The 237326-nt window shown below is 41.9% G+C and overlaps 7 protein-coding genes across 12 annotated transcripts in view; all 7 read left to right on the plus strand.

Annotated features, from left to right (window-relative positions):
• The window catches only part of chchd1 (coiled-coil-helix-coiled-coil-helix domain containing 1), a 6006-nt gene extending 276 nt beyond the window's left edge, over positions 1–5730 (plus strand). Inside the window, exons 1-3 of the mRNA XM_039784669.1 lie at positions 1–72; positions 2307–2425; positions 5051–5730. The exon at positions 1–72 is cut by the window's left edge and continues 276 nt beyond it. Of these exons, the coding sequence (XP_039640603.1) occupies positions 1–72; positions 2307–2425; positions 5051–5161 (302 nt within the window). The 3' untranslated portion in view covers positions 5162–5730. The remainder of the gene's footprint in view (positions 73–2306; positions 2426–5050) is intronic.
• Positions 5731–10697: 4967 nt separating this feature from the next.
• Positions 10698–36548, plus strand: si:ch211-51a6.2 (neurotrypsin). Of its 3 annotated transcripts, none has more exons than XM_039784489.1 (14): positions 10698–10980; positions 17995–18034; positions 20991–21233; positions 21691–21829; positions 22624–22799; positions 24453–24600; positions 27135–27313; positions 29035–29179; positions 30879–31093; positions 32310–32451; positions 32666–32944; positions 33495–33617; positions 34066–34346; positions 35787–36548. In XM_039784489.1, exons 1-14 carry the CDS (start codon positions 10909–10911, stop codon positions 36104–36106), a joined length of 2502 nt encoding a protein of 833 aa, XP_039640423.1. In that variant the 5' UTR covers positions 10698–10908; the 3' UTR covers positions 36107–36548. The 3 variants fall into 3 exon arrangements, with proteins under 3 accessions (XP_039640423.1, XP_039640422.1, XP_039640424.1); XM_039784488.1 differs by having other exon boundaries at positions 29038–29179; positions 34066–34400; XM_039784490.1 differs by having other exon boundaries at positions 29038–29179.
• Positions 36549–47563: 11015 nt separating this feature from the next.
• Positions 47564–111810, plus strand: zswim8 (zinc finger, SWIM-type containing 8). The gene is given in 27 exon segments (XM_039783495.1): positions 47564–49334; positions 66274–66427; positions 70989–71083; positions 71657–71829; positions 73929–74036; positions 74543–74624; positions 75060–75067; positions 75070–75182; positions 79809–80010; positions 81007–81182; positions 82069–83398; positions 83995–84126; positions 85126–85305; positions 87205–87388; positions 88270–88368; positions 88550–88674; positions 91523–91844; positions 96473–96628; positions 97410–97632; positions 103712–104001; positions 104121–104344; positions 106163–106660; positions 107233–107410; positions 108106–108279; positions 108388–108507; positions 109927–110105; positions 110365–111810. Coding segments are annotated over 27 exon segments (5907 nt in total). The 5' UTR covers positions 47564–49156; the 3' UTR covers positions 110569–111810.
• A 9513-nt stretch (positions 111811–121323) lies between these two features.
• ndst2a (N-deacetylase/N-sulfotransferase (heparan glucosaminyl) 2a) lies at positions 121324–154060 on the plus strand. Of its 3 annotated transcripts, none has more exons than XM_039783649.1 (16): positions 121324–121535; positions 133854–133902; positions 134280–134515; positions 134630–135945; positions 139235–139322; positions 140218–140372; positions 141250–141435; positions 142212–142340; positions 144572–144754; positions 145034–145130; positions 145325–145448; positions 147223–147397; positions 147689–147859; positions 149293–149402; positions 149831–149933; positions 151767–154060. In XM_039783649.1, exons 4-16 carry the CDS (start codon positions 134872–134874, stop codon positions 151890–151892), a joined length of 2721 nt encoding a protein of 906 aa, XP_039639583.1. In that variant the 5' UTR covers positions 121324–121535; positions 133854–133902; positions 134280–134515; positions 134630–134871; the 3' UTR covers positions 151893–154060. The 3 variants fall into 3 exon arrangements, with proteins under 3 accessions (XP_039639583.1, XP_039639582.1, XP_039639580.1); XM_039783648.1 differs by having other exon boundaries at positions 134280–134509; XM_039783646.1 differs by having other exon boundaries at positions 134280–135945.
• A 5129-nt stretch (positions 154061–159189) lies between these two features.
• On the plus strand, positions 159190–167446 carry si:dkey-191g9.7. Of its 2 annotated transcripts, none has more exons than XM_039783650.1 (4): positions 159190–159249; positions 159337–159442; positions 160770–161235; positions 165261–167446. In XM_039783650.1, exon 4 carries the CDS (start codon positions 165268–165270, stop codon positions 166852–166854), a length of 1587 nt encoding a protein of 528 aa, XP_039639584.1. In that variant the 5' UTR covers positions 159190–159249; positions 159337–159442; positions 160770–161235; positions 165261–165267; the 3' UTR covers positions 166855–167446. The 2 variants fall into 2 exon arrangements, with proteins under 2 accessions (XP_039639584.1, XP_039639585.1); XM_039783651.1 differs by having other exon boundaries at positions 160855–161235.
• A 4276-nt stretch (positions 167447–171722) lies between these two features.
• On the plus strand, positions 171723–187961 carry polr1c (RNA polymerase I and III subunit C). The gene is made up of 9 exons (XM_039783841.1): positions 171723–171845; positions 175011–175082; positions 176344–176451; positions 177698–177830; positions 179144–179275; positions 179807–179959; positions 183488–183637; positions 184598–184714; positions 187451–187961. The coding sequence occupies exons 1-9, from the start codon at positions 171774–171776 to the stop codon at positions 187567–187569; spliced, it is 1056 nt and encodes a 351-aa protein (XP_039639775.1). The 5' UTR covers positions 171723–171773; the 3' UTR covers positions 187570–187961.
• A 6160-nt stretch (positions 187962–194121) lies between these two features.
• fbxo28 (F-box protein 28) lies at positions 194122–208453 on the plus strand. Its single transcript, XM_039783842.1, has 5 exons — positions 194122–194338; positions 198755–198864; positions 199221–199359; positions 202141–202336; positions 207154–208453. Exons 1-5 carry the CDS (start codon positions 194150–194152, stop codon positions 207669–207671), a joined length of 1152 nt encoding a protein of 383 aa, XP_039639776.1. The 5' UTR covers positions 194122–194149; the 3' UTR covers positions 207672–208453.
• The last annotated feature ends 28873 nt before the right edge of the window (positions 208454–237326 follow it).

Consider the following 237326-nt stretch of genomic DNA (forward strand, 5'->3'; position numbering starts at 1 on the left):
AACCGGCGCTGAAACCCAACCGGCCTCTGGTCCTCAGAGACGCTGTGGCTAACCGCAAACTCAAGAAAGGAGGTATGAAGACCACGGCCCCCCCCCCCAGTGTACCAAACCTGGTGGTCCACCGGGCCTACGTTCCCCCTTAGTCTCAATCTATTTTTTAAGACGTGTTTTTAACTCCAGTTACAGTGCGGCGGCTCCGTTGGAAACTTAGCTAGACGTTGTCATATTTTCAAATGTCCAGTAAGCTTTTAGCATTGACCTTACGCAAATATGGCCCGTATGGAATCTGTCTTTGAAGTTTTTCAAAGGTGCCCACTGCCACACGTATTTCATGACTTTGTGGTAATGTCTGAAGTTCTACCATGGATCCTGTAAAAAATTTTGAGGAAAAAAATGCCTTGGTTACCTTGTTTCAAGCCATTCTAGTTTGGTGTAGAAAGCCTGCAGGAAGACTCAGCTGATTTGTGCCAGTTCTCATTACTATTCAACAAGCTAAGCTGTTTGACTCTGATTGGCTAACAGCTAGCCAATTAGAGCCTGGCTGTCAGCATCCTTTACCCAGCCCAACTGGGCGAGCTAATGAATAGTGAGCTCAGGCAATATGATGTCAGACTGACCAGCTTTTGTAATTGGTCTGATTTCTCCACTTATTTCTGTTCAGTGACTAGAGCTGACAGAGGAGCTAGCAGTTCATGTTCACATTCACCACATAACACACACACATATGGACCTAACATATAAAAAAAAAAATGCAAGTAAAACGGTTTTGTGTGGCAGGGCACCTTTTTAAATTCTCAATTTCGCTACTAAGTATTGGGGTCTACGTTAATGTTGCCATCAGTCTGTGACTGGTCCGAGCCTGGCCCGACGGCCAATCGAGAGCCTGTATGAGCTGGCCAGTTCTAAACAGGATCTGCCTATGTTCTGCTTCCAGCTGCCCTGCTGTACAACAACAGCTTTCCATTTCCTCTTGAGTGGAGCTGTGTTGACCCAGTAGCAAGCTGACAGGAAGGGGACGGTTGTGACAGGGGTTTTATTTGGGATTTCTTATTAATGGTGATGTCTCGCCCATACCTCCCTCTGAAGCTGAGCTGGGATTCCATATCCCGTCGACGGATTACAAGTAGGGCTGCACCATTTAAAAAAAGTCAAATTGCCATTAACAATACTGTGATTGCGATGTAATGGTACCATGAGTCTACTTGCTTGATTATCATGAAAATGCACAAAATACAAACATTTTGAAATGTTTATTTCTCAACTTGAACATACAAAGTGCAACGCAAAATGTGCAATTTTTAAATAACTTTATATTTTACAAAATAAAATAACAAAAAAACTATCTTTAAAAAATAGACATATTTGCTTTGCTCAACAGTTCAAATTAAATAAATGGAAGAATAAATGAGAATAAGTGCACATGCACATAGAGGTTTATGCCTCAACGCAGTGGTACAGGGTCCAACCTGTGACGATTTCCTGCATGTCTTCTCCCCCTCCCTTTCTCACCTAGCTGCCCTGTCAAATTAAAGGCGGAAAAGCCCCAAAAATGAGATTCATTCTTCTTATAAATTTTAGATCTGTAAGATCTGTAAATCTGAGTTTCTCCACAAAGAGTCATGCAAAAGCACCACTTTAATTCTTGTGTTTACCAGAGATGAGCTCGTACGTTTCTTGGAAATAAGTCATTCAGCATGAAAACCGCATCAGACATGACTAATGGACTAAAGAGATCTAAGTTGACTAAGACCAAAACAACCGATTAGTCCACTAATCGACTAAGAGGGAACAGCCCTAGTTCTAACCTCCGGTGGATTTGTGAGGACTATGGTTAACTGCTCCTCAGATCTCTGCAGGGTAAATCCAGACAGCTAGCTAGACTATCTGTCCAATCTGAGTTTTCTGTTGCACGACTAAAACTACTTTTGAATGCACACATGTTCCACCAAAACAAGTTCCTTCCTGAGGCGCTTAGCGCCGCCCACAACGATTTGTCATTGGTTTAAAGAAATGCCAATAAACCAGAACAGGTTTTTCTCCCATCCAAGAATGCTGTGTGGACTAGCCAGACCCTCCTCCGCAGCGCTGTGGAGGAAGGTCTGGCAATGCGAGACAAACCAGACAACAACTTAACATAAACGAACTGCAGCTGAATAAAAGCGACCGTTGTCATTCTATACGTTGAAATCAACAGCCGCCACCACTTCCAATCTTTCGAGTCCTTCACATTGTTAAGACTCTGTTGATTATGCAAGACATGAATCCAATAGTTCTGAAAGGGTAACCATGAAGCTTGTTCTCCACAGAGGCCACCTGTATCACAGAGATGTCCGTCATGATGGCCTGTTGGAAGCAGAACAACTTTGTGGACGGTCTGTGCTCTAGTGAGATGAACGCCTTCTACACTTGTGTTAACAAGGCTCAGGTATGTGTACATACAGAGCAACACAACTGACAAAAACCATGATTTGTACGGTCAGGTGACACGCGTGTTCCATTGTGTATATAGTATAGGAATGCACCATTCTATAGAGGGAAATGACACATTTACTGTAGAGCTGGGCGATATGGAGAAAATCAAATATCCCGATTTGTTTTTTGTTTTTTTTGGATCAAATACCTCGATATTGATATTGTGGCGATATTGTAGGGTTGACAATTGGTGCTTTCCCAAAATATTTACACAATGAGATTTTTGATAAATAATCATCAGTTATGTTGATATAATAACTATGTGGGTAAAGGCAAATAATAGAACAGCTAGAACAGTCTGGTGTGTTCAGAAAAGTACATCACTCTACTGTAATGCAGCCTTTAAAACACGGAAAAGGCAACACTTATGTCATGATAGGATATCCAAAATCTAAGACGATATCTAGTCTCCTATATCGATATCGATACAATATCGATATATCGCCCAGCCCTAATTCACTGGAAGTATTATTTTATGAAGCACACAAATAGTTGTTGTACACACTAGGGCTTTACAATATGGATTAAATAATGTCACAATATTTGTTAGGGGTGGGGCGGGGGGAATCAATTCTTAGATGCATCGCACTTCTCTCTAAAGGTTATGGCTCAATGCAGAAAAGTCAATCAGAAATGTAATCAGTCCGTTGTGTCTGCCTTATATAAACAAGCTGCAGATCAGAAATGATCAACAGGTCCGAGTCTTATGACGGCGCATTACTGATGATTTATTTCTTTGTATTGACATTATGCCCGTTTTTGAGTACCTTAATTCTTACTGTAAGAATTATGGCCAGTGAGCCACCATTGAATGTTGAAATGTTTTTGTAAATGTGAGTAGACGGAAATGTAAATTAAGAAATATATATTTTGCATTTACATCCCTAATGCAATTTGTGTCTAACTAAACAGAAAGAAAATGTAAGTCAATGAATCTGTTTACTTTTATTATGGTTTATTACACATATACTATGTTGTAAGCGTAGCAAGTATTCGCACAATAAGAAAAAAATAAACCGTGTAGAAAAAAAAAATACAGTGATGCATCGATAATGGTTTTGTCGTTGAATCGTAGCCCTCGGTTGATTGGCGAGTCAAATGTTTAGCTATTCCTCTGCCTCCTTTTAGAGATAATTTAACATGTAATAAATGTAGTCTTTTCATTCCTGTTAGCCCCCAGTATTCAGTGCTGACCTAATGTACAGTGCTCAGCATAAGTGAATACACCCATGCTAAAGTTGACTAAAAAGAGGAATAAAAAAAGTCATCTTTTGGAAATTGATCTTAATGCCTTAATTAAAACAAATGAGGAAAAATCCAACCTTTAAGGACACCAATTTTCTTTGTGAATAAATAATGTATCATAAATAAATGTTCTTCCTTAAAATACAGGGGGCATACAACCAGTACAACAAGTCCACCCCTATGTTAAATTCCCATAGAGGCAGGCAGATTTTTATTTTTGAAAGGCCAGTTATAGTAGTGCATAGGATGCATAGTATCCAGGATACTATGCATCCTGATAAAGTTCCCTTGGCCTTTGGAATTAAAATAGCCCACCCCCCCACATCATCACATACCCTTCACCATACCTAGATATTGGCATGGGGTACTTTCCATAAAATCATCTCTCACTGCAAATCAAACCAGCTATTAGTCTAACTGAAATAAAACCATGCCTGGGTAGTGCAAATCTCTTTTTAAAAAAAAATGAGTCGTGAAAAAAAAAAAAATAAAAGTAAAGCCCAACTTTTTTTTTTGAAATCAAACAAATAGAAATGTTCTTTTTTTTAAAATAGTCAAAAATTTATACTAGAGTAACCTACTTCCTTGTCCAGCTGCTGCAATAACAATGCGGAGGAGAAATCACTCTGCACAAAATCATCTGCGAAGTGTTTGATGGTTATTTATTCGTGCTTTAGAACATAATCACTGCCAAACAATCATGAAGTAAGCTTTATTGATCTCTCTGTACAATGAAAGATTCAAGTAGCGACAAAAAATGAGTTCTGCTGGCGTACAGCTGGACGGGTGTGTGTGACGTTAGCTGTTCACTGAATATGACGTAAAGCCCCGCCCATTTCTAGCACTTAAAGTAATTGTTAAGCATTGCTCCCGGGTTGACCCAGGTGATCTCTGAATTGTCATGACCAGGAATGTACCCATGTAGACTGGCTTGGTTTGAATTTCCAAAAGGAGGGTTGAACCCTGATCAGACAACCCCAACCCTGGTAGGTGGTGTGAAAGAGGTATACTGTAACTTGCATTAAACTGATCTAGGAGCAAAACGCAGACTGGCCTAACACTACAGAGCAGTCTAAAATCTCTTTGTGGAAATGGCCCCAGACCTTGGGAAGTCTCTCCACAGAGGAAATGTTACGTTTGTGCTCAGTACAGAGACCTCCCCACATCATCATTCACATGAGCCATTTCGATATCAACATTTTCTGACCTCATCTTGCAGAGTGGTGAAGCTTCCCATTCTGGGCTGCCAATGTGCAAAAGTGTCCTAGTTGTACTTATTAAACACATTTCTCATTAAAAAGCACTGGTAACAAATCACCCTTCTCTTTCTCAGGCCGCTATGAAGAATAAATCTGAACAGAGCAGCCTCCAGGGAGGACGTCTGCACCCAAAACAAGCCACAGCCCTGCTCAGGAGATATCCCAACCTGCGCACTGAGATCTAGGAAACAAACTTTTTAATGCATAACTTGTACAGACTTGAAATGTGCAGGTTAAATCTTGGAGTCTTGGAACTGGATTTCATCATGTTAAGGAGTTGTAAGCTACTGTATGATTTAACAAGAGAATATCATATACATGTGTTGAATTAAAAAAAGGAATGAGTAGAACACAGAAAATGGGGATTTCAGCACAAACCCACTGCACCACTCCTTTTAATATGTAAGATTTGTCAATCATTTCACATCGCTGACTAATACTCTGTAATGGGACAGCCTTTGTATTCACAACACACTGCCTTTTATGGTCTGAAATTTAATGTGACTTTCCCCTTGTGTCCTCAATTGGCTCTGATGAACGTGATGGCATTTATTCCTAATCCAATTTAGCAGAGTGGTCTCCTTCAGTGCAGAGATGTTATTAGTGGATGTGATTCTTCTTCTTGGGTTTCATGGCTCCTGGCTCGCAGCTTACTGTTATCACTGAACTTTGTAAATGCCTCGTCATTCCTGCGGAAGCAGAGATTGGTGGTTAAGAGTTGTTGAAATAAAATCAGCCTAAAGATTACCAGTAAGCAAAGCTCAGTGTGGTTGATATGGATATTCCTAAATGGATTTAAAAAATGGATTTTTTTTTTTATCTGTTAAACATGTACATGTTTTTTTCTCGGACTGTGCCCCATTTATTTCCATACTACACACTAATTCAAAGCAGGTTTTGAGTCTGTAGTGTGTTCACAGTATTAAGTGACAGTATGATTACTAAAAAACGGCATTTTGTTGAATGTGCACTGCTTTTCATGTACACGCTTCTCCCACAATGTGATCTACAAAGGGAATGGAGGAGGCCAAATTAATGTTTTCCCCATAGACTGTATATAATAGTGGATGTAGCATCCGTGACGTCACTTATTGGTATGTGGATTGCCGTTTCAAACATTGACCGTACATAAACTGGACCACCAGATCCCGTGTCTCTGGACGGAGACCAGTGAAGGATATTAGAAGTCTCTTTTATAAGTTGTAAGTCTTCTGGTAGCTGTGCCAAGAGAAATCTCAATCATTCCCAATCTTACAGAGACGGAGAGTGTAGGTATATGTAAGGAGATAACATAGGCACAGGATAATTATTGCTAACTAAAATGCTAGTTAACATTAGTAATTAAACCTAAACAGCTAATGTAAGTCGAAACTGCCTGCGAGCTTCTCCTGTACTATACGGTAATTCCTCTACTGTGTGACAGTAAGTCGCGTGGTTATGACCCAATCGTTAGCCTATTGTTATAAAAGCGTCTGCTACGGAGCCATAACGTGAGCTACAAGGTAATGGAGCCTTTTATACATTGTCGTGTTTCTTTAGAAAAAAACAACGGACAAATAGAGTCTTTAAACTCTTCAGATGTAAAGTTATTCGCTGTCAAAGGGACGTCAAAATGAATGGGATGCTAACGGCGGGTGATCGTGTGGTAGCATCAAAATGGCGCCGTAGGAGGTTCGAGTTGTGAAGCGAAGCTTACCCCCTTGGTTTCAAAGCCTTCTGATTGGGGGTAGGGGTGTCGCCATCTTGGTTTTTGCAACAAAGCGCGAAGATTTGTTCCAATCAGGAATAAAACACAGACGACACCCTACAACAAAAAGTTCAGGGCTGTTTTAATGTACACAGTGCCATGGTTAGCATTGCTAAGGCTGCGTTCCATTTACCTCGGAAATCCGAAGTGAGAGCAGGGCATGATGTCGCACCTCCACAGCGCTGCGGAGGAAGGTCTGGCTAGTCCACACAGCATTCAGAGATGGGAGAAAAATGTGCTCTGGTTTATTTTTATTTTATTTTTTATAATTACAAGCTCAGCGCCGCCACAATGACGGTGCGGCTGCTAAATAGCCTCGGGAAGGAACTTGTTTTGGTGGAATGTGTACGTTCAAAGGTAGTTTTAGTTGTGCAACAGAAAACTCAGATTGGACAGATAGTCTAGCTAGCTGTCTGTCAGCTGAATAGAGTTGGTCTGTGCCCATATATTTCTTTTGAATTAAATTGTTAATTAAATATTCACATAAATGATCAGTGGCTGATATGAGATTTTTGGACCAGCAGCAATGAACACATACATTTCAATTCATGTTCAAATGCGTCCTCATATGACAAAACAGGACATCCAACTGGATGTAAATGTAAATCACACAACTTTATTTATTAAATTTTTTTGTGCTAGGCTAGCATTTCCTCCTGCTTCCTGTCTTTGCACTAGACTAAACTATATTTGCTGGATGCTAATAGCATACATGAAATTCATATCACTCCTCTCATCTGACTTGATAAGCAGTCACATTTGCAGTTGGACTCTTCTTTTGATGCTTTATGCCTTTTTAATGACTCACCTATATTTTTCTGCAATTAGTTTATTTCTGGCAGACACTGACGTTTTGCTAATGACGTTTCATGTTTTGTCTAAGGGACAGGAAAGAGTTTGTGCTATACTTGCACCCAGCATTGTGAGAATGTGGTATGTTTGCTGTTTCCTCATTTATCTGCCCGTCATTATATAGAACCATTTCCCCACCCTGCTTATCACTTCCTCCCAAACATCAAGGCGGCAGAGGAAACTCCTCCACAGCCACTCACGGTTACATACACTTCTCCTCTCGTCAAATTGAATATGTTTTGATTTCTCATTATTATCTGAAGTGTATGAGCGGTGAACTGATGTTCAGAGGAAATGTTACTCTCGGTGACATCCATCTCCTGAGTCTGGAAGCATCTGAGGCCTCTGCCTCGAGAGGCACGCTGAAGAGATTTTATGATAAAATCAAGGTCACGCTTTATAATCATCTGTGTTTGTGAGAGGTCGCCAGGAAAAACAATCAGTGGCGATCAAAGTCGCCCATTGAAATCCAGCCTACCAGGCGTTTTTATTTGTAGAAAGATCGCGGCCTCGCCCTGCTTATCTCAGTCTGGTCGTCTGAGTGCTTCGGTCAGTGTTTCAGTGACAGGGTGTTGACTTCCACTGCTGTTGTTTTCAGAGCCTCCATTGTTCCCCAGGTGTCAGATTGTCACTATCAGTAACTGTAACCTGTCCAGACCAAATATTAGTTTATCACATTAGGACCACACCCTACTTGATAAGATACCTATCGGTGTTTTTAAAGATTATTTTTTGGGGCTTTTTCCCTTTATTAGATATTGACACTGGATAGACAGGAAAGTGGGGGGAGAGAGAGAGAGAGAGGGGATGACGCGCAGCAAAGGGTCGCAGGTCGGATTCGAACCCGGGCCGCCGCACGACTTAAAACTAGTCGACCATACGCTGAATATGAAAATGTTTACTGAGGTATAAAAGTGAGAATTAGGCTCATTTTCTCACAGACTTCTATAGAAACAGACTTCTTGTTGGAGCCAGTGGAGTCCCCCCCCTTATGGAAATTATCTAGAATGCAGGTTTAAGGCACTTCCACATTGACTTCCCTTTTCAGTCCTGGAAGCTTTGTCCATTATTTTTACATCCTATGTGTCCAACAGTCAAATGTCTCCTAATTATCACACAAAATTTATGAAACAAAAAAACACTAAGTGTGGTTAGGTGTCACCATATCTGTATCTCCCGCCCCCTGGATGTCACCTGCACAGCCCTGCGTGGAATGAAATGCTGTGGATGACAGCCCACAGCTGGGTCTGTTTGTCTCTGGTCAGAGGCTTTGTCTCTGTGGCTGGGACTAACCACGGGACAGGGGACTGCTGGGCAGCTGCCCTGGAGGTCCCTCCGTCTGCAGCTGCTACTGGATCAGCAAGCTCTGGGACGGTTTGCAGATGTCTCCTGTTGCGTTGCATCAATGGTCCATTGTCCATCTTTACCAGCTAAGATCGTGGCTCTCTACACCTGCCAACGACTTTAGCAGGTTTTCCAGCCTTTATCGCCATCCAGTTTCACCCTGACGAGGAGTGGAGGGTGGGGGTGTGGCCTTGACCCACTTGTCTCTCTTCCAGATCGGCCCATCTGAGCTTTCATTTTCTCAAAGGCAGAGCAGATACCCAGGGCTTGGTTTACACCTATCACCATTTCTAGCCACTGGGGGGCCATAGGCAGGCTGGGGGAACTCATATTAATGTTAAATAACCTCATAAAGGGAAATTTTCATGCTATGGGACCTTTGATGACTTGACGGCTAGTTATGCTGTCATACGTTTAGTCTGCCGGGGGACTTCCTATGACACCGAGCTCCTCTCTTCTCATCTCTCTCTCCATCTTTTTCTTGTCATACTTTATTAATCCTGCAAGGGGAAATTACATTTTTACACTCTGTTGGTGTTACACATTACACACAGGCCCAAAATACACACTTGCACAAACAGGACCTTTTACATGCACTAATGGACAGATGTCAGAGTGAGGGCTGCCCATTAAAGGCGCCCCGAGCAGTTGGGGGTTTGGTGCTTTGCTCAAGAGCACCACAGCAGTGCCAAGCAGGTGAACTGGCACCTCTCCAGCTACCAGTCCACACTTAGTCCGTATGGGGACTTGAACCAGCAACTCTCCGTTGGAGTTTTTAGAATGCAAGGCACCTGTTTTAACAGCCAGTATAGTTTATAGTTTTATATCTATGAATTGCAAACTGTCAACTGGTTGAAATGGCAGGTTTGGACAGTTTTTTTTTTAGGTTGGGTAGACCTAAACCCGTGGGCAACCCGGCCCGGCTGTCAAACTGGGCAGTTGATACCAACACACAGGCCAAAACACAACCAGACATTACGCCACAGAACGGAAATTTCCAAAGGAGAAAATCCTGGCATTAGCATTGTTGTCAGAAAAGATAGTAGTATTGTCAATTGCCAAATAAATACTCAAATTGCATGACAACATTTTTTTAATTGAATATGCAATTGTACATGGTCATTTGAATAAAGAGACCAAAAAGCTTCCACAGGTGTGGGCTAAGCCCCGGATGTTTACAACCTTCTGGCTCCGCCCTTACTCAACAGGTTTCAGTCTCATTGGTTTTCTCAGTCATAATAATTTGATTCCTTTTCCTCTTGCTGTTGACAGCTCTGCTGCTCCTCATGTGGTCTTCAAGGACCTCAGGGCTTTCCTGTACTCCGGCGCGCCGGCTGCTCATATATCTGGCACCTTAAACCACATTATTACACACTCACTGTCATAAGACTTGTAACACGCAAAGATAAATTATTTACAGAGGCTCTAATGTCAGTCCTTGGTATAAAGGCTAAGTCTGAGGGCTCCACACCAATGATTAATAACAAAAAAAGGGAAACCGCTTTAGGGGGAGAGAGAGAGAGAGAGAGAGAGAGAGAGAGAGAGAGAGAGAGAGAGAGAGAGAGAGAGAGAGAGGAGAGAGAGAGGGAGAGAGAGAGAGAGAGAGAGAGGAGAGAGAGAGAGAGAGAGAGAGGAGAGAGAGAGAGAGAGAGAGGAGAGAGAGAGAGAGAGAGAGGAGAGAGAGAGAGAGAGAGAGGAGAGAGAGAGAGAGAGAGAGAGAGAGGGAGAGAGAGAGAGAGAGAGAGAGAGAGAGAGAGAGAGAGAGAGAGAGAGGGAGAGTCTCGTTTCCTCGCCAACAGCGCGTCATTTTTAGCTCCAGAGCGTGTTGAATGTCTGGAGCTGAGTTAAGAGCGGACCACAGCTGGGGTCTCTGAATGTGTTTACCCGTCAATTTCTCATCTAATACCGGGCCGGAGAGGACAGATTAGCAGGCATCAGAAGGCGGGGTGAGCCGGTGAAGGTGTGGGAGGAGATGGTTCCTTCTGCAGGATGGACCGGAAGAAAGCCGTGCCCGGGTTCGTCCCCTGCTGTCTCTTGCTGGCCCTGTGTGTGTCTGCAGAGGTAAGCGGGCTGCTTACCGCCGCCGCTGCCAAATATAAAGATGATGTTTACGGTGTGTCATGTAGCCTGGACCGGCCTTTGTCACGGAGGACTGTTTTAGCTTCATATAGGCTCTAGTGAACTGGACTGACTGACTGACTTTATTCTAGGGCTCCGTCAATTCCTAGTCATTGTATAGAAAGTTTCCTGAAAAGAATTTCTAATTTAGAGCTGCAAAGATGAGTTTATTAGTTGTCATATATTAAATGAATCGCCATTTTGATAATCGATCAATTGGAGTCAGCTTGTTAAATGTGAATATTGTTCTAGTTTCTTCTCTCCTCTGGGACAGGAAACTGAATATCTTTAAGATGTGGACAAAACGAGACATTTGAGGACGTCATCTTCATCCACATTTTTCACCGTTTTCTGACATTGCATAGAGCAAATAACTAATCCATTATTCGAGAAAATAATCAACCGATTAATCGGTGACCTGCAACCCTATTCTAATTAGGGAAAATAGAGACAATAATCCGAGGCACCCTGGACTGGGTCTGTCTGTTGAAATAACATCAACAAGCCAACAGTCCGCCCGAGTTCTTGACAGTTATTGAACATTGCATAAAACAAATAAAAAGGATCAATACGACGTGTATTTTCAATAGTCTGTGCATGTATACTAATGTTGTACCTATACCTGCCAGGGACTACGGGTGGGAAATAACAATTGTGCTACAACCTAGTGCAGTGCATCTGTCCTTGTTCTTACACAAGCTTTATGTTTAATTGTACATTGTCCCTGTTTTAAATCAAATCACATTACAGTTTGACTCACTGTGCAGCATACGTGAGGGCATCCAATTTCCTTTCCAGGAACCTTTAGAATAATTTACAGTGACATTCAGTATGAGTTATTTCCTGGGACTGGAAACTATAAGACCTGTCAGATAATACAGAAAACATCTTACACACAGTGTCCCTAACTTAAAACAAGTTAAACTGATAGAGCCACGTCAGATCCTCACTCTCACTCAGCATCAGATGAACAGATGGAATATACTGTAAGTCGAACATAAGTAAGTAAGTGTAAAGTTGATAAATCCCTTGTGGAAACCAGAGGTGGGTGCTAATAATAATGATATGCACTCCTGCACTTTTTTCTGCTGCTAAATTCTATATATTCTACCTCCACCTCACGGTGAACCTAACAATTATTATTATAACAATGAGTGCTCTGTTACAAGTCTACTTATGTCCTGTCTTTTGTTGTCTGTTGTCTGTCCTGTCCCTTCTCTGTCTTAAATGCTGTACTTTAAGTATAATTTTATAAGTTTATGTATAATCTATAATGTCTACATGTAGCCTGTCTCATATGTCATTTCTATATATTTAAAATGTAACAGCGTGCTCAGCGTGTAACACCACTGGATCCGTGCTGAAACGTTTCGTCTCACTATATACACTGTATATGGTTGAAATGACAATAAAACTCACTTGACTTGAATACAACCAAAAGCAGCAACTTCAGAAGGGAAAAAGAAAGCCATGCGCTGGGGAGGGCACAGTGGGAACCCTTGTAACACTTTTACCACCTAACCCTTACCCTTCTCTCCATATCTTTATAGTCTAAGCCAGGCTCAGATAACAACACATTGAAGAGTATTTACTTGGTGATGTGATCTGTTTCACTTTACAGCTTCTATTGACTATGTCATACAGACTGGACTGCCAATCGTGTGTAAATGAAAGCATTTCAGAATCAGATATTTGACTGGGTTGTCATTGTTGCAGATGACCTGACTTCTAGCTTTTTCCTAATTTAAGTTTCGAAACGAGTCTGTGCTACACACACCTCCCCGCCTTAAGAACAGTAGACTATAGACATGCACATGCAACAAGTGCAGTAAGGCAAGGCAGCTTTATTTGTAGAGCACATTTCAGCAACAGGGCAATTCAAAGTGCTTTACATAAAACATTAAAGAGCAGTTAAAAATGAATAGAAAATTAAAAACAGATAAAATACGAGAAAGAAGTTACAGTGCAGTATAAGAAATTAAACATTAAATAGCAGTTAAAAACAATTAAAAATATAAAAGCAGATAAAATAAGAGATTTTAGGCTGCTAGTATGGGACAATGTATAAGTCGTTGCTCTATACACGTAATCCACCCGCAATCCTTGCCGTTCCCACCGGTCTTATATATATATATATATATATATATATATATATATATATATATATATATATATATATATATAGATTGTCATTCAGTTTCAACAATGCAACTTCAGTATAAGAAATTAATTATTTAAAGAAAGACAACATGAAAAATTAAGGTCTTCAGCCTTGATTTAAAAGAACTGAGAGTTGCGGCCGACCTGCAGTTTTCTGGGAGTTTGTTCCAGATATGTGGAGCATAAAAACTGAACGCTGCTTCCCCCTGTTTAGTTCTGACTCTGGGGACAGCAAGCAGACCTGTCCCAGACCACCTGAGAGGTCTGGGGGGGTCATAGTGTACCAGCAGATCACAAATGTATTATAAACCATTTAGTGATTTATAAACCAGCAAAAGTATTTTGAAATCAATTCTTTGAGGCACTGGAAGCCTAAGCCTAAAGACTTCAGTACTGGAGTGATGTTATCCACTTTGTTGGTCTTAATGAGGACTGGAGCAGCAGCGTTCTGAATCAGCTGCAGCTGTCTGATTGATTTTTTAGGGAGACCTGTAAAGACACCGTTACAGTAGTCAAGTCTACTGAAGATAAAAGCATGGACATGTTTTTCCAAATCCTGCTGAGACATAAGTCCTTTAACCCTTGATATATTTTTAAGGTGATAATAGGCTGATTTTTTAATTGTTTTAATGTGGCTGTTGAAATTCAGGTCTGAGTCCATGACTACACCAAGATTTCTGGCTTTGTCTGTTGTTTTTAACATTGTCGTTTGAAGCTGAGCGCTGACTTTTAATCGTTCCTGTTTAGCTCCAAAAACAACCACCTCAGTTTTTTTCTTCATTTAATTTAAGAAAGTTCTGGCACATCCAGTCGTTAATTTGTTCAATGCACTTAGCCAGTTTTTGTATTGGACTATAGTCCCCTGGCGATAAGGTTATGTAAATTTGTGTGTCGTCCGCATAACTATGATAATTTATTTTGTTGTTTTCCATAGTCTGAGCCAGTGGAAGCATGTAGATGTTAAACAGAAGAAGAGTAGTAATAAGTAAGTAGATGATTTATAGCTTTGGTATGTTATGTGTGAAAAGAAGGTTGCAAATCACGATTATTTTCATTGTCGATTAATCTTTTAATTATTTTCTTGATAGGGGATTAGTTGTTTGTTCTGTAAAATGACAGAAAAAATGGTGCAAAATGTCAATCAGTGTTTCCCAAAAAGCCTGAGATGATGACCTCAAATGTCTTGTTTTGTCTACAACTGAAAGATATTCAGTTTCCTGTCACAGAGGAGAGAAGACACCAGACAATATTCACATTTAAGAAGCTGGAATCAAATAAGTAAGGCTTATTTCCTTTAAAAATTACTCAAACTGACTAACCGATCATCAAAATAGTTGGCGAATAATTTAATAGTTGACAACAAATCATGGTGACAGGGCTGTAATTCCTGCATTTTTCACCCAGTATACATCAAACAGCTTCAAATTGAACCAATTCAAGCTGAGAGTCAGCACTTTAGGTCATGGTTTCAGTTCAGATTCAACGTGCTGGAGTATTACAAAACATAACAAAACTCCAACAGTCTGTCTGGTCCTGATTTCATTGGTGGCTGGTCTGTTTGCTTCATATTATCAGCAGGTCAAAGTGTACACTAATTTTTATTCATAACACATCATTGCAGATAAGTGTTAAAGTGAACCACAGTTTGAGAAATGTTTTGTGTCCCCTGTGAATGTGAAACTTAAGTTAGGTAACAAACATACTTATTTTACCTCAAACAACATTCTTTTCTTTAAAGGAACACGCCGACTTATTGGGACTTTGTCTTATTCCCCGTATCCCCCAGAGTTAGATAAGTCCATACATACCCTTCTCATCTCCGTGAGTGTCGTAACTCTGTCTGACGCACCCACCGCTAGCCTAGCTTAGCACAGATCCTGGAGGTAACCGGCTCCATCTAGCCTAGCTTAGCACAAATCCTAGAGGTAACCGGCTCCATCTAGCCTAGCTTAGCACAAATCCTAGAGGTAACCGGCTCCATCTAGCCTAGCTTAGCACAGATCCTGGAGGTAACCGGCTCCATCTAGCCTAGCTTAGCACAAATCCTAGAGGTAACCAGCTCCATCTAGCCTAGCTTAGCACAAATCCTAGAGGTAACCGGCTCCATCTAGCCTAGCTTAGCCCAGATCCTGGAGGTAACCGGCTCCATCTAGCCTAGCTTAGCACAGATCCTGGAGGTAACCGGCTCCATCTAGCCTAGCTTAGCACAAATCCTAGAGGTAACCGGCTCCATCTAGCCTAGCTTAGCACTGCTACTGCTGCTACTTGATATTACTCCAACTCTGAGCGAACTCCAGGCGAACTCTCTGCTCCTCACCACGGGGCTTCTCAGGTGCTGCGAGCAAATTACTCCCACCGACCACAAGGGCTGAAACTAGTGCTGTCAGTTAAACGTGTTAACGGCGTTAACGCAAACCCATTTTAACGGCGTCAATTTTTTTATCGCGAGATTAATGTTCTTTTTGGCCTAGCAAACTTTGTAGTTTTTTTCACATGCTGTTGCAACAACTAGTAACGTTAGAAAAACTACAACACCACACCGGCTCTAGCTAGACCGGAAACAATAAAACAGGCACGCCGCACACACTTGTTTGGGCTCACGAGCCGGCCAAAGAGTAGCAGGCTAACGTTAGGTTTTGAGTGGATGGCGAGCGTGAGACACCGAAATGGACGCCAATAAGATTCTGAATGGAAAGTTTCTTTTAAAAAGTTGCCAAATGGTTCCATTGACAAGACCAAAGTGATGTGTGTGTTTGGTGGTTGTGAACTGAGCTATCATCGCAGCTCGTCCAGTCTGAAATACCACCTGATGGCCGAGCACACACCTGATGCCAATTCTCCCTCCCCTCAAAGCCAGGCGACAAAAGCACAAAGCAAGCCAATCCACTTTTCCATGTTGATAAGAGCATTAAAATGAGAAAAAATAATGGGACAAAAAGAAATCAAGGGACATTTAGAATAGATAAAAATGTGCGATTAATTGCAAGTTAATTATGACATTAATACGATTAAATATTTTAATCGTTTGACAGCACTAGCTGAAACGCTAACAAAATACCCGAAAGCTACCTAAAAGTACTTGATTTAACCAAGTCAAAGGATTATTTTTGCAACCTATGTCTACCAGAGAGCTAGTTAGCTGTTAGTAAGCTAATGTTAGCTATGTGTTAGCCAGCCAAGGCACTTGCAAACATAATCCTGCATAACGTTATAATTTTTCCACATTCCACTATTGCATACTGTCAAAATGTTTTAGCTTACTTAGACTTAGTAATAAATATACAGCCTAAAACTGATATATGTGAAGACAGATGTCAGTGCACACGTAACGTTAGGCGTACTGAGTTTCAGGATCCCACAGTTTTCCCATTCTTCCTGTCACTCACTGCCTGTATCTACTTTTGTCTTCCTAAAAGCTCAGTTTTTCAGTTCGGCAGCTTATAAAAACTTTGTTATGGGCTCTTACTGTAAGCCTGTTGGAAGCGCATCCCACCACACGGCAGCTTTTAGGCATTTTTCTGGTGTTTGCTAGTAGAGGGAATTGACAAGGAGGCACCTTTAGGCAATAATAAAGTCAATGGAGAGCAATTAATTTTTTTCCCCTCTGGTGTGGATGGAACCTAAATGCACACTGTCTCTATGGACTGTTCCTGTTGTAATGTACAGGTGTTTTAATGGTTTTAAAGGGTGTGTATTTATTTTATGTGGGTTTTAGTGTCCGTGTGGTAGGGTTAGTGTGCATTAGTGTTGTTAATTTACAATGTGGTTACCATGACCAAGACCTGTGTGTGTGTGTGTGTGTGTGTGTGTGTGTGTGTGTGTGTGTGTGTGTGTGTGTGTGTGTGTGTGTGTATGTATGTGTGTGTGTGTGTGTTGGGTGAGTGAATCCTTCTACGCAGCTCGCCACAATATTACAACAAAATGAGAGCAGCAACCAAAAATAAAAAAAGAATATGGAGCAGTAACACCAATGAGCCTCGGCTAAAATCTTACACTACAGCAACTAACATTAAAGGAATACTCCTCCAAAAACATAAAACACTCAACACCTGCAGGCTTCAACGGCGGCTCTGAAAAGTTTGCAGCTCGCTCGCACGTATTGAAAATGTCAGCTGGAGTCAGATTGTTATGAACACAGTTATAATGGATTACAATGGAGATGCAGTTTCTCAGCAAGACGTGTCAAAGCATATTACTACATGTACAGATACATCTTAAACGACTCACACAGCACAATATAGCACCTTATGCGCTGACCATCTGTATGCTTAGGTATTTTTGGCCGAAATATAGATAAATATAAACTCCAACTCCATATGTTCTTTGTCTTTATAACAAAATCTTGTGAAGAAGCTGAAATAAGGATAGGTTTTTATTTTTAAAATAAGGCTTGTTTTAACATGTTAGACGGGGAAACAAACTACCTTTTTAAGTGTCTTGGGTAATGTTGTTGTACATGCCTCTTGTACACTCCACTTGTTAGATTCAGTGCACCACATTGCTGTACAATTTATAACTCTGGTTTCCGTAGTCATTACTGTACGCTTTATGATTTGGTAGACTGGCCGTCTCTAAGTCTATGTAGACAACTTCATGTGTATATGTTTGTGTACAACAGGTGGCCTCCTTATCAGGTTTGAATGGTTTGCACTGAGCTGAGGGGAAAAAACCCTTCTCCCTCTTTGCTCCATATTTGAATAATCTAATGTAAAAATGCTTGATAACTCCTCTGCATTCTGCTTGTGAATCATGATTTCAAACTCTTATTTCTTCCATGATGTGCTATTTCTTCCATAGGTCACTGAGGTTGGGCACTTGAATATTGTGCAGAGTGCAGGTAAGGGTCATGTTTAAGTCTTGATTAATGTGTGGTCTCAATATAATAATATAATAATACATTTTATTTGTATAGCACCTTAATCTTTACCTTCGCAGACAGTCTAATCTAGCTTGCAGCCGACATTATACTGTAGCCTTCATGCTCCTTCTGTCCGTTGTTCTTTCCAGCCCTCCCTGTCCCATCAGCCATCATGTCCTCCAGTCACAGCATGTCTGTATACAATAAACCAGTATGGTTTAGCGTTTTACCGCCACCACCGGCAGCAGCAGCCTGTGTATCCATCCTGTGCCTAGAGCTCACAGTCACAGTTAAAGCAGTAAAGTCCCTGTAGATTACCTGATTTTCATGCTTCATGATTTATGGCAATGAGGCTCCACCACTAATGGAAACAAAAGCTCATTGACTTCATGCCCGTCAGATGCTCCCATTGAAATATGGATGAGTTGACTGTTTAGTATTTTATGCTTGGCAGCTGTGTTGGTATCTGCAAGAATCTACATGTGCAAATGTTGAGTGATTGACTGTAGGAGACTGTTTTGAGTAAGTCGGGGTTGTTCTTGCTCTTGTCTGTGTGTGAACTAGTCTCATAATGTCTGCACAGGAAGCAGCTTTATAGATCAGTTTTACAGTTGGCAGTGCTTCTGGTTGCCATTAGGTCTCTCCACCTGCATTTCAGCATTGTCTTGTTAAACCACCATCTGCCCACCAGATGCATGTGTCATGTTGAACATGTACTCCAGCATCATAGAACTTGTTTTTAAAAATCACTCCAGGTTCCCATAACCCGAGGAGGAGTTCTAAAGCGGCTTCTCATCCCACTCATGAAATGTGAAAACTCAGGATCCTAATGTAGAAAAAAATAAAGAACCTAATGGAGAAATGCTCCGTGTTAAAAAGCAGTGATCATTTGAGCAGCTGAGCATTTAGTTTATCCACATTCATTAGAGTGGATAGAACATTTAAAAAGCTAAAATAGAATAAGACAGGTATAAAATACAGGAATAAAAGTTACAGTGAAGTGTACGAAAAGTATGTCAAATAAACACTGTCTAAAGTCTGTTGTAATTTCTCTCCAATTTCGGATCACATATTCCTGCAGGAACATGTCCGGCTGTGTAGTTTTTGTTGGCAATTTTTCACAATAGAATGTGCTCGCTACTCCATTACAGTCAGTCTGTTCAAATCATGTTGAAGTCAAAGTGTTGACGCCGGTGTTGACGTCCACACGTCCAGCAAGGCTCATATGGAACATCTACCGCTAGTTAGTGCAGTTGGACACACAGACAGATACACACACACACACACACATCAGAAATTGCATTATTTGGTTAAGGATTAAAAATTCACTTGTCATCGTGCTGATCAGCCGGTCTCAGAGATTATAGTGATTTTTTTTTAATAACATTTTAGTTTAGTTTAACATTGGCGTGAGAGAAAAAACAATTGCCAATCATTCCTTAGTCGTCAATATACTTTACGATCTGATCGCCAATTGGCCCAGGCCTACACTGCAGTTTCAGAGTCTTTTTATACTGGCATACGTGTAAGTAAGTGTATGTACAACCAGTGTTGGGAAGGATACTTTCAAAACGTATACAGAATACAGAATACATGCTCACAAATGTAATTTGTAACGTATTCCGTTACGTTACTCAATCTGAGTAACGTATTCTGAATACTTGGATTACTTCCGCATTAAATTGCATTTTATAAGTGTAGGAATGCGGCCATCACATACAGCTTACTAAACAGGCCTAATCTGGTGTGTTCTTCTATTCCAACTAGCTGAATGTGTACCTGAACAAGCAGATAGATTGTTGTATTTGTAGTCCCGAACTGCATACTACAAAAATATAACCGCACTCGTAGCTACCACGAGCTAATTTTAACTAACGTTAGCTAGCATGTCAAACGGGGCTAGTCAGTCTTTCAACAGCTCTGGAGCTAGTAAATCAGCACATAGGAGAATGTAAAGTCGCACGTCAACTATAAAATAGCAAGGTGAACAGTAAAACTACAGCAGACGACTACCCTTGGCTAATTAAAAAAATAATTTACTTTAAGATGCTTCTTCAGGTTGGAGGTGGAGTAATTTGGACGCTGAAAGGAGGTTGGTTGCTGGTTAGCAGAGGTTGCACTGCACAGTTATATTTCATTCTCCCTGTTCGTTCTTTAATGTGAAATGCTGTTTGAATTTCCAAGATAGAAACGCATTCCTGCCCTGGTTTTGTCGTGCCGGTTCCGACTCCATTGTGACTGATCACACAAATATAGCTAATGTTTTTGTTTTCATATCGGGGCTTCTGGGAAATACATGGAGTTGCCTTAATTTAGTCAGAGTGAATAAACTTGTAGTATCGTCATGTAATCCATTGATTTCAACAATGTAACTGTATTCTAAATACCAACTATTTAAATTGTAACTGTAATGGAATACAGTTACTCATAATTTGTATTCTGAATACGTAACGCCGGTACATGTATTCCGTTACTCCCCAACACTGTGTACAACATTTACTGTAGTGAGTTCTTGTGATAGGCCAACTTAAACACTAGAAGGGGCAAAGGACCCACCATTGGTGCCAAATCAAAAAACTCAACTAACTATGCACAGCAGAAATCTACAATGAGAAAAGAAACATGTCAGGAAAAGGAGAACCCAACTACTCCGACTAAACCCCAAATAAAACACATTGAAACACATGACACATTGCCTCTACAAATCCAAATCTTGCTCTGAACCAAGATGTTCGACAAAACGAAAAAATCACCAACGTTGGGTCCCACTGTTTGTGTGGTAAAATTCTTCAATGAGAGAAAATGTGTTTGTAAAGAGTTACTTACGCATCCTACTAGATTTGATCTCGCTTGTGTTTTTAATAATTCTATCTTCTCTAAGCTCATTGTTTTGTTGCTCTTCATGTAATGTGCATGACCTGGTCTGTGTCTGCAGCTCCACTCTCCTGTTCAGAAGGCTTTACAGATCTGGGCTACTATAATGGCTCAGTTTCCCACACGGACTCAGGCTCCCCCTGCCTGAAGTGGACAGACTTCCCAGATTACATGCAGCAGTACCCAGGCCGAGGTCTGGGGGACCACAGCTTCTGCCGAAACCCAGACCGAGAGGCCAACCCCTGGTGCTTTTTCAGGCAGAACTCAGGTGCCATCGGCTGGGCCTACTGCGACTGCCATCAGGGTGAGCTGAAGGGGGGAACCTAGGTGATGGATGGATGGATGGATGGATGGATGGATGGATTGATTGATTGATTTGTGGCTGGATGGATGGATGGATTTGTGGATGGACTTGTGTATTTGTGGATGGATGGATGGATGGATGGATGGATGGATGGATGGATGGATGGATGGATGGATGATGGATTTGTGGATGGATAGATTATTGGATCTGTAAATGGATGGATGGATGGATGGATGGATTTGTGAATGGATGGATGGATGGATGGATAGATGGATGGATGAATGGATTTGTGGATTTGTGGATTTGTGGATTAGTGGATTTTTGGATGGCTGGATGGATGGATGGATGGATGGATGGAATTTCAGACGGCCAGTTGACAGAACAATGGCCAATGCACTCATTAAGGGTACCAAACTAATAACGTATTGTAACAGGTTTACTTGTGTGTCATTTGCAGGTGCAGCCAGATTGGTGGGGGGGTCATCCAGCAATAGCGGGCGCCTGGAGGTGTATCTGAATGGCCAGTGGGGGGCAGTATGTGATACACACTGGACCAACCGTGATGCCAGCGTCATATGCAGACAGCTCGGACTGGGGTGAGGGCAGTCTCACAGAGCCAAACATGTTTCTTATGACAATACACACATGGAGACGACTAGTCAAAACCAATGAAGTCGCTGCTGACAAAGCTACAACCAATCAGACTTTTTTCAATTTAGTTGCAAATTTAATTTGAATCACTGCCTACAAACTTGGTTTGCAGTTTAGTTTAAAATACTACTATAAATGACCTGTACATGTTTGTTTTTTTGCTTCACTACATTTCAAAGGGCAATCTTGTACCTTTTACACAGAACTGTCCCATATTTGCCTGTTTTGATATCTAAAATCCTTGTTATGACTGCTCAGTGACATTAGTGAGAGGTCATGGCATTGCTAAGAAACCAACACATTTAGCAATTCTAGCTATGCTGTAGATTAGGGTAGATTAAAACTACATTTCGGAGCTAAGAGCTACGGAGATACCACTTCAAGGTACAGGGATTTGTCAGCTTGGGCTGCTTGGGTTTTCTGCTACAGGCCTCTACTCACAATGAAGAGTGAAAACAACATGAGGCATGTTGAAGAAGAGCTCGGTTATGTTCTGCTTTTCATTAACATGTTTTTTTCCTGCTTTTTTGGGAAAATCAAATCACGTCAACATGTTTGCATTGTGCTGCAATTGCATTGGGCTTAGTATGAGTAGACACAGTAGCTGCCATTCTTTTAAATACTTAAAAGTCTTTTTAACCTGACTTTTCCATTGCCCTGTAGGGTGTTTTCTGTGAGGGTAGGAGCATTCATGTGTGTTTAAAAGAAGAGTCTCTCTGTGTATCTGCTGTCCATGCAGTGAGATCGGTACAGCCCTGCGGCAATCCTACTTTGGCCCAGGTTCCGTCTTCCACTATGAGCGTCTGGGTTGCCGTGGTAATGAGAATTCCCTGCTGGAGTGCCGGAGCAGGAAGTTTGTCACCAGCGACTGTAACCATGGCAACGAAGCAGGGGTGGTTTGTGCTGAGCCTGAAGGTGAGAACTATGTGTCACCTCAGATTATATAAAGCAATACATCACTGATAAATATTAACAAATGTATTGTGCGGGGGCGGGCAGTGCGTGGGATTTCCCTCTTTCTGGTCTACATATCCCTGCCTCTGCTGAATTATTTTGACAAAATGTTAATATAACCCTCATGAATGAAATCAAAATAATTTTGAGCCAGAAAAAACCTTTCAGTCAATAAGTAGGCCTAAAGGCTGCAATCACTTTTTGGCAAGTAAAAAGTTCATTCTATATCGACTATATTACTACTATACTATATATATATATATATATATATATATATATATATATATTACTTTAGGCTAAAGCTGCCTACACATGATAGGCAGTAAAACCGCTCTGCGCGGGCCATTCCATTGATTTCCTATGGAGAGAGGTGCTACAGAACTAGGCGCTGCGCGACCCCTGGCATCGTTCACCGCTCAGAATTGCTGCTTTGCGCTTTAACTTGAAATTATTTAAACTTTGACCTAGTTGTCGCTAACCTTTCAAGGCGCAACCATGGGCGCAACCAATTCCAGAAGGTTCCTGCGCTGCGCTTTGCCTCTTTGCTCTGCGCCCTACCTCGTGGTTTTGCTGTGGATCATGTGTAGGCGGTTTAATACATATTTCAACTGGTAAAAATGACTGGACTTGGCACAGGGCAAGTAAAATAATGTAGTCATAAGCATAACGGCAAGAAGGATAGGCTACTTTATTTGATATAACCCACCAGTACACCGTGTTAATTATAGGCTAGGCTAGTATACAGTATATTTTCCAAATATAAACAAGGATATTAGACATAGGCCTACCAAACACAAATTCCAGTGGAAAAATAGGCTTTTATTATTGCCTAATCACGTTATTGTCGTCCCTGGTTACACTGTAAACAGCAAACACTTATTTGGTCGTAATAGTGTAGTAAGTAAGAAGTAATTATTCTGTCACACGAAAGGTTAAAGTTTCACAAACCCATATCTTTGCTATTACCACGGACAGAAAGTGTAGTTGCATGTTATGGTTGTTTGATCCAGAGAAATGCAGCTGTAGACATATAGAAACTGGGCAATACAGCCTGAACATGCTGCACACACTCCCGTGGACAGCAGTCGGTCAATGGCAGTCGATCACTTTTTGGCACAACACCTGTTGCACTACACCCCTGCTCCTGCGTCCCGTGCATGCAATTTAACCATGCTTAGCAAACTGGGAAGCGGAACAACTGGATATAACTTACTCTCATCTCCTTCATCTAAAACGCATGTTTGATGCTTTCCTGTCAACAGCTTGGAGAGCTAATTTACCTGTTGGGCCAAAGACTCAAGAAAATGACACCACCCAAACTAGCAGTCAGTCCGACCGGCGGAGAGATATTGCTCTTCCTAACGCTAGATTTGGTTTATCAAAGATGCTAGCAAACAACACAGGACAGAAAATAAGCACAGGAGAGATGTCAGATAGGTCGGCCCTCCACTCCTGTTCAACTATATATCTTCAAACGTAGTTACGGCTGAACAGGACAACAGAAATAAACAAGTTTGCTGATTTCACATTTGTCCCAATTCAAATAACCTTTTTTAGGAAAATCCAAAAACAGTATGTGTATTATTGGTTTAAGTTTTACCTTTTGTTTCTCAGGCACTGGCATCCCTTTGAGGCTGGTGGGAGGCCTGGAGGACTTTGAGGGGCGCGTCGAGTTGTACCGTGATGGCAAATGGGGAACAATTTGCAATGACCGGTGGGATGACACTGATGCTGAGGTGGTGTGCCGACAGTTGGGCCTGGGGTAAGACACAACTGCTGTGCTACTACTACACCAATAATGTCAGGAGCAAACTATTGGCATGTCTTCTGAGTGAAATTCCTTCAGTTAAAAGCTTTAGTGCGTAACTTTTTTATAATAATGAATGTCCGTTACATTCAAGCCATTGCCAAATGAGTTGCTACAAATTAATTAATCTAATTAAGACTATCAGCTCCACACAACACTCTCTGGATTTCTCAGTAGGACTTTGTTCAGAAGATTGTGGCGTCCGGTGACTTTCTCGCGCAGAAACTCGAGGGAAGATAATGACCTCTTCTGAAGAGTCCGTCGTGTTCTTTTAATCCTCCGTGTCCTCCTTGGCTACTAGCAACTTGTATGATGTGGACGCACCGACAGTTTTGTTGTCATTACTTAGAATTCCTCATGGGGGCGACAGAAAGTACGTTTCCCTTTATTCTTTAAAAGTGTAGACAGTCTACCTGTCTACCATCACAAGTGCCAATCATTAACTTCATGTATCAATATCAATATATTGTGGCAAAACTACTCTGAGAGAAGTGTACAAAAGATGAATAGAATAAATGGTAACACTTTACAACAAGCGGTACACAAAAATGTCAGTTGTTACTAAGGAACGAGTGAGGAATGAATTTAGGAATATCCTATTCTAGGGCTGGGCAATATATCAATATTATATTGATATCGTGATATGAGACTAGATATCGTCTTAGATTTTGGATATCGTAATATCGTGATATGACATAAGTGTTGTCTTTTATTGGTTTTAAAGGCAGCATTACAGTAAAGTGATGTACTTTTTTGAATTTACCAGACTGTTCTAGCTCTTCTATTATTTGCCTTTTCCCTATTTTTTTTTTTTTTATTTTTTTTTTTTTTTCCCCCCCCTTTTTTATCTACGATGTTTCCACTTCCGGGATTGTTCCGTTGCCGCCAAAATTTTAGCCAGATTTCACTCTTTTTGGCCGGACTATGGTTAACTGCTCCTCAGATCTCTGCAGGATAAATCCAGACAGCTAGCTAGACTATCTGTCCAATCTGTTCCTTCCTGAGAATATTTTGCGGAGACACTGGGGCTCTGCCCTGCGCTTAGCAGGAAAAAACAGAGATAGGACGTACAGGATGACCTAAATTGAGGACAACTACGCTCGTTATTGTAAGTGCAATGATAAGTTAAAGTCCAATAAGTACTTTATCAAACCGCCGACTGCAGAGATCTCTCTTAATACTAGACCAGTGTCAAAGATTGTTGTTCCCATCAGTCACTTAGACACAAAAACATAGGAACATAGGGTCCACGTTGATAAAAACGGTGGCTACCCTTTAATATGGTGTTTAGAGAAACACAACATCATATTGGTCCGTGTATTTTTCTGTTTTCCATCAGTAGTTAAAATTGTTTAAAAAAGCCTCATTTTCATTTTTTCATTAAGCTGTTCTGCTAGGCGCCAAATATTTAAATGACATGATGCTGACATCATTTTTGACACTAAATGTTTATGACATTGATTTGCATAGATATTGTTGCAAAAATGCTCCCCTGATGTCCCCTGACTCCTAGAAAAAAAGTGTTCTTCTTATACTGTATTCTGTTTCTAAAATATTTTAGCTTCTATAACATCCATTGGCCTTTGTCCGTGCCCTGATTAATTCTCCAGTTTCTTATGCACCAGCACACACAATAACGCAACTCAGGAAGTATTCTCCTGCTGTCTTTAAATTGTTCATTACTTTATTCTAACAACTATATTTGGCATCCTAACATTACTGTAAATTTGCATTAAGACACACTTGGATGTGTTTTGTGTTGCACAATTGCATGCTGGGTACTTTTCCCACTGGGTGTTTGATGGTGGTTTTGTGATATACCCACAATGCTGACTGAGTCGAAACACCAAGTGCAACAACATACAGTGTTAAATATAGTATTGTAGACTGCATATGAAGTGCGCATAGCCCCTCATGATAGCATTCATCCTCATTGTATTAATATATGACATCATTTATGTTGTAATTGACTATATGCTACAGCAGTGGTTCTCAAATTTCTTGAAGAAAATTTCTGGGGATCGCCAGATAGTTGGGGAGAATTTTTTTTTATAACATATTCTAGACTGGGGAATAATGTTTTTGCATTACTTTGTGAGTTTGGTATATTTCATGTGGTATATTCAGTGCTTCCTTTGTAAATCAGGAGGTCCTGGAACACAGAAAGGGGTCTGAAGGTGGGTCGGGGGAGACAACAGAAATCCACAGAGCCTGGAGCACATTGGACAAGGCTAGGTGCTAGCAGCTAAAACTAAAACTAAACTGTCATTAAAGCAAAGCATTTTTTGTATGTATTAATCAGAGCATTCACAAAAATCAGTTGAAATCCGCAGGGGGAGGTGTGTAGAAACAGCTGTTTACAGCGGTTTGCAGCTCTCTCTCGTTGTTGAGGGGGGTGGGGGTTCTCGAACACCAATTATTCTGGGAGTTGTGAACCACTGTGCTACAGTAAACGTAAAGGTTGTGTTTTTTTTTGTCCTGACTACCAGGGGCGTGGCCAAGGCGTGGACATGGGCCCACTCTGGCCAGAATGCGGGTCCCATCTTCCTGGTTGGGGTTGAGTGTTCAGGCAATGAACTATCCCTGGAGGAGTGTCCTCATGACATCTGGGACCAACACAACTGTGACCAAATGAAAGATGCAGGGGTGTCCTGCAACCCATACACAGGTCAGAGCCAAGGAAGGAAACACACTAACTCACATATTCATATTACACAACACTGTAATCAGTCCTGTGGGAAGTCAAAGCCATTTGGACTGCCCGGTGGAAAATGGCTGTGAGAGTCATCACAGCCATCACCTGTCATCACCTTTCGTTAGGTGACATGGCTGTCAGGTCAGAGTCACATTATTAAAGGTGTGAAAGGGAGTTAAAACCGTCTGGGAGGAGATGTCACGACTCTCAAGCACGTTTTACATACTCAGCTGCGAATGTTTTTTCTCCCTTTGCCACTATATGGGAGCATATGAAAGTAGTTAATTAGTTTATTTTATGTTTCTTTTCACAATTTTCTCATTTAAGTCCCGGTAGTTTGTTAAAGTTTTAGTGTAGAGAATCGGTGCAACGTAGGAAAGCTTTTTGCACACCTCTTTTGTCAGGCAGGTGCGTATGTGACCAAAGGTAGTGTAGAGAATCGGAAAAGTGATGATCAGGTTTTCCTCCAATCTGTTTCAAGTTCTTTAACAAAAAATAACAAAAGAAACCAAAACAAGCATGATTTACGGCAGGTTTAAGGCACTTTTGCGTTCACTTTTCATACCCGAAAGCTTCTTCCATTATCTTTACAGTCAATGGTTGAACCTTTCTCAATTTCTCCAGGTTGTACTGCTGATTGACTTTTGAGTCTTGATTTCTGAGCGTCCCCAGGACGTTATTTAGAGGTTCCATTCAAATGTCTGTCAGTCGGTCACTTGTTTGGTTGGTCTACCACTTTGAAATATCTGAGACAGAAATATCTCAACAACTATTAGATTGCCATGACTTTTTGGACAGACATTTATGGACCCCAGTGAATGTATCCTGCAGACTTGGGACATCATTTGACTTTCCTCTAGCACAACCACAAGGTTTACATTTTTGATTTTGAGTGACAATTCTTGAAGGATGAATGAAATTTGCTATAGACTTTTACGTTCCCCGCAGAATGAATTTTGTAATAACTTTGGTGAACCCTTATTATTTCCTCAAATTTTGTCCAATACTAGAACCAAATATTTGAAAAACTAATTGCATTGCAATCAGCCTCAGCTGTAATGTACCGTAATGTGTTTATTGCTACAAATGTGAGCATACTAACATGTTAAACTAAGTTGAACAGGGTAAATACTATACCTGCCATACATCCCCTTGTTAGAATTTTGTTGCCATTAGCATTTAGCCCAGGAACTGCGTAAGTGCCTAAGTACAGCCTCACAGAGCCACTAGCATGGCTGTAAAGCCTAAGTCTTGTTGGGCTTGTTGTTGTTGTTGTCTTCTCTGTCCAAAATTTGTACGTTGTTGTAATCAAAGATGTCCTTTACATGTAGGTAGACTGCTGCGTCTTGACCCAAGGAGTTGGACCTCCCATGTTGGCCCATGTTCAGTGGGTGTTTTGTGGCTCTAGTGTAAGGGCCTGTGCATTCCTTGCTGTATGTTAACAACCCTACAGTGGTTAATTGCCTGGGAGTGGTGGCGAAACATTTTTAAGAATCTACAGCAAGTTCATTTGCATTTGACTGACGACTTCTAGATATCCAATGACTTTAAAGACTGAGAATTCTCCCAGACATGTTGTGATCTTAACCGAGCTAAAAGAGACCACTAACACCAACACTAAAACAGATGAGATTTGCAATGCACTGCCCTGAGTATGTGATCTAATTAAGCATTAGTGTTTTCCTGTGTGGCAGCAGACGGTGCAGTTCGTCTGGTGGCTGCAGACAGTCACTGGGAGGGACGCGTGGAGATTTACCACCAGGGAGAATGGGGCACTGTGTGTGATGACAACTGGACTGAGCTCAACGCCCAGGTAGTGTGTAGGCAGCTGGGCTTCAGGTCAGTGCATCACTACATCTGTGTCACTACGAAACACCTCTCCGCCTTAGGAGATTGTGTACTTCCCTATGTTTTTAAATCAATCTAAAGTAGGGATGAACAACCATGTCTGCAGGTGACCATTCTTACCAAGAACTAATGGTTTCTTTTACCTGATAAAGCAAAATGAAAGTCTTTTTTTTTAACCCTACAAACATTGAACAACATATTTGTACTAAGCCTTATCAATCTATCCATCTATTTTTCTGCCTCATATCTGGGTTCCGGAGGTGGTAGCAGAAGGCTTAAACGCTTTAGCACTGAGGGATCAACCAGGGTTGAACCAGGGTGCAATATTATTTTTCCCCACTATGGCCACGCCAAGACCTGCCCTTCAATAGCTACTATACCTGATTTGTAAAGGTCCTATCCCCTGACCAATCGGCTATCCTAACTTTAACCACTCAAGGTCAATGCCTAACCCCAACCAATCGAGCAGCTATTGAAGGGCGGTTCTTGGTGTGGCCATAGTGGGAAAAAATGTTTTGCAACCAGGGTTGATTTTGGGCTTAAAAGGGTCAACCCGCATTGACCGACTCGGCTTGGCGACCCAGGTCGAGAGGTGGGTCGATTTCAATTGGAATTGCAAACCACCAGCGTCACTCAACAGCCGGGGCGGGGAAAATCATGCCATTGGTTGGAAATGGGAGCACACAGTCATGACACAAAACTGCTGTGAAACAATCGGAAAATAATGTTAAATTCTCTGTCACAGCACGCTCTCTCGCTCGCACAACACACAGGTCTACAGCCGGTAGTTTAGTGTGTCCACTGGCTCCCTCAAATCTCTCTTTCTGGCGAGAAGCCGACAGGAAAGCCTAACATTAATTTTAATGTTATCGAACAAAGAGAAATGTTCTCCTCTCGTCCTAAAATAGTAATAAATTGATAATAGTCTACTTCCTTGTTTACTGCTGCAGCTGCAATGAATAAAATGCATAGGAGGAGAATTAAACTTGCTGTGTCTCCACAAAGTCATCTGTTGAGTGTTTGATGGTTATTTATTGGTGCATTAGAACTTAACCGCTGTAAAACAATCAGACAGTGACGTTAGCTGTTCACTGAATATGACGTGTAAACTGCCTCGCCCGTTTCCAGCAACGTGGGTTAATTAAAATGCATCGCTCCCGGTTGTGATCCAGGTCGTATATATGAATTGTCATCAACCCGTGTTGACTGGGGTTGGTTTGAATTGACAAAAGAAGAGTCTGATAACTCCAGGCTGACCCTGGTCATTGGTGTGAAAGAGGTCAATAAGGTAGTCCAGGTGCCCCCCTCCTACTTATTCTGTGAGATCTCAAGGCATTCCTTGGGATACCGTTTAAACCCTCAAGCAAGCACAAGGGGTTACAGAATGAAAATGAACAAAACTAACTTATTAGATCAGTTCAACTAAAACACAAATCACCAGTATGCCCAAGGCCTTCAAATCCTTCAAATTCTGGAGAAAATCAGTACTAATTGAATCAAACTTAATCTGTAATCAATAGGAAATTATATTATTTCTGTCATTTCTGCAACCTAAATAAAGATTTGGCATACATAGTTATTTGCATAGAAGTGTTTCTCACATTAATCAAAGTTTTGATGATGTTGCTCTTCACACCATTACAATGAGTGTCCATAGACAGATAGATGTTCTATTGTGCCTTGTCTGCAGAGGCCGAGCGACGGTGGCTCCTGACGGGGTCTATGAAGAAGGTCGTGGGCTGATCCTGCTGGACGAGGTGCAGTGTCGGGGAACAGAGGCCAGCTTACTGGCCTGCACCCACTCTGAGTGGGGCCAACATGACTGCTCCCACAGTGAGGATGTAGGTGTCCGCTGTGAGAGGGGAGGTGATACCAATGAGATACTCAGCCTTTTGCCTTCTATTGGTAAGTACACACATTGGTGTGACAACATTAGGGTTGTCCTTCGAGAACCGATTCCTACTTGGAATCGTTTCAAAAATTATGATTCCAGTGGAATCGTTTCTTTATTGGAATCGTTTGGAATCGTTTGGAGGATTTGGTTTCCAATCTGATCATGGGTTCCAAATTTAACATGCGCGTTTTGGTTTCCGTAGCAGCCAGGCACTTGTTGTGTTGCAGCCACGGAGCACAGTAAGCAGCGCTCCAGTGTGGCTTTATTTTACGTTGAAAAGCCCGGTAAAACTGCAACCTACATTTGAATCAAAATAAAACTTTCCTCTTATTTGTGAAATAAGCATGTGACCCGTTTCAACTCCACCTCCTCAAAGAATCGGAATCGAAAATCGATAAGAACTGGAATCGAAAGGAAGAATCGCAATTGGAATCAGAATCATTAAAATCCAAATGATGCCCAACCCTAGTGGCTATTGAGTAGGGTTGGGTACAGAGACCCGGTGCTAATACGGCACCGGTGTTGGTATCTACCGGACCGAATAGCAACGCAGATTTTGGCGCCTCATGTTGGTGCCACTTCAATGTCTGCGCTGCTCTCTGATGCTCCGAAATGCACGTTAGAGGCAACAGAAACATCGCTGCACGTGACGTTAGTTAACACTACACTAGATGTCACACAGGTAACGTTAGCCTACCGTTAGCTAGCAGCTGGATTAAACACGGTTTAAATGCTGACAGCTAAACGGTGTAAAGTGGGACTGTATTTCACTGGAGAGGACTCCCAACACCGGGACGTACAACAGTCTGCAGCAACCGTTGTCGGAAAAACATCACAGACAAGTTCACTTGAAACTCGCCTCGCCAGTCTCGTGGTGCATTCAAGTTATTGTAAAATACCCTTTTCCCATCTAGTGGTTGTTTTTGTTGTTTACCAGCAATTTACTAGTAAAATAAGTTATTATTAAATTTTTAATAAATCATTTAATTTTGACCGTATGGCCTTAGCAAGGAATGAATAAGCTGTTCTTCAGTGTCGCCGACAGTTGTCGGTATCGGAAAGAATCCAAACAATACCCAACCCTACTATTAAGGGAATGCAGTTGCCTTTTCTGCTTATGAGATTTGTTTGTATTACCCTTGTAAAGGTGTAAAGGGTAAATCTGAAAACCTCAGGGCATGAATAACTTTAATCAAGGCACGTTTTCCCTGTAATGTCTCTTTGCAGGCCCTCTGGTGCGTTTGGTTGCTGGAGAGAGCAGGAAGGAGGGTAGAGTGGAGGTCTTCATTAACGGCCAGTGGGGAAGCGTGTGTGATGATGGCTGGAATGATGTCAATGCGGCTGTAGTTTGCAGACAGCTGGGATTCACGTTAGTATGATTACACCTCTGATGCACTTGGCTAAGGAAGCTAGACAAAAGCTCATGCAGTGTCTAAAATGGAACGGGTTCATCATCTTGGGAGCATTAACTTGCTTAGAAAGTTTCATGGAAATCTGTCGTGTGATTTGGATATTTTTAGGCATGCTAGCAGCATACAGCAATTAATAATGATGCTGTGTGTCTTTGTGTGTTGACCGCCCAGCGGTGTGGCTAAAGCTCGGTCCATGGCGTACTTTGGTGAGGGGCAAGGTCCCATCCATCTGGACAACGTTCGATGCTCGGGCACTGAGATGTCCTTAGGCCAGTGTCCAGCTGTGGGTCAGGATAGCCATGACTGTCGCCACAGTGAGGATGCAGGCGTCATCTGTGACTACACCCTGGATCCTTTGGGGGATGCTGCCGTGGCAATGCAGACCTGTGGCCAACGACTCAATAACCAGCGTCGTCGACGCAGGATTATAGGAGGGGATAAGTCACTGAGGTTAGTATACGCACGCAACACTCTCCACTGGAAGGTATTTAGATGTATACACACTTACAAATGTACAAATTCAATGTCTCTTTAAGCTTGTACATCAATGGAACACCAACACAGGTGTAATTAGTTTAGTTTATTCACACATTATTAAAAAATAAACAACAATAAGGCTTGATACAAGGTAAAAGATTGTGCAGGGGAGGTGAAAAAGCTTTAAAGATAGGGCGCCTGGGTAGTTCACCTAGTAGAGCGTGTGCCCCATGTACAGAGGCTCAGTCCTTGTCGCAGCGGCTGCAGGTTCAATTCCGACCTGCGGCCCTTTTCTGCATGTCATTCCCCCTCTCTCGCCCCTTTCATGTCTTAGCTGCTCTATCAAAAAAGGATCTAAGTAACCCTAGTTACACTAAGCAGCAGTGACGTTGTAGTAGCTATATTTTGTGTGTGTGTGTGTGTGTGTGTGTGTGTGTGTGTGTGTGTGTGTGTGTGTGTGTGTGTGTGTGTGTGTGTGTGTGTGTGTGTGTGTGTGTGTGTGTGTGTGTGTGTGTGATTTCAGAGGCGAGTGGCCCTGGCAGGTGTCTCTGTGGCTCAGGTCTCAGTCTAAAGGAAACCATCCTCTGTGTGGAGCATCACTCATCAGCCCCTGCTGGGTTGTGACGGCCGCCCACTGCTTCAAGAGGTAGGAGACAGCTCCCTCTAACGGCCACCAGTTATCATGTGTCCCTCTCGTTGATAGGCTCACGTAGTCCTGTCCAGCTATGCATTAATGAAATCTGTAAATGTTTACATTTTGTATCCAACATTTATGTTTTTGATTGCTTGTCAAGGTAATAATGTCACCCAAATGGACACACATTTTGGCAGGATTTGTGAATCTGGTCACTCTGTAAACTGTAAAACTTATTTAGTTGCATTGCTTACCCTGTACATGTTATGTTTAACCAAAAATGAAAAGTAATTTGAGTCACTTACATTTAAAAGTAATTAGGAATCCAATCAACTCACTTCAGTGTTTAGATTTTTTTGTTTTTTGTAGGTTATGCTATGCCATCTAATGTAATGGGTTACATACTAAATAATGGGCATTTATCAAAACTATCATTTCCAAATTTGCTTTGCGCCTCCAGATTTGGCAGAGACCCGACCCGCTACGTTTTGCGCCTGGGCGACTACCATACTGAGGAGCAGGATGACTTTGAACGCACCTTGTCACCGGAACGCATCGTTATCCACAGGAAGTACCGCAGCCAGGGCTGGGAGTACGACATCGCCCTGCTGCGGCTCAAAGGCACAGAGGGCAACTGTGTGGCATTCAACCCTCACACTGGTGCCGTGTGTCTGCCAGAGCCAGGCAGCAAGTGGGAGAAGAGGCCTGCTGCCTGCGTGATCACCGGCTGGGGCATCACAGGTAACGTCACTGCCTGGACCATCGCATGGCCTCTACGGAATCACATTGTACAACGTAATTCTCCATCGGTGTGTGTGTGTGTGTATATTCTGATGGTTGTACTTGACTTGCATTGAATATTGATTGTTTTACCTACTTAATCGTGCATCGTCCCTGTTTAAATGAAATCACATTACATTAGGATTTAATCTTAACGTGTAAGAAATATTTTACCATTAGTATCTAAATCACACATGATGGCTCGTTGACATCAACCAGGCAACGACTTAAAGGAGCATTACATCATTGTGGTATATATGCCAGTTTGTTGAGTCAGATGAAGAGATAACAGCTTCATTTCTGTATGTCCTGCACAGAGATACAGCAGGTCTTTGCAACCCTTTCACCTAGACATTTTATTTATATATTAATAACTACTACGGGTGCCTGGGTAGCTCACCTAGTAGAGCGTGCGCCCCATGTACAGAGGCTCAGTCCTCGCCGCAGAGGCCACAGGTTTGGTTCCGACCTGCAGCCCTTTGCTGCATGCCATTCCCCCTCTCTCTCCCCTTTCATGTCTAAGCTGTCCTATCGAATAAATAAAGGTTGGGTGTAGTATATTAAAATGCAATTAGGTCGAGCTCGCCTATCAATACTGACTCAAGTGACTCAAGTGACTCGCACCACCCTCTAATTAGCTTATAACGCTAGTCGTCGGGGGAAGGAAGAAGTAAAAAGAAATCTCTTATTTCTACACCACTAACAAGGCTCAAAATAGCACCACACTTCCACGGTAGCATAATGAGGGTCCCTACATGTAAACCCAAGCATTGAGAACAGACAGTTTATTAAAAGATAGTTTAGAAAGACAGTGCTGTTCATTAAACTATCTTTTTAATAAACTGTCTGTACACTTACAAGTTCTCAATGCTTGGGTTTACATGTAGGGACCCTCAGTATGCTACTGTGGAAGTGTGGTGCTATTTTGTTGTAGTTAGTGGTGTAGAAATAGCGATTTTGTGCCCCTATGTCTATCTATATAAGCTAATTAGCGGTTTGCACTAAAACTGGTCACATTCAATTAAGGTACCTGTGTTATTAACCCCTAGGTTCATTTTGCGCCGGATTTGTCCTTTAATGAATGATTAGTTAAGGTTTGACTACCATTTGTGAAGCATTGGCATAGCATACAGTAACTAATCATTAGGGCTGAATCACAGTTAATCAGTAACTACTACTAACCATTCATTCCTCGTTCATTAATACAGTAACTACCAGCCTGTTTACCAGTAACTTATCATTAACTAACCAATCGCTCATCATTCGTTCCTCATTCGTTACTACATTTTTGTGTACCTTATTGTAAAGCCATTATTTGTATTTCTGTTAGCTATCTTCTACTCAGTAATTTCACATTACTATACTCTTGTATAAATGAGACTTGTTGTTTTTTTCTGTCAGACTCGGAGTACTCCCGGACTCTGCTCCAGGCCTGGGTCCCCCTGCTTCCAGCCTGGAAGTGTAAGAAGCGATACAGTGATCGCTTCACCAGCCGCATGCTGTGTGCCGGGAGCCTGTCGGAGCACCACCGTGTGGACAGTTGCCAGGGTGACAGTGGGGGTCCACTGGTTTGCCAGGGGGAGGGGGGCCGTTGGGTGCTGACGGGAGTCATCTCCTGGGGTCATGGCTGCGGTAACCCCTCATTCCCCGGGGTGTACACGCGTGTTAGCAGGTTCCTGCGATGGATTGACAAGGTCATCAACAAACCCTACAAGACCTAATAACGGAGAACACTCAGAGTTCTTTACCATTGGCAACACACATTTCTCTTTACTGACATTCAGCTCAGCACAACCCTTTCACCTCACATCCAAAATGCACCGATGCAACCAAAACACTTACTACACATCTCCGAATCCACTCTTTTGTCATTTGTCTCCCAACAGAAACACTAGTCCCTTTTTGACCGGAGGGATTTTTGCAGTTCCTAGAACAAAACGTTCCTAGAACCCTTTTTTGGGGATTATTAAGTTCCTCTGACCGCAGTTCCTGTAACTCTTTCAGCTCCTACTTCAGGGCAGGGTCTTTTTCCTTTTCCCTTTTCCGCATAGGAACCCTTATGGTCATGACACACCGACCAGACGGCCGACCGTCGGCAGAAAAGGCAGTGTGACTGATCAGTCTCCCCGAGTTGGTCAAAAAAGTGCCTCGGAACACACCAAAGCGACGAGACGTAATATGTTTCCATAACAGCAGGTGGCGCTAATCTGTATTGTCGCCCAAAAATGAAAACCGGCAGCTGATTGGACGAACGCGTCACCTGGGTCTGGTCTGTTGGAAACAACAAAGGTCAGTTTAAAAGATTTTCGTCCGATGTTGAGAGACTCTAGTCACGCTCATCCCGTCAGTCAGCTCCTCGTTTCCGGGTTAGCACTCTACCAATCAGATGGGTCATTTGAGTCCGACTGTGTGTGTGCCCGCCTTCTGATTCAACAAGTCAAATCGGCCAAAATGAACGCCGACGACACATCGAACAGACTCGAGTCACCAACCTCCCCAGACTGTCCAACGGTCGATTATTGGGTTGGTGTGTCTTGGGCTTTAGTAACCTAGCAACGTCTGAAACACAAACAGTACATATTCTCCACTATATGTTGCAATGCGCCTATGTATGCTAACTCATAAGACAAATTGTTGTGTTGTATGTGGCGCTAAAGTCAAGTGACGACGCTATAAAGACCGTTGCCATGCTTGCGTCACTCCCCTAACCCTCCTACCAGTCCCTATGGCCACTTGGCCACTGTGAATGCAAATGGAAAAACTGGTTTTGGGGGAGAGTAGTTAGTAGAACTGTTTAGAAGTGGACTGTTCCTAGAACTACGTTCCTGTGACTACTTGGTTGGAAAGAGGCTAATGTCACTTATTACTACACGATGACCTACAGGAACACTAACAACAGTCAGTATTACACTATACAATAACTATTGTCTTTTATTTATTTAATTAGCATAAACCAAGATTCCACTACAACAAAAAGGACTCTTCTTTATCGCGTGGCTGAGTGTTAGCTCAGTATAACTCACAACAATGAATCAGAAATGCTCCAATATGCTTCCAAAGGCTATATCTTTTGCCATTTTTTTAGCCATTACTATAACAATTTGTTCAATACTTTTAACAGCTTTCCTAAACTCAGTTAGCACAACATCCGTCTGTGTAGGCTATACAATTAACACATTTCTTGTTGCTTTGACACAAAATGCAACACAAATTTAAAATGTTTGAACTTCTGTTACACACAACCTCAACTGAGACCACAACAATGGATCTTTACTACCAAATGTACAAACGCTTTCACACTGTATGTCAGAACAGATAACATCATGTCCTAAACCTATATGCTTAAGTCATAAGTATTGTATCATTTAATTCCATGTGCACAGAATGAAACCAAAGTAATTCCAGTAATACACTCCAAAATTATACTCTACAGATATAGCAACAACAGTGCTAGTTGAGTTCTCACCCACCACACCTGCATGCCTGATCCATCTCTGGCGATCTTCTGCAAATGTGTCCAGACATCCAGAAAGGGACAAATGATTATGTGGACGGGGCTCCTAAATTTTGACCACCACGAGGAAAATAGTTCCACTGTGGAGTTAAGTACTGGTTAGAAAGATGGAAGAAAAAGTGTCACCATCCTTGGATGGGCAGTAAACCTGTCTGTGACTGGGAGAGATGGTGAAACGCCACATCGTTCCATACAATTACAGAATGCCCCCTTTCCTCACCTTTCACAAGTCTGTCATAGAACTCATCAAATATGTGTTGTACAGTATGCCCCAATTAGGAGTTAATACATTTTAATTAATTTATTTATTTATTTGTAGATATAGATGTGTCTGAGCAAGCTTTAAAGGTAGGGTTTGAACGTACATTTAACAGTTTTTACAATAGTATGGAGTATAAATACACAGAGGTTTGGTGGTTAAGTTTGAGTGAGAAAACAGTTCATGAGTTTTGAAAAGGTGTGGTCATTGAATGCATTTTGTGTCAAAGGATGAAAAGTGATCCATAGTTCAGATAGATAGATAGATACTTTATTCATCCTGAGGGAAATTTTAGGCATCCAGTAGCTTAGACAACCATAACACAACAAACACACTGAAATTGAAAAAGTTAACAATTTGTGAAGTGATTAGAAAAGTAGTGGTATGGACTGACCATGTGATGCAATGACCACGATAAGGTGCTATGGTAGAGTGTGTGCAATGGCGGTAGTGCAGAAGTGGCAGTGCACACTGACTTCTGTTGTGCTGAATGTTGAAAGAGTTCAGAAAAAGGCACACATGTGAAACCTCAGGCATATTGAGAAATGCGTGTTACCAGGTGTAAAGACTAAAACAAAGTAATAACACTGAATAACCAGAGTTATTTAGTTAATTCAGGGCTTGTGGCAGGAAGTGTGTATCGCCCATTATTTCTGTTGTGCCTCCTGGACTCCTACACTGATCCATATATGCCGTTGTATTATATTCTTGCAGTGTGAACTAATGTCCACTTTTCATGACACCTGTGTTGTGTCATACTTTGAGGAGAGCCAGTGATGAGCGTACAGGAAAGTGGTAAAAGGTTGCTTAGTTTAATGATATGTTGTCGATTTGAAATTTTCCCAAACTGCAATATGGCTGGACAATACAGATCTTTATGGGTCCAGAATTCTGGACCTGATTTAAAGTGGACCAGTGGAAAACCTGCCTGAACCCAACATGCATGAATACATTTTTGGTTTATCTATGGGTACCATTCCGGATAGAGAATAGTACCCATCCAAACAGGGGGAAAAAAGGGAGTAGAGAAAGACATATTGACACACAGGCCCGAGAGCTGTGGCAATCCAATTTAGATCCGGCTACTAGTAACCAAGTTAACCCATGTAGACATCTACTGAGTACATATGACACAGTTAGATAGTGCTATACTAAGCCACTCAGGTGAAAAGGTGAATGACATTGCACTAAAATTGCATGCCTTACAATCACATGGTCGTCTGTTAATGAGAAGGCCGGAGCCAGTGAAAGAATGACAGTAATGGGAAAAAAACTAAAACCTTTAAGAATGATACATATATGATACTGAATGTGTACATGCTGACATTTTATTTCTTTTGTTAACATTCCAAGTGTGCATCTCTGAACCAAAACCACTGGTCAAACCATACCTTATTATTATGCTAACCATTAACAACATCAAAATGTATTGCTAAAATGTAACTAATTACAGGTCCTTATGATAACATTTACTGCCTACGACCCTTCAGTACAAAGTGTAAAAAGTGCAAGACTATTGATAGGCTGTCTACGTTCACATGGCTTAGAGAAGCTTATAACCAAGGCTGACCATTAGCAAACAGCAAAACAGGCAACTGCCGTGGAGCCTGTAAAAGCCTCAGCTTCACTGTTTGGCAAGTGGTTTTTGGGTGATTTGATTTACTGTGTTTGGGAATATGTATATTATTAAAGGGTATCTACCGTTTTTTTCAACCTGGACCCTATTTTCCTATGTTTTTATGTCTAAGTGACTAATGGGAACAACAATCTTTGATACTGGTCCAGTATTAAGCGAGACTGGTGCTGTCTGCAGCGGCGAAACAAGCTACAATGTAAGTTAATAGGACAATTGTCCAGCTTGTATTTACCTTCACAAAAGTGCTCATTTTGCTTCTGACAGGCTCAGATTAATATTATCAGTGTCTGACAACATTATGGAAAGGATCCCTACAGAGATAGACCTTTAAAACATCTTAAAGACCTTTCTGTTTAACCAGAACCAGCTCTGAAGTCGCTAGCACTAAACCCACCAGACTCCATTTAAAAAAACAATACTTTTAGCGTATATAGATCCAAAATATTAAATGTAAATCGGTAAACTATGTGTTTATTTCAACCAAAACTAGAGTTGTGATGGTTGGCAAAGTGGAAAGACGACTCAAAACAGCTTTTTATAGCTTTATTTTGTTTCTGTCGACTTTAAATGAAATATATTTTATGATGCTAAAATTACTGTTTATTTACATTGAGTCAGGTGGGTTTAGTGAACGCAATTTCACAGATGTTTTTATGTTTAAAAAAAGGATCTTACTCTTTAACAGAAAGGTCGACCTCCTTAGAAATCCTTTCCATAATGTTGTCAGACACTTAGAATATTAATCTGAGCCTGTCGGAGGCAAAACGAGCACTATTGTGAAGGTAAATATAAGCTGGACAATTGTCCTATTAACTTACATTGTAGCTTGTTTCTCCGCTGCCGACTGCAGAGATCTCTCTTAATAGGGACCAATGTCAAAGATTGTTGTTCCCATAAGTCACTTAGACGCAAAGACAGGAAAATAGGGTCCAGGTTGAAAAAAAAAACAAGTTACCCTTTAACCCTCTGAGGTCTAAGTGTATTTTCACATATCATCATAAAGGTACTGTACCTTATTAAGGTATTTGCATATAACTAATCCACGTGTTGCATATCAAAATGTTCAGAACAAACTCAGCTTTCTGTATAGTGACACTCACATTTTTTCTAGAGCAATGTGTAAAGAGATAATTTAACTTATGATGTGTTGAATTGTTTCGGTGCTTGAAAAGGAGTTTACAAAAGTCTTAGGTTATATATGATTAAAATAGTAAATAAATGTCTGAAATGAAATTTTGTAATATCACTTTTTGAGTAGGAGTTTTGTCAAACATTGTTTGGACGCGTCCGGTGTGTCTTTCGTCCTCAGAGGGTTAACCGATATGAAAAGAGCCTCCATCATTTCAGCTGATATTGTGCTTAGATAGTGGATAATCTGAAATTCATTTGTATTTATTTCTGAAATACTGTACACAATACATGTTTACAACTGTAGTGTATAAGGTATACTTTTTTGTGTTCTGTTCTGCATTGGCCAATGCAATTTTTCATTTTAATTTATTTGGAAAAAAAGATCTATGTTGACTTTGTTAAGCTGTATTTATTAGTGTCCATTTTAACATGGTTACATTCCACTATAAATCTAGAAAAAAAATCATCGAAATGGTAAGAAACCGTGCTGCTGGGGCATTTAACAGAATGTATCTCAGACACAGGACACCTGACAGAGACTAGCTGGCTAGTCTATTCTAAATCAAAGCTTTTGTTCATTTTGTAGATACCATTTAAAACATGTCTCAAAACAAATTATTACATTTTCAACAATCTCTCACACATTCCCCTTATACTGTATGATTCATGCTCTATACAATTGTAAAATTCTCAAATAATGACCTCTTCTGAAGATTCCATCATGTTTTTTTAACCCTCCGTGTCCTCCTTGGCTACTAGCAACTGGGTGGAGGAGGGGTGGGGGTGATGCACGATCACGGAAGGCTTGTATCATGTGGATGCAACAGTGTTGTTGTCATTACTTAGAATTCCTCATGGGGACGACAGAAACTACGCACTACAGCTTTAATTTAAATGTTCTCCCACGTTCTCCAACATAAAGTTGCTCTTAAAGGAACACGCCGACTTATTGGGACTTTGTCTTATTCCCCGTATCCCCCAGAGTTAGATAAGTCCATAGATACCCTTCTCATCTCTGTGCGTGTCATAACTCTGTCTGGCGCCCCCACCGTTAGCCTAGCTTAGCACAGATCCTGGAGGTAACCGGCTCCATCTAGCCTAGCTTAGCACAGATCCTGGAGGTAACTGGCTTCTGCTACTTGGGCGGAGTGATTTGCTCGCAGCACCTGAGAAGCCTCGTGGTGAGGAGCAGAGAGTAACAACGGGGCTTCTCAGGTGCTGCAAGCAAATCACTCCGCCCAAGTAGCAGCAGTAGCAGTGCTTCGCCTTCTGAGAATATAGTTCCCCGTATGTATACGGTTAGAAGATGGCTGTGTGTCATGTGACCTTGTTATTTTTACACACTGTGACTATACAAATCACAACATGTAAATAGGAAAATGTTGGCGTTATTTTGTCACTTATTGGGAGCGGTAGGCTAGATGGAGCCGGTTACCTCCAGGATCTGTGCTAAGCTAGGCTAGATGGAGCTGGTTACCTCCAGGATCTGTGCTAAGCTAGGCTAGATGGAGCTGGTTACCTCTAGGATCTGTGCTAAGCTAGGCTAGATGGAGCCGGTTACCTCCAGGATCTGTGCTAAGCTAGGCTAGATGGAGCCGGTTACCTCTAGGATCTGTGCTAAGCTAGGCTAGCTGTGGGTGCGTCAGACAGAGTTACGACACACAAGAAGATGAGAAGGGTATGTATGGACTTATCTAACTCTGGGGGATACGGGGAATAAGACAAAGTCCCAATAAGTCGGCGTGTTCCTTTAATGACAAACAAGCCTTACAGGAAAGGGATTACTGCCTTAAATGCTGGAAGGCTTTTAATGTGAAGCATTACGTTTGCAATAACAGTAGACAGCACATTAAAACAACAATTTGTTATGTTAACAATATATTTAGTATTATTTGCCTTCTTGTGCACACACAATACAGAAACAAAGCAAAGCTCTGGCATCAATAACACACATTAAGGCACCGAGAAAAGAATCAATTTAAACAGCGAACTAGTTGCTGCTCAGACACAAAACAATCTTTTTACACATGTACATGTAAATTGAAAATGAACGATGAACTTCACATAGTTACGGTACTGTCTGGAAAGCGCATATCAAACATTTTGCTAGGTTTTAAATCCAGGAGAATTCCTTCCTCTTTATTATCTATCAAATCACCTCACAGAACCAGTAAATGTCCCCAAACTTTTTAAACATTTCCTGTTTCTGACAGAAAACATAGCAGCATCTGCCTAAATCATTGTTCAACACTTGGCCAGTTAGTCTTTTTCCAAAAGAGTGCAATTAGTCATTTAGCATGCAGAAAACTAACTAACTAAAATGGTGTTCCTCTTGATACGACCCTGAAATACAACATTTAGGATCCATGTTGTTTTTAAAAACCATCTTTATTGTATTTTTTCTGCATTGCCAAACACAGAACAACAATGTCCTCTTCACTTCTGAGCATTTAGTGCATAAATCTGGAATGTTTCAAGGGTAATTTATTGATTTCTTTTTATCGGAGTAACATATTAATCTGAGTCGAGTACTTACTGACTGAGCATGAGCATCCGTGCAGTCTGATTTTCTCCATTGTTATATCTGGAACTGTTGTTGGATGTTGAGCACGTGTGAAAAAAAAAACTAAAACTACCGTAGCTGGAGTTTTTATTTGAACCAGTGCATGATCTGCTAATCTGCTAAATGGTGTTGAACCTATGACATGTACTTCAGACCTGGACCTACAACAGCTTGTTGTATTTTGAATAGTCACTGGACAGTAAAAGTGTGAGAAAATGCTCATGACTCCTTATTTTGCACCTATATGCTCCCCAGCTGGAGCTTATACACTGACAACACTTCCAGCTGATAGCACTCACTTTCTGGCATGTATATTTGCCTTTCTGAATGTAGTCAAAACTATTTGATTTATATAGCCATATATCCCAGATAACACATTTGCCCCTAAGGGCAGTGGTGGAATGTAACTACAAGTTACTACATTTACTCCAGTACTGTACTTCAGTCCAAATGTTCAGGTACTTGTACTTTACTTGAGTCTTTTCTTTTCATGCCACTTTCTACTTCTACTCTGCTACATTTCAGAGAGAAATATTGTACTTTTTACTCCACTACATTCATCTGAAAGGTTAAGTTACTTTAATTACTATTTTGGCGCACAAACACATGTAGTTTATAAAATACTAAGTTATATTATAGATTTAACTACCCAACAATATAGCGGCCTACAAGTGTAGCTGGAATGATAAGCCGGTTAAACACAGTTGATTGACAGAATTGTCTTCATCGTTTCTAGTTTCTAAAATATGGAGGATTTTTCTGCATTGAGTACTTTTACTTTTATTACTTCAAGTACATTTTCCTGATGATAGTTACATACTTTTACTCAAGTAACATTTTCAAAGCAGGACTTTTACTTGTAACAGAGTATTTTTACAGTGTGGTATGCCTATTAGTACTTTTACTTTTACTTTTTGCAAATCTCACTACAGGCTGTAGGTTGTGCCAGAGGAGCCAGATTTCTTTTTTTAAATGACCTGCTTCATGTAGTTCTACTGGAACATAGGGTCAGTTACAGCAAATATGACAGAAAGTTGGTTTTATATGTCTTACCTACTGCACCTTTAAAGGAACACGCCGACTTATTGGGAATTTAGCTTATTCACCGTAACCCCCAGAGTAAGATAAGTCGATACATACCCTTCTCATCTCCGTGCGTGCTGTAAAGCTGTCTGACGCACCGCAGTGCTGTTCCAGTGGGTCAGACAGTTGCTATGTACAGCAGACCGGCGTTGACAATAGTGCTCCCACTGCCTAGCTAATTGCTGCAGCTCTGCACTGCGCACTACCTGGGTCCGTGAAAGATCAGTGCTCATACGGAGCTCATACTGCTAACCAGTGGATCACAAAGCCCGCAGAATCCCAGCCCGTGCAGCGCGTGCAGTGCAGCGTGCAGCGTGCAGTGCAGCGTGCAGTGCAGCGTGCAGTGCAGCGTGCAGTGTAGAGCGGCGCTGAGTTGTAACTCATAAACTTTGCTTCACTTCCTGTGGAGTCAATGAGCGGAAATACAGACAGCGCCACTCTGCCATTTGCAACCCATTTGTTCCTCCATGGTCAGAGGGTGTATTATTCTCAAATCTTAAAGTCCTCATATTATGCTTTTTGGCTTTTTCCCTTTCCTTTACTGTGTTATATATCTTTTGGTGGTAAGTCCAAAGGGACTTACCATCTCCAACAGAAACCACTGTTCACTAACTGCTCCAAACAGCTCTATTGTAGTCCAGCCTTTACTTCAGAGACAAACGTGGGTCACTTTGTAACACACGTTCTAATGCTCTACTAGCTGCTAGCATGGCACGCCCTCATACTCTGCTTCTGACTGGCTAGTAGTCCTTACCTAGGTACTCTCAGGGCACGCCCTCATACTCTGCTTCTGACTGGCTAGTAGTCCTTACCTAGGTACTCTCAGGGCACGCCCTCATACTCTGCTTCTGACTGGCTAGTAGTCCTTACCTAGCTACTGTGCATGTGCGACTCCCAACAAAGATGAACAGAAGTGAGATGTCTCACTCTGTAGCTAAAACAGAGAGCTCAACACACAGGGTGAAAAGAGGAGCTGCAGCAATGTGCAGTACAACAAATATATGGTGTTTTTTGAAAATTACACCATGTAAACCTATCCTGATACAACCTCTAAATACAACTATGAACCTGAAAGTGAGCATAATATGAGCACTTTAAAATCCTGTCAACCATGCTGTCAACAGCATTCAAGCATTTCGCTGCCACCTACCGTCTAAAGTTATCAAGTGCAGGCTACACTTAATCCCTCACCATACTGTCACAGCAGTAACACAACAGTAATGCATTTAATTGGCAGCAAGCGTGTTAAATGGAACCCGTAACTATGCAGAGCCGTTTAGGCCATATATCAAGAATGCATGCACATACTCCACTTTTACCTCGCACACACACGTAAAAAGCATGCACATACAACACTTTATCTCACGAAGACATATACACATACACACCAATTTCACCACACACACACACACACACACACACACACACACACACACACACACACACACACACACACACACACACATAAAAAGCATACACATACAACATATACATAGCTTAACAACATAACATCTGTATTGCTTTTTATTTTACCAAGCAAATTGTAAAATGTATAATATGTTAATATTCATTTAGCAAAATTGTGTTTCTAGTATTTGTGTATGTATATGGTCTTATGGAACCCATGTATTACAATATGAACATCAACATAAACTTAAGGCACCGAAACACACTTCTTTATTTACACCAGTCTACTCACATGTTTCTGAACACACACGTGCATGGATACTAAACTATATGACGATATAAACGATATGTCTCAGCCACTTTCTTCGCTAACTAAAAACGAAACATAGCGGCTGGTATAGGCTTACTGGTGTTTTCTCTCTACCCAAACAAGGGCGCTGATTGGCTGACATCGCCACCTGGACTATAATGCTATGTTCAGACTGCAGGCAAAAGTGGCCCAAATCTGATTTTTTGGGGGTCAAGTGACCAAGTCAGACTTCAGAAGTAAAGTTTTCAAATCAGATTTAGACCACTTCCATATGTGGTCCTGAATCAGATCCAGGTCTGATTTTTTTCAACGTCAATCTACATCGACATTTGTCACAATTATGCTCCGGTGGGAATTAGCCCTAGACACAGACAGTAACATTAAAAACTTGACTAGGCCTACAAAATGGAGAACAGTGATGGAGCAAGTCAATGGAGAGAGAAGGAGGTGTTAGACCTAATTAGTGTATGCTTATTAATGTTACAGCTGCCATCACACAAACATTTTGAAATAAAAGTGAAAATGCTTACTTCCTCCATAACCTCCCTAACTTTAGTGCAACAGCGTGATGTCATTGTTATTGTTCTTTTGATCATGCGGGTCAGTTCGAAACCGCAAACAGTTCACACTGTTATCTGATATAAGCCACATTTTAAAAGGTCATGTGAACAGCCAAACAAAAAAAACGGATCTGAGCAAATAAATCTGAATTAAGCATTAAGACTTGCGTTTTGAACGTAGCAAAAATGACCAAGTCCTTCATCACATCCAGAATATGAATCGACTAATGTAATATACTTCTATATAGTCATACAAATTATGAAAGGTTCTATTTCATAATTAGCCTAACACATTTTCATTTGATTTGTATACATTTTCCTCATAATATTTCTGTAATTTGAATTTGTGGTATTGTTACTTTCACTTAAGCAAAGGATCTGACAAGTTCTTCCACCACTGCTCAGATAACTATGGCCCATACCTACTCACTTTGACTATACCAACAGGGTACATTCATGCAGGGTTCCTCAAGTAATGTGGCCAGAAGCTTTTAGGTCAGGGCTTATTTATGGAGTAAGGTCATTTAAATAAATCAAAAATCAAGAATCTAAATGTCCAGAGTCTGGTTTGAACTGTCGCTCTACATGACGGTATGATTGAGTGTAACCTATTCGGTTTGTTGACACCTCGCACGATTGCACTCTTTTCCATCCGAGCTGTTCACCATCTGAACGACTGCCTGTGTACCGTGTAGAGCTGGCAGACGGAAGCTATGATCAGCTGATGGAGGAGGAGCCGCAAGAGAGGTGAGCCATCTTCCCCCGGCAGAGTGATAGAGCCTGGACGTGAGGGATACGGGAAATCATCTGGGGATCCCGGTGTCAAAGACGATTATGAGAGGCCACTGACAACCAGTGTCAGTCGGGAAGGAGGATATCCGAAGGACTCATCAGAATTTCTGCACCAGAGCGGACTGAGGAATATACCAGATTTTAACGTCAAAGAGGAGGCTCGTTATACTAATACAAAGAAAGGAAAACATTGAGCTAGGAGCGGGGATTAATATCGAAATATGAACCGTATGTGACCTAAGAAAACGCAGAAGTCCAGAAGATTTGCGATATAAATAAGCATGTAGACATGTAGTCGTCTTACAGTACGAAAGGTGTGTAGCATCACCAGTAAATGTAAACAAACAGCTATTCAAGCTAGCTGAAGTTAGCCGATTGGATGGTAGCTTTCTAGTGCTAGCTAATACATATAGCTTAGCTAATATAAGGTAGTTGTATCGAAGCAGAGCGAAGGTAAACCGACCTGAAGAAACCTGTCGTCGGTTTAAAACTAAATCTAACCTCAATATAGTCGTCCGCAGCGGATGACAGTCGTTTGTGGTATCACAGTATGCAGTTATTAGCATAATTAGCCGTTCAGCTAACGTCGGCTAAATGATTTGCATTAGCAGCCCAGCATAAGAACATTAAACTAGCACACTAAATGTAGAACAAAGAAGACATTTGGCAATACTAAAGCGACATGTGTTTTTGACACTGACTCGTTTAAAATATTTTGCTGTGAAAGAGATTAAACACTTCAAGGATTGGTGTAATTTAGCTGTAAATGCTACATTAGATAATCTAGCTAGCTAGATACCCAGTGTTGATTGGCTGAAAAGAGTAAGACGCCGGGATGAAGGAAAACAACGGACTTCTTGAAGATATAATCATATCCCTAGGCAGCGTTGTTGCAACTCTATGTGCATAACGTTAGTGGGTGGACATTTTCATTTTTTCACTCCATACTCTTCGGTCTGTTTGACAGTAACTTTAACAACACTTAGCTGAGTGGGGTGAGGGTGAGTTTTGCTCGTTTGTCCTCTCAGCGGCAGCAGTCGTTAATAGTACGTTACAGCCAAATAGACGACAGGGCCTGCTATTCAAAGTAATGGGCTGTAAAGGGAGCCACAACTCAGCCAGGCAGCATGAAGGGAATTGTTAAATCCATCTAAATGACTAGTAGTTTGATTTGAATATATAAGTACCCACCTCCTAAACATAGGAAAAGTTACGTTAAGTTACTTTTTAATTGTAGTTTTGTTGTGTATATACTCCTACGGAGTATTTAAAGTAGACCCCCCGCATTGTCACTTTGTATTATGTAGCTGTGTTTGAGGGCCCAGCGGTAAGCCTCTCAGCTGTGTTTTGGTTGCTAGTGGCCTCCCCTCCCCCAGTCTTGAGACTCTTGAATCTCCCCGAGTGTTGGACACTGTCCGCCGGGATTCCCCTTGCTTTTTTTGGGGGGGATTGAAGAAAGGCCGTGGCCTCAAGTCGCAGTCCTCTGGACTCCGAAGCAGTTTAAAAAGTGGATGTAATGGAACTGATGTTCGCCGAGTGGGAGGATGGGGAGAGGTTCTCCTTCGAAGACTCGGACCGGTTCGAGGAAGACTCTCTGTGCTCCTTCATCTCAGAGGCCGAGAGCCTCTGTCAGAACTGGAGAGGATGGAGGAAGCAGTCCGCTGGACCCAACTCCCCTACTGTCAAGATTAAAGGTTGGACAAGGATTTATTTGTACACACACACACACACACACACACACACACACACACACACACACACACACACACACACGTCCATTAATTTTAAATACCTTGAAATATTCCGTGTGAAAGGCTTTACTGAGTTTAATTACAACAGGGTTAAGGTCATGGTAAGTATTACCTGTTGCTGGCAAACCTTTATATTATATCTTATTATTCTAACATACAGATCAGTTGGAGTAATACAGTGGAGAAACATATTGGTTAGGGTTGTACTATTCCAAACACTTGGCTGTTGCTGATGTCTATGTTTCAAAGCAGGACTGAGAGATTAGTCACTGACCTTTTTTGGACTTAAGCGAAAGCATATTGGCAGTTTTTCACAAATTAAGCCACAAACTAGTACTCCAGTCACAATCTCATTTGTCATTTGGAAGAGCACTTGTGCTGTGTGTGTATTTGAGTGATTATATGGTTTGTAGTGTTATGGAAGTATCCTGGGAATGTGGAACCCACTGTAGATGCGTTTCCTCAGCATACTGTGTGTGTGTGTGTGTGTGTGTGTGTGTGTGTGTGTGTGTGTGTGTGTGTGTGTGTGTGTGTGTGTGTGTCTCTCTGAGGGGATTGTCCAGAAACTCCTCCATGTTCTTGTTTACTTAACCCATCAACAGGCAGAAAGCCATGTGCTACGGGAACAGCAACCGGTGCAAGTGAATGACAATAACTGCTTTTACATTCAACTACATTTTATTTATAGCGTCAAATCACAACAGAAGTTACCTCTAAATTAGTGTCGTATTGCCAGACCTTCCTCCACAGCGCTGGGGAGGAAGGTCTGGCTAGTCCACAGATGTTTCCCGAATCGACAGGGGTTTAGAATGCCAACACAAAGAAAGTGGAAGGTGAGGGACATCCAGAACTATCCCGTAAATGAGACGTCTCCGATATAGACCATCTTTAAATTAATAAAAAAAAAGGGTATACACACAACTAGAGATGGTCCGATACCATTTTTGCTTCTCGATCCCGACTTGTGTATCGGACGATACGAGTACTGATCCGATACCAGTGTGTCATATATTTTATTATTTTTAACCACTGTATACTACTATCCCTGTATGGATGTGATATTATTTCTATCTTTGTTGGTCTGGCTCAGGTTAAAGTCTTTGTGAAACATGAACAAATACAAACAATGAATGCCACAGAACTTTCTTTTATTATCCAGTTTGACAGTCACTTATAACGGAAAAAGAAATAAACTACTTTAACGTATATACGTATATTAACCGATACCAGCATTTTAGGCGGTATCGGAGCCGATACTGATTTGCTATGATAGCCACAACAAACAGCGTTTGCTCTAGCCAGGAAGACAGCGGTACTGGTACAGGCTGTCATCCGTTCTTTCGGCAAAGAAGTCTCCCTACAGTGGGCGCAAACCGGAAGGACCAAACGGCCCGCCACTGGCTCGTTAGCTAACGTTAGCTTGCTTATTTCTTCCACCCAACATGCCTTTATCATACACTGGTTACCTTAAAATTAGACAAACAAACATGTCACTCATCTGGCGATAGCAATGTGCGTGTGAATTAAACATTAAGTTCTTACATTTTACTAATTTAGAGGCTGGCCCGGCTGGCTGGTAAGCTAGCTAGCTTGCTATGGGGCTAATTGTTTAGCTGTGCAGAGGGCACAGAGAGAGGTCTATTACTGTCTTTATATTAAATATCACAGTGTAGGATATTAGTTTATTAACGTTAGTTTATTTTGTAATGTGTAGGTATGTAGGGATCTTTTAAAAGACATGTTATGTTGGAATAAATATGCCTAAACAAGTAGTTATGTATATCTCGTTTGCCATCTTATGGACATAATGTGCATATATAGTTATTCCAATAGTTTGTACCTGTGTGTTTTTAGAAGGAACATTCAAACGTTTGACAGCTCTGTGTATTGGATGGATCAGATTGTTGAACGCCGTGCCTGTGTTTGCATCTCTCCTCTCTCACTCTCCGGGCAACCCCACCCCCACTTGCTCCCACGTGAACTCAGATTGCCAGACCTATCTCCGCAGCACTGTGAAGACACAGTAATGTGAGCCATTTAAATTAGCTGGATACTGTGGTTGTTAAACATCATTTGCTCGCCGTGTGTACTTTGTCCACAGCAATCCTACCAGTCGGTCCCAAAACGTCCCAGTCGGAGAGTAAATGCTGTAAACGTATTCTTTGTCTTTGTCTTTCATTAAAGCAGGTCTATCTTATTGCATGTTCCCAATTTTTTTTAAAACTTGCAATTTTCAGCATGTGGCTAGGTAGCCAGAAGTTTGTTGCTGTTTCCCGTAGCAAAGGGTTTTTGAGAACGACAACACAAAGAGAGCGGAAGGTGAGGCTTTATACTTCTATTATCCAGACTAGCTCTCATATACAATGGAGGGAGCCACAGCACCACGTTTGGCTACAGTTTTAGTTGTTTATTTGCACAGCTGTATATTTTGTTAAGCAAGAGAGGAAAACCTGCATTTGTACCAGTGTTTTCGTTGGTAAAGTTCCGTTGTGGCGGCTGCCACGGCGAAAAACGCTGAAGGTCAGTAGTTAGTGGATGTAACTTTAACTTCAGTTCTAGGAGTAGGATTAAGTGAGACGGCGCCTGGACGCGGGTGAGAGATGTAACCCATGACTATCAGTTTATGAAGATGACGACAACACGAATTTCATACACAAGGCCTATAACGGCGATGGCCTGTGCATTCAACCCGTGCTGGACTCGTTCGTATGAGTCAGCCGTCACTCAGAGAATCCAGTCTGCAGTGGAGTTCAGACACTAAACTGATAAACTAGAGAAGTGTACAGTAACAGTCGGCTTCATGATCAAAGAAAGTTTTTGTATCATTCACACTTTAGTCCATTTCTCTCTCTCTCTCTCTCTCTCTCTCTCTCTCTCTCTTCTTCAGTCTGTTTTTGTTAAACAGCTGAAGGAGCATTCTCAGAGAAAGGCCTGTTTTTATTCATTATAGTCATTGTAATTATGTAATCATTTACATGTGTTGCAGCTGTATATTTTCAAACAGGGAAGAAAACCCTGTCTTTGCATTTTATTTTGATGTGCTTGTGACATCTCACATGTTGCTTTGACTTACAACTGAACATGTATCCCTCTTTGGAGAAAATATCGAGATATATATTGTTCGCTATTCAGCCTAAAACATATCAATTAGTGCTGTCAGTTAACGCTGTGTGAGATGAAATGGACGCCAATAAGATTCTGAACGGAAAGTTTCTTTTAAAAAGTTGCCAAATGGTTCCATTGACAAGACCAAAGTGATGTGTGTTTTGTGGTTGTGAAATGAGCTATCATCGCAGCTCGTCCAGTCTGAAATACCACCTGATGGCCGAGCACACACCTGATGGCCGAGCACACACCTGATGGCCGAGCACACAGAGCACACACCTGATGGCCGAGCACACAGAGCACACACCTGATGGCCGAGCACACAGAGCACACACCTGATGGCCGAGCACACAGAGCACACACCTGATGGCCGAGCACACACCTGATGGCCGAGCACAGAGCACACACCTGATGGCCGAGCACACACCTGATGGCCGAGCACACACCGAGCACACACCTGATGGCCGAGCACACACCTGATGCCAATTCTTACCCCCCCCCCCCCAGGCGACGAAGCCAGGCGACAAAAGCACAAAGCAAGCCGATCCACTTTTCCATGTTGATAAGAGCATTAAAATGAGAAAAAATAATGGGAATAACCCACCATTTTTAATGGTGCTGGGCAGGTAGTGGACAGTGGCTTTATCAGAGTGAAAGCTGCCTGGGGCTGTGACGGTATAGTTTTTTTCTTTTTTCTTTCTATGGCGGTTAACCGCGACCCCCTTACGAGAGTAGCGTAAGTTAGAGTGGGAATGACAGGGCGCCTTAAGTGAGTGATGTCAGTGCCCGTGTGGCTGCGCAAGGAGAGCCAGCAGTAACGGACAGTAGTGTATGAGTGCCGGTGTGAGGAAAATAGAGAAGAAAAACAGATGGCAAAGATGATGTAAAGTGAGTTAAAAGTGAACAATAAAACAACAATCCTATACAGTATAATGGACTGTCCATCCTCTTGTGCAAAGCTATAGTGACGAGTAACTTAAGTTTTTTCATACATAATCTCTTGAATATAGGATAGAAGACAGTCGATGAGGATACCTACACAACGATTATTGCTCTCATTATTATATATTGTATCACACGACATCTGTTCTCCCCTTGGAATGCGCTGATGGCGGTGATGAGGTCATCTCCGCGGTATTGCGGTGATGCGGTTATCGTCACAGCCCTAAAGCTGCCTACTGCTGGGGTTGAAGGTTTTTCGCCATCGATAGTTTGTATAGGCCAACTGACGAATCTGTCAAGTCCATTTTAGTTATCTAGCCCAATATCACAAATCCCCAATTTGCCTCAGGGGGCTCTACAATCTGTTCACCTTCTCAACAGTAGAGAAGACAAAAAAGAGGAGAGAACAGTCCTACCAAATGCAATGTTTTTAATCCTTATAAAGGAAAGGGAGCACAACAAAAGAACAGGGACAGGTGTGTTCAGAGCCTGTTGGCCATCTGCTGAGCAGCTGCTGAAATAACGTGGGGGAGGGGAATGGTAACAAGTATGGTATGGGCAGGTATATGCTGTGGGGGTTTCATCAGGTGAAATGCACGGCATAGTAATGATTGACTAAGAACTTCCACGACTGAAACTAAAGCTGTGTACAACTGCACGCAAGCACCACTTAAAGGAAGAGGCCGACTTAGTGGGAATGTTGACTTGTCATAGTAGGAAAAGCACAGCTGAAATTGATAACCTTAACAATGGCTCAGTTCCATCAAGTGTCCCAGTTAGATATTTCAGTGAGTCAGCATGACCAATACCAGGGTCTCCCCTAAGTGGAATGCAGCCATCAGTAATGGTTTAATACCAGGGTCTCTCCTAAGTGGAATGCAGCCATCAGTAATGGTTTAATACCAGGACCTCTCCTAAGTAGAATGCAGCCATCATTAATGGTTTAATACCAGGACCTCTCCTAAGTGGAATGCAGCCATCAGTAATGGTTTAATACCAGGACCTCTCCTAAGTGGAATGCAGCCATCCGTAATGGTTTAATACCAGGGCCTCTCCTAAGTGGAATGCAGCCATCCGTAATGGTTTAATACCAGGACCTCTCCTAAGTGGAATGCAGCCATCATTAATGGTTTAATACCAGGGCCTCTCCTAAGTGGAATGCAGCCATCATTAATGGTTTAATACCAGGACCTCTCCTAAGTGGAATGCAGCCATCATTAATGGTTTAATACCAGGACCTCTCCTAAGTGGAATGCAGCCATCACTAATGGTTTTGAATACACCTGTGCTTTTCCTACTATGACATGTCAACATGTCTGCCGTGAAAAAGCTCTATTCCCCGTATCCCCCAGAGTTAGATAAGTCCATACATACCCTTCTCATCTCCGTGCGTGTCGTAACTCTGTCTGACGCACCCACCGTTAGCCTAGCTTAGCACAGATCCTGGAGGTGACCGGCTCCATCTAGCCTACTGCTCCCAATAAGTGACAAAATAACACCAACATTTTCCTATTTACATGTTGTGATTTGTATAGTTACAGGGTGTACAAATAACAAGGTCACATGAGACACAGCCGTCTTCTATCTGGGGGGGATACGGTGAATAAGCTAAAGTCCCAATAAGTCGGCGTGTTCCTTTAACAAAGTACGTAGGGTCATATTTTATTCACACCTGCAACTCGCTTTCCTGCAACATTCACCATGTTTTGTGTCGAAGGCTAGGCGGTATAGCCAAAAAATTTAATCTCACATTTTTTCATACCACACTAACCTAAACGTCTTATAAAAATATACTAAAAAGACACAGGAATTATTTAAATACGTTTTATTTTTATTTCTACAATATAAATGATTTAAAAAAAAAAAGCAAACAAATAAATCTCTAATCAGACTGCCCACAGTGTTAAGCCCAGTTCAGACCAAAGATTCGCAACGTGACGAAACCGTTTTAGAACGTCGCAGGGAAAAGTTTCAGCGGTCTGACCCGGCTCGTCTCAGCTCGACTCAAACCAGCCGATGGTTTCTCTGTGGTCAAGTCACAGAGGCTGGTTTTAGAACGTAAGAGACGTCGCCTGTTTCAACAGCCGATAGAGAAGTCAGCTGGTAAAGTCGGCTGCAAACGATAGAAATAAAATGATCCATAATCCATTTTATTTTGTGTTACAAACAGCTGGTCAAAAGTTGTAGACGGAGCCTCAACGACCTCCCGAAACGCGGTAACGTTATATGGTAGAGAGAGGAGAGGGAGAGGGAGAGAGCCCAGCTGCGCTAGAAAAAGGCAGTGAAGCAGAGAAATAAAACGTGTTTTTGCCGTTTCATCACTAGAAATGCAACTGTAGCAAGCATCTCACTAGGGCTGCTCGATTATGGAAAAAAATATAATCACGATTATTTCAGTCAATATTGAAATCGCGATAATTTAACATGATTACTCGTTGACTTCTGGAAAGATGTTGCATTTATTTATAACACAAAAAAAACACATACGACTGTGAACTTTCCCTTAATACTTTTCCTATTTAAATTTCATTTTTTCATTCAGAACACAAGAGAAAATAAGAGTTTACTTGCAAAACGGAATGAACTAAATAATTGTTTTTCTCAATTATTCTGTTTTTGTGATTATTGGAGCCGAAATCATAATCACAATTCAACTTCAATTAATTGCACAGCCCTACATCTCACTATCACTAACGTTATCCACATTCATATTTAGACTAGAGATGCACCGATTACAACTTTCTAGGCCGATTCCGATTTTCTTTGAGTTAGGCCAGCCGATTCCGATTTTAATTTTTTCTAACCACTTCACAGCACACACAAATATTTATTTTCTATCTTTTCTATAATAGAACATTTTACATTTTGCACAGAACATAGAACATTTATGGAACAGGTAATGGATCACTATAAAATAGAACTATATAAATTACTCCTGGTGTGGGAAATTCACACACATCTAAAGTGCAATGTTAGAACCATTTCCTTCTTTTCACATCCAATATCACACTAAAGAAATGTGATTTTGGTTTTTGGTGTCGTCCCTCCATGCCCTAATTTTTCCTTGCAGCTGTTGCATATTGCAAACTTGTTATCTTCTGCACACACGCTGAAGAATGTCCAAACAGCTGACATGTTGCAGGTTAATTCACGAGGTTCCTACATGTGGGAGAATGGCGCCGACACGCGCTTCACACCGCGAGCGGGTACGCGCCACACACGGCGGAGAGAAAGGAAAAAGAGAGCGTGCTGTCGCGTCCGTGTGCGCGCGCGTGCGTCCTTGAGAACTGTAACTCTATAACTTATGTTGTCTGTTAATTGTAGCGTTGACCGGCATGAAATCGCCATATGTCAGACTGATCTGCCAGACGCCGGTCATGGCCGAGCACGTGAAGCACGGCCAATTCCGGTCACCGGCTGCTCTATCGGTGCATCTCTAATTTAGACGAAACAAATTTAGCTGCAAAAAGCCTGGAAAGTCTGAAGTTAGAACGGAAGTACAAAGATTGGTTGTTATGGAGATGATACACCGTCTCGTCTCATTGGTGTAAACTGGCAGCTTTCAGAACGCTGCAGACAAGTTTCAACTCATTTCAACTTTGAATCTTTGGTCTGAACTGGGCTTTGTTTGCAAGTGATCAGGTTGGGTTTGTGTGGTAAGGGACCAAAATTTGGCACCAATTGAATTATGACTCGGTCCTCTGTTGGTACCAACATTATTGGATAAACCAGGTTTTCGGTTATTCCTCTCTTGCTGATTGAAACAGCATGGCTAATCCACTCGTTATTTCAGCTCAAAAGTCCACTTGGTGTCATGGTGACGGATGAAAAATGAGGCTCGTTTAGAATTAGCTTTGCAGTTTTGTTGCAGCCAGCGTAATAAAGATAACTTGCTCCTCTATCATGAGCAGCCTGTCTAATCTCCACTCGGGTATTACACATCATGTTAAACACACCCATGGCCCGTGTCTTCTTTCTGCCTACTCGACTTTGCAGCTTTGTTATCACCTGATTGCCTTTGATGTCACAAAACTGGAAATGAAAAATGGACTTGCAGCACACAACAAAAAGGAGTGATCGGTAACCCATCAAATAAACATAGATTTGGACAGGTGCTATGAAGAGCAGACTGAGTGCCTTTATCGGTGAGAGAAGGGAAACAAAGAAAGCAGGGTACAGTCAGTAGAACTGGGGAGCAGGGAGGGAACGAGGAAGGCAGCGAGACAACTAGTGACCCAGTGAAAAGAGTGAATGAGTCCTCAGCTACGGGAACAGCTGTCGTAGCGGCTTCCCTCTGTGCTTGCAGCTGATTGGTGGACAGCTTGCTGTCATTAAGCTGCAACAGCCAATCATAGGCTAGCAACATGGATTCTGTTACTACCCAGCCAACCCTCTCTCTTCAGGGTTTAGCTCTTTACTGTTCGACAGTCAGACTGTCCCAGTTGCTCCTACTGTAATGTACAAAAAACGTTCAAATGTAGACCACACACTCGGTCTCCCCTGCAGGAATTCTATTAAGATGATGGAGATCAGTCAGGCTGCAGTTTTACAATACTACCCCCAAATTCAAAAGACCACAAATAATGACATAAATGTAATCTTTTCACATTTAGTAGTTTACTTTTCATCCTTGACTTGTTGCGCAAAAGGAAAGCATTGAATGTGTGAAAAAGAGTAGTTAATAGAAAAATAAGTAGTACAAACTGTTAATTGACATTATTAGTGACAGCAGAAGTTGTAATAGTGAGTGGTGAATTGTTGGCTTGGAAATCAGTTGCTTAGTATAATATAAAATATCTATTTTACATGAAGGTTAATATGGTACTTGACATTTATTTCATGAATTAGTTACATTGTAATTGCCTCAGCAATACAGGGCTGCAGCACTGGATCTGTTGAGGCCGAAACCTTATTAGCACAAGCAAAAATACTGTAGCTCTAAGATAAAAGCACCAAAAACACGACTGTCTAAAACAACAACTGACACATGTATATAGTTTTTATTTGTATGAATTATGTAATTTAACAACACAAGACAACAAACCGATAAGTTCATAGTATCAGCAGAAAGTCAAAGATAAAAACAAGAAAATGCACATTCACACACAAATGTAGTTTAGTAGTGTGTTGAGTGATACATGTCATGGTGAAAGACAAGCCAGTTGTTGAGCTTACAGCTCTGGAAGGTTTGTCCTCCTCAGACTCTCGGTGAAGTCAGTGCAACAGTAGCTCCACACTGTAAACCCAACTGCTCAAATTCATTTCATTGGAGCAAGTACTGTTAACTTAAAGGACAAATCCAGCGCAAAATTAACCTATTTATCTAATTAGCTGATAGCGCTAGTCGTCGGGGAACTGGTAAAGTAAAAAGAAATCTCTATTTCTATACCACTAACAAGGCTCAAAATAGCACCACACTTCCACGGTAGCATAATGAGGGTCCCTACATGTAAACCCAAGCATTGAGAACTTTGTAAGTGTACAGACAATTTATTAAAAAGATAGTTTATAAAGACAGTACCGTTCACGTATACAGGCGGGCACCATCTTGGGAAAAGAGTCACGACCAGTCGAACGGCGAACGCTGTGCTTGAGCTATGTTACTGGTTACTGGTTGCACGGCGTTCGTCGTTCGTATCTGTCCCTCCTTCTCTCCTGGAAGGCATTCATGTTGAAAATGTCTTTTATTAGGAGTAACCCCTTGAGATGCAGCATCTTGTTTTCGAGGGGGTCCTTAACAATAAATAAATAAACCGTACAATCATATGTAGACACAACAAAACGAAAACTGACACAAAAACAGACCAAAAAAACCCAATCATAATCAGTCAGTCATAATCAAGTTTGAGGCAGAGTAAGAATGAAACTGGATATTGATAATCTTAGAAGAGGTGTTATCATGGTATCGTAGAGGATTATGGACCGGTACAGTTGGTACTGTAATGGGGAAACAGGGCATTTTTAAAGGAGTGGAGAGATAGAATGGATCGAATGTTTACAGGTATTCATAGTGACATAATGGGTCCTATTTTAATGATCTAAGCGCACGGCGTGGAGCGCAGGTTCATTTAGGGCATGTACGAATCCACTTTTGCTAATTTTAACACCGGGCGCCTGGTCCTAAAGGGTTGTACTTAGTGTCTTCATTAATCAGAGGTGTGTTTTGGGCGTAACATGTAATCAACCAATCAGAGATCATCTCCCATTCCCTTTAAAAGCCAGGCGCGTTTGGACCTTGGAGCATTGCTGTTATGATGGAGGATTTGCACCGTAATATTTTTATTTTTAATCTTTTGCATGTTTGTGTGTGTGTAACAAGCATAGTGTGCGCGCTGTGCACGAGCCTTTTAATTTGCTGTTAAAATAATAATGAAATGCTGCGTTATTGACTTTAGACCAGGTTTTTGTTGGTCAATGGCGCGATCACTTCCCACTGCCTCAAGATAGCAATACGCCCAGAATGCACCTGAACACACCTCCCTGTAAGCGTAAACTCGTTTCCGGTCAAATGGCCTTTTGAATGGGAGTGCTAGGGGCACTACTATGATCTCATCAAAGTCACTATTTTTAAAACCCGAAGAAGGCTCTACACATGAACTCAGCATTGAGAACATTGTTTGTGTTCACAGAGTTTACTAAAAATAAGGTTTTAATAACTCACTGTAGCTGTTGGTTTTTCCGCTCTCCCCCATCTTGCCAGTCAAAAAGAGTCGATCCCCGAATGTGAATGAAAGGACTCCATAGGAAGAAATGTCATTCTTATATGAGGCTCCTTTTTCAACTACCAGGTCAATATTGTTTTTCACTAACGACAAAACAACAAATTATCCGTGCATTCTATGGAACTAAGCTTTAGGAGCTTCCCATCTTTTCTCTCCTCCCTCGACTATTTTTGACTGGCGAGATGGACGGCGACCGGAAAAACCAACTGCTACAGTGAGTTGTTCAAAACCTTTCTTTTTAGTAAACTCTGTGTACACAAACAATGTTCTCAATGCTGAGTTCATGTGTAGAGCCCCTGGTGATACTTGGAGCAAAGTCTCATGTTGTGTCAGCCTGAATTAGTTTCTAGATAAATTCAGAACTTGAGAGCAGTCCCAGTACTGTAATGAAAGGAAGGAAGACAAGATTGGCTTGGATACGCTCACACGTCGACTGAGTGAGTTTTGAGTTTACACAGGATGGATTATTTTGCAGCAAATGCTTCAATATTGTTACAATGTGGGCGCCCGGATAGCTGAGTTGGTAGAGCGGGCGCCCCTATATACGGTTTACTCCTTGACGCAGCGGGCCCGGGTTTGACTCCGACCTGCGGCCCTTTGCTGCATGTCATTCCCACTCTCTCTCCCCTTTCAAGTCTTCAGCTGTCCTGTCAAAATAAAGGCCGAAAATGCCCCAAAAAATAATGTTACAATGCAAATTACTGCTTTACATTTATATTCTGTAACAAATCAATTTGCTAAGTTTATAACATTGAAGGCATCATTTAAGATAGGGGGTGGGGGGGAAAAATCTTATGTATCGTGATTTTTTTTTTTTTTTTTTTTTTTTGTGTGGGGCGATTTTTAAAAACGATTTCTTTTCTCCAGAATCAATATTTTTTATTTTATTTATTTTTTACCAATGATTCACCTAAATATTTTTTGTTTATACGGTACATTGTATCAGTTTCCAGCAAAAAAGAGTAAAAAGAAAACGCAGAATATGTAGTGTTCTGTACTTCTTTACAAATTAAATAAATCTCATGATATATTGTCTCTAGAAGTGTATTATTCAAGTTTTCTTGATACTATCCAATGGCAAGTACTTCTAGAATCGCAATAAATGAAATTCGCGATACAAATCGTATCGCCGCCCATGTATCGTGAAAGAATCGAATCGGGACAAAACCATGTGGTCCCAGCCCTGATTTAAGCTAGCCATTTCAGTCATAAAGTAACCGTTCTTTTTTTCTTCACCTAATGCACTTGAAGCAAGCACCTGATTTTGAACTTATGTGGGAAGAAAAGCCTTTACACCAAGAATGGCATTATATGAACGGTGTTTAATTTTTTTTATTTACCTCCATATTAGGTCAACGGCAGCACAAGAAGCTCTGTAATCTGAGACCCATTACTTCTCTCAGTGGCAGACCACTGTGCTCTCAATAAGACTCCTGTCATTGTGGTTATGCTTCACATTCTTCACACACATACACACACACACACACACACATATATATATATGGAGGTAACATAAAAAATGAAACTGCCTACGTAGCTTTTCTGACTATAAAAACCTAAACAACGCTGTGTGTACATCAGGGCAATGTTTATTTCAGAATGTGCACTGCATCGGTGTGAAATAAAAATATATATATATATATATATATATATATATATTGGCAGAAATGGTTTTTGCTTGTTTTGGATCCGACTGGCAAGCATATTTGAACAAGTTAAGCAAACTTTGTTGTCTTTTTGACATTTTTCCCCTGAGTGAAATTATGGTATAACAGCAATCACAACCAGCACAAGAGCTTGTGTCACTAGAAGTGCAGCGCCGCGCTGTTGAAGTGCCTCCCCCCCCGTCCCTCTCCCCCCTCCGTCTTACCCTGAAAATTCACCTCAAAACGCATCGGAAATGCAAACACAAGATTTTTGTGGAACTTCAACGGGGAATAAAGACTAACAAGACAGATAACGACATTGAACACTACACAAACAATTTTCATTGTGCTTCTGTTGTTCCTGATCGTTTACATGCTTAGCTAAATAAACGATGGATGTATTCAGACAACCAAGGAGATGTAATCATTATGTCGTGCTACTAGCTAGCTACTAGCTAGTGCTAGCTACTAAGGTTAGCCTGCAGTTTGGTGAACATAGCTTCTCTTAATAACATCCATGGCTTCATCTCTCATCCACATTACAGGCTTTACAGCATACATACCATGGACGTATTAATAGAAGACATGGTAAATTACAACCATAAGCATTCTCCATTATTACAGCTACAGGACCTCGGGAGAACAGTCATATGAGCATCCGCAGTGCAGTCTGCTCGCGTCCATTATGCACGTTCATAATGCCTAGTTTAATAATTCTGGATTCGGCTACTAGTGAATGTTAAAAATGTTAAAAACGTGACGTTTTAAACAAGGACCCTTTCAGTGTGCAATTAATTAATAATCTACTCGCATAAATACCTGGACACTTTAACTGCTCTTAACTGCTAATTTATGCTAAATGTCATTTATTCACTGTATAATAACACAATGCCATACACAGTCCTATATATTTATCTTTATTTATCTGTAGTTTATTGTTTTTTACTGTTTATTTACTTTTTGTTTACTTCCTATATTTAGCTAAAAGTTTGTTATTCTTAAACTGTATTTTCTATACTGTATTTTTTTATACCTCTTTATTTTCTATACAAGTGTTTTGTAAGCTGCTGAAATCTGCTGCTGGAAATCTAATTTCATTTCACGAGTCATCTCAAAAGGATCAATAAAGAAAAGTCTAAGTCTTAAGTGTTGGGGTTGGTAAGTTGGTGTACCCCCCAAAAAATGATCCGCTGAAATATAGAAGTTTCTTTCGCCATGCAAAGTCTATGTGAAAAGTCTTTCTGGGCCATGGTGTGCAGTTCAACCCTTATCCTCTAAGCCCATGTTGGCTTTTACACAAGACTCTCTTCCTGGGGGCTTGGTTCGCACAAAAAAAAGAATGACCAGGGGTCTCATTTATAAACGTGGCGTACGCACAGAACGGGGCTGTAAATGTGCGTACGCCAACTCCCACGCAAAGGTTGTGATTTATAAAAAACTAACTTGACGGGAGAATGTGCGGTCTTCCATGCAAACTCTGACCCATGCGTACGCACATTTTGGAGACAAAATAGGAATTGGCGACGCAGATGGTGAGGTGGTGAACTGAAGTCAGACTGCAGAGAGTAGATGGGAATAAGATTACTCGTAATATTTTCTAGTATTGATGCCCCATGCACATTCTTTCACTCCATATCATCCACGTTACCATGAAGATGAAATCCAGCAGTGTTATTTGCGCTTCTACTGAGTGATAACTGTTCCATAAAACACCTCCAACTCAAATCTTAAATAAAAATGTGTTCTTAATGTTTAATCGGCGCTGTCTTGCCGTCACATTGTCCGCTACAGAGTGCAGGAGGAGGAGTTGGCCCGACTGCATGGAATACAGGATAGCATCAAATATTCTACCATTAGATAGCTGCAGAACACTGTGTAAATAACTAAATATCTGTCTTTAAAACTGTGCATATATCATCAAATGTGAAAGTCTGAAAATACAGCTGTTAAGCTCTCGCGCAATTGTTACCCTTAATGTCCTCGTTATCAGTCCGAACTTTAATACTTTTGTGACAAAACCTTCATGAAGAAAAGTGTGTTTACTTTATTTCGTCTTCAAATTGTATCTCGGGGTGGGGGGTACCACTAGTTGATGCTGTGATTTTGGCAAGGTGTTAACAATCACAAATTCTTGTAAACATATAGATACTGCGGTGAACCCGTGCGTAATGCTGCATGATGGCACTGCTGGCCCTGCAGGAGGACTACGCTGGAAGAATCAGGAAGAATCAGGAGAGAAAGAGACTTCAGGGACCATGACAATAATGCCTGCTGTTTTGGACGTATTATTAATACATGTAGTCTATAGATCAGGGTTCCATACACTGTGCAGCAATTCCTGAACGTCTGAGAAGTTTTTTGTTTTTTCTCCGCCAGTCATCATGATTCGGTGTAACAACTGCCAGGGTCATTCATATACTGATCAGCATTCACGAGGTGCTTTGCATTGACTATTTATGGTTAAAGATGGGCATGTACAGGGCGGGATAAGAGGCTGATCCACGTATGCACACTTGTAGGTAATCTGATTTATAAAGGGAACATAGCTTACAGGTGTGCCGATTTGTAAAAACTACTTGAATTAAAGCTGCGAGCAGCGATGGACGGGCCCTCGCGCCTCTGCACGCGTCGGGGTTACCGGCGGACGCCGATCCTTGCGACCGTACATTCGCTCGGCACTCAGACGCTGCAAATCGTCACCAATGAAAAGGGAACTCCCTGCCGAGTTCAACGATACCTCACACAAGACTCTACGTCATACGGTTCATCAGCTGTGAAAGGGGGCTTGGCTAAAGCATAGGGGGCGGGCCAAACCATTACCAATGAATAAGGACGTCTCTGCTGAGTTCAATGATATCTCACACAAGGGTCTACATCAAACGGATCATTAGTTATAAAAGGGGGCATGGCTAAAGCATAGGGGGCGGGCCAAACCAACACCAATTAAAAAGGAACTCTGCTGAGTTCATTGATACCTCACACAAAGGTCAACCTTAAATGGTTCAAATGTTATGAAAGGGGGTGTGGCTTATGCTTAGGGGGCGGGTCAAACCATGACCAAATAAAAACGAAGTCTCTGCTGAGTTCAATGACACCTCACACGAGACTCTACCTTAAACGGTTCAAATGTTATGAAAGGGGGCGTGGCCTGAGTAAGTGGGCGTGGTCATATTATAGGGGGCGGCTCAGTATCACATGTAGACCACACATTCTAAGTTTCCAATTTCCAAAAGTCAATTTTGGCCTGTATGTGTCCTCAGGCCTGGACCCTTGACAATGGTGAGAAATTTCGGGCAGATACGACAAAGTACACTCAAGTTACAACAACTTCTTTGTTCATCGCTAAACACTCAAAATGGCCGCCACACCACGCCCACACCGTCTGACGAAAAGTTTTTCTTTTAATAACTTTTCATCGTTAAGGTGTTGGGATGGTACAGACCAAGTTTGAAGTCCATCGGATGAAATCTCTAGGAGGAGTTCGTTAAAGTATAGCACCTTGACTTTTAGGCCTACTTCCTGTTGCCACTAGGGGGCGCTATGACTTTAAGTAAATATCGGCCTTTATTTGTCCTCAGGGTTGGACTCTTATGAATCCTGAAAAGTTTCGAGCCAGTTGGACAACGTACACTCGAGTTACACCCACTTCCTGTTTCGGTGGCGAAATGCACAAAATGGCCGCCACGCCCTATGACGAAAAGTTTTTCTTTTAACAACTTTTCATCTTTAACATCTTAAGATGGTACAGACCGAGTTTGAAGTTGATCGGATGAAATCTCTAGGAGGAGTTCGTTAAAGTACGACATGTGGAAATGGCCAAAATCGCACTAATTTCGAACTTTGAAATCAAAATGGCGGACTTCCTGTTGGGTTTAGGGTATGGCTCTAATGAAGTTTTTTGTACATCTTGACATGTTACATATGTGTACCAAGTTTTGTGAGTCTACGTTAAACGCACAGCAGGGGCTCAATTTTTCTAACTTTCTAGGGGGCGCTAGCGAGCCATTTTTGTGCGCCTAATCGCGAAACCCTTAAAATACAAAATTTTTCACCAGACTTGATGCGACCGCCAAATTTGGTGAGTTTTTGAATATGTTAAGCCCCTCAAAAAGGCAATTACTTTGCAGAAAATAATAATTCCTTCAGTTTCAATAGGGCCTTCGCCGCTGTCGGCGCTCGGGCCCTAAAAATACACAACAAAACTACTCAATACAGTAACGTGAGTATATGTATTTCGTTACGTTCCACCCCTGTACATTACTGATAGTTCATGAGGTACTACATGAATGAATTCATGCATGAATGAATTCATGCATGAATTCATGATTATTCATGTACCCTTCAACTCACAACTTTCAAACTGGGATTCTAGAGTGAAGGAACGTACATGCGAACACTTCTTGAATTCTTTTTGTCTCCCACTGGGCTGACCGAGCTGATCTTCCTCTTTTCTGTGGTCTTCCTCAGATGGTCAGGTGATTCCACTGGTGGAGTTGTCAGCGAAGCAGGTAGCGTTCCACATCCCGTTTGAGGTGGTGGAAAAGGTCTACCCCCCTGTCCCAGAGCAGCTCCAGCTCCGCATCGCCTACTGGAGCTTCCCCGAGAACGAGGAGGACATCAGGTGAGAACGCTGATAACCGGCATTTCTTTTCACTCCTATTAGGGATGTGCCTATTGAATCCGTGTATCATTCGTTAATTAGTTTTTCAAAAGGAAACCAAAACCAGAATGGATGATGACTACCTTTTCCAATTTCTGATTTTGTGCTGAAATGAATACATGGATGTATTAAGAGAACTGGTAGCATCCTAGTAGAGATCACTTCCGTGTCACGCAATTTGTTAGTTGAAAACATCAAAATTGGAATTTTTTTCTCTCCATTTTTCATTTGAGCACAAAATCTGAAATTGGAAAAACAAGTCGTTATCCGTATTTTGAGAAAAGTCATTCTTTGCTTTTTTGGTTTTATTTTGAAAAACGAATGATACACGGATTGTATTGACATTCCTGCCAACTATTCACAGTTGAAGAGCCAAGTACAATTTTTTTTTATGCCATGCCAGCTTTACAGTGTTAACCCCAAATTTACAAAGAGAAGACACCTCTTTTTTTGTCTGTTTTTTATTTTAGCACAGCAGTGAAGATTACAAGACTTACATCAGAACAATATCTGTTTGATTTTCTCTGTTGTCCCTTTTTCTATTTCAGTCATAAAGATAACAGGAACTTAGTACGGTTAAGGAGATGTAGGGTGTACAGTGCAGAGTGTTTACATAAAACAAAGTTTGGTAAGACCAGGGAGGACTTCAAAGAAACTTCTAAATAGAAAATATTATAAAAAAATCATATTATTGACAGAAAAAAAAACAACGGTCATTTTTTTCAGGGTCCTTTTTAAAAATGAAAACCTTACTAATTTATTCGATATCTTAACGAATTCTGGCCGTAAGGGCTTTACATATAAAGTAGAATAAGTTAATGAAACCATTTATCTGAAGACAAAGAGAGAAGGTTATTCTCTCCATTAGGCCTGCACGATTCGGGGAAAAATATGAATCACAATTTATTTATTTTTTAAGCTTAGAATTGATATAACAATTCTCTGCCACGATTTTTTTCTCACAAAGTGTAATGTTTATTGCACACATGAACCATGACAAAACAACAAATTGACAGCACCAAACAGATTTTTTTGGCACCTAGAGCACATTGCACATCACCACAAGCCTGTAAACATAGAGGCTTCAATGAATAAAGAAAATAAAGTACATACTGGCCATTTAAGTACAGTAGGCTACCAAAAATAGGGACATATAACACATAGAACTAAATATGGCCCTGATACAGGCTCTATCTGAACTCCTTGAACATGTCAATGTCAAATGCTTCGAAGTCATTTAAAAATTAAATCGAACAGGGGTGAATCAAGATTGCGATTTTATAACTATTTTTCATGCAGGCCTACTCTCCATATCATAGATGTTATTTTCTATTTATATCCACTCCTGTATAGTGGGGGCTTCAGGAAGCATCCAATGCTTTGGGAGTGCTTTTTTTACCAGCGGATGTCAAAATACCAAACAAATACTCATCTGACCGTCTCGCATGGAAATCAGCATTTCCTAAAAAATAACGTGGAGAACCGCAGGGGTAAATCAATGTTGAGTATGCTTTTCAACGTTTTGTGAAGCTCGGTCCAGTACGGCCGTATGACTGGGCGCTCCCAAAATGGAGTATATGCCAGGAAGAGAGCTGTTTTTAATAAATTGTTTAAAACCCAGTTAGTCTCCTGTGATAAGAGATGAAAAGCAACATCCACACACTGACATCATTTGGTCTGGAGTCAGTATGCATGTGTTCCTCTTTTCAGCAATGGAGTTTTCCAATAGCCTTGCACCTACGTGGTGTGTGTTTAATACTCTGCCAAGTAGCTCTGTATTTTCATTTTGCCAGCCAGTCCATTCATACATCTGACAGGGTTTTCACAAGTGCTGAAAGCCACAGTCTGTCTGGGTAATTGGGCAACTAGGATATTGACTGAATATCATGATAATGGTGATGTTAATCAGCCCAAGCTATTCTGCACCTAATCAGTATTTGGTGCCATGCACTCTGCAAGAAACATGTCTTTACTCCCTCTGTTGACAATGCTCTGTGCGCCATGAGAGAAGTTTATGTTAATGGTCCTAGAAAAGTCTAGATAAATGAATGACTGTATTGTCAGCCCAAGGCCATAAATGTTACATGTCCTGTTTATCGTAATACATATCAGCTGTCAGATTGTGAAAAATACAAATTATTAAGTTTGGTCTCAATTCAGCAGCAGGCAAACTGCGCTCTAGTCGCTCTGCTTTCATTTTACTGGGTTTTTAATTAAGGGTTTGAAAAAGAGAAAAGTTTTTCTTGTTACACTTGCAGTTGACTGATGTACGGTAATTGTTGAGGCTAACGCCAGCAACCCCCTTAAGCATTCTGTTGAAGCACCTGATCAGAAAATGACTTGTGGCAAAGAACAATCCTGTGAAAGATAATTGTGAGAATGTAAGATACATGTATAAGAGGGTGTCGAGAAAGTGAAATGTGTGTGGGACTTGTGTCAGGCTAGGAGGTGGATGAAATGTTGCTTTCAATGTCTGTTCTTTAGATAAACCTTTATATACTCCTTCATATTTTACACAGTGATGACTAGGATAGTTTATGTGCTGAAATGAAATGCAGGCCACTGTGGTAAACTGTATCAAGTTGTTTTAATGTGAAATGAGCAGCGTGAGAGTACAGATGATCTCCATCATCACAGACATGATGGCCCAACACACAGTGGTTTGCCTGACCTCAGGACAGAAACATGCTTTATTCTGTAAGAAACACTTTTCTATCTATAGATTCTATGCCAGAATGCCTGTTCATTTAAAGACACAATGAAACCGTTGTACCCTACTGTTATTCTTTGTGAGCTATTTACTCTAAATACTGGAGATCCTGATTCAATACTAAGTTGATGAGCTTTAGTTATTGTAATGTTATGGGTGAAAGTACTACAGTTTTTATATAGGAACAACAATCTTTGAAATTGGTCCAGTATTAAGCGTGAACGCTGTAACCGGCAGCCATAGACAGGGCTGCAATGTAACCCTATGGGGCAAATGTTCATCGTCAATTTGGTCCACTAAAATGGCTGTATTTTGCCACTGAAAGATTATTATTATCAGTGTCTGACAACATTATGGAAAGGATCCCTACAGAGATAGGCTTTTTAAAAACCTATTTAACACTTTTCTTCTTAACCAGAAACAGCTCTGAGATCGCTAGCACTAAACCCACCAGACTCCATTTAAAAAAACTATACTTTTAGCGTGTATAGAGCCAACATATTTTCACATGTAAATCGGTAAACTATGTGTTTATTTCAACCAAAAGTTGTGATGGTTGGAAAAGTGGAAAGATGACCAAAACGGCTTTTCATAGTTTTATTTTGTTTCTGTCGACTTTAAATGAAGTGTATTTTACGATGCTTAAATTTCTGGGTTTAGCAAACGCAATTTCGCGAATGTTTTTGTGTTAAAAAAAAAATCTTACTCTTTAACAGAAAGGTCGACCTCATTAGAAATCCTTTCCATAATGTTGTCAGACACTTAGAATATTAATCTGAGCCTGTCGGAGGCAAAACTAACACTTTTGTGAAGGTAAATACAAGCTGGACAATTGGCCTATTAACTTACATTGTAGCTTGTTTCTCCGCTGACGACTGCAGCGATCTCGCTTAATACTGGACCAATGTCAAAGATTGTTGTTCCCATCAGTCACTTAGACACAAAAACATAGGAACATAGGGTCCAGGTTGATAAAAACTGTAGTTAACATTTAAACTAAGGAATTCTGACACGATGCGATGAGCTAGATTGTTACAGTCAAGAGAGCACATACTGTAACCTGACAACAGCCAAACTGGTGACAACTGATATAACCACCACCAGATAAACATGAGGAGCATGCTACCATTATCTAAAAAGTTTTTGGTACGTTCTTTTTGTGTCTTTACTTATCAAATCCAAGTCTTTCGCCATACAGGAACCAAAATATAAATTTGAACCGGCTCTCAGAATCCAACCCTAATTTAGCATTTTGTGTTCATCACACGCATTCGGACAAACCTAGACAGACTGACTCAGTTATAGACTTCCCCACACAAGGTGGGGACAACTTTGACATTTTTAGATAGTACGACTGTCCAGAAGGACACTTGGCAAGCTTCCTGCATTTTGAGTGATTTCGTAGACAGAACAGGACCCCACACACCACCTTACAGCCTCAACTAACAAGGAAGAAGAACAAAGCTACCCAACATCTCTGTTAACATTTTGGCATCATTTTATGTCTTTTCGAGAAACTGTTATCCAGATATTCTTTCTGACTTTGACAAATAAACACAGATAAGACTCCTGACCTATCCTGGTTGTACACCTACCTCTCACCCAACGTAAGCTGGGATAGGCTCCAACACCCTACCAACCCTGAACAGGAGGACAGGCTTAGAACATAGTTAGATGGACAAACAGGACTCACCAGGGTAGATATACTTAGTTTTGTGATTCACTCACTAATTTGGTTCTCTTTTATCTTCCATTCCCATCTTTCTTCTGCCTTTTTTTTCTTCCTGTCTCTCTGTCCTCCTCCTGCTGCAGGTTATATTCCTGCCTGGCTAATGGGAGTCCAGATGAATTCCAACGTGGAGAACAGCTCTACAGGATCAGAGCTGTCAAAGACCCCCTGCAGATCGGTGGGTAGAGGTGTCACCCTCACCCAGTAGTCGCAATTTCAAAACTGTCTTCTTACAGCACAGTTATGCCGAACTCGCACCAAACGATTTTTCAAGCGATTATACTGTCGCAAACAAAAAAGACGTTATCAGGTATAAATTTGGTTTCCACTGTGAGAAAATGGACGTCTGGCGTGGGACGTCGGCCAATGCGCGAGAGTTGGCAGCCCAGCATACGATATTTTCTTGACCAAGTTACGTGCACCAGTGCATGTTGAGCTGAGAATTACGTGTTGAGCTCAAATTTCACATGCCCTAATGTGCACATATGCATGTGGTATTTTAAACCAGGTTTCACTCCTATGTGTTTACAGTATAGGTTGCTCAGTATGACATACCAATCAACTAGACTTACACTTATACTGATGACATGTACATGACATGTAATTTCTTTAATAGTAGCACCTTTCAGTAATAAAATACTTAGAAAATACATTAAATTAAGTGAGTTAAATAAAGTACAAAGTCTAACCCATCCCTGTTGTCTTCTATAAATCTGTGTTTGTCTTTCTGTGACCATCTCTCTTTTATCAGGCTTCCATCTCAGTGCGACAGTGGTGTCCAGTCAGTCCGGTCAGTCTAAAGGGGCCTACAACGTGGCGGTCATGTTTGATCGCTGCCGCATCACTTCCTGCAGCTGCACCTGCGGCGCTGGGGCCAAATGGTGTGCTCATGTGGTAGCACTCTGCCTCTTCAGGATCCACAATGTGAGTTGTGTGTCCACACAAACAAATTCTACTAAACTGTAATACATTGTGGCCGGGTTAGCTCAGCTGGTAGAGCAGGTGCACATATATAGTAGGGGTGGGGAAAAAAATCGATACAGCATAGTATCGTGATATTTTTCATGGCAATACTGTATCGATACACAGACGCCAAGTATCGATCTTTTATGATATTATGTCTTGGTCAGTTTGTCTGCTCGACAATCCCATTTTGCACCAATACAATTGAAGTGAGATGAACAAACAAAGAAATTTATCTTTTTAGATAAAACAGATGTTGACAAAATTGTCCTTTCGGGACATCATTTGAAATTGGGAAAAATCTGAAGTTGGGGAAAAAAGGTAATACATTGCAATATATCGCAGAAAATTGCAATATGTTTAAAATCGCAATAATATCGTATCGTGACATAAGTATCGGGATGATATCGTATCGTGAGGTCTCTGGTGATTCCCACCCCTAATATATAGAGATGTACTCCTCAACGCAGCGGCCGCGGGTTTGACTCCGACCTGCGGCCCTCTGCTGCATGTCATTCCCCCCTCTCTCTCTCCCCTTTCATGTCTTCATCTGTCAAGTGAAAAAAGTGGCCAAAAAAAATAAAACAAACTGGATCACATTTTCATCAAATGATATCATTTTATCAACCGAAAACCATACCAAAGTATAAATAGACCACAGGATGTATTTGTATAAGGCACAGCATCATCATCAGATGAGAAGAAAGCAGAGATGCTAATTTAGAGTAGGGATGTACCGAATCCAGATTTTTGGGGTTCAGCTGAATACTGAATCCACTGGTTAAGATTCTGCCGAATCTGAAACCGAATACCGAATCCTCCTCCCATCCTCAGTCCATTAACACAGTAAACACATTAATGAAGTAAGCAACGTCCACAGCAGTGTATTTTTCATTTTATTTTATTTTAACTTGTTAACACAAGTTTTAAGCAGTGACTGTCCTTCCTTTGCCGTTCCTGAAGTTGCTGCGTTTTGGCTGCTGTCTGTAGATTCCTTCATACACAACTTGTATTCTTTTGGATGTTTCGTACCAAATGTTGTAACAGCGGCCATGTTGTGTATTGTTTAGGGTCCTCGCCACCACCAGACAAATCAGCATTGAACAAATTGAACATGTAGCTGGACTTGAATGGCCTTCTTTTGACTGAAAGTACTGCCAAACAACAAGTTCCATTTCCACTTCCTCACAGCCTACTGCATTGAACGCTCCACCTACGTAAACACCTTCCCGTAATTAACGGCGGCGTCATTACGTTGAGCAGCATAGCGTGCGTAGTGCAAGCGTAGGGTTCGGTTCGGTGGAAAAACCCCCATCAGAAAGCCCAATATTCATCCGAAGCCGGATCCTGGATTCAGTGCATCCCTAATTTCATTTAAAATGAAATTGAATATGCTCGATCAACTTCGAGTCAACTATTGCAGGGCGGTAGCGGAGTTGCCTCTGTTAAAAAGCTGCCTGTGAAAACCCAGCGTTAGAATGTATGAAAATAAGTTTGATTTAATTCTCATCTACAGCACGATACGATTTTTAAAATCTATTATTTTACCCAGAATCTATATTTTATCGTTATCTATTTATTTCTTATTCACCTAAATAGTTACTAGCGACTACATCATTTACCTTACCCATTTACATCACCATTTCCAGCGAAACGGAACGAAAGCAGAAAATGCTTTAAATTCTTTACAGATGAAATAAATGTCAGACTTTCTGACTGACATGTGATGTGCATTCTTCTTAGAAAACAAATAGTTTTTAGAAATGTCTCATGATATTTTGTCTCTAGAAGTGGATTATTCAACTTTCGTTTTTAGTTAAAGGAGGAAAAGAAAATCCCAATACTGTCGAATCGCAATACTGCTAGCATCGCCATGAATGAAAATCGCAAAACAAATCGAATCGGCGGCCAAGTATCGTGAAAGAATGGAATCGGGAAAATGAAATAGTAGTTGGCACTCAGTGTGTGTGTGTGTGTGTGTGTGGTGTGTGTCTGTGTGTGTGTGTGTGTGTGTGTGTGTGTCTGTGTGTGTGTGTGTGTGTGTGTCTCTGTGTGTGAAGGCATCAGCAGTGTGTCTAAGGGCTCCAGTCTCTGAGTCGTTGTCCAGGCTGCAGAGGGACCAGCTCCAAAAGTTCGCCCAGTACCTCATCAGTGAGCTGCCTCAGCAGGTAACAACCATGTTCTAATCCAGTTGTTAACTTTTATAAATGCAAGTGTCCTATCTCTATGATGTACTGTATATGTCACAGTGTTCCCACTCCCCCATGAAATGGAACTGACACTTTGCTGCAACACAAACTAATATATTTATTCACCTCTATTCACACACACAATGAGGCATATTTTCAGTTATGATTGAACTGTATTTTTTTAGTTACTATATAGGCCAACTTTGATCTTGACATATAGGCTAAGCATTCTGTAGCAAATACCAATAAACCCACTATTAATTACATTATCTTAATGCAGTGTCACTACTTCAGCATGAAAATAATGCACCTAAAATACAAACATTCTCCGATGTGCACTCTAACAATGCAGCCCTATTTCTGATACCATGGGGTGCAGAAATGTTTCCGTGGGGGGCCGCCACGGTCAAATCAACATAGAGGAAGCACTGTGTCATATATCTGGAAAAAAAAGGTGTGGTATTCATTGAGTTTTGTGTCTCCAGATCCTACCGACAGCTCAGCGGCTGCTGGATGAGCTGCTGTCCTCTCAGTCTACTGCCATCAACACTGTGTGTGGAGCTCCAGGTACAACAGCAGCTCAGACGCCAGTTTGGTCCTAACCTACAGCAAGAGAGCAAGCTTGAGTTGTCCTGACATGCACTACCTGATATTATTACCAGAGGAGAACGTTTGATCATTTCATTCAGCCTTTTCTCTGAAAATAAGAATTTGACAGTTTGAGCCTAGAGCTGAGTAGCTACAAAGCAGTTAAGTTAGAGGGCGGGGGGGGGAGGGGGACGAGTGTCTGTTGTGTATGGTATCCATGGAAAGAGGTGTGTTGTCAGGAAGGTTTGGACAGAGCAATTGTTCATCTACAGTCGCTGTAATTTGATGAAATAATTTTTCTATATCGTTGTTTGTGGTGTGTTTGTGTGTGTGTGTGTGTGTGTGTGTGTGTGTGTGTGTGTGTGTGTGTGTGTGTGTGTGTGTGTGTGTGTGTGTGTGTGTGTGTGTGTGTAGACCCGACAGCGCAGGCCCTTCAGCGTCTGACCAGAGCACCTGGTATTTGGATGAGTCGACCCTCAGCGACAACATCAAAAAGACTCTGCACAAGTTCTGTGGGCCCTCGCCTGTCGTCTTCAGGTACACACTACTTGTCTCACACAAAGGTCCCTTAAAGTCCAGTTTCCAGGTGGAAACCAACAACACAAGACGCACTACATTTTTTTTCTAAAAGTGCACAACGGAGACAGTATTAACATATTTTCTGTCTGTTGATTTATATAAACATGTAGTAGTCTTTCCAGTCTGTCAAGCTGACTGGAAAGTTCCTTATTCATATATCATTAGCAGCATGGTTACCACTAGCAGCCTGTCCACTGTCCACAGCAAGAAACAACTGTAAGAATTTAAACCAGAAACCCAAATCAGTGCTCTGATAAATAAAGGCTGAGTAAAACACTGGCTAGTACAGTGCGGCAAAAAAGTATTTAGTCAGCCACCAATTGTGCAAGTTCTCCCACTTAAAAAGATGAGAGAGGCCTGTAATTTTCATCATAGGTACACTTCAACTATGAGAGACAAATTGAGAAAAGAAATCCAGAAAATCACATTGTAGGATTTTTTATGAATTAATTGGTAAATTCCTCGGTAAAATAAGTATTTGGTCACCTACAAACAAGCAAGAGTTCTGGCTCTCAGAGACCTGTAACTTCTTCTTTAAGAGGCTCCTCTGTCCTCCACTCGTTACCTGTATTAATGGCACCTGTTTTAACTTGTTATCAGTATAAAAGACACCTGTCCACAACCTCAAACAGTCACACTCCAAACTCTATGGCCAAGACCAAAGAGCTGTCAAAGGACACCAGAAACAAAATTGTAGACCTGCACCAAGCTGGGAAGACTGAATCTGCAATAGGTAAGCAGCTTGGTGTGAAGAAATCAACTGTGGGAGCAATTATTAGAAAATGGAAGACATACAAGACCACTGATAATCTCTCTCAATCTGGGGCTCCACGCAAGATCTCACCCCATGGGGTCAAAATGATCACAAGAACGGTGAGCAAAAATCCCAGAACCACATGGGGGGACCTAGTGAATGACCTGCAGAGAGCTGGGACCAAAGTAACAAAGGCTATCATCAGTAACACACTACGCTGCCAGGGACTCAAATCCTGCAGTGCCAGACGTGTCCCCCTGCTTAAGCCAGTACATGTCCAGGCCCGTCTGAAGTTTGCTAGAGAGCATTTGGATGATCCAGAAGAGGATTGGGATAATGTCATATAGTCAGATGAAACCAAAATAGAACTTTTTGGTAAAAACTCAACTCGCCGTGTTTGGAGGAGAAAGAATGCTGAGTTGCATCCAAAGAACACCATACCTACTGTGAAGCATGGGGGTGGAAACATCATGCTTTGGGGCTGTTTTTCTGCAAAGGGACCAGGACGACTGATCCGTGTAAAGGAAAGAATGAACGGGGCCATGTATCGTGAGATTTTGAGTGAAAACCTCCTTCCATCAGCAAGGGCATTGAAGATGAAATGTGGCTGGGTCTTTCAGCATGACAATGATCCCAAACACACCGCCCGGGCAACGAAGGAGTGGCTTCGTAAGAAGCATTTCAAGGTCCTGGAGTGGCCTAGCCAGTCTCCAGATCTCAACCCCATAGAAAGTCTTTGGAGGGATCACATCACTGCTCTAGAGGAGATCTGCATGGAGGAATGGGCCAAAATACCAGCAACAGTGTGTGAAAACCTTGTGAAGACTTACAGAAAACGTTTGATATCTGTCATTGCCACCAAAGGGTATATAACAAAGTATTGAGATGAACTTTTGTTATTGACCAAATACTTATTTTCCACCATAATTTGCAAATAAATTAATAAAAAATCCTACAATGTGATTTTCTGGATTTATTTTTTTTCCTCATTTTGTCCCTCATAGTTGAAGTGTACCTATGATGATTACATCAGTACATAAAATTACAGGCCTCTCATCTTTTTAAGTGGGAGAACTTGCACAATGGGTGGCTGACTAAATACTTTTTTGCCCCACTGTATGAATAAGTAGGCAGGTTTTGGTACTTACGGTACTGATCCAGCTTAGTAGAATGTTTTTTATCGCTCTCCCTTTTCGCCTTGTTGCTGAAATGGGCTGTATAAAGGGGTGTCACAATTTCAATTTTAAATCAAAAATTGATCGATATAAGCTTTCAAAAATCAATAGCAGGATCACTGATCCGGTACCGATACCGGTAGCGTGCAGCAGCACTTTTCCAGACATCATGGCCACTGCCGGAGTCGGAGATGACAGAGAAACAACACCACTGGAAAATCTTGTGGCTCTTACGGTGGCATTGTTGTTCCTGTTGGAAAAGAAACGAAGATTGAATTGAATCGTGACCATCAAATCGTGATACCCCCACGCGTAGTTTCCACAGTTACTCCGGTTGTTCCACCATCTGCCATTTATGCTAACTCAGGATAGCTGCTGGAAGCTATTGTGTTGAGTTGCCCCTTAGAGAAATGCTCTCTGGTAAGCAGTGGATATGTCTAGAGCTTTTATTGTGAAAGGTAAGAATGGTAGTAGATGCTGTAATGCGCTGCTTTTGACAACGTGGGAGGCAATAAAGAGTCTGCTGTCTAGACTACGGAGCCTCTGTGTTCTTATTTCATAACCTTCATAAGTATAGGCACTAGCACTATCCTCTTTTCTTTTTTTCTTCGTAAAGTGAGCCATCATTTTCTCGGGATATCGTACCCGGTGGAAAACAGAATTGCATAGTGAAATCAAGGCTTATAGGGAACCAATCTGGGTCAGTGGTGGCTTTAAGGTTAGAGAAGAGAGCTTGTGACCGGGAGGTCACTGGTTCAATCCTCAGACCGACGGGATAAAATCTGGGTGGGGAAAGTGAAAGAGCAGCGCTTGTCTCTCCCTCATTAGCACCACTGAGGTGCCCTTGAGCAAGGCCCTTAATCCCAACAGCTCCAGTGGAGCTGCTCAGTGGCCAGCAGATCAGGCTGTGGTTGTACTGGGCAGCTTCCAGGTATGAACGTGGAACTGTGAGAATGTGATCAGGGGTTTCCTCTCAGTGAATCTCCCCTGAATTAATAAATAAAGATTAAAATAAATCTAAACGCTGAATCAACATTTATTTCATAATGATATGTTGAAGCAAAAATCGTGTCTATTGCCATTTTAAAGCATTTCTTAAAGGTCTTATGACATGCTGCTTTTTGGATGCTTTTATAAAGGCTTTAGTGGTCCCCTAATACTGTATCTGAAGTCTCTTTTGTATAGACCTTAGTGGTCCCCTAATACTGTATCTGAAGTCTCTTTTATATAAACCTTAGTGGTCCCCTAATACTGTATCTGAAGTCTCTTTTATATAGACCTTAGTGGTCCCCTAATACTGTATCTGAAGTCTCTTTTATATAGACCTTAGTGGTCCCCTAATACTGTATCTGAAGTCTCTTTTATATAGACCTTAGTGGTCCCCTAATACTGTATCTGAAGTCTCTTTTATATAGGCCTTAGTGGTCCCCTAATACTGTATCTGAAGTCTCTTTTATATAGGCCTTAGTGGTCCCCTAATACTGTATCTGAAGTCTCTTTTATATAGACCTTAGTGGTCCCCTAATACTGTATCTGAAGTCTCTTTTATATAGACCTTAGTGGTCCCCTAATACTGTATCTGAAGTCTCTTTTATATAGACCTTAGTGGTCCCCTAATACTGTATCTGAAGTCTCTTTTATATAGACCTTAGTGGTCCCCTAATACTGTATCTGAAGTCTCTTTTATATAGACCTTAGTGGTCCCCTAATACTGTATCTGAAGTCTCTTTTTTATAGACCTTAGTGGTCCCCTAATACTGTATCTGAAGTCTTCTTTTATATAGACCTTAGTGGTCCCCTTATACTGTATCTGAAGTCTCTTTTATATAGACCTTAGTGGTCCCCTAATACTGTATCTGAAGTCTCTTTTATATAGGCCTTAGTGGTCCCCTAATACTGTATCTGAAGTCTCTTTTATATAGACCTTAGTGGTCCCCTAATACTGTATCTGAAGTCTCTTTCCCGAAATCCAGCCTTGGTGTAGAATTCCAGCCACTAGAGCCAGTCCCACAATGAGCTTTCCTTAGGATGTGCCATTTCTGGGTCTGTAGCTATGATGAGGAGAGGGGGGGGGGCGGGCAAGGTGAAGGGTGGGGGTTTGGCTGTCACTTTGCTCGTTTGAAAGCCATGATGTCTCTCTCTCATGGGTGAGCCAAATTCTCTGGGCGGGCAAAGCAGAGAAAGGGGAGGTAACCTTGCTCCTTATGACCTCATAAGGAGAAGATTCCTGATTGGTCCATCTGAGCTTTCATTTTCTCAAAGGCAGAGCAGGATACCCAGGGCTCGGTTTACACCTATCACCATTTCTAGCCACTGGGGGACCATAGGCAGACTGGGGGAACTCATATTAATGTTAAATAACCTCATAAAGTGACATTTTCATGCCATCATTTTTCATGGTTTTTAAAGGCTTCAGCAGGAATATTTTATACTTTACTCAAACACTTCACTAAAACCTATCACACATCTGCTGTCAATAGAAAATAGCTATACTTAAACTGGCTGACCTATTTTGATTTTGATCAGCACAGTGAGTGGTGTTAATTCTTACATTATTTCTGCTGTATTTTACTTTCCCCTCCCTCTTTCTTCTTAATTGTAAGTGTTACTTGACTAAATCGTGTGTGTGTGTGTGTGTGTGTGTGTGTACCACAGTGATGTAAACTCCATGTACCTGTCATCCACGGAGCCGCCGGCTGCTGCTGAATGGGCGTGTCTGCTGCGACCCCTGCGGGGCCGAGAGCCAGAAGGCATCTGGAACCTTCTGTCCATCGTCCGGGAGATGTTTAAGAGGCGGGACAGCAACGCTGCCCCGCTGCTTGAGATTCTTACTGAGCAGTGCCTCACCTATGAACAGGTACATCCTTAACATGACCACAGCTCCAGCTGCTGAAAGTAAACCACTGCAAAGATTAAACACTACACCCATGAGCATGTTGGTGTTCCTAAGGAGTTGACAATGGGAGAGGATTTACCCACCTATTTGAACAATTCTCAAATTTAGATTTTTCATACATGTTGAATTGTTTAAATTGAGGTAATGCTTAAAAATCTCAAGGCTGTGGGGAAATGTTGCTTTTTGCCCTTTTTGAAAATAGTTACAAGAACTTCGATTAAAAACCCAGTAGAAAGAAGGCGACACTAGGGCGACAAAAGTGGCAAAAAATTTAAATAAGTGACAAACTTTGAAAAAAGTGACAAAAGCATTGAAAAAAAACAGAAAAAAATACTTTGAAAAAAGAGACAAAACCTTTGAAGAAAAAAAGACCGTAGAAAAAGTAAGGAAGATAGGCAAGAGGTCAAAACCAACGACAAAACCTTCAAAAAAAGGTGACAAACTTCAAAAACAGTGACAAAAACTTTTAAAAAAGCGACAAACTTGGATAAAAAAAGACAGTAGAAGTAACTTCAACCGTGTAACTGAAAAACATTTTGCAACAAAGGTCACGTACCCCCTGCAGTCCTCCAGAGTACGATATGACTTATGTTGTCTTTTCCTGGTTTTAAAGGTTGCATTACAGTAAAGTGATGTCATTGTCTGAACAGCTAGTTTCTAGTTCAGAAACTAGCTGTTCTATTATTTGCCTTTACCCACTTAGTCACTGTATCCACATTATTGATTGAGTGATTATTTATCAAACTCAAAATCTATCAAAACTCTCATTGTGTAAATATTTTGTGAAAGCACCAACAGTCAACCCTACAATATCGCCGCAATATCGCCATCGATGTATTTGGTCAAAAATATCAGGATATTTAGTTTTCTCCACATGGCCCCACACAGCCCTAACCTGTGATATGATGTACATTGTTTGACCCGCACCTCACGAGTTGTCTGACCGTGTGCGTTCAGATCATCAGCTGGTGGTACAGTGTTCGGACCTCGGCGTCCCACAGCAGCGCCAGTGGCCACACCGGGCGCAGCAACGGCCAGACGGAGGTGGCGGCTCACGCCTGTGCCAGCATGTGTGATGAGATGGTGGTGCTGTGGAGGTTGGCAGTTCTCGACCCCACGATGAGCCCTTCCAGGTCAGACTGTTGACACCAGGCTACACACTGCTTAGAGACTTCTATAATTTTGTCACAAATGAGAAAGTTATGTAATATCAGCGCATTTATCTCTTAATGATTGCATTACGCAATATATTTAAGATGGGAGTAAATATTAAAGGGTAACTTCAGTTTTTTTCTTTTTTTACCCTGGACCCTATTTTTTCCATGTTTTTTGTGTCTAAGTGACTGATGGGGACAACCATCTTTGACATTGGTCCAGTGTTCAGCAAGACCGCTGCAGTCGGCAGCAGCGAAACAAGCTACAATGTAATGTTTTAATGGGCAATTTCACACCAATTTTTGTCCATTGACATGCTTAGATTATTAGTCTGACAACATATGGAAAGGATCCATACAGTGGTCAATCTTTTTGTTTAAGAGAATGGTCCTTTTGGTTTAACATGAAACTAATAAAACAAAAATCCCTATCGTCTAAGCCACCAGACTCCATTACATATGAAAATATGCTGGCTATATACACGCTAAAATTATTGATTATTTAAATGGAGTCTGGTGAGTTTGTCGATGGCGATTTCAGAGCTGTTTTTGGTTAAACAAAAAAAACAAAAAAGATTTTACTCTTTGACAAAAAGGTCTATCTCTGTAGGGATCCTTTCTATAACAGTGTCACGTTGAATAATAATATGAGCCTGTCAGCGGTAAAATCAGCACTTTTAGTGGATGTTAATTGACAGTACACATTTGCTGCCGGTTACAGTGTTCTCGCTCAACACTGGAACAATTTCAAAGATTTTTCTTCACATTAGTCACTTAGACACCAATGCATGGGGAAATAGGGTCCATGTTCAAAAGAAAAGAAAAGCAGGGAGTAATAATAATGATCGTGTATGCTCTTTTCCAGGCGTTTGGAACTGGCAGGCCAGCTAAAGCAGTGGCACCTGAAAGTTATAGAGATAGTGAAGCGGGGACAACATCGCAAGTCGCTGGATAAACTGTTCCAGGGCTTCAAGCCCGCTGTGGAGTCCTGCTATTTCAACTGGGAGGTGGCCTACCCACTAGAAGGCATCACCTACTGCAGTGCTGATAAGAAGAGTGCCACATTCTGCTGGTCCAGGGCAGTGCAGCACCAGAGAGGAGTCAAAGCTGCTGCAGGAGCAGGCGGGGACGCTGCGGAACCCGGGGGAGGGGGGAGGGCTGACGGCGGGGCTGGGGGAGATTATAAAGGAAGAGGTCACTCGTCCCAACAGGAGGTGGCAGTGCGACCCAAGGAGACCATACTGACCAAGAGGAAGGGTCTGTCAGTGAGCGGAGGGGGAGGAATGCTGGTCCGTCTAGGAGGGGGTGTCTCTCTGTCCCTGGAAGACGGAGGAGGGAAGTGCATGTACAAAGGGCCGGGCTCCTCCTCCGGAGGGAAGCTGAAACTGACACAGGGAGGTGGGAAAGGGGCATCTGTAGGTGGTCCTGGGGGAGGTGGAGGGATAGGAGGGGGTAAGCACGCCAGTGCCAAGCGGCGAACCAGCAGCGAGGACAGCTCCCTGGAGCCGGATATGGCTGAGCTCAGCCTGGACGACGGTTGCAGTCTGGCTCTGGGGGCTGAGGCCAGCAACACGTTTGAGTTCCTCCCCCCGCCGCCGGAGATGCTGCCCTCGCCGAGCCCGTTGCTCCGAGACTCGCGCAAGTACGGCAACGGCAGCACAGGGAGCAAGATGTTTGAAACGAAGCGGGTCGGCCATGGCTCGGCCGCACTTCCCGCTGCAGACACCGGTCCACCGTGCTTCCCGTCCAAAGAGACAGTGCTGGTTGTTATGGACATGTCCAGCGCTGCCGAGAAGGACGCAGAGCTGGAGGCGGAGCCGGTCCAGAACAAAGACGAAGATGTAGACTCAGCTGGCAGTACCCAGCCTTCCACCTCAACCACTACGGCCAAATCAGGCGCCACTCAAACGTCCGCCAAGCCACCGCGGGGCCGCAGAGAGGCGGCGTCTGCTGCTGCCACCGCAGCAGCAGCAGGGGGCGGGGCAGCATCTGCAGGTGGACTAGCTAACCATGGGGCAGAGGCAGCAGCGGGAGCCGCAGGTGGAGAAGCTGTGGGTGAGGACGACTATCAGGCGTACTACCTGAGCGCCGCCTCAGAGGAGGGAGCAGACAGACAGCAGGCTGACAACCACCAAGAGGAGGAGCCGGACATCTTCGCCGGGATGAAACCGCTGGAGCAGGAGGGGCGCATGGAGGTAAGGAAGGAAGACCAAGTGTTTATGTATTCTCAACATACGTCTGTATGATTGGTGTCTTTTCCTGTTGCACGGCAAGTGGCTGGTGGAGAACCGTCTTTTCATTTTCTTTATGTATGTAAGTACACAAGGAACTCTAACAATAAATGAATCTTGAATCTTGTTGTACTGATTGCATTAATAGCAGTCAGGGCTTTACAGGAATGGATGTCAAGATTCAAATACATTGGGACCTCATCGATAAACTGTGCACTTGATTTTTATTCATGCTGTTAAACATAAAATTATTTTTACCATCATTTTAATTGGTGCTTTTCTGTATTTACTGTCATATTTATAATGTTACAATTTTGGATGTTCATGTTAAATGTGACCAAAGCTTCAAATAATGAGGTAGACATATTTATAAGAAATCCCTGTGAACCTAATACCTCAGATTTCCCACTGTTCTGAACGCTCCGGTTTCAGCAGTTTTTTCTTCTCTTGGCTCCATATGATGTCATACAGAGTCGGTTTTCCATATGTGGTCATCTGCTTCAGGCAGACATGCCACTGCATTTTTTACCTTACGTGTGTGTGCGTGTGTGCGTGTGCAGGTGCTGTTTGCATGTGCCGAGGCCCTCCATGCTCACGGCTACAGTAATGAGGCGTGCCGCCTGGCCGTGGAGCTGGCCAGAGACCTGTTAGCCAACCCTCCAGACCTGAAAGTGGAGCAGCCACAGACTAAGGTAAATGCAGTCCCAAGTCCCAGCGCCCTGCCACCCGTTCTCCTATGTCCTTTGACCTCTTTTCTCTCCTCCTGTTGTACATTCTCAATCTTCCAAACTCATTAGTCAGCATCTTGAACTGTATAGTGGGATATTGAGCCTTTCTTCATGAAGGAAAGCCACCAGATTCTTCTAATATCTGCTTTATATTGGCATTGTTACTGTGCCAGTCTGTAAACGAGCAACAAATATTAATTATTCACAAAAAATATTGGGTAACACTTTACTTGAAGGTATCGACATAATCATAACATGACACTGTCATAACTATGACATGACACTGTTATAAACGTTATAAACAAGTCATAAACGTTTATGACTTCTGTCATTAAGTGTCATTCGGTTTTTGTCATGACAAGTTGACATTGTCTTGATTATGACAACTTGACATTAATCAAAGTGACATTACCAGAAGTTGTCTTGGTCATGCCAAGTTGACATTAAATTAGTTTGGGATGTCTTTGTAATGACAATTTTAACCAGGATGACATTACTAGAGGATGTATTTGTCTTGACAACTTGACATAATGTCATCCTGTTTAATGTCAAGTTGTCATGACAAATACATCTTCTGGTAATGTCATCCTGGTTAATGTGAAGTTGTCATTACAAAGACATCCCAAACAAATTTTATGTCAACTTATCATGACCAAAACAACTTCTGGTAATGTCACTTTGATTAATGTCAAGTTGTCATAATCAAGAAAACCCAAACAATGTCAACTTGTCATGACAGAAACCAAATGACCGTTAATGACAGAAGTCCTAACGTTTATGACACGTTCATGACACTGTCATGTCATAGTTATGACAGTGTCATGTCACGATTATGTCGATACCTTCAAGTAAAGTGTTAACCAATATTCGAAAAGAAATTCAAAGTGTGAATGTACTTGTCAGATGTAAAATGTTGTCACATGTCCTGACCTCATTATTAATTTCCCCGGTTGTTGGATTTAGGGTAAGAAGAGCAAGGTGTCGACCAGCCGCCAGACGCAGGTCGCCACTAACACGCTGTCGAAAGCCGCCTTCCTCCTCACTGTTCTCAGTGAACGACAGGAGCTCCACAACCTGGCCTTCTGCACCGGCATGTTCTCCCTGGAACTCCAGAGACCACCGGCGTCTACCAAAGCTCTGGAGGTCTCTCACTCTTAAATAAACACACTTCACACACACATATTCTGTCTGCACAGCTACCTCTAAAACATCCTAAAAGTGAATTGCATTGAATGGTTGTAGAGTAGCATTTATTGTTATTTGTATCTGTCATTGATTCATTACGCTCTTAAAACAAAGTGTTTTTATTGAATGCATTTCTTATTATCTAATTATATCCTGTTTATGCAGAGCTGTAATTGAAGAAAATGCAGTCATTGTCAAGCATTGTGTCAAGGCTTTACCGTCCATTAGCATTATTAGCATTTGAAGGCAGGATCTGCTGGCTGCTGTCTGGTCATTTGTCGGGAGGGTTTTTCCCACAATACAACTATATGGCCTCAAAAGCCTTTGATGATGCCTAATGACCGCTGTTAACATATCTATTGCCATTTCATGTCAGGCTGTAACTACAAATTACATTTTAATCTGCCAATGATTGAATGTTTTTTCACTGTTTGCTTGAAAAAGCATAGATTATAGCACTGATTATCTTTTTTGATGAAACGTTTCGGCTCTAATTTAATGCCATTTTCTAAACCGAAGGTGAACAATTCTAGGCCCTTAGTATTGTTTTGGACTGATGCACAGTATGTGTTCTGACTTGCTGTTCATGTAGTCGTGCACACTTAGATTTAAAAAGAGGTGTGGTCCAGGTCTAGACAATCTCCTGAACTCCAAACTGAATGTCAGAATGGGAACAAAAGGTGATCTAAGCAACTTAGAGCGTAGCATGGTTGTTGGTGCCAGACAGCCTGGTTTGAGTATTTCACAATCTGCTCAGTTACTGGGATTCTCACGCACAACCATTTCTAGGGTTTACAAAGAATGGTCTGAAAAAGGAAAAACATCCAGTTTGCTGCAGTCCTGGGGGGCCATAATTGCCTTGTTGATGCTAGAGGTCAGAGGATGAATGAATGATGAATCTCGATTTCTGTTGAGACATTCAGATGGTAGAGTCAGAATTTGGCGTAAACAGAATGAGAACATGGATCCATCATGCCTTGTTACCACTGGGCAGGCTGCTGGTGGTGGTGGTGGGGGTGTAATGGTGGGGGGGGTCCCTTTTGCCTTCAGAACTGCCTTAATTCTTCGTGGCATTGATTCAACCAAGGGATAGGGTCAAACACAGTATTAGTATGGTGTTCCTAATAATCCTTTAGGTGTGTGTGTGTGTGTGTGTGTGTGTGTGTGTGTGTGTGTGTATATATATATATATATATATATATATATATATATATATATATATATATATATATATATATATATATATATATATATATATATATACATATACATATACATACCACCTCATGTTTCATGTTCTAAGAAGCCAATTCTCCACCTTAAACCTGACTGAGCCTCTGACATGGAAGATCACTGGGAGAGAAGGGGACTTTCACAAGCAGGTTTAAGGCTTAAGCATGGAATGACTACAAAACAAAAACCTCAGTGGACAAAACATTTTATTAAAACTTGTGTGTGACAAATATATGTCAAAATATAAGCTTTGTCTAGCTGCCTTGTCTAGGAAGTGATTAGCAAACTCTGAGTAGCAAACTCAGATTTATATGTATATTTTTTTAAATCCCGCATGGAAAATTACATTAAAAAAATTGTTGCATCGATAATCGGTTTAGAATCGAATCAATGGCCTCTGAATAATCTGCAGAAAAAGAAATCCAGATACATAAGTAAATCAATTTTTTTCCCCACCCCTATTGTATATGGTATATCCAAACTAGGAGTAGACCTGCTATAGAATGAGGAGACATGAACGTGTACCAAACGGTGTGTGTGTGTGTGTGTGTGTGTGTGTGTGTGTGTGTGTGTGTGTGTGTGTGTGTGTGTGTGTGTGTGTGTGTGTGTGTGTGTGTTGACCAGGTGAAGCTGGCCTACCAGGAGTCGGAGGTGGTGTCTCTGCTGAAGAAGATTCCTCTGGGCCTGGTGGAGATGTCGGCCATCCGAGAGAGAGCTGAGCAGCTCCGAGATGGAAACTTTTGCGACTACAGACCTGTGCTGCCTCTCATGTTGGCCAGCTTCATCTTTGATGTTCTGTGTACCCCAGGTAAGCACCAATTACTGTCTGATCATTGGAGTTAAGATATCCAAAACATTAAACTCTACCTACTTGGGTAAGTAGTTTTCAGTGAAGTCAGTGAAGACACAAAAAAGGGTACTTTCAGTGTCGTTTTTGTCTTGTATAGTTTTTTAAGATTGGTCTAATATTTCAAATAAGCAAAGCCATCTAGTTTTCTCTTCATAGATATTTGGGATATAAGTCACAGCCTTGCCATTTGTTTTACAGTTGTTTCTCGTCAGCTCCAAGCTGAAAAATAGATCCAATATCCTACAAAGACAGAAAAGACGTTACGTGTGTGTGTGTGTGTGTGTGTGTGTGTGTGTGTGTGTGTGTGTGTGTGTGTGTGTGTGTGTGTGTGTGTGTGTGTGTGTGTGTGTGTGTGTGTGTGTGTGTGTGTGTGTGTGTGTGTGTGTGTGTGTGTGTGTGTGCGCGGTATATATGGGATGCACAATAAACCTTTTTTTCTAATATCAACTGGCGCAATATACACATCGCGAATACACACAAGTATTGTTTTTGTGTTAGTTGAAAGAAAATATCGGTAGAAAACTGCCCTTTAAAATGTAACTGTCTTTTTTTCTTTCTTTTTTTTAGTCCTGCCTTTTTAAATTCAATACAGTGTTCATTTTGTCCATAACAGGATGTTGGAAATTATTTCCTTTTTAGTTGTTTTAAATTCAACAAGCAATTTGTTGTACTGTAGAAGAATACTGAACGCAGCAGAAATGCAGAACTTGAGTACATTTTAATATCTGTTTATGTATCGCGAGTAATATCGTTATCGTGAATATCGTTATCGTGATTCTTATTGAGAACTTCAAGAATTAACATTCCCTTTTTACTTTATTTCCATATTGTTTGTGCAGTTGTGTCCCCAACGGGTTCCCGTCCACCAAGCCGCAACCGTAACAACGAGATGCCCGGTGATGAGGAGCTGGGCTTCGAGGCTGCTGTCGCTGCACTTGGTACATTAATTCTGTCTGGGTTCCATTCTGTCACTCTTTTGCTCCTCAATATCTCTTTTATTTTTTTTTATTTTTATTTGTTTTTCCCTCCTCACCACTTTTCTCACATCCCCATATGTCTCCCACACGCTTCCCTGCTGTAATCTTTCCTCTGGTCTCCGCCCTCTGTGCGTCTCTGCAGGTATGAAGACCACCGTGAGCGAGGCGGAGCATCCTCTGCTGTGTGAAGGAACGAGGCGGGTGAAAGGTGACCTGGCTCTGGCTCTCATGATCACCTATAAGGATGACCAGAGCAAGCTCAAGAAGGTAGCCACTACATCACTACAGTGATCATTCTAACATTTGATAAGAAAATGGCACTTTCTTCATGTGGGACTGATAACCGTGAGATGTGTTCTTCTAGTAAGCCAGGCAGAGCAAAAATAGAACTAGGAGGAGAGCTTCGGGCCGTGCTTGGAGAACCGTGCGTTATTTCCTGTTTTTAGTATTTTGGTCATCATTTTTGGGTCACAAAAGTGGTTCTCTTTTGACACGTGGGCAAATACTTACAAAAAAACATAACATGTTATAGATATGTATACAGGGGACAGAATGTATGTAGGAGTCAAACTGTGAGTTCCTGTGCAGGCCTACACACACAGAAACCACCAGGAACAATGGAAAACGCCATATCGAGAGCCTTTTACACAATATTGAATTGTTTCTGCTGGGGAAATCCAGAATGAGAACACCTTAAAGCCTCGTTATCCTTATACTAGGCATTGACCCATACTGTTTTTTCAAGGCAGATACTAATTATTAGTAGTTAATGAAACCGATAACTGATATTTGGAACCGATAGGCTTCGGTGTATCACTACTTTATACAAACGATGGATCTATTATTTTGATTATGGAAAGAGTTAGTAGTGTTTTGAGTGAAAAAGCACTACCTGGCCAGCACCAAACAGCAGACACTGTTAGAGATTCGCTGTGACTAGTGGACCATTTAGCAGCTAAAGACACAGGAGCCAAACCAGAGCTAAATGTATGTTAATGTGGCTCTCTGTCCACTGCTATTATATAAGAGATGTTGCGATACCATTTCTCAGTAGACAAAACATTTCATTAAATTCATTCCCGATACCGATTCCAATACCTGAACTTGCGTATTGGCCGATTCGGAGTACCGATTTGATACCAGCATGTTAAAAAACACATATATATTATTATTATTATGTTTTAACAGTTACTACTATCCCTGTATTAATGTGATATGATTTCTACCATTGTTGTATGGCCTGGCTCAGTTTTAACTGTTGAACCCCAGACACAATAAACACTGTAGAACTTGCAGTCCTAACGGAAAAAGAACCTAAATGAACTACTTGAAAGTAGAATTTCTTCAGGGCTAAATTACGCGTTATCGGAGCATAAACTCCAGTACTTACTGATACCAGCGTTTTAGGCGGTATCGGAGGCTTTTCCAATACTGGTATCGGAACATCTTTAGTAAGCATGCAACTGTTGGCTAACAAGCTCATCATATCAACTTTGTAATTAGGGACCCAAGCAGCGCAGCTCGCTGTTGGAACCCTATTGATTTTGTTTTCTTTCTTTGTTCCTTTCTTTCTTTCTCTCTTTCTTTCTTTCCTTCTTTCTTATTTTTCTCCGCTAAAAGTGTTCGTGCAGCAAAAACCGTAAGACTAAAAGTCACCGAAATTGGCAGGTGGGTTGCAAATTCCTCCCACTACTCAGGCACAAACAAAATACACTCATTGTCCTCAAGGTAGGGCTGTAAACGATCAAATTTATGTTTTTTTTTTTTACAATTATCTCAATCGGCTTGGCTTTTAGAGTCATCATTTTTCCATCGTTTTTAATCTCTCAATTCATCTGCATCTTTGCTCTGAATGCCTTCTGCTCTAAAAATGTCAAACATTTTAGGACTTTTTCTCAGTTCTCTCAAAAATTCTATTTTCACAAACCTATCGAGAAACTTTATATAGAGTAGTTTGTAACCGTACAGAGGTCCTGACTGCTTGTTTAAAGACACAGTTTCTGAAACGTGGCTGTGTGCATTTCTCTGTGGATTGAGCGTTTGGACACTTTCACAGTATTTCTATAGCAGCTCAACCTTTGTAATCAAGAAAGATATGGAAATCTCACTTTAGATTAGATTCAACTTTATTGTCTTTGTGCAGAGTACAAGTACAAAGAGAGCGAAATGCAGTTTGCGTCCAACCAGAAGTGCAAAAAAAAGCTAAAAAGTACAATGCGATATTCAAGTATAGACAGGTGGTGCATAGACAGGACAAGAAATATATTGCAGTGTTATAAGAGCAGAATAAATATGGCTATGTAATATGAGCAATGTATGAACAACATGTACAGATATGTGCAATGTAGTAGCAGTGACATTATACTAGTAGTAAGAATAATATAGATATAGATATATGCAGTGTATTAACAGAATATATAATGAGAAAAACAGAATAAATATGGAAATACTGAGTGAACCATATAGACAGATATGTACAGTATGTACAGCTATGTGCAGGGTGGTGACATTGTAAGAGTAGTAAGAATAAGTATGTGCAGGATGAATGGTATGAAGAGCAGTAGAATATGGCTATGTATAGGTGTAATTACAGTATGTACATCTGTAAATAAATAAATAGAACAGTAGGTTGGGGTAGGGTAGTGCAAATTGCTTAGTGGGTTAATTATCACCGGGATGCAGAGTTAGAGTTCAGTACTTCTTACAATATGGGACATTTAATGATCAACACTTCACTTCAGTTGTTCAGGATTGGAGACCTACTTTTCGAGGTTAACCGGGGTGGTGGGGGAGGGAGGGTAGTGGTGGGACATGGTGTTTGCTTACCTAAACAGACCCAGTTGTTCAACCTTCCAGTTGTTAAATCCAGATGTTCCAAAATCAGATAATCTCACTTTACACATCTGTTTCAACAGATCACCAAGAATCAAAGCCAGCTAGGAGCTAGCTGGGAGTTTAGGAAGTGACGTTTCTCCTCCGGTTTCTTTAATTAACACGTCCCCCTCCCTCTCCCCCCTCTCTCACTCCCTGTGTTCCTGGGTTCCTGTGTGTGTGTCTCTCTCTCTCTCTCTCTCTCTCTCTCTCTCTCTCTCTCTCTCTCTCCTCCCATCCTCAGATTCTGGATAAATTGTTGGACAGGGAGAGTCAGACCCACAAGCCCCAGACGTTAAGCTCCTTCTACTCCTCCAAGCCAGCAGCCGGCAGCCAGCGCAGCCCGTCCAAACACACTGCGGCCAGCCACAGTGGGGCGAGCGCGGCCACCGGAGGGGTCTCCAAACACGCGCCCTCGTCTTCGCCTGTCACCGCCGTGGCCGCCTCTTCATCCAGCTCTTCCTCTGCTGTGGCGGTGGCTGGTGAAGAGGTGGCTCATCAGGCTGATCTGAACTCAGTGCAGAACAGTACAGCAGGAGAGAGAAGCACGCAGACCAGGGAGCATGGTGAGAACCTCTCTGGGTGCGTCGTGTTGTTATACTGTAGAGCAGAGGTCTTCAACGGGGTGGCTGCAGGGGGGCCTCCAAATTATTGTTCGATGGTTTGAAACGAATATGTCTGAAAGTATACATTAATATGAATCCAACATATTACTATTAAAGATATTGGGCCCTATCTTGCACCCGGCGCAGCGCAAAGCCCGACGCAAGTGTCTTTGCTAGTTTCAGACCGACGCAGTTGTAAATGCCCGTCCAGCGCCCACGGTGTTTAAACAGCAAATGCACCTGCGCCCATGGGCGTGCTGCTCTTACAGGGAGGTGTGTTCAGGTGCATTCTGGGCTTGCTGCTCTTACAGGGAGGTGTGTTCAGGTGCATTCTGGGCGTATTGCTATCTTGAGGCAGCAGGAAGTGATCGTGCCATTGACCAACAAAAACCTGGTCTAAAGTCAATAACGCAGCATTTCATTGTTATTTTAACAGCAAATTAGTAAAATGCTCCTAGGCTCGTGCACAGCGTGCGCACACTATGCTTGTTACACACACAGGGACGCACAGCATCACACACACATGCAGAAGATTACAGATAAAAATCATAATCCTAATCCTCCATCATAACAGCAATGTTCCAAGGTCCAAACGCGCCTGGCTTTTAAAGGGAATGGGAGATGATCTCTGATTGGTTGATTACATGTTACGCCCAAAACACACCTCTGATTAATGAAGACACTAAGTACAACCCTTTAGAACCAGGCGCCCGGCGCACGGACCCTTTTTTCCGCCATCAAACTAGCAAAAGTGGATTTGGACACGCCCTAAACACACCTGCGCCAGGCGCTTCATGCCGTGCGCTCAGATCGTTAAAATAGGGCCCATGGTTTTTAATGTAGGCTACACAACATTGATGCTGGCCCCTTGCAGATTTTGATCCGGCCCTCCTATTAATTTGGGTTTACAATAAAGTTTGGCCCGTCTAGTTGTGCGCCAAACCAAAAAGACGGGGAACTGTTTTCAAACTCCAATTACGCGTCTCTCAAAAGAGGAATTGGGCAGATTTACCAACTTTGAGACTCAAAAATTCCCCCAGAAGCAGATAGTTGTCATGTTTAGGCCGGTTACACACTGCCTGCGTGGCGTGAGCGTGGCGTTTCTGTTGCATGGCGGCTGCACGGTCTTTACACACCAGAAACGTGTCTGACGCGTGTAGACAGAACGTGCAATAGGGAGCCTTTGGAGACATATCTCTTCTGAGGAGTCCAGTACTTCCTATGACATATGTTGAAATAGATCTGCTGGTGATTTGGGTTCTTGGAACAGTGGGAAATGTTGTCCCAAACTGTCTCCCAATTAATTACATTCCCCTCCGGGCTCAGCTCTCGCTCCCATTTCTTTACTATTGGGAGTTCTCCTACGGATACTTGTATCAGTTTAGCATAAATCCTGGACACTAAACCTCTCGCAGGAAAATCAACAAGCCATTTAATGATTGGGTGGGTTTCAAGACTGTTCCCCCATGGTACTCCATAACATTTTAGGGCTGACCTTAAGCAAAGATAAAGGAAGAAGAATGTCCTAGGGATCTCAAAACTAGTTCTCAGGTCCTCAAAGCTCAACATACCTTCCCCATTGAATAACTGGTCTAGAGTATAAATACCTCTGTCACTCCACTGGTTACAAACAAAAGGTTTGTTACCAGACATTAAATGCATGTAGTGAAGTTGCTCCTCGACCTGTTTAAAGTTGGTCAATGTGTTCGTGATAATAGGGCCATAGGCCAGCATACACTTATTTGGACACACACCTGCAAAGGCGAGGTCTTGCAGTCTTAGACTTCCAGTGAGGTTTTGCTCTATTTCTCTCCGTGGGACTGTAGATGAGTGGTCCATCCACACTCTGAGAGCCCGTAGCTGAAAGGCTCTGTGGTACACTTTAAGGTTGGGGAGGGCCAGAAATGTATTGGTGGGGGTAAGTGGATCATTGTACTTGGATTTAATCTGGACATTACATATTTTATTTTGCCTAATGGCCTGGGCTAACTGTTCAAGAGAGATCGCAAATAGCATGGGAGATAGTGGGCATCCCTGTCTCGAGCCCTGCGCGATGGGGAATGGCTGTGAATGCAGGCCATTGGTTGAGACTATGGCTGTGGGATTCGCATATAAAGTACATACCATGTCAATGAATTTGGCTCCCAAACCAAGCCACAGGTAGTTCCATTCTAGGCGGTCAAAAGCCTTTTCTGCGTCCAGTGATAAAACTGCTGCCGTTGTTGGGAGGTTTTTGGCTTCTTCTATTACATGGAGTAAACGGCGTATATTGTCTGCAGCTTGACGCTTTGGTATAAACCCTGATTAGTCGGGGTGGACTAGCTTCTCAATGAAGCGTTCTAGGCGTAGTGCCAAGACTTTGGAGTAAAGCTTAATATCAGTCCCAATGAGGCTGATGGGCCTGTAGTCTGAGCACTCCGTAGGATCTTTGCCCTTTTTGTGTATGAACGAAATTAGTGCAGTGTTGGTTTGTTGATGAAAGGTGCCCTTCTCTATGGCCGAGGTTAAAGTTTGTAAAATGATAGGTCCTAGTGTGTCAAAGAACTGTAGAAAGCGTTACGATGGAATTCCATCCAACCCCGGTGTTTTCCCTTTCTTAGCGGTTTTTAGCACTGATTTGAGTTCCTCTAACGTAATAGGTTGACCCAGTTCTTCTGCCTCCTCTGGGTCAAGGAGAGGCAGGTTTAGCTCTTTTAGGAACTTTTGGCACTGTGTCGGATCTGGATTGCAGGAGGATTCATACAGCTTTGAATAAAAGGATTGGAAAGTGGCAATGATCTCCTTAGGCTTTGTTCAGATACCTCGGTCCGTGCGGATGCCGTAGCTCTGGACTCGCTTTGTTTTAATTTCAGAGCTAGCAATTTGCTTGGTTTACAGCCGTTGAAATAGTAATTTTGCCTCACTCTGTGCATTATTTATTCAGCTCTCCTTTTTAGCAAATCATTTAGCTCTGCTTGTGACTAAAAGAGTATGTGTAGATTTAGAAAAACAAGTCTTAAAAGATTGCTCTAACGATTTACAACATTCTTCCAACTCTGCATCCTTGCCTCACTCTTTTTCTTCAAATTTGCTGCAAAGGAAGATGTGAAATCTCTAATAAATCCTTTAGTGGCTTGCCAGATGTACGCTGGGCCGAAACTGAGCCAGTATTGATTGATATATTCTGTATTAAAAGCTGTGTTTTGGAGAAGGGAATTATTGAATTGCCACCTTCTAGATTTTTCTCCTAACATATCACAACGGAATGTGGTTATCAGCACATTGTTGTCAGACAGGATTGCTGGTTCCATTGCTATTGTGTGGAACATCGCCTTAAGTACACTAGAGCACAAAAAATAATCAATACGGGAGTGGGTGTGGTGACGTGTGGAAAAGAAGGTGTATTTTTGCTGACTTTTTAAGGGCTTTATGTCGACCGAAGTTCGACATAAAGCCCTTTTAAACGAGTGACAAAGAAAGCAACAAAACGGTGCAAAAAGTGACAAATGTTTTAAAAAAAAAAGTGACAAACACGTCTGAGAAAGCCACAAAAAGTCATTTCAACACAAATGACCGCAAAAAGCGACACGCAATAATACAGTCGAAGATACTGTACAGTATGTATTTAAAAGCATGTCGATAAACTGTACATGTCTGGACCTTGATGTAATTCTCTTTTCCAGTGTGACCCTTGAGTGAAAATCAGTTTGACACTCCTGCTGTAGAGCATCCACAGCAGCCTCATATTTTAGAAATGGTTACTAGACACTCTGGCTCATTAGGGAGCAGCGGTTCAGCACTATAATTAGGATCTGTGTTTGAAAAAAATTCTTTAATTCAGGTAATCACACTATGGTAACGCAGTATTATTTGATAGCGATAGGGCTGGGCGACATGGATCAAATCAATATCACAGTATTTTTGACCAAATATCTCGATATTGTAGTGTTGACTATTGGCACTTTCACAAAATATTTCCACAATGAGATTTTTGATAAATAATCATCAGTAATGTGGACGTAATGACTTACCGTGCACAAACTCCCCGGCAGTTGAGTGCTTGTGTTTCGTTTTTTACCCTTGTAATGTTTTAAAACTTTGTTGCGGCAGTGCTAGAGGCAGTGATGTTTCCCGTACGGGACTCTCACACCGCCTCAAACCAGAGCTCAAAACACGCCGACAAGTCTGATCGCCACCGCAGAGTGACGTGGCGTTGCGTTTCTCCAAAAGTTTAGACCGACTCAACTTTTCGCCGCAGGCCCACTGCGTTTTTTTTAGTTTCCCATCTGCGTCATCCCCCGCCGCAGCCTAAACACACTACCCCCACTCAAAATAAATGGAAAGACCTGCGTTTTTGTCGGACAGCCTATGCAGGCAGTCTGAGTCCATCTAAGTGGGTAAAATAATAGAACAGCTAGAACAGTCTGGTAAGTTCCCAATATTACATCACTTGACTGTAACACAGCCGGTAAAACCAGGAAATGTCTTGCCATATTACGATATCCCAGTCTAAGAGGATATCTGGTCTCATATCACGATAACGTTATAATATTAATAAATTGCCCAGCCCTAGATAGTAAAAGAGCTCTGTACATGTTCTTTCCTTGCAGTGTCAGATGGGCCTCCTACATCCAGTGACCAGCAGAATGAAACGGCTCCATTTAAGCCGGAGGCCACCGTGCCCAGTCGGCTGGCGCTGGGGGCGCGCTGTGGGTACAGCCAGCGCTGCTGGGGCTCACCTGTGCGGCAGAAGAAGAAACACACCGGTAAACTCAATCATCTCTATATTCTTTACACAGAGCACAAACTTCACACTGGCACTACCTCCACTTTTTTCAGAGAATCAATGTAACTTAGTCCTACTTTTGGGACTTTGAAGAATTCGCCAGTCAATCCACAGATACAATCCGCCAAGATGCCAATAGGCTGCAGACTAATAGAATTATGAACTGATTTGTCCCTGCTGCCATTGGCCCTTTTACATAACTCAATGTGATCTTTATATAGTATTTATTTCTTATTGTTTGCCTGGTGGTTACTGCTGGCTGTGCAAGAAATTGCCCCTTGGGGATACCAAAGATATCCTTGATCCTTGCTGTACATCCACATGATGTTTTAGCCTGGGTCATATTTCTGAAACCGTTCCATCCACAGAATGAACCTGCACACACACTAGTGATCAGGGATGGATCCAATCGGAGCCAATATGGGCATTTTTTAACCGATCAGGGATCGGCATTCACTCCGATCATTTAGTCACCTGATTGCTGAATTATCAGCTCAGCACAATTTGCGGCAGAACGTAAGTTGATTTTATATGCGAGTTTTACAAAAATGCTAGCTGCACAAAGTTAAATGTATTTGGTTAAAGACCTATCTTAGTTACGTTGTTAACATAGTTATTTTTTTAAAAGTGGAGTGCAGCTCAAAAAACCAAGGCAAACACAAGTATCGGATCGGGACTCAGTATCGGCAGATATTCAATATTTTATGAAATCGGATCGGGATCGAGGGCCAAAAATGTGATGTGCATGTTGTTTCGGACAGGCATGGCGAGTATTGACAGCAGCGCTCCGGAGACGACCTCCGACAGTTCCCCCACCCTCAGCCGGCGGCCGCTCCGGGGCGGCTGGGCAGCAACATCATGGGGGCGGGGCCAGGACAGTGACAGCATCAGCAGTTCATCGTCTGATTCGCTGGGCTCCTCCTCCTCCAGCGGCTCTCGCAGGGCAGGGGGCGGGGCCAGGGCCAAGAGCACCGACACCAGCAGGTAAGCACAGACTTCCTCCTCATCAGGTCACTAAAGCCCTATTCGCACGGGATTAGTATCATCTCGGGACCTCGTGGGATTTAGGCGCGTCTGCACGGGATAAGCGAAGCCTGGGATTTAACTCTGATTTACTGACTTATTTGTACACCGAGAGTTGTGTACCCAGAGGCACACGGAGGACGGCCACGTCGAGTCCACCGCACCGCACTTTGGGTCGAGGTTCTGTTTCTTTTTTGGCCAGGCCCGGTAGAGGTTACCAGGCATGCATCCCCTATCCCTGCCGCGGCGGCACCCACACAGCATCACTGTCAGCCCTCAGGCGAAGCCGCGGGGAGCACGTCGACTCTGGGACGGAGGTCTCCGGTCGGGCAGTGGTCCAGACTAGATTGGCCATGAACGGTGGCATCCGCAGCCCCCCGCTATCCCATATCTGTGTAGTAGGCCTGCACGATTCGGGGAAAAATATGAATCACGATTTTCTCACGAAGTGTAATGTTTATTGCACACATGAACCATGACAAAACAAAACAAATTGGCAGTACAAAACATAGACCCCTGTAGCACATTGCACATCACCACAAGCCTGTAAACATAGAGGCTTCAATGAATAAAGAAAATAAAGTACATACTGGCCATTTAAGTACAGTAGGCTACCAAAAATAGGGACATATAACACATTGAACTAAATATGGCCCTGATACAGGCTCTATCTGAACTCCTTGAACATGTCTCTACATAATTTAAAACATGTCAATCAACATGCTGCAGCTACAGTTTCAGTCTCTAGAGAAATGGAGTTTGTCAATTGCCAATTTAAGTACAGTATCAAAAACAGAATGATTTCTTAGCACCCTCTTTAACTGCTTGCCTTTTATAGAATTAACATTAAACTGGCCATTCAAGTAGGTTACCAAAAATAGAAGTTTAACGCCCTGCGCCTAATATGGCCCTGAGCATGGCTCTAAGTAGGCTAATTGAAACGTCTTTCGGACCTCTTGCCTTGTACGGCTTCATCGTGTTGCACTTTGTGGTGACGTTTGAGGTGCTGGTAAAGATTGGTGGTGTTACTTTGCGGTGCTGCAACAAGGGCAAAGCATGCCTCGCAAATCACATCGGACTGACCCTCGTCGTCTTGCTTGAATCCAAAATCCTTCCACACCAGCGAATGTGAGCCTTTTTTCAGAACGAGTTGAGTTTGAGACTAAGTGGTTGGCTGATTCTCGTCACTAGTACCTGGGTTTTCATCGATATCCATTTGGTTTATTTCTAAACTACCGCGCTCGCTCCACGAGTGAAACCCCTGACTAAAAGGCGCTTTGTCATTGGCTGAGGGGGAAGCCCTGAACTTTGTGAGCGCTGTCCTACCAAAATAAAGGCCGAAGTCATTTAAAAATTAAATCGTGAACAGGGTGAATCGAGATCGCGATTTTATAAGGATATATCATGCAGGCCTACCGTGTATGGTGGATAAAAAGGCGCACAGGAAACAACAACCTTGAAAAACTGATATAGGACCCCGCCAAATCACGGACACGTTGACTCGCACGGGACTAATGTTATCACAGGACCTCGGTGTTCGGTGAACTATGGTAGGTCATTTGCGCGGGAATTTACTTTACAAATTGCAGACATGGCCAATTTTTCTCGCAGGATAGAGGTCACCAGGTAATACTAATCCCATGCGATTAGGGCTTATGACATATGAAGTAAAAGATTGAATTAAAGGTCCCATGGCATGAAAATTTCACTTTGAGGTTTTTTAACATTAATATGAGTTCCCCCAGCCTGCCTATGGTCCCCCAGTGGCTAGAAATGGTGATAGGTGTAAACTGAGCCCTGGGTAAAGGTACTTTATTGTCACATTAATTCTCTGCATTTAACCCATCCCTCAAGGGAACAGTGGGCAGCCATTTACAGCCAGTGCCTTGATCAAGGGCACTGACTGGAGAACCTAGTACATGTTTTTGATGGTGGGGGAAACCGGAGCACCCTGAGGAAACCCACGGAGAATATACAAACCCCACACAGAAAGGCCCGTAACGACCTGGATTCGAACCCAGAACCTTCTTGCTGTGAGCCCACAGTGCTAACCATTGGGCCACCATCCTGCTTTGCCTTTGAGAAAATGAAAGCTCAGATTGGCCGATCTGGAATCTTCTCCTTATGAGGTCATAAGGAGCAAGGTTACCTCCCCTTTCTCTGCTTTGCCCGCCCAGAGAATTTGGCCCACCCATGAGAGAGAGAGAGAGAGAGAGAGACATCATGGCTTTCAAACCAGCAAAGTGGCTTAAGGTCAAGGACACACCCCCACCCTCCACCTTGCCCCCCCCCCTCTCTCCTCCTCATAGCTACAGACACAGAAATGGCACATCCTAAGGAAAGCTCATTGTGGGACTGGCTCTAGTGGCTGGAATTCTACACCAAGGCTGGATTTCGGGAAATAGACTTCAGATACAGTATTTGGGGACCACTAAGGTTTATATAAAAGAGACTTCAGATACAGTATTTGGGGACCACTAAGGTCTATATAAAAGAGACTTCAGATACAGTATTTGGGGACCACTAAGGCCTATATAAAAGAGACTTCAGATACAGTATTAGGGGACCACTAAGGTCTATATAAAAGAGACTTCAGATACAGTATTTGGGGACCACTAAGGTTTATATAAAAGAGACTTCAGATACAGTATTAGGGGACCACTAAGGTCTATATAAAAGAGACTTCAGATACAGTATTTGGGGACCACTAAGGTCTATATAAAAGAGACTTCAGATACAGTATTAGGGGACCACTAAGGTCTATATAAAAGAGACTTCAGATACAGTATTTGGGGACCACTAAGGTCTATATAAAAGAGACTTCAGATACAGTATTTGGGGACCACTAAGGTCTATATAAAAGAGACTTCAGATACAGTATTAGGGGACCACTAAGGCCTATATAAAAGAGACTTCAGATACAGTATTAGGGGACCACTAAGGTCTATATAAAAGAGACTTCAGATTCAGTATTAGGGGACCACTAAGGTCTATATAAAAGAGACTTCAGATACAGTATTAGGGGACCACTAAGGCCTATATAAAAGAGACTTCAGATACAGTATTAGGGGACCACTAAGGTCTATATAAAAGAGACTTCAGATACAGTATTAGGGGACCACTAAGGCCTATATAAAAGAGACTTCAGATACAGTATTAGGGGACCACTAAGGTTTATATAAAAGAGACTTCAGATTCAGTATTAGGGGACCACTAAGGTCTATATAAAAGAGACTTCAGATACAGTATTGGGGACCATTAATGTTTATATAAAAGAGACTTCAGATACAGTATTAGGGGACCACTAAGGCCTATATAAAAGAGACTTCAGATTCAGTATTAGGGGACCACTAAGGTCTATATAAAAGAGACTTCAGATACAGTATTAGGGGACCATTAATGTTTATATAAAAGAGACTTCAGATACAGTATTAGGGGACCACTAAGGCCTATATAAAAGCATCCAAAGAGCACCATGTCATGGGATCTTTAAAAACAAAGGCCGTCTGTGAACAGAAGTCTACTTGTGACTGATTTCTCATCAGTTGGCATCTGCTGACTTGCAGACAGTCAACTCTCTGTCAACCTGTGGCCCCCAGCAGGGTGTTTTATAAAGGAGGCTAAAGCTGGTTTTATACTGTGACCCAAGGGGTTAACACGAGTCCCGCTGTAGATGCATATGGCATAGTTATTATTATTTTTTTTTTATTATTTCCAGTTCAGCATCTTATTTGACCTGTTGATGTCAACACTACAACAATAGACAGATGTATCGTACATGATCTGGCCATATCCTGTATAAAATCCTATTCCCCACTGTAACTGTGTTTACATTCTTTCATTGACTTTGTGATACAGAGCGATGGTGGGCTATGAACCTACTTATAGAACTGGAGTCACATCCAGGTAACTTCAATTTCTCCTTGTCTCATTACTTCTTTCATTCACTGTGATAGAGAGCCGGGTTCGCACTGAGAAGAAGGCTTGCGATGGAAATGTATTTGCTAGATGTGTTGTTAGTGAAAAAGAAAATAGGGTAACTACTGTTATTTTCAAAATGGACCCTATTCTCCTATGTTTTTGTGTCTAAGTTGCTGATAGGAACAACTATCTTTGAAATTGGTCCAGTACTTAGCATGAAGGCTGTAACCAGCAGCCACAGACCACAGCCATGTAACCCAAATGTTCAGCATCAATGTATATATTAATATTTTGCCACTGAAAGGCTCAGATTATTATTCTAAGTATCTGACAACATTATGGAAAGGATCCTTACAGAGATAAACCTCTTTAAGAGCTTTCTGTTTAACCAGAACCAGCTCTGAGATTGCTAGCGCTAAACCCCCCAGACTCCATTTAAAAAAACAATACTTTTAGCGTGTATAGAGCCAACATATTTTCACATGTAATCTGTAAACTATGTGTTCATTTCAACCAAAACTAGAGTTGTGATTGTTGTTAAAGTGGAAATACGACCCAAAACTGCTTTTCATAGTTTTATTTTGTTTTTGTTGACTTTGAATGAAGTGTATTTTACAATGCTAAAATTACTGTTTATTTACATGGAGTCTGGTGGATTTAGCGAATGCAATTTCACAGCTGTTTTTATGTTTTTACTCTTTAACATAAAGGTCAACCTCCTTAGAAATCCTTTCCATAATGTTGTCAGACACTTAGAATATTAATCTGAGCCTGTCAGTGGCAAAACAAGCACTTTTGTGAAGGTAAATACAAGTTGGACAATTGCCCTATTAACTTACATTGTAGCTTGTTTCGCCGCTGCCGACTGCAGAGATCTCTCTTAATACTGGACCAATGTCAAAGATTGTTGTTCCCATCGGTCACTTAGACACAAAAACATAGGAAAATAGGGTCCAGGTTGAAAAAAACGGTAGATACCCTTCAACTTCCTTAATGATTTCTTAACTCTGAACAATGTCCTCCAGCATCAGAAACTTGTATGAGAAAACGCAAGCAGCCCAAGCTGACCAGTCCCAGCTCTTGTTGTGTCCAGGTGGTATATCTGTAGCTGCTGTAGCTCCCGTGTGTTTTATTTCACAAGTAGGTGCATGTGAGCCACGGCATAGCTGCGCGGCTACAACATAACCCCTTAATGTACAACTCTAAATCCACCTTAATGAAAGTGATGTTTTGACTTGAGCCAAACACAGACCTCAGATGTAAAGCACAGATCACATCAGTTCACAGTGACATTAAAGAGAAAGTGACAGTATAGAGATGTTCAGCCATGTGCTGAGATACGAGCAGGGGCAAAACATTGAACTCTTTGATTACCTTAGTTGGCAATCTTGTCATCTGACAAGTGATATGATGGTTGCCATATGATGGAACTAGTCTTATATACCCTTCAGATTGGCTGTCTGCTGCTCCCATGCTTCCAGTAAATTGTTGAATTTGATGTTGAGTAGGGCTGGGCAATATATCGATATTATATTGATATTGTGATATGAGACTAGATACCTTACCGGAATGTTCTAGTTGTTCTATTATTTGTCTTTACCCTTAGTCATTTAAGCCACATTAGAGATGATTATTTATCAAAAATCTCGTTGTGTATATATTTTGTGAAAGCACCAAATGTCAACCCTACAATATCACCGCAATTTTTTATCGTCCATGGCCCTAATGATATTTATTATATATTTAAATTTAGGGATTTAAATTTAAAAAGGATTTAAAATAAGTGAGGGCAAATTATGAAAATACTACTTTATTACCAAACAGAGGAGATGGACAGAGTAACAAATAAGAGGGCGACAGAAAATCCAAACAGGCCTACAATAAGCATGAGGCCTCTCGGCGCGATATGGTCAAACAGTAGCAATGCAGATCAGAGATGAGCTAAAGCTCAGTTGGAGTAGGACCAGTTCTGCCTGGAAGGATCAGTCTGCTTTGTTGAGCAGGTTTTTCCTAAAAATAAATAAATCCAAATCTCATTTACAGTAGATCTATTTGTGTCAGTATTCTAAACCACTTAGATTCATTCTAATTCACATGTCTCATATTTCCCTGTGTTCAGGTACAAAGGGCGACGTCCAGAGTGCCATGCCCCCCACGTGCCCAACCAGCCATCAGAGGCAGCAGCCCATTTTTACTTTGAGCTGGCCAAAACGGTGCTGATCAAAGCTGGAGGAAACTCCTCCACCTCCATTTTCACCCAGCCGTCAGCCAGCGGGGGCCACCAGGGGCCCCACAGAAACCTGCACCTGTGTGCCTTTGAGATTGGCCTGTATGCTCTTGGCCTTCACAACTTTGTCTCACCAAACTGGCTGTCCAGGACCTACTCCTCCCACGTGTCCTGGATCACTGGTGAGCAGGAGTGTGTTGGGAGAAAGAAGAAAGAGTTAGATAGAACTACAAAGACCAAAGGTTTTTCTTAATATCTTTCCTTCCTGCCCACATGATGTATTCTCCCCTCCTTCTCTCAGGCCAAGCCATGGAGATTGGAAGCGCTGCCCTCAACATTTTGGTGGAGTGTTGGGACGGTCACCTCACCCCTCCAGAGGTGGCGTCCCTTGCTGACCGAGCATCGCGGGCCAGGGACCCCAACATGGTTCGGGCGGCAGCCGAGCTGGCCCTGAGCTGCCTGCCTCACGCTCACGCCCTCAATCCTAATGAAATCCAGAGAGCCCTGGTGCAGTGCAAAGAGCAGGTACTGTGGGAGGGGGCTTACCGTTGAGAATAGTCTGGCATTGCCAGCTCTATCTCCACAGCGCTGCGGAGGAAGGTCTGGCTAGTCCACACAGCATTCCGGGATGGGAGAAATTCATGCTTGGCATTTCTTTAAAACCTCTTTGGCGGCGCTAACCGCCAGACGAAGGTACTGCCCCTCTGCAAAATAGCCTAGGCCTCCCAAACAAGTTCCTTCCCGGGGATATTTTGCAGAGGCACGGTACCCGCGTCTGGCAGTTAGCGCCCACAACGATTGTGATTGGTTAGAAGAAATGCCATTAACTCAGAGCACGTTTTTCTCCCATCCAAGAATGCTGTGCGTGACTAACCGGGGCGGCTGTGGCTAAGTGGTAGAGAGGTCGCCTGCCAATCGGAAGGTTGGTGGTTCGATCCCTGGCCCTGCAGTTCCATGCCGAAGTGTCCTTGGGCAAGACACTGAACCCCGAGTTGCCCCCGATGCTGAGCCATCGGAGTGTAAATGTGTGTGAATGTTTATCTGATGAGCAGGTGGCACCTTGTACGGCAGCCTTGGCCGCAGTGTATGAATGTGTGTGAATGGTGAATGGTTCCTGTACTATGTTAAAGCGCTTTGAGTAGTCGTTAAGACTAGCAAAGTGCTTTATAAAAACAGTCCATTTACTAACAGCAAGTTAACTAGCAGTTAGGAAATAGATTGTATAGCCTACTTTTCTTGCACAATCTTTGCAAAGCCTGCATGTAGCATGATTCCTATCAAGTTCCGTCTTCCCCTTCCCCTTCCTCTAAAAGCCTAAATGTGCCCAAACTCTCGCCTTCAATGAGGACGGAGCAGGTTGTATAATTCTTTCTGTGAGGTTTGCCATTGTTTGCGCCGACTAAACTGCTTCTGCTGCACTCGTTCTTCTTTTGATTATAACAAGTGCCTAGGTACCCAAGTACCCAAGTATACACGCTGACCTCCCTGTTGCACTAAGGCGAGCTCTGGCGTTTACGTCTCTGCTAGCCCGGAGACTGATCTTGCTCAACTAAAGGCTCTCCCGCCCCCCTACACACGACCGTAGGATTAAAGAGGTGTTCGACAGTTTGAAGCTTGAGAAGCTCAGATCTTCTCTGAAAGGCTCTATCTGGACATTCCTAGAGACGTGGAACCCTTTCCTAGAATGAGTTGACTCCCTCAGCTTATCTCCTGACTTGGAGGATTGAGCTCCTTCTGGACTGCTCCACTCGACGCCAGCTGCTCTCCTCCCCACCCCCCTCCTTTTTCTTTTCTCTTTGTTTCACCTCCTCTCTTCATGTATCTCTTTTAATTTGTCCAACTTTTTCACTTTTATCTTTTGATGTTGCGTGCCCTTATTGGTGTGTGTTGGTCAGTGTGCATGGGTCTGTGTTGTGTGTGTGTGTGTGTGTCCCCGTTTGTTTTGGACCAGAACTGGGTTGGTTTGTGGGTGGGGAGTGGACTTGAAGGGAAGTGACACACTGTTTTCACTATGCTTTGTTCACCATGGACTGCTGTATGTCACGTGTTATGAAAATTTAAATTAAAAAAAGTTGGAAAAAAATTAATTTATTGTAGTAAGTAGGGTTGCAAATGGGTGGAAATTTTCCAGTAAATTTCCGGAAACAGAATTAAAACAAGCAATATTAAAAATATCCAGATTATTCCCATTAATTCCCATGGAAACTTTGAAAATTCCGGGAATTTTCCAACCCTAGCAGTAAGTAAAGTAAATGCATAACCCACCGTGATCTCCTCTTCTTCACTCGGCTCTGTCCCTGTCTGTCCCTGTCTGTCCCTGTCTGTCCCTGTCTGTCCCTCCAGGACAATGCGATGCTGGAGAAGGCCTGCATGGCGGTGGAGGAAGCAGCCAAGGGTGGAGGTGTGTACCCGGAGGTTCTGTTCGAGGTGGCTCACCAGTGGTACTGGCTGTATGAGCAGTCAGTGGGCGGGGGCTCGGCCCAGCAGCGGGAGACCTCCGGGCGCTGCGGGGCCAACGGGGGCTCGGGCAGGAGGCCCCCGGAGGCCACCTGTGTTGTCCTGGACACCGGCGCCAACATGGAGTCGGCGGGAGTGACTACAGTCACAGCCTCGGTCACCGCAGCAGCCGTCGTCCCCGTCATCTCTGTGGGCTCCACCATCTATCAGTCCCACGCCATGCCCGGCCAGGCCATGGCTCACCCCCACAGCCAGGGCCTCCACCCCTACACCACCATTCAGGCCCATCTCCCCACCGTCTGCACCCCCCAGTACCTGGGACACCCTCTGCAGCACGTCCCCCGACCCACCGTCTTCCCTGTAGCTGGAGCTGCATATCCACAGGTCAGGACTCTTCACACAACCATTGGGGTATTTGTGGAATTGTCTTTTTTTATTATAATAATAATAATAATAATAATAATAATATTATTAATAATAATATTTTTAAAAAGTTAAGAATGTGTCCACTCCTGTAATGTGAAAGTACAGTTTGGTTCTTCAAAACTACATAAATGCAGTGTACATAACCTGACATGTTTGACAGACAGCTGTGCGCCTGTTAAAAGAATCAATTATAAAGTCCAACATTTGGGGGAAGCATTAGGTACATTTAGAGCTGCTACTAATGATGATTTTCGTTCATCTGCTGATTATTTTTTTCTTGATTATGATTGATTGATTGTTTAGTCTATAAAATGCTCAAAGACTTAAATAATTGATTCATTTTTTTGTCAAATCTGTTGCTGTTGTCAAATAAACATTGTTTGTGCCACACAGACTACTATTTCATGGAAGTGGTATGTTCACTCAAGCTAACAGTTTGTGTGTGTGTGTGTGTGTGTGTGTGTGTGTGTGTGTGTGTGTGTGTGTGTGTGTGTGTGTGTGTGTGTGTGTGTGTGTGTGTGCCTCCCCAGGGAATGCACCCAGCCTTCATCGGAGCCCAGTACCCGTTCTCAGTGGCCACTGGCCCCCAGCCGCCTATGGCAGCCACGGCTGTGACCTTCCCTGGTGTCCCCGTACCGTCCATGACTCAGATCGCCGTCCATCCCTACCACGCTGAGACCGGCCTGCCCCTGAGCACTACTGTAGCAGGTCAGGACTACACGCTGTGTGTGTGTTTCATCTGTGTTTAACTCCAGCAATTATTATTGTATTTTATTATTGTAATTATTATCTTATTGTATTGTTTACATTGCTACGTTTTGGTTTTTAAGCGCACTTTGGAGCCAAAAGCGATCTCTGTGCACACACAAGTGTTTTTAGCTGCACATAATCTCGCATTGCCAGACCTTCCTCCACATTGCTGCAGAGGAGGGTCTGGCTAGTCCACACAGAATTCCAGGATGGGAGAAAAATGTGCTCTGGTTTATTGACATTTCTGTAAAAAACGATCACAATCGTCGTGGGCGGGGCTAAGCTCCGGACGGAGCCACGGTGCCTCTGCTAAATAGTCTCAGGAAGGAACTGGTTTTGGTGGAACATGTGGACGTTCAAAAGTAGTGCAACAGAAAACTCAGATTGGACAGATAGTCTAGCTAGCTGTCTGGATTCCAAACCAAAACTGGTCAAAAGTGTTTCCTAATGTCTCCAGTTTAGGATCTCGGAAACGCCGGAGCAAGGGGAATGAGAGGGGGAAACTCCAGAGAAGGGGGAATGAGAGGAGGAAACGTTTAAACCAAAACGTAGCAATGTAAATGTAGCCTAAGTTGGTAAACCTTATAGTACATGGGATGGGTTTGTGTGTTGGTCTATGCTAAACAGTAGGATGTGCCTGTCCTGTTTTACAGTGGGCAGCGTCCACTCGGGCCCCACCATCCAGGCCATACAGGCAACATCTCTGCCCTCGCTCTCCTCCCAGCCCGGCTCATTAGTCAGCACTCCTTTCCCAGTAGAGGACGAGCAGCACAGCCAGCCAATCAGCCAACAGGGCCTGCACTACCTGCATTCTGCCTACAGAGTTGGTGAGGAGTTTGTGTCCTATGATTCTATTTTACTTTAACTAACCAATGTGCATGTGGTACAATGGGTTAACTGAACAAATGGGATATCTACTGTGCTCTTGTGTGAAGGCATGCTGGCATTGGAGATGCTGGGCAGGAGGGCTCACAATGACCACCCCAACAACTTCTCCAGGAGCCCACCGTACACTGAGGACGTCAAATGGCTGCTGGGACTGGCTGCCAGGCTAGGTGAGTCTGCACATACTTGAAGGGACAGCATTAAGAGGGAGGTTATTGGTTAGTTAACTGGTGTAAGATTGGTAAGGCATCCGGTATATAGCTGAGCATGGCTGGAAGCACACACACCAGTAACCCAGCTAGAAAGTCTGTGCCAGAATTCCTAAAATAATTATACATATATATATTATTTATACATAAAATGAAAGAAAGTAACATTTTAGCATTGGAGACCAAAAGAGACAGCAGGGTTTCTTGCAGCTACTCTCTGTCGAATGAATGAACACTCAGCCGAGCCTCCCTGCACTCAGAAAGAGTTCCATCAGGTTGTCCTTTTACTCCATCACGTTGGATTAGAAAAGGAAACCATGACGATGAGGTATTTTATACAAACCAATACCAATTTAAAGACAGTGGTCTTAAACATAGAGACGAGGCGACCGGGAGTCCTTCCATGGCCACGGTGAAGGTTCTTGATTGGCCGAGCCAGTGAGTCCAGCTGAACATGTGTAAATAAGCTATATTAGATTAGCTAGCTAAATGTATGTCTGTGAGCATATTTTCTGTACTGTGTTGTAGGGATGTCAAAAATTGATCGAAATAAGCTTTTGATTTCGAAATCGGAAGCAATATCGGAGATTTTCCCCAGCTGAAGACTAGGCTATTGTGGCATTATTGAATAATAATAAAAAATTAAAGTTTAAATTGAATCGAAACGTGACCTTAAAATCGAATTGTGGATCTTGAGAATTGTGGACCCCCCCTGCTGTGTTGTTTGCTAGCAGCTTTGATAAACCAAATCTAGCGTTAGGAAGAGCAACATCTCCCATTGTAGCTTTCAGTCGACAAAATAACAGTCAGCCTCGACTTTCATTAAAAGTCCTTGCAGTGACTGTATAGACCAACGTTGGAGCTGAACAGAAATTGAACAGACAGAAAAACAATATAGGAATTAGCTTGATGGCATCGGAAAGTCCACGAAAATAAACTCAAATTTACTAAAACACAAACAAGTGCACTAAACACACCTTGTAGCCACTCTCGGCTGCAGTGAAACTCCTTTTATCTTGTTTACATTTGTGTCAATTTCCAACTTTACGATGATTAAGGAAGAAAAACTTAAACCTTATTCGGTAACACTTTACATGAAGGTATCTACATAAGAGTGACATGACACTGTCATGAACACATGACAGTGTCATGTGACATGAACCCTAACCATAACCATAACTTGTGATGACAAAAACAGAATAACACTTAATGACAGAAGCGCGATGTCATAAACGTTTATGACGTGTTTATGACACAGTCATGACCATGTCATGTCACTCTTATGTAGGTACCTTCAAGTGAATTCTTTGTCTTTTACACTCATCTACAAATCCAATCTGCTTCTTTCTCTTCCGTCTCTCTGCCCATCCGTCCTGTCAGGAGTCAACTATGTGTACCAGTTCTGTGTCGGAGCGGCGAAAGGTGTCCTCAGTCCGTTCGTCCTGCAGGAGATCATCATGGAGGCTCTGCAGAGGCTGAACCCCGCCCACATCCACGCCCACCTCCGGACCCCTGCTTTCCACCAGCTCGTCCAGCGCTGCCAACAGGCCTACCTGCAGGTACTCTGCAGCCTACTGGTTTATGCCACAGCTAGTCCACATCCACTACGTTCCTTTTCCAGGATCGTTACTACCGGGATTGTTCAGATGCCGCCGGAAATTCCGCCAGCACCTGAACGATCCCGGTAGTGGAACGTCCTCGATATAGACTAAAATAATGGCAATAAGTTATTTTCTTCATATGGTGCAGCCCTATTATGAATTGTCCACCCAGGCTGCCTGTAGAGTCACACCTCCCTGTCTTTCTCTCTCTCCGCAGTACATCCACCACCGGCTCATCCACCTGACGCCTGCCGACTACGATGACTTTGTGAACATCATCCGCAGCGCCCGGGGGGCCTTCTGCCTGACGCCCGTGGGGATGATGCAGTTCAACGACGTGCTGCAGAACCTGAAGAGAGGCAAGCAGACCAAGGAGCTGTGGCAGCGCATCTCCCTGGAGATGGCCACCTTCTCCCCCTGAGCAGGATGCTGACGGGGTAGAGCGTGCTGGGCCTGGGGTCCCGAGGAGTCCCATCCAGCTCCCCACGCCCCCCCTCCCCCTCCCCCCCTTCCACCCCCAACCCAGCCTCCAGCGTTGCTACTGCCACTGCACTGAGCGGGCTACATTGACGCTGTCTGGTTCTGTCAGGAATCCCTGCTCTCTGCTACGTGGAACTCACACAAACACAGCACACAGGCAGTACAATCAGCCCCCCCCGTTCCCCTTAACCCACAGAGACTTCCTTTTTTATGTGTGTTCGTCCCCCCCCCCCGAGCTCTGAGGAGGAGCCAGGTCCCCGTCCTGCCCTCCTCTGTCCTCCACTGACTCCTCACTCCTGTTTTATCATGGTTCATGTTTGTGTAACTGTGGAATTAAAGTGTACTCCTTCCTTTCTTCATCTTACTCGTCTCTTGCATTCCCCATCCCCCCCCGAAACAGAAGACATTGACGGGGATCTCTCACCCTCCATCCTCCAGTATTTTCTAGTTTAGTTTTTGTTTTGAATGAAGCCACCGCGTGTGGCTCCTTTTCATGCTGCAACATTCCTGTCCAGAGTGGTGGGGGCTGTGAGGCCTCGTTCACCGAAAGCGTGTCGCTATGGATCTGAATCTTTGCAGTGTGGGAGAAAAAAGGAAAATTTGCAAGAAAAAAAAAAAAAATAAGGTTTAATATGAGAAAAATTATATTGTGAGTACAGGTGAGGATTTTTTCAGTATTTTGTTTAATCTTTTTTGATACTTTGTATAGAATATGACGTGAGCAGAGAGGAACGGGAAGAGAATGAGAGAATGTTGAAGTTGCTGTCTTTGTTGTTGGGGGGGGGCCTGCCTGAGGAGTGACATGAGAACAGCTCTCGACCAAAACCAGAGGCCGCCTGACCACTGCCGGGCCGAGCCGGGCCAGCGAGGGCTCACTCGGTGTCCAGCAGTCCAACATCTGGATCAGTCTTTAGTTTGGATGTGTCAGCAGGACTGGGTACCATTTTAAATGCATTGTTCTTCTTTGTTAGTTTTTTCGGCGCTCCTTAAGGCCATGTGACTAATGTTTTTTTGTTTGTTTTTTCCACAATACCTTTTTTTGTGCTTAAATGTACATCTGTTTTTCTCCAAAATATTTCTTGACATTTAACAAAATAAGCCACATTTGTCACATTCAGTCTGTAAACTGTCTCAACACAACTGTGAACATTTCAGCTAAAATAAAATACATTATGAAAAGTGATGTTCATATGACAAGAAGCCAAGCATTCGGTGACACTAGGGTGGGGCATCGTTTGGATTTTAATCATTCTGATTCCAATTCTGATTCTTCCTTTTTATTCCGGTTCTTATCTATTCAGATTTTTTTTTTTTTGAGGGGTGGAGTTGAAACGGGTCACATGCCTATTTTCACAAATAAGAGGAACGTTGTCTAAAGGTGAAAATGATCCATTAGACTCACAGCTCACACCATTGGAACACCGGTTTTTTGATTGTGATTCAACGGTGGGTTGCAGTTTCACCGAGCTTTTTCAGCGTAAAATAAAGCCACACTGGAGCGCTGCTTACTGTGCTCCGTGGCTGCAACACAACAAGGGCCTGGTTGCTACGGAAACCAAAACTCGCGCATGTAAAATTGGGAAGCGATGATTGGATTTGAAACCAAATCCTCCAAACGATTCCAGTAAAGAAACAATTCCACTGGAATTGCAATTTTTGAAACGATTCCAAGTAGGAATCGGTTCTCGATGCCCAACCCTATGTGACGCCAGTTATTACTACACCAATCAGTGTGTACTCAAAGTATTCCATACCCAGCCCCAACCCATTTCAGCATCCTCATCACTGACTGGTCTAAATGTGTGGACAGTCCAAGATGAATCCCATTGAGCAGTTTGGGGAAGCAGCTGTGCGCTGCGTGGTGGAGTTGCCCCCACGCTTCTCCGTCTTCTCCTCGCGAGAACTAAAAACCAACGCTGATAGAACACACTGTAAATCATATCTTTGTTTAGCTTTTCCAAGTACATGTTAGTATTATTTGCTTCTTTGCCTCATTCAGGTGCACCAAACATGAATGCGTTTAGCAAAGTCCCCCCCCCCACTACAACTCTGATTGGTTGTTTTGTCCCCATCAGTCACAAGGGGCAGTAATGAAACCAACCAAGTGTTGAGATCTAAGTAGTTTGTTTGTAAGTCTTCAATGGGAAGCATCTGGGACTGTCTCTCACAGTGGATGAGACACCTTTTTTTTTTTGGGCCGTCTTCTTCAAATTCACACTTCAAAACTGAATATATGCTAGTCGGTGTATTCAGTGCAGCTAAGAATGGCATCTGCTTGAATTTGGAGGATTCCTTGAGGTCTTTATTAAACCCCAAAATGCATTTTTTTGGGCCGGTCACTTGTCTCTGTGAGGCTACAGCTGTGATTGTGCGATGCCACCACAATAACTCCTCTCCAGACTGTCTTCAGAGACCGGGACTTTAACGCAGCGGTCCCTGAAATGAGACCCAGCTGAGGTTTGGCTCTGGGAAGCTGTGTGATGCACGTGAGTCCAAACACTCGGCCAGACCTGTGTCTGAGTGGCCCCCTTGTATTCATTGTGGTTAGCTCGTGGACATGGTGCTGTTCCTTTAAGACATGTTGAAGTTCCATCTCTGTCCAGGCAGCTGCTGTGGTTCTGAACCCACCTCTCTGATCGGCTCTTGACCTCACAGGTGAAGGTGACTTAGTAGAAAATGTACTGTGATATTTTTGTATTCCTCAAGAAGTGTAGCTTGATTGAAAAGTTCTATATGTGCTGATTGCAAAAGGTTCTAATTTAGAGTGAAAAGAATAATAAAAAAAAAAGAAGAAGATAAAAGCAATACGAAAAAGTGTAGAGTTTACTTAATAAAGATAATTCAAAACACTAACTTGCTGTGACTGATTTATGGGATTCTGTGGGAGGTTGGTCTTGCATTGCCGGACCTTCCTCCACAGCACTGCGGAGGAAGGTCTGGCTAGTCCACACAGCATTCTGGGATGGGAGAAACACATGCTCTGGTTTATTGGTATTTCTTCAAACCAATCACAATCGTCTTGGACGGGGCCACGATGCCTCTGCTAAATAGTCTCAGGAAGGAACTTGTTTTGGTGGAAGGTGTACATTGAAAAGTAGTTTTAGTCGTGCGAGAGAAAACTCAGATTGGACAGAGAGTCTAGCTAGCTGTCTGGATTTACCCTGCAGAGATCTGAGGAGCAGTTAACCATAGTCCTCACAAATCCACCGGAGGTTAGAACGCCAACACAGAGACAGAGGAAGGGGACGGACATCGGCGAAAAGACGTGCATCCGGCAGAATTTTCTGCGGCACCGGGGCAATCCTGGAAGTGGAACGTGGAGGATGTAGACTAGTGGGAGGTCAACGGGTCCTGAGGCTGCCTGCGTGCTCTCAGCAGCAGCCACAAGAGGGAGCGATGGGATCATTTATCACATCATCATTCAGTCAGGACCAAAATGTCCCTTCTTTCCCAGCACTATACAACACATATGTCTGATACAGGTGCAGAGCTGGGGGACTTCTGGGGCCTAAATGTTTTCTCAAAAGCCCCGAATCTTTTAGGTTTTAAAATACCTTCAACTGTTCTATGCTGCTACTATAACCACTACCAGGGTGAGATTTGTTGGGGGTAGGGGGGGTGTGTAGGATTTTCCTCTTTCTGGTCTATATATCCCTGCCTCTACTGAATTATTTTTATCCCCGGTGAGAACAAAATGTACCCCTCTCAAAGTGATCACTCACTCTGACATCTCTCCATGCGTGCATGTATAGCACCTGAGCATGTGTGTGTATTTCAGGCCTGTGTGTAGTGTGTTCTAACAAACAGTGTAAAATTGTAATTTCCCCATCAGGGATCATTAAAGAGTAGAAATTATTTTTTATATAATAAATTATAAAATATAAAAATAGAAGTATGTTAAACTAAGTAAAGTGCTATAACATACAGTAATTCATAATGACCAAAATGGATTTGTGAAGAACAGGCAGGCCTTTCACCATATACGCCGAGCTTTGAATATCATCCACGAAAAGACTGCACACTATCTCTGGATGCCAAAAAGGCATTTGACAGAGTTGAATGGCCTTATTTATTTGTTATGCTCTGCCGATATGGCTGTGGACCTAAATTTGTCAATGGATAAAATTATTGTATTGTGAACCATTAGCTCAAATTGTTACAAACAACTTAATTTCAGAACCCTTTAATCTATTGTGTGGTACGCGGCAGGGCTGTCCACTGTCCCCCCTACTATTCGTGATGTCTATTGAACCCCTGGCAATAGCCATACTTAATCATCCAGGGATAAAGGGAGTTGATATTTCAGGTCAAGAGCATCATATTTCATTATTTGCAGATGATATATTATTATACCTGGCAGATCTAAAAAATACAATGCCTACTCTGATCAATATGATTAATCATTTTGAAACATTCTCAGGATTTAAGGTCAACCAATCCAAATCTTCAATACTCTTCCTTAATGAAAAAGAAAGAAATAATCCAGTAATCCAAGACCCTTTCACAGTATCTAAAACTGGGTTTAAATATTTGGGGATTATTCTCACTCCTCAAATAAAAAACATAGTCCCACATAACTATGACCCCGTTGTTTCACATGTGAACGATACTTTGAATAGATGGATGTCCCTCCCTCTCACATTAATAGGCAGAATCAATGTCGTTAAGATGACCATTCCCCGCCAGCCTTTTTCTCTACCGTGAGGAAAACATTCACAAATTTCATCTGGAATAAAAGACGACCAAGACTCCGCTTAACCTTATTATATCTACCTTATGATAGGGGAGGTTTGCAGTTACCCAACCTACTATTGTACTTCAGAGCAGCCCAAGTTAGATCCATACTTTTTTGGTTCTCTAATCCATTAACTCTGCCATGGGTCCAGATAGAGGAACAAAAGCTATCTTTGGACAGATACCTATACTCTAACACTCTTAAAATGCTTAAGCAGAATACAATCAATCCATTTGTTAAAACCACAATTACAGCATGGTATGAGTCACAAGAGATGGTTGGAGAGCCAAGGGATAGATCACATTTTCTCCTGTCTGGGGTAATGCAAGATTTACACCAGGTGCTTCAGACCCAGGTTTTAAAATTTGGGCACAGCTTGGTTTACAGATGATTTCAGATCTGTTTAAAGACAACACCCTCATGCCTTTTGAATATCTGAAAGGTCATTTTGGGATTCCCAGGAATCATTTGTTTAAATATTTTCAAATACGGAGTTTTGTTCATTCTAAGAACCAATCATACCAACCCCCTGCTTTAAATGGTATTGAAGAAGTGGTAACACCCAATACCCAAGCTAAAGGGACAATCTCAAAAGCATACAGTAAATTGCTTAAGTCATCAAGAGAGTCCTCAGACTACAAGAGAATGGCCTGGATGGAAGATTTTCAGACAGTCATTACCGAGCTAGAATGGGAAAAGGCATGTTGTCAAGCACAAACTATGACTATTAATAGTAGATTGAGGTTAATTCAATATAACTGGCTCACGAGAACATATATAACTCCGGAAAAACTCAATAAGTTTAACCCTAACATTCTGGACACTTTTATAAAACGTATAACAGAGAAAGGAACTTTGTTTCATTGTAGCTGGACTTGTACACATATTCAAAAATTTTGGAATGGCATAATGGAGATCATTTCCCGCATCATTCAGAAAGAAATTCGCCCAGAAATCTGTATCCTTGGCCTTATCGCGGAGGCATTATCCCTTAGTACATTAGAAAAAAAACTGGTCAACCTCTGCTTACTAGACGCAAAACATCTTATTATTTATATCTATCCTCATGTATAGCGAATACATATGCCATTAAACACAAAAGCCATATTTTCCATAAAATATGGGATTCATTCATTACATTTTTGGAATTGAGACCTAATAACCTATGTCCTTGAAGAACACAATAACAAATGAGACTATACCCTCATGTATACGTTTTTGTTGTTTGTGTTTTCGATTTGTTTGTTTTAGTGTTATTTTGTTACTTTTATTGTAAACCAGTATTATTATAACTATTACTATTATTGTTTTTTTTTTCTATTAACAGATGGCTCACGTTTGTGGGTGGGTTGTTGAATACATACAGTATGTTGAAAGACAGTTGGTTGTTTAAAATCAATAAAAAAATAAGGATACAAAAAAGAAAGTGCTGTAACATGAACACTAAGGGCCCTATTTTAACGGTCTGAGGTCACGGCATGAAGCTCACCGCGCAGGTGTGTTTAGGGCGTGTCCAAATCCACTTTTGCTAGTTTGATGGCGGAAAAAAGGGTCTGTGCACCGGGCGCCTGGTCCTAAAGGGTTGTCCTTAGTGTCTTCATTAATCAGAGGTGTGTTTTGGGCGTAACATGCAATCAACCAATCAGAGATCATCTCCCATTCCCTTTAAAAGCCAGGCGGGTTTGGACCTTGGAGCATTGCTGTTATGATGGAGGATTTGCACAGTAATATTTTTATTTGTAATCTTCTGCATGTGTGTGTGCTGCTGTGCGTCCCTGTGTGTGTAACAAGCATAGTGTGCACGCACTGTGCACGAGCCTAGGAGCATTGTACTAATGCTCTGTTAAAATAACAATGTAATGCTGCGTTATTGACTTTAGACCAGGTTTTTGTTGGTCAATGGCACGATCACTTCCTGCTGCCTCAAGATAGCAATACACCCAGAATGCACCTGAACACACCTCCCTGTAAGACCAGCACGCCCAGAATGCACCTGAACACACCTCCCTGTAAGACCAGCACGCCCAGAATGCACCTGAACACACCTCCCTGTAAGACCAGCACGCCCATGGGCGCACAGATGGGTGCAGGTACATTTGCTATTTAAACGACGCGGGTGCTGGGCGGTCTAAAAATAGCAGGAAGTGAACTCCGCTCCCCGGCTTGAGAGCTCTGTGTTTTATGTTGACACCATGTTGTGCTATTTCATTCTGAGATTATTTTCCATTGGAAATCAAAATGCATATTTACAAAGTAAGTGTTTGGCAAGCCTGACACTATATCCATGGTATTGAAAGGGGGATTTCATTTTCTTGCATGCTTTGTTTTTATGTGCATGATCAAACCCCCCACCCCCTCCCCCCCTGCTTTTTTTCACAAATCGCACCCTGACCACTGACCATGCTATTCTGAAAGAATATAATATAATTGAGTAAATGTTCTTTTGGGGATCCTTAATTTACAATTAGAGCAGCCCAGATTATTATGGGATGGATTGAAATGTAGCAGATTTGCCAGCTAAACACTGTGACCTCTACTCCAGCATAGTGTAACAGAAATAGGTTTCAGCTTTGGTAATGCTGTTTACACCAAATCCCTAGCCTAACTTCAACTTTTTTTTTAAATTCCTCAACATTTGTTCTGGTTTCAGAATGATGAAGACTATGGGAGATCAATTAAATACAAAATAGGATAGTAATAATAATAATAATAATAATAATATTAATAATAATAATAATAATAATAATAATACATTTTATTTATATAGCGCTTTACATGGTACTCAAAGACACTTTACAGTAAAACCACCACAAATAGTACATTAAAAACAGATAAAGCAATAACAGTACAGTTCCAGATGTGTATGGGTAGGGAGTTCCATAGGGAGGGGGCTGCGATGGTGAAAGCTCTGACACCCCAGGTACAGGATGTAGGCTCCACAGCAGGGTACGGGAGATAGACATAATAAACAGAATTCCTAAAATAATTACACACTATAATTATAAATGAATTTAGTGAGTGAATTGTGAGTATGGTTGCCAATTTAGTGAGTATACATTTTAAATGCAGCATTTAAGTGTATAGATTTCAGTTTCTTAAGAGCCTCTTTTTTAAAGCAAGGAATTTATTCTTACTAAAATGTTTTGTGCTGTTTAGGGGCTACTTAGATGAAAAACATATTTCAAAGGGGGTACATTATTGAAAACAGTTTGAGAACCACTACTCTACAGGATGTTTTTTTACTTTGGCAACTCATTATATTATCTCAAAAAATAGTACATATATGTACATCCAAATACATTTTACAAATCAAATAACCGGTGTACAGATGTATTGACCAGATTGGACAGATAGTCTAGCTAGCTGTCTGGATTTACCCTGCAGAGATCTGAGGAGCAGTTAACCATAGTCCTCACAAATCCACCGGAGGTTAGAACGCCAACACAGAGACAGAGGAAGGGGACGGACATCCGGCCTAAATGAGTGAAATCCGGCAGAATTTCCATCAGCGACGGGGCAATCCCGGTAGTGGAACATCGTGGATATAGACTAGTGAAGAAGCAAATCCACTGCAACTGCATCCCATGACAGCTGTAATCCATGTGTTATTATTCAGGACATTCCACAGACCAACAGGACTCTCTACAGGTCAACTGTAACCTTTGGTATTGGAATGCACGGCACAACACGTAGACGTTCACTCACTACCTTTTGATTTCAAATCATCAAGTCTCCTCCTGTGTCAGCTCGAGACCATTAGAACCAAGAAGAAATCAGCACCCCAATACATTTTCAGAGCTTTGAGCGTGACCAGTTGATCACTGACCATTTGGCTTCTAATTTACTTAAAGGGGCACTCCATTCATTTAATACTGCAATTCCATAAAATCATGTGAAATACCCTAATTCCTAGCAGCATTGCCAGGTAAACACCTGTGTCTTTCAAACTCCACTCATGTATTCACACTGACTGATATTTTCATTTGAACTATTAGCACCATTTACAACATATAAAGGCTCAGAGGTGAAGACCATTTTGCACAAAGCACCGAAGAAGAACCACCAATAACTCAACAGGGACCACCAGAAGCATCCCAGTAAACTCCCTGCCGTACGCACATATATTTGTATATTATACATTATTATATGCTGTATATATCTATTATAGAGATGACATATACTGTATAGGGCTGGGCACCGAGTTTAATACTTTTTAGACACCGACTGAATTGCCTCAATAGTATCGAGTATCGAAAAATGCCTCGTCATTCAATACCAAATTTCAATACCTAAGCAGGGGCGGGGCTAGAAGGGGGGCACAGGGTGGCATGGGGCCACCCCCTGAAATATGATTGCCCCTCACCCCCCCAACCATTGGGCTAGAGTGCTGTCAATCTGACAATTGTGATTCCCATTGGATCAGAGTACTGTCACTTGGCTCCCTGTTCTGCCAATCTTCCCAGCCCTTGTCACATGACCAATTAATGTTTCCATGATGACTATCCAAAATTCTGATACCATGGATCCAGCACTGGAATAGTTTTTGCAAACAAGGGAAACTAATAATGAATGTGATGTTTTATTTAGCAGAATGGCATTATGTTGTTCTATCCTATCAAATAGTTCCTATATTTTCTAAACAGATTTTCTATGCTGTATTCTGATGAAATGCTGATTATTATACATAACACACGTAGCATATACAGTAGACACAGGTAAAAGTGCATAGACACACATTAAAACACATCAACAACACATAAACACACACACAGAGAGATTACGATAACGAGAAAGACAAGCAATTGATTTTTGTTTTATAAAACTGGTATCGTTAAGGAACCGGTATGAAAGTCACGGTATTGGTATCCAACATTTTTGAATGATACACAGGCCTTCATATATAGAAATGAACTTTGTGAATCATGTGCATGTTGTAATATTGGCATAGAAACCGTTCAATATAAAAGAATTGGATAGATAGTGGGGACAAAGGACAGAAGACACAGAAGTTTACATATTTTGCATATACATATTATAACACGTGAGCCAATTTGATTTGCTAATGAAGACAGTGAAGTTAGTTAGTTGTAGTTTTTTAACATATTTTATAACATTGGAACCCTTTTCATAAACAGATCATGTTTACATTTTACATGTTAATAAATTCTCTTTTATTTATTGGTTTAATGTTTAATTAATTGTTTTTTTTTGTTTGTTTTTTGTTTGTTTTTTCGCACTATAATCATCTCAACAGACAATTCATTTTCTCTTTTTTATTGCACTATTTGCACATTATCGCTGTACATTTCATATTTTATATATTATTACTGTATATTTGTTTTTATTATATATGTTTAAAGTATTGATAATATATGTTGTTTTTATTTGTTGTTTGTATATCTGGAGTGGTAACGAAAATAATTTCCCCCTGTGATTATTAAAGTATTTCTGATTCTGATTCTGATTAATTGAAGTTGATTGTAGTTCTGTTCTCCCTTATTTCACAATGTAAAGTTGTTTTGGCGATGACATAACAGAAGTTATCCAGATGACAGTAATATTGCATAATGGGAATATAATTAACAATTTCTAGACTTGGCCACTGCACAGCAGAACAGGTTTAACACGGGTTAAAAATGTGTTTTGGCAAACAACTCATCATATGCATGGCTGACATCCCTCCCACATCCAAAACATACCACAGTGTGATATATCCTGATGTTACTTAAATCTAACTGGGTGACAATGAAAAAGTAAATTTCTTATATTATTATTGTCAGTTTTCCACTCACAAATCGTTCAAGTTGTTTGCACTGCCCATCTGTAAACCCCTTCACTGTGGCCACTGAGGCTTCAGGGGTGATCCATCAGTCATGTGATAAGAGAAGACGTGTGTCATCATTACCGCAGACATTCCTGAAATCCTTCCCGGGTAACAGAAAATCCTTCCTTTGGGTTTTGGTCTGTGTCAAACAAACGTAAGATAAATCATTTTGGGGGTTAAAGTTTCAGCCCTCCCCCCGGTATGCCAGATTTGGTTGAGTCCAGGGTCGGCAGATCCAAGATGGCTGACTGAGCAGCGATGTGCTAAAGTTCACTTTTAACTCTAAACGCTGAAGCTAGTTATCCTTCATTTCTCTTGTCGGATTGGTGTTTGCTGAGAACGGATACTGGTGAGTCTGAAATCACTGAAAGATTTAGATTTTGTGACACTATCTCAAAGTTGAAGCCCGTTTGCTCTGCGGAGTCCAGTGAGTAACGTTAGTTAGCTGTCGTAGCCGCAGCAGTTAGCTGTAACGTTATTCCCAGTTCTCCCAGTGGTTAGGGGGACTGGGGGTTTGTACTGGGAATGTTATCAGACGGGCAACATATGGGACTGCCAGCAGCACAGAAGGAATAGAACATGAAGGAGGTCCAGGTCACAGGTTGGTTGATATGTGCAGGTTAGAGTATCACCCTGAGACACAGAAAGCTGGCGTTAGCTATGCTAACGTTAGCGACAGTCTGGTGACACTGTTGCGTTACAAAGCTAGCTAGCTGTTAGCATACTAGCTGGAATCTCCGACAAGCTGCTGGCTGTAGAAATAAAGTTTTCCCCTGTCTTCTTTTTGTTGTTGTTGCTACTTTCAGATAATCTTATTCTTCGTGTAATTGCACCTTGGTGTGATGAACCAGAGATGTGACCTATATGATTTAATTATTAATAACCGTGTTTCATTTGTTGTGGAGCACCATATTTACATTTCCCATTGCAGCAGTGTAACGGTAAATCTAAGGTAACGATCATGTTTTGGTATCTGACGTTACTCAGATTGGCTACAGTTAGCACTACTGGTAGTAGCACTCACTGCCTATGGTTCGGGATTAGAACAGAAGGTTAGCTCCCATCTCATCCAGCTTGATTGGCTGGCTGGCTGGCTGGCTGGCTGGCTGCAGTTTACAATTCCGTGTTGTTGTTTATCGTGAGTGGCGATAGGGCTTCTGGGCTTTATCCTTGCCCTATTGGACTTATTTGCACTACCACCATGACACCCCCTCTCATAGAGCACCTTACCTGCCCTGTCACTGCAAGCGTCTCATGCTTATACATCCCTTGGTACATTCATGTGGATTTTTTTATTTAGTATCTTTTCTTTTATGGTCCATGTTATTCATTTGGATTTGTTTATTGTATTATTTGTTATGTTATCATCCTGTTTATGATATATGTGTATGTTGTGTGTGTGTGGTTGAATTTCCCCTTGGGGATCAATAAAGTATCTATCTATAGATAATAGAAAAATCGATCGATCTATTGATGTTGTGCGTGTGCATGGATTATAGTGAATTATTTTGAAATAACTGAAAAGTGACGTATGGAGAAAAGCCTAGAAATCTAGACAACTGTAATTTGCAGCCAGGGGGTCTAGCAACTCTCCGTTGGCTTGCGAGCTGGAAAAACCAAACTCTGGCCGGGCCAATCACATCGTGTATAGAGTCGGTGGGCGGGCTTATGGCTGCTGCTGCTGGGAACAGCGGTCTTTTGAATCGGCTTTGGCCGTGACTCTGCAAGACTTGGAGTTCAGCTTTTCTTTGAGAAAAGAACAAAGAACAGCACTGAAGTCATTCTTAAAAAAGGAAGATGTGTTCGGAGTTTTGCCGACCGGATACGGCAAAAGTTTAATCTATCAACTAGCTCCGCTACCTCTTCGTTGCTCTGCCTGGTTGTAGCACTATCCTATTGGGTGCAGAGGGAATTTGAAAGACAACCGTTTATCCCGCCCCTTGGATTGAGCCCTGCCAATGGTGAGTTCCCAGACCCAACATCTGGATGTGGGTCTGGCTTGTCAGGCTAGAGAAAATATGTTATTATTATAAATTACCGTCAAAATTTAGATCCTGCACGAGAAATACATTAAGGTCAAATTCTAAAAGTTGGCACTATGCTTGGCCAGATTCTGTTGTTTACCAAACCTTTGATCAAGTATTACATAATTTTAATGATCATTTTTGTACATTTTTGCCCTGTATTCTGGTAAACCTATCTTAATTTTAGGATTAGTAATGATATCTTTTATCTTTTGCAGCCAGGGTTAAATTCAGATGTGAAGCTCTCGGCTTTTGGTGAGCTGGCATCTCTATCAGAGATGGAAACTTTAATTTAGTTTATATTGGTGAGGCTTGAAAGTCATTTAACAGAGAAAGAGGAAGAGAAACGGATGTGTGGGGGTGAGAGAGAGAGAGAGAGAGAGAGAGAGAGAGAGAGAGAGAGAGAGAGAGAGAGAGAGAGAGAGAGAGAGAGAGAGAGAGAGAGAGAGAGAGAGAGAGAGAGAGAAGGCGTTTTTGTATTTATGGACCGAATGAAAGAAGTGAAACAGAGGTAACTATTTGGTCCTAATGTGATATTATTCAGTGTTGTTCTGTGGCAGTGTATGGACCTACATGGCACAGACAGTGACCGTGAAAGCAGTCTGATGAAAGGCTTTATTGTGGGTTGAACCCAAATTTAGTAAACCATGTCACATGCACCTTTTCTGTATAGAAGGGATAGAACTAATACACTTGGGGAGCAGTGTACAGAATGCTGACTCTGTTTCTACCCACATGTTTTAGTTTTCCCCTTTAACCCTCTGACTTGGCAAACGCCAGTATGACCAAAAGCTTTTGAATGTTGTAACACAGTTTCTTATGACCTTTTGTTATAGTCCCTTAGTCATAGACATATTTCTGGACCTAAAAAAAAGCATCCGACACAGTAGATCAAAAGTAATTTCTTGTTTACAGACTGCTTGTTTTTTTTTTGCTTTATCTGGCCAGATCATTTTGTTCTTGTTTTTGTCTAAAGGACACTGATGGATGCAAATTGAATTTCTATTATTAATAATGAAAATTAAGATGGGGTAGGACTAGAAAAGCTCTCTACTTCTCCTGCCCCTTTTGAACACCAACAATATTATTTGAGTTTATTTGTTGCTTAAAGTAAATTGTAGAATTATGCCGTTCAAGTTAGTGTGTATGTATGTGTTTGTGTGTGTGTGTGTTATATATATATATATATATATATATATATATATATATATATATATATATATATATATATATATACATACATACATACATACATATACATACATACATACATACATACATACATACATACATACACACACACACACACACACACACACACACACACACACACACACACATACACATACACATACACACACACACATTTATTTTTTTCTTTGAGAGCGTATTACTGATGTCTGAGATAACACTTGATAATTAAGAGGAAGGCCCTGGGGAGGTTTTCAGAGCGAGATAGTTTTGGGCGAGGCTAATAAAACCCTGCCCGGTGATAAGCGACTTGATTTACATACGTTTCATGGATTTTAGATCGCCTTGTTTACACAGCATTGCACGCTTTGTAAAAGCTGAGTTATTTGACTTGAAAAAAATCCTAACACTTTTCACTTTTCTGTCTTGTTCCTGACTCATGGAAAAGATGAAGAGATAAGGTTTGTAACAGGAGAACGGGAATGGAGAGATATTTCCTTCTTGATAGAGCTGTGTAGATTGAATTATTACTTTATGTTATCACTATTATTATTACTTCAACTTCTTTTTATTTCTGGCTTGGGCTCTGATGCTTATATAGTGAAGACCGGCAAATGTTGTCTTATTAAATTTTTTTTTTTTTGTAATTTTCCATGTTAAGCCAAAAACATTTCTAATTTGTAATTTTTAACTCCCGATAATAATTACTCTCCCAGTTCGTTGTCTGAAAGTAATAAAGAAAATGAACGGAAGTTATGATATATAATATTACATTTGTGTTACTTTTAGTGTGGTGGTTGATGTAAGTTTTTCATTTTATGAAGCGTTTGTATAGCCTATCTTTTGCAAATATTTAAAAAATGTTTTAACTGCATTTAATTATGTCTCAATGTCTATCAAGTGAAATCTGATAAACAACTAGCCTAGTATTTGGCACACTACATAAAAGAAGAAGAAAAAACATTGACGGGAGCTGGCACTAGTCCTTGCGCTGCTATAAAAACTAAGCCCTTTGTGTCGTAGGTCGCTGTCTGCTGTATATTTGCTGGCTGTATGCCTGCAGTATACTCGCTGTTGAGTTGGGAACAAAGTGTGACAGGGACAGGGAACACATGAGCATGAGCAAACACAAGCACCTGGACATTATCATGTAGCCAAACACAACAGGCCTGCAGCTGATCTACCTACCTGTAACGCTTATAATGCTCAGTTATTGTTGAGACAATTCTGGTCAGTTTGGATGCCAAATTTGTTGCCAGTGTAACTTCTAGAAAATGATTGAAATTGAAATCACAATTGCATAATTGTTAAAGGTCCCAGACTGATCTCACAAAGTGGCGTATGTATGACACGCCAATTCGTATGCCATTTTGGCGTGTGATCAAGACGCATAATTGCTTTTTAGCGTGTTTATCAACGCCGTTCGGCCACCATTGACCTACATTTGAATTTTCGCCGTAGCGAGTAGTATGAAAGGACGTAAGTCAGCGGAGCAAGGTTGCTTGGGGTGGTGGACAGGTCAAACACAGGACTTTCACAGTGTTTCCTCTAGAATTCTTTTCAGCGGTGGCGGGGTGGGGGGGTCGTCTGCCGACCGTTACCTTGAAACCATCCAGCAAATAGACGGTACCGTAGGGTGATTTAACGTCACTGCGGCGTCATTTTACACACAGTTTAACAACAAAACTAAATGCTTAGTGGTCATTACTAGCTACGTTTTTCATGTTGGTTTTGAGCGGTATGCACCCCCACTAACCTGGGAAACGGTTTTAAAACCGTAACGTTACTACAGCGTGTCGGAGGAATACAGCGTCTCCTGCAACCGGAGTCAGAGGGACAGTCACCGCAGCGTTAGCTAACATTAGCTTCTTGTCTCACCTGGGGTCTGATAAACGGTAAATTCATCAAAGCCAGCGTGCCCAACACTATTTTCCAATAAACTGTAGCTGTCAAATTTCACGGGACCCGCGTGAGTGAGGATTTCATGTCGCGGCTTTCGTCGCTGTTTATCACTTACTGAGCGAAGTAGTACTCGCCCTATTGTTTATTTGGTTGCCATGACTTCACGAGTGATGACGTCCTGTCACTGTTCCAGTTGCTCTACTCACCCTAGGGGGAGAGAGAGCGAATGACAGTTCGCTTGAGTTCAGTTGAGCAGACGGCTCTACGACTTTATTACTTTTCATGGTGGTGCGTGGTGTAACATAGCGGAAACCCTGTTGTGCGTCTGCCCTATTTCTGATACCGTGTGTTTACGCAAAGTCATGATGTCATGTTGAAGGTCCAGTGTGTAACGTGTTTAGTTGTTCATTATCAAAATCTGTGTTGCCCGTTCACAAACTTGTCCTTTTTCATGAATATTTACCTCCACCATCAATTCCAAGTATTCCTATTGGCTTGAAATTTTACATTTGCATTCTCATGAACTGGGGTAGATGCTCCATATTCATGCTCCATCTTGAAATACGTTAGCCTGTAAGGGACATACAGGACATACTGCTCCCCCTTTCACGTTTTCTCTGTCACATGATAAACTCACAGGTGCTGCTAACGCTGCTAATGGGTATCGTAGCTTCCCGGCCCCCTGGCAAGTTTGAAGAAGGAAACATGGAGGACCGCACGTATTCAAAATCTAAATTTCAGGAACAGGAGTCTTCTTCTTCTTCACCCAAAAAAAAAGGATATTAAAAGAGCAAGAGACCGGCTTTTAGAAGCGTGAAGGCTACCGTAGCTGTAATACCTACTTTGAACTGAGTGACGCGAGAGAGTTGATTGCGATATATGATCTCAACGCTAGATGGGAGAAATTCCCACACACTGGACCGTTTTTAGGAGGGGAAAAAACTCATTTCCCCCAAATGGTTCAGATGTCATAAATTTCCAAAGCATGTCTGTATGACACAGACACAACACAGCCAGCTGGTCGCGACTTAACTGGGCTACAATCCCTCTCAAGCTTTTGATGTTAGAATTTGATGAACTCATGATCATAATTTAACTCGGTGGCTTTATACATTCTAGCCTTGATTTCTTTTGCAAAGACCTGACCCGATTTTGTGTTGGCAGTATGTTTATCAACCTTTTGAATTTTCTACTTACATTTTAAGTGGGATATGTCCCTCTGCAGGGGCTCTACGCAGAGCTTTCCCCATAGCCTACGCAAGTGGACTGAAGTTTATACTTTTGTGATGGTGTCTGCAAACATAGCAGGGCCGGCCGGCGTGTGTGTGCGTGGGGAGTGTGTAGAGCGAGTGAGAGAGTGGTGGTGATTATCTTCAGAGAGAGTAGTGACTCTAGAGTCATAGCGAGAGAACCAAAGTGTCTCCCCTGTTCTTTCTGACCATGGTGGGAGATATGGAGCAGGAGAAGTTAACCCTCTCCTTGAGTTCATGTTTATGGAGAAGGAGAACCAGGAAATGAGTCGGGTGGGGGGGGGATGCAATGCTACCAAGCTTCGGACGAGCGGACCAATCGCAGTTGATGCTGCAATGTGTAGTTGCATTTTGTCCTCCTCTCCTGCTTCATTGCCTAACCAATCTATCTCTTTCTCTCCCTGACCCTGTCTTTCATTGGTTGAAGCCTGAAAATGTAAACAAATTAATAACAGAACTAGTTCCACTGGTGGGACTGTTGAGCTCTGTTTCAGACTGATACCTCCGGTTCAGGCTGGTCCTCATCCTCAACACGGGCCTTTTTCAGTTGCGGAAAATACTTTTCAATACCCATCTGGATTGAAGCAGCAAACATTCAGTGTCAGAGTAAAAAATGACATTACATTATTTATAATATGTTTATTTGATTCACAGCTGCTACATAGTGTTTTGACCTCGACAACCCAACTGCATTTTACCGCAAACTTTTTAGTGTGTGATCGTGTAAAGGTGTTGACGAGATAGATACCAACTGTTCTGTGAACTTGTGAATTTCTCTCCTTGATGGAGACAGACGCTGAGTGTACAGTGGGCTCGAAGGTGTTTTAAGCCTCCAACGTTGCCTTACAGGCAGCTAACCCTAAACATAACCACTGCTGCGTTGGTACACAAAACCCTCTTCTCAAACAAACCTTCCTTTAAACAAGTTTTAACACTGTCCTTTAGCTTCTTATCCACAACGTCAACCCCATAGTGCTCTGCAATCTTCAACAACTGATCTTTTGTGCATTGCTCCAAAAGAGACTCTGAAGGATTTTGAACAAAATTATCTATGAGAAAAGTCATTCTCACCAGCTACACCAACCTTGATTGGGACAATAAAGGAAGAAAAAAAAACTACTCAAGAGTAACACTAAAACAGGAGCCTCACCCCTACCTAACTAACCACAACCATTTAAGCTAGCTAACTAACTCACCCCTAGTCTTTGTGCAGTTAATGGTGGGGGGTACTTATGCACTCTAAACCAGTGGTGTGAAAAACTGGCGACCCTCTCACAGCCACGGAGATGCTCCCGAGCTAATAGCTCTACCCACCTTCACCGCCACCTAAAGCAACACCACGAGTACCATAGGAGTACTCGCTGCCAAGCCTAACAGGGGAAGAGGTACTCCTGCACAAAACACCAAACACTGCTGATTAAGCCCACCTTGAAGCCCCAATCAAATATACAACTCCAAGATATCCATACACAGCTCCTACAAACTTCCACTAAACAAAGCTAACTGGCACTAAAAACCTGGATTTCCCCTCAAAACAACTGACAAAGGTACTCAAGGCCAACTTACAATTTCGGCTAAATTAGAGACAAACTAATTCACTCCTAACACTTTAAGACGAGCCCCCACTTGTCACAAACTGATTCAATGCGTGTGACAAAAGAGGGGAGACCAAACAGGTTAAAATGCCAATAAAATGTTTATTGCAACATAAAGAAACTACTATTAACAAAAGAATCAAAACCGATGTGTTATCAGTAGTGTAAGCGGTGTATGTGTGAGTGAAAGATATGTAAGCAAATGACAACTGCAACAAAAGAAACAAACCAAACCCAAACCAAGAGATGTGGAACCTAGGAGCAGGAGAATGAAGAGACAGAACAATCAACCATGACTTGTATAAATAGTCTTGGTTGAGGCCTACCCAGGTGTCTACCAATCAAGTAACGAGCCCTCCCAAACTGCCAGCTCAGCCAATCAAGCCAAAGAAGCCAACCGCAGGCAGAAAACATTGGTAGCTCAGTATAACTGTTAGCGTCCGACAATGCTGCAACATCATAGAAATATTGGGATAAGTTTAGGTGTTTCAAATCAGCTGCGGGAATCTGAACATTGTGCAGGTTGTCAGCATGTAGGCTATTAGAGTGTGTTTCTACAGAAACTGTTGTCTGAGGGCATTATTGGGGCTTTCTGTGATAAGTGTGCCAGGAGGGTGTGTTTGAACAGGTTAAGACACGACAGGTAGGCTGTAATGAATAGTTTGTTCAGGAAGCATTGCTCGGCCCTGCTCCCCCGCCCTCTGCTGCCCCAGTAAGAGGGAGTTCTGCTCACAGGGACTGGCTTTAGGAAGCTGTAAATACCTCATTTCAGAGGGATTCTTTTTTTTTTTGTTTGGAAGAAGAATGTTTTCTTTAAAGCTATAGTGCACTACTATTTTATATTAATGAACATGTGTTCCATTCAAGCCATTGCCAAATGAGTTGCTACAAAGCTAATGAAGACTATCAGCTCCACACAACTCTCTCTGGATTTCTCAGTATGGCTAGATCTAGAAAATGGTGTCGCCCGGCGACATTTGTGCGCTACAGATGGAGTGATGCGTTTTGCGTCGCCGCTCAGAAAGTACAACAGCACAGTTTTTTTTTTTTCCTGGCTCAGAATGGGCCTGTGGGGCAACAAAGTTTGAGAGTCAAAGACTTAATTTCCTTCGTTCTGATTCATTTTTAGGCACACATTTATGGTGAAAATGTATTTATTTATGTAAAAAAAAAAAAAGATTCTGTAACCTTTTCCCAAGGAGCACATTTTGCTCCTAAGTTGAAAAATGTAGGAGTGACTTACACAAGGTAACTGCTATTACTGTTGTAACTGTTGTACACTAATAGTGTTATGAATGCAAAAAGTTTTGAAGTGTAATTGTTTTGATCAATTAATTGTGGTACAGTAGTTACAGTAGTGTAACGGACCGCATCAGGTGGCATGATATATCGACTTAATATCGTTATCGCAATATCACGTTGCGCAATATTATATCGAAAGGGGTTGCAATATTTAGTTTATTTTGTGGAGCGCTGCGTCCCGTCCATTGGCTGTGTGGCTTAGTTATTTGATTTAGAGCCCTCTTGAAACGCTGTAATGGTCATGTTTCATTGGCTAGTTACCGTGCCACTTGCACATGTTAGTGCACGTCAGGGCACGGGTCCACTACATGACAAACCCTTTGGAGCATACCATGTGTGTGCGTATTTCGAGAGAGACAATTGAATTGGTCCAATTCCAAAGTGAGCCCTGAGGACTAAGGACTAAGGACTCACAGACTTAATTGATCTCAGGTACTAAGTGAGTGAGTGTGTGAGGCCACATGGGCTCAGATAGGTAGAAATGGGATTGGGACAGCACTTCACGAGATCACATGTTACCTTGGCGATGTTTAATAACAAAGATGTTGCTGACACTTGCTGGTTTGAGAATTTTCATTTTAAGTTTGTTGCTTTCCACACAGCCAAGGCCCAGGAGACGGCTACCTGATTCCAAACTCTTGTTTTACCAGCTGGACAACAGGTTGGTCCGTTCCGTGGTCGTGTGTCGTGCTGTTGTTTACCTTCGTAATTTCCGGATTTCCCTATCGTCTCCGCGGTAAACGGCACAAGGCTTTGAACTGTGGGTAATTCCCTTTGGTGAAGTCTGCATCAATGCAGACTCACGGAAAGGGCTCGGTAAGTGTGTACTCAAACCCTCACGCCCTTTGAAATTCCACATTGGGACAACCCTAAGCCCTTAAAAATTTTGCGAGAACGCGCACCAAAGTCTGTGAGTCCGGACTTTGGGATTGGGCCACTGTGAGTGAAGAAATGGATAGAGACAACAAAACGGAACGAATCAGAAGCGAAAGAAAAGTTGAATCCTGTTTTGTGGACGGACAGACAGACAGACAGACAGACAGACAGACAGACAGACAGACAGACAGACAGACAGACAGACAGACAGACAGACAGACAGACAGACAGACAGACAGACAGACAGACAGACAGACAGACAGACTCACTCACTCACTCACTCACTACTGGTCAAGAAGTAGACACTTTGTTCTAAAAGAAGTTTTAGAAAGTTTTATTGAAATTCATGCAGTTGAATGTCTTATTGTACTCTGAAATGAAAGAATAGAAAAATGAACAATTTAAGTTTAAAAACAAAAACAAAAAAGAAATCATGGAATCAATTTATAAACCAAAATGTATTCTAAATTTGTGACTCATCAAAGTAGCCCCCTTTGGCAGATATAGCAGCTGAACACACTCGTGGCATTCTTTCTACAATGGAAATCAAATATTCTTCAGAAAGTTCTTCCCAACTCTGTTGCAGAAGTTCCCATAAATGTATGGCACTTGTAGGTTGCTTTGCTTTCACTTTTCTGTCCAGTTCATCCCAAACCAGCTCAGTGGGGTTTAAGTCTAGTGACTGTGCTGGCCACTCCATGTTTTTAAGCTTACCATCTTGTTCTTTTTTTCCTAAGGTAGTTCTGGCATAGCTTGGACTTATGTTTTATCTTGCTGTAGGATGAACCCCTGACCAACTAGGCGCATACCAGAGGGTACTGCATGGCACTGCAAAATGCTGTGGTAACCGTTTTGGTTCAGGGTACCTTTCACTCTGTACAAATCACCGACCCTGGATCCAGCAAAACAGCCCCAGACCGTCATGCTTCCTCCTCCATGTTTGACAGTTGATGTCACACACTGAGGAACCATCCTTTCGCCTACTCGACGGCGTACAAAAATCCTGCATGATGAACCGAAGATTTCAAATTTTGATTCATCAGTCCATAACACCTTCTTCCAGTCTTCAGTAGTCCATTGACGATGTTTCTTGGCCCAGGCAAGCCTCTTTTTCTTGTTCTGACGTCTTAGCAATGTCTTTCTTGCTGCAACTCGACCTATCAAACCTGCAGCTCCAAGTCTTCTCTTTCCAGTTGAAACTGAGACTTGCTTATTACGACCACTATTAAGCTGTGCTTGAAGCTGTTGTCCTGTGAGACGCCTATCACGCAAGCTGTTGAGTCTCAGAAACTTGTCTTCTGATTCTGTTGTGGCTTTGGGTCTGCCAGACCTCTTCCTGTCAGAGTTTCCCCCAGTTTCTAAATGCCTTTTGATGGTGAAGAATACTGTACTCACTGACACCTTGACTTTCTTTGCAATTTCTCTGTAGGAAAGACCAACATTCTTAAGTGTTATGATGGTCTGTCTCTCTTCCATTGTTAATTGCCTTTTTCCCGCCATTTTTATAGCAACACACTACTTTCTGCAGTACAATACTGTTAATATAATGCTCACGAGGGTACGGTACCACAGTGTGTTCCAACAATACTTTTATACCAACAGAGGGGGTTGTAAGTAATCCAGACAAGTTGGAACACCTGTGGGAATTGGTAGCACCAAATTTCAAAGCTTGATCAACCTCATTGCTGCAGAACAGCTTTACATTGTTTTATATATATATATATATATATATATATATATATATATATATATATATATTTTTTTGTTCTCAACTGTGCTAATGGGGCATATGTCTTTGGCTAAAACGTATGCAACGGCATCGGTTATATTTTGTGCTTCTTCTAACTCGACGGGTAACTTGTCGTTTCTGTTTGTTTGTTACCAAGTGGTTCTAACAGTACCGTGTAGCAAATCCTGCAGATGATGTGTTTCTGTTCCACATTGGATTCCTTTAATCCAAACTTTTACCAGACAACAGAGTTTGATCTTTCCGTTTTGCTCACCAAACACGGCTTCTCTCCCTCCGCCATCTTTACTCGCACACTAGGGTCTATGCTTGTGCACCAGGTACCACAAACAGGAGGGCGGGGGCAAAAGTCGATTTTTTGTTTTTGTGATCATTAAGAGCTGAAATCCAAATCGTAATTAAAAATGTGATTAATTGCACAGCCCTACTATGTAGACTACTTTCACAGAAGCACAAACCTCCAGGAAAAATGACCAAACGATGTAATCTGCGAATCAGGCAGGCATAACGCTCTGCTTCTGAGATGCTCCCGATGTGGTATGACGCATGGTGAATCTTTGGGGTCGTAGGAATCAAAAGAAGGATGGGGAATACTGTTTTAACAAGAATTTCTAATTGACATCCACTGAGTCAAAATTCTTATGTTCTTATTAGTTAGCTTGTTCTTGTTTCCTAACTGCGTCGCTAGTTATAGTTACAGAATACAGTTTTACTAATATTTTTCTTTTCTCTCTTTCTCCTCCCCCTTTGCCTTCTAATCTCTCTATCTCTCTCTGGCAGGGGACTTCCACATTGGGATTACAAGGTTTTCAGATCTGCAGAATTCCAGGTGAGGTTTACAATCATTTCTCATTCTACAACAGATGTATTTCAATCATTTGGATTCATAACAATAATAATAATAATACATCGGATTTATACAGTGCTTAAAGATGCTTTACATACATTCATGAATACGTTCTTTCTCCAGAGGGAGAAGCCTTTTCTCTTTTATTTTTGGTGAAGTATTCCTTTCACTGATTACGTTCTCAAAATTCAAACATTACCTCTTAATGCAGACATGTCAGAATTGCTACAAGACAGCTATAATAACTTAATATTGATTCAAAAACATACTTCTTCCCTCTTGTCCTTCCGTACCCCCTTTACCTTGCCCTGCTCCCCTCTCATTTCTTCCTCTCATTCTACTCTGTCCTCTTCATCTAGGTGTCTTGTTCTGGGATGTCCAGGCTAGGTGGCCTCAGGGGGCTCAGCCCCGAAACACAGACCGCCGGCGGAGACACTTCCACTGCTGAGGGACTACACGAGCCTCTACAGATGGATACATCCATGTGTAGAGATACCTGCACAGTTGCTTGAAAGAGAGAACTGACCAGGCGGCACCTTTTGAACCGGATATTCGGGACCCAACTGGTCCTCGGACAGGGATCACATCTGTGCGGGTGTTAGCTTTTATTCAGCCAACTTCCATTTTTCCCTTTTAAGTCCCCTAATATTTCACATTTCATCCATCAAGTAATCCTCTATTCCTTCCCTCTCTCCCTCTCTTCATTCAGTCATCTTGAGAGTGCTGAGATTTTGCGCTGCAGAGCTAGAAGTGGTGAGCAGGTAATGGATGATGCTCGCCATGGTGACCTAGTGTAAATGGCTATTCCTTCGCACAGCTCAGTGCCTGTATCTACTGCTCAACCTTCCTCCTCCACTCCCCCTTCCTCTCACCCCTACTCAACCTCTCTGCTCTCCTTCCCTGTTCACCGCTGCTGCTTGCTGCCCAGTCCTGCCTCCCCCCTCCAACACCATGGTAGGTGCAGGCTTGGGTGCGTGGAAGCTAATGCGAGGTGTCCGCCAGCTGGAGCTTCACCGCCTCATCCTGGCACTTATCATCTTCTGCTTACTGTCTATGGCCTTCCTAGCTTACTACGTGTCCAACAGCCCCAAAATCAAGGAGGCCCCCCCTTTACCCTTCAGTGACTGTGGCGGAGGGGGTGGGATGTCACCGGGAGCGAGCACTGGGGCCGCTGGAGGAGGGCCAGGTGTCCAGAGGGCACCGCTTTTCCTTCCCCAGCGTGAGGGCCGACTACGACAGGTAAAGGCGGTGGACAATTCCAGGACAGAGCCCGTGGTTCTAGTGTTTGTGGAGAGCATCTACTCCCAGCTGGGCCAGGAGATTGTAGCCATATTAGAGTCTAGCCGCTTCCACTACCGGACAGAGATTGCTCCTGGTAAAGGAGACATGCCCACATTGACGGAGCATAACCGTGGTCGCTACACACTCATCATTTATGAAAATGTGTTGAAATATGTCAATCTGGATGCGTGGAACCGTGACTTGCTGGACAAGTACTGTGCGGAGTATGGAGTGGGTGTCATTGGCTTTTTCAAAGCTAATGAAAACTCTCTTCTCAGTGCACAGCTCAAAGGTTTCCCTCTCTTTCTACACTCACACCTGGGACTCAGGGACTATCGCATCAACCCCAATGCTCCGCTACTCTACATCACCAAGCCCAACCAGGTGGAGCAGGGCTCTTTACCAGGGGATGACTGGACCATTTTCCAGTCCAACCACTCTACCTATGAACCAGTGCTTCTGGCCAGCACCAAGTCCTCTGAGGCACTGGCACATTTTGGACCCAGCCCCTTGCGGGCTCTCCACGCCACAGTGGTCCAGGACTTGGGGCTCCACGATGGCATTCAAAGAGTTCTCTTTGGAAACAATCTCAACTATTGGCTTCACAAGCTGGTGTTTGTAGACTCCATTGCCTACCTGACAGGGAAGAGACTGTGCTTGTCTTTGGACCGCCACATCCTGGTGGACGTGGATGATATATTCGTTGGCAAGGAGGGAACCCGGATGAAAGTGTCAGACGTGGAGGTGGGTGAGCCATAATCACACAAGAGACCACAAATTATCAGAAATTAACTCAAGTTGCTTCTCACTGTGTGTAATGGTTGATTCATGTTAATAGAGTTGGGTCGATTTCCATTTCCAGTTGGGTCGATTTCCAGTGTCACCGGTCCGGTGTACGAGGTTAAACCGGTTTGAATTTTATCGCAGTTTTCTATATCAAATAGCTTTTAAGTAGCTTAGCTTTTTATTTATTTATTTATTTAGTTAGTAGTGTGGTAGCTCCATACAAAAATAGAACTGCTGAGGATTAGTGACCACCGTCTCACACTTCCATGTACGTCGTGTACGTGGATGTAGAAAGAACTTAGCTCCGATAAGGAGAAGATTCCAGATCGGCCCATCTGAGCTTTCATTTTCTCAAAGGCAGAGCAGGATACTCAGGGCTCGGTTTACACCTATCACCATTTCTAGCCACTGGGGGACCATAGGCAGGCTGGGGGAACGCATATTAATGTTAAAAAACCTCCATAAAGTGAAATTTTCATGCCATGGGACATTTTAAGTAAGTAAGTCAAATATATTTATATCTCGCTTTTCACTGATAAAAAAAATTGCTTAACATAAAACAGATGCATATTAAAACGGAGTACAATTAAAACCACAAGGTAATACAAATAAAGTGTGGAGAGGTCATCCAAAGACCTGAAGTAGGTCTTCAACTGATGTTAGAGTCTACAGAGACAGCAGACCGTATTGGACGAGGCAGAACGTTCCAGAGCCTTGGCGCTATGGACTCGAAAGAACGGTCCCCACGGGTCCTGAGTCGGTTGCGAGGAATGGTCAGGAGATTGGACATATTGGACCTTAGGGGGCGTGCTGATAAATACGGTTGCAGTTGGTCAGCCATATATGCAGGTGACTGGTGGGCAAGGAACTGAATCCTATATTTAACGGGTGTGAGACCATCTAGATGACCTTGTAAGCAGTGTTGGGCAAATTACTCAGGAAGTGTAATATGTTACACTTTACTAATTACTCTTTAAAAAAGTAATATTACTTATTACTTTGTATCAAAAGTAATTAGTTATGTTACTTTTTAAATTACTGTATTACTTTTGCGCCCCACAAAAAAACATTACAGGAACGGAGTAAAGAATCAGCCAATAACTGTAAACTGCATTCAGGCTATTACTGTATGTTACAAAGACTAAAATCACCAAATGTCAATCTTGGTTTATATTCTTATACTGGAAATGCACAGTAAGTATTTCATGTTGGGAATTTGATAGTTTGGCAGCCCCACCGGCAACTGCTGTCTTGTTGGTTCAGAGACTAGTGTTCTGATTAATCTGATGACGTAGCAGCTGTATGTGGCTCAAACTAATTATGAGAGCGCCTCATCGTGATATTCACCATCAGACATTTTCTTGTGAAAGCTTTGCCGAGTTACTTCTTCACCATCTACTGTTGGTTTACCAAGGAGTATGCAGGCTTTCAGCCCTGATCATCCAATGAGAGCGCACATCTGATATCAAAGTAGGGGAATGGTAGGTTTTGGCTGTCGTGTTGCTAAAATTATCTTTCACTCTGAAGTTAGCAAAATAATACACCATTCAATATAACTTTAACTTTATTTGTATTCCCTGTTGAGTTGCAGTTTATGAGTGCAATGCTGTGTGGCAACTAAATGGTGAAGCTCTGGTGTCAGACCTTCACTTCAGCATGTGAATGTACCACCAGGAAGGATTCACAGATCCCTCTGCGCTTATAACACTAATGAAAATCACTGCTAATGAAAACCAACGCCTGTGTGTGTGTTTAGTGTTATGCATTAGCTACTGTATGTTGAGTAAGCTTCGAGTTGATTTGATATTGCACTAAAAGGAAGTGAAACTAATAGGCCCCTGGTTGTAAGAAAACACATTTAAAAATATCAGTGCCACTTGCATGACTTGGGAATGGGTTGTCAGTATGTCAGTTGTAAGAACATAAGGTTTTACTGGGCTTATTGTGCAAAATGGGTATGGTGTAAATAGATTTGGAATGAATGAGTCATGCTTTAAAGTTGTGAAATATTTTGTCAGCTGTCTGTACAAGTAAAAAGATAGATGTATACTAAGGACACTCTTGTCTATTATATTGTTAACTGCTGCACTTAGAAAAGATCTGACAAATTGTCACCACACGGGGAATGACGCCTACATTAGAAGACTTCACCAACATGGAGAAGAGGAAAAACAAAGTGTAACAAGTCTAAACCAGCAGCCAGATATGTGAGAATGGTGCTAATGGTGAGGTAGAATTTATGGTTATTATATGTTGGCTTTGACAACTGTTTAGCCAGTATTTGGCTTGGTTGTACATGCACGTGCCAATGTAAATCTGAACTCATGTTAAATGTTATTTCCAACACTGAGGTCTTGTCTACTAAAGGAGAACCCCCTAAAATGGGACACAGCTATTGTGTATCCATCAGAAATAACAATTAACAAATTGTGAAATTAACAATTCATGGTTTGGGGGTGTTATGCCTCCACCAGGCTTGCGCTGGGCAATATGGAGAAAAATCAATATCACAAGATTCTTGACCAAATACCTCAATATCGATATTGCGATGATACTGTTGGGTTGACAATTGGTGCTTTCACAAAATATTTTCACAAAGAGATTTTTGATAAATCATGTGGATTTAATTACGAAGTGGATAAAAGCATACAATAGAACAGCTATAACAGTCTGGTAAGTTCAGAAAATAACAATCTACTGTAATGCAGCCTTTAAATCCAGGAAAAAAACACTTTTTATATTCTGATATCCAAAATCTAAGATGAGATCTAGTCTCTTACCACGATATCGAAGCTTCAGCTAAATGACATGTAATATTGCCCAGCCCTTCTTCGGATACTGAATCGGTGACACTTATCCTAAACAGTGGTGATAAATCTGCTGTGCTGCCGGGTTAAAGATGTGTGTAAAGTATACAGTAACATACATGTTTTTTTTTGGTTTTGTTTTTTATTTCCCCTTCAGAATATTAACACTTACTGTAAAGTTTGGGTTTTGTCAGGGAGGCTCCATACTGATCTGTAAAATAGCATATTGCAGAAATCGGCATAAAAACCTCTATCAACAGTAATGTATTAGTTTATTTCTCATTCAGCACCATAAAATGTCAGTTGTTACTACATGTGACTTTGGGCTCATCGGATCATTGTGGTTAAGCAACAATGGTTAATCACTGTGATAACTATGAATTGAAACTATAAAATAATGTCACTGAGTAAGTGTGAGGTGTTTTTTCATTCTTTCACAGGCATTGCTCAACACTCAAAACAAGCTGAGAGCACTGGTCCCTGATTTCACCTTCAATTTGGGATTTTCAGGAAAGTTCTATCACACAGGTATGAACATCTGCCATTATTATATCAACAAAGATTTCTGTTTTAAAATGTTCTCATGTTATAGTACAGCTTTGGATCTGTGTATCTGTAAAGAGGAATGTTTAAATCACATCTGCCTTTAACACAACAGCCTTTCATTGGAATTTGCAATGTTGATATTGTAAGAATTTTACCTTTTTATTTATCCAGGACAATTTGTACTGGAAGAAGCATGCTTCTCTAACCTTTAGGCCACCACTGCCCCAAAGCAAATTGTAAACTTGGGAGATTTTACTTAAAACTAATATAAACCAAACTAAATGATAAAATTCAAAATAACTATGCCAAACCAACATTCTAAGTATAAAAATGTAATAGTTGATATGTAAATACGGTAATGGCTAAAGGACTCTCTTTCCAAGAAATTCCTTACTGTCTGACAGGTTTCCCTCAGGACCTAAAGGTCCCTAAAGAGACTCATGGCTACTGTAGAAATATCACCACTGCCTCACATTTACTTTCCCAATCAACCTTTTCTCTAATGAATCTATTTAACAAAGTTGAATGATGATGATTCAACAGTTTGTTCTCTGAGCGGAACTAATAACAAATCGAGGTCATCATGTAATCGTGACCAATACAGATTTTCATCCGTCATCTCAGGGTATCATTACCAGTACCAATCTGACAGCATTGCTATCTTTTTCACAAATTTAAATCTTTACCCCTTACTGGAGCTCACTGGAATAATTGTATGTAAAGTAACATGAGGCAGGAGATTGCTGTGGCACTCAAAACTGAGTGAAGCACTCCATGTGATACTGACACCGGCATAGAAAGGAGGTTTATTGCGGATCAGGCCACATTCATTATGCTGAAAGTGTATGTGTGCACATGCTTGTATGTGTGTTTTTAGGCACTGATGAAGAGGATCGGGGAGATGACATGCTACTGCAACATAGGATGGACTTCTGGTGGTTTCCTCACATGTGGAGCCACATGCAGCCTCACCTCTTTCACAATGTCAGCGTCTTGGCTGAGCAGATGAGGCTCAACAAGATTTTTGCTCAGGTAAGCAGCCCTAATACGCTGCAGACATGGCCCCCGTCACAGTGTGTGGCTACATGACTTGCTTACGGCTACATGGAGAGTAAAAGGAGTATGTAGCCGTGAGGTTCCAAAATATTCATGGGTACAGGAGTAGTGTCTGCTTTAAGGAGTCTTTAGATCTAATAGACCTGTTGTAGACATTTGTAGAGACTACACTGACAGAAATGTTTGTTGGGTATGTATTAGGGGTATTGCGATTTGGGTTTTAAAATAGAAAATCTAATAAGCTTTCGATTTCGACTTTCAAAAGCAGCATCGGCGATTCCCCCTGTATTTTTCTCTATTCACCCACGCCTCCTTGCACATGTCGGAATAAAGTATAAAAAAGCATGCAGCTAAAGACACAGGGTTAACATTAGCACCACAGCCAGAGTTGGAGATGACTGCGAAATGGCAGAAAATCCCCCTGCTTCCCTGAAGTCTTGCCTTCCCTGTGATTGAGTAATGAAAACAAATGACAAAGGGGCTCCAACGGGACTTCATGTTGCGTTCATGTGCACCTTGTTAAACTAATGGTGCATTTAGTTGTACTTTTTTTTTTAGAAACTCAAACGGTTGTTGTAAAGTACCCTTCTACCATCTAGTGGCTCTTATTGCAGTAATCGAAAATTTGATTGAAAAATCTAAAAGTCAAATCGTGGATTTGGAGAATCGTGAGACCCCTGTTATTTATACCATCAGTACACAGCTGTTTGTGTGTGTGTGTGTGTGTGTGTGTGTGTGTGTGTGTGCTTCCTTACCGCTTTGCTCTTTTCTTTCCTGACCTATATCTTTCTCTTGACGTTCTTCCCTGGCCTCTGCTACCTCCTTATTTGCCCACATCCTGTCCTCTCTCCAGGAGCATGGCATCCCAACAGATATGGGCTACGCAGTGGCTCCACACCACTCTGGGGTGTACCCAGTTCACAGCCAGCTCTATGAGGCCTGGAAGTCTGTGTGGGGCATCAAGGTGACCAGCACTGAGGAATACCCTCATCTGAGGCCGGCTCGATACCGCCGTGGCTTCATCCACAATGGCATCCAGGTCAGTCCACAGTCTGCCCCCTTTGGCAAACCTCCTTCTCCACACTGACGCACTTTTTGTTCAAAAACGAAAGTAGATGTGAAAGTGACAATGAAACATAGCACCTCTCACAGCTGAGCTGTCCTTTTTCTGTGCGACCTTGTGAAGACAGTTTAGCAGGAAATGGTTCTCTGTAAAAACTGAACAAGAGGGTTTGTGGATTAACTTGAATAATAGTTACATTGTTTCTAAAAAAATCAGTGAAGGAACTTCACTTTCATCATCACACAGTCATTGGAATTTGATTTCAGGACAGCATGGTAACAAGGCTGAGTTTACAGGGTTAGCAGTATGTCACATAGACACCAGTGTCACATACGGCATAATAAATGAGGATTCCTATTACTAATTTGGACAGACACCTGCACTCTCAGGAGCATGGCGCATAGATGCAGGGGTACAGTTTCTGGACACATCATAGAGTGCTGGTTCCTGTTTATATATTCTGCATGCTGTGCAGTTCCAGTGTATTATGGAGTGCAGTACCCAAAGCAAACAAACAAAGGATTAAAAATGGCTCAGGCTTTAACTATTGCTAAAAAAAATCCAGTATTCTACTGGCTTACCCCTGTCTAATTACTCAGCTAAAAATGTCCACAAAGAACACACACACACACACACACACACACACACACACACACACACACACACACACACACACACACACACACACACACACACACAGACACACACACCCACACCCACACCCACACCCTAATGATCTCCCTGTGTTTTAGGTGTTGCCCAGGCAGACCTGTGGTCTGTTCACCCATACCATCTTCTATAATGAATACCCAGGAGGCTCAAAGGAGCTGGACAAGAGCATCAGAGGAGGAGAACTCTTCCTCACTGTCCTCCTAAACCCTGTACGTAAACTACTCCGCCATGCACCCATCACAGCTGTACAGTACACTTTGTACTTGGACTCAAGTTGCAAAAATGAGGAGTTGTGACTTGACTTGGACATGTCTGCTCTGAGACTCGACTTACTTTAGAGTGGAAAGCCTGAATACTTGACTTGACTTGAAGGCAAAACAATTGCCAAAGGCAATATTGTGCATATTTATTTCCTTTTGGGCTCTGCCAAAATGCCATGTATAATTATTAACATAAGAGGATGCATCTCCTTAACCTTATGCACACTTTCAATTGCAGCTGCTGGCATCAAATGAACACATCCTTTTTTTTTTTTTTGCTAGTTCCTGGTTTTAGTTATTTAAAGAGCTCCTTTTCCAGTTTTGTCAAAAATGTAAACTTAAAAGTAACTATTTAATGTGGACATACAATACGATGTAGTTAAATACAATCTCTGCATTTAACCCATCTTAAGGATGCTAGGAGCAGTGGACAGCCACATAGCAGCGTCTGGGGAGCAACTTGGGGTTCAGTGTCTTGCTCAGGGACACTCTGACATGTGGCTGGAGGAGCCGGGGATTAAACCTCCAATCTTGTGGACAACCCACTCTACCGCTGAGCCACCGCCCCCATATCATTATTAACATGATGTAATTTGTCTATTGTATTCATAATTAGAAATTACCTTTTTTTTTTTTATGTTACCCACCTTTTTATACGCAAGATGGGGGGGGGGCAGCCTACTGCGTCAGAAGTTTCTAATTATATTTACTGATTGTTAACCGCATACAATGTTATTGGCTTTGAATCATGCAGGGTTGCTAAGTGGTATCAAAGGTTCAGCCTATTAACTGGAGCAGTGAAGTTTCCATTGCATGAGAACCTTATGGGATGGGAGTGATTGTTCCAGGTATTAGTCAACCCCTCTGGTGTTACCAGGGAAACTTGAGTTATGGCTTATTAAAAACTTTAGATTTTGATTTGAAAAAGCATGAAAATCTAAATGAATGGTCTAGCGGGATAATGTCCTTCGAGGTTGTGCTTTTTGACTGGCAAAATCCCATCTCAAAGACTTGAAACTGGACTTGAGACTTGACACACACACACACACACACACACACACACACACACACACACACACACACACACACACACACACACAAAAGTTCTTTTGATTGATTGTTTTTAGTTGTAATTTAAAATGGGATGTAGTTTTGTTGTGTTCTGCATGTTTAAAGGTGTTACCTTTTTTATAGACCTTTTTCTTGGCAGACATCTTGACATGTCATAGTAGGAAAAGCACAGGTGCATTCAAAACCATTAGTGATGGCTGCATTCCACTTAGGAGAGGTCCTGGTATTAAACCATTACTGATGGCTGCATTCCACTTAGGAGAGGCCCTGGTATTAAACCATTAATGATGGCTGCATTCTACTTAGGAGAGGTCCTGGTATTAAACCATTAATGATGGCTGCATTCCACTTAGGAGAGGTCCTGGTATTAAACCATTAATGATGGCTGCATTCCACTTAGGAGAGGCCCTGGTATTAAACCATTAATGATGGCTGCATTCCACTTAGGAGAGGTCCTGGTATTAAACCATTAATGATGGCTGCATTCCACTTAAGAGAGACCCTGGTTTTGTGCATGCTGACTCACTGAAATATCTTACTGGGACACTTGATGGAATTGAGCCATCGTTAAGGTTATCAATATGAGCTGTGCTTTTCCTACTAGGACAAGTCAACATGTCTGCTGTGAAAAAGGTCCACTGTGATCGTTATTCTGCTTTGAAACACTATATTCAAAGCACGGTGGCTCAGTGGTTAGCACTTCTGCCTCACAGCAAGAAGGTTCTGGGTTCAAATTCAGGTTGTCCCAGGCCTTTCTGTGTGGAGTTGTATGTTCTCTCCGTGCTTGCGTGGGTTTCCTCCGATTGCTCTGGTTTCTTCCCACCATAAAGACATGCATAGGTAACTAGGACTACAGTTGAAAATTTGCCGACTGGCTAACACTGGCGCATTTACAGAAATGTTGATTAATGTGCATTGTCCTAATCAAATAAAAACAAAATCATAATGGGTCATTTCTCACTTGTGGCCAACATGTTTCTATGTGAACCCTCTGCTCTCTGTTGAGTTCATAGTTGGTCATTTTCTAGACTCGATGACATGTTGCTCTGACAACAGCTCAGGTAAATATTAAACTGACTTGTAAAGTACATTGTGCCCTCTCAATTTAGATCAGTATCTTCATGACCCACCTGTCTAACTATGGCAACGACCGGCTGGGTCTGTATACCTTTGAGTCTTTGGTGAAGTTTGTCCAGTGTTGGACCAACCTCAGGCTGCAGACGTTGCCCCCCCTCCAACTCGCTGAGAAATACTTCCAGATCTTCCCCGAGGAGAGAGACCCACTCTGGCAGGTCAGAATATTGATTTTGTTTTGGAAAGCTTACATTTGACTGTTTTTGAAATGTACTGCATTTTCAGAGGAATAGCTGTAATGCTGTCCTTGTCTAATTCCCCTTGAACAGTTTTGTTCTTCCTTTACATCATAGTAAATCATTAATCGGTGGACATTTGACTGTTTGAGTAGCAGAATAAATACAGATAGGTAGTCGTAGACAATACTAAATGTAGCAGGAACACTGGAATGAAAGCATAGTGTTGAACATTTAATCTTAATGTGAAATATCTTTCAGAACCCTTGTCATGACAAGCGACACAAAGATATCTGGTCTAAAGAAAAGACCTGTGACCGACTCCCCAAGTTCCTCGTCATTGGACCACAGAAAACCGGTACCACACTCTCTCTATCCCCATTTTCATCTTTGTCTATATATATATATATATATATATATATATATATATATATATATATATATATATATATATATATATATATATATATATATATATATATATATATATATATATATATACATACATACATACACACTTGTTTATTATAAATGTCTTGTCTTTACTCCAAGGCACTACAGCGCTTCATTCATTCCTGAGCCTCCACCCAGCAGTCACCAGCTCATTCCCCAGCCCCACTACCTTCGAGGAGATCCAGTTCTTCAGTGGAGCAAGCTATGACAATGGGATTGACTGGTAAAGACAGGAATATCATTACCGTACACTGACTTCAGAAAGTTCTCAAAACACAACGTGGCTTAAATTTGAATTCAGTTTTCTTTGTGGTGCATCTTTCTTTGGATTTATTTTCTAAGGTTCAATTTGGCTCGACTGGTGCTTGCATGAGCTTAAAGGATAAAGTCTATCTTAATATAATACTTGCATGACATTCATACACTGAAAGGGTAACAATGGGTAATCATTCCTCCTACCCATCCTGGCGGTGAAGTGACACAGCTACACTATAAAAGAGGTGGGACAAAATCCACAATCCAAAGTTACAGTCCTTCTAGTACAAAATTCCCTCTTTGTGTTTCCTTGCTGACCCGCAGTGGAGGGATATCTCCTGGTAGACGCATGCAGGCTTGTCGCTGGTAAACTACATGCGACTGCCACTAAAGACCAAATTAAATAAACAACCTCAAACATTAAGCCAAAGCCAAAGTCCTGGATTGACCAGTCAAAGTCCTAACCTGACGCGCCAGATGGTTTGTTATACAGAACTGTCTGAAAAGCCGTCATTGGAAACTGTTAAAACACCTGGCAGATGATTGAATGAAGCATATGTCTATCACAGGCTAACTTTAACCAATCAGATTAATGAATAATACGACGTAAATCAAAGTCTTGCCAAAGCCAGTTGGGAGAAAAGCGAGAAAAAAAATCTTTTCAATTGAGAAAAGCCTTCAGTACCATTCTTTGCTCCTCTTTCAATAAAGACATACTCTCCAATTCAGATATAACTGATGCTATTGCAGCATCTACGCTTACCTCTTGAGGAGCTGTCATTGTTGTTTTGAACGGCGGCACAGCATACACACCTAAATCACGCCCGTAGCTCCTCACTGGATGCCGATTGGTTCAAGCCACTGGTGATTGAAGCCTGAAGAAATGGATTTGTGTGACCTCCCTTCACAGTTCACATTACATTTGGCAGCAGCTAACGTTAGCCTACTGTAAACTATCAGCTGGCTTAAACGCGCTTAAAATGCTGAAAGCTAAATGGTCGAACGTGTGGCTGTATTTTACTGGAAAGGATTCCAACACCAGGACGTTCAACAGTCTGTAGCTCAAGACACAGTGTAGCCCAGCTGCACTTTAAGACATTATGGTCACGGTTGGAGTTGTCTGAGAAACAACACAGACAGGACTTAATGGTGCGTTCAATAGCACCTCGTAAGCTCATGGTGTATTAAAGTGCATCTCAAGAAACTCAAGTTGTTGTTGTAAAGTACCCTTCTGCCGTATAGTGTTCTTCTTTTTGTTTAACAGCAATTGACTGGAGAAATAAGGTATTACATTTTAAATTAATTATTCAAATTTGACCATATGGCCTTAGCAATAAACAAGCTGTTCTATAACGTGCCTCTTTTTAAGTATTGATTTAGGCCCCAGAGCTGTTTTAAAAAGGATCGTTTCAGCACCGATATCAAAATAAAAACAAACGATACCGAAGCCTATAGATTAGTGTTGTAGCATACCATACTCCATTGCTGACACAGCGCTGTGGTGAGGTGTGGCAATGCAAGACTAACTACATATGACATACTGACTTGATTCGGTGTGAATAATTCAAATATTTAAGAATTTAAAGTTAGTTTTGATCAGTTTGTGGGTATGTGTTGAGTCTTTTCTGTGATTCAAACGGTTAACAGAATAAAACATAACGTGAATGAATGGCACGGGGATGTGGATACTGTTTTAGGTGCTAGCTGACTTATTACTTTCTGTTTTTATGTGTGATCCTCAGGTACATGGACTTTTTCCCATTCCCTTCCAATGTCAGCACAGATTTTATGTTTGAAAAGAGTGCCAACTACTTTGACACAGAGGTCGCGCCCAAGAGAGCTGCTGCCCTGCTTCCCAGAGCCAAAATCTTGGCAGTGCTAATCAACCCATCTGACAGGGCGTACTCCTGGTACCAGGTGAGAACCATCACACACTCTGCACAACTATACACACATGGAGCAGTGCCGTGTCACATTGCACAGGCTTTCTCAAAGCAGTTCAAGTCTCTTTACTATTATAATGTATGGTGTGTCCCATTGAGAAAACACCCGAGAAACCCCATAATTAAATGATGGCAGCAGAATATCATTTTTAACTTTTGAATGTTGTATCTTTTTGTAGTTCTTTTGATCTCTGATTGTGTGTGTGTGTGTGTGTCTGTGTGTCTATGTGTGTCTTTGTTTTTGTCTTTGTGTGTATGAACATAGCACCAGAGGGCCCACCAGGACCCTGCAGCCCTCAACAACACTTTCCATACAGTGGTGACGGCAGGCCCCTCTGCCCCCAAGGACCTGCTGGCCCTTCAGAGACGCTGCCTTAATCCGGGTCTCTATGCACCTCACCTGGAGCGCTGGCTGCAACACTACCAGCCCAGCCAGGTAACACACACACTGCAGCATGTGGAAATTAGTGTGGTCCACTCTACTTCATTGTCACAGTCAACAGCTGGTTTCCATCCAGGTATTTTCTTACATAACGTGTCCAATTAGACGAGATGAAGTGAAAGCCTGTTGATGCCCATTTCAAGTCACGTGTGTTTACTTTGTGAATGAATTCCCTGCTCAACGGTTTGATTCAATTCAAAACTGTCTGATTGAACAAGAACAATGTCAGCATTAGTCAATAATTTGGATAAAGTTAAATCTGCATAGCAAAACATTACTTTACACACTACTTACTGTAAATTAATAATAAAGTTTCAATATACTTCACAATCTCAACATGAAGCATTAAACATAGGGAACAAAATAATAAAACAGCAGCAACTTCTAAGATTTATACAAACTGCAAAATATTCAAACCCTGATAATAATAAGTGTTTTAATATCTCTGACTGTGCCTGTTTTGCTGACTTGTTTAAACTGAAAGGCTTATTGTGACAACTGACAACATTTTTCAAGAGCTAAAAGATGCAGGCTCTAAATCAAATCAAGCTAACTGAGCGAAGAGCACATCCATAATCCTAGGTAACACTAAAGGTAGTACTGTACATGGATAACTGTTGCTTTGATGTTAACATGTACTGGACTGTGTTGCCCCCTACTGTCCAGTTCTAGATATATATATATGGACAGAATATTGAGAGGAATGCTACACACCTTATGCCAGTTAAGGATATATTAAAGTTAAATAGACTCAGCAGCAGGTCTGAGAATTAAACCTGGTGTGGTTCTATCTAGAGCATGTGAGCGAAGAGCGAGAGGGAGGATTTTGGATCAAGTGTAGAGCGGATTCTTTTTTAAGTTAAAACAATCACAATTGTCTTGGGCGGCGCTAAGTCCCATACACAACGACCATGCCGCTGAAAAATAGTCTCAGGAAGGAACTTGTTTTGGTGGAACGTGTACGTTCTAAAGTAGTTTTAGTCGTGCAACAGAAAACTCCGATTGGACAGATAGTCTAGCTAGCTGTCTGGATTTACCCTGCAGAGATCTGAGGAGCAGTTAACCATAGTCCTCACAAATCCACCGGAGGTTAGAACGCCAACACAAAGAAAGAGGAAGGTGACGGATGTCCTCGCTAAAGACTACATAGCCGCCCCCCCCCGGAAATCATTGTTGAATCCTCTACCATCTATTACTATATAGTCTTTTTCATCGTTGACTGTGATTCCTTTTATATCCCATGTGCCTGTTGGATGGGTATTTTATTTTAGTTTGGTCCAACCTGTCCAAAAGAAGAACTGCAAGGAGAGGATACTTCTCATTCTTTTGTAGTTGCATGGAAGCAACTGTAGATCCTTCTCTCATCATACTATCATCTACCACTAGTCGATACGAGTCCTGGATGACGCTGCCTCTGTGTGTTGTAGTTGCACATCGTGGACGGGGCCCTGCTGCGCTCCAACCCAGCACTGGTGATGGAGGGAATCCAGAGATTCCTCGGTGTCACTCCTGTCTTCAACTACACCCAGGCTCTAATGTTTGTAACACACTCACACACACTCTTGCACACACTTACACTCACATACACTCAGGCTTTGTAACACACATACACACTCACGCACACACACACACACACACAGACCCAGGCTCTAATGTTTGTAACACACACACACACACACACACACAGGCTCTAATGTTTGTAACACACCGCACACACACACACACACACTCTCTCTCTCTCTTACACGCGCGCACACACACACACACACACACACACACACACACACACACACACACACACACACACACACACACACACACAGTTAATCTAGTGAAGTTGTATCCCTTAAAGGAATCATTCAGCATTTAGTTTGAAAGCAAACAAGCCCTTAGAGAGATTGACTCAGCCATGTTTCCATATACCACGTGTGAACGGTGTTAAATAAACAAACCATGCGTCTGCAGGTACGATGACAGCAAAGGTTTCTGGTGTCAGCGGGTGGAAGGAGGTCGAGCCAAATGTCTGGGGAAGAGTAAAGGCAGGAAGTACCCAGAGATGAGCCCTGAGGTACGCCCACATTTCACACAGTTAGCACAGCAGAGCTTTCTCCGTAACCTATGTAAGTGGCCTGATGTGTATACTTGTGCGTTGGTGTGTGCGTTGATTTCTTGAAGAGAATAGCAGGGCGTGTGTGTGTGTTAGAGTGAATGAGAGAGTGACTGTGATTATCTTCAGAGTGAGTAGTGACTCTAGAGTCCTAGTGAGAGAACCAAAGTGTCTTCCCTGTTCTTTCTGCCCACGGTGGGAGATCTGGAGCAGGAGAAGTTAACCCTCTCCTTGATTTCATGTTGTTTATGGAGAAGGAGAACCAGGAAATGAGTCGGGGGGTAAATGCAACGCTACCAAGCCACGACCGAGCGCCGCACGTCGCAGCGACGTGTAGTTACATTTTTCGAGAGGTGCACGTCAGGCTAAGGCGTAGGGTCCGGCGTAGGTTTGTTTCTCCGCGTACCTACGTACGTAGCAACGGCGTCGATTTTACACAGAAGTATAAATCACACTTAAAGCGTAACTCTCGCCAAAATGCAAGCTAGGGTCTTTTTGTGAATGTACCCGAGTCAAACTTTCGTTTGAAAGCATAATTGGGACGGAAGCACCCCTTTTAAGATTGACCGTATTTTCGTTTTGGGTCAAATGGCCTTTGGAATGGGAGTGCTAGGGGCACTACTATGATCTCATCAAAGTCACTATTTTTTAAACCCTAAGAAAGCTCGACATGATTAAGTATCACCAGGGGCTCTACACATGAACTCAGCATTGAGAACATTGTTTGTGTTCACAGAGTTTACTAAAAATAAGGTTTTAATAACTCACTGTAGCAGTTGGTTTTTCCACTCTGCCCCATCTTGCCAGTCAAAAAGAGTCGATCTCTGAATGCAACATAACAGGGAGGAGAGTAAAGATGGGAAGCTCCTAAAGCTTAGTTCCATAGGAATGCACGGATAATATGTTGTTTTGTCGTTAGTGAAAAACAATATCGACCTTGTAGTTGAAAAAGGAGCCTCATATAAGAATGACATTTCTTCCTATGGAGTCCTTTCATTCACATTCGGAGATCGGTGCTTTTTGACTGGGGCTTCCGTCCTAAATATGCTTTTAAACAAAAGTTTGACTCGGGTACATTCACAAAAAGACCCTAGGTTGCATTTTGGCGAGAGTTGCGCTTTAAGGCATTTGGATGGAACATGTGAGCCTGCTGTCGTGTGCACAGTGGAAACATGAAAATAATCCAATCTTGCGGCATATTGGCCTGTTCTAAGGCACACTACTGGGCCGCGGCCCCCACTCTAGGAAGCACTGCAGTAGAGCACCAAACAACATCCCTCTGTTTGAGTAATGTTTGTTAAAAAACTACAATGACCAGCTGTTTCAGGGATTGACTGAGCACTTGAGGTGCTTTTAATGAGCTGCTTATCTTCAGTATGAACTGATGGGTTTGTGGCTGAGAACCACAGACGGCGTAGGAATAATAACACATTGATGGCTTTTATGGGATTTGTTTACAATAAGAAAAATATTGAATAACACCCGAGTTAAACATGGTTAACATTAAAACCTCAGCAGCCATTAAGAGACCCCACAATGAAATAATGATGCAGAGACAGCAGAATGTCGGTGCACTTTTAACTTCTGCATGTTGTATCAAATAATTTTTTTCTCTAGTTCTGATCTCTGTGTGTGTGTGTGTGTGTGTGTGTGTGTGTGTGTGTGTGTGTGTGTGTGTGTGTGTGTGTGTGTGTGTGTGTGTGTGTGTGTGTGTGTGTGTGTGTGTGTGTGTGTGTGTGTGTGTGTGTGTGTGTGTGTGTGTGTGTGTGTGTCTGTCTCTCTCTGTGTGTGCAGTCACGTGCCTTTCTGGCAGAGTACTACCGGGAGCACAACATGGAGCTGCTACGTCTGCTGAATCGGTTGGGCCAACCACTGCCGTCCTGGCTCCGCCAAGAACTCCAGAGCACAAGCTGGAGCTGAGGCTACAAAGCTTCCACACACACACACACAGACAGACAAATGCACCACAGAAAAGCCGGGACTGGATTCTGTGGATGAGCCAGCACTTGGGATGTGGATTAAACTGGACTACCTGATCTGGAATCAACAGCAGCACACACTACAAGCTTAGCTTAGCTGATGTTACTGGTGCTCCTGTTCCACAGAAAAAGAAGACAGTACAACATGAGCTCTTTCTTAAAGTGTCGGTCACTGTTGGAGATTCCTGATTGGTTGCCAACCTCCCGCGAACACTGGGCAGCCTCACCCTCAGTCGGTGTGTGTTGGACAGGGGGGGGGTGACACTGTACACATCAGTTTGATGTGGATCCAGAGGACTGGGTGACCAGCAGGTTTGGGGCACAAAGAACAGGTCAGCCAGCATTAATGAGAGGAGAGAAACTGTGCGGATGTGGAGTGTATGACTGGATACAGGACAAACGTGCACAGACACACACACACAAACACGTGTATACACACATCTCCTCTCGCCACAAGAATGATTGTAAAGCATTTTCAAAAGCGGTTGTATATGTTAGGTTTGAGGGGGGGGGGGGACAAAATGGCCATCAGCCTGAAGCAGACAGTATAGACAGACAGTCCATACCCTGGCCCAGATTTCTCGGTTACACACACACATCTACCTGCAGGTCCAGCCAACAGTCGGGGTGCCGCATTCCCTCCTATTCGTCTGTTTACTGTACTGACGGACATTTTTAAAATGGATTCAACTAATATGATGCCAGGTCAATGTAAATATCATGTGTTCAGATTTGGTACACAACTAAGCCCAGGTCCAGGCAGGGTTCAAAATTAACTTTTGGTCCACCAGCCAAATGGCTAGTGAATGAAAAACTTTTACTAGCCACTCAATAGCTTTTTTTATTTTATTTTTTTTTTTTTTAAACCATTGTTTTTTGGGCTGGTGAGTGAAGCAAATCTACTAGCCCCTTGCATATTTTACCAGCATTTGGCTGGTGGATGGTGCTAATTTTGAACCCTGGGTCCAGGCTCTGGCCCATACTAACATCCTGTCAGTGAGCAGCTTTGTTATACTTTGTTTATTCACAAAGGTCAAGATGCTTTTTGAATGATTATCCACGTTGGCTCCCTCGATTCTCTGATTTTTATTTAAGACGACTTTTATACTAGCTTTTAACCTACCTAGGATAGTTTATTAAAAAATAAACCGACAGACCGAGGGCCCCACACAACATACTGCTGAGCAAAGGTTGTGTTACAGGACTGGAGTTTAGTGATTTTAGCAATGGGACTTTGAATGACGTTTTTTTTCGAACATGAAAGTTCAGATTTACTTGAGCTCTTTATAATGTTATATAATATCATTTAGGAATGAGTGGGATTGGTTATATTGCCTCTGGCTGGAGGCTGATGGGTACTGTAGGATCAAGAGTTATCATACATACCAAGCTGACAGGACAACAAAGTGGAAATATGTACAACTGTCTATTAGTGTGGTTGAAATTTCCAAGAGACGCGATGAGGACCATTATTATTAAATGAAAATGATTGAATGGTCCACTGCAAATTTAAAAAAATAAATTTGTCATAGAGACAAAAGTTACCTTTAAGGATTATTCTAGTGATTGAGTATAACTCACAAGAGGCCGATTTAAAAACAACAACATCCGTAGTCCAAAATGCCTCTGTGCACAATTGGATAGACCAACCACCAGTTAGAACTGCAACCAGACAGACCTACTACCAGTTAGACCAACCACCAGTTAGAACTGCAACCAGACAGACCTACTACCAGTTAGACCAACCACCAGTTAGAACTGCAACCAGACAGACCTACTACCAGTTAGACCAACCACCAGTTAGAACTGCAACCAGACAGACCTACTACCAGTTAGACCAACCACCAGTTAGAACTGCAACCAGACAGACCTACTACCAGTTAGACCAACCACCAGTTAGAACTGCAACCAGACAGACCTACTACCAGTTAGACCAACCACCAGTTAGAACTGCAACCAGACAGACCTACTACCAGTTAAGGCTCTGACACACCAACCCAACGACCGACCGTCGGTGACTCGGTGTGTTCTGAGTGCCTCAGACGCCGACTTGAGCGTACATTCTGTGCGTGCACGAGACGTAATACCACGAGACGTAATACATCTCCATAATAGACCAATCTGTATTGTCACCCAAAAAATGAAAACCGGCAGCTGATTGGACGCACGCGTCACGTGGGTCTGGCTTCTCCCGAAATTTCAAAACCGACCATAATGGAGGCTCGTTGAGAATACGATCTCATATTGTACTAAAATAGTTCACCGAAACGTGTTTCTGAAAACATTTGAAGAGAGAAATAGGCCGTGCAGTGTCTGAATCTGTCTTCATTTCAGATCGACAAAGGTCAGTTTAAAAGATTTTCGTCAGATTTTGAGAGGCGTTCGTCAGGCTCATCGCGCTCGTCATTTCCAGTAATTGGTCATTGAGTCTAACTGCCCAATGGCCGATTCAACAAGTCAAATCGACCCAAATGAACGTCGACGGCTCCTTTGACTGACGGCGGCACGGAACACACCAGACTTGAGTCACCGACCTCGCCAGACTGTCTGACGGCCGATAATCGGGTTGTTGTGTCAGCACCAGTTAGACCTACCACCAGTTAGACCTACCACCAGTTAGACCTACCACCAGTTAGACCTACCACCAGTTAGACCTTCCACCAGTTAGACCTTCCACCAGTTAGACCTACCACCAGTTAGACCTACCACCAGTTAGACCTACCACCAGTTAGACCTTCCACCAGTTAGACCTTCCACCAGTTAGACCTACCACCAGTTAGACCTACCACCAGTTAGACCTTCCACCAGTTAGACCTTCCACCAGTTAGACCTTCCACCAGTTAGACCTACCACCAGTTAGACCTACCACCAGTTAGACCTTCCACCAGTTAGACCTTCCACCAGTTAGACCTTCCACCAGTTAGACCTTCCACCAGTTAGACCTTCCACCAGTTAGACCTACCACCAGTTAGACCTACCACCAGTTAGACCTTCCACCAGTTAGACCTTCCACCAGTTAGACCTACCACCAAGGTTGTTTTCTAAAAACACCTCAACGGCGCTCCTTTTTGCTTAGCTATGTTCATGCTTGCCGATTATTTGTCGACGCAAGGGTGATTGGCCGAGAGTGTGGTCGCCTAAAAATCTGTCCAAAACGGAGGGGAACAGACGTATCAGTCAGAGCCAATAAAACATGAGCTTATCTATTCGTCTGGTATATAACCCCAGCAAACATGCTCTGGTTTATTGGCATTTCTTTAAACCAATCACAATGGTCTTGGGCGGCACTAAGCTCCGGACGGAGCCCCGGTGCCTCTGCTAAACCGTCTCAGGAAGGAACTTGTTTTGGTGGAACGTGAACGTTCAAAAGTAGTTTTAGTGGTGCAACAGAAAACTCAGATTGGACAGATAGTCTAGCTAGCTGTCTGGATTTACCCTGCAGAGATCTGAGGAGCAGTTAACCATAGTCCTCACAAATCCACCGGAGGTTAGAACGCCAACACAAAGACAGAGGAAGGGGACGCACATCCGGCTGAATTTCCGGCAGCACCGGAGCAATCCCGGAATGGAACGTCGTGGATATAGACTGTACAACTGTACAACACAGGACTAACCAAGACTAGTACATTGACTTGAACGTGAATCATATAGAGTAAACTTAACTTGAACAGTGCTTACAGTATTACGTGCTTTAAAATGTTTTTATTAAAATTGTCATCACTCAAAAAGCGTTTTGACCATTTTCATAGTGACCGTGAAGCAGCTGCACAGTGATCCTGAGCCACCGTCCTGGACCAGAGCTATTGAAAAGCTAGTGTGGGTTTGTGTTAGACTGTGAGAGGGGCAATAAGCACCTCAGTCAGTAAGAGAAAAGAAAGAGAGCCCATCACAGAATGCTAAACGCACGTCACCCCACACTCACACTCACACTCAGCGTCTCCATCCGAGCACTATTACCCACGAATGTCATAGGACAAGAGAACCGACATCCGAGTCGGTATGGAGACAAATCAGAAGCTGCTGTCTTGTTCTTTTCTGTTTGTTTTGTATTAAATGTCAAAAGGCCAACACTGTATCATCTCTAATAAACACACAGAGAGGTTGGAAATGATGGCTGATGCTTTTTGTTTTCTTTTTTTTTTTTTACCTAACTCGCCCTCGTATCCCGTATGTGACAGTAGAACAGGGTCATCAAAACATCATGCAGTGCCTATTTTGAATTTGTGATATTGGGCTAGGTTAATCCACTCCACCTCCCACAAATTGTGGAGGTTACAGAAGCCAAAGGCTTGAGAAAGTTTAATATTGAGGCTTCTTCATTGATGCATGGAGAGGAAAGTAACGTGCTGTGGAGCAGTGGAGGTTCCCGACAGGTGGTAAAAGGGTTCATGTAAAACCTCAAACGCGCACACAGCAGAACAGCAGCTATAAAAACTGTTAGGTGCTCATTGGCTGCAGGAGAAATGACTGCCTTTGTCTACAGGGAGTCAACAACACATCTTCTTTTACTTTCTTCCCTAACTGCGCTGCATCTCATCGCCCTTAAATTGATTCCTTGAGTCCTCCACTTGTCTCCCTTCCTCACGTCTTAGTCCCTTCCTCTGAGGAGAGACGCGAGGATATCGTGGGAGAAGAGAGGAAACAAGCAAATGTGTTTTAGAGGGAAGAGACGTCCTTTCCTCTGAGGCGTCCCATCAATACGTCAGCTGTATGGGCCATAGGCGCGGGAAGTGGGGGTGCTGCAGGTGCTGCATCACCCCCCCTGGTGGCGAAGCTTTAAAACTGCAATGACAATAAAAATGATAGCTTATAAATAGCTCCGCTTTTTGTTTCTGTTCCACGACATTTTGTATGTCATGTTTGGGGTGTGGGATGAAGAGAGGGATAATTTAGTCATTTTAACATTATTTAATTTATCTTCGGTGTGTATTGGCCAATCAGATTTGTCTTGACGCGATTGCGATTCAGCCTACGTATAGCATGCACGCACATTCACAGCCACACGCAACGACGAATGAGTTTCTACTATATCTATCAGCGCTACTTGGCAGTGTCTCAAAAGAGAATTTTTGATTTATTTTCAATCGCCCAACCCCAAACATCTGAGGACTAGCAAAATTTCTCCAACTGACCCCTCGTCGAGCATACTTCATGGAGGGGAGGGGCGAGTGAGTTTTTAAAAGGAGAAAGAGGTAGAGTGGTCTGCAGAATACAGAGCCTGTGTAACATAGTATCTTTAGAATCTACGTGGACCGTGGACCCCCCCGACCCCCAGCACCCCCTGCCGAAAATGTCTTCCAGTGCATCTGGTATGGGCGGAGTTTTCACTCCTTCAACGTTCACTGCTTCCGGGAAGCCTGCTCTCGTGTATCCTTGCCTGTAGCTCCTCAGTGATCCCTCCTCGTTCCTCGCCGCTGGGGCAAAAATAAGATCTCTGAGACGGCCTTCACCGAGGACGGACAGAACAACTTCCGGTTCAGCCGAGGACCGAGGAGTCGAGGAGCTATCAGATAAGGGCCATGGGACGCAGCCCTGGTGTTCAGGTTGGCATCCTAAAGCTGGTCTGACAATGACTGAACAGCTCACCCTTGTGGACAGTCTGCCGAATGTAAACGTGTGGGTGGTTTGTTGGAGATTGTGACGATCGTATAAGTCACTCCCATGAGGTGTTTGTGTTTTTAACCAATGTGTTTTATTGAGTTTTCAGATATAATGAATGGAGAATTCTATTCCAGCTGGGAGGAGGCCTCGGCGAAGACTCAGCACTAGGTGGAGAGATTACTGTATATCTCCCTGGGGACGCCTCGGGATCCCCCAGTCAGAGCTCATGTGTTAATGTGGCTCGGGAAAGGGAAGTTTGGGGTCCCCTGCTGGACCTGCTGCCTTCCCCCCTACGACCTGACCACAGGTAAGGGAATGATTTTTTTTTTTTAATGTTTTTATTGGGGTTTTATACAAGCAGTGTACAGATAAAATTGAATGTAGAACTCCATGAGGTGTTTTGCATCAGAAGGAGAGCAGAATGATGATCTCTCCATCTTGACATCCTGTGGGGTTGATTGGTTGATGCATCATGTTGATGCAGGGAACAGACTACACTGTAATACAGCCTGTAGAAGTCCATACCCAGCCGTGATCACACAGCACTGTGCAGATTTGGGACATAATGAAAGAAACTATTTGAGGATTAGCACTCCAGACACACAAAAACATACTTTAATACTTTGAACCCACATGGATTGCAAGTCAATAACATTGTACAGAAACACACACAGAGCTGCTCCAAGAAAATCTTTGCCTTAATCTGCGCACATCTGTTAACCACCCAACACACACACACACACACACACACACGCGCGCGCAGATGCAATAAGATGACTTATTTATATCCTCACACAAACACACTCATGTACTGTTTTAAACATTAATGTACCCAGGCCAACCATTGAAGACATTTAGATTAATTTTGAGTCATCTGCATAGGACAGCAGGGGGCTTTCTATGTGTGGAGTAGTTTTGGAGACATGACTCTTCATTTATATGACATATATTAAATGGTTTTGGCAAAACGTATTCCCCAAAAGTATGCATATGCCTATTTTTGAAAATAAGTGCTGTAGTATAACCAACAGAATAGTAATTATGTGTGAGGTAAGTTTAGAGACACGACTCTATTTAATTATTAAAATATAAAATGTTTTTGGCAAAAGATATTCCCCAAAATTATGATTATGCTTATTTTTGAAGAGTAAGTGCTGTAGTACAACTAGCAGGAGACAAGTTATAATTGAGGTAAGTTTGGAGACACTACCTTATTTAATCATTAAATTAATACATATTTTTGTTGTATCTCTTTTCGGTGTTGTAGTTTGTAGACGGTGACGATGAAAATGAGTTTGTAGCTCGTTGTTTACCTACTACGGTGGGAAAGATGCGTCGTTTGTAATTTAATAACATTTTGCTCAGAAGTTATTGATCCTGGAAGTGCGAATCTGTGAATATCTTTCTGACTTTACCGAAGTCAGATCATAGGCCTACTCCAGGTGCTCTGGCAATGTGAGACTAGCTTAAAGGTGCACTATGAGTTCCTGCATGGTTTCAGCGCAATTTCATTTTTGTCTCAAATGGTAGGCATCTCTCCTTGATCCACTGGCTGCCTGCCCCCTGAACGCACCGCACCGTGAAAGAGCCCGGTCTCGGGAGACAACACAGGGCTCGTAAACGTCTACACAAACACTAGGGGCACAGGCTGTGCACCAAAATACAACAAACCACTCCAGCCAATCACCAACAAGATGGTGAGCAGAGTTGATTGAATAGTGTGAGTTTATGATTTCATGTCCTCTTTGTCTCCAAAGCTGAACGCTGCTTTTGTCCTTTCTCAGGGGTGACGCATCACTCGAGCTGCTGCGTGTGAAAGTCGCTGGACTACGCCATTTTGTAAATATAGCCATGCTGAGAAAGACAGAGAGAGCTTTGTGTGGCTAAAAGGTAAGATAAGTTTTGCATCGACTAGTTTGGCAATGGCTTGAATGTAACAGATGTTCATTAATATAAAATAGTTGCGCGCTACAGCTTTAAAGCTATAGTGCGTAGTTTCTGTCTTCCACCATGAGGAATTCTAAGTAATGACAACAAAACTGTCAGAGCGTCCACATGATACAAGCCTCCCCACCCAGCTGCTAGTAGCCAAGGAGGACACGGAGGATTAAAAAACATGATGGACTCTTCAGAAGAGGTCATTATCTTCACTTCAGTTTCTGCGCGGGAAAGTCGCCGGACGCCCCAATCTTCTGAACATAGTCCTACTGAGAGATCCAGAGAGAGCTGTGTGGAGCTGATAGTCTTCATTAGCTTTGTAGCAACTCATTTGGCAATGGCTTGAATGGAACGGACGTTCATTAGTATAAAATAGTTGTGCACTAAAGCTTTAACATCTGAGAAGCTGTCATTGAATACCTGTTTGGAAAAGGACAGGCACTTTAAAAAAAATACCTGGCAGGTGATTGGATGAACTATCTGTCTATTACGTCCGCCAATGTTGTCTGTCACACACACCTAAACTATGCCTGGAGCTGCCAGTAGCTCCTCGCAGGATTCTGATTGGTTGGATAAGCTCGTAGTTCACCCCGGTCTTATTCAACATCCATGGTTCGGATACAAATAAATGCATTACTTAAAGCCTGATCGATGGATTTTGGTGTGAGATGTGATCCCGCGATTCTTGTGCGATCTTGTGATATCGTGAGAACATAGAGAATCTTTGGGTAAGGTTACCATAACGCCCCATCACAATACCTGTGGGTGACATCACAGAAACATGTCAACAGATGCTAGCCATCTGTTGACATATCATCATCATGGTAATGTTGTGTTCTCCATGTTTTCATACATGGAATATATAGGCCTTTTATTTTCAAATCTATGTAGACACATGGAAATTAAAAAAAGAGCAATGAGTTGATGATGTGTGAAATTGTCTGCGGCTGAGTCAACCACAAACATGGTTGATTTGTTGTCTCATTGCTCGCTGAAAAAAAAGAAAACAACAACCTGCACAGGCCCATTGAGTATTGCAGTTTCCATAGCAACAGGGTTAGTGATGGAGAGTGGGTTGGTGTTGGTGGGAGGGTGGCAGGGTTGGTGAGCGAGAGAACGCCAGAGAGTGTGAAACTGTGGTCAGACTGGAAGCGAGTGCGTTAACGTAAAGCGGTGGGGAACGGAGACAAAGAGAGAGAGAGAGAGACAGGATGTTTTCTTTATTTACTGTCTAGTGCACACGCTCATTCATGCATCAGCCCGGCTCCCCTCTGCCCAGGTGGAGGGACAGTGACGCTGGCTGCCTGACTATCTCCTCTCATTATCATTCCCCCCCCACCCCCTCCATCCATCTCCCACTACAGCTGGATAAGCCAACCGCTAACCGGCTCGACTCCCTCTTACAGAACAGGGATTTGAAGATTGCATCCTCACATTTGTAATCAGATGTGGGAGAGGATTATCCCGAAGGTCTCCTCCATCTTGTTTACAGCGGGAGGGCTGCTGAGACAAAGGAGGGAGAGAAGAGGAGGCTGTGGAGGAGAGCAGAGAGGGATAACAAGCAGCTCAGTGAATGAAGTGTAATTAGCGCTACAGAGAGAGGGGGGGAGAGGTCACCTGTGGATGTGAGGAAGGGGGAGGAGGAGAAGGAGGATGCAGGCTTTCTGAGGAGCTGCACCCAACACCCGACACATCCGGAAAGAGGGGAAGGTAGACGCTCCGCAGCAAGTATTTCACTGTGATAGGTAAGCTGCTGGGTGAAAATGTTTAAATCCTCTTTTTCCCTTAGGGAATACAACCATCGTATGTGTGTGTGTGTGGCGTGCATGTATGCAATTCTTATTGCATGTGTTTGTGCAATCATACTGTATGTGTGTCTGTGTTAATGATCATGACAATGGTGTGATGTAAAAGTCTTTAGTTCTGGTTTAAGAAGGTTCAGCCCACATCCTGAGGACACTTCAGCAGACAGAGATGCTACACGTTGTTTCCTTGAATGAGTCAGTGCAGAAATGATCCACGGGTGCTAGCTACGTGTGCCAGATTTTGGAAAATCTAAATTTGTATTTTAAAAAATGAGTAAAACTAGCATCTAAAAAAAATATATTTACTAAAGTTTTAATTCCGATAGCCCAACATCTTTTAGATCAAGTTCCGATCTCTGAGACACTACATGCAGGGATTTATCCCACCTTCAGACTCGGCACTGTTAGAAAGCACTGACCTGTTGCCATCTGGATCCTGTGACTTGCTTCATGACGCTCCGCCACTCCACATGCTCTCATGACGTAATGTCAGCCGTCAGTGTCGCCACCTCACTGCACGGCACAACGCTTTTTTCTTCAAAATAATAGTTCGACATTCGGGGAAGTACACTTATTTGCCTTTCAGATTCATTTTATTTAAACAGGGACAATGCACAAGTTAACATTAAAGGGGTGATAGAATGCAAAACTGATTTTACCTTGTCATAGTTGAATAATGACAGTTTAGTGGGTAACTAGGACATACATAGAACCTCTAAATCCCATTGACATCTCTTTTCTCAGCAAATCTCACTATTTGAAACTGCCTCTGAAAACGGGCGAATCTCAACAAGCCCCATAGTTGACCACAACTATTGCGGCTCCTCCTCATTTGGCTCTAGTCTCTCTCTTTGTCACGCCCCAACATTTGCATAGGCTACACAACTGACCTGAGATCAGGTAGTCTTCTGAATCTAGGTCGTGCAGATCTCAGAAATTGTATACATTGTTCATATGCTATTTCACCATTAAATTCACTTCTGAGACTTTTTTATGCGAGAAATCAACTATGTAGAGGTCAAATATGGGCCGTTTTACGAAAATTGATGTCTAATTGCAAATTTTGTCCGACTGTGTCGGAGTTCAGAGGCTGGTGCTGCCTGTGTAGCTACCTCGCCGCCTGGCCTGCCTTCCTTCACAGACCCCGGCCTCCTGTGAGGTAGATGGAGCTCAGTCACGGCTGCTGCAGCCCACAGCACTCCATACCCGCGCAAAGTCACCGTTTGGGCTAATGAACTACGAAACACCGCTGCTCTGACAGAGCTCCAGGGCCTGCAACTCCCCTCTTCCTGCTAGCTAAATGCCCGGTGTATGTGAGTGAAAGCGCGGTCAGCGAGCTTGTTACGCTAGCATTCTCTTACCACAGGTTCCAGTTACTCTTTTAATGTGTGTAATTATAATGTGTTGAGTTATTTAAACAAACGATTGGGGAAATAAACGCTGCTTGTCCGCGAGTCTCATTGATGGAGCCTGTGGCTGGATGGAGCTCTATCAATGAGAGCTAGCTAGCCTCCTCTTAGAATTCCTCTGGAATTCACAAAAATTAATTAACTTGAAATCTGACAGAGTTGTTAGCTTTATAAAACATTTAGTTAGATGTTGTAAACGTGGCGTGACAAAATTCAAACTGTAAATATACTCGAATTAAGGCGAAAAGGAAGCTAACTATCCGTGATTTGTAGCTAGGATTGAAGGGACAGTCATAGCTAACGAAACACCTAGTCTTCACAAATATTCATTAACTTGAAATCGGACACCGTTGTTAGGTTTATAAAACATTTAGTTAGATTTTGTATAAGTGGTGTGACATGTGTGTAACATGTGGTAAGAGATTGCTGGTGTAACAAGCTCGCTGACGGCGCTCTCACTCTCACACAACGGGCCATTTAGCTAGCAGGAAGAGAGGAGTTGAAGGCCCTGGAGCTCTGTCAGGGCTGCGGTGTTGGTAGTCCCTGCTGTGGGCTGCCAGCCGTGACGGAGCTCCAAGTACCTCATAGCAGGCCGGGGGCTGTGAAGGAAGGCAGGCCGGGCGGCGAGGCAGCACCAGCGGGCGGCGAGGCAGCACCAGCGGCTGAATTTCGTAAAACGGCCCATATTTGAGCTTTATATAGTTGATTTCTCGCTTAAAAAAGTCTCAGAAGTGAATTTAATAACAAAATAGCCCAACAAACAATGTATAACTTTGCAGTGTCTGAAATATGAGGCCTGCTGTCGAGTCTCCCATGTGTTTCTATGTAGTTTGCTCAAACCAATCAGCGCGTATCTCATTCTGAATATTCATTAGCATACCATATTTGGAAGAAAAGCTCTTGTTCCAAATAGAGCCATATTCACAGGGTGTTAAGGGCCTAATAAAATAGCATTCGGGCAATTTTCAGCCCAACCAATGTTACATACCCCATTAGGAGACCTTAAGGAACAGTGTAAAATACCCTATATAATCATTCTATCACCCCTTTAAAGGTTTTTCCTCAAACCAGGTTTATTTCATACGGACTGCTAGCTTCTACAGGAGCAGAAACCTTTGTTTCACAAGCTCACAGCTCGGGGTCAGTCTACCTTGGATGGTTTAGACATTATGGCTAATAATCAAAATCCATATGGAGAAAATGAATGGGATTTCTTTCTTCCGGAACCATACTGTTGAGCTCTATAGCGATTTTGGAGATGACAAGACTTCAGGCGGCTGCACACAGTCTCTGCACCCTGCTGTGCAGTTCCAAAATGTAACTTTCCCTAAAACCACAAATTGGTCGATTTTACATTTCTGTTTGTGGACAGATTAAACAAATGAGTTAATCACAGAGCAGAGTTGTGTTTTTGAACTTTGCACACAACCAGGCTAGCTGTTTCCCCCTGCTTCCAGTCTTTATGCTAAGCTAGGCTAACCTAGCCTCGACTCCAGCTCCCCGGAGCGTGCCTATGTTCCCACATTTCCTTTTTCATAAATTTGTATCAGATTTTATCCCCCTAACCCTAAAACATCTTGTGGGAGGATAGGGCTTAAATTGAAGGGAAACGTAGGAACACAAGACCTAATTTTGAAAATGTCCTAGAAATGTGAGAACATAGGACTGTGGGAACATAGGGCCTAATTTTCAGTGACATTTTTTTTTATTAGAAATGTGGGAACATAGGGCTGACCCCCAGCGCCATACTTCAAACACATGAGATTGATATTGTTGGGGGAAAGTGCCTTTTACTGTCCGAGAAGAGGAAAGTAAGTGCACAACTTTCAACTTCAGCCAAATTTCGCTTTGGGGCTTAGAAACTCAGTGGAATACTCTCCCCACACATCTTATTACGTGTACAAATCCTCAAACCTTTTCGAGTTTGATAAAACTATGGTTACTGTCACAACAACATTGTACATATTTATGAGGTGTGTGTGTGTATTGGGAGAGGTAAGGATTTTGATTGCATAGCTTTGTTGGTGTGGGGTGGGGTGGTTTTAGGAAGGGGGAACAATTGAGCACTTGATAGTTTTAATTGTAAATTAGGTGACTGTGGTTGTAAATTTGTATATTTTAATATTTTGTATTTCACTTGCATGGAATTTTTATTGTGTTAAGGGACTACAAGCGGAAAATAGCACTTGTGCTATAACCTGTCGCAATGCATCTCTCCTTGTTCTTATACAAGGTTAAAGTGCTTTTCACACGGGGAGCAATTGTCGCAAATCACATGAACAAGAGACTGATTCTTCTGTTTGTGAGTTCCCTAAAATATCATGACAGAAACACATAACTCTAGATTAAACAAAAGTATATCTGAATTTCATCTTGTCACGTTTTTTTTAAATTAAATTATGAAAATGAACCTATTATCAATGAGGCAAAACAGAGAGCAATAGTCATTCTTACACTCTTGATACAAAATTGCCAAATAAAAAAATGCATGCTATGGGAATTTTCTGTGTCCTGTGTATTAGACATCCACCCTCGATGTTTTATTTTTTCCTAAAGGTTTTCCATGGCGGAGGCCGGGCGTCCTGTGTCACAGCTGTGCCCACTAGGGGGGGCTGTTTCCTTGGAATCTACCCTCTCTGGTCAGTCCCTCTTTGACACGTCCAAGAGCTCTACAGAGGCTGCTACGCCCACCAGACTGGCTGGAGGACCAGGTAACACCTCCCAGGAGGAGCCGAAGGAGGCTGTCGGTGGCATCTGTAAAGAGCATTTAGCGTCCTCTGCTACCAGAGAAGCTCCCTGCAGCAGTCTGAGGGCTGGCAGAGAGCCTGGTAAACAAGAACAACCCCAGTCTGAACACTGTGAGCCCCAAAGGGTTTCCAGCCACCCTCCTAGTCTGCCTGAGACGCATACACCCTCACATCGCCACAGGACAGTCGTGAACGCAAACAATGACAACCCTCAGGCTGGCGGGACAGTGCAGAGCATAAACCCAGCCTCCCTCCCTGTTCACAGGAGTCCCTCAGACACTTTGCCTCTGGTTAAACAGGGAGTGGCCCCCCAGGCTGCAGTCAGCCACACGTGTAGACTTGCATACCATGGTGGAGATAACAGTATCCAGGAGGCTGAGAGTCGCTCTATGTTGGCCTGCAAGCAGCCCATGCAGCTGCAGCAGTGCAACATCATCACCACTATGTGTCGAGGGGTTAGCAGCGGAGAAGGGGGTGTCCAGCCGCCTCAGAGCCGCTGTGTCTGTGTCCCGTTGCCCATGGCAGCAGCCAACGTGCAGGATGTTGTGGACAAATCCCATCTTCCCCCTAAATGTGACAACAAAGCACTCTGCTATGGCTCCTACAACCATCATGTCAATTTCGAGGACACATTTGCTGCCTACTGCCACCCCCAGCCCATACCCGCCCCCTCCCAGCTGCTGCCACGCCCAGCAGCCGCCGAGCCAAACTGGGACGGGCAGCACGCAGCGGCAACTCCTTCGGTGACAAACCATCTCGGCCTGCCTCGCCTCATCTCCTCCGTCAGCGAGACGGGCCTGGATGCCAAACACCTGCTGCGCTGCTGCAACCTCAACTGCTCTTGGATCAGCTTGCTTCCTCCTGGTGCTGGGCCACAGTCCCAAAAACACTTTGGCGGAGAGGAATGCTGCAGCAGTCCCGTGGGCCAAGTCAGAACCATCAGCCGGGACATGGGGACTATGACAGCGCACAAAGAGCTGAGGGATGTCGGGGTGCAGACGGGACAGACTGTCACACCCCATGTGTTCCCCCAGATCTGTCTGGCAGAGGAGAGCAGGAGTGAGACCTCCTGCAGCCAGACATCGAACACTGACAGCGACGGAGGCAAGAAACCGGGCGGAGCTTCCAAGTCCCCAGTGAAGGAGGTGAAGTGGGATGCAGAGGGGATGACGTGGGAGGTGTACGGGGCCTCTGTGGACCCCGAGGAGCTGGGCCTGGCCATCCAGAAACACCTGGAGCTGCAGATCAAGGAGACAGCAAGCCACGCGGCCAAGCTGTCCCGCCAGGACACCAACACCACCCGGCAGGGCGGGAACATCGGCTGGAAGACAAAGAGGAGCAGGGTGATGGGCTCCTTCCGAACCCCGGCCTGCTGCACTCGCAGCACTACAGCTGTGGACTAACTGACCACAACCTGAACACTGTGTACAGCTACTGTCAGCCTCACATCTGGCAAGAAGGGATATGAAAGATAGAATGAATGATCGGCATACTCTGCCAGAATATGTGGAAACGCTTAAATGTTGATTCAAGATTTGTTATCGTCATGAAAAAGGGAAATCTAAAAGACAGAGTGCTGAAAATGATCAACTAACGAGAGCTTTTTCATCATTTTGTTGTCTATGGTTCAATATTTGTTATATTTCTTCAATATTACTATTGGAATCCTGATTCCTGCAGCTGTGCACTGCCAGTGTTTTCATACTGTACAGGCGTGTCTTCATAATAGACACTTGTGCTGTGTAAAGCAATCTGATACAATAAGTACTACTCTTGTAAAGCTTATAATGGATGTGTGGAGTGGCGAATAGCATTTATTTCAATACAGAGACACCTCAACCCCCCCCCCAATAAAATACATAGACCAACTATTAGCCTCTTTCTGACCAAGTAGTTACAGGAATGTAGTTCTAGGAACAGTCCACTTCTAAACAGTTCTACAAACTACACTCCCCAAAAAACCTTTTTTTTCCATTTGCATTCCCACTGGCCAAGTGGCCATAGGAACTGACCTTTTGTTATTTTAATCACAGCCATCTAACCACCACTGTGCGGAAAAGGGAAAAGACCGTGCCCTGAAGTAGGAGCTGAAAGAGTTATGGGAAATGCAGTCAGAGGAACTTAAAAATCCCCAAATTGGTCCAGTCGGAACAGGAGAAAAAAAAGGTTCTAGGAACGTTATGTTCTAGGAACTGCAAAAATCCCTCCTTGATATGATGGTAGGGAGTGGTATCTGTGGCACACAGCAGTGACATCCCATAATCAGTAGTGACATATGCCAGTAGGATGCCTATGCTGAGTGATATCTGAGTGGCATATACCATTTAAACACCTTTAGTGGCCCGTAGACTTTCCCTTAGCGTCAGCCTCAGGAAAACTTTAACCCCACTTTTGGGAAGGCTATAGCTGCATCATAATCTACATTATATCTGTCCAACACTTTAGTATTATTTGTGGGGTGAAATGAACATTGCATCTCTCTCTCTCTCTCTCTACTGGTGTCGAGGCAGATGGTCGCCCGCCTGTTCGAGATTTCTGCCTGTTAAAATAAAGTTTCCCCCCGCCGCTGTCGTACTAAGTGCATTTGCTCTTTGGGGGGGAATTGTTGTGTCTCTGTAAATGATAGAGTGGGGTCTAGACATCCTCTATCTGTAAAGTGTCCCGAGATAATGCCTGCTATAATTTGACACTATAAATAAAAATGAATTGAATTGAATAGCAGCCTACTTAAATGTTGTTATTCTAGGATATTATAGGCTACAACATTTACACATGGGAAAAGACATTTGTGCTGAAACTATAGTGACGTATGAATACACCCAATAATAGTAATTGAAAGCATAAAACACATTTCATTTCTCAGTATTACGTTTACATAATCCAGACATGAATCCACTTTATTGTCACAACTGTATAACTGATGTTAAAGGTGCCCTGCCACATGTATTTCATTACTTTGTGGTGATGTCTGAAGTTCTACCATGGACTCTGTAACATTTTTTAGTGGAAAAAATGCCTTGGTTACCTTGTTTCAAGCCATTCTAGCGTGGTATAGAAAGCCTGCAAGAAGACTCGATTTGTGCCAGTTCTCATTAATATTCAACGAGCTAAGCTGCTTGACTCTGATTGGCTAACAGCTAGCCAATAGAGCCTGGCTACCGGCATCCTTTACCCAGCGCAACTGGGCGAGCTCATGAATAGTAATGAGCTCAGGCAACGCCACGTCAGACTGACCAGCTTTTGTAATTGGTCTGATTTCTCTGCTTATTTCTGTTCAGTGTTCATTTTAACATTCACCACATAACACAAACACATATGGACCTAACATATTTCAAAAAATGCAAGTAAAAACGGTTTTGTGTGGCAGGGCACCTTTAATGTTATACAGCACGTATCAGCTCATAAATTGCTTAGTCATGTATCGGAAACACCAGTAATGGGAAAACATATAATTTAAGTGGTATTAAAAAACTAACCCGTATACAGCAAAGACAATAAAGATCCTGATCAGAGCCTCACAGTAGGCCTCTGTGGGCTCCATTAGTGCCATCTGTGAATGAAACGGAGACTAAGAATGAAATATGATTGTTCCTTAGGTTTATCCATATTCCAACTGTGCAACAAGCATATTGTCAGGGTGAAAATCCAGTTTCAGAGACTTTATGTTTTGATGTCAATTACTGTAATTGATTCCATAACATTTTTATTAGAAAAAAACAACCACCACTGGAATTAATGAAGCATGTGGAGGTTACGTTGTCAGGTTTTATTTCATGTGAAACTTAAATATTTTTCAGTTATACTGTATGTTGTAAGTATATAGATTTAATAGTAATATAATTTACAGATATTGCAATGTAAGACAGATTTCAACTTGTGAAACGAACATTGAATGTATTCCTGTTTTCTTCAGTAATGCTGACCTCCATTATTTATATTTCCATTCTGTCTGTTTGTTTCAAATTGTGTGGCGCTGAACTCGTCGCCAACTCTGTTGTGTTATCAGTGTAGCTATTGAAAACAGCGTGGACTCGGAGACAAACAGTTTGCCTCATGTTTAAATCAACAGTGGGACATTCTGAGAAATCTGTTGACATTTTGGGGAAACCTTTGCCACCTTCCCCAGATGAGAATACGGAGATCAGTTTACTCTCTTCATGTCCGTTACAGAGATAGACAGTAGGTGTAGGAAGTGTTGGGTCTAGCTTAGCATAAAGCCTGGAAGCCGACTGCTAGCCTAGCTCCATCATAAGAGAAACAATATGCCTTAATGAAGTCGCGGTTGTGACCAATGTTGTACCTTGGTTGGTGGACCTATCTGGTCACAGAGATGAAACTGTTATTTATCTTCTCATCTGACAGGATTTATTTACTGAAAAATAACATTACCGATACAGTGGACTACACAATGTTACGATAGAGAGATGCTGACATATACAATGTTTCTATATTGTGTTAAGGTAAACTTTTGTTATTTGAAGCTCTTATGTTATGCTGTGTTACGTTATAAGGAACTACACTCTGTGTCCACTGGGGCTGCACAATTAATCACATTTTTATCGAAATCGCAATATGGACTAGTGCAATATCCAAATCGCGGGGGGGGGGCAATATTTCTTAAAGACAAAGAAAACTCCTGCACACTGTCTAACTTGCAATAAAATATAAAAAACTAGACCATCTTTACCGAAACGTTGCCTATTATATTTCATAAACGTTTTGCAAGTTAGACAGTGTGCAGGAGTTTTCTTTTGAAACTTTTTGACCTGCTTGTCCCCCTCCAATGCACCTGCCTGACGTTGTACATGTGCAAAGTATTTGTCTGTACTAAAGGCAAAATATGAGTCAAACCATTCTGAATGAAGTATTGTGGTGCTGCAGAGACGTCTACAGTACAGATCCTATCCTACAGACTAAAGAAAAAACATCTTTGTTTGGTACAGAGCCTCGCAGAAATTACACTATAATGACTTACATTTTTGAAATTCTAATATTTTTCTATGAAAATGAGAACAACGATACAAAAATGATCATTGCCCACAATATTGTGAATCCACTCGCAATATCAGTCAAAAATAATCGCAATTAGATATTTCCCTCATACCGTGCAGCCCTAGTGTCCACTGGTTGAGATGAAGAACGTCTGTGAAATTGAGCAGCAAGGTAGCATTGAAGCAGACGGCCTAACTCACTCGGTGTTCTCTTTCCCTTCTTTGTTTTCCCTGTATTCTGCTTCCTACATTATGGCTGCTTTTGAAAAGAACTGCAGCAGTAATCGTCGTTGTTTTGTCTGTGTCGAGGCCCTCCGTGAATATATTTCGGGTTCCACACAGGAAGTAATGCAGAATGTCAACTGAGTGTTTATCAGTCAAAAGCCTTGTTAACATGTTGTCTAAATTGAGTGGATCCGAGAGGAACGTGCCCAAAATCTTTATGCCAGCAATAAAAATGTCTGAAACTCTATGGTGATTTTCTTTTGCTGGATGAGTGCAAAGGCCAAAGGTTCTCAAACACTAGGGGAGACCAGGGATAGTTGTAACATTTTTGACATTTCTGTCTGTATCTTGGAGCTCTTTTAAGCCAGTGAGTTCAAAATGGGATACAAACAAATTCCATGTTTCTGCTATAAAATGGTGAAGCTGTTATTTCTGAAACCCAAACAGAATGTTCATGGTATACTCTCAAACACAAGCAGTAAAATGTTACAATTTACCCCATAGTCCGGGTTAGTAGCACCATACCCTGGGGTGAAATGTAACAAGACATGGATGGACAGGATTCTGACAAAAACTTGATGTTGAAACTTTTTTCAACACACTTTTTTACTGTGTGTGTGTGTGTGTGTGTGTGTGTGTGTGTGTGTGTGTGTGTGTGTGTGTGTGTGTGTGTGTGTGTGTGTGTGTGTGTGTGTGTGTGTGTGTTGAGAGGCACTACTCGGTCCGTCTTTCTTTAGCAAGACTGAAATTTAAGGAAAAAACATAAATACAACCAAAATATTGCTTGGGGTTTAGGCTGTAACATTTTCTAACCCAGACTTGTTATAACTAACCCAGACCATCACCTCAAAGTGTGATAGTATCAAATCAAATTGTAACTTTGTTTTAGTAAATGTGCCAATTCGATTGAGAAAAACGGTAAAACAATACCACACTATTATGTTTGTATATGTTGGACAGCTTATAGTGATTGTTGGTTGTTCTATTTTGCATGTAGGGATTTACACAGTGAACATGTGTGTGTGTGTGTGTGGGGGGGGGGTCATGTGACGCAGTCAAAACCGGAGCGGAAGTGTGGGCGGAGCAATGCAGATTTATATGGCAAAATGGCTGCGACCATGAGCAACGTGGAAGAAATTCGGAGTCGAGTAATACTGGGGGAATATAATGTGAAGAATGTAAGTCCTTTTTCAAACAAGGGTTTGGCGACAACGGTATACGTTAGCTGCAGCGTCGGGGCTCTCTGAGCTGCTGCACGGAGCCGCGAGTGGACAGAACAGTCAGTGCTGCGTGCTGTAACTTCTTATATACTGTCTATGGCTGTAACAGTTAAAAGGGTAGTTAACGTTAACTACCGTTTTCTTCACCCTGGACCCTATGTTCCTATGTTTTTGTGTCTAAGTGACTGATGGGAACAACAATCTTTGACATTGGTCCAGTATTAAGACTGGTGCTGTCAGAGTCAGCGAAACAAGCTAAGATGTAGCTAAGTTATTAGGCAATTTCCAGCTTGTATTTACCGCCACAATAGTGCTGGTTTTGCCGTTGACAGGCTCAGATTAATATTTTAAGTATCTGACAACATTATGGAAAGGATTTCTAAGGAGGTCGACCTTTCTGTTAAAGCGTAAGATCCTTTTTTAAAACATAAAAACATCTGCGAAATTGCGTTTGCTAAACCCACCAGACTCCATGTAAATAAACAGTAATTTAAGCATCGTAAAATACACTTCATTTAAAGTCGACAGAAACAAAATAAAACTATGAAAAGACGTTTTGGGTCCTTCCAGGTTTCTAACCATTACAACTGTAGTTTTGGTTGAAATAAAGACAAAGTTTACAGATTTACATGTGAAAATATGTTGGCTCTATACACGCTAAAAGTATTGTTTTTTTTAAATGGAGTCTGGTGGGTTTAGCGCTTAGAGCTGTTACTGGTTAAACAGAGCTATCTCTATCTCTGCTATAGAGATAGATATCTCTATATATGTAGGGATCCTTTCCATAATGTTGTCAGACATTTTGAATAATAGTTGAGCCTTTCAGCGCAAAATAAAGCACTTTTATTGGACCACACTGACACTGAACATTTGCCCCATAGGGTTACATTGCATCCCGGTCTGTGGCTGCCGGTTACATCGTTCACACTTAACACTGGACCAATTTCAAAGATTGTTGTTCCCATCAGTCACTTAGACGCAAAACATAGGAAAATAGGGTCCAAGTTGAACTAACTAACCACAGGATAATATAGGACTTAAAAATGTATATGTTTCAATTACCTTATTTATCTAAAACAGCTCATGGTACCAGGGATGGACTGGGGCTTAAAAACAGCCCTGGACTTTCCCAAAATAGGCCCATCATCTGGCCATTCGCCCCTAGCCGTGCACGACCGACACTAGCCAGGATGTCCTGATACTATGCCACAATACTGTAGCCTATCAGACAGGTATTCACAGCAAGTAACATCTCAAAACCAATGATGATGATTGGAGTTGTGTTTGATAATGAAGCCTCAGCCTTCAAATAAAAACAAAATATACAATGCCATTAAATCTGCATTGAAAATAAAATACAAATAATGAAATGTCACTGGCTACAGAAACCCCAAACTACACAAACTTGTAATTCTACAACAGTGCAGAGTATTACTGATCATCCTGGGACATCCTGGCACTTCCTTGCACTCTCCCTGTCATCTTTTGTGCTGCAACTATTTTCAACATGAATAAACAAATGATTTTAAAGAGGTTATTAGCAATTATTGATGATAGGCCTATAATATGTGTTGCTTTGTGTTAAAGAATTAGCATTGACATAACCTATTTAATATTTCATCAGTCATATTACACTTTTGATTCATATAAAGGCTGTGAAATGATGAAAATGACTAGGCCCTATCAACTTTGTCTGTGAAGCTTTCACAAACGACCACCAGAGGCCTGTACTACGAAGATTTGGCGTTAACGTGGTAACTTCAGGTTCAACCCAGGGTTTTCTGTATCACAACGGTGGATCAGTTGTTACTGGGTTAAATCGCCGTGGTAACTTATGCTGAACACCTAACCTGGTCGGGAGCAGGTTATGTTGGAGATTAGAGATCAACCGGTGTTATAGCACCGCCCACTGACCAATCAATACTCGATTGATAACGGCGTTCTTAGAAGATCAGAGAGAGAGAGAGAGAGAGGCTCAGAAAAGTTAAAACATTTAGAGACCGACCTGATTGGTATTTTTATGAAAGATATAGATTTTCAGTGGGGGGAATTACATACCCTATGGGCTATTTGTCGACTTCTTGAGTCGAAGAACTTCGTTTGAGTTATGTTTTTATATTTTTTTATTTGCTCTCACGATCGCTTCCCACTGCCAGGGTTGCAACTGAAATAATAGGCTAACGCAACGCAATGGACAAGTGTAATTATGGTCAGATCTTGTGCCTGACTGATGCGGAAGTGATATTAATAATTGTGATTTATGCATCTACAGCGGCGGTTATTTTTTTGCCAGCATTCCTTCCCGTTTTAGGAAGCAGCGACTGTATTGCGTTTTGCTGTCTATGGCAAAACCGTGTCTGTGTTCTTCATATTTATGTAGTATTATAGTTTGCTCTTCTTATGTAAAATATGCGGCTCTGGCAGATGTTTGCCATCTTTTATGTGAGCGCGCGCCACTGGATTGGGAAACCCTGGGTTGATTGAACTAGTTGATAACCACCGTCGTGACACAGCTTATGCAGGACCGCAGTCGTTAAGTTTGGTGAAGCCAGGTAACTGAAAGAAATCCAGGTCATTTTGATCTGGATTTATAGTACAGGCCTCAGATCTTTAACAGTTCCACAATAGTAAACACAAATAGGAAAGATGAGGAAAAACTGCACTCTGATGGAAGAAAGACAGAAAGTGCAAGCTAGGATTTTTGAGTTGATTGAGTAGCCTGAGTTGTTGATTGGCTGGAACGTGTTTTGTTGTATTTTGGTGCACAGCCTGTGCCCCTAGTGTTTGTTTGACGTTTACGACCCCCGTGTTGTCTCCCGAGACCGGGCTTTTTCACGGTGTGTTCAGGGGGCAGGCAGCTAGCGGATCAAGGAGAGATGCCTTATGATTTGATACAAAAATGAAATTGCGCTGAAACCGTGCAGGACCTCATAGTGCACCTTTAATGTTCAGCTGTACATGTCCGTTCTTCAAACCTCCCAATGGCTGAAAACTCTGGTTGTGAGGCTATAATACCATTGCAAAAATATATTGAACAGTTCAAGTAACTTTAATTAGACTAGAATGTTTGCAGCCATGTGTCTCCTTTGTTTTATTGATTGGCTGATTGTTTTTTGCTTTTAGGTTCATTCATCAGATTTCCCTGGCAACTACCCTGGCTATGATGACACCTGGGATATGCAGAAATTTCAAAAGGTACATTTCTCTCATTATTATTATTATTATTATTATTATTATTATTTGATAGCCGTCTGTAAGGAATAGGGCTGGATATCGTTCAAAAATATTCAACACCGGTACCGATACCAATGCTGTGACTTCGATACCGGTTCCTAAATGATAATTTTTACCAATTTTATTACACAAAAAGAAATTACAACATTACAGCACAAATCTTAATATTTTCCACCTCCTACTACGTGAGCCGTGTTTGTGTATTTTAGAGGTTTTCCTGTGTGTCTCTACGATGTGTAACGTTAAACAGCCAATCACAGACATTATTAGATCTTGATGATATGACTGACTCCTTAGGTATTTAAATTGGGTATTGAATGACGAGGCATTTTTCGATACTCAATACTTGGAAGGCAATTCGGTCGGTGCCTAAAAAGTATTGAATTCGGTACCCAGCCGTAGTAAAGAAAGATTAGCTTACAGTTCTCATACTTTTATATCGATAACTTCCTCCCATGCATTTTTGGAAATGAATAGATTAGAAGATACTTTATTCATCACCGTGGGGAAATTCGAGTGTCCAGCAGCTCACACATAAACACACATTCCCATACATAACACAGTTCCCCATATAAATAAATACAATGCAAATGCATACACAAGAGAGTTAAAAACTATTTCACACAGCCCAGTTCTTATATGGTCTGGTACAGTTGGTTTTTTTTGGTGGTGTTGAAAAGCCTGATGGCTGTGGGGACAAAGGATTTCCTGAACTAGGGCTGGGCAATATGGAGAAAATCAAATATCACAATATTTCTTTGACTAAATATCGAAACCGCAACGATATTGTAGTGTTGACTATTGGTGCTTTCACAAAATATTTACACAATGAGATTTTAGATAAATAATCATCAGAAATGTATAACGATATATGTGTCTGTTTCAGTTAAATTTAAAATTATTTATTCATGTATTATTTTTGCAGACAAATTCAAATGTTGAATAAATCCCAGTCAGAATATGTCTTTTGGTTATATTACTCTTATGTGACCCAGATAATGTAAAACACAGGTACACAGCCTTTGAAGTAAACCACGCACCTTTATTATCATAAAACATTGTATTTTAACATAAAACTGACAATTGCCATCAACAGCCATACTCCTTGGGAACTAAATGAATTGCGGTTAGACAAATAAACGGCGATTATGTAAAACAATTGCGATAAGATAATTATGTAATAATTGCTCCAGGCCTATGAAGATGTCCTCTCTGTTTGCAGAACTTCAGAATTGACGTAGTGCATCTGGATGAGAGCAGTATGGAGTTTGACATGGTGGGGATCGATGCAGCCATCGCCAACGCCTTCAGAAGGATCTTACTAGCAGAGGTAGCATTCAGTCGTGTTTTGCCATATCTATACACCATGTTGACATAATTTTTTTTTTTTTTTTTTTAGCTCTACATACTACTATTTCTACGCACATTTGTTTTGTAAAGGCCCTGACACACCCAGCCGACTACGGCATCGCCTCACGTCGGCCCATGTCATCTTTGTCTTGGTCTGGCTAACCAGACTGTCCCTCTCCCGGGCTGTCATCTGTTCTCTCGGCAAAGAAGTCTCCCTACGGTGGAGGAAAACTAGCCACACAAAATTGTCACTCATCTGGTAGCCTCGCATTGCCAGACCTTCCTCCACAGTGCTGCAGAGGAGGGTCTGGCTAGTCCACACAGCATCCTGGGATTGGAGAGAAACGTGCTCTGGTTTATTGGCATTTCTTTAAACGAATCACAATGGTCTTGGGTGGAGCTAAGTTCCGGACGGAGGCACGGTGCCTCTGCTAAATATCCTCAGGAAGGAACTTGTTTTGGTGGAACATGTGTACGTTCAAAAGTAGTTTTAGTCGTGCGAGAGAAAACTCCGATTGGACAGATAGTCTAGCTAGCTGTCTGGATTTACCCTGCAGAGATCTGAGGAGCAGTTAACCATAGTCCTCACAAATCCACCAGAGGTTAGAATGCCAACACAAAGGAAGAGGAAGGGGACGCACATCCAGAAGAAAATAGCGTGATCCGGCGAAATTTCTGGCAGCGATGGAGCAATCCCGGAAGTGAATGTCACGGATATAGATTACTAATCTGGCTACCAAAATGCTTTCCTTACGATGTAACGAGCGTCTGAATGAAACATTAAGTTGTTAGATTTAACTAATTTAGAGAGAGAGAGAGAGAGAGAGAGAGAGAGAGAGAGAGAGAGAGAAACACTCTTTATTTTAAATATCACTGTATAGGATATAAGTTTATTAACGTTAGTTTATTTTGTAATGTGTATGTAGAGATCTTATTAAAGACATGTTAAAATTGATATACATACACAAGTAGTGATGTATATCTTGTGTGGCAAAAATAGATAATCCAATCGTGTTTTTAGAAGGAATATTTGAACATTGCTCACCGTCGGCCCAACGAGGACAGATGGCCGCCTTGGTGTGTCAGGGCCGTTAGTGAATTGTGTATAAAGCCTAATGTGAAGAAATAGTACATTTTGTGCATCAGTTTCTAAGAGAAATGAGTCTTGGAAGTTTTTCATTCCATGCAAATATTGAGTGAGAGCTTTGCCTTATTCTTGGTTGTAGGTGCCCACCATGGCAATAGAGAAGGTGTTTATCTATAACAACACATCCATCGTCCAGGATGAAGTCCTGGCCCACAGATTGGGCCTCGTCCCCATCAGAGCTGACCCTCGCCTGTTTGAGTACAGGAACACTGGTAAAACCACACAGCGAGCCAATCACACATATGACAGTAGACCGCACCGCTCTCACTTCACTCTGCCCTAATGGTTCACCCAAATGGCCTATGAGTAGGTTTGGATAGCATTTGGTTTTCCTCATATAATATGGAATCTGCTTATCAAATCAGAATCTCTTGTAATCACGTGTGGAAGCTAATTAGGCTTTTTCAACATCAGCAAGTAACTAAAGTTATAAAAAACCTAAAACTCAAAGATTTTTTTTTATATTATATATATATATATATATATATCTCTTTTCTATATATATATGTACTCTTATGTCTTCTTATATATGTATATATATATATATATATTCTTTTCTTTTATATATATATATATATATATATTTTTTTTTCTTTTTTTTTTCTCTCTTTTTTCTCTTTCTTTCTCTTTTTTTCTCTGTCTTTTGTCTTTGTTTCTCTTTTCCTTTTTGCTGTTTGTGTGTCTGTTCTCTCTCTCTCTCTTTGTCTTCTCTCTCTGTGTGTGTGTTGTGTGTTATGTATGTTTGTATGTGTATGTGTGTATGTATGTATATGTATGTATGTATGTGTATGTGTGTGTGTGTGTGTATGTATGTATGTATATATATATGTATGTATATATATATGTATGTGTATATATATATGTGTGTGTGTATATATATATTATGTGTATATATATGTATGTATGTATATATATATATATGTGTATGTATATATATAGATATATATGTATGTATGTATATATATGTATGTATATATATAGATATATATATGTGTATGTATATATATATATATATATATATATATATATGTATATATATAGATATATATATATGTATATATGTATGTATATATATATGTATGTATATATGTGTGTGTGTGTGTGTGTGTGTGTGTGTGTGTGTGTGTGTGTGTGTGTGTGTGTGTGTGTGTGTGTGTGTGTGTGTGTGTGTATGCGGTCCCAAATATAAGCGCTTTCTGTACATTGAAAAATAGCAACAGAGCATGTTCAGAGCAGACTTCTAATAGAGATGTGACCTAGGACCCGTGGTTATAAGCTGTTGCTTTGAGTACGTCTGCTCTCTGTTTTTCCACACTGATTATATATGATGCCAACAATGAAAAGTCCAGCCAAAGATGCCATATTTGTGTGTATCCTTCCATCAAATGGAAAAATTCAAGTATCTTGTGCCTCATTTTATACCTATTTGTCCCAAGCCTGGCATGGCAGTGCGTGGGTGCAACACGAGTTTAGGATGGAGCACAGGAGAGTTTAAACATGTTCGGTTATGCTTTGTTTATTCCAGGTGAACAGGCTTCTGAGGAAGAAGGTTCAGAAATAGACACAATTCAACTGCAGCTGAAGATTAAATGCAGCAGGAACCCCAGAGCCAGCAAAGACTCGTCTGACCCACGAGAGCTGTATCTGAACCACATGGGTAGGTCTCAGCTGACGCTAGTGAACAAACAATTGCTGGGATTGTTTGCAGATACAGACTTACAAAGCGTAGCCGTGACCAGTGCATACATACTGTAAACCTCCATCTCACGACCTGAACTGCAAAATGCAGAGAAAAAATGCAAAATGCTGCTGCTGCTCGCTTTTTAACAAATCCATCTAGATGTGCACACATCACTCCCATTCTCTACACCCTACATTGGCTCCCTGTGCGTTTTTAGAATTGATTGCAAGATGTTATTGTTTGTTTTCAAGGCCTTAAATGGCCTGGCACCGGAGTATTTGTCCAAGATTTTAACCCTGCATGAGCACAACCGGTCCTTGATGTTAAGCACTTTGGATACCTGCATGTTGCTGTAAAGTGCTATATAAATAAATGTTGATTGATTGATTGATTGATTGATTGATTGATTGATTGATTGATTGATTGATACAAACGAACGAGTGATTGTTGAAAATAATCAGTAAGATCATTAAATGATTTGTGTTTATTTTTTGTCTCCCCCGTCAGTTTATTCCAGGGACATAAAGTGGGTCCCCATTGGGAACCAGGCAGACGTGTTTGCAGACGCCGTCATCGGACCAGTACACGATGACATCCTGATAGCTCAGCTCCGGCCAGGACACGAGCTGGACATTGTCATGCACTGTGTCAAAGGACTTGGTAAGAGCTTTAGATTTAAATATACAGATATTGGAAAGGTACACCGGCATTTCTATATACATGCTTAATTAGTATGATGTTGTTTTTATGGCCTATATGTGTTTCCAGAAAGTACTTGAGCATGAAAGTTTGTTCTCGATGTGATGTAATCTTAACTGGTGGTTTCTTCCAGAGCTTTGAACATTCAATGATCAAGTTGTTTTGGATGTTTGTTTCTGTAGTTTACAGGGTTTCCCCGGGTTTTAAACAGGTTTTGAACAGGTTTTTAACTTTCCTACGTCAAAGTAACGCTACCTCTAATGCTCATTGAAATGTTCCTTCTGCGCTTCAGAAAGTTTTTATTTTTTTATCCTGTGGTGTTGTGGTTCTTTCTGTCGCTAGTCCAAATATATAATTTGCTGTACTACGGCTATATATGAGACCAACATGCAACTTATTTTGCAGCCAATCTAGACACCAGTCCTATAATGCCAATGAGGAAATCGGGGAATAGTTTCAGACGATGTTTCCGGAATCTGATTTCTGACTTTCTCTTTTATGTTGTGATATACACTGAACAAAATTATAAACGCAACACTTTTGTGTTTGCTCCCATTTTTCATGAGCTGAACTCAAAGATCTAAGACTTTTTCTATGTACACGAAAGGCCTATTTCTCTCAAATTTTGTTCACAAATCTGTCTAAATCTGTGTGAGTGAGCACTTCTCCTTTGCCGAGCTGATTAGACAGCAGGATTATTGCACAGGTGTGCCTTAGGCTGGCCACAATAAAAGGACACTCTAAAATGTCAGGGATCCAGACTGCAACCAAATGGTCGCATTTTGCGACCAAAATTTGAGAGTGTGTGACTGAATTTTACATCCAGTCACACATGTGCGACCAGTAAATTTGCCCCCTTTTTTTACACGTTAAATGTCGAAATGTCGGTACCTGAGCGCGTAAGCGCAAGCTTATGTCTTCTCTGAAAGTTGACAGAGAGCAGAGCTCTGACACAAACACACACACTCGCACACACACGCAGAGGTGCAGACGGTGCAAACTAGCGACATCGGCTCTGCAGTTTTGTTGAAGTCACGCCAATGCCGATAAAGTGGTTGCAAGTATGGTTACGGTTTTTAAAAACTTCATGCAGACAGCGTTTGCTGTGATACGATATTAATGGCGAGGCAAAATCAATCGCGGTGCTGTTGACGTTACACTTCCTCTGAGACAAGCAGCAGGCACAGTGGTTTCTATGCCCTGGTGACTGACTGACAGGCTGAGGTATGAAGGCAAGGCAACTTTATTTCTACAGCACCTTTCAGCAACATTCAACAATGAAACATTAAAGAGCAATTCAAAATGGTCATGATGAAAATCAAACAGGCTAAAATATAATATACAAATACAAGAATAAGTTACAGTGAGTAAGAAATGAATAATTATTCAATTTAATAAGTTGTAGGATTTTTTAAATTTCTTTAGAGTGTAACATTCTAATAAAATAACAATGTTCTAAGTACATAGGATGAATACATACCTGTCAAGTATCCCGTTTTGGCCGGGAAAGTCCCGTATTTTACCCTTCTTTCCCGCCGTCCTCCCGTATTAGTATTTTCCCATAAATCTCCCGTATTTTAACCTGCGTTATTAAAAATAATAACAGCCCGGGCCCGAGCGGAGTAAAAAAAAAAAAAAAACATTCCCAATCTGAGCTCTGTCACTAGCCTCGCGATAACCTGCAGTAGGCAGTAGCCCATAGATATATGGGCAGTAGCTACTACAGGTACTGTAGGTGGCAGTTAGTCAGATGATGAGTGACAACGCGGGGAAAAAAAAGAAACAGAGACAGATGATGGACGCTACGACAGAGACGGTGCGCTGCCAAAACTTCTGAAGGCTTTACTATGCATTCCCCATAGCAATGCAAGTTCAGAAAGGGTGTTTAGCATGGTACGAAAGATTGTTCCAGAGAATAGGATGACGCTCTACTCTCATGTAACATGAACCACTCTGGCCCCGCCCACTACTACACTCCAAAACAGTCTTAAAGAATGCAAAGTCTGCAACACATTTGTACAATAACTCACTAAAAGAGTAAAGAAAAGTCATGTGAAATGAAGAGAAAAACTGTAAAAGAAAAGCAATATGAAATGAAAAGAATGTGTGGAATGAAAATAAAATGTAAATGTAAAGACAAGCAATGTTGTAAATTGTAAATGTTTTCAGCATTCTGCATCAAGTGGTGATTTTAGCTTTCTTGTACACCTTAAAATGTGTCTTAAAATGTGAGCCATACTGGAGCTTGGTTGGGGTTGTGGGACTGCTCGCGGTGGGCGCTGGAAAATTTCCCTTATTTTCAAATCCAAAACTTGACAGGTATGGATGAATAGGTTTGGAATTATTTTTACAAATGAAATAATTGTTTTTTAATTACATAGGGAAAGTACTGAAAGAAAGTACCGTTGGGTACTGGAACAGAATTTCAGGTATCGGTATCGATATTGGTTCAGATGCGAAAGGTACCCAACCCTAAGGGTAGTAGCCTAAACAATGCATGTTTAATTTTAAGTTTAATTCATTGTAATTGTAGACTAAAGCTGGTATATTTTGTTGAATCTTCAAAAGTGACACTGAATTTGAAACGGCACATTGTAATTTCTGCATCTATTATCAAAGTATTTATTAGTATACAGTGGAAATTTATAGAAATGTGAATATTTGGTTAGCATGTTGATTTACAGTGTTTGCCCCTAAACTTTGTGGTTGCACCCCTAAAATTTTCAGTTGGGGGCCACTGTGCTCCTAGTGAAAAAAGTTAGTCTGGAGCCCTGAATGTGCAGTTTTACTGTATTGGGGGGGTCTGAAGGGGAGGGTCTGAAAACCAGTCAGTATCTAGTGTTAGGGTTCATCTCTCTCTCTCTCTCTCTCTGCCTGACTGCAGTTCATGTCATAACCGACTTCAGTGGGCAATGCTCACATTGGATGGCGTTTGGCACTTTGGAGAGGTGTTCTCTTCACGGATGAACCATAACACCAGATACTGACTGGTTTTTGGACCCCCCCAATACAGTAAAACTGCACATTTTAGAGTGTCCTTTTATTGTGGCCAGCCTAAGGCACACCTGTGCAGTAATCCTGCTGTCTAATCAGCATCTTGATATGCCACACCTGTGAGGTGGATGGATTTCCTCAGCAAAGGAGAAGTGCTCACTAACACAGATTTAGACACATTTGTCAACAATATTTGAGAGAAATAGGCCTTTCGTGTACGTAGAAAAAGTCTTAGATCTTTGAGTTCAGCTCATGAAAAATGGGGGCAAACACAAAAGTGTTGCGTTTATAATTTTGTCTTAAATTTCATTCTTAAATTTGACTTTGTGAAACCTGTAGAAACCCTGAGTGCAAATATCTGACAGTTATACAGCTCATCTCCGAGGGAAACCTTACGCTTTCATAGGCTGCCTGCTTCGACACGGTGTACATACTGCATGTTATCAGTCCAGACACCCCAGTATGTTCTGATACTCAAGTGTTTTCTCTGTTCAGGTAAGGACCATGCTAAGTTCTCTCCGGTGGCCACAGCCAGCTACCGCCTCCTCCCAGAGATCACCCTGCTGGAGCCTGTGGAAGGAGAGAAGGCCGAGCGCCTAAAACGCTGCTTCTCACGAGGAGTTATAGACATCGAAGATGTTAATGGTAAGACAGAACTAACCTCAAGAATCTGAAATCAAATAGAAACCAACTCCTCAGATTGCACAGTGAATGGACTAAATGCATGAACTGTTAGCCTGAGGACAGTATTCTGTGAGCATGCAGCACATTTCCACTTCAGCAGCTGGTAGGTGTTTCTTTCATCTCCTATAGGAGGCCCAGGTATAATAAGTAGGGCGGGGACCATATGCTTTTGTCCCGATTCGATTCTTTCACGATACACCGGTGCTGATTGGATTTGTGTTACGGTTTTCATTTATTGCGATTCAAAAGTATTTTATAGATTTTCTTTTCCTTCTTTAAGAAGTCTTATAATCAGGATTGTCTTATATTTGGACCAATACAGTATATAAATTGCACATGAGAATTCAACTTTTTAGTCCTGAAATAATGCAATGAATAGTTTTTTCAGTCCACTAGATCGTAAGATGAACAAACTATAAAAATAAATGAATGAAATATATCTTTATAGATAAAACAGATGTTGACCAAGTTTTCCTTTTGGCACATCATTTGAAGTTTGAAAACAGGTAATAAATTGCAATATATCGAAGAATATTGCAATATAATTAAAATCGCTATAACATCGTATCGAGACATAAGTGTGATGATATTGTATCGTGAGGCCTCTGGTGATTCCCACCCCTAATAAAAGCCCCCCAAAAATCAAATGACGATATGTAAGTTTTTCAATTTTTTCCCCCCACCCCTAATAATAAGGAAGCCTTCAGTGACTTGTGAAATACAGGAAAAAATGGGTACCGGTAATGCTCCAGTTAAAATAATACATTCTCACCAGTTTCCTCAATTATATGACATAGATTTATAAAGTCCAACAGTGCCCAAGCATGAATGTCAAGATGTTGGGATAGCAGTCTGTAGTGAGTCCCTAAAGTCTGTAAATGTCATCATCTGTCTTGTTGTGTCTCCCCCGCCCCCCTTCAGGGAAAAAGGTTGCCAAAGTAGTGAACAGTCGCTTGGATACATGCAGCAGGGAAGTCCTCCGACACGATGATCTAAAGAATGTGGTGAAGATCGGAAGACTGCGAGACCATTTCATCTGTAAGTTCATATACCTTGTACCAAACTGCTTCCACCATGATGTTCAGACTAAAACAGCACTAAAAAAATCCCAGTGAATGGAAACAATTCAACAAGTCAGAAGTCAATTTTATATGGAATGCCATTTAATTTAATATTAAAGCTATAGTGCATAATAATAATAATTTATACTTTATTAATCCCGCAAGGGGAAATTACAGCGTTTTCACTCTGTTGTTATTACACACAGGCCTGAATTACACACACATGCTCAGTACTAGGGCTGTGTATTTGCAAGACTCTGGTGATACAATACGTATCACAATAAATGGGTCACGATTCAATATATTGCAATATATTTCTATACTGTGCATAAGGTGATACATTGGGATTTTGTTAAGTATAATTTTAGAAAAACTAAGAAAACTAAAAAACTAAGACATGATGTTCATAAAAGTCAAAGAAGTTTACTTTAGGTAAACAATTCAGTACACAGAAAATCAAACTTTCAGTTTGGGATTGTGGTTCCCAGGTTCTTAGTGAGCTAATGTTGATATGCAAAAGTAGGCCAAAGGTCAGCCATAGCTACTAGGGATGCAAATTATCGATCGATTAACTGATACGCGGCTTTTTTCCTGAGAATGTAAATTTCTGACGGTATCAATAGTGTCTTTAACATAAAAAGCAAAATATTGCTTATATACTGAATACAAATGCATGTTATATTGCTCAGTTGATGTTTTATTGTACCAGTTGGGATACGGTACAGATAATGGCATTTATGTAGTTTAACAAAATAAATTATGCACAGCCTGGTTGAGTTTGTCAGCTAAATTATCAGCTGTAGGTCTCTCTCACGTGAGAAGCACTGCTGACTTTACCTGCCAGTCGTTTCCAATGTAGTGGCAAGTGATTGTTATGTAGCTCTCTGTAGTCAGTGCCGTCCAACAATCCGTCGTCAGAGCCACATTAGCCGCGGCTAACTGTGTTTTTAGCTCAGCCTTCTTGTTTTTGTAGCGTGCTTCCAAGTGGGTAGTAATGGTCGCTCGAGAAGGGATATTATATCCTGGCTCCATGTAGTGTAATAACTCCCGAAATCCCTCACCGTCAGTGGTGCTAATTGGCATCATATCTTTTTCGATCATGCCGCAAATCCTCTGAGTAATGCCCTCCGCTTTCCTGTGGTCACAGACTCGCCTTCCCACCACAGCAGCGATTGTAGGTTGTGAAGGCGACAGACTTCCTCCCTGCAACATGGCTGCATGCAAGTTATGAAGGTGGTATCTTAGCGAACTCGTAGAGCTGCTGAACTTAAACGTAGTACTGCAGAGTTTACATTGGGCGTCTTTGTCATCATTAATTCATTTGAAAAGCTCCCACACTCCGCTCCGTTTTGACCGCCTCAAGTTTGTGTCGGGTCTCTCGCCGCCCGCCAGAATCTCGTGTTGCCTTTCAATTAGGCCTACGTCCTGTGGAAAACTGTCTTAGATTGCAATGTTCAGTTAGCCGACAATTAATTTAATTTAATCAAGTAAATTCTTAACGACAATTAATCGATAGTCGATTAACTGTTTACACCCCTAATAGCTACGTTGTTAGCTTCTAGCAAAAAGTCAGGAACTGCTAGGCACTGTTAGGTGAGGACACTAGTGGTGTGTCTTAAAAAAAATTAAAAATCAATATTGTGTTTTTGAAAATCAATATAGTATTGCTAAATAAAATATTGCGATACTCAAGTGTATCGTTTTTTTCTTACACCCATACTCAGTACCTATACATGCACTAATGGAGAAGTGTCAGAGTGAGGGGGGTGCCCCTGGAAAGGCGCCCTGAGCAGTTGGGGGTTCGGTACCTTGCTCAAGAGCGCCTTGGCAGTGCCCAGGAGGTGAACTGGCACCTCTCCAGCTACCAGTTTCTGTCTCCCCCACGAGGAATTCTAAGTAATGACAACAACACTGTCGCATCCACATGATACAAGCCTTCCGTGATTCCTCCGTCCACAGTTACTAGTAGCCAAGGAGGACACGGAGGATTAAAAAACATGATGGAAGCACACTGAGTTCATGAAGTGGCGTATGTGTGACACGCCAATTGGTATGCCATTATTGGCATGATATCAAGACGCATACTCGCTTTTCAGCGTGTTAATGAAAGCCGTTTGGCCTCCATTGACTTACATTACCTTGCAATTGCGTGTGAATTTACGCCGTAGCGAGTAGTATGAAACAGCAAAAATCTGCATAGGGAGTTTGGTTGGAGTGGAGGATGGGTCAAACACATTTCACATTCACCTCTTCTTCATCTTCTGAACATAGTTATACTGACAAATCCAGAGAGAGTTGTGTGGAGCTGATAGTCTTAATTAGCTTTGTAGCAACTCATTTGGCAATGGCTTAAATATAACCTTCACTAATATCAAAAAGTTACGCACTGAAGCTTTAAATGCATAAATAAATATGCTTATGAAATACTCAATCAGTGACATCACTGATTGAGGAATTTTAAACAGGAATGTGGGCGAGGTGTTTCAGGCAGTTGAGAAAAAAAGTGTCTGTGGGAGAGAACTCCATTTGAGTGAAATGGGGTTTGTACATCTATTACATACACCAAAACTATATAACGCACTAAAAGGCAGGGACCCCCCAAAAAATAAAAATAAAAAATATAATAGGGGCTCTTTTATGCATCTCAATACAGCAGTTTGTATCACTGAAGTTATCCTGTATGTCAGTTCATGGATCTCTTCCTCTCATACAGTTACTGTGGAGTCGACTGGCATCCTGGCTCCAGATGTTCTGGTCACAGAGGCCATCAAAGTCCTCATGACCAAGTGTCGGAGGTTTCTCAATGAACTGGACTCTACCGACATGGAGTGACGTGACGACTGAGCATGCTCAGAACCACCACAGAGGATCTGATGTTGACATATTCCACAGTATGGTTGATACTGTGCTCCCAATGGCTCTGTTGAAACTTATAAAACCTAAACTGGATTTTTTTTAAAAGCAGATTTTGTCATGGTGGTCAGACTTGCTTGTAAGTATGTATATACTGCTGTCTCTAGTATTTTGTATACCACCCTTGATTTTCTTCAAAAACATGCTGAATCTGATTAAAAACATCACCAATCATATCTACATGTCCTGATGTACAGTACAATAGAAATCTGCTCATTAAAACCTAATAGGAAGCACATGTAGTATTACAGGATGACAGTTCATATATTTTTTGATATAAAATTAATAAAGACTGCTTCATTATAAGTTAATACATAACTGATTATGTCAGTGTGTCAGATGTTTATCAATAAAGCATCACTGATGCAGCGTCATTAGTTCTAATATTCCATAGAAAGCATTTTCCTATCATGTCATATTTTATTTTTGCCAGCACAACCTGTATATATGTACACAGTATATTATACTTTATTTGATGTATTTTAGGGTAACTACCGCTTTTATCAACCAGGGACCCGTTTCAGGAAGGCGGTTTAACAAACTGATGCTACGTTTACAAGTGGCCGGCTATTTTCATAAACTGACATTTCAACCTCTCCGTTTTCAAAAATAACATCGTGCACAGCTGTCAGTTTTCAGAAAAGTGTTTGTTTACATGTACCCATGTATATATGCTGTCAAGAACATGCCAAACCTGTAGGTGGCAGTGTAAAGAGAAGCTCAAAGCCACGTTAGCCAATCAGAATCCAGAAAATGGCAACAACAGCAACGAATCACTTCCTCTCCCTTCTCTTCCTCGGCTGTCTAAACCTCCGTTTGTCTCAGTTTACGTGCAAACGTGCAACCAGAGTTTTCCCAAATCTCCACTCTGGCCGGAGTTTTTAGAAAGACTCGTTTTCAGAGGAGAATTCTCAGTTTGCGTGTAAACGAAGGACACAAACGAAGGGAAATGTCTCCGTTTTTCAAAATAACCACGTACGTGTAAACCGAGTCTAACCCTGACCTCTGAGTTGATTTACCCTGCGATGGGAAACCTAGTTTTCGGTTCTTCAATCAACTCAGAGTAGGTTGACTCAGAGTTAAGCGCGTGCACCACCACATTAAAAAGGCAGCATGAATGGAGCCATGATACTACGATTCACCATGGAAACAGCCACAAAAAAAAATGGTCGGCAGAAATAATCATTAACACATACAGCGAGTTTGAACATGTATTTAGTTAAAAAAAGCAACACAGCAGCTGCAATTTGTGTGGGAGAAAATTGCTGCTAGAGATAATGTTTAAGTTCCAATATACTGTATTAATATATTTAATCATAAGTATAATATTACTGGTGAAATGGCATTCAACCTATAATCTATTTCATTTAGGTGCAGTCCTGCGGGTGAAAAAGTACTGGGTACTGAGGCTGCAGCACATTAACAGAATTATAATTCATAATCTTTAATTTCAAAGGGTTTACATCATTCACCTGCAATACTGTGGAATTCCTTTTTGTAATGTCTCTTGCTGGTTTGTGTCCAGGGAACACTACAAAAACGTTTCAGAGCGAGTCACATTCTTCTGACGGCGCTTTGCTTTGCAGTGGCTTTAACAAAAAACATAATGCAACACAAATAATCTGCTGGGATGTAGAGCATGTCCACAATGGGTGACATTAGTGATATAAGGACAGATCATCTTTAATTATCTTTATTGTGACTGTTATTGCCAATGTTCATCACACCCCCAACCGGCATCGTCAGACACCGCCCACCAAGAGCCTGGGTCTGTCCCAGGTTTCTCTCTACAAGGGAGTTTTTCCTCACCACTGTCACACTAAATGCTTGCTCTTGAGGGAATTACTGGAATTGTTGGATCTTTGTAAATTATAGAGTGTGGTCTAGACCTACTCTATCTGTAAAGTGTCTTGAGATAACTCTTGTTATGATTTGATACTATAAATAAAATTGAATTGAATATGGTTATGGAGGCTACATAACTAGGAAGAAAAACGATATCGCAAAAATGCATCTATAGTCGGTCCTCAATATCATCTCCCGACATACGTTTAACTCCCTGAGAAGTAATACAGCTTCTTCATTAACGGGATTGTCAACAAAAGGAAATGCCGTTTTGAGAAAAAAAATTCTTTATAGTCTGCTTAACACGGTTAATAAACCAACACTGTTTTTTTATTCATGCAACTAACAAACTGTGCTAAATGTGCCTGATACAGACTGAATGAATGAATGAGGAAATGAGAGAATGCTGTGTCAGAGGGAGGAGACAGAGAAGAAAACCTGCTTGTGAAATGAATCGCCTTTTTGCTGGGCTTACCATACTCAAAAACTCATCAAAATTGGCGCACAAAAATGGCTCGCTGGCGCCCCCTACAAAACTTAAAAAATTGAGCCCCTGCTGTACGTTTAACATAGACTCATGAAACGTGGTACACAGATGTAGCATGTCAAGACGTACAAAAAAGCTCATTGGAGCCATACCCTTAACGCAACAGGAAGTCCGCCATTTTGAATTGAAAGTTTGAAATTAGTGCGATTTTGGCCATTTCCACATGTTGTACTTTAATGAACTCGTCCTAGAGATTTCGTCCTATCGACTTCAAATTTGGTCTGTGCCATCTTCAATTCAATTCAATTTTATTTATAGTATCAATTCATAACAAGAGTTATCTCGAGACACTTTACAGATAGAGTAGGTCTAGACCGCACTCTATAATTTACAAAGACCCAACAATTCCAGTAATTCCCCCAAGAGCAAGCATTTAGTGCAACAGTGGCGAGGAAAAACTCCTTCTCAGGAAGAAACCTGGCACAGACCCAGGCTCTTGGTAGGCAGTGTCAGATGGTGCTGGTTGGGGGGGTGATGAACAGTGGCAATAACAGTCACAATAAAGATAATGGATCAGTGACTAGAAATAGTAGTTGTAGTAGTTCATGGCACTGCAGGGTGTCACAGGACGTAGCAGGACGTAGCAGGGCGTAGTAGGACGTAGCAGGGCACTGCAGGGCGTAGCAGGACGTAGCAGGGGACTGCAGAGCATAGCAGGTGTAACAGGACATAGCAGGGCGCGCAGCAGGACCAAGGCGACAGGCTGCAACCATGATTTAGGGGCCACCCTAATACAAGGAAACATGCTGCGCGAAAAGAAAACATAAGGACTCCAGGGAATAAGCTCCCCAGAGCTAGGTTAGTAAAAGGCATATCTGGGACATGGAAGCACACAGATGGAAAGAGAGAGGAGAGAGAAGCTCAGTGTGTCAAAGGAAGTCCCCCGGCAGTCTAAAACTATAACAGCATAACTAAGAGAGACATGTTAAGGAGAGGAGCCTGGTCGGGCTAGAACTCTCCCCAACCGGATCGGGCTGTACTGGCCTGTCTCCCTTTACTTTGATTGTATCATTGATTATATGGTAGATGAATCTGACGACTATGAAGAGAAGCAGGTGGGCCGGGTTAGGCGGACGCTGCAACTTCTCACTCCCTAACTATAAGCTTTATCGAAGAGGAGAGTTTTAAGTTTACTCTAAAATCAAGGGGGTAAGCTTCGCTTCAGAACTCGAACCTCCTATGGCGCCATTTTGATGCTACAAAGAGATCACCTCCCGTTAGCATTCCACTGACTAGCATACATTTTAGCGCCACTTTGACAGCGAATAACTTTACATCTGAAGCGTTTAAAGACTCTATTTGTCCATTGTTTAGTTCTAAAGAAACACGACAACGTATAAAAGGCTCCATTACCTTGTACCTCACGTTATGGTTTTTATAAAAATAGGCTAACGATTGTGTCATAACCAAGTGACTTACTGTCGCACAGTAGAGGACAGTTTGGACTTACATTAGCTGTTTAAGTTTAATTACTAATGTTAACTAGCATGTTAGTGATCAATAATTAGCCTGTGCCTATGTTATCTCCTTACATATACCTACACTCTCCGTCTCTGTAAGATTGGGAATGATTGAGATTTCTCTTGGCACAGCTACCAGAAGACTTCACACTTTCAGACAGGTTGCTCACGTCACATCTACGTTGTCTCTCTCAGTTGGAGGCTGCGCATTAAAGCAAGAGATCACCGGAAAAGTGCTTCTAATAGCCTTCACTGGTCTCCGTCCAGAGCAACGGGCTCTGTTGGTCCATTTTATATATGTCAATGCTAAAATGTGTTGACGGTGTTTGCCCCCCGGACCCAGACTGGGAGCAGGTTCCACAGGAGAGGAGCCTGGTAGCTGAAGTAACTGACCACTAGTAACTCTGTATTCTGGGAGCGCAGTGCTCTAGTGGAACAATAAGGTACTATGAGCTCTTCTAGATATGATGGTGCTTGACCATTTAGAGCTTTGTAGGTCAGGAGAAGGATTTTAAATTCAATCCTGGATTTTACAGGAAGTCAATGCAGAGAAGCTAATACAGGAGAAATATGATCTCTTTTCTTAGTTCTTGTCAGAACACGCGCTGCAGCATTCTGGATCGGCTGGAGAGTCTTAAGGGTTTTATTTGAGCATCCTGAGACTTAAGACGTTAAAGATAAAAAGTTATTAAAAGAATTGTAATAGCGCAAAAAAATGTGCAAGTTATAGAGGACCAACTTCCTGTAGGGGGCCATCGAAACAAGAAGTGGGTGTAACTCAAGTATAGATTGCCCAATAAGCTCAAAAATGTTCAGGATTCATAAGAGTCTGAGGACATCTATAGACAGATATTTACTCCAAGTCATAGCGCCCCCTAGTGGCAACAGCAAGTAGACTTAAAAGTCAAGGTGCTATACTTTAACGAACTTCTCTAAAAGATTTCATCCAATCAACTTCAAATTTGGTCTGTGTCATCTAAAGACCTTAACGATGAAAAGTTATTAAAAGCAAAACTTTTCGTCCAATGGTGTGGGTGTGGCGTGGCGGCCATTTTGGGCATTTATCAATGAACGAAGAAGTTGTTGTAACTTGAGTGTACGTTGTCATATCTGCCCGAAATTTCAATTTTCACAATTGACAAGGGTCCAGGCCTGAGGACACCTACAGGCCAAAATTTACTTTAGTTATAGCGCCCCCCCCCCCGCTGGAAACAGGAAATCAGCCTTATATGACGAACATCATCCGATTTACATGAAACTTATAGTGTGTGGTCTACATGTGATACTGAGCCGCCCCTTATACTTTAACCACGCCCATGTACTCAAGCCACGCCCCCTTTTATGGCTTTTGAACCATTTAAGGTAGATTCTTATGTGAAGTATCATTGAACTCAGAAGCGACTTCCTGCATTTACTTGATTGGTTGATACTTAAAACACGGAAGTTGAAAGTTATCCGATCGGTTATACATTGAAATATGAGATTGTGTGCTATTACAGTTTTACCCAAGTGGAGACACTTGTAGTGAAAGGAAACACAAGGAAACTTTGGAATAACACAAAACCATTTCTTATCTTATTGTATCTTGTTTTCCCAAGCTGCACACACATTTCTAGCCTGGTCCTACCAGACTCTGGTACACTAGCCTGGTCCTACCAGACTCTGGTCCATTTCATTGGTCCAGAGAGTCTGGCCACTCTCCAATGACAAGAGTTAACTTCCTTGAAGGCGGGTACTCTGTTGAAGTTTAAAACTATTGGATCTGCCCAGAGCTACTCTGGATCTGCCAAAACCAATCGCTAACGTTTGGTCGTAACGCCGGCTTAGCATCGCTAGCGTTCGCCTTAGCCAACTCCTTCACCACTAACGGAGTGAGCTGGAAAATCAAACTGTTCCTGAACCCCGAACCCACAACTCAGCAAAGATTGGTCTTGCTTGGGCTTTAACTTTTGGATATTTGGCAGCGTTACCACATCGGACCGAATGGCTTCACTTGTATCTTTCTCCGCTGCCATTACGGAACAACAACTCAAACTAGCGCACAACCTCAACGTCATCGTTCTCAGCCACTCCCTCTGTTCGCTGATTGGACCGGTAAAGATTTAACCTGAAAACCTGTGAATATACCGCAAAACCAGACGTAGTACTGAAGGAAAATGAAAATTGAGCGGAAGTATGTAGGGTGGAACCAGGCTAACATTTCTTCTCTCGTGATTAAAATGACCACACATAACTAATATAGGGCTATGTACTTTGATGAACACACATTATTGCAAGTAACATATGTCCTATGATTAAAATAGTTGTTGTTTTCTCACTGCTTGATTGAAAATCTGGGAAACTTTCTTGCAGCTTTTATCAGCAAGGACGAAGGACAGAGCTCTATTCTTACTAAACGTATACGTTTAGTAAGAATATCTTTACAACAGATCTGTTATCAGTAACTATTCCAATAACACACCATTTAATGCTCAATTGGACGTCTACTGAAAAAACCCACATAAGCTTATAGTTTTCTGGGAATTTTTTTCTAATCTCACTTTTTTTCTTTTCTTTTTTTTCACTTTTGTTTCTTTTCTTTTTTTTTCACTTGGCACGCTAGCTTCTCTATGCAGCGTCACTTCCGTCTCCTCCTTAGCAGAGCAAGATGGCGGCCGTCGTAGAGAGAGTTGATGGATGTGTTGGGTCCTTGGACTCGGACGCGGTGTCACCGAGACAGTCCAGCCCTCCACCGGACCAGCCGCACCAGAACAACCCGCTGTTAGGACTGCCCATTGTGGCCATCGATGCCATTCTGAATTTTCTGACCTACGACGAAATCAGCCTGCTGCGCTCGGTAAGACCAAAAACAAGCCACCTACAAGGTGAACAAAGCTAATGCTAGCCACATGCACGTATCTTTGGATGCTAGTTAGGTAAATTATTCGCAGAAATAATAGTACGAATTGTTTAGACCCTGTGTTTAATGTCCGTGCAGCCGTCAATTGCAGCCGTGGCCCGCAGTGCTCACTGCGCTGTTAGCTAATGAGCAGGGCAGCCTAGCTAAGCAGACGCTGGAGTAACGTTACGCCACAAGATTAATGTTTATGCTGAAGCCAACTGTTAGAGCCTGGGTGTGACGCTGTGGATATCCCTGCTGTTCACACGTCCTGCCTATTGGATTTGTACTTCAGTGAGGTTAGCTGGAAACCATTCACCGGTCACTTTCCTGTGCTTTTCACTGCAGCTCTTCCAACAGTCCCTTTACCTAATTCTGCTAACGTTACATGCATAGTTGGCTAGTTCCATACATAGAGGTTTTTGCAGGGCTTTGCACAAGGGCACGTGGACTTTGTTGTAGACGTTGTGTTCCTTATTAAAGTGTTTTACTATCATCTAATGGGGGCGTTGCTGGTTCAAGTCCCAAGTCCCCATACGGTTCCAAAGTGTTGTAGCTGGAGAGGTGCCAGTTCCCCCCCTGGGCACTGCCAAGGTGCTCTTGAACCCCAACTGCTCGGGGCGCCTTTCCTGGGGCAGCCCCCTCACTCTGACATCTCTCCCTTTGTGGTACTGAGCATGTGTGTGTAATTCAGGCCTGTGTATTATAATAATAATAATAATAATAATAATAATAATAATAATAACTGAGTGAAAACATTGTATTTGTATATTGTATTTTCCCTTGCAGGATTAATAAAGTATAAATTATTATTATTATTATTTTATTATTATTTATTATCAGTGTTGCATGGGCGGATTAAGAGCAAATGGGCCCCTGGGCATTGACCGGCTCCAACCTCGTCCATGACTGTCGTTTTGTGCTCTTCTTTTTGTTCAGGCACCGGCACCGTGTTAAAATTGTTGCTTTAGCACCGGCATCGGAAAAAAAACAAACGATACCCAACCCTAGCCCTAACAGAAACACACATCAAAAGCAATACTAGTTTTTTTTTTTTTGGCATGTTGTGGTTAAAAGTATGAACATTGAATTGTAAGCTGCACTGCATTCAGCAGCACTCTTCCATCACATGTCATTTAGCATCCCATTAAATATGATTTCAGTAAAATGACAACCCTCTGCATGCACAGTGCATTCTCAATCACATGTGCAGTCCACACTACTGCCAACACTACTGCACTGTCTGAGTCAAAGGACTACATGCTTTCATGCATGTGTTGATTATATTAGTGGAGTGAATATATTTTAAATGTTTTTATTTCAGTTATCCAGCAGATAGTAGCCTGAAGTAAAGTACACAGCTTATATTTGCTAGTCTTTCAGGGTTTTCCCTCAGAATGGGCCTTTGGGGGGTTAGTATGCATGACTGTACGCATGATCGCTCTGCGTACAGTGAATGCAAGTCTTTGTTACCTCATTTGACAGAAATCTATGCCTTATCCTGTGATTTCAGACCTTTTGATAAACAAAATTGTATATTATGCTTGAGTAAATGAAACCCTAGTCTTGCTAGTACACACAGCATTCCTGGATGGGAGGAAAACGTGCTCTGGTTTATTGGCATTTCTTTAAACCAATCACAATCGTCTTGGGCGGGGCTACGCGCTGGACAGAGCCACGGTGCCTGTGCTAAATAGCTTCAGGGAGGAACTTGTTCATTTTGGCTCTTCAGAAACCTATGGGTGACGACTACGGCCATCGTTTTTATGCAGTCTATGCTACAAACCACCGTTGAAACTAGAACTGCCGGAATTCCATAACTACTAGAACTGCCGTGAGCGGTCATTTTGACCGCCTGATTCCAAACTCTATAATCTCTCATGATAAATACCTAATTGCAATATTAATGCATGTATTGTGTTAGGATATCTTTAGAAAAATGAAATAACACCAAAATGTAAATTTTAACGAGTTTAATTATACATTTGAGTAGTAGGCCTAATAGGCTACGTGTTTCAATAATTCATATCATGGCATAGTAAACCGTAATTATTTCATAGGCTACATTCATATCTGAAAAATATGGTATGGAAATTCATTCAACATAACTCATGACAGGCAAATAACATCTAAAAGTGTCTTATTTGAACATGTATACCTTAAGCTAACCTGGGCCAAAATGGGTAAAAGTGATTTGTATTTTCTTTGTCTTTTGTGTAATGTGTATAAAAACAATTTTAAATGAAAATAGAATATAGTCGCTCCGAAGATAACCACCCTCACTCTCTCTACCACACGCTCCCCGCGCACACACACATGCCGACTCTGCTGTTCTCTTAAAGAGATCGACGCACAAACCAACGCAAAAGTATAAACTTCAGGCCATTTGCATAAGCTATGTCGAAAGCTCTGCGTGGAGCCTCCGCAGAAGCACAAATCCCGATTAACACGGCTAAGCAGCCCATAGAGCTGGGCAGCCTGACTGGGGGCGGTAAAACTGAGACCAATTACTACTGTTAAAAATCACTGGGAGAGTGCGGGTAGCTCAGCCTCAGTCATAACAATGCAGCTAACTGTAGCTGGATTATGGGTAAAACAAGGTTAAACGTAGCAGCTGTGGATGAGAGAGGAGTTGACTGCTGGAAGACAAATACGTTGTATTTAAGTTTATGTTGTACTTGTTCAACAGTGTGATAAATTGCTGTTAAACACATTTGGAGGGGATTTGAATTGTTTTTTTAATTTTCAATTCTTGTAATTTTGGCCTAAAAATATTACCCATGGAAAGTTTCCACCTTGAATATTTTCAGGATTTTGCAACCCTAAAATGGGAGGTTAGAAGAGGCTAGTAAACATGTCCTCCAAGACCACGGAAAGGTTAGTTAAAATGGCAGTGTAATCATAAAAGGCCAAGGTGTGGTGTCAACTAGAGTCCGGATCGGGCCGAATTTTTCTGTCCGAGCCCGACGGGTATTAAGAAATTTGTGTCCGAGCCCGACACAGTTAAAATCTCATTTTTTTTCCTCATACTAATGACACATGTAGGCTACGTTTGTTTGTGTGGAAAGCCCGCTTTTGTTAAGCAACTGTAGGAAGGCATTCGGAAATGTCAACAGATGAGCGCATCAGTGCACACAGGGCAACAAGCGCACGTTAATAAGCTGTTAACATGTTCAATGGGTTAACCTTTCCTGATCGCTTTGTTTCCGACCGTGATCAGAAAACCAGGGGAGACTTGTTACCTCCAGGGCCGACGTTAGGCTATAACATGAATAACCACTAACTCTGCTCCGGTTGCATCTACAACACGTCTGCTTCCTCTTTCTCTATCTCTCTTCTGCCCACTTACTGCGCACACGCACACACGCACACGCACACGCGCAGCTCTCAGGAGCCGCAGCACCATTTTACAACAAATGCCTTAACGCGCTGATGTGACAGAGCCCAACCATAATTTCTAAATATCTGTCCGAACCCGGCCCGTCGGGACCCGTCGGCCTCGGGTCGGGTATCCATGCCTTAGTGTCAACCAGTGTTTCCTTTAGGATTTTTTTTTTAGTAGTGGGGGCAGGTCTGTTCGAACAACAACTGGACGGGTCCAATAACCTCTCAATAGTTCTACTTGTTGTTAAATTGCAATGTGAGCGGCAATGTGCATTATGTCGGAAGGATAATTTAAAAGGCAACCGCAACTACATTTTTTGTACCGCACTATTTCTGATACGGTGGTGGCAGAAAGTTTGCCGTGGTGGGCCGCCACTACAAAATCAACATAGAAGAAACACTGTCAACTGTAAAAATCCTGGGTTACACTTTACTTGAAGGTATCTACATAAGAGTGACATGGCACTGTCATGAACGTGTCATAAACATTATAAACAAGTCATAAATGTTTATGACATAAGGCTTCTTTTAGTAAGTGTCATGACAAGTTAGAGTTAGGGTTAGAGTGACACTGTCATGACAGTGTCATGTCACTCTTATGTAGATACCTTCAAGTAAAGTGTTACCAAATCCTGATACTAGAGGCTCGAGGTAATGCCCTCTGTCCAAACCACTGGGGAATGAATTAGTGATGGCGAGATGAAGCCTCATGAAGCATTCAAACTTTCCAGCAAAGTGGTTTGCAAAAGGGATCGTTTCTCGAGGCTTGATTTACTCACAATGCCACCCGTTGGTCAAAGAGGCAGATACATTACAGATGATCTGTGATACACTGAATTTTGCGTGGGTGTGGTGACAGCCAGACACTGTCCTGTGACTCCCATGACTGTCCCACTGTGCCACTGAAGTACAGTTCTGTTTCCCTTATGTACATACTCCTCAAACCGAGTACCTGTTGTTCAACTATTTAATTCTGTCCGTCTCCTCCAGGTGTGTAAGCGCATGGACGTGATCTGCCAGCGCGTCCTGAACCAGGGCTTCCTGAAGGTGGAGCGGTACCACAGTCTGTGCCAGAGGCAAGTCAAAGCCCAGCTGCCCAGGTCAGTATCACACCAGTACAAGCAATGCACCGAAACCGCAGTCTAACTGTGCAATGACAGGGGTCTAGTGACATCACACTCACGTTTCTGAAGGGACATTATAGGGAGGGGTGTCATTAAAAACTATTTCAGATAAAACGCAGATACAGATAATCTGCAAACTGCCAAAAAACGGCCCGATCATCAGCCGGGGCCGATAATCGGTCTATCCCTATATACTTTTACTTAAGTAACATTATCAATGCAGGACTTTTCCTCGTAACAGAGTATTTTTAAAGTGTGATATTAGTACTTTTAATAAAATAAAGGATCGGAGTACTTGTTCCACCAGTGTGTTTATCATGAATTGTTTCCAGGCGAGAATCTGAGAGGAGAAACCATTCCCTGGCCCGCCACGCTGACATCCTGGCTGCCGTGGAGACGCGCCTCTCTCTGCTCAACATGACCTTCATGAAATACGTCGACTCCAACCTCTGCTGCTTCATCCCTGGAAAGGTCAGCTCCGCCAAACGCATGGCAGCATTAAAAATGCTTCTCTCCAGTCCTAGGGGTTAGGCATGGGCCGGTATGCGATTCTGACAGTATGATGACTGGTGTTTGGCGTTTTAAGCCCCCAGCGTCGTCTTCCAGGCAGAGCTGCATGGAAGGCACTAGGGTTAGGTGCCTTGAAGTCGACGGTCGCAACGCTACCTTGAAGTCAATGGTGGGGGCTTAAAACACCATCGAGCATGTTAACCTTCATCAAAAAAAAATCACTCTTTCACGGTATCGCCGTATTGCAATTACAGCTATAAATGTATACAATAGTTACAATAGTATAGTATACAATAGTTTTCCATTGAGCACACTGTATTTTATTTTTAAACACACTGCACACTGGCAGGGAGGGAAATTTCTAAACTGCACTTTCTGGTACTGACGACTCAGAAAAAACAACTCTCACAGCAGAAACGGTATGACGGGAGTGGTTTTGAAACCGTGACTTTTTTTAAACGGTGACTTTTTTTACACAGTGACTTTTTTTTAAACAGTGACTATTTTTAAACTGACTTTTGTTAATAGACGGTATACATTGAAACCGGTAACCGGCCCATGCCTACTAGGGGTGTAATGTCACCTCTATCTGGATCGATATAGTGATTCAGTGATCCGCAATCTAATAATATGGATGCAAAGGAAAAATATCGATACAAATCGTCTGTGAGATTCCCCTTTGTTTTAGATTCCCACTTTATATATTGTTTTTATTAAAGAGAATAGTTTGTATTTAATCTAAATGTCTGGAAGAGCTCGGTAATAAAAATTGTCGTTGCTTGTTTTGAGTTGCTATAAATGGAACTGTGTTAAATGGGCATATATCGTCTCATATCGATCGCAGGCCCCTGAATTGAATCGTATCGTAACAGACTTTAAGATATCAGTAAATATCCTATCGTTGCCAAAAGAATATGTATAAAATATATGGTATTGTGATAAAACTTGTGATTTACACTCCTAGTCTTAGGCAAATATGCTCAATTCTACGGTTAAAAACAGAAATGTTCAATGCTATATTGATTTTTCAAAGTCTACCAGCCTTGTCTCGGTGTATGGAGTGAACTGTACAACGCACGGCTCAGTGAGCGTTATTACAAATGTCAGTGTTTCCCTCCAGCTCTGCATCATAATCCCATTAGTTATTCTAGAAGCCCATGTCCATCTTCGAGTCATGTTAATGTTGTGTTGTCCTGCATCTGGGTTTTCTAATAGACTGAGAGACCTCTGCTAACTCTCCTCCTTACAATATTCAGTCAGCATTGTGGCACTTCTGATACATGTGGTTTCTCTGCTGTCTGCACTGACTCTGTGCAAGCTGACGGTGTCATCATCGTCAACTTTATTTCCAGACTCAGGGTCCATTCAGAAGACACATACATACATACATTAAAAAGAGAAAGATCAACTTATAGAGAGAAATAAAAACAAAAGAAACAACAATACTGCATTTCTATAAAAGACACTTATATTTTTTTTAGTTTCCATAGTGATGATTGGTATCATATGGCACTAAACCTAGGATTTGCCAGCAGCATAACAATGCTGTTGTGGGAGACGTTCAGGCGACCAATGAATTTGTAGATAAGACTCCTCAATAATGCCTGGAAGGTGCATTACAAAACAGGTCACTTGCACTAGAGCACCTGGGTTTGTTGATCATTATCCTCATACAGTCATTATAAGCAGCCATAAGCCTCTGCATGCTTGTCTTTTTAAACTTAGTCCATAAGGGAGCAGTATACAAAGGAGTGCAATATGCTTTAAACAGACTCATTTTGACATAATCTGTGCTCATGTGGAACTTTCTTACCAGCATGTTAGTTTGGACATATAATATGTGAAGCTGCCTGTATGTATCCTCATCAGATAACTGATCTGTAATGTAGTGACCCAGATATTTAATTTTATTACATACACTCATCATTTGTCCTGACCGATAAAAGTCTGTCCTCTAAGTAAACACATTTTCAATTGCTGCATGTGTTGACTAACCCCGATTTTCCACTGGGAGTGTCTTGTGCTGCGTTCTAGTTTCGTCCAGTCCCGCCATGTGCCATACCGCACCGGGAGCGTCTCCGAAGCAGAGCGTGACTCACAGATTTTGTTGTCTCTACTTTGTACTTTACAGAACAATCGTGTGTCTATTAAGCTAGTATCTACCTTCCAGTCTAAGCACTAAACTCCAAGTCTTCTTTTTTCTGCCGTTGTTGTTATAAAAAGGATCTGTGGTATGGTATAATGTTTTTCCACCTCCAAGATGAATCTCTTGTTGGCCATGTTGTAGTAGCAGAGACATATACGAAATTGGGGGGGGTAAATTTACTGCATACTCCCGTTGTTTTCACTTTATGCGCGGCTGTCTGGATGCCCCGTGGCTCGCGTGAAAATAGACCTGGCGAGTATCTTGAGTGGAGAGCTGCATCATGCACGCTTCTGGACACCCTGTGGGTTCTGGAATATCAAGCATTGACTTGAATGGCCGCGACTGCTTGCGAAGGTCACAGCGCCTCCAGAATGCAGACGTGCCTGGTAGAAAATTAGGGTTTAAAAGTAGACAAATTGTGGTGTTTTCATCACAAAGACCCCAGCTTTTCAGCTCTTCTCAGAAAAAGCTGGCTGCACTTCTCCAACCTGGCCAGCAGAGAGCCCATTGACATTTCAGCCTTGTTTCAGTCATATCTGTTGTGTGTTTTCTTGATTTATTTGCTATGTCATGTGCCGCTGTGTGTGTTTCATCAGGTGATAGATGAGATTTACCGTGTGCTGCGCTACGTGAACTCCACTCGGGCCCCACAGCGAGCTCACGAGGTTCTGCAGGAGTTGAGGGATATCTCGTCCATGGCCATGGAGTACTTTGACGAGAAGATTGTACCCATCCTGAAGAAGAAGCTGCCGGGGGCAGACCTGTCCGGACGCCTCATTGGCTCCACACCAGGTAATGCACATGCGTTTCTCCTGGCTCATTAAGGTAGAGTTCAAAAGTCCCCTATAGCAGCTCGAAAATTAAAGACAATACAGGTATGTAGTAAAAATGGCAGCTCTTGTGGTTTCAGTCACAATTTAAAAAAGAAAATACTGTGACAGAACACTGTCCAGCATGGCTGGTCGAAGGCTTCACTTTGAGATGCTGAATGTTTAGATAATTAGAATTAGATTAACCTCCCTGTTGTCCTTGGGTCAAATTTGACCCATTTTCTAAAAGCGTCTATACCAGAATTTTGGGTTTCTTTCAACCAACTTTTCAAAAAAAAAAATAACCTGGAAAATCAGTAAACTATTTTCATTGAATTTTAGGGTTCAATTTGATAGCATTTGAAGAAAAAAATTATAAAAGAACGTTGAAAAAAGTGACAAAAATGTCGGAAATAGCTTCAAAAATGAGGGAGAAAAAAAAAAAGTCAAAATAGTGCAAATAAACTTAGATAAAAGTGACAAATGTGAAAATTTGGACCCTGAAAAACAATAAGTTGCATGGTCAACTGGAAGACAACACAAGGGTTAAGTTCAGCACTGGATGCTTATTTTCACATTTAAAAATAACTGTGATGCAACACATTAGACATGGTTTCCAATACAAATAAATATGTCCAGTTAATAAGATGAGTAGCTGGTTGTGAAAGTGTTTCTGCCCACTTTAAATTCCCATATCAAAGTATATTAAATTTAATGTTCCAGAAACACCGGCGTCTCATGAATCATTGAAGCATACCAGTGTATGTTCTGACCATGAGTGTGACGTTTTTTTCTCAACTTTGTTTCTGATAAATCGAGTATGTTCTGTCAGTTTGGTGGCAGGTGGCTCTAAATATTGTAGGGTTTACCAGTTAATTCATATGTTTGAGTTAATTTACAAACACATTATTTACAATGTTTATACAGTTAACTATTTACATATTTGTGTTTACACAGTCAGTATATGTATATTTACATGTGTAATTATTTACATCAGCAGTTATGAATCTACCTCTGTGGTTTTCCTCACATTTAGTCTCAGCTCTGCTAGCATCTGATTGGTTGGTTCAGCTACATGTGATTGAGAAAATGAGGAAGTGTTGTTGTGGAGCTGATGAAGTGTGAAGAACAGTAAAGTGCTGCTCAACAAACTTATGTCTCCCTCCAGCTGTTCCTTCTTATTTAGACTGATACACCCCCCACATTACAATACTATAATACCAATGGGCCTTAGCCATCATTGCTTTGATATGGGTCATTTTATATCATGTTATATTCTTATACAGTATTTTGTGATATATTACATCTATTCAAAATTCAATTGAGACCATGTTTATAGATGAAATAAGCAATGACAGTCTTGTACTTTTTTTTACAAAAAGGTACCAGATCTTTTCCAAGAGTTGTTAAAGATGAACTGAACTGGAATTTGATTAAAGGTGATATAACAGATGTATTTTATTTCTTCTCGTTGGTACAATGATTAAAATGGCTGAATTTGTTAAAAGGGGTAAAATGGTACATTGAAAGTGTTGTTGTTGTTACATGGGCGCCGCCATGTTGGAATTCCACAACCTGCTACGTCACTGGCATGGTAAGCAGCCGTGGAATGTAAACAGTCAGAGGCTAACGGACATGGCTGAGGAAACGGCAACCAACAGGTTTAGGGGGGTTCATACTGTATTACCCCTGGCTGCAGTAATGAATTTTATAGGGCTAAGGCAGCTGGGGTTATGATACATCTCCACAGGCTACCTTTGACAAGGAAGCCAGTCCTCAACTCATAGCTAGCTGCCTTAAAACTGGCTAGCCCTCCGACGGCCCCTGGATTTAGAGTCTGTAGCGACCATTTTTTAGCGACAGACTGTTTAGAGAGCTGTACATTTGATACAACAGGGTCACTGGTGAGGGTTAAGTCCAACAGACTGAAACCTGAGGCCATACCCTCAAAGATCAACTTTTCAGGCTACAGTACAGGGCCGACCGATAGACCAGCGGCAAGTACCAACACCAGCGATGCTATCTGCCGCAGAGACAGGGCGCTGAAACGCCCCCATCAGGCAGAGGACAGAGAGGGATGTTTAGCTGTTATCCAGCATGCTAGCTAGTCTACTAGGCAATGGGTTGGATGTAACGTTGTTGTCACATACACAAAACACGTACATATTCACTTACACACACAAATAATAGCGTTCAACAAAACTGAGACTGACACACTTGGCCGTTCATTAAAAAAGTGGGTCACAAAACCAAGCTAGATACCACACGCTCCAACCTAGGGAAAAGGCTAGCAGCTAAACACGTTGGAAACATTTATGTCAAACTCCACAAGCTAGCACTGACTCTGACGATATCACAGATCAATAATAATGCGTTACTAGCTGCTAACTAAACCACAGCAGGTCTGTAAACAGACTCCAATGTCCCTTTCTACTCACCCTGATGCTAGCTGGTGTTCACCGCCTCAGGGCACATCGTTGATGCAGAGGGAGTTCAACTCGCAGAAAAAGCTGCTAGTTCCTTCGTAAGAGGTATCTGTGCAGTATCCATTTGTGTAATATCCATCAACGACCACAAGGAAAAAATCTGCCAACTCTACACTAGCCTAACGTAAACGGCAAAACTCGTGAATCCTCTGTGCATCTAGGGTTAATAACCTCAGGTTAACCTGGGGTGACTCTCCTACGTGCAGCGAACTTTTTTTTTTCTTTTTTCAAACTTTATTTATTTTGGTTTTAACATTTTGCATGCAGGTAACTTAACAAGCGATCCCATTGGATGAATTCGTCCAATCACAGATGGATTCAGTTGCAGTGTCCATGCTCCGGCAGCGCCCACACACACACCAGTCACTTCCCCCCACACAATCCTGTGCTGTAGGTGGAGCCTGAAACCATGGACTGGTCATCCTCCATGTGGTGGTAGTCAGACACTGCAGGCCTGTCCCTCACAGGCTCAAATGCGTAACCTATGCCATTAAAATTGCTCATTTTCATGTCCATGCTGCACTGTAACCTATATACCTTCGCAGGTCCTACCATGCCAGTGACGTCATCGAAATTGTCAGTGTTCTAATACTAACAAACGTAATTTTTGTGTTGCTTAAAAAAAGCTATATTGATTTTTTTTTTATTAAAATTTTTAGTGTAATTCATTTTTATTTGTCATAACCAACACATTATCAATGCAGATTATTTCAGTTCAGTTCATCTTTAAAGGGTACATAAGTTAATAGGGCAATTATCCAGCTTGTATTTACCGTCACAAAAGTGCTCATTTTGCCACTGACGAACTAAGATGTGACTAAGTGTCTGACAACATTATGGAAAAGATCCCTACAGAGATAGACCTTTAAAACCTCTTTAAGGTCTTTCTGTTTAACCAGAACCAGCTCTGAGGTCGCTAGCGCTAAACCCACCAGACTCCATTTAAAAAAACAATACTTTCAGCGTGTATAGAGCCAACATATTTTCACATGTAAATCTGTAAACTGTGTTTATTTCAACCAAAACTAGAGTTGTGATGGTTGGAAAAGTGGAAAGACGACCCAAAATGGCTTTTCATAGTTTTATTTTGTTTCTGTCGACTTTGAATGAAGTGTATTTCATGATGCTAAAATTACTGTTTATTTACATGGAGTCTGGTGGGTTTAGCAAACGCAATTTTCACGGATGTTTTTATGTTTAAAAAAAGGATCTTCCTCTTTAACAGAAAGGTCGACCTCCTTAGAAATCCTTTCCATAATGTTGTCAGACACTTAGAATATTAATCTGAGCCTGTCAGTGGCAAAACGAGCACTATTGTGAAGTTAAATACAAGTTGGACAATTGTCCTATTACCTTACATTGTAGCTTGTTTCTCCGCTACCGACTGCAGTGATCTTGCTTAATACTGGACCAGTGTCAAAGATTGTTGTTCTCATCGGTCACTTAGACACAAAAACATAGGAACATAGGGTCCAGGTTGATAAAAAACGGTAGTTACCCTTTAATCTTTTGTTCTGATGATTCACCTACAGTACCACGGTCTTGTAAGGCTGCTGTCAGTTCTTCTTTCATGCTTCTAGACACACGAGTCTGATTCCCAAAGTCATTTATGAACCTTAAATACCACACGTTGATGTTACACTCTCTGTTTCATGTCATGGTACATTACATAGCTTTGGCTTTTGAATGGCTGGACAAAACAAGACCTTTGAAGATTCATACATGCATTTTATTTACTATAAATGAATGAATTGAAGTAATAACTGACAGATTAATCCATCCCAAAATAATGAGTGTTTAGTTGCAGTTGGGGCACATTCTTGGCATGGGTTGGGTCCCCTTGTTCCCACATTTTAACGTGCAATTAATTGTCTCAGAAATAATTGCAATTAACAATATAATTGTCTCTTTCAGTCAAATAATAAAAAAATATATATCTTCATGTATTTATTATTCTGACAAATGAAACGTTTGAATGAATCCCAGATACATCCTGTGGTTATATCACGGTTATTTGATGCAGATGATGTAATAACACAAGTAAACCACGCCTCTTTATTGTCATAAAACATTGTACTTAAAAGAACATAAAACTGGTCGCCTGGGAAGCTCACCTGGGAGAGTGCGCCCATATATAGAGGTTTTCTCCTTGAAAAAGCGGCCACAGGTTCAACTCTGACTTATTACCCCGCTCTCTCCCTTCCATGTCTTCAGCTGTCCTCTGTAAATAAAAGCCTAAAATGGCCAAAACATTATCTAAAAAAACTAACAGTAAATTCCTAAAGAGCTGTGAACCTGTGTCCTGTTCCCTCAGTGGCCGGTCCGTCCACCTCCCTGACCACCATGTCCCTGTTGGCCAAGAACACGCCGTCGCGCTCAGAGATGACCAAGGTGCAGCAGCAGGTGAAGGTGAACGGCGCGTCGATGACGGTGCTGCGCCGCGAGATGCAGGAGATCCGCGTCAAGCAGCTGGAGCAGCAGAAGCAGCTGCAGGACCAGGAGCAGAAGCTGCTGGAACAGACCCAGGTGATCGGCGAGCAGAACGCCCGCCTCGCCGAGCTGGAGCACAAGCTCCGCGAACTGATGGACAGCAGCGCCGCCGCCCTGGGCGGAGCCCGGCCCGGCACCGCCACAGCCCCCTCCACATCCAGCAGCGCCGCCGCCGTGGCCACCGCGGCCGCCGCCACGGCCAATACGGTGTTGGCCGGTGGTAGCACCGCCGCAGCGTCTCTATCCAGAGAGCCAGAGGGCGAGGGGGGGTCATCGCTCAAACGTACCAGAAAGAGCTCGGAGCTCCCGCGACAGTCCAAACGGCTGCGCAGCAAGAAATGAGAGACTCAGTGTGTCATGTAGTTGAAGTTCTGTTTTTGGTTTCCAGGTCTGACTGATCACACCTTCTCCCAACCCCCGCGTCTCTGCCCACCCCAGCAACCCCCATCAGAATCAGAACCTAAGCAGGTGGTCGAGCCTTTGCAGCGAAGACTATTTATTGAAGATTACATTAAAATCACTGTATATCTTTTTAATGTAGATGCTTTTCTAACAGGCTTACATGTTTTCCAAACATTTTGGTAGGGCTAAACCGAAATTCAGATGGTGGGTTTAATTTGGTCAAAAGAAGTCAGATGTCACGTAATATTAATGTAGTCCCTCCCTGTTTGTGAAATGAAATTTACCAATAGATTTCATTTCACAAACGCACACGATTAAAAGGATATCCCAGTGAAAATGCAGAGTCATGACAGTCCTTACATCACTATAACCCAAATTTATAATAATAAACCTACTGTTAAGTTTCATGTTCAGGGTAATCAGTGATGGGTAGGAAGCATTGATTTCATTCATACGTTCTTCCTAACTTTGGCTAAGTGCAATAAAAATCGGTAACACTTTACTTGAAGGTATCTATATAAGAGTGACATGACACTGTCATGAATACATGACGCTCATGTGTTCATGACACTGTCATGTCACTCTTATATAGATACCTTCAAGTAAAGTGTAACCTAAAAATCCTCTAGAAAGTAAGACGTAATTGATATTCCTTGGCAGCCTGGCTGGTCTGTCCAAACTCGCAGCTCACTTCAATCGGGGCCGGTTTTTGAATCGCCATTTAAAAAGAAGAGATGGGATGTTAAAGAAGGAAAAAAACGGCAGCGTTCAGGTTGCATTAGTCAGAGTGTCTGCTGTTGTCTCGTGCGGAAATCATTTCTTTAAAAGGTTTCCAGCAAGACAGTCCTACAGCACCTGGTGTTCATGCTTCTCTTTTACTGGATGTGCTGTGCTAAGAAGCACAAAGAAACTATAAGAACTGCTCTACAATGGATCGTACCAGTGTTTTTACACATTTCAGCCTTTTTAATACAAATAATGCACAGCTCAGAACTTTTTTTTTTTTAGTAGTACACCAATAATTTTGAATGTGTTTCTACTTTCTGGATACGAACATTGATTTCACTGCAGAAACGTGCACGTCACGACTTGCCTTGATTTTCAAACAGCTGTTAGAAATAGAGACCATGCAGTTGCACAATCATGCTTCATTTTATTTTACAATTTCTTGTTGAAATCATTATTCTTGAGTCTGACAAAATATAAGAACTCAAGTTTCCATTACAAGCTTTTGCCCACAGCCTTAACAAAATAGTTTGAAAATTGTGGGTCAAACATGAGTTAAGATTATATTTCTCACATTGGAATTAGTAGTTTGAAGACAAAGATGTAGTTAAAGGCTCTGGCAATTTTATGTTTTTGCCATCAAACTTTTATTTTTTTAAGATCCATGTCCTAGCTTTTTATTTCGATTTCTTTTTTCCCCCCAGAGCTTCCCGCTGCAGCTCTCAGCCTGCAGTGGAGTTTGGTTTAGTATTTCCGTGGCTAAGAACAAACCGTTTGGGAGTTTCTTGAGACTGAGTCGAGTTTCTGATTTCTCCCAGCATGCACCTGCTGGACTCAGACACTCAGTTACTGTTTCCAAGTCTTAATTATTTGTAGTAAATAGGTGGAAACTGAGGAAAAACACTCGTATGGTCCCTAAAAATCAAAGTAGAAATTATGTTTAAAAAAGATTACTGTATATGTAATGGCATTTAAAGGGTCTGTTCACACATTTTCTCGCCTCTTCTCCAGTGCCTAACTGCACGGATAGATGCTGCAAGAGGGAAGTGAGAAAATACATCTTTGACCCTTTAAGTGTTGTCATTTTTCTTTTTTAATGTCACACCAACTTTTGAAATTGAGGTTTAAAATCATTTAGTGTAAGGCCTCCTGCACACTGACTGCGTGGCGTTTCTGTTGCGTGGCGGCTGCGTGCAGTTTTCTGTCTTTGCACCCCAGAAATGTGTCTGACCCGGCGCTGCTGCTGCTAGCCTTGTCTGTACACATGGATAAAATGAAATAATAACTTGTTCTTCAACCCTATATACTGATCTGATTACAGCAAAGACAACGTCTGCAGTATTGACGGCAAAATAGGCTACAGAATATTTCGTTCTGTATCGACGGGTGCAATATTTGAAAATCAATATATATTTTTTTTAATTACATTTATATCTGCATTTCTGTCAAACATCAAAATGTCATTTATTAAATGTATTTGTGTCAAAATGACATAAACTTCTTTTCCTATTCTATTTTGCCTGGAAGTGCTTCCAACGCGCTTGCGTGAAAAATCAGTTCTATTTCTAGCATGCACGCGTAAGCTCTAACCTGTTAACATAGGAGCTGAAATAAAAACAAACCCGCCACGCAGCTGACTCTCTCGCAGCTGACACGCTCACGCAGCCAGCATGCAAGAGGCCTTAAGGAAGTACTGGAAGTGGTGACTGGTGTGCAGTTACAGCAGAGGGGTGCTAGACATGTTGTACATTTGTGCTCAACAGAATGGCTCCGAGTAAGATGGTTAATTTCCCCCAGGTACTCTCCTCTCGCCTTGCTTGGCTGGGTTAGCTCTCAGCCCATATTGTGGCTGCGCTTTTGTTTTCTTTGTTTGAACTTTTTCTGTTGTTTGGATGACCTGAACCACTCATGGCATGGCCATTTTTGGTAAAGAAACTTTGGAGATGCAGTTCACGTCTTGCTGAACACTAGCGCATATTAGAAAGACACTGGGCAGAAAAAAACACAAGAAGATGTTATCTAGTGGCTTAATTTGAGACTGCGTCTCAGTTTAGGAAACTGTACTGTAATCTTCATGTACTTTCAAGTGTAGATTGTGAATTATTTCATGTATGTATACCAAGAAAACTATCTTTTGAGTTGGCCAACTTGGGGCTGACTGTACGGTTTTTTGTTGCACACATTGCTGTTACAAATGTAAAAATCAAACCTATTAAAAACTCAACCTAACTTATCCACATATATCTCTGTTTACACCCATTATAAGCTCGATTTATAGGTAATCTGCATCCTCAATCACTTCATTTATATTGGTTCACTTAACTCTAGTAGACCATATGCATTTATAACATTTTGTGTTACAAATGCAACACAATGTGCGGAATTACTTTATGTTGCCTATTTATGTCTATTTATTTCTATTTCTCACCGTTAATCACCAGCGTCTGTACAGCATCAACGGGTCGACGTTGTTTCTGTGTGTGTGACGTCAAAAACTGTAACTTGGAGTACAGCCATCTGGTACCAGTTCACAGGTAGTAAGTTACAGGTTTGACTGCCGTTCCAGGGCACTTTCACGGGTAGAAGGTTGCGAAAACACGGATTACGAGTTGCCTGGAACTCCGCATAAGGCCGGCCACACACTGAGATTAGAGGCCGAGGAGTCGAGGCAACCGGCATTTAACGAAACGAAACCGCTTTGTTCGCCGGAGACCTCGTTTTGAAGCAATGTCGATTAAATATGAGGTGCGGCACGGCTGCATCAGCTGTCCACGGTGATGTCAGATGCTGTATTTTATGATCTCTGCCAGATGAACAGAGAGCACTTCTATATTTACTTTGAATTCATTATCTTTATTTATTTATTGGGACAATGCACATGAATCAACATTTCTGTAAATGTGCCAGTGTTAGTCAGCTGGCTAATTTTGAGTTGTAGTCCTGGGATTATTTATATGTGACCATACCAGTACATCCCAACAGAGGGAGCCACAGGCTTTCCAGACACAGTCTCATGATGTTGGATACTGAAAGAACACAAAATATATTCACTTCATGAGAAACAAGCAAATTAAATCTCATTCATCCCATTGGGAATGAGGGTATCAAGGAAGTGTAACCAATACGCCTCCCTTTGGAGAAGGATTGTGTCCTTATTCCCACCTCTGACATCTTTACTGTCTCCATGCACTGTAGTTCACTCCAGCTGTGGTTTTGACTGTTAAAGAGCCTAGACCGATGATGTAATATCAGGATTATGAACAGAACACTTATGTTAACAGATCTGGGTTTTTAAACTGTTGTTTTGATTCCCCAACATAATACAACTTGCATGGACATAACAGGTAAACCCAGAATGTAGTATTCCTTGTGATTCTGCCCCCTAACATTGATGTGAACACCAGACTGGGTGGGAGAGTTGATTCCCCTTGATCATAAAATAGCAGTGTATACAATTACATCAAGAAAAACTCCCACTAGGGATCTGGGATAGAAAATGAGTGAGCCTCTTAGGAAGACTCTAAGCACAGGTAGATCTAGACTAGGTTTGAGTGAATCAGACCCCTGAACTTGGTGTAACTTATTGACACAGTGGAATTATCACTGGCAGGACTGGAGTGGTTTTTTTTTAAAGCTAATGCGGTGTTAACATTGTTTCATGTAGCTACATGCTAACAGTTAAATATGTTATCTTGGCTGCCAATGTTGTTAAATTCTCCCCATTTCTGGATCACATTACTCCTAACATTTCCGGTTATGAGTATTTGGTTTAGAAGCCTTTATCTGCAATTATTGATGGTAGAAAGTGCTGCTATATTCTGTTAGTGTCCACTGCTAACAACGATAGCTGCGTGCTAACGCCAGATAGCTCTAATTTTGGTGGGCAGTGTTTGTCATTTCTCCCTTACTAATGTGCTCTGAATGCAGTTAAATATCTAATTTTGTGGCCTTATTTATTTTGTGCAGTTTTGATATTTAATTTATTTTAGTCACTTTTATCCATGCAGTTGTCATGTTCCTCCTCAGTTTCATATCAATGTGCTATGAAATGCACTTTGCACATGTGAATATGTGCATTTATGTAGATGACATACGTGTGTTCGGAAGATTATGGCGTCCGGCGACTTTCCCGCGCAGAAACTCGAGTGGAGATAATGACCTCTTCTGAAGAGTCCATCATGTTTTTTTAATCCTCCATGTCCTCCTTGGCTACTAGCAACTGGGTAGGGGGGGGGGGAGGACGATACGGAAGGCTTGTATCATGTGGACGCGCCGACAGTTTTGTTGTCATTACTTAAAATTCCTCATGGGGGAGACAGGAACTACACACTATAACTTTAATGACCAAATGGCATACCTTTCAGCCCTTCTGAGTTTGCAGGTATGAAATGGGGAAATGTGGGTCACAGGGTGAGACCAGTTGAGAACCCCTGACATATATTATTACATTTATGTTTAAAAAAAAAAGTGCAACCCCTGCATTTTGTAAGAACTGCCGCATTATGTGATAATCTATTACAAAATGCAGAGATATGTATTACAACTTGCGTGGAGGGTTTTTATTACAAAATGCGGCAGATTATTACATAATGCGAGGTTTTTAATACATAATGTTGTGAAAGTGAAAATGTATCACATTTCGACAATGTTTTTTAAATAATGCGTTGAAATTACTTAATGCGTTGTTACACATCCACACCTCCCCAAGCCTGCGGAAGGCATTCAGCATCATCAAGGACTCACATCAGTCAGCACGTGAACTGTTCTGTCGTGGATTTATCGTGCCGGAATTATTTTGCAAAGTCTCCGAAAAGTCACTGAAGATCCAGACCGGATTACTAAACTTCTTGAAGGGCTACGATCGCACTGAAGCACTGTTTGGAAAGGCCCCGCCCCGGTGTTAGCTATCATGCTAAAACACAGAACAAGGCTACCTTGAAGCAATGCAGAGATATCGGAGATTATGTGACTTGATTTATGGATTCATAATCATTTATTTATTTTACAAAGAAATTTTAATTCCATGATGGATTAAAAAGCTTCTGGATGGCCTACAATTGCATAGAGGACCTTGTTAAAAGGGCGCATTTCTCAGCTTATAAACGAAACAAAAAAAGATCAGTTAAATAAGGTAAGTCCGGCTGTATTGATCTGGAGATATTAAATATGACACAAGGGGAGCTCAGGGTTTTAAAGGCACAACACAGGTGTCTGGCACCCTTTCCAGCCCAACAGCTGGAACTCAGTGTTTTTCAGGACCAGTGGCGTTGGGTGAAAGATAATGCATGTTGATGTTGGAGACCTCGCATTATTGTCATGCCCTCATTTTCTCATTCCCTCAACTTCCTGTGGAGCAAAACAGGAAGTGTTCCATTGTTATGATGTTCGACAGCTGCAGCAGCCCTGCACTTAGTAACTGGGAGAGGGGGTGGTGGTGAGGGGGGTTATCCATAAAGCCGGCCGGTATGCATAAAACATCATGTCCAAGATTCAACATAATCCATATCATATATTTACAGTATTGTTAACCCTCCTGTTATCCTTCGGGGTCAAATTTGACCCATTTAACCCAAGTGCACTAAAAAGACTGGAATAAATTGCAGTCAGTTTTTTTTCTTCCTTTTTTTTTTAATACAAGCGCCAAGAATGTAAGTAGCCTTTTTCGTTTTTAAAAGCACTTTATTTTGTATGAACCTCAGGGTAAAAGTTCTTTGTTGTCACATTTCTCGGAATTGTGTGCCTCATTTTATTTAACGTTAAACGTTACTAAAGTGTATGCTACGACTGAACAGATATGCATGAATAAAGGTTAAATGCACTGCTTCCACTGGTTTGATTATTTACTGTTTCATGTCAAGGAAAAGCTCCATGTTTATGGTGCGTTCTTTTAGTCCACCGAAGTCGATCTACGAGTCGTTTTCCGGAGTTACGACCCGGAAGTTGCAAAAAGAACGCCACCAAGGTTGTATTTACGACTCGTCAAGTCGTCTGAGCTGAGAGGACCCCGAGCTCACTTTCAAAGATGGCTACGTCGTGCATCACACGTAGTAAACATTGTGGTTATCTACAATTTTAAGCACTTTTGTCTTTGTTGTAACCAAATGAAGAAGTGGTCAGAGGGGTATAGTCCAGGTGCCAGAAAGTAGAAATCCTGTCCCAGCAGCTGTCCCAACCATCACTAAACCAGCTCCTCTACCAGGTAGATGAGCTCGTTAGTGAAAACACCTGTTCTAGATGTAGAGGCAGATCCAAAAACATGGCAGGATTTTTACTTTCTGGCACCTGGACTATACACCTCTGGAAGTGGTACACATAGCGCTGTATACTGCTACCTATAGGCATGTCTCTACAGTCTTATTAGGAGTTAAACATAGCGCTGTATACTGCTACCTATAGGCATGTCTCTACAGTCTTATTAGGAGTTAAACATAGCACTGTATACTGCTACCTATAGGCATGTCTCTACAGTCTTATTAGGAGTTAAACATAGCTGTTATACTGCTACCTATAGACATGTCTCTACAGTCTTATTAGAGTTAGTTAAACATAGCTGTATACTGCTACCTATAGACATGTCTCTACAGTCTTATTAGGAGTTAAACATAGCGCTGTATACTGCTACCTATAGGCATGTCTCTACAGTCTTATTAGGAGTTAAACATAGCGCTGTATACTGCTACCTATAGGCATGTCTCTACAGTCTTATTAGGAGTTAAACAGCGCGTGTATACTGCTACCTATAGGCATGTCTCTACAGTCTTATTAGGAGTTAAACATAGCGTTTTATACTGCTACCTATAGGCATGTCTCTACAGTCTTATTAGGAGTTAAACATAGCTTGTATACTGCTACCTATAGACATGTCTCTACAGTCTTATTAGGAGTTAAACATAGCGCTGTATACTACTACCTATAGGCATGTCTCTACAGTCTTATTAGGAGTTAAACATAGCGCTGTATACTACTACCTATAGGCATGTCTCTACAGTCTTATTAGGAGTTAAACATAGCGCTGTATACTACTACCTATAGACATGTCTCTACAGTCTTATTAGGAGTTAAACATAGCGCTGTATACTGTTACCTATAGGCATGTCTCTACAGTCTTATTAGGAGTTAAACATAGCGCTGTATACTGTTACCTATAGGCATGTCTCTACAGTCTTATTAGGAGTTAAACATAGCGCTGTATACTGTTACCTATAGGCATGTCTCTACAGTCTTATTAGGAGTTAAATACCGCCTGATTAGTTATTTTGTAGCTTGTGCAGCTGAAACTGGCTAGAGACGCTCGGTTGCTCTATGACAACAATGGCTTTAAGCCGAGTCTTGAGAGAAAGCAGAGCAGTAGCCTAACGTTAACGTTAATCAAAACGTAATTTTCATGTATCAAACTGTGAAATATATTTGTGTAATATGCCAATAACTGGGTGAATAGAATCCTAAATGTTACTAAAAATGTTACAAAAATCCATCTTTTCTCCGACTCGTAGTATTGTGTTACAAAAAGCAACCCGCGGTTATTCGTTTTTCGACACGGATGTGACGCCACGCTCGAGCTACTAGTCGCGATTACAAGACAAAAAGAACGCACCATTACCACAGCACATCAGCTCGCTCGGAGCGTTCAATGTTGGTTCTATATAGGCTACTGTGAAACTTCAATTAATGTTAATAATATTTGTTTCAATCACTGAATGAAGCCTGCTATATTTGGGACAATAGTCGCGACCTTAAATTGCTTGCACAAAACTCTTGATCAGCACTCAAAATGTGTTTATTGTTGTTCATTTTAAACCGTTATGCGCACAGCCGCACATTGCGCAGAAGCGTGAGGGCGAGAGAGAGAAAGTGCTCGAGTGAGCGAGCATGAGGTCTGCGCTCTTGGTCATCATTTGATTTACTTGTTTTTGTGTAGGTAATACGTTGTCAAATATGTTTAAACTTAAATAGACTACCTATACAAGTAGTTATGTCTCTTTGTATTAATTTGTCCTGTTATTGACGTAAAGCGCGTCATTGACAAAATGCGCATGCGCAACCAGATGTTCGAATAGTTCGAATATTATGTGTTTTTTTCGAGGGAATATTCGAATGTCATTTTTGAGCAATTTTGACAGCCCTAGTGGACATTGACTTTGATGAATTTACTGTTTATCAGACCCCAGATGAGACAAGAAGGTAACGTTAGCTAACGTTGCGGTGACGGTCCCTCTGCCACCCTGCTGCAGGAGACGCTGTATTCCTCCGACACGCTGAATTAACGTTACGGTTTTAAAACCGTTTCCCAGGTTAGTGGGCGTGCATACCGGTCTAAACCAACATTAAAAACGTAGTAATGTTCACTCAGTGTTTGGTTTTGTTGTTAAACTGTGTGTAAAATGAGCGATGACGTTAAATCAGTACGGTACTGTCTATTTCCTGGATGTTTTCAAGGTAACGGTTGGTAGCTAACATAAGCAGATGAGCCCGTACTTTTTGACGTTCAAAAACGTTGGAAAAAGTGACAAAAAAGAGTGGATAAAAGTGACAAAAACATCAGGAAAAGCTTCCAAAACAGGGTAAAGTGACAAAAACATCAGGGGGGAAAGCAACAAAAGTGTCAAAAAAGACGAAAGACTCTCCTCTTCAAGATCATTTTACAGTATATCGTGATTTATTGGGAAAAACCTAACGATTCTATGTCAAATCAGACATTCAGCCCCCCCCCCCATATAGGCCAAATGGAAGGATCCTTTGTTTCATAGCCACACTTTCAGACACTGCAAGTTTGGTATAGTCGTCCATTCGAAGTTACCCCGACAAGATATATGTATGAATATAAATATATCCAAGACTCATGCAATGATAATGTCATGGAACTGATGCATTAGGGTGCTGCCACCTATTTTGTTCCAATCCAGGCACTGGTAGTGTGTAAAAGTAATTTCTACAAGACAGGATTGTAAATAAATGACATCAAATAATGATGTATAAGTACCAAATTTACAATATACCATTTCACAAGAAATAAAGCCATTGACCAAAAAGAAGAACCTAACATTTGTTTAGTTTAGCTTTGGAATTCATACAGTTGTCTTGTACTAACACAGTCCACACACTCTACACACACGCACGCACACACACACACAGTCACAGTCACAGTTCGCGTTTTGTTTTTCTAGTGTGTTTCCTTCTCGCGTTTAGAGGGCAAAGGGAAAGAGGCAACATCCGTGATCCTATCTGCCAACTAGAGTCAGAGTCATTCTTTTAGGAGTGCTCTCTGACAATTACTGGATGGACATAAAAGGCCTTGAGAGCTGACTAGCCTAAGAATAACCCCATTAAGAGCAATTTACTACTGTGGGAGGGAGGATCAGACTGGAAGGTTGTTAAAATGTTTTGATTTGTCCCATTCACCTCCCTCTCTGTGACCGCTCATCATCTTTACTTTCAGCTCCATTTGTGTTTTCTTCCCAACTGCAATTATGCTAGTTCCATCCAGCGTTAGAGGATTTCCACATGGTCACACTGAGCTTGCACCAGTTACTGATAAGAGTTTACTGTTAAACTGGCTGATATCAGGATTTTTATTACAGGTTTTCACGATCGCTAAGACCACTTAATTCAACTGGGATCTACTTGATCTTCATCACCACCTTTCTAGCACAGCAGAAGTCTTCTCATGTAACATGACACATTTTCCAGGACTTTTTTTTATACCGTATATACAGATCTCTAAGGGTTAGGGTTAGTATTAGGGTTAGTACTAACTGTGTTAAACAAAAGGAAAACATCTATTCACAGCGGATATAAATGACATGGATTATTATAAATCTCTAATGCACCTTTGTGAAACTCCTTTGCAGAACTTTTCAATCAAATATCAGTCCAACACAAGTTGTGTTGTTTGATAAGAAGATTTGCTTTTCTGTCACGCACAATTTAGTTGACTGAAATGTTATGTAAATGGAGTAAGTAAGTAATAAACGTTATTCAGTTCCACGTCATTTTTTGTCAAATCTGAGCCGCAGACCCCTGGCTAAATGTTCATGTTGATCTAAGACTTTTTCTCTGAGTCAGACGCGGAGCGATACTTATTATGTATGTGGTTATAACATCATGACTATAACCAATCAGATTGCTTGATTTGAGCTACCCATTTTATAAGAGCTCTTAACCCTTAACATTTTCAATAACCAATTCAATTAGACTTTTATCATCCTATAGTGTTGTCATTGGTCCAATGGGCGCCTAGTAACCAAGAGCCTGCAGCTCTCGGGTCCGCTTCCACTTTAAAAAAAAGGCATCATTTACAAAATTTCTAAACTCATGAATGTGAATGGTTAATAAATTATTCACTAAAGCTTCATAAATCAGTTATGATCCATTAATAAAAACAACCTTTGGGTTGCAAAGTGTACAATGGCAGTTTTGAATTATTGTATGAAACTTTAAGTTATTAAAATGTATAACTACGGATGGCATACTATTTTCTGTTGTTGGCTTATTAGAAATTTAGTTACTCATGACCCTTTCATTATTGAAGTAACATATAACTGCAGACTTAGCTTAGCTGCTGACAGTGTTGCTGTCTTCTCTTTGTTGTTGTTTTTTGGGTCCACCCCATTTTGGATCAGGTCTTATTATTCTCGGGTCCTTTGTCCTCAGTGGATGGGGTCTATTACAATCTTACCCCAAGTTCTTCACACGGGGTAAGGGGTTAAGTACGTTTTCCACAGGATCCATTTTAGATGAAGTCCAAAAGTGTGGCTTGGTGGCGTTGGACTTGGGGAAACAATACAAAATATTAGTCAGTCTGTATCGCTCAAATCCTGATTTACACTGAGCTAATCTTGTCATCATCATGTCATTTGTCTTTACAGTATGTCCCACCTGTGATTATCCTCTATTCTGAGGTGTTGACATGGCATCAGTTAGGTTAGTGAGTAGTTCAGAATGGGAGCTTCTCAGCTATTTCTATATGACCTCAGTAACTAAATTACTGTCTGCGTTATTATAATGGTGCGTTCACACCACCTGCGTTTTCCGCAAATTCAGCGGCGGGATTACACACTTAAAGTACAGATGAAAAGCTTGATTTGTGTAAGTGAAATCCCAGTGTAGAACGGTGTATAAAACTGGGGATTGTTGTTGTAGTTTCCTCTGGCTGCCACTGGACGGTAAAGAGCCTTTTCTGACAGCATCCTTAAAGCAGGTTTCAGCAAGAAATCAATCTAACAGCACTGCATTGTAAACATGTATTAAGGGTAATTAAATACAAAAGCCCTGGCATGGTCATTCAAGCAGCTGTGCTCTTCAAACCCAAGTGTGTATGTGCACCAGTGTGGGTGTAGTGTGCGTCATGATGCATACTGTACTGTAGCTGCGTTTGGTATTCCCACCATGGTGTACAGAATGTGTCTTTGTTTCGCTCCTATCACTTCCAAGAAAACAGGCCATAATGGTGAATACGGGACGCTAAAAGAGAGGCGTGGACTGGATGTGTAACTTACTCACTCCATTTTTTAATTCATGTTTATAAAGAAAAGATTATGAATTTTTTTTGAAACCCATTCTAGGACCTAAGAGTGAAATATACGAAGAATGATAATCCCCAAAAAATATCACTCTGTCAAAAAACATGTGGGAATAAGATTCCTACTATCCAGTCTGTGATTCACAATGTATCACGTACACTGGTCAAGAAATGAATCTATGACGTAATGCTCTCTCCTGCAATGGGAAAAGGGAAGAGGCCATGCAGTGTAGGTCCTAATAGAATAAATCACTTCCCAATCCAATCCAGATGGGATTTCTTTATTTTATCAGCTCCAGAGGTATTAATTCAAGAAACCAAAGGCCATTTGGAGAGACACATGGTTTCCCTTATCCCCGAATCGTCTCCCCGACTCTAATAATTTCATAAACGGGCCAAAACACACAGGCTCAGAGTCGTCTCTAAACAAGACACTCTGGTAGTGATCTCTCTGAAGTCCAGGTTCTCAGGAACATGATGAACTCTGATAATATTATGGAACCTCTCGCTCTGCATGGCTCGCTCACGTCAGGCTAGATCACTGACTCCAACCAGGCACAGTTGTTTAACATCAGGGCAGGGCTGGTCTCGCATTGCCAGTCCTTCCTCCACAGCGCTGCACAGGAAGGATCGGTAAACCCACGGACGGAGCTAGGATGTTGTTGAATCATTTGTTAACATGGACATGAATATTGCGGTTATGAGGCTTATCCTGTTTTTGATCATATTCGGGATATGATGTTTACATGGCACTCAGAGAAATCAAACTATTCATATCTCCGTACAGGGTCGCTGACAGCAGTCTGCTCTGAGCGCATCCACCTCTCTCTCTCTCTCTCTCTCTCTCTCTCTCTCTCTCTCTCTCTCTCTCTCTCTCTCTCACAACATGGTTCAGTAAAATATTTTCATGATCTCATCATCATGATATGATAAAAGTACGCTAGGAGCACACTCTCATACACAATAAATATGATAAGAACAGCTGGTTTCTGGCCCAGTAAACAGCTTCGGCGGGCGGTTCTTGTGCGTACTATGATATAGAATCCTGCCGCGCCACTGCCAGAGTCCCCTACCTTTACACCTGCATTGATGTTGAGTAGTGGGGGATGTGAAAGTGGGTGTTTACTGTCCCCGACCATCTCCACCATCTTGTCGATGCGGTCTGTAAACTGTGCTGCCAGCTGTGACACAGTGTTCCTGTCGACTGCTGACTCATCATCGGCTTTGATAAGGACCTAGGACTGTGGTGTCATCAGCAAACCCGACCAGCTTGATGGAAGTGTGTCAGGAGGTGCAGTCATTGGCGTACAGGGAGAACAGATATTGTGAAAGGACGCAACCTTGTGGAGCTCCAGTGTTGTTGGTGAGGGGGGCAGACAGGTGACGCCTGTCAGGGCTTTAGGCTGCGTCCTGTAGTGCTGGGGATGCTGACTTGTTTGCGAGCTGTTGCTGCCACAGCTATCTTGAAAATCGACCCGTTGCTCTGGGCTCCACAAGCAAAGTTTTTGACCCTCATGCTGTTTTGCATATTCTGAACACTTCTGCCACTCAGCACATGACAGCAGCTCAAAGATCAGGCTATGAAGTGACCATCCTTTTCAGCTCTATTATTTCTGTTCATAGGGCTTCCCCTTTAAATCCAGCAACATTGCTCCGTTTGGTTATTTGGACAATGATCTAGTTAAACGTTTACGAAATGTTGATTGATTCTTGGAATTTTCTTCTTCTTCTTAGTAGTTTGTTGATGCTTTTTGGACTAAGAAGAATGTGATCAAGTCAAGTCAAGTAGAACTTTATTTGTCCCCAGTGGGGCAATTGGTTTGGATGCGAGGTGTCCGCGGTCACTGGAGACATAGTGCCGTTCTTCTTCATTGACCAGAGTCTACAGAGCTGCCAGGTGTGCTGCTCTTTCATTTGGCTCCCTCCTCCTGGAGCCTGTTGTTTCCTGCTGAAAACAAGCTTACTCAGACACCATTTAATGACAGGCTACTGAGTCCAACAAGCTCACACATGCTGCGTCAACACACAACAGTATGTGATTTCCATTGATGTAGAGAGGTAATAGGAGTACTACATGTCCTCAGGATACATTTAATTTGTGGTCTTTTATTACCTCTGCCAAGGAGGTTATGTTTTGGGTTTGGTTTGTTTGTCTGTTTGTCAGCAGGATAACGGTAAAACTATGGGCCCGATTTTCATAAAACTTAAATGTTTCATATAAATGTTGGAGCTGATCCGAATCACGGAGCGGATAGAAAAAATATTTTTCACTTTAGTTAACATTGTGAGATAGGTCATTTGGCATTGGCAGAATAAATGCCATTTTATAATCCAGTAGATGGTACTTAAGTTCAGTAGTGACTTAACATAGCCGATTGTAGAACAGTGATGACTCCATACCATCATCCACAATCAGGGATAGCAGTAATTCTTTGGAGTAGCCTACACATGTAGCTGCTCAGACTTAATACAGAAAGCAGTCGTCATGAAGAGACAGTGGCTTCATGCAACAACCGGTACATTTGTAACAACGCATTTTTCTCAAACTACAGTGTGACTATGAAAACGTAAATACACACATACCAAGCAACTAATTATACCAACCAGTCCTCCAAACCCTCTGACAATATGGGCCATTTATTCCTTCCTTCTTAAATACGACCCACTAGCCTGACGTGGTCATACTCAGATTGTAGTCAGATTATGAGTCTGATACTGCTCCATTGGGCTGTGATTATGGGGCGGGTTTCAACCGAACCAGGAAAGAAAATGCTTCTGCACTCAATTGGATAGACCTACAACCAATCAGAGCAACGGAATGACCACAGGGTTTTCATTGCGCCCCATCTTCTTAGCGACCACTGGGGCCAGCTGATAAATTTTACTTTTGCCGAATCCCGTAGGAAGGACGGCAAAAAAATCTTTCCGATCGTCAAATGCCTTGATCGCGGTTCTCTGTTCCTCTTTTAAAATGAATGCGCTGTCGATATCTTCTATAAGAGACCCGATGGCGGAATCTACACATCTCAATTCTCCGAATTCAACCCAAGCGCTCTTTGGTGACGTGGTCACCGTATAAAGCCCGCCCTGTCAATTTGATTGGTCCGAACAGCTCTGGTTGGAGCATAGTTGTTCCACAACGGAGCAAGTCCAGAACGAACTTCCCAACCTCAAATGTTGTGGGCGGGGCTAAGTTCTGCTGGCATCCAGGCTAACGACCCACAGGAGCGTTTTCCGTCCTCATATCTAAATCACAGAACATCCGTTGTGGTTTTGAATGTAACGGTTGTGGTTTTAAACACGTTTACTTTGTGAAACGGTCACAGTTTTAGGCACAAAAACTACTCGGTTAAGTTTAGAAAAATATTGTGGTTTGGGTAAAAACCATACATTACTTCTTGTAAAGAAAGAATCAGAATTTGATTGGCTTTAAGCCAATATATATATATTGAAATATATCAGGATCTCTACTAGGGGTGTCACAATGCCAAAAATTCAGTAGTCAGTGCCAATACCAGTAAAATAACACGATTCTCGATGCCGATTTCGATACCACGGTAAAAAAAAAAAAAAGGATTTTGTAAGATTCCATGTACTTTACCTTGAAACATGAACTTTATTAAAATATTTGAAAAATATCAAAATGTCATGATAAGACATACAAAACGTGTGCAATAGAGCATAGAACAACATAATAAAGTGCAATTAATGCTCATAGTGCAACAGTGTCCCCAGACATATTCCAGACTTCCAGGCACCTTTTCAAAAGGTACTGTGCAAAAACAACAGTGCAAAAGAAAACAATGTTTCTAACAGTTACGTGACCAGGGTGGTATTTCAGAAAGCAGGTTTAGTGAAAACTGAGTTTGTTAACCCTGAGATGAGGGAAACTGGGTTTTCTGTTTCAGAAAGAGAGGGAACTTCACCTCAGAGTCAGTTACTATGGTAACTTCACCTCAGAGTCAGTTACTATGGTAACTGAGCCTGTGAACCTCACCTGGTCGGGAGTAGGTTTTCTTCAATAAACCTTGAGTTTCTCTCAGTCTCCTCCCTCTGACACAGCGCTCTTTCATTTCCTCATTCATTCATTCAGTCTGTATCAGGCACATTTTAGCGCAGTTTGTTATCGGCATGAATAAAAAAAATATGTTGGTTTATTAACCATGTTAGGCAGACTATAAAACATTTTATTTCTCAAAACATGGCATTTCCTTTTGTCCACGATCCCATTGATGAAGAAGCTGCTTTACTTCACAGAGAGTTAAACATACGTTGGGAGATGATATTGAAGCCCCGACATTTTAATTTTCAGATAACTTCCTATTTGAGCGGTAGGCTATTGTTTTTCTTCCCAGTCGATCAGTTATGTAACCTAGCCTACATAACCTTATCTGTCCTCATATCACTAACGTCACCCATCTATGTTCTTACATCCCAGCAGATTATTTGTGTCGCGTTAAGTTTTTTTGCAAACAGCATTTGTCTTTACAACATTGGCGATGCGGAGCATTTTAGTAAAGCCGCTGTAGCAAAGTGCCGTCAGAAGAGTGTGACTCACTCTGAAACGATTTTTTTTTAAAAGGAGCTCCACAGTATTGCAGGTGAATTATGTAAACCCTTTGAAATAAAAGATTATGAATTATAATTCTGTTAATGATGGTGCTGCAGCCTCAGAATGGGATTAGTAGGCGTAATACTTTTTTGTCCGCAGTGTTGCACCTAAATGAAATAGATTATAGGTTCAATACCATTTCACCAGTAATGTTAGGCTATACTTATAGATTAAATATGATATATCTATATTGGAATATACGCATTTACTCTAGCAGCAATTTTCTCCCACGCAAATGCTCTCTCTTTTGCAGCAGCCGCTCTGTTTTTTTTTTTTTTACGTCGCTGTTTGTGCGCATGAGTATTTCCGCCGACCCGTTTGTCTGTGGTCGTTACCATGGTGAATCGTAGTATCATGGCTCCATTCATGCTGCCTTTTTATTGTAGTGGTGCACACACATGAACCTACTCTGAGTTGATTGAAACAACTCATATCAGTTGTTCTGGAACCGAAAACTCAGAGTTTCCCATCTCAGGGTAAATCAACTCAGACATCAGGGTTAGACTCGGAGTTTGTTTAAACCTCCTACCTGAAATACCACACAGACACGTTACTAGCAGGGTAAATATTGGAGATGTATTTGAAAGATGGAGACAGCTTAGAGCCCAAAAGGATGCCGAGTACAGGTGAACAGGTAGCTAAGCATTAGCTTCAGGCTAATTTATCAGGGCTACAAGGGACGGCATTTTCTGTAATTTCTGTACTCACATTGAATTATGTAGCTAGAGTACCAGAGTTGGTTACTCGCAAAAACAATTGAGACACAGCCAGTAAAGTGACCCCGACTCCCAGAAAGTTCAGAGAATGACATGGTCCTGGCTAACCGTGGTTAACGCCGCTAACCCTGCTAACGGCTAACGTTACCGGAGGAGCAGGCAAGCGGGCCACGGCTGTTTACAACGTGTAGCCTGTTCAGCGGCCGTAGTCGAGAGAAGCCAAGAGGGGCGGGGACTGTAAATCAGGAAGAGAGGACCGTGAGTTTGCAGTGAACATGCCGTTTTTTAGGTCGGGTAGATTTCACTCTCGTTCATATTTTTCCGAAAGATATGTACCGGCAGTAGAAGGGCGTGACTTCGGCAACTTATTCGTGACCTCCTTCTTCTGAATGTATCGACTGGAACACTCTGAAGCGTATACTGCCCCCATAGGTCGGTGTTTTGTCATTTTAGAACCAGAAGGTGTCGGTAGTATCGGTTCTCGTGACATCCTTAATCTCTACTAATAATCAATAACTAACTAGAATGGCAGAACCTCTGCCAAGGCCAGTGGTGCACTCACATGCACCTTGGATGGTCCCATTTCCCCAGTTGGAAAGTCCTTCTTCCGTATTTAGAGTGTTCATGAGCTTTAATGTGGAAACAACACAGACGCTACAAAGAAGATGCATTGTATTTCATTTTAACAATATGTTGATAACTGTTTCCAGTATTTGCGAACATAGAGCAAAGGAAAGACATCAGGTAAGCCATTAGATATAATCAGGAAATAATTTTTCTGATTAATATTCCAACACCAGTTGAATTAACGCCAGTTGAATTAACGCCAGTAGTTTTTCCGCAATCCTGCTGATAGACAAACAAATGGACCCGGAAAACACGACCTCCTTGGGGGAGAGGATTCCTTTAAGAGTGAAATAAGTTTAATGAACTTGGTGCATAATAGGTTGATATGGTTAGAGTCTTTGGCGATTAGACTCCATCGCAACGTTAATTGATAAGGGGTATAGAGGCTGTGGATATATAGGAATATCCCCCTGATGGAGTCTAGACACTGTTGGGGGGTGATGGAGGGATAAAGGAAGAGCCTGGAGATGTGGATGGATGTGATGTGAAGCCGGGGTTCTGATGATGGAGGAACCCTGGGTGCTGGGAATGATGAGAGCTGGAGGTGAATGGGGTGGAGAGTTGCATCAATTTTGCCTGAAATGACAACTGACAGCAGCAGAGCGTAGAAGAGATTTAAAGGCCCTGAACACCCACACAGGTGTTTTCATTTAAACTAGGTGATTAGACCTTTTCCCAGGACTGAGTGGGTGTGTCTAGACTGATTGATTGACATCTTCCTAAACCTCTTGTTAGCTTTTGCTGCGTTCATGCCACCTGGGAATAACAAGGACCCCGTGATGACGTTGTTTTTCCGACTGCCAGCTTTCACATAGTCAGGAATGCGTGTTCTTCTAGTTCTGTTATATTGGCGTTTGGCATAACAACTTGTTGCATGACTGCCACCAACGGTTGGCCGTAGCCGAGACCATCAGGTGTGTGAAAACATGGAGGCCACAATAACAAAAGATTTGCTGCTGTTTTCTTATACATAGAATAGCATAGCACATGGACAGGTGTGTGTTTGTATTATCTGCAGGACAACCAACGGAAAGGACACGGATAATGTGTTAGTTTATACATGGGCCTATTTATGAATAATTTGAAACATGTTATGTTGGTGTATGTTTCTTGGCAGAGACATTTGTCCACAATAAACAGTTTATTGTCATTAAAATATGTTCAGTGAACCAAAGACGCCTACATCAAACGTCAGCTGTCAACAACGCGTCACCAACTGGGAAACTCTGTTAGCAACATGTAGCCCCAGTTTCCCACCTCTGATTCCCACAGGAAGTGACGTGAATGGTGACGTTTTCACTCGGAAAAATGTTTTTCCGATGTCCATGAACGCACGGATAGTTGCCCCTGTTAGGGCAGGACAAATTATACAGTGCCTTGCGAAAGTATTCGGCCCCCTTGAACTTTTCGACCCTTTGCCACATTTCAGGCCTCAAACATAAAGATATAAAACTGTAATTTTTTGTGAAGAATCAACAACAAGTGGGACACAATCATGAAGTGGAACGAAATTTATTGGATATTTCAAACTTTTTTAAGAAATAAAAAACTGAAATATTGGGCGTGCAAAATTATTCAGCCCCCTTAAGTTAATACTTTGTAGCGCCACCTTTTGCTACGATTACAGCTGTAAGTCGCTTGGGGTATGTTTCTATCAGTTTTGCACATCGAGAGACTGACATTTTTGCCCATTCCTCCTTGCAAAACAGCTCGAGCTCAGTGAGGTTGGATGGAGAGCGTTTGTGAACAGCAGTTTTCAGTTCTTTCCACAGATTCTCGATTGGATTCAGGTCTGGACTTTGACTTGGCCATTCTAACACCTGGATATGTTTATTTGTGAACCATTCCATTGTAGATTTTGCTTTATGTTTTGGATCATTGTCTTGTTGGAAGACAAATCTCCGTCCCAGTCTCAGGTCTTTTGCAGACTCCATCAGGTTTTCTTCCAGAATGGTCCTGTATTTGGCTCCATCCATCTTCCCATCAATTTTAACCATCTTCCCTGTCCCTGCTGAAGAAAAGCAGGCCCAAACCATGATGCTGCCACCACCATGTTTGACAGTGGGGATGGTGTGTTCAGGGTGATGAGCTGTGTTGCTTTTACGCCAAACATAACGTTTTGCATTGTTGCCAAAAAGTTCGATTTTGGTTTCATCTGACCACAGCACCTTCTTCCACATGTTTGGTGTGTCTCCCAGGTGGCTTTTGGCAAACTTTAAACGACACTTTTTATGGATATCTTTAAGAAATGGCTTTCTTCTTGCCACTCTTCCATAAAGGCCAGATTTGTGCAGTATATGACTGATTGTTGTCCTATGGACAGAGTCTCCCACCTCAGCTGTAGATCTCTGCAGTTCATCCAGAGTGATCATGGGCCTCTTGGCTGCATCTCTGATCAGTCTTCTCATTGTATGAGCTGAAAGTTTAGAGGGACGGCCGGGTCTTCGTAGGTTTGTAGTGGTCTGACACTCCTTCCATTTCAATATTATCGCTTGCACAGTGCTCCTTGGGATGTTTAAAGCTTGGGAAATCTTTTTGTATCCAAATCCGGCTTTAAACTTCTCCACAACAGTATCTCGGACCTGCCTGGTGTGTTCCTTGTTCTTCATGATGCTCTCTGCGCTTTACACGGACCTCTGAGACTATCACAGAGCAGGTGCATTTATACGGAGAGTTGATTACACACAGCTGGATTCTATTTATCATCATTAGTCATTTAGGTCAACATTGGATCATTCAGAGATCCTCACTGAACTTCTGGAGAGAGTTTGCTGCACTGAAAGTAAAGGGGCTGAATAATTTTGCACGCCCAATTTTTCAGTTTTTTATTTCTTAAAAAAGTTTGAAATATCCAATAAATTTCGTTCCACTTCATTATTGTGTCCCACTTGTTGTTGATTCGTCACAAAAAATTACAGTTTTATATCTTTATGTTTGAGGCCTGCAATGTGGCAAAAGGTCGAAAAGTTCAAGGGGGCCGAATACTTTCGCAAGGCACTGTACCTTTATCATTCTTATTGGTAGAAAAGATTTGTGACCTAATAAACTCCCATCTATGCTCTGACCCACCTTCAACCGGAGCAGAGTCTAATCAGCCACAATAACTTCAATCACCTGTGTGTGTGTTCAGACGCTTTGAACTTTGAATGCAACAACGCGATAGCTCATGGAGATTGTGTGTGCAAATGTGGTTGGTTTAACTACAAGAGAAAATGCCCAAATTCAGCTGATGACAGATGCAGCTGATTAGGTTGGGAGAGAGAGAAATCTTCCTGAAAGAATTTACGCTGAGCTTCATTAGAGAGTTTTTCCAGTTTAACATAATTGAGGCAGCAGATCACATTTGTCGCTGAGTTTAGCCAAAAGTAACAAAACAGACAGGTTCACGTCTACAGCAGTGGAAACAGGACAAGGTCTGTGAGGTGTGTATTTCTACCACTTGAGACACCCTTATTGTATGATGTAATGGTCTGAAATCAGAACGACTTGTGCAAAATAATGACAGCATGTGTCTTCCCTGTTATTACGAATTATTGCTTCATTCAGGCACCACCACTAGCATTCCTCAAATGACAACGATGACTAATATGGAGATACACGTGACCACTGTGGCAAAAACATCTCAACATTCCACACCAGACAGGATGGAGTGAGTTAGTATAATATTTCAATCCAGACGCAGATTAAGGTTAACTGATCTAGAAACCCTTACTTTGTTTTTCAACTTCAACACGTTGTATTCAGGGTATCTTTACGGTGGCCCTGAGAGGCCACTGTGCAGCAACTTAAGAAAACACATCAAAGAGATCACAACACGCAACAAAAAGAAAACGCATGCAAATAAACCACAACACGCAACATGAAGAAAACACATGCAAAAAAAAACACAACACGCAACAATAAGACAACACATGCAAAAAAAACACAACACGCAACAATAAGACAACACATGCAAATACACCACAACACGCAACATAAAGAAAATGCACACAAAAAGAAGCTTTGTGTTATGTGTAGGGCAGTTAGCTGAGTTCACCAGATGTGTTTTGAGATGGATCGGTCAAAAGGTCAAGCTGCATAATAGATTTTTCGAATGCGTTGAATATCCAATGTCCAATATAAAACCAACTTTACCACGATACGTTACACCGCTGACTAGCCGAGTTCAAGAAGTCATCAAAATCGATCAATCCGCAGCGGTTCTAACGTTAAACCTCGCAAAGCCTAGGCTAATATAACAATATCATTTTAAGACTTTGTTCCCCGTGTGTGTTTTCATCCCAACCACGATCTTTTTCCTTAATTTAACTTTTTGTTTTGGTGTCTAAACGTGACGTTGCCGTAGCTGTAACCTCAACCATCTGCAGCCATGTGTGCATCACTTAAAAGGGTCCCCTGGGAACACTTCCATTGTGTTGTGGTCTATTTGCATGTGTTGTCTTATTGTTGAGTGTTGTCGTCTATTTGCGTGTGTTTTCTTAAGTTGCTGTGCAGTGGCCTCTCAGGGCCACCGTATATCTTTGCTTCAGCTGGCTCTACAAACATGGCTCACAATGGTCAACTACAGTATCTGTGTAAATCCAGGATTTTTTCCGCCACTCTCTAATGTTGTTTCAAACTGTGTGAAACCTTGCAGGACAGTTACATAACAGGTGAAAAGTCAATACCTGCAGAGACCGTTCAGATTCACATTAGCTACATCATTTGGGATTATGTCTCTTGAAGAGCTTCCAAGCAAACACTGATGTTTTTAACTGACAGCACACACTGTAGTATGTGTAGTGTTCCCTTGACCACATTCCTGTTTTTGTTGGCTCTCTTATGCATAGCCCATTATCTGGGCTCTGACAACAACCCTAGCAAAGACCAGAGGGGTTTTGTGTCTTCGTGTGTTATCAGGGTCACAGAGAATAGATGTGGGGAACGTTGGAAACATGACAAGTTCTGGTTTATCATCAGGCTATTTCACTCAAGACAAGATAGCAGTTTGATTTTGACTAACAATAAGTGATGCAAATGTCACACGGTAGTGTGAGGTCCTGGTTTACCACCAAAAAAAAAAGGGTTTTCGCTATTAAAAAAGTGTACTTCTACAGGATGACTCTTAAATAATGCATTTAAAATAAAACAGGTTTTTTTCTGCACATCATAAAAAAATGCTGAAAACCAAACTCTCCTCCAGTCGGTCACACCGGTGATTCTTTTCCTTTGTCCTGCTTCCTCTGGAGGCAAACCAAATTTTGAAAGGCTAAAGTAAAGAGGGAGGAAAGGAGGAGGAGGAAAGACATAAGAAATGTTGTTTGTTAATTTTTATTTTTCCTCTTTAACCTAGTTTTATTTTTGTCTACAACCAGATGTATTTCTCAATTTGTTGTTTTTGGCCCCCCCCCCCCTTTTTTTATTGCTTAATCTATTATACTTTTCCCTTCGCCATGTAGTCTTGTTTGTGTTATGTCTCTCACCGCTCTTGTGCTGTATCACTTAATAAACAATAAATAAAAAAGGAATACAGTAACAGTTTCACCTCATTGTCAGTCCAAGCTAATAAATCCCTGCTCTGACTTTTCGCCATTGTTTTTCTTTGTCCAAAATATTCCCATTTATTTGCATTTCTTCCACTAAGGTCTATATAAAAGATACTTCAGATACAGTATTAGGGGACCACTAAGGCCTATATAAAAGAGACTTCAGATACAGTATTAGGGGACCACTAAGGTCTATATAAAAGAGACTTCAGATACAGTATTAGGGACCACTAAGGTCTATATAAAAGAGACTTCAGATACAGTATTAGGGGACCACTAAGGTCTATATAAAAGAGACTTCAGATACAGTATTAGGGGACCACTAAGGCCTATATAAAAGAGACTTCAGATACAGTATTAGGGGACCACTAAGGTCTATATAAAAGAGACTTCAGATACAGTATTAGGGGACCACTAAGGTCTATATAAAAGAGACTTCAGATACAGTATTAGGGGACCACTAAGGTCTATATAAAAGAGACTTCAGATACAGTATTAGGGACCACTAAGGCCTATATAAAAGAGACTTCAGATACAGTATTAGGGACCACTAAGGCCTATATAAAAGAGACTTCAGATACAGTATTTAGGGGACCACTAAGGCCTATATAAAAGAGACTTCAGATACAGTATTAGGGGACCACCAAGGTCTATATAAAAGAGACTTCAGATACAGTATTAGGGACCACTAAGGTCTATATAAAAGGACACTTCAGATACAGTATTAGGAACCACTAAGGTCTATATAAAGAGACTTCAGTGATGGTTCAGTTTACGACTGAAACACCCCAGCTTTTTTCACCTGGGTCTAACATTGGGCGCATTAGCGTAGCGTAGCGTTATCAGCTGAAGCGCAGCTATTAGGTTACCCACGTTTGTTCTGTGCCCACTAATAACCCAACGAAATGATACCAAAGGTCTACACTAGTATATATAGGTTGTGCGTCTCATAAAACGATGGATTGGAAAGTTTGTAAGTACACCAGAAGTTTATGTAAATAACACTTGCCTGCTGGCTTCTGCTCTCTGCTGTTGTTGTTGCTGCTGTAGACGAGTGCTTAGGGACGTCTACAAATTACAACACCGAAAAGAGATGCAACAAAAATATTTATTAATTAAACTCTTTTTTTTAAAGTAAGTGCTGTAGTATAACTAGCAGGAGACAAGTAATAATTGAGGTACGTTTGGAGACATTACCTTATTTAATCATTAAATGAATACATATTTTTGTTGTATCTCTTTTCGGTGTAGTAATTTTTAGACGGCCCTAAGCACTCGTCTAACTGCAGGTAGCAGCAGCAGCAGCAGAGAGCAGAAGAGAGCAGGCAAGTGTTCATAAACTTCTGGTGTACTTACAAACTTTACAATCCATCGTTTTATGAGTACATAACCTATTTGTACTACTTGTAGACGTTTGGTATCATTTCGGGCATTATTAGTGGGGTAACTTACAAGATACAAACGTGGGTCCATTAGCCCCTGCGCTAAGCTATTCAGCTGATAACGCTACTCTACGCTAACTCCCAATGTTAGACCCAGGTGAAAAAAGCTTCTGGGGGGGTGTTTGGCTCGAGGTCATGGTGCAAAGGACCCTAGGGTGAATTACTCCGAACCATCACTTTCAGATACAGTATTAGGGGACCACTAAGGTCTATATAAAAGAGACTTCAGATACAGTATTAGGGGACCACTAAGGCCTATATAAAAGAGACTTCAGATACAGTATTAGGGGACCACTAAGGTCTATATAAAAGAGACTTCAGATACAGTATTAGGGGACCACTAAGGTCTATATAAAAGAGACTTCAGATACAGTATTAGGGGACCACTAAGGTCTATATAAAAGAGACTTCAGATACAGTATTAGGGGACCACTAAGGTCTATATAAAAGAGACTTCAGATACAGTATTAGCGGACCACTAAGGCCTATATAAAAGCATCCAAAGAGCACCATGTCATGGGACCTTTAATATGTATTTGTGTCTAAATGACATATAAACATCTTTTCCTATTCTATTTTGCCTGGAAACGCATCCAACACGCTTGCGTGTTGCATGAAAAATAGGCGTCGTTCCTATTTCTAGCATGCATGTGCTGCGTCGAAATGCGTGCGAGACGTGCGTCACGTCAGTGGTGCAGCGCCCTAACCTGAACGGTTTAAAATGGATGACGCGCCACGCAGCTGACACGCTCACGCCAAGCAGCCAGTGTGTAAAAAAAAAATGGTTTTCACTTTAAGCGTTATTATAACTTGTTGTTTTTGATAATTTTACATAGTTTTCTATTGTATCTTCTTCTATTAAGTTCATAATTATATATTAGAAATTTGAGATCAAGGGCTGTAGCTTCTGTCAGCACACACACACACACACACACAACACAGAAAAAGGAAAGAAATAATAGTTTACCATTAACATGAACATGTCCTATATGGGATTTGAATGTCTGTATTGTAGTTTGCAGAAGAGACATCAGGCAGGTTCGACAGAAGGGCGGGGGAAGAGATCATTTAGCTGAGAGCAGTATGTGGGTGTGGCTGAATTCCATGACTTGGCTTTGTTTTTCTAGGTAGTTAAGGAAAAACAAAGGAATAATGTTCCAAAAATGCCAGGCAAGGTGATCCAGAAAAGGGTCAATATTGGGAAGGAACGTGATATTCAAATAACATCACTCATAGAAATACAATACAGTCCACTGGTGGAAGAAAGCTGTTCAGACAAACAGTGAGTCACAGTAATAAAATGCCATTCTCCTGAAATCTTTATCACATCATCTGATCCATACTTTGGTATTTCCTGGCTCGTGAGACTTTATAATGAAAGACAGCGTTGCTCACTTCCCGCTCCCCCGGTCTCAGAACTGAAATATCAATGGCCTCTCAGTCATTTCCTACACCGACATTTGATGGAGATTGAAGGAAAAGCACTTTGCTAAACTCAGGTGATACAGTCTGTATTTATGCAAGGGATTTAGCTGAAGGCAAACCCACCTCATCTCAGCTATCCCACATTTTGAACTCCTAGAATACAGTTGATGTTTTGGCTGATAACCTCAGTTCAGATTATACATCTATAGAGCCAATAACTCTAAAATAATGTAAGCTATAAGGTGATGGTCCTTCATGATTTTCATTGCCCCTGGCAACAAGTTTTATAATTATGCATCAAAATTAAATTAAATTTACCCCCCAGATTCATTGGTTGTTCTCGTGAGCAAAAGAATAAAATAATGTTTTCACACACAACAGGTATTAAATCAGCCACTGTATTAACAGACATTCATGGCTCCCAGAGGATGCGTGCTAATATTTTTGGTGATCCCCTGACTTTCCCTCGAGCCAGGTCCACATTTCCCTTTGTGCAACACTTTGGTTCAAGACCACACCTGCCAAACTGATGACATGCCCATCAGCCTCCGCTGTAGAGATTTCTGGTTTCACCACTCTGGACAAGGCTAAACCGGTTAGATTTTATGCTAACTGGTTGAACCTGGCAAATTTGTATTACAAGCAGTGTTTGGCAGCAGTGGTGTAGTCTAATGTATTGTAGTGGGTATACTGTACTGTATATACATATATTAGCCTATATATATGGGCCAGAATCTGTCTGGGGGGGGGGGCATATCATAGTGGGGGGTCTGGGTGTCCTCCTCCAGGGTTATTTTGAGCGTCAAAGACTTCATCACCTGCATTCGGATACACTTTTATGCACCAATTTACGGTGAAAATTATTTAGCCTATGCGAAGAAGAAAAACACATAACAATTCAAAATATATCAAAAATATAATAGAAAGTATGTTGTTGCATGTCATTGGGCATTTTTAAGTGGGTATATGGAAATCCTGGAGCTTTCTTAGTGGGTATACTGCGTATACCTGTGTATCACGTAGACTACACCACTGTTTGGAGGTAACTGGCTAAATTGAACTGAACTACTGAATCAAATAGCTTTTCAATAGCTTAACGTGAGCATTTCTGAAGCTCAAACACAACAGAGCTGTCTGCTGCACTCTGAAATAAAGCTGCTGAGGATCACTGACGCCCCCGCCAAACACTGACGTGTATGTCGTGTACATGGATGTATAAAAGAAATAGCTCCCGGTGTAGTAAACTATTTTTGCCATGTTGCTGTAGCTAAGCTTGCTAAATGTATTCTCTGATCTCGCTTGGTACTGAGTGAGTTCCAATACTTTGTGGCTCTGATAGTACGTGTCCATATGGGCGTTGTTTTCTGGTCGCCACGCTTCCCAGTAGTGCACGCTAGCGGGCTCGCCACCAGTTTCTGTTCACTGACAACTGAAACGCAAAGAAAACAGTCACCACCCTCCTATGACCGCGATGGCTGCAGGTGATTGGACGAATGCGTCACGTGGGGCTGGCTGCTCCCGGATTTCAAAATCGGGCATAATGGCGGCTCGTTTGGAATACGATCTCATATTGTACTAAAATAGTTCACCGAAACATGTTTCTAAAAACATGTTAAGCAAGAAATAGGCCGTGCAGCTGCTGAATCTGTCTTCATTTCAGATCAACAAAGGTCAGTTTAAAAGCTTTCCGTCAGCTTTTGAGAGGCGACGAGCCCAGCCGGCCGCTCCTCATTTGCATAAAGTTGGCTGGATTCAACTTTATGCAAATGAGGAGCAGGCGACTCGATACCCCGCTTCTCTAAAGTCCCTGTGACGCTACCAGAATGCATTGCACGGCTGCTCCCATAGCAATGAATGGGAAGCGGGGAAATGACGGCGACAATGGACACACACCTTAAGGGCCTCTTTACAGTCGCCATTCCAGACCTGTCATGCGCCAATGTGACGTCAAAATGACGTAGATCTCGCTGGCGCGCCAGGATTTTAAAGATTATTTTTTGGGGGCTTTTCCCTTTATTTCAAAGTGGATAGATATGAAAGGGGATGAGAGATGGGGGATTTTTTTCAGCGGCGCACGACAAAGCAGAAACAGGAAGCATTAACGAGATGGAGAGCAACGTGATGCCAGGACTCTCAGAGTGACTGCAAGTCTCTCTGGTAAACTCACTGGGTTAAGATCAGTTCTTTTATGGTGAATGAAAGGCTCGATCTGACAAAGTAGGTCATCCAATCGTTACGCAGACATTCTGAAGTATTCTAAGTGCTTCTCTTCTTCTCTTCGCTATTGTTGACCTCTTTCTTCTTCTTCTAGTCCGTGAAAATAGCAAAGTCGGTAGCCTTTCCTCAGTTGCGACACCTCTGTTCAGGAGAAGACTGCAACTAGAGTCGCGACCACCACGCGCCAGTATAAACAGTTACGGCGCTCCCATGACGTCACACTGGCGCGCGACAGGACGGGAACGGCGAGTATACCGGACGTTTAACAGAGAAGACTGCCAAACTCAGTAGATCTGTGCTGTACTGCACAGTCACCTCTGTTGGTCGTCCTAGTTCTCCTCCCATTGTCTGAGCGCAGTGATACAAACTCATTTAATGGAGGAGCGGCCAGATCATTGATTACTTTATAGACTAGAGTAACATCAGCACCAAACACAAGACCGCCAAAGGTCATGAGGTTATGTCAAGTTTTCACCACTGTAACATAATTATGTTAACATAATTATGTTACAGTGGTGATAACCTGATGGCTTTTTGTCCAATGCCTTGAGCGTCTGTTTCTAAAGTGTTTGCAGTGGAGCATGTGCTGTTTTTCAAGCTTGTGACCAGCTTGTGATACGGTATGATATGTGTGAAAGAATTATTAAGTGCATAGAAAGTTTTGCTACATGTAAGGGGAGCTGGTTTCTAATATATCTAAAGTTAAATTAAATGTGACTACTTTAACACACCTGTTTCACATGTTTCTTAAAGTTGTGAGTCAAGTTATTCACAACTATTTAAAATG

The sequence above is a fragment of the Perca fluviatilis genome, chromosome 19 (genome assembly GCF_010015445.1).
Source record: "Perca fluviatilis chromosome 19, GENO_Pfluv_1.0, whole genome shotgun sequence".
Classification (NCBI taxonomy): Eukaryota; Metazoa; Chordata; class Actinopteri; order Perciformes; family Percidae; genus Perca; species Perca fluviatilis.

Coding starts and splice junctions, on each gene's coding strand:
- si:ch211-51a6.2 (XM_039784488.1), top strand. CDS start 10,909: ATGGACCGGAAGAAAGCCGTGCCCGGGTTCGTCCCCTGCTGTCTCTTG. Junction 31,094..32,309: donor CAGCCTTTTGCCTTCTATTG/GTAAGTACACAC, acceptor GTCTCTTTGCAG/GCCCTCTGGTGCGTTTGGTT. Junction 32,452..32,665: donor TGCAGACAGCTGGGATTCAC/GTTAGTATGATT, acceptor TTGACCGCCCAG/CGGTGTGGCTAAAGCTCGGT.
- ndst2a (XM_039783646.1), top strand. CDS start 134,872: ATGGTAGGTGCAGGCTTGGGTGCGTGGAAGCTAATGCGAGGTGTCCGC. Junction 139,323..140,217: donor AGGAAAGTTCTATCACACAG/GTATGAACATCT, acceptor GTGTGTTTTTAG/GCACTGATGAAGAGGATCGG. Junction 140,373..141,249: donor TCAACAAGATTTTTGCTCAG/GTAAGCAGCCCT, acceptor TCCTCTCTCCAG/GAGCATGGCATCCCAACAGA.
- si:dkey-191g9.7 (XM_039783650.1), top strand. CDS start 165,268: ATGGCGGAGGCCGGGCGTCCTGTGTCACAGCTGTGCCCACTAGGGGGG.
- polr1c (XM_039783841.1), top strand. CDS start 171,774: ATGGCTGCGACCATGAGCAACGTGGAAGAAATTCGGAGTCGAGTAATA. Junction 171,846..175,010: donor GGGAATATAATGTGAAGAAT/GTAAGTCCTTTT, acceptor TTTTGCTTTTAG/GTTCATTCATCAGATTTCCC. Junction 179,276..179,806: donor GCTGTATCTGAACCACATGG/GTAGGTCTCAGC, acceptor CTCCCCCGTCAG/TTTATTCCAGGGACATAAAG.
- fbxo28 (XM_039783842.1), top strand. CDS start 194,150: ATGGCGGCCGTCGTAGAGAGAGTTGATGGATGTGTTGGGTCCTTGGAC. Junction 199,360..202,140: donor GCTGCTTCATCCCTGGAAAG/GTCAGCTCCGCC, acceptor GTGTTTCATCAG/GTGATAGATGAGATTTACCG. Junction 202,337..207,153: donor CCTCATTGGCTCCACACCAG/GTAATGCACATG, acceptor CTGTTCCCTCAG/TGGCCGGTCCGTCCACCTCC.